At 34.4% G+C, this 222929-nt stretch overlaps 2 protein-coding genes across 6 annotated transcripts; both read right to left on the reverse strand.

The window, feature by feature from the left end:
• Window positions 1–24939: 24939 nt before the first annotated feature.
• Window positions 24940–162503, reverse strand: LOC118192157 (alkylglycerol monooxygenase-like). 5 transcript variants are annotated; one of them, XM_085815536.1, is made up of 11 exons: window positions 162270–162503; window positions 61289–61416; window positions 57197–57348; window positions 48673–48785; window positions 46452–46547; window positions 46304–46373; window positions 43380–43531; window positions 38860–38994; window positions 32175–32291; window positions 28001–28083; window positions 24940–26502 (listed from the first exon to the last, which is right to left on the reverse strand). In XM_085815536.1, the coding sequence occupies exons 2-11, from the start codon at window positions 61411–61413 to the stop codon at window positions 26295–26297; spliced, it is 1251 nt and encodes a 416-aa protein (XP_085671662.1). In that variant the 5' UTR covers window positions 61414–61416; window positions 162270–162503; the 3' UTR covers window positions 24940–26294. The 5 variants fall into 5 exon arrangements, with proteins under 5 accessions (XP_085671662.1, XP_085671661.1, XP_085671660.1 ...); XM_085815535.1 differs by lacking the exon at window positions 162270–162503 and adding an exon at window positions 72150–72562 and having other exon boundaries at window positions 48682–48785; XM_085815534.1 differs by lacking the exon at window positions 162270–162503 and adding an exon at window positions 72150–72561.
• Window positions 102987–171365, reverse strand: LOC118192156 (G protein-coupled receptor Mth2-like). The gene is made up of 2 exons (XM_085815539.1): window positions 171153–171365; window positions 102987–112217 (listed from the first exon to the last, which is right to left on the reverse strand). Exon 2 carries the CDS (start codon window positions 112078–112080, stop codon window positions 110734–110736), a length of 1347 nt encoding a protein of 448 aa, XP_085671665.1. The 5' UTR covers window positions 112081–112217; window positions 171153–171365; the 3' UTR covers window positions 102987–110733.
• Window positions 171366–222929: the final 51564 nt, after the last annotated feature.

A 222929-nucleotide genomic window follows, 5' to 3' on the forward strand; every position in this document is an offset into this window, starting at 1 on the left:
ATTTAGATGGATTTCAAATTGTTTTCTGAGTGCATAGATTTTTCATTAATCTATTTAATATAGTATTATAAGACTGAATCATTTTTAAGTAAGCCGATAATTATTTTAATTTCGTTGAAAAGGGATTAATTTTATCTTGATTTATTTTGAGCTATTTATATTATGCAACTCACATGCGATAAATTGTTGCAGTCTTTAAGTAGGGACTGTGATAAACTGCAGATAATTTTTAAAATGTTTATTATCATCAGCCTTAATTTTTGGGAGATTAAGGAAATTAATTCCCTCTAACTGAAAAGTAAAGGTTGTAGATTTTCTGTATTTTATATATATGCATGATGTTTTTATATGATTTATTTGAAGCTTCCCGACATATGTTACTTTATGTATTTAATAACTATTTTAAAATTGTTTAATGCATTTACAGTCTGGCGAAAATTTGTGATACAATTTTGTTTTACCGCATTTAATAGTCTCATATCACCCTAGTGTAGTGGTTCCCAACATGGTACGCGTAATCCTGGGGGTAAGCGATGCCTTAGTCAGGGGTGTGTGAAAAAGTAATCGATAATGGCGGAAAATAAGTGTTTTAATAAATGCTCATAAAAAGCAAAATATTCAAAAGCTTGTGACAAGTTGTAACTAACTTCGTCCGTTCCTACCATAATACTCAGTTCCTTACGCATCGCATGTAGCTAGTCTTTTTTTTTTTTTTTTTTTATCAGTGCGTATCGTATAGCACGATCGGTAGTTAACTATGTTTTCAGTATTGAGCGAATCATCAAATAAATTACGTAGTTATCTTTCTTTATAATTGTGGCATTCAAATTAGTTCTCTCTTCTGTTTTTTTATTATGACAAAGGTATCTGCCAAGAGTAAAGATGCCTTTGTGGAGGTCTTTTTGATGGAAATTGACTCTTTCATGTCATACATGGGGGAAAAGCATGGAAACGCCCATCCCATTCGCCGAGATTTGAGCCGTGGTCAAACTACCACTGCAGGACAGTCTGACCAGTTGGAGGTTGGGTAATATTTTTAAAATTCTTTTAAAAGCGAGAATTTTTAAGTATTGCCTATGTAAAATAAGATAAATGTTAAAATGTCAGTTTTCGCACAGAATTCGAGCTACTGTGCATAATAGCTTTGAATTGGTGTCTGTGCCAACCATTTATTGAACACCTCATAACACCTCATTTTAGTTAAGCTTGAAATTTCACAATGATGGATGGCTTCTGAGTTCATAACTACCCGAAGTTTTTTCAAAAATAAATTAACTCGGTTTAGAATTACAGAATAATGTAATAATTATTTTCATTGTGTCTGACAAAACTGATTCTATGATCAAAAAGTTAGATTTTGGGGAATCATGTTTTGAAAATAAATCATACGGAGTCTTTACTCTATAGTTAAAAAGTCTTATAAAAGGGTACGGAAAAGAAAAAAAAAAAAAGGGGGTTGGAAACTGCTGCCCTGGTGCATTTTAAGAGATCCAGATAGTCGGTATACATTTAAAAATTTGTGTTTCAGTGAACTTTAATATAACTCAGCATATAAATGTGTATTTTATCCTGTTACTTACGGAAAGCCAAGAACAATATTCTAAAAAATTCAGAATCCCCCCAATGTTGCTTTTACTGTAAATAATTAGTTTTAAATTTATGAAAGAATCGAGTAATAAACTACTACGTTCGGTACGTTTGTGTAAGTAACAGTAAAACGGTTACAGGCGAAACCGTCGCCGAGAAAACATCATATCGTGTGAGGGAAAAAAAAGAAAAAACATTGCAGTTCTGAAACATCATGGTGTAAAACACATCATCGAAAATAAAGCGGTTCAAAAACATTGCTGTTAAAAATACCGTGATAAAAAATAAAGCACCTAGAAGTATGACGAAAACATTGCAGACATGTATTTTTCAGAATTTAAAAGTTGTAAACGTATATTCGCTAAACGTTTATTGTGAGTCCAATAAAGAATGAGGAATATTTTTACCTCTGTATTTCATATTTTTGAATTAATTAATAATTTTTTACTAAAAAAGCAAGAAGAAAACTTAAACATTCAAAACCTGAAAAGGAGTAGAATATTAATCTTACATAAAGCAGTTAATAGAATTTTAAATTTATGTACTATATTATTGAAAGTCATTACTTAATTTCCTCTATGAAAATGTATTGTCAGTTTTTCATGACAAACATTGTCTAAAGAAATTAGAAAAGGGAAGATGAGTAACTGCATAAATTTACCTAAATTGAAATTGTTTAGTTAAATTATCAAATTGTAAAATTTTCTTTCATTTTGCTAATCTGATATTTTTTAGTAAAAATTAAATCTTGTTTTGCTTCAGTTAGTGAAATAATTTTATTATAGATAACCATATTCAGTTACTCATCTTCCCTTTTCTAATACCTGTAGAGTAGGGTTTTCCAACCTTTTTGTCCCTAAGAGCACATTCTAGAATATATGTTGGACGGAAGGTTGGGAAACCCCTGCTGCAGAGTATATTTTTCATGAAAACCTGCCAGCAGAGTCGTAGCTAGGGTTTTTCAGCGCCCAGGGACATCTGAAGATTTCGCGCCCCCTACTGCTTGCCAAGGATGGAAAACATTTAATTCTAAAATGTCGTAACATCAGTTTGGCGCCCCTTGGATTCTGCGCCCGGGGACAGATGCCCCCTCTAGCTACGCCCCTGCTTGCCAGTAGAACTTCACAAAAAAGATTAATTAAATGGTAACTTTTAATAATTAAGTACATAAATTTGAAATTCTATTAACTGCTATATGTAGGATTAATTTCCTACTTCTTTTTAGTTTTTAAATGCTTGAGTTTCCTCTTCCTTTTTTAGCAAATCAATATGAAATAAAGAGGTCATTCCCACTTGCGCGCACAAATCATTGTGAGAAGATACACTTACAATTCTTAAAACATAAAAAAACATGCCTGCGATGTTATAGTCATGCAATAATTTGTAGGTGCTTTATTGTTCTTGCCACGATACTTTCATTGTCGATGTTTGAGAACCTCTTTGTTTTGGAGGACGATGTTTTTCACCTTGCTTTCTTTCTCTCGATGTTTGTACGACGATGTTTTCCTTTGCGATGTTTTCATCTGTAAGGATAATCTAGCAATTTAGCAAGTTTCTCTAGATTGCAAATTGGACTAGCGTGCTGAAAGTTTGCTGTCATAAGAGCTCAGTAACAAATGTGCTTATTTTCGATCATTTATTCAAGGGCTTGTCCAAATAGACATTAGATACGCTTTAAATTGTCTCAGTCCCCCCCCCCCCAACCTTAAAAGTGGTTGAGCTAACTTAAGTCAAAATAAACCTAGGAGAAATTATGTCGAAAGAAAGTTTTAGTGAAGGAAGATGAAAAGGTTTGGAAGACCAAATAAATTGAGTTGTGAAAGTATATAATATTCGCTCAGTTTGATTTAAGTTATATTTTCCCTCATTTAAATTTAATTTAATTTCTAAATTGCGCAACTGTTGTCTCAGAAATAAACATTTTTCTCTTGCATTTCTCGGCGTGCCAGCCCCTCGAAGTAAATGTACCAGAAGATGTAAAATCCATTTGACTTTAATTTTTCACGTTTGTCATGTACTTGTAGTGATTATGTTTCCCCCGAATTAATTCAGTCGATTGATAATGCATTGATTGTGCACGGTTAGTGCTGCGGGACTAAACTTGTATGACCAGTGATAAAATGCTCGTGTATCGCCCACTTCTACCTGTACCTGATACAATGGGTTTATTGCCTTTTTTAACAATTTTGCTTTTTTATGTCAATATATATTTTTTTTCATGCCAAGATTGATATGGTACTTGAATTTGCTTTGATTTTAACCTTCGCACGCACACACACACACACACATATGACACATATGATGACATTCACAGACAAACATGACTGAACATAAAAACACAATTTATTTCTGGACACTTAATTTTCGATACATGTTCTCATTCACACATCAGTATGGGTGCGATATGCATTCCACAATTTTGTGTAGCTTATATTTTCAGACAATGGCAGCAAAGGCGAAGTAGAAAATGGGAGAAATAAGTGCGTATGTAGAAGCATGGGAATGTAGTCGAAAGTGAATCTTGCCGGATAACAGCTATCCGCAGTGCAGAATTACATAAGCAAGCGTGAAACAGATTAAATTGGAAAAACGCACAGAAAAATTATTACAAACAATTTCTACTTTTAGAATAGAAAGGGGATGTACACAAATTAAAATGAATTACGGGGCTCAAGGTATAATTTTGTTTAACCTATTTTTTTTAAACTTAATTAATAATTGGAACTTGAAACAAAATTGGAAGAAAGAGCAAGGTAGGTAGAAAATGTATAAGAATATATGATATTTTGAAGTTCCGAAAGCAGTCACTTCTATTCCATTCAAGTGTATGGTAACGCATCGATGGAGCACTTCACACTATCCAACGACGAAAACAATCAGCGTACCTTAACCTAGTTTTATTTTTACACAAAACTATTGTATACGCACCGAAGCATAGATAATGGGAATCATTAAGCATCGCAATCACAAGCACATTCATTACTCATGGTACTGAATTTTTAATCAGGGTGTTAAGACTCCTTAAAAGTCCTTAGATTTTTTGGAATCGATTTTTGGTCTTTAAAATTCCTTAATTTTGGCCAAAATCAGCAGAAGGTACTTAATTTTAATCATCTGATATTTCTGTCTATTTTTACGACGGCCATTTCTAATAAAGACTAAACTTTTTACTGTTGGGGATGTGAATTGTTTTATTAAACGGCTCTAAATTTGGCGACTTATCAACATTTTGGCGATTTTAAGATCGGTTTCTATAACATTTTGGCGATTTTAAAATCAGTTTCTATAGAACTATAAAATTAGGAGATTTGAGAATTTTTCGAAGATTTTTTTAAAAACATCGTAACATTGATAAATTTTATTAAAATAATGGTAAAATATTGAAATTATATTTAAAAAACAACATTAAAATAAAACATTTTTATTTTTCGCTGTCATATTGTAAAATTTCATTTTGGCAACTTATTATACAATATTTTGGATTCTGAAAAATAAACAAGGTTAAATGCTATAAAGCACAATTTACGAAATAGCTCTTAGCAAAAGCAAAATTAGCTATGCAATTAAATTAAAAATGTCGTTTAATTTTTCATAGTAAGAGTTTTTCCCATGTAATCGTCTCGGAATATTCAAAATTCTCAGACTATGCATCAGTTTTCTCTATAAAATTAAATTTACACTTTTTTCCTCCTTTTTTTTCCCCAAAATATTTCTGGCTTTTTGCTGTTACAGAATTGGTAAGGATAATCTTCTTTAGTATTTTAGACAGCTTGGAAAGTTTAGAAAGATCTGAAGGCAAGATTTATAGACCCACGATTCTAGCATATTCGAGAAATATGTGACAAAATGAAAAATGTCTCCATGGTATCAATAAGTAATGGATGTATTTTACGGAAAGTTTGCGATGCATTTCGTACTTTTTTTGGAGAACGTCTGGAAGAACAATGCAAACATAATATTTGAATCCTGATACTAGAATCTTTTTCTTAACATGTTTATCTCCTTTTATTTTCTCTACTTTTCACTAGACACAAGCGTGGAAAATATCAAAAATGCTTCTAATCTTATCACATAGGCATGTATTATAGAAGAGGATTTTTTTATTAATAAAGAAATTGAAAACTTACAATTTAAAAAGTTTATCTAATATGTCTTAATGTATTATACACAGAGCTGGCACTAGGCATTTTCCCACCTGATGCCATCTCTGAGCATCCTAATTCTGCTGCTTAGTGCCTTTCTAAATTCTGCTTCCAATGCCTGCTCTAAATTCTAAAAGTTTTGCTATTTCTAGATTTTGTTTTACGGTGTGTCACTAAAATTCTAAAAATTCTGCCACAGCAGCTCTGTAACTAGCCTTTATATATTTCATATTTCTTCTGAATGTTCATATTGCTAAAGAAATAAAATTAGCCACTTTTTCTATACATTCTAAATGCATTTAGTGTTTTTTAGAATAACAGAAATTCTTAATTAAATTCTAAAATGAAAAGAAAACATGCTGAAGAAAGAAACTGAATACATAAAGAAAATTATTCTTCAAAGATATGTAATATATGTGCAGTTATTATTATGTAAATTACCCAATTGTTTACGATTTCAGCTTTTACTATAATTTCCCATTTGTATTTCCTCATATGATAGAGTTACTGAGCCAGATTAAATTGAAATTAAATTGTATAATCTATGACCACTAGTCCATATTTTTAGTTTGAATTTAACTGTCTTGTTTAATTACGTCACTGTGAGCTATAATTAATTTTGTTAGCATCCGAACATGCACCATCGTTCCTTTTTTCCAAATAATATTCTTTATATTATATTTTTAATTATAACTTATTATAAGTAATTTTTTCTTTTTCGAATTTCATTTTAATTGTTTAAGTTGCATGTTTTTTTCGAATAACTGTCTTAAAATTTTCTATTTACCTATTTGAACTGCGTAAATAAAGGTGCAGCGTTTATTTTTTTTTTCAAATAGTTTTCTTTATATATATTTTTTGTCATAGTTATTATTTTAGGTAATGTTTAAATTTTTATACTTTTATTTTAATTGTTTGTGTTGCATTGTCTCTTCAGATAATTGTTTTAAAATTTTCTATTTGTTCCTTCGAACTGAGCATTTTAAATATATTTATTAATATAAATTTACCAGAATTTGATTTTATTTATTTGAATTGCGTTTCTTTCGGAAGAATACTTTGTAGCCCAGACTGTGATGCGTTTGAAAACTTATTACATTAAAAGAGAAAATACAGAAAAGCACAGTTAACACACCTTTCAATATTCCGTTCAGAAAAGATATATATAAATAAGAGAGATGTATAACCGACATTTTAACTTAGGATGACTTGCATACACTGCTTTAAACAGTTTTATCATTGTGCCCATTGCTTTACACAATTTTATCCTACATTTGGTTTCTTAAAATGTTATTCATATTTTAGTCAAATATTTTATTTTTGAAATCGCAAGAATGAAATATCATAAGATTAAAAAGTTTTAAATTAAAAAAAATACTAATGCTCAATTTTACGCAAAAATTTATACTTTCTTCTCTTTTTCTTCAGGCATTTCTACTTTATTCTTCCACTTTTTCTTTAGGCATTCTGCAAGTATATTAAAAAGCATCCAACTTTTCGAAATATCTTGATATTTCTGACAATCATTTTAAATAAAGTTATCGCCTTCTATTTCATAAAGGCCCACAAACGGCCGAGCGGTAAAGTCGCTGAACACTGGTAGTTCACTCCGGGGTTCGAATCCCGGTAAACGGGCTGGTTGCATGGGTGTTTTCGTGGATTTTCTCATGTGTACCGTGTATGACAGCTGGTTTCTCTTAGAAAGTTCTTCACGAAGTATTTGGTCAGAGCCTTTATCAGTCTTTAGAGGCCAAACATTTTGAAGGTATGAGATGAAAGGAAAGACTGGTTTCATCAAGAGGTTTTGGTTTATTTAATTATGCCAAAGCACACTTAGAGCTATCTGCCTAAGGGGAGGGATGCCTTCGTGGAGGACTTTCTAAGGGAAACTGGCTCGCATACACCGTTACACATGGGGGAAAACCACGAAAACACCCATGCAGCCAGCCCGTTCGCGGGATTCGAACCTCGGACCGAACTACCAGTGTTCAGCGACTTTACCGCTCGGCCGCTGTTTCATCAGGAGGGAGAAAAAACGCCTTTAGGTAACATCCACATACAATACTGGATAAACTCCTGAATCTTCAAATAATTCGATTGAGAAAATCATGGGATTCTCCATTTATGATACGATATGATGTTCTATAATGTAATTTAAATTTATACAACCATATAGTCTAAAACCAGTCGCTCTTCACTTTAATCTGCAATGATATCGTTTTTGTCTTTTCTGCTAACACAAGCTCAATTGATGGTATTTGCTGGTGTACACATCCAAGTGTTTTCTCTTTGAACGCCTAAATTCTTTGAAGTATCCTGAAAGTATATTCAAAAGCGTCCAACTTTTCGAAACATCTTGGTATGTCTGACATCCAAAGTTCCCTGCAAATGTTTGCTTACTTTTCTCCCTAATTTTCTTCTTTCCTTCTACAGTTATTTTTTGTGCTCACACAAGAAAATTAAGATTTTTCGATTGCTATACTTCCATAAATTTTGCATTCTAGTCAATTTTTTAAAATATCAATTACATGAATTGCGTTTCAGCTGAAGACAGCATTTCATTTTCTAGTCATTTTAACTATAAATAAAGTTTAAAGCGAAGTCCAAAGGATAAATATTTTAATTAAAAGATTTTTGTTAAATGACAAAGAAATAAAAAAGTATCACCGAGTATTCTGTATCACCGAGTAACCCGATTCTTATATCGGCTGAAACAATCTAAATCATATTAAAGATCATGCTTTTTATACAATCTATAACGCGAGAGAAAAATTAGCTTCTTAAAACATTCTTTCTAAGAGAATTAATATAAAAGATTATATTTATGTATATTTTTTTTAAGCTGGGACTTGAACCAAACTGTCAAATTTTTAAAGTTTAATTTACATGGTGGTTATAATTAAAATTTCAATTTGAAATGGTCATAAAAGGAAAACTACCGGACCAAATGTTATCAAACTTGGGAAACGTGTAAAAGAGGTTATGGGAATTTATTTTCTGTGGGGGAAAAAAAAAAGTTCAAAAACTCACCACCAGGGGGAAAATGACGCTGTATACAATATTGTTAAATGAAATAAGACACGAAAACATATGTTTAAAATGTGTTTAATATTTTCCGAAACGTGTTACAAAGCATGTTCAATGTAGCGTCCAGCATTTTCCAAAAGCAAGTTAAATCCTGTTACTGCATTCTCAATAGCAGCTCTTAGCATATCAGGAGGAATGTTACGGACATGTCAGTGTATCACATTTTTCATTTCTGCCAATAGATTATCACCATAAACAGTGCTTTTGAGATAACCCCATAGCCAAAAGTCACAGAGGTTGAGGTCTGGTGGGAAGAGGGGAAGTGTTGGCCTATAAGACGTTCATTCGTGAAATGTTTCCTAAATAACTGTGCAACACACGTGACGTGAGGCCCAGCCCTGCATAAAAATCGTAGTATCTATAATGCCAAGCTACTGCAGTTCATGTATCACGAAACATTTTAACATTGACTTTAAGTGAGCTGCAGTCACAGTGGTCCAGCTGTCGACTGCTCTTCGGAGAAAAATGTTTCAGTTATAAAACTAGCTGTCATTCAACACTAAACGGTGTGGAATGACTGCTATGCAATCGAATGCAGTAGGAGAATGCAATGGAACTAGATAGATAACATGAGGGATTTCTTTGGCCCAAATCGATTAAAAGCGTTTTGAATCAGTATCTTTATGTTTTAGTGCCGAATTCAGGCTTCAAAAATTACAAATTAGCGATCTGTAAGAAAACGATTTCCAGATTGTACGCAAATGTGCGAGTGATTTGCGATCTCACATTTTATAATCGCTAATGTTTCACGTTCGTGGTTTTCACAGACTAATTTTTCACTTACACGAATGGCGCACTCGACTTTTATCGAATTTAACGCCTTTAAATGGTAATTTGCCTACTTCAAAGTTTCTTAAGGGTATAGAACATATTAAATCCTTGTAACAAAAGGTTAAGTTAGATTCCGGCCCATATTTCGTTTAACAATATTGCATACAGTGCCATTTCCCCCCTGGTGGTGAGGTTTCGAACTTCCTCTTTTGCGCGGAAAATAAATTCCCATGACCTCCTTTACACGATTACCAAGTTTGATAACATTTGATCCAGTAGTTTTCCTTTTATGACCGTTTCAATGTGGAACTTTAAATATAACCACTCTGTATATTATTAAATTTTAATTTGAAGCTATGCGTTATATGTATACCATGCGTAAATTTTTCGCTTTTATGGAAAAATAAAAATCGAAGAAAATATACTTAGGATAATGGACCAAAGCTGAAAAAATTTCCCCTCCCTCCGAAAATAAAATATTGAAACTTCAACCTTGAATTTATTGGGTTATCGAAATATTTATTTTGACTTATCTTCTAAGTCCTAGTTCCGACAACAATTTCGTCAAAATTTCCGAATTACTTAAGCTGAAGTAAAATATTTAGTATATATTCCCTGCATGTTAATAAAGTAATCAGAGTGTAATAAAAATGGATTATAGAATTTACGCTGATGCAACTTTTTGTCTGACTGCACAACATGTAGTGGAAGAGAAGGCTTGTAGAGATCTGTTTTTGACATGCCTCTAAAAGTAGATGTCATACTCCTTTTGTCTCTTCAATGTCAAAGAAACTTTCCTTTGAGAGGCAACTTTAGTTTTTGGGAAAGAAAAAAAAATTACAAGAAGACAAATTTGAAGAACATGCAGGACGATTGAGTACACATACTTATTTTCGGAACACAAGCGGTTCTCCGATTGGTTATTGAATAATGAAAAGATGCATTGTCATGCAATACAAAACATTTGGAATACGTTTTCTGACTGAAAACGTAAGATTAAAAGTCATCTGCTTAATTCACAGCCATTTACAAGTCAACTGCAGAATCGTTTTGATCCTGAGCTTGTAAGACAAACCTAATATCACTGGATTTAAACACTTCTTTAATCTTCCGAGAACATCTCTTCTTTAGGTCATATTCCAAGTATATTAAGTGAATACAATTATTGCAAAAGTAATTGAATATTCATTTGCACTACGGCTTGGCAGTTTACTAACGAGTTAACAAAACGTAAATTCTGCTTTTTGTGTCTAAGAATACAACAATATTTTAAATATTTACAAATAAAATATTAAATTGGAGATTTAATTGGAGCCTTACTAGTTGCTTAGCATTTGAAGATTGTTAAATACTAATTGTTTGTTGCGAAGTCTAACCCAGGCTTCGCATGGTTGGTTTCGTAGTTTTCTAGGTTCTCTTTACAAAGGTTCTCTATGAAAGCAACTTAACCACATAGCTCCCATGTTCTTTCTATGTTCAAATAACCAACTAACCTAGTTTAAGCGCGATTTCCAAGTGAAGTTACTAGCAAAACCCGAATACTCATTAAAAATCATGTAGCTAGCCAATCGGGAGTAACATGAAAGATACGGCGCCAATAATTGAATTGCTTTTACGGTACGCTGTTTCTAAACTTAGATGGTCATTCTTTAATTAAATAGCCCACCAACGGCCGAGCGGTAAAGACGCTGAATACTGGTAGTTCGGTCCGAGGTTCGAATCCCGCGAACGGGCTGGCCGCATGGGTGTTTTCGTGGTTTTCCCCATGTGTAACGTGTATACGAGCCAGTTCCCTTAGAAAGTCCACCACGAAGGCATCCTTCCCTTTAGGCAGATAGCCCTCGTGTGCTTTGCCATAATTAAATAATCCAATCCAATCCTTAATTAAATATAATTGATTTGTAACTTCTATTAGAACTGACGGTAAGAATTGAAGTGCAAATAAATAATATCGTGTGCAATCTTGATTAGTATAAAATTAAAAATATTTGCACAGAAAAATATTTGCATCAAGACAGAAAGTTTTTTCAAATATTTGCAATTACTTTATAAGAAGGATTTATTAATAACCGTAATAACTACTTATTATATTACTGATGATTAGGATTCAGTTCTTGACAATTACATTCTAAATTAGAATTTTAAGGATATAAGGAAAATATGCCACGCACAAAAATACAATTTAGGATAAAAAATGAGTTGATTTTTTATGTTTTAAAACTTCTTAAATTCATTTAATAAACATCGTATCCTCGTTGTTAATTGAATCCAGAATGTTGGGTGTCGTTTATATAATTATTCTTACTTGTCCACAGAATCTGCTGACTTATCCGGCTATTAAGTAGCTGTTATCATTTCTACATAACCATTGAACTTCCATTAATACAGTCTCTAGAGAGTTGTATGTTTATATCATGATTTGACTTTTATAAAAATGATTTTTCTAAATCTTATGTTTCTATAAAAATATACTGTGCTTTAAAAATATAAATGATAGTATCAGCAGCTCTTTCAGCCACTTCAAAAGCAACAGTTTGTTTAGAAATAAATTATGCAGTTAATGTCATAAAATTCAAATAAACATCAAACGAAAATTCTCAGTTTTAGACAATTCGATTTAAACGAAGTAAAGTAGCAGACGATAAAACGCCGAAGGTAAAAATTTACTCTAACAAAAATTTACTTTTATTTTTTTTTAAAAAAGGAAGAAAGAGAGAAATTTTTAAAAAAATAGTTAAAAATTTGAATAATATCATCTATAATTTAAAAAAAAATAGCTTTTTCCTATAGTATTAGTTATTACGCATCATTGAGGGAAAAATTTTATTTAATTAATTCTCCGTAAATTTTTACTTGAAATTTAAGGCTAAAAATAACTGTGGCAATTCACTGTAACAAAAATCAATAGACCACATTTGGTGTTATTATCGCTAAAAAAAAAAAAAAAAAAAAAAAAAATGCCAAATTTCAAAACGCGAAAATATGTAAATTCGTGTATATCTTAGAGAAAATTTTGAATAAAAAAGTCTAATTTTTTGCAGATATGCTTAAAAATACACCTTCTTTAAGATGATGGTAAAACTTTTATAGGTTATAATTCAAAATGTTTTTCGAAAAATTTATAGAAATTATTTAAAAATAGAAATTTTAAAAATAAAACACAAAAAATGGATAAATTTTATTTGTAATGGACCTAAATTTCGAAATATGAGAGAAAAAAATCAAAAATGTTTAATAAAAAAAGAGATATTAATAAATATTTGCCAAATTCAATTAACATTGAGGAACTAAAATTTTGAGAGCTAATATTTTAAAAACTGCTTGTACGATTTTTACAAAACTTGGTATTCTGGCATAATTTGAATCGTAGAATCGAAATATGGAAAAAAAATTGGTATGTTATTTCAGAAAAAGTCCGATTTTGTGTCAAAATACCTATGTTTGAATAGTGCTATATATAAATCTAATATATATCCTAAGTCGCGGTTTCGAGACAGGAAAAACGCAGTTTGAATTCTGTCAATCGGCCCAGTAGAACGGGAGATATAGCAGTGTCCCATTTTTTTTTTTTTTTTTTTTTTTTTTTTGTGAACAATGTACATATTAACTGAGTTACAACTTCTGAAACTCTACAGTGCTGGGCACTAACTGCATGAAACAGAGCTTGACTAACTTTCAACACTTGTCGACCGTGCCTTCATCAGGCCTCTCAGGCAGTGGCGTAAATAAGGGTATGCAAGGAATGCAGTCGCATAGGAGCCCGAAGGCTTGGGGGGCCCATGAATGTCCTGCTGAACTATATTTACATATTTAAACTTAAAACACGTATAAAAATCATGTATTCCAGTAGTTTCGGGTACCAAGAAATTTTTTTTAAAAGAAAGGGGGGAAACTTTACCACACATATTTTCTACAAAAATTTTTTGTATGTTCAAATAGTTTTCTTTATGAAATTTATGATAACTATGTTTTATATTTAACAAAGGTATCATTTACATTATTAAAGTTCTTATTTATGACTTGTATATCATTGCATAAGTCATGTTCGTAAGCTCAGTTGATCACAGAGCGCTATATATTAGTGTCATTTCTTTTTTGTGCGTTTACCTATCATGTTGTCTGTCAGTTTATAACATAACCAGTTATTTTCTAGCTTGCTAAATTAAGCGAAAAAAAAACTTGGATTGGCGCAGATTTTATATAGAAACTCGAAATATGCTTGCATGTAAAACCTACAGGATTTTATTTAAAAATCTCCGCAAATCTAGACTTTCTTCCCCACTTTTTTTAAGCACAGTAAATTTATTGGGGGGGGGGGAAATTTTTTTGCACAGGGGCCCAAGTGTTCTAGCTACGCCACTGCTCTCAACTTTGTTCTTATCAACAGGTCTCTCTCTAGACAAGCAGTAGCGGTGACAACATTCAGTCTTTTGGGTTATGAATCATGCTGGTAATGATCTTACTTCTCATTTTAACCTATGCCGTTTGACATAAAATCTACCTGCTATTTACTAAACCTCTACACTGACTAAGTATGTGACAAAATGAGACATAAAAAAATCAGCATAAAGCTAACTGTTAGTAAAACGTAAATGTCACTTATCTTCTTTCAAGAATGTCCAACTATTTTAAGTGTAAAATATTTAATGCTACTTAATAAATTGTATAAAGTTTATTTTATTCTTAAACTTATTAATAATTATGCTAATTAATTCATGTTTAGTAATAATGCATACTACTTAGGATATATTTTATTTTTAGGATGGTATTACAAAAGAGAAATTCAGGCATAGATGATATTTTTAATTGAATTTATTCAGTTCCCATTTGGTCATAGGTCCTTAACTTTTTTCATTAATAGTTCTTAAAAGTCCTTAATTTCCGTGTGCAGAAAATGTGTACGAACCTGTTAATACTCTACCGCCATTGAGCAATACCTGATCTCCCCCGTGGAACAGTGTTTGCTACACCAGGGTGTCTGAGCATTAGGCTCTACCATTTGCAGAATAAATTAGAAATTACGACACATTGTATGTTATTAACCTACAAAAGCAGTTTAACTTTTTACTTCCTTTTACGAAGTAAAAAGTACCGTTATCAAATGCAATTTAACGATGTTTTTGCGTGACATCTGTACGCAAGGACAAAATAAAGGATTCTTTTTCCCCCCAAAAAAAATTATGATACTCATTTGAAATGAATTCTGAAGAGTTTTTTTTTTTTTTTTTTTTTCGTGGCGTCTGTAAGTACGTACGTACGTATATCGCGTAACTCAAAAACGATTAGCCTCAGAACGTTGAAATTTTGTATGTAGGACTGCTATAACATGTAGATGTGCACCTCGCATATTGGTTGCAATTGGCCGCACCATTCTTATATGTTTGTAAATTCTCCATTTTTTGCTTTAAAAATTATTGAATTATGTTGTTCTGGTTAAGATTTTTATGCCTTTAGTTAACCTGCATGCAGTAATTAATTATCACCAATAGAAAAGTTTTTTAAGTATAGGTAAGCCTAATTTTTGATTACCATGGCGGCCGTGTTTGTTTACATTTGAAACAGCAGAATAGTGGATTTGTTGCCAATCTAGAGAAACTAAGCTTTGAAACAACAAAGATAACGCCTTCATTTATTATTCAAAATTATATCATGCTTAATCCATTCTGGAATTTTATTCGAGGAAATAAGTGTTTAAGATTTACTTCGTAAATTTTAATATAGATATTTTGAGTTTTTATACATTTTTCCCTTATCGCGAAGTGAGAACTGAATTAATTGTATCAGAAATACTGAATCGTCTGTGAAAAACTTTCTTTTTTCCTGTTTATTTAATTTCTTTTATACATCGTTTTAGATTTATTCTAGTATTTGAACAGAGCATGTTTTAACGATTAGATAATTGTTTACATGATGTAAATTTTGTGCATTCTGAGTTATAAAATGAATGAATGTGAACCTAGCGTCAGAGTATCACTATGGTAAACAAATATAGTGAATTTTAAAGAGTGCATTTATTTTATTGTGGTTTATGCGCTATCAAAGAAGTAGATTTAATTAAATCCAATAAGTTTAAATGAAATGAAAAAAAAATGCGTATAATTTAATATTTCATACAAGGAAGTCATGTGGTGTGCGCATTAGATTTTTTTTTCCGGAGGGAGGCCGTCTCACTCGCGCTGTAGATATTTTAGCTTCGTATTATTAGATAGTTACAGTGTCAACTATCATCGAATCCCTCTTGTTCACTGTACGAATGACCAATTAAAAAATCTGATGTGTACACCACATGATGTCCTTGTACGGAATATTAAATTATACGCATTTTTTCTTGCATTTCGTTTAAACTTATTGGATTGAATTAAATCTACTTCGCCGACAGCGCATAAATCACAATAGAATAAATGCATTTCTTAAGATTCACTCTATTTGTTTACCATAGCGACACTATGGCACTAGGTTCACTTAACAGTGTTATATTTCGTTCATATTATAACTCAGAATGCACAAAATTTATATCATTTAAAGAATTATCTAATTGTTGCCACATGTTCTATTCAAATACTAAAATAAAGCTAGAACGATAGTTAAACAACCCCCCCCCCCTCAAAAAAAAGAAAGAATCAGTTTTCCACAGACGATTTAGTATTTCTCATTCAATTAATTCAGTTCTCACTTCGCGCCAAGGAAAAAATACATAAAATCTCAAAATATCTGTATTAAAAATTACGAAGTAAATCTTAAACACTTATTTGCTCGAATAAATTCCAGAATAAATTAACCATGATCTAATTCGCAATAATAAAAGAAGGCGTTATCTTTGTTATTGCGAAGCTTACTTTCTCTAGATTGGCAACACATCTACTATTCTGTTGTTTCAAATGCAAACAAGCAATGGCCGGCATGGCAAAAATTGTTAGGCTTAGCCGCACTTAAACATTTTTTAAATTGATGATAATTCTAAAAATATTGCATACAGATTTACTAAAGGCATAAAAACCTTAACCGGAAGATAAGAACAACATAATTCAATCATTTTTAAAGCAAAAAATGTACAATTTACAAACATATAAGAGTAAAGAAACTGAGATCACTGAGCCAGGTAACAGAGTGGATATATATATAAATATATTTATATACGTTTGGCGCGGCCGATTGCAACCAAAATACGAGGTGCACATCTACATGTTATAGTAGTCCTATATTCAAAATTTCAAAGTTCTGAGGCTAATCGTTTTTGAGTTAGGCGAGATACGTACACGTACGTACGTATATACGTTCGTACAGACGCTACAAAAAATTCTCTTCAGAATTCATTTTAAAGCAGTTTTATAATTTTTTTGGAGGAAAAGAGTCTTTTATTCTATTCTTACGTACAGATATCACGCAAAAACATCGTTAAATTGCATTCGAAAGCCGTCAAAATGGATATTTTCGTTGAAATATGCGGCCTGAAACTTTTCGCGATTACAATACTTCCCTTTTACTTTGTACAAGGAAGTAAAAAGGGAATATAAAGTCATATGAACATAATTAATCACAATTAAAAGTGTGAACGGAAAAACTAGGAAAATAAAAATGTGGGGGAAAAGAAGACTAGAAAACTTGAAATCTTAATGCATTTTTACAACCTGAAAATTTGAATAGTCTAGTGTTGTGAAATGCATCTAAAGATGAGGTCAGTATAAATATTAATAATGAGAATGAATCATTATGAAAACAATCTAAGAAAGCATCTGATACACGATCTGATGAAGTTTCGATATTCCACATCGAAACTGTTACGTTTGCCGTGTGCAGAAAACTGAAATACTGGTCACAAATTTGAATGTAAGGCTTTCAGCCGAAAATCTGGATTTACGAGGTTCGTCGACATAGCTATTATGAATAAGCGTTAGAACTCGATATTATCTAGTAATGTTAGGTCGAAAACAGAGGAAAACACATACATATCTACGTCAAAAAATGATCGCTGTTTCTCTGCAACTTATTTATGAGAATTCTGGAACAATTACGACGCCAATGGTTGCTGTATCCCCAAAATAATGATGCTGTTTTCTGTTTCGTTTGCAAATTATTTGAAAAGCACAACTGCAGTGGTCTCATAAATGCTAAAAATCGCGACTGGAGAAAGAAACAAGACTGTCACGCAACAATTGGCATATAAAAGTACTTAACCGATGGGTTCAAACAGTACGAAGATTAAAAGGAAATAAAGGCGTTGATGTGCATATGCGATTAAAAAAGTAATGGCGAAAGAAGATACCGAAGAGAGAAATCCTTAAGCGATTTATGCCAATTATTCAGTATTTCCCAAAACTTAACTCGGTTTTAAGCTGAAACACTAGCAAGTTAATTGAAAGAAAGGCAACGGAAATTTCCTTCAACCTGTCAAATTACTTAAACAGTTTGGCTCAGTAGAGTAGGTTATTCGGAGAATCACGGCCGGAAAAAAAAAAGTTACTTCCTATTCACATGTACTCTTTATAAGATATTTATCGTAACGTATGGATAGCCTGATCGAACCTTTTAACAAATATAGTACCAATAACTGCAGCGGAGGACTGCATTCATGAAAATTACTTGAGATCATCATTAATTTATGAAAGTTAAATTGGTAAAATAATAACAGATTAAAGAAGAATGAACATTTGGGTGCCTTGGATACTAAGTGGAGATCATAAAATGCTTTGCGATATGCAAAAAACGCAATCTTTGTATAAATATTTATAGTCGTTTGGAGTCGTTTTCTAAAGCCCTAGATTCCGAAATATACTTGGTATCAGGAACGTTGGAATCCGTAATCTTAAATTCATCTCTCTACAGAGAAAGATACAAGGTTTTAGGATTCTCGACTATGTCGCAGGCAAGAGAAAATCCGGTTGCAGCGGCAGCGCCAAACAGGCGATACGGACTTAAAAACTGTACAGAAAAGCGCCAATTGGCGAAACAGTAAACCCGTTTGGCAAACCTACAGGCTGACGGGGAGAGAAGAATTTTCCCCGGCAGTCAAGTGGAACTACTTCAACAAATGTGTGCGTCTCTGCTTCGCCGAGATATGTGAACTTGTGTACTCGCATCTGTACTGTGCTCTGAATTTCTTAAGCCGTTATAATGTACCCGGCAACTGTTACTTTTCCTTATTAAATTTGATTATTAATTGTAACATGTCTATCTTTACTAAGATTTCGGCTTTCCTAGTTAATGTTAGGGGTATTTTCGTATGCACGTGTTACTCACACGTACATCATTGGTGACGCTGTCCCTCGCTCCTTCTGTTTCGATCCCTAATGACTATCTGTCTCAATCTTTGTTAAAAAAACTAAAAATATGCCTTATTTTGATGCGAATGCTCTTCCTTATGACTAATAAAGGCTCCACCCTATTTATTTCCTCCTCATTTTATCGTACGGATTACACGTGGTTTATCACACTTAAGGAGGATTTACAGGTATGTGGTCAAAATTTTTTAATTATCTGTGATTGGTCTTAATTATGTTTTTGTGATATGTTTTGCTCTAAAATTATAGTTTTAATTTAATTATTGATTGTTTAAAATTGATCTTTGGGTAATATTTGTGCTCACACTTTTATTGAGATATTGAATGTCTTCATTATTTTATTCTAAATTGATACTGTTTTGATAAGGTATAGTGCAAAACATTAAGTTTACGATTTACGATATATTTATAATTGGCAACCATGCCAGGATCGGAAGGCCAAACCAACGAGGAATCGAATATGGCGGTTCAGGAGCCACAAATCTCACACGTGGCAGTTAAAATTCCCCCTTTATGGAAAAAAAATGTTAAACTTTGGTTTATTCAAGTTGAAAGTAACTTTGCTTTAGCGAAGATTAGTAGCGATAGTACAAAATACAACCACGTGGTTTCTTCGATAGACCCTGAAACTCTTTCCGCAGTATCAGATATTTTATTTAATCCCCCAGCGACGGCTAAATATGATGCCCTTAAAGCTAGGTTAATAGTAGAATTCTCAGATTCGGAAAGCGAGCAAATACGCAGACGTATTTCTGAATTGCATTTAGGGGACGACAAACCATCTCACTTATTGAGAAAAATGAGAGAATTAGGTGGAAACTGTATAACTGACGAATTTTTAAAATCATTATGGCTGCAAAGGTTACCTTCCGAAATGCATGCCATTTTAACAATAAGTTCGGAATCCTTAGACAATTTAGCAAAAATGGCTGATAAGATAGCTGAAGTGCGCACGCCAACGAACAACAGCGTGTTCGCGGTCCAGGCAGCTTCGGCGAGTTCCCCCAGAAACCCTAACGATTCTGGTGCCCCCCTCGAGGAGCTTAAGGCCTTAAGGAGTGAAATCTCTGCCCTAAGTAAACAAGTCGAGCGACTCTCCCGCGGAAAAACGAGGAATAATTTCCCCCGGGATCAACATAACAAAGCACGTAGTTTTTCGCGTGGGCATTCCCGAGAGCGTGTGAACAATTATTGTTATTTTCATTCGCGATTCGGTAATAATGCACGAAAATGTCGAGCACCTTGTTCCTTTTCTCAGAACACTACGGCCCAGGAAAACTAGTAGTAGTGGCTGTCGATCGAAATTCATCGGTAGTCGCACATGCATGTCGTTTACATGTTTACGATAACAGATTAAATTTAAACTTTTTGATTGATTCGGGCTCGGATGTTTCATGTGTGACACCGACTTCTAAGTTTAAGAAAATGCATCCTGATTCGCTTCAATTATTTGCCGTGAATAATTCCAGAATTTCTACGTATGGAACAAAATTGTTAACTGTGAATTTAGGACTTAGACGAAACTTTTCTTGGAAGTTTTTAATCGCCGATGTATCAGTGCCTGTAATAGGAGCCGACTTTTTAAGGCATTTTGATCTTTTAATCGATTTAAAACGAGGTAGGCTTATCGATAATACTACGAAATTAACTCGTATTGGTTCTCTTTCCGATTCTAAAAATTATTTTTCGGTAAAGTTAATATCTGGTGATTCACCATATCACAGAATCTTGAAAGACTTTCCGGAAGTACTGAAGTTAAAATCCGATTCGGGTGGAGTAAAGCATAGTACGGTTCATTACATCGAAACAAACGGTCCTCCTGTGCACAGTAAACCGCGTAGGTTAAGCCCTAAGTTATACGAAGCAGTAAAAAAAGAATTTCAATTTATGATAGATCAAGGTATTTGTAGACCATCAAAATCAGCATGGTCATCACCTCTTCATGTAGTTTCTAAAAGTTCGGGCGACATACGACCAGTAGGAGACTACCGAAAACTAAACGCGTGCACCGAACCCGACAGATACCCTATCCTGCATTTACAAGACTTTAATAATACGCTTAGCGGAAAGACAATTTTTTCAAAAATTGATATCGTTCGGGCATATCATCATATACCAGTCCATCCAGATCATATACCAAAAACTGCAGTTTGCACCCCATTTGGTCTTTTCGAATTTCCGTTTTTAAATTTCGGACTGTGCGGAGCAGCTCAAACCTTTCAAAGGTTTATGAACGAAATTCTTGGAGATCTAAAATTCGCCTACGTCTACTTAGATGATATTTTGATATTTAGTGATACGGAAGATGAGCATAAATCTCACCTACGTACTGTTTTTGAAAGATTAACTTCATATGGATTGACAATTAACGCTTCGAAATGTGTTTTCGGCGTTCCGGAAATATCTTTTTTAGGCCATATAATCAATAAAGATGGTACCAAGCCTCTGACGAACAAAGTGGAAACGATACTTAACTACCCACTTCCTAAAACGGTAAAAGATTTGCAGAGATTTTTAGGATTTTTAAATTTTTACCGTCGATTTTTACCCAACGTAGCCCAGAATCAAATACATTTAACTTCGTATTTAAAAGGGGCTAAGAAAAATGATAAGACAATCCTGAATTTGTCTGAGGAAGCGCGGAGTGAATTTCAAAAGTGCAAACAGCTAATCGCTAATGCTGTTCTTTTGGCACACCCGAAGAAAGATGCCCAGTTGGTTTTACAGGTTGATGCGTCAGACTTCGCGATCGGTGGAACGCTATCACAAATAGTTGATAGAAATTTACAGCCTCTCGCATTTTTCTCACGAAAGCTTTCGCAGGCGGAAAGGAACTATAGTGCGTATGATCGAGAACTGTTGGCAGCTTATGCTGCTATTAGGCATTTTAAGCATATGTTGGAAGCACGGAACTTTTCTTTAATCACCGATCACAAACCGCTCACGTATGCATTCCGACAGCGTTTGGCTAAGTGTTCACCTCGTCAGGCTAGGCAGTTAGACTTTATTTCACAATTCACCACTGAAATTCGCCATATAAAAGGTTCGGAGAATATCGCTGCCGACGTACTTTCGCGTATAGAAGCAATAAGCATGCCTAACCCTATCGACTATGAGGAAATCGCTAAAATGCAAGAAATCGACCCAGAATTACAAACATTGCTTAAAGAGTCAAAAGTTCTACATCTCAAAAAACTTACCTTACCGAATTGTAGCTTACCGATATATTGTGATGTGTCAACAGGTAACGCCCGCCCTTACATTCCTCCGGCATTCCGTGAGAAAGTTTTTGCCACCTTACACAATTTGTCTCACCCCGGCATTCGCGCATCAACAAAGTTAGTATGTTCACGGTTTGTTTGGTCTTCCATCCGCAAAGATTGCGCGAAATGGGCACGGCAGTGCATTCCGTGCCAGAAAGCAAAAGTAAGCAGGCATACTAGAACCCCGTTAATGAAGTTTCCAGACCAATCACAGAGGTTTGATCACGTCCACCTTGACCTTGTTGGTCCCCTACCTCCTTCTCAAAATAATTATTACTGTCTAACTATGATAGATAGATTTACTAGATGGCCCGAAGCAGTACCCATACCAGACATAACAGCACGCACAGTAGCACAGGTTTTCTATGACCACTGGATTACTCGATTTGGTTGTCCGACTGTTATTACTACCGACCAAGGGCGACAGTTTGAAAGCGGCTTATTTCGAGCCCTTTCCCAATTATTGGGACTCAAGAGGATCAGGACGTCTCCGTACCACCCACAGGCGAATGGACTGATCGAGGAATTCCACCGTCCTTTGAAAGCTGCCTTAAAAGCGCACGATACCTGTGACTGGGTGGCTGCCCTTCCAACGCTGCTGATGGGTTTCCGCGCCGCTCTCAAAGAGGACATAAGAGCAACCACTTCTGAACTGGTGTATGGAAAGACTATCCGTCTCCCAGGAGAATTTTTCAATCCGACACCTCCGGATGCGTCCCCCAAACAGTTTGTGGAGGATTTAAAATCTCACTTTGCCAGTGTCCGCCCGACCACGACTTCTAGCCACGGCCAGCGAACATGTTTCATTCATCCACGCCTTCACAAGTCCACATATGTGTTTGTTCGACACGACGGAGTTAGAAAACCACTTCAAACTCCTTATGATGGACCATTTAAGGTGCTAGAAAGACGAGATAAAACGTTTGATCTCGAAATAAAAGGGACTAAGCAAACGATCTCCATAGATAGACTGAAATCCGCTTTTGTAACCATGGACTCTTCTCAAGTTGCTTCCAAGAGTGTGAAAAAAACTTCGGACATTTGTATCACCCGTTCTGGACGATTAATCCGACCCCCGCATCGGTATGTCACATTTCGTTGACACTGCGGAGGGAGTATGCAGCGGCAGCGCCAAACAGGCGATACGGACTTAAAAACTGTACAGAAAAGCGCCAGTTGGCGAAACAGTAAATCCGTTTGGCAAACCTAAAGGCTGACGGGGAGAGAAGAATTTTCCCCGGCAGTCAAGTGGAACTACTTCAACAAATGTGTGCGTCTCTGCTTCGCCGAGATATGTGAACTTGTGTACTCGCATCTGTACTGTGCTCTGAATTTCTTAAGCCGTTATAATGTACCCGGCAACTGTTACTTTTCCTTATTAAATTTGATTATTAATTGTAACATGTCTATCTTTACTAAGATTTCGGCTTTCCTAGTTAATGTTAGGGGTATTTTCGTGTGCACGTGTTACTCACACGTACATCACGGTGTTACTGAATAATTATGCAGAAAATTACAATTTTATTCATGAGGGATTATATTATGATTTGCAACGATTTGCACAATACTTATTTGCAACGAACAGCGACTTGCAGTCTCTAGGAAGAAGCTAATAATTGCTTCGGTGATGGAACTTTTAAATTATATTGTCTTCGGTTTAAATAAGTATGTTAGAGTTCATACTGACTGCGAAAGCACTGTTGATGAAGAGCAGTGTATTCTTCTGAATATGCTATTTTGCCTGATAAAATTCAATAAACTTATGAGGAAATGTTTTTGGCTTTAAAGCGGAGAATACCTTTTGGGAACCATAAACTCAGGAATTTGATTTTGAATTTGCTGTAATAAAAGCCTTGAGAGCTATGTACGAAGCATTGCGCTTAAATGCTGTATTTTCCATTTAATGAATGCAAATAGAGAGAAGTACAACAAATAGGTCTCACTGCTCAGTATAAAGTGAACGAAAACGTGAAAAGGCATACTTGTATGTGCGCTTCCTTAGCTCACTCACCTCCACAAAGCATTGGTGAGGCTTTCCTGAAAGTAATGGGGAATTCTCCTATTTCCCACCTAATTGAGAGATTTCATGATTATATGGTTGAACACCGGTTAGACAGCTAATCAGTGGAAAGCATCTGAAATCGATACGGCGAACGACATACGATGAAAAATACTATCTTCATAAAATGAATAATATAAGAAAATTTCATTCACAACTGAGGAATATGCGCATATATATGCGTATATTTCTGAGCTGTCTTTATCAACAAAGAGATATTTTTTCACCTGAGGCAAAAAGGTAAATGAGGGCCCCCCCTCTCTCTCTGTATATATATATATAAAAATAGCTATATTTGTATTAAACATTAGTAAATGTATTAAATCAAAATAGCATAATTCTTGTAGCGTAATTATACCATAATATATAATATTTTTTAATCGTAGCTTTATAAATTCTGAAAAATAATATAGCCAATTATTTATAACTTTGAAATGAAAATGTTAAAACATTCTTTTTTAATAAATAAGAAATAACATCGAAATGCATATTGCATTAATTTCCAGGTTTTCTTGCAATTCTTCCTACTGTTTTATTAATTTAAGTTTGCCGAAGCTTATTTCCCTTAATAATAACTGACAAATTTAAAAACAGAATTAAAGTAATTTTCGAATTCGTAAGGCCAGTTTGACGCCCCTTTTCGTGATTCACTTGAGGCAAGTGCCAAGCTCACTTGCCTCACTCTTGTCCCGGCTCTGTCAACAGATATAATTTTAGAAAGCATTTATTAATTTTTAACACTATCACAGAAGTCACAAAATAAATCAATTTAATATAACATCGATAGCTTTGTAGTCAGGTCGATAAGTATAATTTTAACTTTTAATGAAAATAAATAAAATTAATATAGATGCAAATATGCTTAACGAAGTTAAACTTTTAATGAAAATTACATAAAATGTATACCGTAAATATAGACTTGAAACCTACAACTTAATGCAAAAGGGACGATAATGTATTAAACTTTAATTTCCTAATGTAGCTGCTATTTAGATGTATAGCATACAGTACATTTCTACATGGAGAAGTTCAGATTTCCAAATGTAAATATGGAAAATAAAAATAACATGCTAACTCAGAATCAAGTAACTCAGCGTCAAGTTATCTCTGTCAGTCTTTACAACTGAGGAACAATCACTGAATGCTTTGATAAGTTGTTTAGTTCTTTAATATAACATGATCATTTGATGGAACAGTCATCCTTGTACTTTAACTTGAGATGTTCTCTTGAAGCTTTATAGAGAAACTTGCCATTTTAAACGAATTTTGCAATCTACAAAAATCATAGGTAAATTCTGTCACTGGACTCTGAAAACAATAAACTGCTCCCTTCCTTTGAGTAGGAACTTATCTTCTGCAGCCTCTATGGATGGAAATAGAATATCTAAGGTATTTTCAGAGCAAGCAACTGAGTTCACATTAAGACAGAATAACTGTACAGGAAAACATTGAATAATGCGAAGTGTTTTAAAAAGGAAATATGTTACTCTCTGTCACATTGTCTTTTTGGTGTGTGCATAGGAACAATGACACTTCATATAAAAAAACTATGAAGTTGGATACCTTGAAATTTTATCAGACTAAACGCATCGTACTCATGTTCATCAAACTTATGAAACAATGAATATCTGAAATGTCTCCTTTTGTATCAGAAGAGTGCTCCGGTAATAATTTTATCAACTGCGAAAGAAAACTTTCTCTATAAAAGTTTTCATTTTAATTAGTTTAATACCATTTTAAGGTACGATTATTGTTTATATGCTTTAAATCAGCCACAGATAAAAATGTTATATGATTAAAATCTCTTGTTCGAATAGTAAGAAAATCATGACTATATTCTAAAATTCGATTCAAATTTCGGTACCCGTTTCTCATGCTTCTTAATTATTTTGCATGCGAAAGCTGTATTTTTTAATGCTGCTCTTTTTTCAAAGTTCTACGACGTATTTTAAAGTCGTTGAAAGTTTCCAGCATTAGCAAAATTTATATTGGTAATTTAGGAAGAATAACAATTCAAGAATACATTCGAAATGAACAGTAGCTACCAAGAGAAATCTGTTGAAAGAAATGAACAAAGTTGTAATATCTCTCTTGAATCAACCGAAGTTTACTGAGTCTTTTCCTTAGGAGGTTTTCGCAAACTGTAAAATATGAACACACTGATCCACAGTATGATAGATGAGGCAAATATAGCCCTGTTAATGAGCGTCGTAATGTAAGGAACAATACCAAGCACCTGCATCTCTGGTGAAATTATCTTATCCACTACGAAATAGGCAATGCATCTGAGAAATTCAGCTACTGGTCCATAACAGCTGTGGAAGAGAGGAAAATTTTATTAGTGCATTGTACTAAAGCATAGAGGTAACTGAATAAATATACGTATATATCACAACTAATATATAAAACGGAAACACTTTTGCACGCGATTCAGCATATAGCTGGGGTTTGTATCTAAAAGATACAAACGCTAGCAGACGACTCGACTGTAGATTTTGCGTGTAAGTAAGGAGTATGTTGAATTAAGATCTATATCAATAAATGTACCTAATTTCGAGCTTAAATGTAGTCCAGAAGTTATATTAGAAATATTTCTAGAAATGTTGGTGAAGTTTTAATAGGAAACGTAACACCAAATTTGCTTTCTTCACATATGTATTCTATTTAGTGGCTCCAGACACTCATGCAACATGAATTATGGTATCGTAAAAACATGTGATGCAAGCCCCTCATAAATGAAAATGAGAATATCTAAAGATATCAATGAGTAGAAGTTATAAGAATTAGAAGAAATTCTAACGGTGTTCTGATTTTATTTATATCTGCTAAAGTTATGTGAACGTAACAGAAGACTTTAAGGACGGTAGTAACAGACGCACTTTACGAGACTACTATTATTAGAATTATAAAAAGTACTTTATTGGTGTCTGAAAGTGTAATAATTATATCATATTTATATTCATCAAAATATCTAATATAAAGCAGCAACATTTGTTCTATAATATCCATGAATGCGTAAACACAAATTAGTCGCTTAGGCTTCTCAAAATTTCGAGCAATGGAAGTTGTTCGAAATGGAAAAACATCGTCCTCAACCTAGTAAAAGCACATTTGAGAATCACCGCTTTAACTAGCGTTTTATATACTGTGGCAGTATTACATTATCTACCGGAGGAAGGGTCTAACATAACTAGTTAAGTGTAAGATACATTTAAAAAGTTATATTACACCCTCCTTGGTTCCTAGAAGTTTTTAATACTATATTATGTGCCATCATAGGTTATTTGTAGGACAGTGTTTTGCTCTACATTATGATATATTTACTGGATGAAAAAGAAAAAAAAACTAAAGTTCAGTGTCAATAGAGAAAAATTTAAATTTGTAGAATTCCAAATTTTAATATGTAGTTAAGAACAGCGCAAAATAAAATAAAAGATTATAAAAGTTTCTACTTCCATTAAAGTAATATTTCCTAAAGAAATTTCAATAGTAATATTTCCTAAAAAAAAAAAAAAAAAAAAAAAAAGAGAAGGTGCCATTTGATATGGTGCGAAAAGTTAAGAAACATTCAAATTAGCAAAGATGGCTTTCATCCATGTCGTCCAACTTCAAGTTCGTCGGGGGTTATTCTTTATATATGAGATTAAAACGTTAAAATAGACAGGTATTAGTTTCTCCATTGACTGGAATTATGAACGGGAGGTATACAGATATATAGCATGTAAATAAACTGCATGTGGAAATAAGCTATAAATTTTATACAGTAAATGTACATAATTAAAATTAATAAATACAATTTTAAGATTATTCTACCTGTTATCGAGTAAAAACCCTAAAGATATGCAGGAATAAGAAAGCAATAAAGCTATTGCTGCCATAGAAGTCTTGGAAAAAATCTGAAATTGCAAATTGGAAACAAATCACTTCTCAGATTACTTAATTAAATTCTTAGTTTGATTATAGTAAAAAATATTCATAATAGAATTTTATTATGAATGCACAGGATGTAGATATTACAAAAGTTTTGATTTCTTTTTCAAGGGTATTCAACTGTTAGACGTGAAATATTCTTATCACATTAATGAAATCTGCAAAAATTCAAATAGAAGGAAAATGTTATTCTTTCTTATAGATATTTATTTTCGCCGTTTTGACGCAATTTTTATTTTATGGGATCCGCTGATAGAAAATACTCTGTACAGTTACAGAAGAAAGAATTATTATAAATTTTCAACATATTGGTAGGATTAGTGCTGTACTTTCAACAAATCTTAGTTGTAAATTTTCTTTGCGGGTTTTGAGTAATTTTTATAATATCATTTCATCTCGCGCTTTGGAATAGTAACTTTTGTACGTTGCTGTGCAATAGAAAATCTCACATAAATGCTTTCATTACTTGACAATTCAGCACATGACGAATAGGCCAAGCAATTTTTCCACACGATATTTTTTTTTTCCTATTTTGTCATCCAAATTTTTTACTATTTCATTAATGGACAAGACATAAAACAGTTTCTGTTTAACTTAGTATAATAAATTTCAGTGTAAATAAGAAACTTCTGTCTTGATTTGGTTTAATTTATATAAATGTGGCAAAGTACTCGAGGGCTATCTGCCTGAGGTATGCCTTCGTGGAAGACTTTCTAAGGGAAACGGGTGCATACTTTACACATTGGGAAATCCACGAAATTACCCCTGCAGTTGACCCGTTTCACCGGGATTCGAACCCTGGGATCTAAGCGACTTTACCGCTAGGTTGTTGGTGGACCAAATTTCTGTCTTGAAAAGCTGCTATAAAATGTTGTTAACGGGATTAAGCACATGGCTAAAAGCAGAGAAATAGAAAGAAAATAAGTGAGAAAATGTATGTAAGTATGGAAGGTGGGACGTATGCTTTGGCAACTGATAGCTGTGATCTCTTGTTGATATTCTTGTACTCATAAAAAGGAGGTAAGATGAATTAAGGCATTTTTCTGAGGAGTTACTTGTGACCTGAGAAACTGCTTGAGGTTCCAAAGTTGACCATTTTCTTCCCCTTCTATTTACATGTGCACATATTGTCGTGATAATGTATAGTGCAATGCAATGTAGATAGTGCATAGATAATGCAATGCGTAGTGTGCACATTGCACATATAGCATGTGCATGTTGTCGTGATTCCCGTGGGTATAGTACCTAACTTGTTTTAGTGGATCTGTTTCGGGTTTGGTCACAAGTTATTTGTCACATGGCTTGAATTTTGGAACATCTTTTTCATGAGTTGTGAACCGTAAAAAAGAGCAGTATTTGCGGATTGTTGCGACTGCGTTCTAATTATGTAAGCTAAATTTTATTTTGTTTTTGTTGAATGCAATGTTTGAATATTAGAGAATTTCAGAATTTGAGAGAGTGGATTCTTATTTGCCACACCTGTAGATAAACTGCTGTGTTGGCTTACAGCTAATGGTGATAGTACCTATTATTTATCATTAGTTTTTCTTTTTAATATGGCAGTACATCTCTGCACTGAAACTAAAAACTGAATTGAAGTATTTGTAGGTAAACAGACAAATGCAAAATCATGAAAAATTTGAAAATAGCAATGGAATGCATGTTTGGTTCAAAATTGGTTTTGCGAATCTGTTTACTATACAGTTAGAAGTCCTTTCTCAAGTACAGTACTTTTGACAAAGAAAACGTTTCAATAAATATATCCTTTTTTTAGAATAAAAATCTGCGTTGTTATTTGCAAATTATAAAGCCGGATTTCTTAAAAATATATAAAACTAACTATGAAATCAGAAACTCTACTAGACTAAAATTAATAAAAATATAAATGATTATAAGAATTCCTGTCTAGATAGAGTTAAAAAAAATAGCTAGTACCGTATACATGTTTAAGTAAAGGGGAATACTCATATTAAAATTCTTGCATTTCAAATTAAATTAAAAAAGCTAATAAAGTAAAAATGCAGTCTGAAGTCTAAATAAATTCCAATTTACAAATTCGTAATTTTTAAGTAATATTATTATTTTTCTATTTTAAGAAGTTTTAGATTTTTTTTACAAGTATTAAAAGTTGAATAGGCTTGGAAAAATTGCTTTACTAGCAATGGCCAATAGTAGTGGATATGCAGAGAATTGAGATAAAAATTTATAATGATAATTAAAGCCATATGAAGAAAGTTACATTAAAATGAACAATTGAAAAGCTAATGAAATAATACTGACTCTTCAGGAGGAATCAGCTTATTTCACATTCCTTCCAACTGTACAGACATCGTGTTTGGTCCTTTCTATGCATATAGAAGTAAAATTAAATGTAAATATTTCATTCCCCAAACTTAGCATACTTATATGCATATGAAGAATTCCCCTACACGATGTAAATTAATTTTAAATTATTTGGAATGAAAAACTTTATTTAAATGCAAAAATACTTTTAGAACAAAACCTACGTATCGAATCAATGAGATATGCAAAACATGTAAAGATGTGAAAATAAAACATTATAATGCAAATGTAAATAAAAGACGTATACTTAATATATCAAAAATATTCAGTTAAATGAAATGTCAAATTTAAAAATGAACTTGCGTCTGCACTGCTCTCAATGATGCGCTAATTTTTTTTTTTTTTTTTTTTTTTTGGGTCCATGGATACAAGTGTTCGCGTATCCTCATCTAGAGCATAGAAGAATACCTAGAATCTAAAAGCTTAGAGAATTTCCAAAAGAAAATTTCAATTTGCGGAGAGAATACATCCTCAGATTTCTCATGCCTAATGTTCATTCCTAATTTTCTTACTCCATATTTATGCCTTACGATTATACTTCTAGTATTTATTTCAATGTGTAAGTAGAATTATGCATAGGAAGGAAAATGTTTTAACGAATTCATGACCTGAGCAGAAAAATCTAAATATAGCTGCTTTAAAATGGAGGCCATGTTATATGTTATCTTGGAATAGTACAAGGCTTTTAATGTAATGAAGTGCATTGAGTAATAGGACTTCGAAGAGATATTTCCTGTGTTCGTTGCAAAATAAATTGCCTATGATCATTAATGATTTTAAGTAGTACTTTCGTGTTGCATTTACATGGGTTTGCTGATGAAGTACACGTATGCCAGTGAACCAAGCAATGCTTTCTCATGTTGTAAAGAAGTCTCTTTACATAATATTATTAATTTCTCACTTTAAATTTTGAAAATCAAAGGCTTGCTTTCAAATAGGATTACATCGAATGAAATGGATTTTTCTTTTCTTTCTTAGTATGTCAGCAGCCTTTCAATACATCTGTGAATGTCAAAGAGACAATATTTTAGTTAACAGAGAAAGTTTAGATGCCTTCATGAACATCAATTTTCGGTATTTTTTGAGAAACTTCCAATCACATTCCTATTTTACATTACTTTATGAGGTTTACCTTGATCTGATAAAAGTTAATCAGTCAAAACCCCTAACAGACGTAAAGCAAATTATCGCTATGCTTGAAAGTAACTACAAAGTCAGGTAAAGGTTTAAAGAAACCTTTTTATTTGAAAAGACCTTAGAACATTAATGCATATTTTTGTGGCAATACAATTAAATGCATCTCGTAGGGAGGCAACTAAATGTGAACTATCAAATTCAAATTAAAACGTGGGCTAGATGTAAAAACTATACAATTTAAATCTTACTTAAGCTGGTTCAGTAACTCTACTGACGTGACAAATTCAAACGTCGGCAACTATGCAGTGCAAAGCCGAATAATTGCAAATGATCAGAGCTGGCATGAAATAAGCATAGCGTGCATGTGCAGCCCATAAACACGCTCTCAATCCAGATACAATAGTTTAAATACTAGCTAACCTCATTTACATTCTAGGCAGGAAAGAGAAAGGGGAAATTATAAATATCAGGTTAATTTAAATAATAAACTTATAACTTCATATCTAATTAATTCTTTGAACAAAAAACCAAATGTTTTATCAAAATACAAATAACAGTATCATTTTTCTAAACTTACTATCATATTCAAAGCAAACATCAGGTAAGCGTGTACAAGCAGACTGAAATGAATCAGTGTATAGTATTTGCACCACAAAGGCATTTGGGGATCATATTTTACAAAATGAGGAGCAGGCTAAAGAAATGAAACAAAACAATTAATTTTCGCAGTTAATTGCTTATTTTACAAATGACAACAACATTGTAATAATTAATTAACAGTTTTCTAAAATTATACAAGTAATATAAAGGAAATGTAAAAAGAAAACGTAATACAGAGATTTTCTGCTTTCAGCTAGATATTAAAATGGAAGAAAATATTTTAGACTATAACAGTTCTATGGAAAATAATAAAACGATCTGTCAGATTATTACAACGTAGATAGTAATATCACAACTGATGCTCTTTCCTAAAAACAAGTTATGAACGTAGGACAATAAACTATCAAATTTTATTTTACAGAAACTAGCATATGAACAATAATCTGCATAAAAAAGATGACCTCTTTTATGCAGATTACACTGAACCTCTTTTTTTTTTTTTTTTTTTTTTTTTTTTTTTTTTTTTTTGATGCATTTTGGGAAAATCAGTCAGTTTCAGAGGACACAAATCTTTTCATATGAATAAAAAGGAATAATCTAAATAGCAACAAAAAATTCAGTTGCAGCAGATCTTTTTTCTGCTAAAAGATCCTTTTCTTACTGTAAAATACGCATAAAATCAAGAAGTTTTGTGACTGATTCAACTTCTTTATATTCTTAAATATAAGAACAGAGAGTTGAAAGTATATACACTGCGAAAAAAAAAGTGGGGGGGGCAGTTCTATAGCTCCCGTTCTACTGGGCCGATTGACGAAATTCAAATTGCGTTTTTCATGTCTCGAAAGCGCGACTTTCTTATATATTAGATTTATATATAACACTACTCTAACATAGGTATTTTGACACAAAATCGGACTTTTTCCGAAATAACATACCAATTTTTTTTTTCATATTTCGGTTCTATGACTCAAATTATGCCAACTGCCAAATTTTGTAAAAATCGCGCGAGTAGATTTTAAAAACATAGCTCTCAAAATTATAGCTTAATTTAATTTGATATATATTTATTAATATCTCTTTTTTTATCAAACTTACTTCATTCCTTCTTCCAGAATTCGCAATTTTTGTTTAATCCAAATATATTTTCCACATTTTTTATGATTTATTTTTTAAATTTGCATTTTCAAATATTTTTTATAAATTTTGTCGGAAAACATTTTGTATTATACCTATAAAATTTTTAACATCATCTTAAAGTAGATGCACTTCTAGGCACACGTGCAAAAAATTAGAGTTTTTTATTCAAAATATTCTATGATATACATGAATTTACATATTGGAGGGTTTTGAAATTTGGCATCGTGTTTTTCAGCGATAATAACACCAAACGATAATTCACACTTTGTTAAAATTATTTGAAAGTATGAACGATAGCTTTTTTCCGCTTGTCTACAATGAAAAAAAAGAAAAGGAAAATAGGTTGCTATAAATTAAGAAGTTCGCCAAGTAAATTATACTTGCCAAAAACTGAAAAAAATACGCCAAGATAAATTTTTGAATTTCTTCGTAAATATTGCACCAAATTTTACAAAATTTAATATTTAGGCATAATTTTGAATCATAGAATCGAAATATGTGAAAAAATTGGCATGTTATTTCAGAAAAAGTCGATTTTGTGTCAAAATACCTATGTTAGAATGATGGTATATATAAATCTAATATATATCCTAAGTAGCGCTTTTGAGACATGAAAAACGCAATTTGAATTTCGTCAATTTGCCCAGTAGAACGGGAGATGTAGAACTGTCCCATTTTTTTTTCGCCGTGTACAGTTAGATAGATGCAAGGAGCTGATGCCTGTGTGGCTTAATTACTGAGTGTTTGAAACAGCATATTACGTTTAAATTAAAAACAAAAGAGGAATAATTTCTTTAATGTCTACTTATTTTCTGAGTAGTTCCCGGATTTATCTCTACGCTTATAAGTCAGATTTACAATACTAGTGATTGCTGATGCACTGTAAGAGGTTAGGGTTGAACTTCGTGTTTTTCGATTTACCGCTTAGCTATTATATTAGAGCTTCAAGATATTTCTGAGATTTGCACTGTTCTTGATGACTGGATTTGAATGTGCTAATAAAATTGACAATTGTCGATAAAAAAGTTAAAATTTACAAATCGAGTCACAGAATTAAAAAAAAAAAAAAAAATGCTACTTTTCTATTAATCAGTTAGCATTTTTCAACTTATTGTTTCTTCCTTTCTTTGAAAAATGTAACGCCCCATAAGAATTTTTAAAAATATTCATAAAGCTCGGTATAAAAAACTTCTTTTCATTACTAAATCTATGCAATCTGTCTGAAACCTCTCAAGGGTGAATTAATGAAAACTAGAGAAGACTTTAGATAAACGTTTTAATGCTTCAGATGTTCTACATAGCCTCTCCCACTTGAGGGCAACGTTCATACAACGACATGAAACTGTCAGAACATTTCTGCTTGTGATGCTATTCAACTTGCGTACCGTTTTGGCTTGAATGTTGGCTACTTCGTTATTGTATTGACTGCTTATGTGAAGTTTGAATGTCGGGAGTGAAACAAAGTCACTTGGATCTAAAGCGAGTGAATATGAAGGGTGGGTTAGAACAAGCATATGTTTTTTCGCTAGAAACTGCACCACAGTACCAGCCGCGGGAACGGGGCAATCGTCGTGCAGCAAGATGAAATCCTTCTGTATACATCGTTTCGGACAAACCCTGAATCCTCTTGTACAACTGATCTATGACACTCAGATAAAAGTAGGAATTTGCAGATGTCTTTTGGGAATAAATTCTCTGTGAAAAATGCCGTGAGCATCAGAAAGGCGATGAGCATTTACCTTTGATTTTGTCACTCGCACGTTCTTTGGTCTTGGCGAACCATCACCGATCTATTTCCCAATTTGTCGTAGGTTCGTACTGGTAATATCAAGTCTAGTCGCAATTGATGACTTTTTTCAAAGCAGAATGATCCGTGTTTTTCATTTCAGTCAACTTGCAGCAGACATCCACGCAATCTTGATGTTTTTGTTTCTGCTCGGGAGTCAAGGAGTGCGGAATAAACTTTGCACACACTTTTCTCTTCATCAAAACATTCCAGAGAATGTCGTAATATTTGATTTATTTATGTTCAGCTCTTCAGCGATAGCTCTGCATGAGAGATAACGGTCGTATTTCGGAAGATCGCGAATTTTCTCAATGATTCCGTCGCACGAACTTGTAATAGGACGCCCTGTTCTATCATCGTCCTCGAGCGACACATGACTCCTTTAAAAAGTTTAAACCAATCAAACACTCGTGCATAACTTGAATATTAATCGCCAGAAGCCTTGTGCATAGACTCAAATGCCTCCGTAGCCGTTTTCCCGACTAAAGTGTGAAACCGAATTACTGCTCATTACTCCAATTGCGAACAAATGACTGACCGCATACATATATGTTATTTACAGTCACGCTGGCACCGTAGTTACCGGGCTGACGACGCTTATATGCCGGCTGTTTAGTTAAAAAAAAGGGGTAGGAAATTTCCTAAACATGAGAATAACTTCGAAAGCAAATCTAAGGCAAAGTGCCGAGTTTAGACAGCTATTCGCGTATAAAAATAACGAATGCGATACTTTTAGCGAATTGCTCAAATTAAAAGTCCTGCTATTTTATCATTTCAGTTTGTAATTTATAACAGCGGAATAGCATAATCTCAGCATTTTCCAATTACTGGAGAAGGAATAAAAAATAACTCTGAAAATTTTGAAGCTTGATAAAATTTACATGAAATAAAAGGCCATGTTTTGCGTTCTTACTTCAGCATGATTTCCAGTTTAATCTGTTGTTAAAGTAACTTTTCTTGCTTCTTCACAGGAGAATCGCATAATTTCCAGTTGTTTCTATTTGAGCTTCCTTTGTTAGGAACATTCGACATCTCATTTTATTTAATTTTCATTGTTCAAAAATAAAAATTTCATCTTTTTAGCACATAAGGTATAGTTTTTGTTTAATTTTGTAAGACAACTCTATTCTCATGTCTTCCTTTTCCAAGATTTCCCTTTACCGTATTTTCTCTCGTATCCCCCCCCCCAACCCTGGTATTTAGCACCAGTTTCTGAAAATTAAAAAATTACTCGCGTAATTTCCTCTTTCTCAATGCATTTCGAAAATGACCTCCCCCTAAATTAAAAAATAGTTTCCTCCACGTAGTGATTGTTTCCGTCTTGCTAACAAAGACAAACTGTCACGAACTATCTACGAAGGTCACGCCGTACCTTTCCCTTCTAACTGTTAAAATTCATGGCAGCCTAATTTATGAACTGACCTGTGACAGCGAAGTAAACACTAACAGTTTCGCCAAGTCAGACGCCATAATCATCTTCTTTAATTATTTATGGATGATTTGAGGTCTAAGGAGTAGCAGAAACAACATTAAGAACGCGCGAGATTCAAGTTATAGTGAAATAGAAATGAAGATTTAGTATTAGATATTATAAGGTTAATATTACTATGTATTTTACTGAAATGTAATTTTCTTTGAAAGAAATAACATTGCAATTGTTACCTATATTTTATCTACGGCTACTTTTCATTTGTTTTGTTCTTCACGTAAAGGCTTACCTTGAAAATTAAATTATTCATGTAAGTTTCTCCTCTAGGTTTTTGGACGATAAAAACCAGTAAAAAAAGGGGAGGGAATAATGAGGAAAGAAAAACGTTATTAAAAAAAAACATTCATTGAAAATTACTCGTAATTCTCAGAGAGATATTTACTTCCTCTTTCAAATGTTTTCGTTCATTTTTTGATTTAATTCTTTTTTTGAATAATAAGGCTTTGAGGCAGTGAAATTTTTCAGTGCTTTCTATATGAGGTGCCCTGCAGTTATGTGCAGAACGCTTTAGAAAAGAACTAGTGCGTCACATTATTTTAATATCGTACCTGAATATTTGAATAATATTTGAATAGCCCAAGTTTGATATAATCTCCTCGCTGAAATGGCAACACTAGACAGACTATAATCAATTTTCAAACATGGCTTGGATACTTATATTAGTAATTCACGATTTAAAACTGTATTCTGCTCAGCATATCCATTATTCTATTAAACCAATAAACTGTTTGATTTACTTCCAGGAAGTTAAAATACAGAAAGCTCATAATGCCCTACCAAATACATATTGTGACATTTTGTCTGTATAAAAGCGAATTCTATTACGCAACCAATGTCACTGATTGTCGCTTGGCCAAAGTTCTCTTGCTGTTCCCTTTTTTTAGACTAATATTTTTATTTAAGTCTGTATTTTATCTCAAGCTTAACATTTTGATTAACGGAGGAAAGACATTTTGCTGACGCATTTATATCAAAAAGCATGTTTTCAGTAGTCGAGTTAACTAACAAACACTGTTTAATGCGCACTGCTGTGTAAGTGCATCCAAAAGTTTCAGTGCCACACTGAAAAGTTTTGGCTGTACCGGTAATGTTTCACTTAAATCTTTGACTACTTAACACTCCACTCATAACAATATGATTAAAATTTGAGACTGAAATCTTTCTGGGCTCATATTTTCAGTGACAACACATTTTCAAATCACAATACTACTAAAATCTGCAGACGACTTCATTTGCAAGATTTTAATTTAGTAATGAAGTAAGGATATTATGCACATTTTTCTTTTGTTACCTGGCGTCATTCAAGTAATAAACCAAATGCATTTCAAAGAAACTACCCAACTACTTAAGGGGTTAAATTAGGTTCGAAATTTAGCTAAATTAATCAAAATGAATCTTAATACAACAAATTATGTTCTATAATCATATTAAAACGAATTAAGTTTGCTAAATTTTTAAATACAAATAGATTTAAATAAAAATGCATTGTCATTGCAGAAACTTTTACACAGTCGAATATCAACGGCATCCCAATAAGAATGATATTATTTTAAAAAGAAATGTCAACCATATTTAAAGTTTTCTCACTGTCACTAATTTTTGTTTGTGTTCAGTAAGCTGCAACAATTTATCGTGGCTAAATACTCGCTTCAAGAATGTTTGTTAAACATTTATGAGCATAAACATTCTTTTGTGAATCCTCAATGCTCACTTTGCGAAGGCTATGGTCCCCTTAACCTGTCTTCTGTGTTTACTATTCATGGAATCGTTGAAACCTTTGAAAGGAATTTTACTCTTAGCGATGTGAAAGCATCAACAAGATGTCGAAATGCTAGAATTCTTTATAACATTGCTGCTGTATGAGACTGTGCTTAGAAGCTCTAAAATTATTGGTTTCTCGTCATGTTCAAAAATTAAAGTTCATAAACACAACAACTTGGCGTATTTTTCAAAAAGACATGAGTCTACACTCAATGAATTAATCTACTAAAATTGTATTACACCAAAGCCTCTAGATCTTCGCAACCGCCGTAAATTTGCTGCTTGAGCTTTCGCTGGTGTCGAGATGGGCCCTTAAATAATATTTTATTCAAAAAATGTAAAATGCTTGAATCTGAAATAGGTTTTATTTTATTTCATTTTAAAATCACATTCTTATCTCAGTGTAATAGACAATAAAATTTGCTGTATAATAATAGTACAAATTATAAAATTCAGAATTTCCAATGGAAAATATTTTAGCGTTCTTACCTCAGGTATTTCTTCTATATCACCACACCATGGCTTTCCAGGTGACCAACCTGGACCTTTGAATATTACAGATAGCTTATTGTTGATACCTTCATATTCCCAGAACTTTTTCCATATTGTAAAGAAGGGACGAGTCTATAAAATATTTAAATTTATTCTTAGGACTATTTGTTGTGATGTGTCATTAAATTATTTTAATCCTTTCTTCAGCAAGAATAGCATAAGGAAAATACGCATAATTGTGTAAGAGGGATGGGTTTTTGTCTTTAATCAAAAGAACAGTTTGAGAATTTTATTTAAAACAGTGTTTGAATTTATGTGATCAGCGATGAGATACAACATTCTGGTGGTAGGAGATACTAATAATCACCTTTAGTTACCACATTGCAGAATGTGGAATATGCAACCTGAAAGAAAACGCACAAGCAAATAGATATTGTTTTAACGTCTAAGTATTTCTCATAATTTTATTTTTTACGTGTATTTATTTTTCCATACTTTTTATATTTGCATAAATATTCTTGTTTGGCAAGACTACGAGAAGAAGCCTGTATACAGAATTTATGACTTATTTTTTTTTTCTAAATAAAGCAGAAACTGATAAAAAAAATAATTGCTTTTAGTTTTAACAAAGTCCTGATGTTCCACTTCCTTGAGTCGGCCGTTACAGAATACTATATTTGTTTGACGAAAATATTTAGCAAATTAAGCAATAAATTTGCAAAGTTCCATTATGTTAATCTAACCAGTCATTATGATTTAGATCTTTGCTGTCACTTCTCCTTTCTGTTTCCCTTCCAGAATACAGATCAGGCTAAGAGTATTTATGGTGAGGTTTTTCGGATTGCAACAATCCGAAACTAAGAGCGTATTTCTGTCTCTCGAGGCCACATTATTAGGTTTCGACCATCTCTGTTAAGATTATAATTCTTCGCCTTTGCATTATAGCTGCCGAATTTTAAATTGTTACGCCTTGGCCTTTGGTAAGCTTACTGAAATGCAACCTCTAAAGGTCTGTCACATAAAATATGCATGAACTGGAATTCTCTAGAGAAAGAGGGAGAAAATCTTATATACTCCGCCTTTTAAAGGGTGATTGAGGATGCGGGGACCCAATGGCAGAATCTTGGTGGTCATGAATTATCGTCTAAACCACCCTTTCGTCAGCCTTTTAGCTGTATGTTTAGGATCGTTATCCTGATAGAAAGTGAATTATTTTACATTCCAAGTTTTCTTGTAGATGATTCAGATTTCAACTAAGAATATTTATAGATTTATACCGATGCGTATTACCTTTTATGAAAACAAAATTTCCTATTCCAGGGACAGCAAAGCATCCCCAAACCATTAGATCTCAACTCCTGTGCTTAGCGTGTAACACTTTTTTTCGTATTCAGGCCTTCATTGGGATTCCCATAATAATTCGGACATCGCATCCAAATATATTAAATTTTGACTCGTTTTCCAACATACCATGGATTTTGAGAGCGCCAGACATATTTTCCTTGTTTATTGATTAAATTGACAAAGGATTTCCTTCCTGCCGATCACCCGCTGTATCGATTTACCATAATAACTCTTTTCACTGTTCTTTTACGTCCATGAAATTTTTACAGCACTAATTTTTCTGGTTTGTTCGACTTTTCTTAATGTAAATCTCCGATTTAGTGTTATTTTGAAATGCATTCCACATTTAAGTGTATTTTGAAAATTCCAGAATATTCCACATTTTAGTGTATTTTCCAGATCTTTAATAATATCAGAAATTATTAAACGCTTTACCCTAAGAGGCTTTTGATATCTTGAACACTTTTGCCGTTTTTAAAATGAACTTAAACGGAAAATATGTTTAATTTCTAACGGAATTTGCCGTTAATTTATAGCGTCTTGCCATTTCACTTCAGACGTGGAACTGCAAATATATTTTGTTAAAAATAAATAACAATTACCAAATGCTGACGATGATCCTTATAATGTATTTTCATTTGTAACAAATAATTATGACAAAGAAAGCCGTCTTCCAAAATATCTCAGTAAAATTTTCCGAGTACCTGAATTATTATGCGAGTTACTGATTAGCACGTTTTGGATAAATTATTTTATTATTCAAAATATTTTGATACTGTTTATATCAAAACGAGGAAGTCTTAAAATGAAGAAAAAATAGCATATTAGAAAACAAATTTGGTGTGGTGTATTTAATCATGGGAAAGCACACTAGGGCTATCTGCCTAAGGGGAGAGATGCCTTCGTGGAGGACTTTCTAAGGAAAACTGGCTCGTATACGCGTTACACATGGGGAAAACCACGAAAACACCCATGCAGCCAGCCCGGTCACGGGATTCGGACCTCGGACCGAATAGCTGTTTCGCTATTTTGTCGGTTTTATATTTAAAAATGTATACTTTCACAGAATTCTGGATATTTTAAATCTATTTCGTCGCAAATAAAACTTTGATGAAAATTTTAAAAATATCTAAGAATTTATGTATAAGATCACACAGTTTTTTAAATCACTCAATATTACGAGCACTAAAACGGCTTCGATTAGGCAGTTATTGAGAAAGTACACGTAAGACCCTAAGAAAGCGATTTCTCTTTAAGTGAAACTAGGATTTTGAAGAAAACTGCCTCATATTTCCGTTATATCTGGAAAGAACCACAGAAATCTCTATTAATATAAAATTGAGTCCTTTATGAACTACTAGTATTGCAAGCCTTTGATCGCTTGCTTTTAACGGACCGAACATTATATTTAATCCTTTTCCTTTTAAAACTGAATATGTATTTGCTTGAAAATTGTTTCAGAAATTTGCAAGCTGAAATATGCTTTGGGTGTTTTGCTTTCGGAAGAGGTTTCGAACTCGCAACAGGAGTCTTCAACGATCTGACTTTTGCGTTGTCAGGTAGTACATAAAATAATGAATGTGAAGTTTATTATACACATCTTGAACATTTATCATATATACGAAATTAGTACGCATAGCAGAGTTTATTAAGTAATATAAAATAAAGCTTTTGTTTTATTTTCATAGACATTTTAAAAAAGTTTTAATGAATTAATTCCCCATTTTACCTTTCATTTCACAACTTCTGACATAATTGTAATAATGATGCACAACAACAATAAGCCGAAAATGATAGTTGACTATTTCTCTTCTCAAGCTTAAAGCTTAAGCTATCATAAGGTATTTACAAAAATAAAATCATTTTAAATACGTTCATGGGACATCGGAATGTTAAATATGAATAACTTTTAGAAAGGCAAGCATTTTATTTTTATCAGGTAATGAATTATAGTTTATAAACTTTTATTTTACTTTGAAAACGCTTAGTAACGATGAATTCATATTAGTGAAATGAGAACCTAGAGCAGTATTTCCCTGAATATCATAAGCGTTGCATTTGCAAAGCATAATAAAATTAAATATGCTAACTGCTACCGGAAGAGAAGAAAACGTAGGTTTGTTACTTCTTCAGTGTATACAGCGTGGAGCCGTGATGTCTTCCAGAATTCCTTTCTGAAATCTACTTATTGTCTTTCTAAGGGCAGGGTCTTTGCTGTGCCTGACGATGCTTGATAAATCCAACCTTTATTTTTTCTTGCGAAATAGAATATATTCCCATGCTGCTAGTAAGCATTCTTTTCCCCATATTCAAATCGGAATTCATTGGTGACTACGTAAAATTTCTGAATTTTTGTGTTTCATGTGTGGCAGCCGTATCCTGATTTTTCGAGACATTTTTTTAAAATTTTCATTTATCGTTGCATTACATTTTGTTCTTAGAGATATTTTCCTAAAATTTATGAGGAGTTACCATTTTCTCAGGTGCATATTGTGGTGGTGTAACTGGTAGCATGTCTGATAAGCAGTCAGGATATCTGTGTTCAAGCGAGGTCGTAGCAGTTTCTTACGCATATTAGCTTAAGGGAGGGATAATATATATCAGAATAGATTTCTGATCCTGTGTCGTAAATCGCATCCACGAAAAATGCATTTCAGTTTTAAATGCTACCAATTCCAAAATAAAATAATCCTTTCGAAAATTAAATCTGATATTTCTAATTTTTCAGATGAACTGCTAGGATCTTCCTGAAGTATATTTAACTTATTTTTACTTGTTTGCAGCTAATAATGTTTGTTAAGAAAATTTTAAAATAAGTTAACTGTTTATCGGATTAAGAATATTTGCGCTTTTCATTTAAATACTTGTTCATTAATTTCTGAAAAGTAATTCCGAGTCTCATTATTTCCTTCATTCTGTCGATTTGATTCTTAATACTTCCACCTTGTTTTTACATGCCAGCGCTGGTATTTGTTTTCAAATGGCCTGCCACTTTTTTTACTTAATGTACAAAGAATAGATTAACTGCACTGATAAATAATTCCCACACTAAAAATTTACTCTTACTAATAGAATCGCTTAGAGTTATAAATAGTAATTATTCCGAGCTATAATCATTATGATCTAAGAAGAAACGATATCTCATCTTCTTCCACTGAAAAATTTTGACTTACCTGTACAACTAGGGGATTGAATGATTTCATTTGAGTTGTAATTCCATACAGTGGTTTCTCCTGCTCATTTTCCTCTTTGAATGTTCCAAAAAGACGATCCCAGATAATGAAAAAGCCGCCAAAATTCTTGTCTACGTAATGCCTGTTACGTCCTACCAGACCAATACGAAAAAGAATATTGACATTAGGAGATATTGCAATATATTGATTAAAACCTCTTCCTGGACTTATATTATTCAAAATGGATCCACACTAATTATATTACATCAAAATCTTAAGGAAGTAGCTGACTTAATAGCTAAATGATTCGTGGGCAATAAAATTATGATTTATGTGATACCGTGTTTTTAATTGGTATCATTATATCTAGTTAGTTTTTCCGGTTTAAATATTGAGGAGAAAGATGTCTGTAATTGAAGCTCGATTAGAACATATTGCTACAGTTTCATGGGGGAAAAACATATTTTTCCCTTAGAAGTTTATAAAATCCAGCCTAAATTCTAAGTGAATGAGCTCTTGCAGAGTCTAAACCTAAAGCAAAGAAAACTTACAGCAATCAGATTCTTGCATTGAAAAATACTAATAAATCAATAAGTTCTAACAAATCTCACTTATTTCTGCTTATGGCTCTACCATGATCTAAATTCAAACTTAAGAAGTACTCTGTTCTCAAAGCAGTTACAAGTAAAAACGTCGCGGACAGCACACCATAAGAGGAAAACATCATCATATAAAACATAATGAAAAAAAAACGCGGTGAGGAAACATCGCAGTCCTAAAACAATGTGGTACAAAACATCGAGGTAGAAAACAAAACGGCGCAAAACTTCGCAATTTAAAATATCATCGTACAAAATATCGTGAAAAAAGAATTGTCTATCGAGAAGAGAAAGCGCAGACACATTATTACATGATGATAGTGCCGCAGATGTATTATCACTTGACAGCGTATATCTGATATGCAGCAAGATGCAGGTGCAATTTGAGGACAAAATTATAAGGTTATTAATTTCCATTTAATAAGAAAATGTATAGTAAAATTATTACCAGAAATTTAAAAAATTCAAATTATTACCAATTTCAAATTAATTAACAAGCTGGGCTTACTTTCAAGTTATAAAGTTCGTTAATTAAGAATTAATCAAAGTTTTACAAAATATGAGATAAATCTTAAAACAAATTTGAAATTCAAAATTCGGGCTTTTAGGTACACATATTCGGGTGGAGGACAAGGTTATTGAAAATTTGACGGCTTGAATTACCATGGTTTTTTTCACAGTGTAAGGCACATACACACATACATGCAGATGCTTCGATAAGATTTGGTTGAAACAATTTGAAAAGTGAATCAACCATCTAAAGTGAACCATCATTATAGTGATACGCCTTAAAATTCCGTTTCAAAATTAATAACCCCTTTTGAGACTTTTGTTTTTGTAAAAAAATAAGCTCAAGAGCTTTTACGCATCAAGAAGGCCTCATGACATTCTTTTCACATTCTCTACATATTTGAAAATTTGGTGGGAAGTGAAGATGCCTTGTAACGATCGAATGATATGGCAGCCTGTTCAGGCAAGATTAGAGCTACGTGGGTAAGTTAACATGTCCCAACTAACGTCCAGTAATTTTTCCCGAGTGATTAAAGCAGTATAAAGTCTGGCGTTATCACGATGAAAGGTAATGTTATTGCTATTGATGAATTGTATCCGCTTATAGGTTAGTTATTTCCTCAGTCTAGCCAAGAAACAGAGATCTACATTTATAGTATTGTTGCATCCTAGTAGATTATATTTTTGATATCCTCCCATATACTTAAATCTTTCTAGAATGCAGTCCTCCTTTTGAGGTTGATGGCACAATTTTGCAGTTCGGTACATAATCCTTCAGTATTACTGTCTAATACATATTGCTCATCTTCCGTTGCAATTCATTCCTAAACTTGTTTATTTCTACAACGAGGAAACAAAGAAACAAAGAAACACTGGTAAAAACTGTTTTCTCGTTTCTTCTCAGGAGGCTAGCAAGGAACCCCCACTGATGGAACTTCACAATAAATACCCCAGATGCCTGCATCCGTATTTCGACTGCTGTTCTGTGTAACAACGGTGTTTCTACTAGTGTGTGAACTATTGGATACTTTTCATTTTAAATGCGATCATGTAGAACTCTATATGAAGCCACTGATGGATGTTCAGAACGTGACTGATCAGAATGCCATCTGTCTCCAAATCACAATTTCTGTACTCAGAAACGACATGTGCTATCGTTAACTGAAGTATCTCCAAAGCTTTGATAAGTGATGCGATGCTCCTCTGGACCTGCTATTTTAAACCATTTAACGTATGAGTTTCTCCGATAAACTCAACACCTTTGTATGCTGTATTGTCTTACATTTCGTTGATAAAAAATTCGAGTCATTCAGAGTCAAATGCTGTCAGATTGAGGCAAAAGTTATCCAATCGCAGTTTCCATGTATTAAACAGATAGAACTTTTCCGCATGCTCCATACGTGGAGAAAACCATGAAAATATTTGTGCTATTAAATATTTATGCTTAATACCTGTTCACAGGGACTAGAATCCCTTGAGATGTCACGAGTAATGCATATCGCCATAAATAAAGAGAGCAAAACTTAATGCGCAAAAAACAAGCAGGGAGTAAAACATAGCCGAATAACTTTAATAAACCGACTTTGATAACAACGGATTAGTAGCAATTTATGTGCAACGAGACACAAATATATCTAAGCCTTAAATTTCCTGACTAGTTAGCTAGCTGTGGAATGTATTTTTGTCTTATTTTATGATCTTTATCCTTTTCCTTTCTCCAGCAATGCACAAAAGATGTTAAAGCGATCAAACGGTTTATCACATTTCTTAAATAAAGTTTTCTATAGAATACTAAAATGTTTCAGCCATACATACCATGATGAACTCGATGATGGCTGGGTGTGCTGAGAAAGAATTCAACAATAGACGGCAGTTTGCCAATAACCTGTAAATATTATTATTGCATTAAGGAATCTGCAAATTAGTATGAATGAGAACTTTGGAACCTAATTAATTTACTTACCTCTGTATGCAGCCAATATTGGTAAATAATGCTGATCTGGTAGTGAACAAGGTAGGTTGTGGGTGGAATGGCGAGAGCCATTGGCAGATACGTCAGCTGGTAAGATAAATCATCATCTCACTCATATGCAACATGTTAAATGCCTTCAAAATTTGTCTTATTATAACTATATTTTAGTTGTAACAGTCAGATGGTTTTGAAATCTTCATTAATCTTCATTACTTCTTGTTGAAAAATGGAGACGTAACTGTATAGATACTGAAGTTTATAAATAATCGAGGAATTTTGGTCTTTGCTTAACGTCGGTTTGAAGTCGGAAATTTTAAGCACTTCGCTCACCAAATTACAATATCGATTTAGAATTTTAAATGTAGAAGTAATTTATAAATTAAAAAAGGTAGGTATGTATTTCCTGCATTAAAGAAAAGGACATTAAGGAGAGGAAATTTCTCAGATATGTGAAAAGCACATAAACATTTAAAGGACAATTTCAAGTAATTTTAAGCAATTTAAGATTTTTTTTAAAATTTTTTTTCAAAAATGAATAACAGAGCATTAAAAACAATCAGCATTGGTAACTTTACTTCTATTGGCATTTTCAACTTCAAATTTACAGCCAATTAAACTTCATCTAACTATGCAATGATATAAAATCATATCACTGAGATACACATTTTGCAGATTAAAATGTTTTTCAACATAGTTCAGTATATGCTTCAGTTGCAAAATAACATTTGTTAGGGGAAGAGTATTATCAAAGTTTAGATGGCATATGCCATCTGTAAAGAGCATTTTAACGCTTTGAGCAATAAAATAATAAAAAAATGGTATAACATATTTTTAATAAAAATGAATAAATTTTAATTTAAAAAATCACGTTTTTAAAATATACTAATTAATTAATTATAAATATATATAATTAGTTCATTTATTATTGGATTTTATTACGTTTATACAAGAAATTTGAATTAATTTCTATTGTATTTTATGATATTTATTGCAATTAATTATTGTAGTTTATTATGTTGATTTATTGCAGTTAATTAATTTTTGAATTTAAATTAGTAACTGTATGAAGTTAAACAATTATTTTTCAAAAAATCTTATTTTCGTTTAGATATAAGGAGACAAAATTGTTCCGCATCAACTGAAAATTTTATACAAGAGCAGAATTAAAAAAAATTATATAAAGTGGTCAACATATTTTATATTCCATTTAGATTTCTTAACCTTATTTATTAATTTAGATGACTAGCTAGCTCAGTTTCATAATAAAAAATGTTTAAAACCGACAGATATCTTCAAGAGCATCATGACTATAGTACTGGGCTCATGTTGTCGGCCACTGAGTTGATATACTAATTAGTTATTATGAGCAATAAGTTTAACTGAATAGCTTATTTATTATTTTTCTGATTAGATTAAGATTGATAGTATATCAAAATTTATCCCATCAACAGTACAGTGGAACCTCGGTTCACGAATTTATTCATTCCTGGAACTTGTTTGTTCGCTACCCGAATGTTCGTAAACCGAAACTCTTTTTTTCCCACAGGAATTAATATAAAATACGTTAAAAATTACAGCAGTATTTTCGGCACAAATTCATTAAACAAAAATAATGGAACTCATTAAATATAGGAAAAAGAGTAAAAATAAACACAATATTAAATAGATAAAATAGACGAGCACTTAATTTTTAATTCCACCGTACCTGTACAAAGGAGAATGAAGGATAATGGAATGGAGGATAATGTAATGGCGTAATGGAAAGTGATGTTATTGTTTGATGAGAATTCTCCTTTCTTAAAAACATCAGGAAACTTCCTTTCAGCTATATTTCAGCTCTGCTATTCAGCTTTGCTCGAAACTCTCTGAGCTCCGTTTTATTCAGAATGTATCCAATGTGATTCGTTGTTGTTTATACCTTATGCTTTGATTCAGCTTGCTGCTGTTTTGTCAGTATATTTTATAACATGAAACTCTTTCTATGCTTTAAGTGCAAGATCGCCATATACCTGATTATCTAATTGAACATAACAACTTTTCTCGACAAATATCTCACTCTTTTTATACTTTCGAGCATTCCCTTTCAATTTGACTATCATCTAATAACTGCAGTATATCTTCTATCTTACATTTATAATGAAAAAAGAGCATGCTTAAAATTTATTGGCGCAAAAATAATCAATTAAATATAGGGTTCGTATCTCATACTTACCATACTTACCCAGTGTATAGGCAAAAGAAATATATGATTCCTCATGGGAGATGTGAACATCATATCTTCTGGCGTATGATGGGTCTCATGAATAGCCCATAGAATATTGCTTTCTATAAAACAATAAAGATCGATCATTTCAAAATACATTTAGTGTTTTAGAATTTACAGCATTTTTATTTTGCGGGTATCATCAAGAACAACCTAATGAAATCTATCTTTTGCGTTCCTTATCATTCCCGTGTTAAAAGTCTTTCAAAGTTTTGCAGTTTCTCTTAATTTTGTTAATAATTGTTTAAAAACAACTTCTGATAGTAAACTTACGGTAATTTTCAACATCGAAATTTATATTGGTCCTAACAAGATAATTAGTCATTCTGAGAGTGAACTGTAGAAGAAAATAAGCGCAATGTTATTTGGTACTGCTCTATAATGGGCACATGATATTAGCTTAGAAAGTCATTCAGCAACCATCTATCTTTGTAAAGATCTGACGTCTAGTTTAAACAAAATCTAAGGATGGGACATTCACTTCCATGAGTTGCATGAATCTTGAAAAAAAATTCTAAAACTCGAATCTTCGTGTATTTTTTATTCGAAACTTTCAATTAATAACTTAAAACACTCTTAAATGTGTTAACTAAAATTTCGATAAGGCTAATTTTACTGAACTTCGTTAAAATTAATTTTACTAAAGTCCAGTAAATGCGTTTCTTAAAACAAGAATACAATTGGTACAATTTCAGTTACACCTGGCTTACCAATATCTCATGGCGATTTTAAATGCCTCATTTATAAAAATAGCCTCATTTGTAAATATTATTAACTCTTAAACAATTATTTCTTTCTTCACTCCTGTCCTGGACATCTCTAGAGAGGTCTTCGCTTATAATCGGGTTCAGGTTGAAGCGAGACTCATTGCGTAAAGTATTTGTATTCCAGTCCTTGAAATCCCATACTGAATGCGCCCAGCACCACTGCAAACGTTCCTCTGGCGGACTGCAATGGTGAGGGGCTGTGACCACCAATCGGACACTCTCTGCCCTCGCGTTCTGGTATCTCTCTTGGTCAACCGCTACCTTCTTGAAGCTTTTACCCATTCCTGCCCATGATTCACTCATTCCTGCCAACATCGTCAAATGATAGCATCGTTCCAACCCAAATGTCTAGTGATCCTGCGATCTGACCACACTGTTTCCCTTAGTCCAATTAATTGCACGTCTTCTTTCAAATGGTGATATTTGCTCATACTGCTCGCGAACCCGTTTGAAAGGCATTGTTACATTTCACGTGGATCTATGGAACCACATTCGCATGGAAGTTATGCCTTAGCACTAGGATGACCTCTGTATTATCCACCATCTGTTATAAGATATTTCTCCCGCGTTTGTTTCGAAAATACCTAATGCCTCTACAGTGGCGCCCGAACTAAAAGGATGGTCAATGATGATTCTCCACCGTCAGGATTTCGCGATTAGATCCCCTAATCCCCAGTTGCACTTTAAAAGAGGTAGTATATAAGGTATTTCTCCCGCCTTCTTAGCATGCCTTCGTAGTGTAGTGGTCGGCACCCGCGGCGCGTATTCGAGAGGCCACTGGTTCGAGTCCTGGCAAAGACGTTGCTCATTTTTCATCTCTCCTGCTTCGAAATAACACAATGTCTCTACACAGTATGCTCTGCGACAATGCGCTGGATCACCAGCACATTTCTATGTAACATAAGGTCACATTACCTGATAAGTGAACACATATAATAAATAACTAGCATTCAATTTGTAAAGTATCAACAATGTAATGTATCATAGTACGTAATTCATGTAAACTAATTATTGTAAAAACACACGTAATTGCATACAATGAACTGACAAAAATAAGTTGGCAATGTATCAGCAAATGTGTGCAGATATATCTAAAAGTACGTAGTACGCATAAGTATGCAGATGAAGCTATTTTTTATTTTTGTTTTCAGACTTATTTATTTATGCCATTTTTATTATTTTATATTTTCTATTTTTGACAGCTGTTTGTAAAAAAAAAAAAATGTAAACAAGTCATGATTGTAGGCATGATCTATATACTAGAAATAAGCTGCTTCTAGCCACCTCAATTTATAATGTCATGATCAATTTTTACATACAAATAACAATGTACTGCTAGATAATAATGTAAATTTCTGAAAATCAATTAACACAAAAACATACGTTACAGCACATAATGAATCGTCAAAATTGAGCTATTAAAATTTCATCACAACTTTACAACAGTACTTAAATGTAAGCTTAAATGTATGCAACAGTACTTAATTGTAAACAATTTTATAGTTCTTAATTAATTCTGATAGTAAACAGATCATGTTTACAAACATGATTTGTAACGTGGGAACATCTCGCCTGTTTCTAATGCAATATATAATGTCCTGAAACATGTTGCCTGTACCCACTACAATCGATAACATCTTCAAAGTATGCACCTGCACAACCATGGAGGTAGGAAAGGAAGGAGGGGACAATCGGCACTAGAAGTGAAGCACTACTTTGAAGCTTGGGTGACCAGATGGGGTGTTCTTTGTTTACATTCAGAAGCTCGCTTGGCACGGTTATGATAGTGTTTCGACACACGACAGTTCCATACAAGTCGAAAAAGGGACACTTTCGCATGAAAGAAATATTCATAGTGTGATGGATAATAGCAATTTGTATAGTTTAGTGACATTTAGGCAAAAATCACATCTTGGTTATTTTTCGATAACTAACAACAGCGATTTTGATTATGAATTTGTTTTATAAAATTCTAAGCTGTTGAACTACAAAAATATAGATTTTAAGAAAAATGTTTTGCTTAAAGAATGAAAAATACCTTACGGTACATTTAAAATTGTATACGTCTTTCGATAACCTTGATAGAGTATTCGCTACTTTTATTTTATTTTCCAAACGCCAAAATGTTTTAAATAAAACAAATTTTTTTCACATCCATATATTATTGTTGCATATTATTGCAAAAAGCATGTATCTGCCTTTGACAAAATACATAAATATTCATTAAATTATTTATAAATGTATTTGAAATGAAGAATTTATTCACTTATAAACAACTGTGAAAGTACTGTAAAGAAATCTAATTATTAAATGTATCTAATTTATAATGATTATAAATGTTATCTACATATATAATAACCTTAATATTGAATTGTAAACATAAATTGAAATCCTGTTGACAAATACGTTATAAAACTATTTAAGCAAGAATTGTTCGTATTGGAAAGCAATCTGTTAAAAGGTATTGTAAAGCAAATGCTATGAGATGCGCACTTAAGAACGTAATAAAGAGTTTTGGAATATGTATTCTTGAAATGAAGGGTAAAAAAAAACTGATAATTATAATTAAAAGAATTATTCCCCTTACATTTTATAATAACTCAGTTACAAGTTTTAAATAATACTAAAAAAAAAACTTATTTTATTCCCTTTCAGAAATGTTCAGAGAAAGTCAAGTACTATTTAAAGTATTTCGCTAATTCCTAATAATTCTCTAATTTAAAATGAACCGAATAGAGCATTAATTATAAATTGACTTACATTTTTCGATTTAAAAGAAGCCAAAAAATCATGTCATATTTAAGAAAGTATTTTAGGAAGAAGCTCTATAAATAGAAAAGAAATAATGCATAATTTTAATATTAATAATACAATAAACTTTAATCTGAATTTTTGTACCTTAACCGAATAAAATCGAATTACCTTAATTTTTTTTTCTAATGTAATTAACCAAAAACTTGTGAAAATATATCATTCAAACTAAACCATTCTGAGAAAACTGTCCTGTGAAAAGTATAGCATTTAATTCCGTTCAGAATGAAATGTTGTTTAAAAATATGTTGTTTTCATATAGTTAGGACTCTGAAGTGTTGTAGAAAAAGAAAATATATACATTTATATATATATTTATATGTATATTTACGACGTAATTAAAAAATATTTACATCCGAACGCGTCAGATCCCATTGAACTCAATGGTAAATGACCCAATGTTTTGGTCACCACGTAGGGATCGCCGGTGCTTCAGAGCAGGGTTACGGGAGAAACTTGTTTAGGGCTACTCCATCTTACTTCCTACCTCCATGTGCACAACTATGTATTTCGCAATGTATATCATGTAATTCAATCTCTTTTACATGATCTAATTTCACGCTGAAAGGTAGGAGTATCGTTGATGCCGCCGCCGGTGGCAGTACTTATAGTGTTCACTGGAGTCACATTTTTTATCACGACTCGAGGAATGATGCCAGAATGTTGTTAGTTTTCTAGTTAGTGTGTGGGGCTAATACCTGCTTACTTACGGTAAATATTAGATGGCCCCCTCATTTCTACATAACATAACATAACATAGTCAGTCAGTGGCCGCCAAATGTTAATCATTTGCTTATTTAAAATTAAATGATTTGCCAAAAGTTAATCGTTTCGTGCCGTAAGATATTGGGCATAAGTAATTTAATCTCATTCAGATAACTCCTTCTTGGTGCGTCGCTTTTCATGTTATAGAGTGCATTTTATGTATACATGCGTGTGTAGGTGTATGCATCTGTGGACGCGCGCGTTTTAAGATTAAAAATACATAAATAAAAAGTATAACTTTAATTTTCAATAGTCCTCTCTGCTTTAATTTCGTTATTTACATTTTCTATTCTGAAACCAGTAACTGCTTAATGTAAATCTCTTCCAACTGAGTCATTTCAAAATTAATCCATGTCATGCGATTCTTTCATATCGTAATGAAGGAGGCACTTCGTAGAACTTCAGCTAATAATAATTTCCAATCTGGGAATTAAAACATAATATTAACTAATCAAAATAAAGCTAAACTGAATCATTTTGAATCAGATGAACCTACTTTCATTAGCAGTTTGAACCTACTCTCGCTTACTAAATATATGGTTGCTTATTTCTCTTTCATTAATTGTATTTACATAACGATGTAAGAAGCGACAAATATTATCAAGAATGAAGGCTTCCTTCACCCTGTGTAATTCAAGTTAAGAATGTGCTTCTCAAGAATTGTTTCGTTCAGAAATTAAATGTGTTCAATCGGCCATGAATATATTTCACGCCATCAGCTTCTAAAGCATTGTATATTAAAAATTGTAATTTAAAGTAGCAATAGCCCCGTAATTCTTCATTTTAATTTGTGTATCTCTTTTTTCTATTCCAACAGTAGAAATTGTTGATAATAACTTAATGGAATGCTTCTTTCAAAATTAATTTCCATCACGCTATCATATGCAAGCATAGCATTGCTTATTTTTTTTTTCACCAGTCAAATTTAAGAATCTATTGACTACAACATTTTTCCGAATGCGCACTCGCTTTTCTGCCCTTTTTTCCGCTTCGCCTTGCTGCTGCCAATATGCGCCTCTCATCCCTCTGCTTCGTCCACTGTCTAAAGATGCAATAAGCTACGTAAAATTCTGGGATGCATATTGCAGCCATAATAATGCCTGAATGAGAATATTTATTGCAAGTATGTCAAGAAATAAAAATTTTGTTGTGAATTATGGCTACATCCGTCTTCAAGCATCGTGCTTTTATTTATGCAATAAAGAATCTTTAAGTTATTAGAATCCAACAAACCATCTCTAACCCATTACGGCTTTTGCCAAATCATCACATTACACACACACACACACACACACATATATATATATATGGATTTAAAGATCCAATGATTCCAATGCAAGGATTCCGTTTTGGTAAAAAAGGGAAAATTAAATTAAACTTAGCTTGTTTTCCTAACTCATAAAACTAAAATAATAATAACAATAATAATGTTTACGGGCATAACAAGCTTCATTATTTATTTATTGCTAACAAATGCTTTATTAATTTCTCTGCAGAAGAGCAGAGAATTCTTGTAGTAAAAAAAAAATTAATGATTTGTAAGTCTCGTGTGATACTTTGTGGTGCGCGAGGATTTCTTTTTCTTTAATTAAAAAAATAAATAAATAAATAAATAAAATTAATGAAAATCAAAGAAAGATTCTTTAATATTAACAGATGTCTTTTGTAATTTATGTTGTTTAAATTACAGTTTAATTAAAACCCACATATATAAACTATATTGTTTCTAATTTTTGAAACCCACATATATAAGCTATATTGTTTTCAATTTTTGCATATATGTAAATAATTTTAGTGAAGTTATATTTAAAACTGTAATACCTTTCGTATAATGAAACATAAAAATCCGAAAAGTAGAAGCTGTACCAGAAAAGTAAGATTACAGGAGCAACTTCACTTAACATTGAATTACACACATGTCCATAAATTAAGGATAATTCGGAGTCACGCGGAAATCGAACTCTAAAATAAATATATCACCTGTAAAATCACTACACACATTTTCAAGAATCATATGCAAATTTCAGGAAGTAGCCTGATGACACCGATGGTACTTCACAATGACGAGAGTGTAAGAGAGTGATATATAAGGAATACAGGCAAAGAAGTAAAATTGTTCCCAGGCGCTTTATAAGCATTTCAGTGCAATAACCGAATAGTTATGACACAAAGGACGCATTTGGATAATTTTTTACGTGTTAGAATTATCGGCCGTCTGGAATGTGCGCGTTCCCAACTGGAAGTATCAGACGAACTTGGAATTGCCCAGAGTGTCATCTCCAAGCTTTGGCAACGATTCCAAGATGATGGTAATGTGAGTAGACGTTAAAGCACAGGTCACCCCAGAGTTACAACGCCAAATGAGGACCGGTATTTGGCAGTTACTGCCAAAAGAAACAGGCGGAGCACAGCCTCAAACCTGTCTCGTCAGCTCTCTTCAGCCATTGGTACGACAATTTCCAGGCAGACCGTGTACAGACGCTTAGAGCACATTGGTCTTAAGCTTGTAGACCTGTCAGATGCGTTCCACTTACTGCAACTCACTGTTGCCTGCGGTTAGCATGGAGTAGAGAGCATATATTGTGAACACCGCAACAGTGTGCTTGTGTGATGTTTTCCGACGAGTCCAGGTTTAGCTTGCAGTCTGATTCTCGCCGGACTTTCATATGGAGAGCTCCAGGTACCCGTTACCACCAAGAAAACATCATTGAACGACACCGTTACGGTGGTGCAGGAGTGCTCGATTGGGGTGGAATTACTCTGGGTTCCAGAACTGACCTGCATGTTCAAATTGGAACCATGACAAGCCAAATCTATCGGGACGTCATTCTGGAACAACATGTATGTTTGTTTCGGGGCGCCATGGGCGCACAATTTGTGTTTATGGATGACAACGCCCGTCCTCACCGTGCAAACATCGTAAGCGAATGCCTTCAATCGGAGGATATCACCCGTATGGACTGGCCAGCATTCTCACCGGACTTGAATCCAGTAGAGCACGTGTGGGACATGCTTGGCGGACGAGTTGCAGCCCGTCAACTTCCTCCTACATGTCTACCGGAACTTCGGAGAGCATTGCTTTTTGAGTGGTGTAATATCCCCCAAGATCAGATCGATAATTTGATACTCAGCATACCTAGGCGTTGTACGGACTGTATTGCATCGTCTGGGAGACATACAATGTATTAACAATCATACCAACCATGTAATATTGGTTTTTTGTAAATTTTTTTTTTTTTTTTTTTTTTTTTTTGTAATTTGCTACATTGCTTTTTTGTAACATATAGCATCTTTTTTGCTCTTTACCTTTTGCTTAATAAATAAGCTTTACAAATAAGTCAAATTTGTTTTGCTTCTAACTCTTCCTTTGCTTGATTTTACATTATCCTTAATTTATGGACATGAGTGTAAATGGCTGTCTCGGTAAACCGGCGAGATATCTACTAGCTGACGTCACTTTTGTGACTAATTTTTCCCGCAAAATTCAGCGAGAAATCAACAAGAGTTGACCAAATTAGTGACCGACAAGAGTTGACCTGGCGACGTTTCGGTTCGGTCCCTGTTTAACTAATTGACACTATAACTAAATAACTGTAGTTGATCCCTTTATCTAATTCTAATTGCATCCGGCCCTTATATGTAACTTTAACCGTATATGCCTTCCAGTAATTTTGAGATATGGAAGCTGCTAGATGATTTTTGGTGGCTAGGGGAAAACCATAGAAGCCCGGAGAAAGCATCAACTCTCAGCTGTTTAGTTCAGCGTGAGTTCGGAGTATTGAGAGATCTCTGTAGGAACTTCGCCTTTTTAGATGTCCTCTACATTGCGCTGTGTTTAACATTTTAGTATTTTGAAGTGTAACTACTAATTGTACTCTGTGATACTGAGCAGAGCTGTGCGAGTATTTTTGTGGTAAGTTCCAGAATTGTCAAGTGATCGGTTTTATAAAGCTGTCATTGGTTCTGTGTCCATTCAATCCACTATGAATCCGACGCAAGGAACAACATCATTTAAGGTTTCAAATTTCACCCTATACTTCATGTAAAAATAAGCTCAAAGTGTACAGTGTTAGAATAAGAATTAAATAAAACAGAAATTAGCATGCATATAAAGTGTAGGAAAGGCTTACGATGCGTTATTCTGTGCATCCAGTAAAAGCCGAAATCGAAAAGGAACCAACAAACAATCCACATCCATGGGGAATCCCAAGGCAATTCAATGAGTCTGTAGTTTTTGTAGATCCAAGCATACACACAAACTTCAGCTCCTTTGAATGGGATTCTGTAAGTAATAATTTTAAGGTTATTTAAAAGGATTATATTACTTTATGAGACTATAATTTGAATTTATTGTAAGAACTTACTAGATGTTAAACGAGTACATATGAGAAAGTTAAAGTCGAAGGTCACAATGAGAAAATTTATTTGCTGCGAAAAAGAAAAGAAAATGTGCATATAAAATGGTTAATTTTATATGCATATAAAATATTATAATACTTCACCATAGTAAGGAAGGTAGATCCACCTTTCTTTAGAGATGAGTATTAATGTAGGGGTAAGGATATAAACTTATTTTTACATCCACCACTTAGATTAGAAAATATATTATCCTCTTCATTTATAAACTGTTCTAATAGTTACAATCACAATCTTGCATCAGCTCTCCATTCTCACTGCTACTAAATCCCCCCCGACGATTTTCATATTGACAAATTTTAAGAGCTCACATTCTTCAGTTTTTCAAAGATTCTACAGGTACCCTTAAATAAACTCGAAGCCGACATCTAAAGCATGCAGCTGGTCATATGTACTAGCATTATTACTGAAAGCGCTACAGCCCTTTTAAAATTAATTCTGTGGAATTTAATACCTCATTTGTAGTCACAGCATTTAGAAAAAGGAATATAGGTTAGTCCTACACATTTTTGATTTAATTCTGATAATACTCGTAGTTTAATATTAGTTTATGAGAAAATTTGGTAATATGGGCGTTATTAGAAAGAATAACGAAAATAATGGGGGGGGGGAATTTTTTCACTCTATTCATAGAGATTTTCATGGTACATATTATTCTTGCACAAAAATAAAATGTGTTAATTTTTTAACCAGCCAAAAAATGCGAATGACCAACTTATCTAAATTGTGGTGGAGTACGACAACAATAATGCATCATCTGCATTTCTGAGAGATAATGAGAAAACGTCTGATATCCTTTAAACCGCTGTTGCAAATGAAATTACCATTGAATGACACCAGGTTTCTAATGGTTGCGGAAGAAAGCAATTGCTGAGATTTATGCAATTTTCCTTAAATTATTTATTTGTTTTTCTAATTTTAAGTGGTACGAATTTTACATAAGCTAAGTTTGCAACAAATTTGGAAAATGTTTATCTAAAGGATTTTGGTAATTTATGTTGTATCTAGTTCTGAAATAAATGTGAAGTAATTAATTATGTATGTAATTTTACAGAATCCTTACCTAAGTGTCCACTTTAATAAGAGGAGCTATATGCTTTCATTTAGTCGCGAAGCGGTCAGTTTGAAGGCAATTTCTTCAAGCCTCATTACATTGTAAGGCAGAAAGTTATTGTCTCCATTTAATCAGATAAATTTATTAAACTTCAGTATAAAACTGAAAAATCAAAAATGTGGATATAACAGTCCCATTTGTAATGTAAGAGTTTAACGATTATGTAATTGAAAATTTGATGTAGATTTTTTGGTATTTCGCACTCATGAGAATGAGACAATATGGTGAAGTTCCCAGAAAGCTACAAATCATTTATCACTAAATTAAAGGTCTAATCAGATTAAACTAAAAAAAAAAAAAAAAAATTTGGCACATAAAAAAAAAAAAAAAAAAAAAAAAAAAAAAAAAAAAAAATGGCTGTCATAGCATTAGGGAAATAGAGTTGATTCTAGGTTATCAGAAAACCGGTACCAGCCTCGGTATTTGGCGCCAAATCAAAGGGCAGCCTTTTCTACGCTAGAACCGCAGCGACGTATGTAGAGTAAAGAGTAATAGAAATGCTTGTTCTAAATAAAAGATGATATAGAGAAAACAACATAAATCAATCAACAAAGAAAAACCTGCAAGTGAAAATGAAAGGAATAAAAGTTGTTTAATTACCGATAGTCGTTGCATACGTTTGGTATGTTCATTGCCTTTGACGAAAGCGTATTATATGTGGCCAACTCTAGAGGCAACACGGCACGATCAACCGGGGTACCTCACACAGTTTTATGACTTCCTCTTCAAGCTACTTAATACACGGTAATTATTCCGGCAGACCGCATATTTTACATAAACTCAGAGACATCGGTGTTAGGTCGGAGTAACACAAGAATGGAAAATGGTTAAGGGATCATGCGAGTACTAGAATGGTCATAAAGTCGTTTTTCCTCTTCGTGGTCACATGTGGCACATGGTCTGCAACCAAACGGCCTTCTGAAAAGCCTTACATAGCGGCAAGGCCGGATCAAGTCTTTCATACGCTCTAAGCACTTAAAAGATTTTGACGCTATATATATGATTCTATTTCGTTTCTCTCGATCTAGGTTTGGCTGACCTATACATTCCATAGTAAAAATGGCAGTGGGAAAATTTTGTGGTGCTCCTTTTCTCGAGTTTCTTGGTTTCTATATGTAGTGTCTCCTTTCCTTGATGTCCTAAGCATGTATGGCTGACTTTTTTCACCTTCCTGGCTGACACAAATTCTAATAATTCTAGGTAGTCGATAATTTTATCCGCTTAGACGCTAGTGTAAATTGTTTGAATGAGAATAAGATACTTATTGGCACAGAGTTAATCTTAATTTTTTAGCAAACGGTTTCTTCTCTTCATCGAATTTTTAAGACTGAAAATTTTAAGAAGGAGAAATCTAAAATGCATTTGCATTTTAGATTTTAATACTTAAATGAGTTAAATTCAGATTTTAATTCTTAAACAAGGAAATACGCAATGCAGTCAAACCACGCTGCACAGAATCAAGGCTTATAACGAACTCCGGATATAGTGAACGAAATTTTTGTTCCACTCGTATTATTTTACGCGGCTGTAGCGAACTTCCATATGTATAAAAATTGGATACAAAGAATTTTGTATCTTGGACTGAAACTGTTTTTGTATTTTTGGAACTTCTTCCAGTATTTCTACAATTCTCAAGTGAAGTTTTAACCCTTAAATCCATCCCGTTTAGGTTATTGGAATCAAAGAAGATGAATTCTTTGTTTGAACTACGGAAACATATTTAGGGTATTGTTCTTTTACTTTTATTCCGACCTTTCTCCTCATTCTAAAAAAAAAGGCTTCTCTAGGACCGTAGTTAGGAAACCGGGATACACAATTAGCATAGCTTAGTAAATTATACTCTGTCACGCACGAAGCCAAAGAACTTATTGATCCATTGAGACAAAGATCTTGAACACGTTCTATGATTCCGTTAGACTTCTTTGATTAACAATCAGAGAACAGTCTGTTCAAGGCTGATGATTATTCATTACTTGAAATGGGCATTTTAGATGGAAATGTTTAACTGTACTAACATCTCTAAACAATGTTTTTTATTGTATAGAACTTTTTGCGAAAAATTATTAACATATGGTGAAACTGAAAAACAATGAAAAGGAAATTTAGTAATTTCAGCTAATAATAATTGCTATAATGTTTACAACCTTTTTTAAATTAACATCTTTTTGATAAATGTGACAATGGTATCATGCTTTCTGATGTAGTTCATCAATCAATTTTTACAATATGTTGTGAGATGATCCAATTTTTTTTATTATCAGATCGGATATAGGATAATTTTTCAATTCCCTGAAATTCGTTACAGATGGCTCGAGTGTATATACATATATATATAAAAGTATATATAGATAGATATATAGAGATATCTATATATATATAACCGTGACCGACTAGGTCTCCCGTTTTTGTGATTTACTACTTTTTTACTTTTATATATATATATATAAGTAAAAAAGTAGGAAATCACGAAAACGTGAGACCTACTCCGCCACGGTTTTTAACCTCTCCTTTTCTTATAAATCTGTGTGTATATATATATATATATATATATATATATATGTGTGTGTGTGTGTGTATTATGACATCCATAAGTTTCTTATCAGATAGCGTAATTCATTGAGGAACACATTTTTTGTGCTCAACTGAATCACTATGAAGAAAAACAATTTTTACGTAAGAAGAAACTTCCTACTTTGACAGATCCATGAGAAATCCATGAAGGACATTGGACATAGATTCGTTGATTCTACAGAGAGGTTTCTGTTGGCAGAAGCGTATTATCTGCTCCAGAAAAACAGTGAAGAAGAACAGAGGCATCACCTGCAATAAAAAGGGTTACTTCAAATTAAAATAATGTATGATACGTGTTCCTTTTTTACTCTTAGAGAATCAGAAATGGAATGCAATAACCTTGTAAATTTTGCAAAATTCTTTCCATTATAGAAATTGGAATGATGGATTTATTATATCTGGGCCATCAGATGAGACGTTTGAATAAGAAATAGTAACATTTTAAATATTAATTAAATGGTCCCAAAATCATTCTTAAATAAGTCAACACTTTATGCATGACAATTGCAAGGCATTTTTTAACTTCCTTGTACAAAGTAAAAAGGAAGTATAATATAATGGCGAAAAATTTCGGGTATCATATTTCAATGAAAATATACATTTTGACCACTAATGAATGAAATTTAACGACGTTTTTGCGTGACATCTGTACGTAAGGACAGAATAAAGGACTCTTTTTCCCCAAACGAAATATAAAACTGATTTTAAATGAATTCAGAAGAGATTTTTTTCGTAGCGTCTGTACATACGTATCTATCTCGCATAACTCAAAAACAAGAAGTCTCAGAACTTTGAAATTTTGTATATAGGACTACTATAACATGTAGATGGGCACCTCCCATTTTGGTTTTAATCGGTATCAAAAGTATATAAAATCGGTATCAAAAGTATATCAAAAGTATATAAATATATATTATATATATATCCACTCTGTTACTCAGCTCAGTGAACTCAGTTTCTTTATTCTTATATGCTTGTAAATTGTGCGTAATGTTTCGTAATGTTCATTTACCTTTGCTGTTATGTATGATTTGAATTAATGTTTCTTGAACCAGGATAACATGAAATCTTGACGGTTATTATATTATTTTACAGTTTTGGCGTTCAACTGTTGCGCATGAACAGTTTTTTGATTTATGAATGCAGTGTTTTTTCGTGTTATTGAAAAATTATTCCTTTGCACTGAACGTGGCAGTATAAACGTTAAAAATACTTGTGAATGCTTTTCTCTTGGAAAGTGAGTTACTAAATAAATTAGGATTAAACCATTTGAAGACTGCATCAGGTCAGCGAATAAAATTATTTTTGTTGTTATTATGGCAGACGATATTGTTAAATTTAAAGCTGCTAGGAAAATTATGAGACGAGCTATTTCTAAAATATTAAATATTAAATATTTTAGAACCTGAAATTAAAAAAGACATTTAGGATAAGAATATGGTAGAAGAAAATGTGTTTTTACTTACTTCTAAACAGTCTGCGTTGAAAGAAATTAATAAAAATATACTGGATTGTTTTAAAGGGGATGAGTCCGAAATTGAGAAAGCATGTAATACCGTGTTAGAGTATGATGAAAAAATGAGTTTATGTATTTTTAGGGGTAAAAGGAAACTTAATTTAAATTCTCAGATAGTGAACATTGAAAATGAATCGCCTGGTAACCATACTGTTGCCGCAAAGGTCGAAAACAAAACTAACATTCGGTTACCTAAAATTTCAAATCCTAAATATTATGGAGGTCGAGAAGTTTACTTATCTTAAATCCTTACTTGCAGGACCTACTTTAAGTGCTGTATCTGGGTTTGCACTATCTAATGAAAATTATGACACTTCTATAAGTTTAATTAACCACTTGCGCTACGACTAAACTTCACGGTTGCGGTGCAGTGCGCTACAATATAACAAGCGGTAAAGTGTCTCATTTACGCTGCTCCGCGTCTGCGAGTGCAATCCAGAGCTGTAACTCGAGAAATAAACAATCTCGTTGTTAGGCGACGTGTGCACCACGTTATTTTCATTTTTGCGATAAATGCCTATCGACGTGGTATTCACGTCGCTCGCGGTTTGAGACAAAAGCATCTCGATGTGCATGGCACGTCTTTTTAGCGCAAGTGATTAAAGAAAGATCTGGACGAACAGATTTGGTTATATTTTTGCACATGAATAAACTTTTGAATTTTGAACCGGTTAGAAGTTCGTCCAATGTGAAAGCACTAAGAACACTATACGATTCCTGTAAAATCAATATAAGAAGTTTAAATTCATTATGTATTGTGTCTGAAGCTTATGGGACCCTTAAGGACCTGTTATTTTAAAGCTTTTACCAGAAGATATGAATCTGGAGTTTAATAGAAAAAGAAACTCTAAACAGCAATATAGACTAACAGAACTTTTCGAATTCATTAGATTGGAAGTTGAGAGTCGTGAAGCTCCTAATTTAATAATAAACTCAAAGAAAAGAGACACAAATTACGGTGTTAAGCAGAATAAAAATAATTTCTTAAAAGGGCCAAGCGTTCCTACTGCTTCGGCTTTAGCCACAGTGACTAAGCCATATTGTTTCTATTGTAATCAAAATACACGTGATGTAGGAAAATGTGAGAAAACAAATGAGCAACAAAGAGCGATGTTAAAAAACTTTCGACGTTGTTACAGATGATTTAAGAAAGGACATGTATCGTCTAGATGATCTTACCTAGAAAAGCAAGCCTAGTTACCTAGTTAATTGAAAGTTCAGTTATTTTAAGTTTAGATACCGGTAATAGGAATAACACATTATCAAACAACTATTTTCTTTTAGGCCAAATACTGCAAAAATTAAACAAGTCCTTAATAAGAAAGGTGAACAGAGTGTAGGATAGGTTAGTACAAGTTTAGTAATTTCACAAAGTCTTAAAATTCTGAAAACTAAATTATAGAATATTAGAAGCGAAGCGATCGAAATTATTTTTTTCACCACGACTGTATACGCTGTAACAGCTTTAATATCGTTATTAATCTTTCGTGCATTTGAAATAGATGAATAATAAATAATGTACAGGTTGTAGTGTTGTGTGGCCCCAACTTGTCAGCAACCGTGGCAGTGACTGCTATGAACTGTAAATTTACACAAACACGTAAGAAGGGTTTCGAGCCCTTTTCATTCCACTTTAGAAATAACAGCTGCGTTCACTTGACGCTCACAAACTACGCCGACCCGGCGGTTTAACAAAACAGAAATGTGAAACTAAAAATTAATGACAGAATGAATAAACAACTAGATCACTACCTACGAGGCTCTGAAATCGTAACTAACTTAACCGCGTTCTAAAATACAACTGAGATTCAGCGAGCTTACTGATTAAGCAGTTGAAATATTCAGCAAACTGCCGAGATAGGCACACAGGCCGAACCGCGCGGTTCTTAAATTTCTACCGAGCAGCTTCACGTTAACGATTCAAGAAGCACACTTACAATCTCGTTTTCCTTCTATTTAAACTCAACTTACTTCTGCTAAAATTTGAATATACTGCGCGTTCTACTACAATTTACATACTCTAGCATTGGCAATTCTAGGGGAAAGTAAAGGCTTGACAGGAAAGATAGCTTAAACTTAAAATAAATGTTTGTTAAAATAAATATAAACCCTACAAGATTACTGGCAATATTGAAAAGCAGGCTCGAGAGTCGCATGCATTTTCTAACACGAAGCATGTAATTATTTTTAATAAGTTTTTATACTTTTTCTTTTGTTTGTATGTCTTTGAGTGCAAAATAAAAGTTATTGCTGTGTTCCATCACTGGAGTTTATTTCAAATTGTTAAAGAAGTATCACAACACATGGCGGTAGAATATAGTCATTGCTGATGTTCATTTGTACGGAAGTGATAAGAACTTAAATTAATAAAATGAAGATGTATAGTTTCAACTGGAATACTAACAAAGTAAGAAAAATAAAGCAGTCATGGAGTTTTACTCATCGATAATAAATGTAACAATATGCGAAAACGAAGTAATTAATGTATTCTGAAGGTATCATAAACTGAAGGCTTACTGCTAATGCAAGAGCAATGAAGTAAAGAACTGTGCAATCGTTCTACTTCGGCTAATGCTACCAAAACAAGGCAATGAAAAAAAATAAAAATCGTGAAGTCGTCACGCATTCTAATGGTGAGACAGAACAACATCCATACCTTATTTTTAGATTTTTCTCAACATCCAGAACTGTCTAAGCAAGTTTGAAAGAGTGCGGATAGATTTGGATAACCACTGTTCTCTAGAGTTCATTGTGCTTGATTCCAATAACTATTTGGGCCCACCAGCGGCCGAGCGGTAAAGACGCTGAAGACCGGTAGTTCGGTTCGAATCCCGCGAAAGGGCTGGGTGCATGGGTGTTTTCTTGGTTTTCCCCATGTGTAACGTGTATACAAGCCAGTCTTCCTTAGAAAGTCTTCCACGAAGGCATCCCTGCCTTTAGGCAGATAGCTCTCGTGTGCTTTGCCATAATTGAATAATCCAATCCAATAACTATTTGTTTTTTAAAATAATTTATATACTTGTTTTATTTTGTCAAAAAAAAAATCGATTACATTTCAGCTCGCTTTGCCATCTCTGTTTTGAAATGTCTTTAAAGAGAAGCTTAACCCTCTTATTTATATTATGAACTAACAAGAAGTAGACAAAATGTTAAGTATAACATTATTTGCGAATAACTGAGAAGTAAATGCATTTTGTCTGTTTTTATGGCATATATTTACATCAAAAATCAGTATGAGATTTAGGATTTGTTTCAAATACATAAATATTAATTAAACTTAATATTCAAAAAAGGCTCGGGGTCGAATTTTGAAATTTTTCGCTGCATTTTATCTTAATTTCTTTTTTTTTTTTTTTTTTTTTTTTCTTCCTTTAATTGCTTTAAGTCAGGTAAAAATTTAGAAATGCTCTTAGAAACCATTACTGTTAATACTAAGAATTTTCAGCACTGTCAAATTAAACATCCTTCCTAGCGAGATTTTGGTTTGAATTTACAGTTTTGTTTTCTCTCGGAATTATGATAACAAAGCTTCCGAGTAGAGCTGCCAAAATTGAAAATTCCCTTTTCTTGCTAATACAGAGGTTCTCAACCAGGAGAGGACCCCATTCTGAAGAGGGAATTACATAGTGTAAGGGAGAAATGAGATCAAACTTTTATTTACCTATTAAGGATTTATTTTAGTTTATTAATAGATAAATGCTTTGATTCATGCTTTTAATACGTATGAGCGCTTCTATACTTTATCTTAATTAATTTATAAAACACATTAAAAACAATCTAAAATAAAAATGAATGTATTTTGAATTTTGAAAAGGATGGGGAGAGCGATCGCCTAGTAACAGTGAAGGTGATGCATGGGACAAAAAACGATTAAGAACCACTGCGCTAATATCGTCATCATAATGTGGAAAGAAATGCAAAATAATTTTCATTATTTCGGTTCTAATAGAAAATAACTGGTTTCTTGTATGTTATATATTGTTATGTATAACTTGTTTTTCTTTTATGGAACACGTTTAGAGAAAAGAATTCGAAGGAATATTGCGATTTCATAATACAAATGATAAAAGATGGCTGCACTTTATGCGAGACAATCTGCATTTTGTTCACAAATATGATATTTGACACTTTCTATACTTTGATAACTGATGTAATAATAATAATAATAAATAAGTTTCATCATTTCATATTTTTCAGAGATAAATGTATGAAATCTCTACGTGGAATCATATAAATCTGGTTTGTTATTTGACGTTTAGAAAATTTCAAATTACTTTTCTTTTCTTTTAATGAAAAAGATTTAGAGAGATAAAATGTTATTCCTTTTGATATTAGCAACCTTTCTTTGTAGAGTTACTATAAGCTTTTCTTTATCTCATAAATGGTGTTTGTCGCTATGATCAGAAGTTTGTCATCGAATTTTAAACTATTTCCTGATAGGTTATAGAGTTCAAGTTTCTTAAACACACTATTTGCGAATTATTAGGTAATATGGTAAAATGGCGATTTCAAAATTGAATATAGATTTTTTTTAACTATATAGTTAAAGTTTTTTTTTTTTTTTCCACATATCGTTGTTTAACTAACAAACTAAGAATCTCAGCATTTTGCTGTTTACGCCTTCAAATAAAAACTTTTTAAAACGTTTAAATTAAATTTTTGTAAACGTCTATAGCAAATTCTGATTTTTTGGCGAATTTTTGAAAATCGTTTAATTTTTCAATCTATTTGATGTCTGAGATTTTAAAATTTTACAGTTACAAAATTTTGAACTTTCCATAAACTCTTCGCCCTCTCTTCTCTTCAAACAAGAATGATAAGAAAAGTATTAAAAATTTATTACTTTTAAAAATATGCTACCATATGAAGTAGAAAAAGAGAGTAATCAGTTATTCATTTTCCAGCACTCGGACATATGACTAAGATGTCATTATGTCTCTCGTTTAAGACTAAGATGTCATTATGTCTCTCGTTTATCTTATTTACTACAGACTTCTCACTCCACTATTGCGGGGGGAAAATTAGCTTACTAAGAAGTCTTTTGCCATTTTCTAAATGTAATTGCCCTTCATTTTTCTAATCTAAAAAAATGTATTGATTAACTTTTAAGACTATTTGCACTGAAATCTACCGAGCCATTTAATTTTTTTTCTGTTTCATAAATTTTTACACATTTTTCTCAGCATTATATTTTAAAAACTGATTTTCTCAATTTAATTGTGGACTTAATAATAAACAATTAAATATGATAATTAAATAATAATTAAATATGATATAAAATAATAATTAAATATAAAATAATAATTAAATATAAAATAATAATTAAATATAAAATAATAATTAAATATGATATTTATGGAATTTATGGAAAATTTATGGAATTTTAACACTCTAACATTCAAAAATGTATGCAATAAAGCTTTAAAATCTTCAAAAATTGTAAAATAAATTCTTTACTTTCTTACAGCAAAAGATATTTAAAAACAGTGTTAAATAAGAGGAGTAAGACTTTTCTAGCTTCAAAAAATCGATTTTTAAATTTTATTTTAAAACATAGAGTAAATTTTTGATTAAATAATATATAACATGCTTAGGTTTGAAGTGTTACACTCTTGTAAATTAAGATAAAAGATGTAAATTAGGATAGATACGCCCCTTCTTTAAAGAGACAATTTTTAAGAAGTGCCTTTTAAATAGCTTTTAACTGAGACTTATCAGTATTTTTTTTTATGTTTATCTCTGTTTAGGTCAATAATATCATGCATAAGCATTGCTAATTAGAATTATGTCGTTTATCAGCAAAAAAAAAATTTACAGAAATCCGAATTTTAAGAATCATTAACTTATCCATAGATTGTCCATGGAGCATATCAATGGATGGATCAAAGCTTCTAAAAATAGGTTTTTTGGCGTAAAGTCGTTGAAAATTGGAGAGGAGGGTATAATTATGTTTCGAAGAACTTATATTTTAGAAATGAAGTGATGAAAATGTCAAAGATTAATATAGATGTGAAGTAATATGTACAAGGGAATTCAAAAGTTTAATAAGATCTATTCTTTAAAGTTGAAACAATGACCTATAAAATCACTCTAGAAACGAGAGTTTTCAAATGATAAAATAAAAGGAAAGGTGAAGCTGCACAGCCGTTATTACAACATGATTACGGTTAAAAATTTTTTAATTAGGAGAAAATGTAGTGATAGAACTATTTTCTTTCTCTTTCTCTCTCTCTCTCTCTCTCTTTTTTTTAGAATCCCCCCCCTTTTATTTTTCGTTTTTCTCAAAAGAAGTTAATTCAATACGTGAATGTATTTTTCTAAATTTCTAGGCATAAAATAAACCTTAAATTTTCCTAAATATATGGTGTGAACCTATTTATAAATTCATCTGAAAAAGAAATAAATTATTGAGCCCTGATTTTGCTTAAAAATATGCTACATATTTTAAGAATTCAAATTTTCTTGAAATAATTTTTTTTCCAAATTTTTTAACTTTACATGTTAGAATGAAAGTAGGTTAACTTAAACTTCTGGACAAATACCTACAAATATTTTTGTTATAAATACTATATATAAACATTTCTATAAATATCAATGCAAATTTGAAGGGATTCTATGCATAAGAAAAAATTGTATGCTTACCTAAGAGGAATCATTTATCAGAAATCTGTCATTTCAAGCATCTGCGAAGATTGTTTCTCAGAAATACAATATTAAAAACTGAAATTAAAATTTTACTTTAACATGATAATAATAATAATGTGTAGTTTTTATAATAAAATTTTTTAATCTGCTATGTGTATTACTACGATAGTAAGGTTATCAATAAGGGAAATTTTCATATTTTTAGCTATTGAAAAAATCTTGCTTCTGTTAAGCAACTTTCCAGATTTTTTTTAGAATTAGCCGTGCTTCTCTAAGGACTCACTCGTGGGTTTGTCGCTAGGGTTAAATATTTTGTATCCATTTTAAACTATTCCCAGATGAGCTATCGAATTCAGATTCTTCCCAAACACTCTCTCTGTGGTTAAAAATACGAATAAAATTTACTGAAGCGAAGTTTTCTAAATTGCATTTGGAATTTTTTAATTTAATGCTGAAACGATTTTTCGCCCATATCTTTGTTTAACGATCAAACTTAAATTCTCAAATTTTACTTTAGTGCCATCGGATAGAGCAGGAAAAATGTTTTCAATGAAGTTTTTGAAGTTTTTAACCCAATTTCTTATTTTTTCCCCCCTGCAAAATCGTTGGATGGTTTCTATCATTTCACGTAGCATACTTGTTGGAAGTAACGGAGAAGATTATTTATTGTTGAAAAAAGCTTTTCCAATTCAATAATTTGATTGATTAAGTGCCATTCAGATTAAAGAAACTCATAAAATGTTTAATGAACTAAAAGAACACATAAAGAAGAAAATAAAAATAATTTCTCAAATAATTTAATGGAAAAAAAAGATTAAATAAAATCTGTTTACAAAATTCATTAACAAATTTATATCACGAAAAACAAAGCATAGGCGCCTAAATAAGTAAATCTATCAATCGAAATGTGTTATAAAAGGTATAACAATTGTCTTTATAAATTTATCAAGAAGGCCTCAGGCTTTTAGTATTCGCGATACAAATTTGTAGATGAATTTTGTAAAGAGAATTATTTAATCTTTTGTTTCCGTTAAATTATATGATAAATTATTTTTCCTCTTTTAGTTCATTAATGATTATGTGAGTTTTAATAAAAACTTATTTTATTAAAATCCTTTTTCTCTGCCTTTTCAATGCTTAAAATTTAATTTTGATTTTTGCTTTCCCTGTATGAAAGTAATAGAATTCAAAAATCGTTTTCTCATCCTTTGTTTTTCCACACGACGCCAAGAAATCTAAATTTAAAAAAAGCAAGCAAAAATAATTTGTTAGTACGTGTTAGAGTAAAGTTTGAGTTTCTAATTGCATTTTTAACCTATAGTAAATTAAGTCCGCGGTTGCAGCACATCGGGCTAAACGTTTTCCAGTCATTGGCTAGACATGCTCGATGGGCGATAGATGGAAGGGGAAGCAGGCCAGGGTAACAATGCAACATGGTGGGCTAAGAAGAAAGCTTGAAGATTCTGCGCAACGTGTAATCGCGTACTGTGTTGAAACTGATCTTGTAATAATACTTTATGTTTTCAACCTTTATCTTTATAACTTTTAATAATTTTTCTATACACGATCTTTTTTAAGCAAAGTATAGCGAAAGGATTATACAAAATATCAAACTAAAACGATAATTATTCATAACAATTAATATCTAATAAATCAATAATTATTCATAACAATTAATATCTACTAAATTAAATAAAGCTACGTACAGTTTTAATAATTATTAAACACACATAAAATATTGCATCTTTAACCTTAATAATGTTTTATATTAAATTTGTAATATCTATATTAAATTTGTAATAATTTTTCTATACGCGATCTTTTTTTAAGCCAAGTATAGCGAACAGATTATACAAAATATCAAACTAAAACGATAATTATTCATAACAATTAATATCTAATAAATCAATAATTATTCATAACAATTAATATCTACTAAATTAAATAAAGCTACGTACAGTTTTAATAATTATTAAATACACATAAAATATTGCATCTTTAACCTTAATAAAGTTTTATATTAAATTTATAATGTCTATAACATATATGCAAAAACTTACTGACTTTAATTAATTATCAGTTAATGCGACAATTGAGAATTGCAAATTTTGAGTAGCATGAATGTGTATACCTTTTGAAACAATGCTATTTTAAGTTATTAAGAAATTATTTTTTTCCGTAATATTGAAAGAGTCAACAAATGAATTAATTCGATCCGGTTTTACTCGATATGATTAAATTTTAATTTTTCTGAAAATTCTAACTGAATATCATATGTACACATAACACTTTATTAGCCAATATCGCAAAAATTTTATTATTTGTTATAAGTACATTTTAAAAGATTACTTAAATTTTAGATAATCTTCTAATAATTTTCAGCAAATATTGTTTTAATTATACTCCGCAAATGTTTATTCTTTTATTTCTTCAAATGAATTTATGATCTGAGAGCTTTTTATTAGTTATATGGTTGTTGGGACTTAAAGAAATTCAGAGACTTATGAATAATATTATTCATATATAATATAACATAATAATTTATAATACAGAAGATTAGCTGAATACACTAAAATAATGGTAAAAAGGTATTTGTCGAACACCCACACAATCATCTGTTATCAGTAATTTTTTTCACGCTCACTTATGCTGTAAAAGCTATACTTTCATTACAGTGCTAAAGCAAATCAAGAACACAACACATTTATCATTTATGTCTGCGTACATATTTAAAAAAACCATTTTGATAGCATTCATAACGAACATTAAAATTAAAATTATTTATGAAGTGCCTGTTATGAGTCAATAATAGTTTTCTTACCTCCTTATAATAGTCTTTTACATCCTCTATTTTCTCATAATTATGATCTCGTGGATTCATAATATAGAACAGGTAACCCGCTCTCCTTATGGTTTTGATTACAGTATCCATAACAGCCCCTGTCAGGTAAGTAGCTCGACTAGTTTGGCTATTAACCCTTGTTTGAATTGCGTTTGATCTCAAGAATGATTTCTCTCCTCTTTTGAATCAAAGGGGCGAGGTGTATTCATGTATTCATTCTTAGCGCATGCGCTTTCGTCACTATGCTTTTCGTTACATGGAAGTTCCTTTTACTTTGCTTCCTAGCTATTCTTTTCCTTTTTCTTTAGATGTTTTAATTTTCTGTTTTGATTCCCCTTCTTAGTATACGCATTTGAATACATAGTTCAATACGTTCTGTGCAAATATTTTCTTTTTTTCCCAAAATTTTTCTTTGTATTTGCAAAGGTAATTGGAAAATTTTTATGCCTCTTAAAATGATAAGCAAAATTTCATACACATGGAGAAATAAGACATCAGTAATTTTCATTAAAAAATGATTTTTTATTCTTAATTTTACTTCACATGTTCAATATAAATTGAAAGACAAAGGAATAGTATAATTAGTATCGGAGCTTAACAGCATAAAAACGAAAACATTTAATTTTTTTTTTTTTTTTTTTGTCTTAAATTTATGTTAAGCGCATTACTATGTTTTTCTATTTTAAATATATTCGAAGCTAGAAAACTCACCAAAACACATGACTTTTTTCTCATACTCCAACTTAAATATGGGAGAAAGGTCATCGCTAACTCTTGTCATCCTTAACTTCTTTATTTTATTTTAAATAAATCTGTTACATACCAAAATCTTTTTTCTCACAGAGTGTGTTTACACATTTTTAAAACGATATCCATAAAGAATGTTTCATAAAAGCTAATGTTTTGGAATAAAAATATTTGAAAACAGCTTGTAATATTCTAGCTAATCCTAGCTACGACTAAGTGCTTGAGAACTAAAATATTAAAGAAATGTGTAGCGACTATTGGCTGAGTTCTTGTAAGTAAGCAGTCTGAAGAAGGAATAAATTTACCCTTTATTCCAATTCAAAATAAATTAACAGATGGCCCCCTTCTCGGGCTTACAATAAGCATGCTCTTGGGCTTTTACTCAAGATAGGAAATAAGTAACTACTCTAATGCTAATTAAAATAAACCAGCCGAAGCTGCACAGAATTAATTAACAGATTTGTCTCTTATTTAAATCACCGACGTACACTATCAGGTGCATACGGACGAATAAGATGAAGCTTAGATTAGCAGCAACAACGTGATCGAAAGGCAGAACATGCTCTCGTATGCTCTTCCACTGAAGTGACCTTGACTTCAGTTTAAATACTGATTTCTACCTCATTTACATGAAACATAATCCTGAAAATCATTCGGGCAGGGAGACGTAGGCGGAAAAGGAGAAGGTAAAGGAAAGACTTGTTCCAAAATTAAAATAAGTAATGGAAAGTTAAACACTGCAAACTTATTATTTGAAATGAGAAATGTCGTCTGCTATAAAATTTTTTCTTCTTTCAAAATGACTCATGTAAACAAGCTGAGGATTGAAATGTATGTTTTCACACTTTTTGAAGAGATGTATTTCTCTTCCATAATTCAATAACGTTGCGCAATGCATAAAACTTCTAAGTGAAAAATAAGCAACATTATTACTTGGAAAGGAGGGGAAAGGCAATCATTACTTCTATATGAAAAGAAGTCTCCAAAAGAATATAAGAAAAAAGTACGTACTATATCTAATGTTTCTAAAGTTATTGGTAAAACAGAAAACCCACTGACACAGAAATCATTTGTAAAGTCGTTAAATAAATAAGCAGCAACAGTAAATAAAATAATGAATTTACAATTTAGAAAAAGCCAAAAAACAATTTCACCGGCTTCTTCCGAGGCATGTGACTCGACGCAGAACAGTTTGTAGAACGTTGTATATAAAATATTCAGCAGGAGATAAATGGAAATACATTATGCTCTTTGCTGAAGCATTGGTTTACCTGAATGACTGTAACAAAAAAGGCTTAATAATGATCGAAAACAAAGAGAAAAAATCTGATGTGTACATCACATGACTTCCTTGCACGGAATATTAAATTATGCGCATTTTTCTTGAATTTCATTTAAATGTATTGGATTGAATTAAATCTTTTTCGTAGATAGCCCATAAACCACAATAGAATAAATGCGCTCTTTAAAATTCACTATATTTGTTTACCACAGCGTCACTCTGGCGCTAGCTTCACTTAATAGCGTTACATTTCGTTCATATTATAAATCACAATGCATATAAATTTATATCATTTGAAGAATTATCTAATCGTTGTCACATATTCTATTCAAATACTAAATCTAAAACGACGTATAAAAGAAATTAAGCAAACAAAACAAAAAAGAAACAGTTTTTTATAGACGATTCAGTATTTCTTATTCAATTAATTCAGTTCTCACTTCCTGGCAAGGCAGAGATACATAAAAACTCAAAATATCTATATTAAAAACTACGAAGTAAATCTTAAACACTTACTTCCTCGAATAAATTCTAGAATGGATTAAACATGATTTAATTCGCAATAATAAAAAAAGGCGTTATCTTTCTTGTTGCGAAGCTTAGTTTCTCTAGATTGCGGTAACAAATTCGCTATTTTGTCAAGTTTGAAATGTAAACAAACATGTCCGCCATCGCAAAATTCATTAGGCTTAGCTGCACTTAAACAACTTTTAAATTGTTGATAACTCCACAAATATTGTATGCAGCATAAAATCCTTAACCGGAAGATAGCAACAAAATAATTCAATCATTTTTCAAGCAAAAAATGCGCAACTTACAATCATATAAAGAAACTGATATCACTGAGCCGGTTAACAGAGCGAATATATATATATACTTTTGGTGAGGCTGATTGCAACCAAAATACGAGGTGCACATCTACATGTTATAGCAGTCCTACATATATGTTATAGCAGTCCTACAAAATACTCTATCGTGGCTGGGGACTTCAATGCAACCAGTCTACTATGGGGAGCTGACAGAGAGGATAATAGAGCACGAGCTGTCATAGAATTTGCCACAGTGCACAGGCTTACAGTTGTAAACACACTGGATTCCCCTCCTACCTTTAGAACATCTAGAGCAGTAGGTTGGCCAGATGTAACTTTAGCATCCTCCCCAATTGTACAGTATATGAACAACTGGGTTGTTTCTGACCTCCCTTCTTTTAATGACCATCAGATAATCCAGTATGAACTGGTAAATTCAGTGTCTTTCGAAACAAAACAAAGATTTAAGACTTGCTTTGGGGGACACAAGAAATTTCTAGAAAAGCTCAGGCCGTATGTCGTAATTAACCAAGAAAATTTAAATAATTGTACCACACCAGTCCAACTAGATGAGGCGTATGATACTCTAGTAAAGAATATCACTCAGGCAGCAAGTGCTTCCTACAAAAGGAAAGCCATTCAAGTTGACAAACCATTGTCCTGGTGGAATCCTAGTCTCACAGCTCATAGAAGCAAAGTACGGGCCTTGAGGAGGCTGGCACAGGCAGAACAAGAAGAAGAAGTAAGATCCGTAAAAATGTTAAAGTACAGGAAAGAACGTGCTCTCTACAAAAAGCGCATACAGAAAGCGAAAACTGAATCTTGGAAAAAACATTGTTCCAATCTAAAAGAGACTTATGGCCCAGTGCAAAAAATCGCAACAGATAGAGTCTTTCGCCCAACTCAGCTGGTCGCAAAACTGGCACCAAGTGCCTCTAGCATATCAGATGTCCTCCTGTCAGTGCTCACCACTATCTTTCCCAAGGATGATGTAAGGGATGACTTTGATGAGCATGGGCAAACAAGATATAACTTTCGAAACTTTCTTTGGACCAGCAAAGAGCATGACCATCAGCTCCCTTCCATTCAGGAAATTACTAGAATAGTCAAAGGCCTCGTAAACAAGAAAGCTCCGGGACCGGATGGCATCGATAATATTATGATCAAATATATTCATCATGAGTTCCCTCAACTTTTTCTTTCGTTATGTAGGGCTTGTTGGAAAATAGGACACTTTCCTAGGGCCATGAAGTGGGCAGAAGTAGCATTGTTCCACAAGCAAGGTAAAGATCCATCGGATCCGGGAGCATATAGACCAGTTAGTCTTCTCCCTTCCATTAGCAAGGTACTAGAGAAGGTCATCTTAGCGCGGCTCAACTACTTTCTTAAGATTAAAAATTACATCAACAAAAATCAGTTTGGTTTCTGTGAGGAGAGGTCTACGGAGGGGGCACTTAAGAACCTTCTGGAGAATATCGAAGCCAGCAGGAACAATGACAGATACACAATAGTAGTGAGAATGGATATCAAAGGGACATTCGATTCGTTATGGTGGCCAGACGTAATTAAATGCCTGGATAATGCACAAATCCCTTTTGAAATTATCAAGCTCTTGCGAAGTTATCTGCAAGATAGAGGAGTACAGGTTACTACGAATAAAGGGGTTATCAATTACCAACTGCAAAGAGGATGCCCCCAAGGTTCCTGCTTGGGACCCACGTTATGGAATTTGGTGGCTAACACAGCCTTTACTCTGTTTGATAATAACCCAAATGTGAATATACAAGCCTTCGCAGATGATTTTCTTCTAGTCATTACTAGCAGGAAAGACGTGGTACAAAAGGCGCAAAAGGCAGTGGACGACTTTGCAGCCTGGGCCAAGAGTCACAAACTGATCATCTCTGCAACGAAGACCCAATTGCTCTACATAGGTAGGAAAGGTATTCCTAAAAGAAACCCGTCCATTAAAATGAACGGTATACCGATCAAATGCGTGCCCAATCTGAAGTACTTGGGACTGACTTTTAATAATAAATTATCTTGGGTTCCACACCTTAAGGAGGTGAAACAGAAAATAAACAGCCTTACAAATAACATGCTCAAAACAGCAAGAATACAGTGGGGAACACCAGCCAATATTCTGAGAAGTTGGTATCGTACTATATCCGAGAGGATTATCTTGTATGGTGCAGCAATTTGGGGGGAAAATATCTCCTCACATATGAGTAAACTATTGCTCACAATACAAAGAATGCAATTATTACTGATATGCAGAGGATACAGAACCACTTCTACAGCAGCACTTCAAGTGCTTGCTGGTATACCACCATTAGACTTACAAGCAGAACGGGAATCACTATTGGCAAGAGTGCTGAGATTGGATGAGAATGCAACATTATGGAATCAGAACTATTATCACACAGACTATGAAAAGCACAAACCAGTTCTTTTAGGGCACCCCGCAGACATAGACTTGTCCGATAGCATCCAATTTGTGTACGCATCTTCAAAAAAGAACAGCTTCAGCCTCTACACGGATGGATCCAAAACAGAGCGAGGCGCCGGTAGTGCATTTTGCGCTTTACAAGGGGAGACTATTATTAAAACATGGAAAAGAAGACTAGATATTAGAAATACAGTCTTTCAGACCGAGGTTGCAGCGCTAAAAGCAGCAATTAAATTTGCAGTTTATTCCCTTAGATTCAGAGCAACAATCTTCAGTGACTCGGCCTCTAGCCTGGCAGCGATTAGAGGAAATAAAAGCAGGAGCTCTTATGTACAAGAGCTCAAAAAAATTCTTTTGCATTGCCCTCCCTCCTTACGTCCACACTTGGTCTGGGTCCCAGCTCATATGGGTATCACAGGCAATGAAAAGGCAGATGAGCTTGCCAAATCGGCAGCAAATGATAAAAGCCTGAGAGAATATCCTGTGAAACTCCCTACCTCTTATCTCAAGAGAAGTACTCTTGAAAATTTATTATGCTAGTGGCAGGAAAGGTGGGACTCAGCACCCACGGGTAGAAGGACCTACTCTTTTTTTTCCAAAAGTGGGAACTGTAGCAAAAGTCACGAACGGTGCACAGACCCACTTTTTTTCTGGACATGGACCATTCCGTACCTATTTAAAGAGGTTCCACTTAAGCGGAACAGAATTCTGTGAATGTGGAGAGGTAGGTGATCCAGATCACTATCTCTTCCATTGTGCATCCACCAAACCTTATCACCTGAGGAGACCAAGTGATTTATTTTGGCCACAATGGGCAGAAACAATCTGCAAGAATAGTATTGCTAAACGCAAATTGAATGAGGTATTAAAGTACTGTGCACAGAATCATGCAGGCATAAACAGAGCGAACACTTCAGAATAATTGACAATTACTGCACACATCTGTACCTTGTACGCTCACAATTAAAGGATCATCTTAGGGTAAAGACTTCCTTGTGAATGACATAACATTAGCTTTATTACCATTGCAGAACCTTGAACTGTTCAATGTTTGTGTGATTTAACCACATTGGTGCATAGATTCTTAATTTTTCATTGTACACATCTTTGTGACTTTTAGATTACCCTACAATTAATAAGTCTCATAACTGAAAGAATCATTAAAACGTTTTGTAAAAATTACTAGTTATATAACTGTATCATTGTTGAATTGTTTCTATTCCATCATTGGCAGAATTATATTTATTTATTTACTCAGCATAGATGGAGGCATAACCTATTGTTACCCCTCCCCCCCCCCAAAAAAGGGGGGGAAAGGATTTTTTTTTTTTTTTTTTTTTTTTTTTTTTTTAGTTAGAGTACAGAATATAAATTGGATTATGCTTTATGCTTGAAATATCAATGTTTAAATCATGTTGTTGGTAGTTCCACTGTATTTGCTAACTAGGAATGGTTTTGAAAAGTGTATTGTAACCTAACCTTAGCATTTTTCATTTATAGTATTATCTTTGGGTACCTGCATCAATAATGAATAACAGTGTATGGTTTGATTAACATTGTATATTATTTCTTAATTTTGTAATTATATGGCTAACTAGTACAGTGTGAATTGTAATCAAGATATAGAGCTACTGTATTTACAGTAATTGTTCAGTATATCTGTATAAGTAGTAGTATGAGGTTAGGCGACTTTAATGCTTATATATTTTGTAAATTTTGTACATATATATAATAGAATCACAATGTATTGTACCCAATGTAAAATGCAATTCTAGCCGAGTTTGTACTTTTGTAGCTTATAGTACTAGAGTGTAAAGTTTCGTAGGCATTGTATTGTACTCGAAATTGTGCGATAGAAAAATGATCTAATATTATCGTATTATATTTATAACCAGGTTTACTATGTCTTGCATTTATATAGGATAATCTATGTCTTGCATTAATATATTCTTCTATGTCTTGCATTTATATATGATATTGTTACAATGTATAGAGTGTAGTATAGTTAGCAGCGTAGTAGTTAAAATAGAACTTGAGTTAACAACCAGGCAGTTATAGATACTAAAAACCTATGTAAAATAATGAGTGATTATGAAACCTAAGATTTTGAAATAATAAATGCTGTCGGATCAGCGAGTTATGATTAGACAGCATCTGCCAAGTGGAAACAAATACCGTAAGGCTTACTATAGTTAAGGGCGGCAGTCCACTTGAGCAGCGTTCAGCAGTCCTACATACAAAATTTCAACGTTCTGAGACTACTCGTTTTTGAGTTACACGAGATACGTACGTACATATGTACAGAAGCCACGAAAAATTCTCTTCAGAATTCATTTTAAATCAGTTTTATAATTTTTTTTGGGGGGAAAGAGTCTTTTACTCTTTCCTTACGTAGAGATGTCACGAAAAAACATCGTTAAATTGCATTCGATAGCGGTCAAAATAGATATTTTCGTTGAAATATGATGCCTGAAAATTTTCGCGATACAATACTTCCTTTTTACTTCGTACAAGGAAGTAAAAAATGTAGAAATCTGGTTCCATTAATGCAAAGGAAGTTTAGTAAGGGAAATGGGTTTATGACTGCCGCAAGATTCTTTCACAATGGGAAATTAAAAATAAGAAGAGTGGAAAAAATAGTTAAAATCAACTCAGTGTACTATCAAGGAAATTTTTACTTTCGATATTTACAAAACAAAATTTCATTTCTTCACCTCAGTGACTTTGAAAAAGTGTAACACCACGGTGATTTTAATAAATGTTGATTTCAATAACTTTAATTAATATTTTCTCCTTTTAAATTGTAATCGAGCAGGCGAATAAAAACAAGCCTATCAACCAATAATTCTTCATTTTGTTTCAGATTTCGGTTTCATAAACCAAGTTGCATCTTAAAGACGGAAGTGTCTCATATCAGGGGAATATGGTACCTTTTCAACATATTCCTGAAAAGTTCCTTAAAGTTCCACCTATTAACTATTGTGCCTTTCGTCTCTTGACTGGAGCTCTTTCTAAGCGCAAACCCACCACGATTGATGGACCCTGGAAATAAGTGAAAGAGAAATTAAAATCAATACTCCTAGCAATTTGAAAACTCTTCTGTTATGGAAATCAGCGAGAAGCTCTACTGTCACAGAAATCACGATGCAGACTTATAGTCCAGAAAAAAAAGGCTATTAAGTCGAGCATTTACCAAAATACTCTTTGCATTTTAAACACTAATTAAGCTGCTAATTAAGTCATTCTAAAAATGTATAAACTCTCTCTATCATGCCTCCGCAGGGTTCCAGATTTAAAAGCTGCCAGACCATACTGCGAATAGTGTAGTAAAAACGCTTTTCCAGCTTAGTGAGTGATTTCTACTTCATCGCAACAAACGTGTACATCGCTAGTAAAATAAAATATTGCATTTTACTGCTATGTTTGACTTACATATTTTAGGATTAAATATCTTTGATTCATACATAAATGATTGAACTTGAGCACCAAAAGTAATGATGCAGATGACAATGCTACAGAGTTTCGTCAAGTAGAACCTGTTAATTGATAGAGGGATCTAAGATGTGGAAAAAAATTGATAAGGAATTTCTTTTATTTGGCTTTATTTTCAGCAACTGTGATTTTAATTAACAACCTCCTTGCTTAATTTGCAATAATGTTTTGGCTATGGAGAATATGAAACCATCAAAAGTGGAAGAACATCTTGAATCCAAGCATCCATCGTACGCCAGTAAACTAAAAGAACATTTCGAGCGACTTTTAAACTTTTCAAATAAAGTAGTATTTTGAGAAATATATGACTATTGCTCCGAGATAGAACTAATTTCCAACACCGTGGTGATATTGAAAAGAAGATGCACAACTTACTACAAAAGTGCTGAAAGCTATAAAAAAAGCTTCCTTTACTTGCAAACCTAGGAATTATTTCGAACTTCCTAGCTACATTAAGGATTGAATTAAGAACAAAAATAGAAGCAAAAAAATTTGGCAATATACCGGCGACCCAAGAGAAAGGCATCAAATCAATTATCTCACAAGAAAAATTGCTCAGTAAAGTACAGTAAGATGTACCGGTAGTACACAACACGGCTTACTGTAACATGGTTTCGCTATAACACGATTCATAAATTGCGAGAACCCTCCTACAACACGGTTTTCCTATAACACGATAAGAAAACTGCCCAAGCAATCGAAGAAATTTAACGAACTCCTCACGAAGTTTTTCCATATTGTGCAAAGCACCCATATAGTCATTTGACACAAATTGCCACGTTCGGCTTCCAAAATTTCAATTCTCCTCATTGGCCTGAAAACAAAAGTGTCTCACACTGCTGGTCGGCAATCTGCGTTGAGCAACGGTGTGTTAAATAATAATTTTTCCGTCTTTAAAAAATTAAATTTCAGTCCCCAAACATGTCCGATAAAAGTAAAAAACAACGTATAAGAGGAAATTCATTTCTTTAGAAGTACAGATCCAATTTTGGACCGTCTTTTAAATAGAGAAAAGGCATCTTACATTGGAAAAAAGTTTTAATTTCAACGAAGAAACAGTCCGGACTATTAAGAAAAATGAAAAGAAATAAGAACGGCAGATGCTGCGGGATCTTCGACGTCCGCAAAACGTGCAGTTCGCTCCCGGGGGGGGGGGGACAATAATTGAGAAGATGGGAAAGGCACTCCATTTGGATCGATAATAGCTGTCAAAAAAGAATTTCGTTTGATGGTAATATCATTAAACAAAAAGCACACGTTGCAAAAGAATAAAGAATTTTATGATTACGCCTTATATTTCATTTACATCTTTATAAATTACATTATAAGGTTAATATTATTATAAGTTTAATAAGTATAATAATAATATTATTATAAGTATAATACTATTATAAGTATAATTATAAGTATAATAATATTATTATAAGTTTCATAAATTACATTGCACAGGTCATTGCTACCAATCTGGGTGAACATTTTCATTTCGGATGATGAACTGAGACCCTAATTTCATGTAATTTTTCGTTATTATTGGTTTTGAAAGACCAAAAAAAAAAAAAAAAAAAAAAAAAAAAAAAAAAAAAAAAAAAAGTAGCTTGAATTCTAGATAAAGTTCCCAACTCAACTCAATCTGTGAATAAACACCATCGAAATTTTGGGTTGCACATGTAAATTTCCTGTATAATCGGTTTTTTTAGAATTCTGCCAGCATAAAATAATAATGAATTGCATTGAAAGCAATTCGATTTCGACATAAAACAATGTCTCTTCTTTTAATACTTCATCTGCCCAAGAAAAAGGATGTCTTCGTAAAGAATTTCCTGAGAACGCAAGAAAAAAGCTGTGAATGTGCGAAGATTATTAAGAATACTAAGTTTATGACGTAAATTTATGACGTAAGATATAGTTCTGCGGAAATAAAAGAGCTGTTATTCTTCAACAAGATTACTTCACAATAGATTTTAATGCACTTTTGGAATATTTCTATGAAAATTGGTAGCAAATATTTTCCGACCCATACGTATAAGTGTATCATTTATTACTGATATTTTCTTACCCCTTTGTATAGCTGCATGGTTTATTTTAAACTAATGTTGCAAAACGGTAGATAATAAGGCAAAGAGAAAATTAGTTTCCGTATTCCATTGTAATGCCTTTGAGAACATGTTTTTACAGCACGATGCTACTAAGTCTCTGTAATTGAGTATCATATTCATGTCGAACATGATTCATCACAAAAATGACAAAGCATTCTCCTTCTACAAGCAATTGTCTTTTCAAAGTCCTTTTTAGAAAGCTTTCTTTCCAGCTAATTGCAGATGCCTAGTTAGAAACGAAAGTAAATCAAACATTTTTTATGTCAAACAAGCGTCGCAGGTAAAAGAAATAAATTTTATTTTACCATCCTGCTTTTAACATTAAAGCAGAAACCTTACGTGATAATTTGAGATTAATGCTGCAGTAATCAGGAAAATGAATCATCCTAAGAATCATTTTGTTTCCTCTAAATTTCTATTTAGTTCTTTTATAGTATTTCACTATGGGTCGAATTTTTATTATCTATTTATAGCTTACTTCCTTATAAGCTACGAAGTTCAAATTTTCTACACACATTATGGCAATGCATATTAAAGTATAGTGATGAAGCGGTTTTTAAAAATTAGATTAAATTGTTTTTATTTACTCTTTAAAAGTTTTTTGTACATATCTTGGTTTATTAAACAAAGCTAAGGAAATCAGAAACTAAAGAATTTGTATAAAAACTCTAAATTAAATTCTGAATCTTGGCGAATTTTTGAAAATTTTACGTTTTTTAGACACTTTGATGTTTATGATTTAAAACTTTTAATACTTAAAAATGTATCGGATATAAAGCCTTAAATTTTCACGTATTATAAAGCAAGCTTTTCGTCCTCGATTAAAGTAAACATGATAAAAAAAATAATAATTCAGTGATTTTCTACATTTTTTAAAAGAATGTGTTTCAATCTGAAACATACAGGATTAAAATTGCCATTTTGGCGCATTTAATGACCGAACTGGCAATATTCATTTTCTCATTTAAAGTAAAATGCTCGTTAAGTAAGATTATTATTACATCCAATTTCTGACAATGGATAACTGGTTGAACTTCCTGTACCGCCATTAGAGGCTTAACAGGGCTTAGTGGAGCTACTATTTAATTAAAGAAACATCGAGATCTAAAACAAGGCATAAATCAGGCCCATTAAGCAGTAGAACTACCACCTTGTAATATCGTGTGGCCCCAACTTCTGAGCAATTGTGGTAGTGACTGCTACGAAGTTTGAATTTACACAGACACATAAGAAGGGTCTAAAGCCCTTTTTATTCAACTTTTAAAATAACAGCTGGGTCCACTTGACGCTCACAAACTACGCCGACCCGGCGGTTTAACTGAAACAGAATGTAAAACTGAAAAATAACGACTAGATGAATAAATAACGAGATCACTATCCACGAGGCTCTGAGATCTTAAACTAACCTAATCGCGTTCTACAATAACGCCGAGATTCAGCGAGCTTACTAATTAAGCAGTTGAGAGATCCAACAAAATCTGCCAAGATAGGCACACAGGCCGACACGCGCGGTTCTTAAATTTCTACCTAGCAACCTTCCCCTTCGCGATTCAAGAAGAACACCTACAATCTCGTTTTCCTTCTATATTTAAACTCAACTTACTTTTGCTAAATTTGAATATACTACGCGCTCTATTACAATTTACATACTCTAGCATTGGCAATTCTAGGGGAAAGTAAAGGCTTGACAGGAAAGATAACTTAAAATAAATGTTAGTTAAAATAAATATAAACCTTACATTTGTCGCTGCCAGAATTTGGCAAACTTGGAAGCAGGTCCTAGAAACGACCTGTTGAAAAGTTTCCATATTCTAACCTAAAACTCAAGAGCTCCGTTTACATAAAACAACTTTTTGCCTAACATAATTTTACAATAGTTTTTTGTAGACGATTAGAATACAATATCTTCTTACAGAATCCTCTCTGCTGTTTTTCTTCATCAATCAATATTTTTCTCTTCCTTCCAGCATCTGGAAGGAATAAGTATCAGTATATTCCAAATACATTATCATTTACACTTTCTTAATATTCGGTAGTATTTTCGTTTTCGATCATTTTCTTTTCCTTATTTAACTGCTTAAATTCACATTCATTCAAATATTCAAACATGAATTTAACTTTACCCTGGTTGTCCACCATGTGTGGTGTCAAACGAGAATCTTCATGTTTTCGTATTTCAACACTTCGCCTAACCACAATGATTTGTTAGACATACTGAAACTCGATGAACTATGTTTAATATTCTTAAATTCAAGTGTGGGTGGAGAAACCTAAAAACCACATTCATTCTAATTTCCCCCTCATTCATCTTTTCAGATGCAGGCTTTCGCTGTAAAGCATGATTTTATCTACTGTTTAACACTTAGGTTTTAATTCGTTTCCTTTGAGCATTTACTTTCAGTATCTAAAATTTTATGCTTCTAGACTAAATTCTACTTTTACATAACTTTCAAGTATTTACCTATATTTACAAAATTCTAATACATATGATTTTTATAATTTACAATAAGATGAATAAGAGAAAATAAAATTTTACTTCACGCTTTCTTAGCCAAGCTGGCGGCACTGAAACTAAATTTTCCATTAATACAACAATACGAAGTTATTTTACCTTCGTGAAATTTTGGCTTTAACCTAATAGAACCAGTCTTTCGACTAACATGAACTGCTTGTTCTTAGATATTACACTTAAAGAAAATAATGCTTTTTCTTTAGCTAAATACAGTAAAACAAAACTAAGTCTCAACCGAGAGAAATTGTCTTCCGTTAACACATAGAACTTCATATTTACACATAACATTTCAGAACAAAAGAAAAATTTATAGAAGATTTTAACTTATCTTTGACTTTTCTATGCTTGGAACTCTGACATCCTCTTCTGGCAGAATTGATCCTAAGTTACCGAATTCATGGAAGTTAACCTCCTTCTTTGATTCCTTCCAATTTCCTCCATGATCACTCTCCTATTTCGTCCTCTGCACGCCGGCCTTTTGGAGTGGTAGTCTTCGAGTTCCTGTCTTTTCCGCTTGGCCCCTGGACGGCTGGTCTTGGCGGCCTCCGGTCTGGATTCTTGCTTGAATTTTTTCTGCTGGTCCCAATCTTTTCGTTCCTCTTGCTGTCTCTTTCTTCTCATGAAAGGCGGCCTTGTTTGTTTCTGACTATCTGGCCCTGGAAGTGGTTTCCTCGACGCAGATTTTCTGCTGTGGGATGTTGTACCTGGTCTTTTCCTGTTGTTGTCTACCAAAGATTCTTTACGAGGCGACGTTGATTTCCTGCACTTCTTGACTGCTGGAGTCTGACCGTTCTCTCCTTCTTTTCGGGACCCTAGAATGACTTGTAGAGGGGCTATGTTCCTCTTCTGTTCTCTGCTTCTTAGGCGGCGTTAATTCTGGGAGTTCCACTTCTTTTGCATTGAGTACTGCAAGAAACTTTTAAGGATTTCGCAAACATTTTGATTATAATATTTTTTCACCTGGTCGGGACTTGCTTTACAGGTTTTCCCTCTCTCGTTCTTGAGGTACAATACGACTCCCTTGATTTCCTATATTACATAGGGGCCTTCAAATTTTGGAGCCATTTTTGAAGTAAAATTGTCTGGAGCACTTGATAAAGAAACTTTCCGCTTTAAGACTTTATTACCTACTTTAAAATCTGCTCCACGGCGTTTTCGATCATAGTAAAGTTTCTGTCTATTTCATGCCGTATCCGAGCTTTTAACCGCCTGATCATTAAGTTTCTGTATATCTTTTTGTTTGAATTCTAATTCCCTTTGTTGCACAAAGAATAATTTATCTAGTGCCGTAATTAACTTACGTCCTAAAAATAATTCTGCTTGAGTTTTTCCAGTAGTATCATGATTTGCTGTTCTTAAAGTATAAGCTAACTCATTTATGTAGCCATCCCAGCGCTGTGATGTGTGCTAACATAGCTTCGAATTATTTTTACAATAGTTTTATTAACTCTTTCTGCGATGTTTGCCTGTGGTCTATACGGAACCATTTTGATATGGGGTATGCCAAGTCCAGAGCAAATGTTTTCAAAAATTTGCCTAACGAATTGTTTACCGTTACTGCTAATGACTTTTATCGGTGCACCGTATTTTAAAATGTACCTGTGTAAGAATGCATCTGCAACTGTTTTGGCTGACGCGTGTTTAAGTGCAATAATTTCTGTCCACTTTGAAAAATGATCTACAATTACTAAAAGAAAACAATTTTTATTTAACTCACTCTGGGGAAAAGGACCAAGAAGATCTATGCCTAAAATTTCATTCGGAAATGTAGCGCGAATGCTATTTAAATACCCGGCCGGGCTGTAATTAATATCATTTATTAATTGACATTGATTGCAGGACCTGACATACGCAGTTACTATTTTGTATAATTGCGGGAAATATACCGCCTCGCGTACCCTTCTTATAGTCTTTCTGACACCTAAATGACCCGATGTTGGCGCGTCGTGTAAATTCTTTCAAAATGCTCAATCGAAGCGAGGCTGGGATGATTGGTCTATACTCAAAGTTTTCGTTTGCTGATTTCGCATAAAACAATAAATTATCTATTATTTCACAGTTTTCTGCTTTACTTCTTATTGCGGCGACATCTGTATGTTCAAAGATTTCGGGGTCTTTTAAATAAGCATAAATACTTCCAAATTCAGAATCAGCTTTCAATTCAGCAATAATTGTTTCTCTAGAATCTAAAATCTTAGAAGTCAACACAGCGCATTTGAGTTCATTTCCTTCATCGTCCAGTTTTATTCGGGATAGTTCGTCAGCGACATTATTTTCTGGCACTCTGCCGAAATAAACTCGAAATTTCTGTACAGCCATTAATACGGCTAATGTTTCTCTCTCCATAGCTGTATAATTCCTTTGAGTAGAATTTAAGGTTTTACTAAAAAATGCAAAAGGATGCCCATTCTGCATGAGAACGCACCTACGGCATAGTCCGACGCGTCGGCTGGAATTTCCAGGTTTTCGTCCCCTTCCGAGAATTTCAAAACAGGGGCATTGATGAGTGCTTCTTTTAACTTTTCAAACGCTGTATTTGATTCTGCTGTCCACGTAAACTTACTTTTTTTTTCTTTTAATTACTAACAACGGTTCAACAATATTAGCGAAATCTTTTATGAACGACCGATAATAAGTCCTTAATATGTTGCTCCAACGTACTACTCGTTATAATTATATCATCTAGATAAATTAAAGTCGATTTTCCTAGGACAGGCTTTAGAACAATGTCCATAGCTCTCTGGAATGTTGATGGGGCCCCACACAACCCAAAGGGCATGCGTAAAAATGCATAAGTGCCCGATTTTGTTATAAACGCGGTTTTATGTATGTCTTCGGGTCTCATAGCTATTTGATAGTAGCCAGACGTTAAGTCCAAAGTAGACATGTATCTTGTCGATTTGATCTGTCTCATAATTTCCTCTATAACCGGCAAAGGGTAAACTGGGAATTTAGTAATACTATTCAGTTTTCTGTAATCGATAGCAAACCTCCAAGCCCTTTTATCCGAAGGAGGAAACTCGTTCTTTTTCTTACATAGTACGACTGGACTCGCGTACTCACTATTTATGAGCGTTATTATTTTGTTCTTTAACATCTCCTGAATATGTTCTTCGATGATTACGTCTTTTTGTTTGTCATAGCGGTAAGGTTTAGTCCTACAAGGTTTTTCGGCATTTAATTGTATCTGATGCGTAACTATTTGGCAACTACCAGGCTTTTCTGAAAACAAGTTAGAAAAATTACTCACCACTTGCTGGATGGCTTGGCTTTCAGGAACACTCAAATGGCTCAAGTCTACCTGAGGTTCTTTCACGGGTTTCACCACCCTCCGATCCATTTTCAGCATGATCGAATTATCCTGAAAATTGAGCTTGGCTTTCGCGGCCTTTAAGAACTCCATGCCTAAAATGACTGGATTCTGTAAATTTTTCACCACAAAAATTTATACTTTAAGGCTCTCGTCTTTTATCTGTATTCTTAATGATATTTTCCAGATACATTGGCAGGTTTTTCCTTGGGCGGCTATAATTTCTGTGTTTTTATTTTTAAATAACCTATTAAAATTCTTATTGAAAAATTTATCACTCATTAAATTGCCTTCTGCTTCTGTATCAATGAGGGCTTCCACCGGTGCATCGCCAACCAGGACTTGGATGACTGGTAACCGTGAATTCTTTACAACGACCGTGTTTAGGTATCTTCTTGAGGGATTTTGCGAAACTTCAGGGGTCTGGACCCTCTAATCGTATGTAGAAACTAGCTTCTAGCTTTGCTCGGTCTTTCACTATGGGGAAGGCCTTTAATAGTGATGCTTTTAAATTTTGAAAGGTATATGCTTGGCCTTCGAATTCTCCTGATAAAAATTTCTCTGTACTCTTCCACCATAGTGAGGCCTGTCCTCTTAGTGCAGACGTGGCAATGGCAACGTTTTGCCTTTCAGGTACAGGATATAACTGGAAATGATTTTCGAGGCCTTCTAAGAATATCGCCACCGAATTTTTTCCGTCGAAATTGACGGTTGGCTTGATAGATGCTCTCATAGTTTGGACCAAGTATCCAAACCCTTCTAACTGGTTCGCCATTTCTTGCTGTTGGAGTTGTACAGGGACTTCCATTAAATTATCGGCCATCTGAGTTCGTAAGATGTTCGGGCGCCAATAAAATATCATGTGGCCCCAACTTGACAGCAATTGTGGTAGTGACTGCTACGAAGTTTGAATTTACACAGACACGTAAGAAGGGTTTAAAGCCCTTTTGATTCAACTTTTAAAATAACAGCTGCGTCCACTTGACGCTCACAAACTAAGCCGACCCAAGGGTTTAACTGAAACAGAATGTAAAACTGAAAAATAATGACTAGATGAATAAATAACGAGATCATTATCCACGAGGCTCTGAGATCTTAAACTAACCTAACCGCGTTCTACAATAACGCCGAGATTCAGCGAGCTTACTAATTAAGCAGTTGAGAGATCCAACAAAATCTGCCAAGATAGGCACACAGGCTGACACGCGCGGTTCTAAAATTTCTACCTAGCAACCTTCCCGTTCGTGATTCAAGAAGCACACTTACAATCTCGTTTTCCTTCTATTTTAAACTCAACTTACTTCTGCTAAATTTGAATATACTGCGCGCTCTACTACAATTTACATACTCTAGCATTGGCAATTCTAAGGGAAAGTAAAGGCTTGACAGGAAAGATAACTTAAAATAAATGTTAGTTAAAATAAATATAAACCCTACAACCTTACTACCTGAAATAGCTTAAAATAGAATAAACAACTAAAATATGAACTTAAAGTCTAGGAGCTGGTGAGATCTGACACTGGATATTCAAAGCTATTTATTCATCCTCTGTATGACGTTCAATTACTTTGCTTTATTTCATAATTTTCTTAAAATATACATATAATGATATATTTATAATGTACTTTCTTACAAAATATTTCGTTATATATTTTTTATAATATTTATTGCTTGTGTATTATAAATGAGCAAAGATTTTATCATTGACGACGTGCAATTCAGACTTTAAAAAAATTAAGAAAAGGTTTTTATACGATAAGCTAATCCATTCGAACGATGCTTTTGCGTGACATCTGCATGTACGGACAGAATAAAAGACTCTTTTTCCCAAAACGGATTGAGAAATGTATTTAAAATTGATTCAGAATAGAGTTTTTCGTCACTTCTGTACGTACGTAAGAATATATATATCTCGCATAACTAAAAAATGAGTAGCTTCAGAACGTTGATATTTTTAATAGAACGTCTTTTTAACGTTTATTCATTTTAATAATTATTATGTCCATTTTAAATAAAATCTATCTCATAAATCTACCTAAAAGAATAAAACCATTTTTAATTGTATTTTATTTAGACCTGAAGTTCTTTCAATGAAATTCTGAAATTTGAGTATAATAGCAGTATTATAATATCCCTGATAATTTAGCTAGATATCACTGAAAAGTAGGAATTCGTCAAATAGAATACTTAAGTCTTTTTTTTTTTTTTAATCAGTTTCTACACTTCAGGGTTATTTAACATTTGGATTTTCACTCTCATTTTAAATTTATTTATCTTAACACAAACCTCCATTTCTTTTTACATTTGGCTTGTTTGAAATGTTTCCTCTAAATTCAAAATAAAATATCTTGCAGTTAATTTCCAGCTCAAAGATTATGTCCTTGGTGCAGAGCGGAACATGGGAAGCACTCAGACAACTGACATCTTCAGTAAGATTTCTCTCGTGATACATGTGTATAACCACACAAGGCAGATTATTAATATTTTAGCAGGTTCTTAATCACCTGTTAGAAATTAAAGTAAAATACTTTTCATGTCATATCAAAAGTACAGGTAAAAATAGCTAAAGTACATTTCGTCGTTATGGTTCTAAAATATACGTTGAATTAGAAAAACTAAGCGCAGTTATGAAACTAATCATGAAATTTTCGACCTTCCCCTAAGGGAGAATCATTTCATTATTTAGACATATATGAAATATGTTCATGAAATTATCATCGCACCTCGGCAAAATTCTCCACTGCCTGTTAAATTTTATTGAAATATTTCCTCCAACTTCCAAATGAATTATTTGTACCTTATTTTTCAAGTTGGAGAGGTGGGGATAGAAACCTTGCAAGTTGACATGCAATCAGATTCTAGCTCAGAGCCTGAAAGTTGATGTAAACGCGCTTCCCTGTTGCAATGTGATGGGGATCAGTCAGGCAGCTAGAGCCTGAAAGTTGATGTAAACGCGCTTCCCTGTTGCAATGTGATGGGGATCAGTCAGGCAGCTGACATTTTCAATAAAAAGATTTCTCTACTGGCGCTTACATATATAGAGGTTATTAGCATATTTTTAGACGATTTTGCTTTGCTATAAAAAAAGCCCTCTGCTTGGAAATTTGTTTTTTAAGGGCAACTATTTTTTGAAAGTTTAAATTAGCGTCTGCTACTTGACAGCTTTGTTTTCATGCAAAATGGCGCTTTTAAAGAAGTTGTAGGGTTTATATTTATTTTAACTAACATTTATTTTAAATTTAAGCTATCTTTCCTGTCAAGCCTTCACTTTCCCCTAGAATTGCCAATGCTAGAGTATGTAAATTGTAGTAGAGCGCGCAGTCTATTCAAATTTAGCAGAAGTAAGTTGAGTTTAAATAGAAGGGAAACGAGTTTGTAAGTGTGCTTCTTGAATCGCGAACGTGAAGGTTGCTAGGTAGAAATTTAAGAACCGCGCGTTTCGGCCTGTGGGCCTATCTTGGCAGTTTTTGCTGAATCCTTCAACTGCTTAATCAGTAAGCTCGCTGAATCTCAGCTGTATTTTAGAACGCGGTTAGGTTAGTTAAGATTTAGAGCCTCGTAGGTAGTGATCTAATTATTTATTCAACCAGTCATTATTTTTTAGTTTCACATTTCTATTTTTGTTAAACCGCCGGGTCGGCGTAGTTTGTGAGCGTCAAGTGAACGCAGCTGTTATTTCTAAAATGGAATAAAAAGGGCTTTAAACCCTTCTTACGTGTTTGTGTAAATTTACAGTTCATAGCAGTCACTACCACAGTTGCTGACAAGTTGGGGCCACACAATACTACAAAGTAATGGATGAAAGGCTATATTTGTGGTCTTTACGAAGAAAATTATTCGCACCTAGTTTTTAAAAAACGCTGTAAAATCATGGTTTTTCGATATATAAAGCTAAGTTAGGTAATACTGTCAAGAAGAAAGAAAAAAACATCAAAGTTTGCTTCGAAGTTTTCCCAAAGATATATGTTTCGAATATTGCAAAAGTAAGATCCTTTATGTTTTAAAAGAAAATCCGCTAATCCAAAGGAGAGTTACAGAATCGTTAAAATGCTCAATGTCAACTGGAAACAAAGTAATTAATGACTATTTGAATCTCAAAAAGACAAAAAAAAAAAAAACATTATGTGCATCATCTTTCTCCAAGACATATCGCCGAATGCAGAACGCGCTGCAGAATTCTTTACAAGAAACATTTATCCGGCTAAACAGGGAAAAATATTGTCACAATAAATAAACCTTGGGTGTATATATATGATTGCAATGGACCTGATCAAGAAGAGACTTATTTACCTCTCCGTTATCATGGTTACAGTCATGACTTATGCTTCGCCGGTATGAACAACTATCTCCGACAAGGAACTTAAGAAGCTTCAAGTGGTGCAAAACAGATACCTTCGCGATATTACAAAAAATGCTCACTTCTATGTGTGTAACAAATATCTTCACGACGACCTTAAGATCGAACCGTTGTTCGCCAACGGTTCCATCTTTCTCAGATTCGATTATTTCTCAGAAAACTCTATGAATGCTTGTGCTTTCGCATCTGCTCTGTCCAAAATCTCAGCTGAATATGTCTTTATAGCATGATTTTGACTTCATCCTCATCACTCATTTAATGCAAAACAAGTGGTTGTAAGATAGGCAGTATACAGCTTGTAACTTTGCAAGCTAGAAGCGGCGGCAACAGCAGACGGAACGGAAGGTGATCTTAGAATGTGTTATGTCTGTTTGAAAGCTACGTTGTTATCTTCGATTTACTGGCGATTAGATTTCTGTGGTGTTGAGCTCTTCTAGCCATTAGGCTTGTTTACGCCGACTTTTATGAGTCAAAGGCCTGCGTGAGCGTTAAAAAAGCCATTAGGCTAATTTGAAAAGCTGTTAGGCTAATTTAATTTCATTCTATTTTAAGTTGTTACCCGCTTAACTAAGCCAAAAGTGTTGGCTTTTGTAAGCACGAGTCGGTGCAATCCATGAATAATACTGAGTTAATAGAGGGTTCTTTATAGCCTTTCTCTGGACTTAGTCGAGTTTAAGACTTAATTCCATACACTGTCTGTTTAGTTAGTTTATGCTTTCTAAGAACAAAATACAGGTACAGGTTACGGAGGACGGGGTCGCCTGGTGTTTAACATAGGTAAACAGGCGTATGTTCCGCGCCCTCCACTATCTAGAAACAACAACTCCCTGGAGCCCCAGGAGGCTGCAGCGGGAGTTCATTTGGATCTTAAATAAATTTGTTACATGGCCATACAGGGGCTATAACTGATGTAAGACATTGTGTGGGAACGTAGTACATATGTTATATATATAAATTACAAACAGCAGTTACATAAAACACATTAATATACACATTAAGATTAATTAAAAATATGACATGGAACACATAAAGAACAAATTACACAAAAAAAAAAAAATAAATAAATAAACACAAAGAGAGAAAAAAAAAATAAAACATATTATCACATATAAACAGAGACCATTAAAAATTCAATATACATAATGCGCTGTGCATAATGCAATACGGGAATGCGTTTAAGTGACATGTAACAAATTGATATGCATATAGTGCGGATTACTTAAAGGTTGTGCATTATGCAAGTACATAAGTTATGCGCAATGCATAGTACAAAAAAAAATTAAATGCATGCAGAGTACATAGTGTACATAATACAGATTGCAAGTACATAATGCAGATAATACAGATAAACAACATACATACAGAATATATAGTGCTTTGTGCGTAGGATGATACTGTTACATGATACGTGGGATTACTTAAAACTAATTAATATACTTGTAGAGTCATTAGGATTTTTTAGAGGCAAAAAAAATGAAAAATAGCAAACGCCTTTGCCGGGAATCGAACCACGGACCTTTGGCATACCGGCCCAGCGTGCTACCGTTACACCACGAAGGACGCTAGGAAAGTGGGAGAAATACCTTATATAGTCCCCTTTCTAAAGGGCGACTTGGGTTTTAGGGGACCTAGTCGCCAAATCCTGGTTGCGGAGAATCATCATCCACAACCCTTTTAGTTCGGGCGCCACTTGTAGAGTCATTAGGATTTATACATACAGGATACATAGTGCACTGTGAGTAGGACAATACTGGTACATAATACTTAGGATTATTTAATACTGATTAATATACCATGCACAATACTGATTGTTATGGAGATATTACGCTTGATTTGATATGCAGATAGTGATTGACATAGATTAAACACAGTGCATAATGCAGATTGTTAAACATAATACAGATCTTACATAATACATAATACAGATTGCAGATACATTACAGTCACCTACACTGTGTGTGATACAGGTACATACTTCTTAATACAAATTGCGGGTTATGCGCGTTACATAATACAGATTGTTATAGAATTAATATGCTTAATTTGAAATGCAGATATTGATTGACTTATGTGGTATGTATACCTGATCTAATGCATGTACTACAAATTGGATATACGTTTCGGTCGCATATGTTGCAGTTGCAACTTGAAGCGCAATTGGTACATTATACATAATACAGATTGCAAGTACATAATACAGGTACATGGTGCATACAGGTACGTAGTACAGATTATACATAAAACAGAATGCAGATTACAGATTATACACAATACATTACAGGCACATATTACATAATATAGATTGCAGATTATACATAAAATATAGTACATAAAATACAGATTGCAAGTACATATTGCATACAGGCACATAGTACGGATTATACATAAAACATAATACAAATTGCAGATTATACACAATACATTATAGGCACTTGAATTACATATAGTACAGGTACATAATACAAATTGGAGATTATACATAATACATAATACAGATTGTGATGGAATTAATTTGCTTAATTTGAAATGTAGATAGTAGTTGACATATATGATATGTATATTTCAGCTAATGCATGTACTTCAGATTGTACATTTGAGTCACATATGTTGCAAATGTAAAAAGATTTGCATTATGAGACGCGATTGGTACAAAATACATAATACAGATTTCAAGTACATAATGCATGTATATAAGGCGTACTGGTACATAATACAGGTACAGAATACGTAGTGCAGGTTGCAGATTATACACGACACGTAATGCAGATTGTTGTACATGATACAGATTATACATAATACATTACAGGCACTTGAATTACACATAGTTCTGGTACATAATACATATTACTGATTGGAGATTATATATATAATACTTAATACAGATTGTTATGGAGTAATACACTCACTTTGTAGTGAAGATAGTGATTTGCATATAGGATATGTATATTTGTACTATTGCATGTACTACAAATTCGATATATATTTGAGTCACATATGTTGCAGATGCATAGAGATATGCAATTTGGTACACAAATGATCCATAGATTGCTGATGTAAAGAAATACTTTTAGTTGAGTACCTAAGATTTGGTACGGAAGGAGATAAGTAAGTAATTATCTATTAAGTGGCCTGACATATGTCTTGGCCCAATTCCGTTATTTGATCTATAACTTTGCAGATCTTATTGATGGAAGGCTTGTATTGTATTATGAATCGATGATATGGCTCGGGATTGCTTACAGATGTTGGCAGATGGTGATTGGCTGTAAGCGGGTAAGTAAAAAAGTAGTGATCCGGTGTCCCGTCTTCACCATAGACACATAATATGACGGAAACGGTCCATGCCCTGTGATAAAATTAAGTAGTAGTGGGATGGCTATAAGCCGATTTGTGGTTACTTTATAAGGTATTTCTTCCGCTTCCCTAGCGTGCCTTCCTGGTGAGCGGTTCTGCACACTTAGCCGCTATTCCAGAGGTCCCTGGTTTGATTCCCTGCGAAGGCGGTTGCATATTTTTCATCTTTTCTGCTTCCAATTAACCTAAGGACTCTACAAGAGGCACCCAAACTAAAAACGTTGTGGATGATGATTCTCCGCACCCAGGATTTGGCGACTAGGTCCCCTAAAACCCTAGTCGCCCTTTAAAAAGGGGAGTATATAAGGTATTTCTCCCACTTTCCTAGCGTGCCTTCGTGGTGTAGTGGTTCTGCACACTGAGCTGGTATTTCAGAGGTCAATGGTTCGATTCCCGGCGAAGGGGGTTGCATATTTTTCATCTTTTCTGCTTCCAATTAACCTAATGACTCTACAACTTTAGGAAGATATTTGTATGTTCTTCTTCCAGTATCTGCAGCATCCCATTCTGTCTGCCGTTTACGGATTGCCAAACGGGTAAGTTGGCCCTTAAGACATCAGGGAGGTGCAGGTATGGTCAGAGGTTGGGCATTAATGTTACTGGCTGCCTCTTTAACTAAGGAGTCTGCTGCTTCACTGCCGCTGTTGCCGGCGTGAGCTTTTACCCAGACTAGTTGCATGTAGGTGTCTGGGTATTGCTGAAGCAGTGACTGAAGTTTGATTACATTTGGAGAAGTATGGCTGTGGTTATCTATGGCATAAAGCGCCGACAGGCTATCTGTGAAAATTGTGGCTCTTCTCAAGTTAAGGTTGTTAGCGTGTTGTACAGCCGCTGTAAGAGCTGTGACTTCAACTTGAAATACGCTGTTGTGAGGACTGAGATTTCCCCTCCAGACGTATTCCGTGGCTTTTTCCTCCAGATGAATGAAGGCACAGCCGACCCCGAGTTCATGTTTGGAGCCGTCCGTAAAGATTTTAGTACGAGTGTCCGAGTGGGCTCCGTTGTTCTTGATGGTTCAAATTCCAGCACCTTTTATAGCTGGATGTGTAGGCAGAACATCTCCGCGATGTTCATAGTGAGCAGGACTATAGAGAGTACCTTCAAATGTGGCTTCGCGCTTCAGGTGTATAACCTGAGCGTACGTGGCCTCCATTTGTGCCTTGATGTGGAGAGGTAGTATGCCACTTAGCACTTGAGTGGAGCTCGCTGCCGCGGTCCTATATGATTTGCATAGGCTGATTAAGAAAGGGCGCTGCAGTGCTGCTAGCTGTCTCATTAATCTGCTTCCTATGGGTTTTGCCCAAATTGGCGCTGCGTAGAGCGCTAATTTTTCGACGACTGTGGAGTACAGCAGTTTGGTAATATGCGGGTTTTGACCTCAGTTCCTACCTTGGAAGTGTCTTGCTGTTTTTTTTTTTCAATTTGGGCCGTTTTAACTCGCTGTGCTTGTATATGTGGTACCCAGGTTAGACCTGAATCCCACACAATTCCAAGGTACTTCAATTGATTGACAAATTTTAAGTTGCCTTCTCCTATCTTTATACAGTGTTTTATGGAAGGGTTTTTCCTGGGCTTTGGTATTAGTAAAGCACATGATTTTTCTGTTGAGATATTCAGTTTGAGTTTTTTACATTGGGATATGAAAATTTTACACACTTCAGTGCCGCGATGTTCTATTTCCTTCCTGGTGCGGCCTTGGACCAATAGACAAGCGTCGTCAGCATAAGCGGCGATGTGTGTATGGCTGGGCCAGTTTGCTTCCAGTAATGCATTAAAAGTGACGTTCCATAGCAGGGGCCCTGCACAGGAGCCTTGTGGGCAGCCACGCGTTTGTTCTTTGGTGACGGTGCCCGCTTCAGTTGAGATTAGTAGTTCTCTATCTTGAAGATAGTTGGACAAGGTGAGGAATAGGTTCAGAGGACAATTGGCTTTTCTCAGAGCTTCTTTAATCGCCGGCCACCACGAGGTGTCAAAGGCGCTGGTCAGGTCGATCGAAATGAGCACCGTGTGTAAATACTAGCTCCCGAAAAATATGAAATATGTCACAGGAAATTTCACCATTTAGAGTGACCTCCTCAACGTCACAAGTCTCGTCGGCCACACTTAATCTCATGGAGGAATTTGGATTTATTGTCGACGCCCTTAAGGCTGCTATGAAACCAACAGCAACTTTTGATATGAACACTCTAGTCTTAAATTTTTCTTTAAATTCCCATTTTTTTTTTCGTGATCAGTACCAGAAACACACTACCAGAAGTGTTCAGTACCAGAAGTTACCACTGCCCCGTCCGCACTTAGAGGCTAGGCTTCTACGTGGTATAAACGCATTGGCAAATTCTTGTTGGGTCAGCCTGGCACCGAGAGCTGGCTTCAAAAACTATAAAAAAGCACTAATTAAAGTATTTCCCATTGTCAAGGATATGGCCAAGATGTTGTAGCTGTTTAGTAAGTTTCAGTATAAGATTGGGGGCCTTGACAAATTTTATTCTAAGGAAAGTCCAAATTTTTAATTTGTTGTTCGGCAAGAGGTCGGATAAAAAAATGATTTAAGTAATATTGCCGCTACTGCTACCGCAAGTCAGAACTATTTTGAGGTCTAGAATTCAACAACGCTGGAAAACTTGTTCGAATTAGCCACTAAGTTTGAAAACAGATGCGTGGCAGAAAAGAAAAAGAATAGCAGGGTTACAGTGAGAGGCCAAAGAAGCGAAGTCTTAGGACAATGCCTCAACGAAAGCCGCAGTTTGGGCCGAAGAAACAATTTGAAAAAAGATTTCAACCAGGAGTAGCGGGGGCCAAAGTGAAGCAAACCAAAAGCAGGGGGACAAGTTAAACAAAAAAGATGTGCTGAGGACTAGAGGGTGCATTCATTCTGGAATAAAGAAAATCCCTCGAAAATTAAACTAAATACTGTAATAGTAAGAACTTTGGAGCGAATAGCGCATGTTTTATTAAACAGTGTCCCTGCAGAAAAGCTCTTTGATTCCGAAGTCCAGTGCAGTTTCATTTCTGAAACTTTCTTTAGGAAATATTTCCGCAACCGCACACTAAATTAGGCGTAGCGAAAGCTATTGCCGCACAAGGCAAGCAGTGTACACGTATCGGTAAAATACTATTGCATGTATATGTAAAAGATGAAATTCTTAAAGTAGCTTTCTTTGTTGTGCGAAATCTGCAAGCCGCCGTAATCTTAGGAGTAGAATTTTTAAAAGTGCCAGGGCTCATCTTAATTTTTGCGGTTCTATTTTACATTTGTAGATGAATGACGTAGAAGAAAGAAGAGTTCAGCTACCGCAGTTGGCCATTGAGCATTTGGGGCCGGAACTAAAACAGAAAATAAAAATTTGATAAATGGAATTTCAAATATTTTTATGATAATCCATGTTATACACATATCATTAGCCATGAGACTGATACAAGAACTGCGGCCCTTGTAGAAACGAAATCCTAAAGACATGACAAAATTAAAGAAAACTTAATTGAGGAGCATATTGCCGAAATGCCCAAAAATAAAATAACAAAACCTATTTCTAGTTCGTATGCTAGGCCGGTGGTGTTGTGTAGAAAGAAAAACAATTCGCCACTAACCAATTACAAAGCGTGGTGATTTGTCGGTGTGTGTAAAAGGAAATAGTGTAATCAAGTATCCTGTCTATACCTTGCCCATAACTGAATACATCTTCCGAAAAATTAAATTTGCAAAATTCATATTAACGTTGGATCTAACATCCGGATATTTTTAAATTGGCGTGAAGCACGAAGATATACTTAAAACAGCTTCCATTGCAAAGTCCGGGTATGTACGCATTTTCAAGAACGGTGTTTGGATTATATGGGGCGCCTTCACTTATCAGCGTGTAATGGATATGAACTTGCGACCAGTTCTCGGGAAAACACTTTCATTTATTTAGATGATATGATAATGTTGGCCTTAGGACTTTTGTCTTATATTTATATCCACTATGTGTATCGTTTTTGAGTTATAGTATATCAGGACAGAAATTCACAACCAACAACATCAAAATACTTTATTCTATTCTATTTTTTAAAAACGCGTTAGTAGTTAATATCGTCTGTTGCCATGGTTACAGTCTGTCTCTTCCACTTACATTATTATATTTGCATCTGAATGGTCATGATGCCATCTGGCAGTAAACTGTGGAAATTGCTAACAATAGTCAAGAGCGAAACAATTGACGACCATATTAAGGATGTAAGTGAAGTATTTTCGCTCCTAAATGAAGCGGACTAAAAATAAATGCTCCCAAATGTAAGTTCGCTGCTTGGGATAAAAAATATTCGGTAAAGGCATCGAAACAGAAGATTCAAAAATAATTGCGATTAAAAATTACCTTCCGCCAAATACTGCAAAGAAACTATCTTTATTCTTAGGCGTGTGTTCATATTAAAGGAGTTTCATTAAAGACTTCAATCAAGTAGTCGAACCATTATTAAAATTAAAGATAAATAAAACCCGGTTTACTTGGTCAGCCGAAGCCAATACTGCGTTTGAAAAATTAAAACAGACCATAATATAAGCCCATATGTTATTTTTTACCCATGTGTCAAAATGTTATTTTTACCCATGTGTTAAAATGTTATTTTTACCCACGTGTTAAATTTTTGCCCATGTGTTAAAATTTCCGGAAGACGACGAAAATTCAGAAATTTCGGCAGACGCCTCGGATTAAGCAGTAGGAGCTGTTCTCATACCGAGCTGCCGAACAGTAGCGTATTGTAGCAAAATGCTGAATCCCACGCAAAGAAACTGCAATGCTACGAAATCACTGATTAACGTTTATTCAGTTATTCAGGACGTTTATATTTAGGAAAGAATATGTCGCAGAGATTGATTCGATGAGCCCTTAAATAAAAGAGTTTGAATAAATTATAAAACGCACTCCGGGGAAGCAATATACGATGGCTGATGCGCTTTCAAGAATAAAATTGGATGACGGAGGCATTATAGTAAAATGCGCTACGCCTGACAACGAAAATAATTGATTCGACCGAGACAGTTAGTTGTAGAAAAACTGAAAAGGGATCCTGAATTTAAAAATATTAATTTTTACATAAACACTCCAGATCATGTTGAACACCTATAGATTATGACAATACGAAATAGAGCCGAGAACTACGAACTCATTAATAATTTAACTTTTCTTTCTTTCTTTCCACCGACAGCGAGGCAGTCGGTCCACTAATAATTTAACTCAAAGACTAAACATCAAAGTTAGGAGCTTAGACTAGTTATCCCAGACAGTTTAAGTTAAATAATCCAAATGAATTACAAGATTCGCCCATGTCTGGCCACCTTGGAATTAGAAAAACAGTACAACGAGTTCGTGAAGCGGTGTATTTTCCGCAGTTACTAAAGCTTGTAAGTGCGTTGTCAAGTCGTACCATTCTTGTCGGTTAAATAACGATGTTAATTATAACCCGGCCGAGTACTTAAGAAATATAAGAGCAACATCCCTAAAGTAATCGATTAGAACCATAACAGATATTTACTTATTATCGCACTCTAAATGGGTTAAAATTGTCCCCCTGAGAAGAGCCTCGGCCAAAATAGTTGCAGATTCTTTTTTAAATAAATATATCTTAAAATACAGACCTCCTTTCAAATTAGTTTCTGATAACGGTAAGCAATTTGTTAGCCAAGTATTCGAAGGGCTATGCGCAAGATTTGGCATACGCCATTTGGAAATGGTAACTTATCGGCCGCAATCAAACAGCGGAGCGAGTGAATAAGAATCCTAGTTATATAGATATGAGATCTGTTTATCTCTTCTTGAACTCGAAAATAAAAAAAGGTCCAGCTGATTTAGTAAGCAGCATAGAGTGGAATATATAATAATGGATATGTATTTATTTATTATCTTCAGTAATACATGCCTATAATTGTGACTGAGCAGAGGTTCAATTTAATACCTTATTCTAAAAAGCATTTACACCGGGAAACAGATAAAAATGTGAAGTATTCCTATCATCATTGCTACATCAGTATTTTGAGGATTTATAAAGAGGCCACGTAGAACATAGATATGATTTCCTTTTTATGTAAAATTTAACGCTGTTTCACATCCAGCAAACTTAACCGATAAATATCATAAAACCGAAGACACCGAGAAAACAGTTGGCCAATTCTGGTTTTAGGGTTTATGAATCACACGTAGAAGAGTTGTCGCAAGGCAAAATTCTCCCTTTAGAAATCTTAATAATGCTGTAAAACCATATTAGTAAAGGCCTGATACTAATGCTCTAACTCAAAATAATGACCTTACTGAGAACATGCAATCGCATCGCATTAATATGTGTGTATGAATTAGGGAAAATAACATTCACTATTAATATCCAGCTCTGCATTTCTTCCCTGGGCTTTCGCTTTTTTCTAAATTTCGCTATTGCAGATTTTGTCAGTTTTTTTTTTTTTTTTTTTTTTTGTTGTTTTTTGTTTTTGTTCCATAATATACTTTTTATCGTATGTTGGAATTCGCGTTTTATAATTTAGTTTGTGCTTATGTATTGTAGAGACATTAGATTTTTTTGAAGCAAGATTGATGAGAAAAATAAGCAATTCCTTCTCCGGGACTCGAACCACGAACCTCTCGAATACGCACCGAGCGTGTTGACCACTACACTACGAAGGCATGCTAAGAAGGCGGGAGACATACCTTATATATTCCCCTTTTAAAGGGCGAATGAGGATTAGGGTACTGAATCGTCAAATCCTGGGAATGGAGAATCATCATCCACCAACCTTTTAGTTCGGGCGCCACTGTAGAGACATTAGGATTTTTTTGGAAGCAGCAGGCTTAAAAAATTAGCGATGTCCTCGCCGGACCTCTCAAATACGCGCTGAGCGTGCTGACCTTTAACCACGAAGGCATGAAAAGAAGGCGGGACAAATACCTTATAGCAGCGGTTCTCAACCTTTTGACTAACGCATACCCATCTAAACACAAATTGAAAACCTTTTGTACCACCACTACAAAGTAGTACTACCACCATTACTCTTGAATTACAATAAGCTCAGATCGCATAACTTTACGAGTGTTAGAGAAAAACCTCAATCAAGATGTCGGGGTTTTAATTTTTGAATTTAAAGTTTAAAATAATTTGCTTTTTTGAGTACCTCCTATTTTTCACTTGCGTACCACTAGTGGTACGCATACCACCGTTTGAGAACCCCTGCCTTATAAAGCCACTAATTATCGATGAAATTTTATTCGTCAGTTATGGGGGGCTATGTGGGAAAGTAATGTCGAACACCAGTGTTTTTATTTGAATTAACATTTTAGAAGCATCCGAATCATGAAAATCATGGTTATTTGTTGAAAATTGCAGTGGAATAGCTTTCTACAAATATGACATTTCAAGCCTGTCCAGTTCACATCCGGATGAAAAGAGTTGCTGACGTCTAAAATCTGTCATAAAATAAACATCTGTCGTATATTTTATGATGTATTCGAAAAATTACCCGGATAATTAAACTACTTTTCACTTGAAATTAGAATAAAGTTCCTGAGCACGTGAATTTTCTCGCATAAAAAGGATGTCAAAAAGATGTCGTAATTCTCTTCAATAAATTCTTCTGAACTAAGAAAAGAGAACATTCATAATAATTACAAGAAAATTACGCTTTTTCTTCTTCTAAGCTTTAATATGTCAAAGAAAATTTTAATTGGAGTTCCTCTTTTATTATCGGCATGCTTGCTAGACTGCCAAAGCTAAAAAGTTACGAAATAAAACCTTGACATCTACCAGCAAAGAATTGCGCAAGACTCATTTTTCTTTCCTTCTTAGTTTTTTTTTTTTTTTTTTTTTTTAAAGAGTTTTTGCTGTCAGTCTTAAATAGTTAATTTGCTTATTTTAATTTATTATATTGCCGCGAGTTTGTAATGAACTGAATACATACAGAAGCAATGGTAGCTCGATAAAATTTATTTTTACCAAAAGAAATACATTCCAGTTCTCTGAAACTTTCCATAAAAGCACTTGTACAGGTCTTCTCAGTATCACAGAGAAAACGTTAAACACAACGCAATCCAAAGTGCATCTAAAAGACGAAACTGTCACGGAGATCTCGATACTCCGAAGTCAGCTCTGAGCTAACATCTGCGGCCTGAAAATAGGTATATAACTTGCTCACAACAGGACTGTTAGAAATTGCAATTTTCCCCAAAATATTTATCGCATTCAGATGTTTAGAAAATTAACAGTTTTAGAGAAAATTTGGCAAATTTGGCTGGGTTCGAAATATTGATAAGAGTGTTTCAGATAAAACATACAGGATAGTACGTAGACATTATAAAAAATTTTGATTCGATGATAAATGAATAAATAATGAAAATACAAATGCTTAAATAAAACATGAGAAATAATTGAAACAAATGGAAGTTATACCTGAAGTAAAGGAAATGATTTTTTTTTTCAAGTTCATTTCATTTATCGAACAGTATACCTTAAATTTTAAATGATTTGAATGTTTAGAATATGCATGTAAGGAAAAAAATATGCAAATGAAAACATATATAACAAAACTATGTAAAGCAAAATAAATTTACAATATATCCTTCACTCTTTTTTTTTAATTTGGATAGTTCCGTTTTCTTTTCTGAAAATACTAACTGCTTGAAATAAATTGCTGTAAACTGCATCATTTCAGAATTAATTCAAGTTATTTAATTTTTCTGTAACGCTATTGATGCAGATACTTATATAAGAGGCTTCGACCAATAATAATTTCAATTTGGGAACGGAAACGATTTATTAACCAATGGGAATTTAATGTAAATTGAAATTAAATCGCACGGAACCTTAATTTCATCTTGGCGACGCCTAATTCTCTCTCTCGCTTTCGTTCTGGAAACTTGTTTGGTCTGATAATTTTTATTTTATCGAAATTAATTGTTACGAAGATGTAGAAAAGATACAAATATGATCCAGAAAAGAGTTCGCAGATTGAACCCATCGCACAATTCATATTAAGAATGTCCTTATCAAGAATAAAGTAATATTTCAATCAGCCGACTTCTTTCATCTTTAACTCAAGTATTTTCTGCACTCAGTGGCAACATATTCTAAATCATTATATGAATATGTAAATTTAGTTAGGTACTTTACTTAACATAAGAAAGTTGTTCATGGCAAAAATAAAACTACAGAATAACAAATTGAATATTGTTAACTTTATTGAATATTGTTATCATTTTAATTACATATTAAAGTTTTGCCGAAAATTATATCTTAAGAATCAGAATGAGCTATTAGTCTTCTTTAATGATTAGTTTTTGCTAATTTTAACAAAATTTTCAAGTATTGAAAAACATTACTAACGAAACTACGAAACTAATTGCATATTCAGAAATGCGTTAATGCAGCTTGACTATCCTAAAAATAAACTAACTAATATCTTTCTAATCTAAAAATATCTTTCTAAATTTAACTTGAACAACATAATAAATAAGCACAAAGGGTAAATTAGTATGAAAAAGTTATACTTTTTTATTTCCTAATGGCAGATTGTGAACAGTTGCAGTGTAACCCAGTCCATTAATCTATACAAGGCCAGATGTGGTGGTCTCTTTATTATGGAATGCATCTAATAGGTGAGCCACCATCGCGTCCTATTAAGGGACAGACAGTTACAACCATGACTTCTCCGGGATTCGAACCCAGGCCCTTCGGTATCGCAGTCAGGCTTCCCTAGCCACTAACCGTCTGGGCGACTGAAAAAGGGATATAGTGTAAAGAAATTTTGACAGATAGCCACCATCTAGAAAAAGTCCCTGCGTGAGGCAATAGTTTTAACTATTATAATTTGCTAACTAGACATTCTATTAACAGTATCGCCTTCGGGAAAGTATAACAGATAACAAAATTTAATTTCGAAGTTTATATTATAATTAATGCAAAACGTCAGTTGCAATATGATTTAAACTAGGGTATTCTACCAGTAAGTAGATCACATATGCTGCACCAATTCCACTGTCAAAACTCGAACCGAATCAATAAATATATCCCATTCTCCTAGGCAAACATTTGGTCTCTGATATTCCACTGCTTTTCTTAATGCAGGATGTATATTGTTAATATTAAAGACAGAAAAACATATGTTATATGCAGTAAAACCTCCGTAAATAATAAAATCAAATGAACGTAATTTAAATTTATCACAAAAAGAATGAAATAGCCAGAAGCGCGGCGTGCCAGCCAATATGCAACGTAGACGTTTTAAAGCATCGAGACTTTTTTAAAGCATCTGGTCAGAAGCAGCAGCCGGGCTCTTTGCATTATATCTAATTTATTTCTGATTCGCTGCAGGTCCGTGGCCGTGGAACCTCAAGCCGCAGCTCCGTTTAATATAATGGGAGTAATAACTGTTTTGTAAATTAATCTAATAATTCTACTTTTCAGTGCTAATGACGCAGCTGAGAAATTTCTTTTATAATACATCAGAATAGGGTTAGTTCTTTTATAAATATCCCTAAAATGTTCTTCAAAATTCAATATACAATCGTAAAATCCAAAATATTTGAGGTTTCCAACACATTTAATTCTAACACCTTCGTATTTTAGTTGTGATGGTTTAGTTTTTTCCCGGCACTTTGGGTAAAACAAGAAATTAGTTTTTTATAAATTTAATCTAAGCTTTTTGTTTTCGATCTACAATATTAGATCTTCTATAGCAAACGGAAACAATTTCTCTAATTTTTTTCAAAGAGTTTTCAAGAATCACATATAAATTGTCATCAGCATTACAAAATACTATTCTTGCACAATTTGGACTCTCTTTCTTTAACAATCCATTCGGAGTTCCAAAGCCGCGGAGCACTGCAGGAACCCGGTGGGCATCCTTTGTAAACCGTTCTTTCAGTACAAATGTCCTTATTAATTCTGTAAACAACTTTCCTTTCTTAAAATTGTAAGGTCCCTCATTTGAAATTCTAAGTTTATGTTGGAAGTGAGGAACCTAGGAACTGATAAGCGAATAATCGCTAGAGTTCGAAGACAGGAAACAACAAGAGAGAAGGGTAAATAACCCTTTATTATTTCTATAAGATTTAACAAAACTCCGCCTGGGAGTGTACAAATAAAGTCCGCACTTAGGACTTGAACTTAAAAGACTAAGAATTAAACTAAAACTAAGATTAACTAACTAAGTATAGCCAAAGCTATCAAGGTTCAATGAGAGTTGGCCTCTTAACTTATTTACTACGAAGTTTAGCAAGGGCGTGAGTACGGCCGAGCGTAAAACAGCTTTGAGAGAGAGAGAGCGGCCAAAAAGGCAGACGCGCGTAGTTCAGAAACTCTGTTTCTCTCTCTGTCTCAGTAAGTAACTTCGTGGTTTAAATACCGCTCCTTCTCATTAAATGTTCAGCAAATTCCAAAACTACGTTCTGGCGGGAAGTAGTAAGTTGAAGTTAAGAATTTGACAGGAAAGGAACTTTAACTTAAAATTTAACTGTTAATAAAATTAACATAATCCTTACAAAATAACTAAGAAGGATTCTATAAATATTTTTGGGTAAGCCAAAATCTCTAAGGGGGGGGAAAGAATATATGTTCATATAATAAAGTTAAAGGCTGCCGAGACATCGAAGGAGACCACAGTCACATAGAATGCAGATTTTTGTAAACTAATAATATTGTCAAGATCATAAACAGGATTTTCCGTGGAGCAGCCGGGTGTAAATCTGCATTGTTTTGTAGGTACAAAATCATTCTTTACTAGAAAGTAGTACAATCTATTTGTAACTTATCCAAAACTTTTGCACACAATTTTAACAAACATACAGATCTTGTCGCCCCACCAACTTTGGAATAAACAAAACTCACGGCAAGGCTTTAACAATAAAATCTAGCGCATAATCTCTCAAAAACACATACAGAGCAGAAAAATGTTGACAACCACACAAAATCTACGTACAAATACAAAAATGCAAAATTCAAAGCTCACGAGAAGGGTAAATAACTCAAGACATAAAAAATTCGAGTTAATTTTAGTTAATTTTCAAAAATTTCCCCTCGAACGCAGATTACGCTGAAAACACTTTCAAGGAAAAAAGTCAGATACAAAACTCAATGACTAAATTTACTTTCGCTCCCATTTGCTTAAATGTAAACACAATCCTTTTCGTTGAAACTCTGTTACTTTTAAAAGTAGTAAATACAAATACAAAAGATTAATATAAAATGCATGTTTAAATGTATTTAATATCTCGTATAACAATTAATAAGTACTAAAACTTCTATTTAATACTTTAGTTTTTTGTAATGCTTCTTCAGACTGTAAACTGATTAATACAGTAATACGTAGGTTGATCCAAAAGAAGTTTACAAGCAGAAGCATTTGAAACTTAATAATTGTGGAGCTAATATTTTCAACCAGGGTGGTTGACAGATGGCGCTAGTTGTTCTACTGTGGTTCTACGAGTAACTAGCGTCAGTACGCAACAAAGCTGGTTTGGTACGCAGACACTTAAGAGCGACAGTAATGGCACGACGTCTAGAAAAGTGGTCTCGCATAGAGGTGCGAGCCGTAATTCGATTCGTATGGTCCAAGAATGTGGCCGCCTCTGAAATTCACAGACAAATCGTTGAGGTATACGGGGATAAAGCAATGAGTAGACAACAGGTAGCGAAATGGTGTCGTTATTATCAAGCGGGCAGGGAGCATGTGGAAAACCGCAATATGGAAGCGAGCGGCCGTCCAAGTTCTTCAAGGACGGATATCAACACGGCACGTGTTGAAGAAATCATCCAAAGGGATCGATGAGTAAGCGTGCGTGAGATTGCCTCAGAGTTGGACCTGAGTTATGGTAATGTTCAGCGTATCGTAACCGATGAGTTGCGATAATGCAAAGTTTGTGCCCGCTGGGTTCCACGTGCGTTGTCCGCGGAGCATAAGGCCACTCGAATGATGTGCAGCCTCACATTTCTTCAGGGATACCATTCAGACGGCCAAAACTTCATTGATCGCATCGTTACCGGTGATGAAACATGGCTTCATCACTTCACCCCCACATCCAAAAGAGGCACGATGGACTGGAAACACGCTGGATCACCGACGAGGAAGAAGTTTAAGGTCACACCCTCTACCGGTAAAGTGATGGCAACCTTTTTCTGGGATACGACTGGTGTTATCCTAATCGAGTGTTTGGAGAGGTGGCCATACCATTAAGGCCGATCGTTATTGTGCCACCTTAACGAAATTGCGTAAAACCATCCGACGCAAACGGCCTTGATTACTGAGCAAAGGCGTCATTCTTCTGCATGACAATGCCAGGCCCCATACAGCTCGCTCGCCAGACTCAGGAATTGCTGCAAAGGTTCAAGTGGGAGGTTTGGAATCACCCCCCATACAGCCCCGATTTGGCTCCAAGTGACTATTTCATTTTTCCGGCGTTGAAGCGTTACTTTTCCGGAACACGGTTCACCTCAGGCGATGCAGTGAAAACAGCTGCCAAGAAATGGCTCAATGAGCAGGGCTCTGATTACTACCAAGACGGGATAAACAAGTTGGTCGAACGTTCTGATAAATGCCTAAACGGGTTTGGCGACTATGTGGAAAAGTGAAGGTCAGATGTGTCTCTTGATTCCCATTTGTATCTTGTTTCTATTGTTAATAAATACTTTTTCATTTGCCTTGTAAACGTTTTTTTGGATCACCCCTCGTACATTTAAAAGCAAGAGAATATGGCCAGAATATAAAATTTCTAATGCCACATGAAAGTATGGCTTTATTTTGTTTAAATAATCAGTTTACATTTCCAGACTTTAAAAATGTTAAATAAAAGTCAGCAATGTTTTATAAAAGTCAACAATGTTTTATAAAATGTTTTATATAAGTCTTTTAAAGTTCCTGTACAGTTCAGTTCTTCAAATGTCAAGTAACCATAGACAACAAGTAAATGTAGTAGACAACAGGTAGCAAAATGGTGTCGTTCTTATCAAGCTTAGATGTTGCAAGTCCTTGTTGTCTGTTTGGGTACTGATGCCCGTAGCAAATCAAAAACTGGTTATTTAATAAAATCTTCGTCATTAATTTCTCTGTATAAAACCTCTTTTATGGCAAAAATATTTCTTTCTCTGATATTAGTATGTCGATGTCTTCAAGATCTGGCTTGCTAAATCGATTTCATACATCAGGATTTTATTTACTTCTTTTCCTGAAATGCTTATTGACTTTCTTTGAAACTGCAAAAATCAAAAAAAGGAAAAGCCCTTGAAAGGAATTTAGCACTTCAAATATGTCCCAAATGATATTATTGTATGAGACAGTAGCAAAAACTCCAACCATCCAGGTAATACCCATCAGTGAGCCCAATTTAAGGTAAAGAAAAAAATTAATCCTCTCAGCATTCACCTGTTGGTCATTTGAGTTCTTCATTGCATTGCTGTTTATCAAAAATGCAGTCAACACAAAGAATATGCTATTCATTGTAACAAGAGTGAAGGCGGGAACTGAAAAAAATATAATTTGTGCTAAATTCACAACAATCCAGCATATATCATCAAATCCAAAATGTGGTTTATACGCTTGTGGAACATTTTCTATATTATCAATCATGACACTTGTGAGAGAAATAGCTAATGGAACACTCCAAGCATACAAGGAATAAAACAAGAACCGCTTCCTTCTGAAATTACTGGTGATAGCCGAGTTAATGCGAGTTAACGTTCGCATTCTTCTCCACATATCAAAAGCTATCACATTCATCCAGAAAAACGACGCTAGAAAGAAATATTTCTGGAGTACTGCTACGATAACACAGTAAACACCCACAATGTCTCGTATTTGTGCTATAAGACTAATAGAATAAGCCAGTAGAAGTGCAATACTCAAAGAAAATAAATTGTAACTAGGAAGGTTACGTAGAGATGGTATTATACAAAAAATCACTAAGTGAGACAACAATGCAAGTATGGATATATAAACTCCAATTTTGACGAAGTAGTTAGATAACCAGTTATAATCTGATTCTCTATAAGGAAAGCGGTGATTTGCAGAAAAGTTATGAATCGAAAAATCATAATCCATAGCACATGTAATTATTCCATCATCATCGAATTTATAGGTTCCATTTTCTAATATATCACCATACAGCAATATAGACCCATTAGCGAGAATTTCGTACTCTTGTGCTTCGTAGAAAACTTTATCGCAACGGTGTAGAATATTCTTTTGTATTATTTCCCAGACATCAATACAAATGAAAAAATGTCGGTTAAGAATACAAAACTCTGATGAAGGAAGAGTTGTGTTGATAAGTTCTATAAAAGCATCTCCGTTTTCTAGTAACGCAATGTTAGCATTCAATTCACGTTTTTCACATGTTATATTTTCTGTTGAAGAACCGAAATCTTTCATTTCGCAATTAATTTTTGAGTTCTTTATATCTGCCTCTGAAGTTGTGACTGCTAAATTTCCAAAAATGATGACGATAGTGCAATAGAACTCAAAGTGATGCATTGCGTCCAAAACAATGTTTTCCTTCATACGTGAAGATAAAAAATTGTATAATGAAGGAGTTCCCACAACATAGGTAAAATCTTCAATCTCTAATGTTGTAATACTAACTCCTTTTTTATGCAGATGAAATAATTTTTCGTTTTTAATAGCTCAAATGAGAAGATCTGGAAAGAAAAGAAAATATATGGGTGAAGCTTTGATACATACAAATACATATACAGGAATATACCTAAATATTCAACAACTTTACTACTTTTTAAATATATATATATATTTAATATATATTTTCATTTCCAAAATTGTATCTGTTAATGAATATTAACAGTAAATCAGTAGATTGCAGGCATTAGAATAGATTTTTTATAATACTAGTTCATTGGAACATTTTGAAAATGTATATCACTAAAGCGTTTGCTTTCGTTAATATTTGCTTCTATTCAAATTTGTTGCTAACTTTACATTGGTTCATTTATTGGTTATTTGAATACGGCAAAGCACACAACGGCTATCTTCCTAAGGAGAGGATTGCCTTTCTAGAGAACCTTTCTAAGAGAGGCTGCCTCGTGTTCATGCTACATATGGGAAAAATCAACCTTGCAGCCAGCTTGTTTGCTTGAATTCGAATCAAGGACGAACTGCCAGTATTCAGCTGCTTTTAGCCGCTCCACCACTGGTGGAGATTGCCCGCTTTTCACAACTATGATTTCATTATTAGAGAGCAGTGGTGAACTGTGGGAGCGAAATTTGTTTAAATGACATAAATGCGAGTGAAATGAAGGCCACATAAGATTTAAAAAAATATATTCCTTGAATTAATAAATAAAGCGAATATTGTTTATAAATTCCTGATAGTATTTGCTTATTATCATCCTTCGAAAAGCAGTAATTGTAATTTGCCAATAATCATCTGGTTATCTCTTGTAACTATGTACAAAGTACTGCAAAGTAAATCTTCACAATTTAAAAAAAATCCAACAAACAGGATGTAATAGAAAACTGTTCTACAGGCAACGTCAGTGGCTTCTCACATCGCAGAATATACTACTGATTGGTAAACGTAGACTTGATTGCCAATTCACCTTTTTGAACAATGTTTACAGCTCTGGAATGGCTCTTGTCATACTGTCATCTCAGTCTCACCATCCATATCCACTCTGCAACTAACCTAGCGGCAATGCCCAGTGTACGCAAATAGCATTCATTGCTCATAAGAATTAAAGAATATTGACATGATGATAAATGATTAAAAATAACTTGTACAAATGCACATTTAACATAATTACCATGTTTGACAGATGATTAATCTAAAAATGTTGTAATAAAAATTTACGGAAATTTAAAAATAAGGAAAATATTATCTCTCTTGTTCTGTAACAAATCTTTATTTGATATGGTGTATAGCCAACTCTAACAGGAATTCATACCTCACATCTTAACTTCATAGAGTTTAACAAATTGTTGATCAAGTCTTTATTATTATTGTTGTAATTATTTTTAACACCCCTACTCTATAGCCAATGACCTGAATCTCATACAGCTTATTTGCTACAAAGCTGAAATCTATTACCTGCCAGACAACGATACCATAAAACCAGACCATTTCATTTAGAGCATAAGTATGTTATATTTTTACATGGAAATGTAAAATAATCACAGAATACAGTTAAGCTAATAATGCCCACTTCTATTAAATCTTATGCACGTCACTGTACTGAAAGTGCACTTCTTAAATCCTAAAGGCATTTGGTGCAATTCATCTGTCTAAGCCGTCCCACGTGTGCTCAGTCAGGTTCAAATGTGGTGAGAAAGTTGGTCAATCCGTTTGAACGACATTTTCAGTTTCCAAGTATTCTGACACCAGATATGCTCAGTGCAGAAGAGTGTTGCTATTGATAAAGAAACAGTCTAAGTCAACAACAGTCCTAAACAGCTTTACATGGGATTGCAAGACCTTGTCTGCTTATCTGTGACTGATACAGAACCCCCATCAAAGATATACTCTTTGCAACCATTTCTGGTAGTTTCATCCAAAGCAATTAATCTGCTTTTGTGAAAACAGGATCTTTTATGAATAAGGAAAGGCAAGCTGCGTATTTCTTGCTCCGTCGAGATGAAACCACATCTAGAATCATATGTCAAGCCGTATCTGCACTTTTGAGTAAGTTGAACAGTCCCATTCCGCAAGTTAACTGTGTTAAACATGACAGCAAGACCAATGTAAATATTCCCCTCTTGAAGTTGAAATGAGTGGATCATAAAACTTTTTTCCTTCTAGCACAAAATCCAACCTTCTGAAGTCTTCACTGGTAGAACGACTGATTCGATTTCCTGTGACAGACTGAAAGTCTACCTGTCTGTCTTACTAGAACTATTTTGCAGAAAACGGCAAGAATGCTGGGATAATGACAACACCAGTAGACGTACACAGTTATAAATATCAAAGGTCAGAGCAGTACTTCGGAGCAGTAGTGCGTCATTCATTCAATTTATATCGGGACGTGACCCATTCCTTTCACACTTAAATAAATTTGACGTCATGGACACAGATGCATCTGCCTATTCCCAGTAAGGTAACCCGGAATTTCACCTAAGAATGCCCCAATAATCAGAAACAGCACCTGGGGAACCAACTCTTGAGTACTTGTCATGGGCCAGTAATACTATCACAAACACAAATTCCAAAACAAAGGTTGCCTCAGTAATGTCACAATGCGCAGCCAACTGTGTCAGTGGCTCAGAACTCGTATCCCAAGCTTAGAACATTGATAATGAATGATATTCATCGACGCTTACCACAGTGAACGGCACAATGAGCAGAGTTCGCAAGTCAGTATAACACATCAAGATTAATGAATTATGTTACAATATTCATGTACCGTAATGCATAAAATTTAATGTACTGTAATATCTGTTATTTTGTTCAGCGAGGTTACTATATCACAAAATATAGTTAATGTATTGTTTGCACGATTAATTTAATGTAATCCATGGTCATGTGTTTTATTGTAATATTGTTTGTTAACTGTGAGATAAACAACATATTACACTCATGTCCAAAATTATCTTTACATACCCAAAAATGATGATATTCAATGAAATATCGAATCAATGTGATCCGTATTTGCAGGGAATGTGTGAAAACCAAGCCTAATTAGCATTATCCAATCAAAAGTAATCAAACGGTTTGTGATATGCAAATCTAGGCGTTACGTCATCCAAGGGTGAATCGAGCGCTTTGCGCAAACTGAATATTTGAGTGAATTTCTGAAACATAGCGTTTGATTTCAGTGTGTAGGGACTCAAAGCGGTTTTTTATGGCTTCGAAGTATCATTTGGAAGAATCTGTAAAGTGGCGAATTATCGGCCGTTTAGAAGCAGGGCAGTCAATCATGGAAACAGCCACATGTCTGAATATTTCGAGACAGACAGTCTCTAAGCTATGGAAACAGTTTCAAAATGATGGAAGTGTTGTAAGGAGGCCTGGACAAGGTCGGAAACGAATGACAACTGCTTCTGAAGATCGGTATCTGGCATTAACTGCCCGTCGTAACAGAAAGGCTACTGCTCGCCAGTTAAGTTCAGAGCCTGCAGCCGCCACTGGAACTGTTGCATCACGGCAAACAATATACAGAAGGCTTAATGAAAAAGGTCTTTATGCCAGAAAGCCAAGGGTATGTGTTTTACTGTCTTCACAGAAAAAGAGGGATCGCTTTAATTGGTGTAAAGAACATCAAAACTGGACTGAACATCATTGGTCCCATGTTCTCTTTACTGATGAGTCGCGGTTTAGTTTAACTGGTGATTCTAAACGTGTTTACATCTGGTGGGAGTCAGGAACACGAAATGATTCCTCGAACATTGTGGAACGTGACCGTTTCGGTAGTGGAGGTGTGATGGTATGGGGTGGAATAATGATCGATGGACGTACGCCCCTACACGTGTTCAGCAGCGGATCTGTGACAGGCCAGATATATCGAGATGAGGTCTTAGATTCTTATGTAAGACTTTTCAGGGGTGCATATGGACCTGACTTTTTATTTATGGATGATAATGCCCGTCCACATCCAGCAAACCTCGTTGATGAGTTCCTTGAAAGTGAAGACATTAAGCGAATACCTTGGCCACCAAACTCTCCTGACCTTAACCCGATAGAGAACTTATGGGACTACCTTGGAAGAGCAATTGCGCGTATACATCCTCCTCCTAGAGATGTAAATGCTCTGAAGACGGCATTGCTGGAAGAGTGGAGATTAATTCCCCAAACTGTGGTTAACAACGTTATTTCCAGCCTTAAAACACATTGTGATATGTGTGTACAAGTCAGGGGAGATCATATTCCATATTAAATTCGTAAGACTTAATTCTTTTTCTGAATCATTCCTTTTTTTCTTAACTCTCTTTGTCACACTTTATTACCATTTTTATTGTTTCATGCTACAATTTTATATCATATGAGGTGATCTTCAATTTTTTCTTTTGCATTTATGTGTCATCATGTTATGTATGATTCCACGAAAATTCATTAAATTATAAGTCATAGTCTCTGAGAAATCCGTGAATTTATGCGTGTAAACATAATTTTGGACATGAGATTATTTTATATGCCAAATTTGCCAAGTATATTTTATATACATAACATGATGTGTACAAATGTACATCGACCAAAGACTGTACCTTCGCGAACCATCAAGAAAGGTGATTTAGTATTTGTAGAGGACCAGATTTGTAAAGAACTGACTGGCCTATGGGTTGTGCAATCGAAACATACCCAGGAAAAGACAACATCAGAGTGGCTAAAGTAAAAACATCTAGTGGTGAGCTGCTAAGACCAGTTCAGAGAATATTTCCAATGGAGATAGACAATAAAGGATCTATCTTCGAGCTTAAAACTACTGAATCATCCACATTTTCGAGAAATATAGTAAAAATGATGATTTAGTAATTGATACCAAAGACTGTGAACTTGAAAATTCTGATAAAAATATTCAGTTTAGTACATGTGGCTAAAAAATTTTGAAACCAAAGAACTTTAAAAGCATTAATTAGTTTTAAATTGTTTTCAGTACTATTATTATTTCTTTTCACTTTTCTTTATTCTTTTCTTTGAACTTAAATTTTGTATACAATTTGATTTTTTCCAGTTTAGTGAATTAATTTTTTTACTAGTATTTTTCAGAAAAGAATTTTTTGCCTGTTGTTTAAAGAATGTAACTTTGCAGAATATTAAGTAAGTTTAAAATATTCAAGATATTTGTTACGCCTAGATAAAACTGTTAATTTTTGGTAAGATTTAAATTACTCATCTTATATTGCTATTTCAAATTTCATCTCAAACTTTTCTTGATTTTTTAATTCTTTGTCAAAAATCAGAAGGTGGGAGAAATGTTACAACTCGAACGCGAAATGAGCGAACTTTTCGCTTCTGCAAATGGCAACGGGGAGTCGAAAACGGACTTGGAAGGGAGTGGTCGTTTACTCGGCTTCTCTTAATACAATTTGATTCGAAGGGGGAATAATCCCCATTTTTTGATTTAAAATTTTGAATCTTGAATTATGTAAATATTGTAAAATAACAGATGTGCGTAAATAAATAGTCATTAAGACTAACTTTGGAGTCGTGATTCGAATGTGAATTGAATAAATGAAATCGAAAGCTCTAGAAACTTCAACATAATAGAACTCTTGGATTAGAAACAAAACTTTGTGAGGTGAACTGAATTTGCTTTATGTTTTACAATATCGCTTTTTAATTAAATTGATCTGCTTCTTCTTCCATTAATCTAAAATTTTAGATTAAATCCAAATGAAAGTCATTCAGTTTGTCCAAAAATTTGCATACTACCTTAAAGTAAATAAATTTGGGTATATTTCTAAAAAATTAAAGATTTTTCTTCAAAGACTTCGTACATGTACTTATTTAAATATCTAAAAAATGGTTTGGCGATTAACTCGAAATTGGCATAGAATTAAAATCAGGCCAAATCTTAACAACGTTCCGTTTTACACTATTTAGGGTCTCTTCATTTGCGTTTATTTTTCTTTCCACTTCATTTTCAATGAAATTCACCATATTGATTTTCAACAGCGTGATAATAATTTAAATTAAAAGACACCAAACTAACAATTTTTTGCAAAATTATAACTTAAAATTTTTAAGAATGGTATAAGGAAAGCAGAAATTATGCTTACTTCCGTTAGCATATCGTTTCCATTTTACCTACAGATACTTTAAATACTATTTTCTATTCAAATGATTTGAATTCATTCAATGAAATTCAAGCTTTTTGCCATATTTTCATCCAAAATGCTAAACTTTCGCTTTTAAGTAACTAAGTAAAAGAAAACAGCACTCAAATTTGCATAAAATCTATGTTGATTTTCTACATGACAGTATGTCAGTTTCACAGAAATATTTCATGTAGTACACTTCTTTTCCCAGTATATCAGATTCTTAATTACTATATCATTTAGTAACTTTCGAGTATTAAAAAAGGGGGAAGGAAGAAAGGAAAAGAAAAGAAAATCTGAAAGAATTTAGATTTAACGTCGCACAGAGGGTTTGTTATGGTTTAAATGCTCTTGCTGAGCTTGCTGTTTATCAATCTGCTCTTGAACTCACTCCTGTTAACTCAAATCTTTTGTATTTTTGACTTTATTATTAAACATGACTTCACAATTACGCCATACAAAATTCAATAGTAAAATCACAAAATTTTTAAAGCCAATATGTTAGAATTTCCAATAGAGTGTTATACATTTTTCTATTTTTAGTCTTTTCTCAGTTCATACTATCAATGTTCAGTTTTCTTAATAAGATGACTTACACACTTTTATTTTGTTATTATTAATTTTTATCCTTTTCAAAGTTCACTTGCAAAATCATAAAATATTTTTAAAAAATATCTTGAGAATTGCTGATATAATTTCAAGTATTGCTATGAAAAAAGCAATTAAACACATATGCAATATTTGCGCGTGCAGCTTCATAGGAAAATAATAAACGCCGCTAACAGCATGAAACATGACATTGAGCACTCTAAAGCAGTGAAAGGAACTAAGCTTGGCCAGATGTGATGAAAATGCAGTCATTTAATGCGCAATTAAATGCCATACCCTACCAGCGCAAGCAGGTTATCATATTACTTAAGCAATAGTGTATAATGTATTCCTGTTATAGCCATTGCGTTTAAAAAATGTTTAATGTGTAATCTGGGCAATGTTGTAAATATCCCACCTGTCCAAGTTCGAGCATAAAACAGAACAACTGATGACACCACCAGCGGTGGTAGAGCTTACGATGTCGGTTGCAGCAAACAATAGCAGCAGCTCGGCAACAGAACTGCACCGTTGCCCCCAAAAGGCGAGGTTAATCAAGATAAATAAATAGTGTAAGGGACCTTTACTTATTTAATTCAGAAAAATAATTTGTGGCCGCTGCACTTGTACCTAACCTGACCTAATTTTTTGTATTCGCTGTATTATTTTTTAAAGTAATACATGGGGATAACATTTAATGACAGCATTCAACATATTTTATATTCGCTGTATTATTTCTTTAAAAAACATATTTCGATAATATTTAGTGACAGCATCCTCTTATTTCAAGAATGATACAGACACAAAAGTAATACGGACGGAAAAAATGGGGATCGAGACTAATAACAGTTCCAGTGCTAAATAATGTTCAGTGTTCATTGAAAAATTCACCTTATACAGTTCTGCCGAAACTTTATGCATAAAAGATATGATTAAGTCTTTCGAACCTGTAAATAAAATTATAATGTTTGAAAATACTTTTCAAATGCGCAATCACACATGCTCAATGATTATTGATTTCATTTTTAAATGAAATGTACTTAATAATTTCACTGAAAATAATGAAGGCAGCAAGACACACGATATCTCTCACCAAATATGTGAAAGCTAAAATGTGAACGAGAAATTACGCAAACTTGAATCATTACGTCGAATATGATGCTTGATTTCCCAAAACGCAAACCATGCCAGCTAAATATTCCCTAATGTTTTTACCATATAAAAAAATTATGACAAGAAACCGCGCCCAATCTTAAAAGCACTATAAATTGCAATCTTTTAGTTTGATTTTCATGCAGTATCTTGCCTAAAGATGAAGCTCTGAGTTTAGACGTTTTTGTTTCTTTATCCTGATAATTAGATAATAGAATATCAATAATATTAAAAGTAATTATTAATACTTCTAAGAGGTGTTATTGTTTGAAATTAAAATTATTTCTGTTACAAATAAAGGCCAAAAACACGAGACCTCCTTGTTTGCATTCGATGTGATGATGCATAAAATCGTTTTACCTCTGTTAATACCAGTAGTAGAGTCGCGCAGTGCCCCACATACATAAATACGCATACACATAAATAATAATTATACGTACTGTACGTAATATTTGCTCTGTTTGGCTTACAGATGTCTTAAAAAGTTCCAAAAAAGTTTTCGATATACTGGGAGTCGAGTTATAAGAAAAATTTTTAAATTAAAAAAAAAAAAATTTTTTTTCTACTTCTGAATAATATTTTGCAAGAAGTATACTTTCATACCATATATATGAAAAATTAAATGCGTTTCAATACCTTAAGCAATTATTTTTCTAATTACATTTTATTCAAACCTTTATTTATCGATTGCAGAATTTCTAATCCTAATTATTTTGTATGCAAGCTTCTGCATCAAAATTTCAAATGCTGTAATATTTTGCGCCAACTAATATATTGGAAGACTCTGTATACTTATTTCTTCTTTTAATTTTGCTCAAATGTTAATATATAACGGTATGCTATTTTAATATGCTTCTGTTCATATTATTAAAACACTTAAAAAAGAAATGCTGAAACAAACGTGAGAATTTTTAAAATCGAAATTTTTTTTAGTTATATTCAGAAGCATTAAAGATTTATATTTATAAGTTTACAATGTGAGATATTATTTTTACTTACGAAACACTGAAGTATTTGAATGACATTTTATATTTTTTATTTTTTAAATTTAAATCATACTTAACAGTTACTTAATTGTACCGATCCAAATTTAGCTGAATATTAATTCCTGGAACCATAAAGACAGTCATATAACTTATGTTCTCGTCTTAAATTTATAAGTACAATTATTCCAACTCAAAAGAAAGTTTAAAATAACCTTTTTAATTTATGCATCAGCCTTAGGGTTATATAACCTATTTTATAATCTAAAATTAATCTCCGTAGCTTAAGGGAAATTCACAAATAAATATTAAAGTAAAATTGAAATATTAAATTACAATGTAAAGCGATCCTACATGCTTTAGCTCAGCCCTCAAACATCACGAGCAATTGCGGCTAGCAGAGCTAAAGCACATTTAAGTAATCTATTTGCAAGGAGAAGTATAATGGTAACAGTCAGCTATATCTGTCAAAAGTTGCCACTCAAGCTGGACTTAAATACATTATTCAATTTGCATGCTGGTAGGAGCCGACGAAAGTAGAAGCAAAAGTATTGTCAAAATAATAAGAGGTTAATACTGGTAATAATACTGGTTATTTGACATAAAAACCTACAACACTTTTCCTGAGTTGTGTTAGAGATTCAAAGTTATTTAAAATTATTTTCTGAAAAACAGCGGTTATTTCTAGAGATGGTGGTCTTAAAGAATTCATGATTGCAAGGCATACATTTATTCCCTGCCACATCTTCCCTTACATAATTTTGTGTTCTTTTAAATAATGTAAATAAAGGCAGCTCTTATAATTATTAATTTAATCAAATTTAAAAACGAATTTTTAAAGAAAATGTTGGAGGAACTATGATAGTTATTCTGACTTAATAAAACCTGCTTTCATATTATATTTTTCAAACGCTTCGATATGTTTTTTATTACATTTAAAATTCAAATTCTTAATCCTTGAATTAAGCGAACTTAATAACAAATTTCATTCGCAAGCGTATGAAATTTTAAAGGAACTTTTTTTTTTTTTGAAAATTCTCTAAATGCTTATTTATTTTGACACCTCAACTATTTTTAAAATATGTAACTTAAATTATTTTGGTATCTTTAAAAATCATAAAAATTTTATGTTTTGAATGCAGAACTAAATAACTCGAATTTCAAAGTTCAGAAAGATACTAGCACGTGATCATTCTTGAAAAAATTTCTAAAAGTCACGATTAACTCAAATTATAAGTTCTATAAAAGAATGCTTTTTGCCGCCAGGTTTAAAATTAGTACCAGATTTTAGATATGAATATATCCGAAATGGATTGCATGATTTTCACAAAATTTAGTACTTATGCGTAATTTGAGTCATAAAATCGAACCGTTGGAAACAACTGACATCTCGTTTCATAAAAAGTCCAATTTTAAGTCAAAATACGTATATAAGTGATAAGTGACAGAGGACGTGGGCACTGTCCCTTTACCATAGTGGTTAATCAGTACAGCACCACGCCCACTATTATTTAGAGAACAGCATTAATATCAGAAATAAAGTATGGTTCGATGTACATAGCCAGGAGTAATTAAATCTAGAAGAATAGGATATAAACTATATAACATATGTAATATTTACAGATTGTTGAGCGTCCACACTACCTTCATAAGTGATGCTATACCAGAGGATACATACGCATACTAAAAATGCGTGCACATATTATGTGACATATAAGATAAAAATAGTACACTAGTTCAGTATAGAAATGCGGATGTAATACGTAGACCAAAGCGCAGTAATGGAATATACAGTCATACGTATAAGATATGCGATACAGTCAACTGCTAATAAATAACTTGCAAATTACTATATGGTGCAACTACTATATGAGAAGAGATTGCAATGTTACAGTTGAAATATTAATACAACATGTACATATTTATATAGTGTTACTATTGTGGCATGAAACAATGTACATAGCAGGAGTAATTACATCTCGGGGGGGGCAGATATAAACAATATAACATATACATATTGTTATGCGACCAGATTGACATACGCAATAATGATGTTATACCAGAGGTACGGATATATGTTGGACGATTTGTACGATATCTGGGTTAACATGTTACTGATATTCTGGAGTAAATACATTCAAGAGTATAGTGTTTATAATGGCATTCAAAATACTATATACAAGTTATATAACACAATATAATTACCATACAAAATACGAGCTAGAAGATTACTGAAAAATTAATTATTACATTTCAATAGTATTGTTGCGTGCGTACGGGTTCGTTATGAAATGAATGCACAAGTCCAATGAAAAATGAACAAAATTTATTATTATCACAACAAAAATGCTTAAATTTTCTCAGATATTCGTGCAGTATTACAATATCTCACAGTAGTTATCTTGGTGCTACTTTGGTAGACGGTTGTACTGATTTTGGCGATTTTTTGGCGATTTTTCATTTGGCGAGTAATACGACTTATGGTGAACCCTTTGCTGGATAAGTTATCTATGATAACCGATACTTTGTCGTCATTTTATTTAAAAAAGTAATGCGTTTTATTATGCATAAATTCCGTGTATTATTTATGGTATTTATGGTATTTTATTATTTATGGCTTCTAAATATTAAAAATGAATTTAATTTCGAATTTTTATTTGAAATAAAAATTTTGCTGTTTATAATATCTTATATAATTTTATGTTGTGGATGATGTAATCAATGACGTCACCTTACTTTAAAAGTAATTAGTTTTAATATCTATAATTTTAATCTAATGTTTTAATCATTATTTATGGCTGTTAAATATTAAAATACAATTTAATTTTGCATTTGTTTTAAATATGATTTTATTATGAATGATTATTTAAATAATTTTAATTCTATGCGTGATGTAATCAACTCCTTGATTGGTTGCTGAATATTTGAGCATTACCGCGCCATTTTAAAATTTTATCATTTATCTCTTCGAATTCCTCGGATTTCAAATGGAATGGATATGTCCGTTTCGAAGATGAATGTTGTTATTGGTAATTACCAAGAATTATTGGTATCGGAATAAAAAAAAAATTGCCCTTTGAGACCCTATTTTGGCCAACCTGTCTTTCCTAATCAAAGATTTATTTATAAATTTTTAATAGCGTCAGAGGAAATTTATTTTAAACTTTTGGAAAAAACCTCGCTAATTGCTTCTTTAATGATGTGTGAGAGATGTGGATCACAGATGAAGATCCTTAGAAGACTTTTTTTTTTTTTTTTTTTTTTTGTGGTGCTTATCAATATACTACAGGTAAAATACTTTAAAAAAATGTAAGTACATAATTTTCTTTTACTTTATAATTGTATACTTCAATTTTTATTAAAAAATTAATACAATGTTTTCCAAAATTCCTGAGATATTTATTGCCACATATGTTTTAATGTTAAATAATTAAATCCTATAAAACTTATTTTAAAGTATTTAAGTAATATTTTAATTCTTTTAAACGTTAGTATGATGTTTTTAATTTGATATTCAATTTAAGTAATGTTTTAAGCTAATTAAATGTTGGCGCAATGTTTTTATAGAGGTGTTTTTATTCTATTATATGAAAGTAATAGTTTAAACTTACTTTAGCATTTTATACTCTTAGTAAATGTATTTATTTACATTTGCCAGCCATCTTTAAAAACAAAGTTTTCAATAAAAATACCAAATTCGTAACACCCAAGGACTGCACGTCCCCTTCCCAAGGACTGCACGTCCCGGGCAGTACAATCCCTGGACAGGAGCCAAACTTACGACTATGGCATAAATGCAATAAACAACATGAACACTAAATGCAATAATTAACTTAAACAAATTAAATGTTATCAAATACTAAATACAAATCATATCAAATACACATTTAGAAACAAATACACATTTAGAAACAAATACACATATCAAATACACATTGTGAAAATAATTGTAAATAGTGTAAGACCATGGTCTTACACTATTTACAATTATTTTCACTACGTGCTATGGCCATAGTAATGGGCTAACCTGTAGTAATGAACGACTTTAGGTTTAGATTACTTACGAATCCGAACCACGACGTCATTCAGCCTGTTTAGGACTGTGTACGGACATCCCAAAGTGACTGTAATTTCGTACAAAGTCCCTTCCGTCGAGTCGGATTCCACAACCCACCTTGTCTCCTTAGTGGAATTGATGTTCAGTAGCTCTTGTGTCGTATCGGGTCTTCATTTTCTCCGTCGCCAAGTTGACTCGCTCTCGTGTAAAGTTGTGCATAACTTCGAACCGGGCTTGGAGATCTTGAATATATACCTCAGGCGATAAAGGAGCATCCGGAGGGCGACCAAATAAGAGATCACAAGGCAGACGAAGGTCACGACCGAAGAGCATCTGTGATGGGGAATAGCCAGTCGTCTTGTGGACAGCACTGCGGTAAGCCAGTAAAAACAGTGATAATTTCTTGTTCCAGTCCTGCTGGTTTCTGGAAACCACTAATGAGAGGTTATTAAGGATGGTTCGATTGAACCTCTCTACCATGCCGTCCGACTGGGGATGTAATGGAGTCGTTTTGGTTTTGTCAATGCCGAGTAGCTTGCAGAGTTCTTTGATTACTGCTGAGGTAAAATTCCTTCCCTGATCGGAATGTAACTGAAGAGGCACTCCGACTCTGCAAATTCATTGCTGTATCATCACCTCAGCTACTGTGACAGCCTCTTGATCACGAAAGGATACGCCTCAGGCCACTTGGTGAAGTAATCAATGACAACGAGTATGCATTTGTTGCCATCAGCAGTTCGTGGCAGAGGTCCCAAGATGTCAAAGGCAATACGTTCAAAAGGCGCCCCTACTTTGTAACGTTGCATTTTGCCTCGGCTGCGTCTCTTCGGTCCTTTCCGACCTGCACAGGCATCGCAAGATCGGCACCACATTTGCACGTCATCTTTTGCATTATTCCAATAAAAGCGCTCACGAACTCTTTGCAAGGTCTTCATTATTCCAAAGTGGCCTCTCTTAGAGCTGTTATGTAGTTCTTTAAGGACATCAGGAATCCGGGATCTTGGAAGTATCAGTTGCCATCGGAAAGTCTTCCCCGCATCCGATTCGAATTTCCGGTATAAGACGCCGTTTCGAATGTGAAATTAATCCCAGAGCGCCCAGTATTGTTTTGTTGTAGGACTAGAGATAGAAATGTCCTGCCAGGTAGAATTTCTGTTTGATGACTCCATTAAATCAATTATGGGTTTAATGTCGCCGTCTTCCAGCTGGTCTTTCCTGACTTCATCATCACTCCACGGGTCTCGATCAGCCGATGTTGATGTAATTTGTCTTGCGATCGTACTCAGCAGCTCATATTTCGCTTCCACCCTGGAACAATATCGGCAGCTTTCTGGGCAAGGTATTCTAGACAGGGCGTCGGCGTTTCCGTGAGATGATCCCTTAAGATGACGGATTGTGCTGTCATATTCTTGGAGTCTCTGTATTCACCTGGCTATTTGACCCTCAGGATTCTTAAAATTTAAAAGCCAGGCCAATGATGCATGATCAGTGCGGAGCAAGAACTGCCATATAGATAGTGATGGATATGTTCTACGGCTTTGACTACGGCGAGCAACTCTTTCCTAGTGACACAGTAATTCCTCTCCGGCTTAGACAGGCACTTGCTCCAGTTATCAGGTTCAATGTTCCGTCTTACTTTCTTTGGGAACATGCAAGGACCTGACTCGGAACAGGGAGCTTACTAAAGCTATGTTCAATAACTGTGGGAAGTAGACAGGATACACAAGAAGGGTATACAAAACCCTTTATTTTTCTCTCTTTACAATAATTTCCGTACTTCGGAATACAAAGACCCACTACTTGTGGTCTAAACGTAAGAATATAAAAATATAACTAAACGCTAACTTAACTTTGAAATAATAAACGTGGAAGATTGGCCTTATATTAACAGGAAGCCGTATGTAGTACAGAGAACTGTTAACACTACAATACGTTTAAAATTATCAAGAGGATTAAACCTCTGGCCTGGAAGGCAACCAGCAACTGAGTAAAACTTCTAAGGTAAGCGGCCTGCTTCGACTAACTCCTTCCTCCCTCTCTCGATTTGCAAAAATCCACAACTTAAGTACTTGGCGTTCGCCAGACAAATTTTGCATAAATAAGTTAACGCTTATAATTCTGGCCGGAAGTAGAAAATAAGAAGTGATAGTAAAGATTTAAAATAAAATAAACGTTAGTAAAACTTAAGATCCTTACATACTTCCCGCCAGAGTTAATTAGTTTGAAACTGAGGTCTAAAACGACCTTGTTGAAAACTTTTAGCTGTAGAATCTAATGCGAGGTCAATCTTTTACAAACATTTCTCACTAGAAACTAGAAATTTAAAAAAAAGAAATTTGTTTTTACAATAGCAGCTCCAAGGACACGCAATTTTTCATCTGTACTGCATCTAAACAGGAGCTTTTATTCAAATCTGGTTCCTTCCAGAGACCTGGAAGGAAAACTAGTTTAATGAAATGTTACACAATGAAATGGCAAGTAACATGCATATTTATATTTCTCTTAACATTCTTATTTCATTCATGACTATTTTAATTATCTCTCCCCGTGCTCTCTTACATGTGTTGTAAAAGAACACCAAACACGAATGTGTTTATGTATACGTGTTCAACACTTCCTCCTACAATCAAAACACTAACGTGTTAAAATTCAACATACCAAGACCTCGTAACACACCCTAACTTCAACTCTAAACCCTGAGGTACTATTCTGAAAGTGGCTAAATCTGAAGTGTAGCGTCAGAGAGCCTAACTATACATTTATTCAACCTTTAACACATATTCACCATGATTTGGTCTTTTAACAGTCACACGAATAAAAAAAAAAATTTTAACATTACTTTCACTTTTACCATATCACGGTATTTCTTAACATTTAAAATAACAGTTCACATTGTATATAAGAACATATTAACATGCCGTTAATTTTACGCATTTGAAAACATACATTAGTAGTACATTGTTAACTTCTATTCTTTTCAAAGCAAGTGCCAATTCTTCTACATTGAAATACTACATTTCAAAAAGTCTTTCAGACTAAAACTTCTCTCTTGCTAGAATGTTTTAAATAAAATTTATAAAATAACTTTTTACAATATTTAAGTCTTTACACAACGCTATTATACATCAACTTTAGTTTTACGCGCGAGTAATTGAAAAACATAATAAGAAAATCGGTCACAACTCATTTCTCGCCCTTTTGGCGATAAAGGTAGACCTCGCATGAGGTAAAACTTCTTGAAATCTGCCACTTGCAGTAAGAATGAAAGATTAACTTAAGTTTGCAAAGAAACATAAAATTTTACTTATCTTTGTGATATTCGGACATTCTTTTCTGAGCCCAGTCCTGGAAGGTAGTGCAGATTCGTGTTTGATTTATCCTCCTTCTTGTGCGGGCTCGCCCTTGAGTGCCTTCCTCTAGAAGCTTTCTTTTTTCTCCAGTTCGGTCACCCTTGAATACCTTCTTTTTCGCCTCTGCCTGTGGTCTTGGCCGTTTGATGGCAGCTGGTCTTGGCGGAACCGGGAGACTTCTTTCGCGTTCCTGTTTGGACCTCGTTGCTGGCCGTTCAAATTTTCCTTGTAACTTTTCCTCCGCCGCTGGTGGCCCTTCCGCAGTTCGGCGACATTTGCTGCGGAGAGTCCTGTCGGATGAGTAGATCTTCCGTTTTAGAGCCGGGTTATAGTTGCCGTCATTTCTCCTGGCTCTCTTTGCATACGTCGTCCTTCTCCCTTCTTCATTCTGGGGGTGTTCGTGAGCTCTCTTTTCTGGACGGTGGAACGGCTTCTTTTTCTTGTTACCTTCACTTTTCCCGCGGGGAAACTTTCTTTTCACTTGCTCCTGCCTCTTAATGGCTTGCCCTTGTACTTGTCGTTGTTCCCAATCTGGAGCTTGTGCCTGCCGTGTCTGCCGTGCAGGATTCTGCAAAAGATCTGTAAATATTTGCATTTTATTACGATCATAGTAGGGTTTGATTTGATCAATGTTTCCGGAGCAGGTTTCACCATTCCTGGCTTTTAACACTACTACAGCGTGAGTTATTTTTTCTATGACATATGGTCCTTCAAATCGTGGAAAAAATTTGGCAGTTTTATCTTCTGGTGCTGAAGAAAGTGAATGCTTAATTTTTAATACTTCATCCCCTACTTTATAAGTTACTCCCCGTCGTTTCAAGTCATAATACAGCTTTTGTTTTCTCTGTGCTACTTCAGTATTCTTTTTTTCTTCTTTAATTAGTTTTTCTATATCACCCATTTTAAATTCTGGGGCACTTTGTTGCACATAAAATAATTTATCTAACGGCGTTATAATATTTCTGCCTAAAAATAACTCAGCAGGAGTTTTGCCCGTTGTATCATGTTTTGCGGTCCTAAGGGCGAAAGCAAATTCATTGTCATAGTTATCCCAGCTTTTATGAAAATTTTTAACATAACTACGGATAATTTTCACTATATTTCTATTGACCCGTTCCGCTATATTTGATTGCGGCCGATACGGGACCATTTTTAAATGACGTATGCTCAGTTTTTGGCACATGTCTTCAAATACATTACTTACAAATTGAGGACCATTATCCGATATAACTTTTAGGGGCGCCCCGTATTTTAAAATATATTTATTTAAAATAGAATCAGTAACTAATTTCGCGGAGGCTCGTTTTAAGGGAACAATTTCGGTCCACTTACTAAAATAATCAACCATAACAAGGAGATACGGACTTTTATTTAACTGACTTTTTGGGAAAGGGCCCAATAAATCGATGCCAATTATTTCATTAGGAAATTCGGATTTAATACTATTTAGAAACCCGGCCGGGCGGAAATTAATATAATTAACTGCTTGACATGTTGGGCAAGACTGGACATATGCCCTTGTTAACTTTTGCAGTTCAGGAAAATAGACTGCCTCGCGTACGCGTTGGATAGTTTTTCGAATACCAGCATGAGAAGCTAAAGGGCTGTCATGGAGCTCCTGCAGGATATTCAATCTAAGACTAGCTGGGATAACAGGTCGAAATTCGTTGTTGGAATTCGTAGTTTTTGTATAAAATAATAGACCATCTATTAGTTCGTAATGGGCCGCCCTATTTCTTATCGCCACAATATCTTGGTGGCTAAAATTTTCAGGATCCTTTAAATACTCATAAATGCTTCCAAACTCAGGATCCTTACCCAGTTCGGTTATTACAGTTTCTCGGGAATTTATTGTACATGCTGTGAGCATTGCCACCTTTACAGTATTACCTTCTTCATCTATTTTAATTCTGGATAGGGCATCTGCTACGATATTTTCCTTTCCGGGGGTATGCTTGATTATATTCTTGTAGCTTGAGTGCCCATCTTATTAACCTTGAAGATAAGTTTTTCCCTGAGTACAATCTAGTTACCGCCGCATGATCAGAGTACACTGTTATTGGCGCCTTTCCAAAATAGACTCGGAACTTTTGCACTGCTAACAGAACTGCAAGTGCCTCTCTCTCGGTCGCGGAATAGTTTCTTTGTGTTTGATTTAAAGTTCGGCTAAAAAATGCCACGGGCTGTTGATTTTGCGAAAGTACCGCTCCTACCCCATAATCCGAAGCATCCGCTGAAATTTCTAAATTCTCATCCTTTTCAGGAAATTTCAACACAGGGGCTTGCGTTAATGCTTGTTTTAATTTTTCGAAAGCACTATTGGCTTCGGCCGTCCACGAGAATCTTGCCTTTTTTCCTTTTTAATTTTAACAATGGTTCAGCAATAGCTGCAAAATCTTTTATAAAGGACCTATAATATGAACAAAGTCCTAGAAAAGAAGAGAGCTTCTTCGCCGTGTTTGGAGTCGGATACTTTTGTACAGCGATTATTTTTGATTCGCCTGTCTCGATTCCTTTCTGAGATATTTTGTAACCTAAATATTTTAATTCAGGGGCTGCAAATTTGCACTTTTCGACATTAACTTTTAGAACGGCCTCATTTAATAAAGAAAACACCTGTCTTAAATCCTGTACATGTTGGTCGAGATTATCACTAGTAATAATGATATCGTCTAAATAGATAAATGTGGACTTTCCAAGAACAGGCCTTAACACAATGTCCATACATCGCTGAAATGTTGCCGGTGCCCCTGAAAGGCCAAACGGCATACGCAGAAATGCATAAGTGCCAGACTTGGTTATAAAAGCAGTCTTAGGCACGTCCTCAGGCCTAACCCCTATTTGAAAATAACCAGTCGTTAAGTCTAAATTCGTCATATATTTGGTGGATGTTATGTTCCTTAGAATTTCTTCAATAATAGGTAACGGATATACCGGAAATTTAGTTATGCAGTTTAATTTACGGTAGTCAATTGCGAATCTCCACCTTTTTGGATGTGTCAAAGGATAGTCATTATTTTTCTTACATAAAACCACCGGGCTAGCATAACTTCTTGAGATGGGCGTTATGATCTTTTTACGTAGCATATCGGTGATATGCCATTCTATAATTTTTTCCTTATTCTTATCATACCGGTATGCTTTGTGGTGAACTGGCATTGAATCTCCGGTGTCAATACTATGGTTAGTAACCTGAGTAAATCCTGGAATATCACTAAATAACGAAGCAAATTCACTTACCACTTGTCGGATTCTTCGTTGCTCTTCATTAGGCAGGTGGTCAAGATTTAACATCGGCGGTTCAGCCTTTTCTTCTCGAACTGGTTTCATTGTCAGCTTAAGGGACGCTTCATTAAAATCTACCGTTGCTTGTGCCTCTGAAAGAAAATCTATTCCTAAAATAATATGTGCTTGCAGATTCTTTACTATGAAAAACATAACCTTTACTTGTTCGTCCTTGATACGGACATACAGCGGTAATTTACCTATACACTTACACCTTTCTCCTTGCGCAGCTAACACTGTCGTATTATCCGAATTATATATCGATATTTACGAAAATACTTCCTAAAAAAATCTTCTGCCACACAGGAACACTGCGCGCCTGTATCCAGGAGTGCGGTGGCTGGGATATTATTCACCAACACTTCAATCTTCGGAAGAGTCAAATTTTTCACCATTACTGTATTTAACTTGAAGGAAGAGGGGTTTTCGTGGCCTTCGGATTTCCGCACCCTCCCGTCAGCAGAAATCCGTTTTAGTTTAAATTATTTTTCATTTCCGTGCTTTCCTTCTTTTTCCACTGGCCTTGAGACTTTTGCCCTGGATTGCTATTGAACTGTCGACGTTCGCCGGCTGTCTCGGGTTTCCTTGCCCACTGATTCGCTTTGCTTCTGTAGCCGTGTGCTTGAGTTTGCTGTAGTCTTGGCGAACCAAATTGGTTTCGCTGTTGATATTGGCGTCTTCTTTCAATGTCCGCCGTTCTTCTACTTTCAAACTGGATTGCTAGCTCAAATAACTTTTCCAGTGTAGTCGGATTTCTTAATTCAATAAAGTCTTGCACTTGGGGCAGTAACCTCGGCAAAATCACTTGAATTATCTCAGGATCCGGACGGTTTCCATACAAGAGTTTGAAGACGTGAATTTTTCTTAAAGCTTGAGAGATTTTCGATTCTTTGCTGATATATACTGAAAAGTTCCGTTTCTAATTTCGCACGATCCCTTACAACAGGGAAGGCTTTTACTAGGGCAGTCTTGAAATTTTCGTAAGTATAGGTGGGACTTCCTGCTTGACCCAAGAGACATCTGCCTATACATTTGAACGAATTAAGCGCTTGGCCCCTCAAAGCGCTGGTAGCTAAGGTAACTTTTTGAAATTCGTGCACGGGGTAGAGCATGAAGTGGTCATCCAATTTTTCCAAAAAACTGGTTACCGGTGAGTTTCCATTAAATGTTGCTTCTGGTTTCATCGAAGCGCGCATGATCTGGACGATGTAACCAAATCCTTCGAGGGCGGCAGCTGGCATTTCTGGATTCTGAGCCGCTTCTTCAGGCAGCACAGGTTCTTCTTGAAACTCGGCCATGGTTATTCTTCTTCGTTGGGCGCCACTATCAGGTTCAATGTTCCGTCTTACTTTCTTTGGGAACATGCAAGGACCTGACTGGGAACAGGGAGCTTACTAAAGCTATGTTCAATAACTGTGGGAAGTAGACAGGATACACAAAAGGGTATACAAAACCCTTTATTTTTCTCTCTTTACAATAATTTCCGTACTTCGGAATACAAAGACCCACTACTTGTGGTCTAAACGTAAGAATATAAAAATATAACTAAACGCTAACTTAACTTTGAAATAATAAACGTGGAAGATTGGCCTTATATTAACAGGAAGCCGTATATAGTACAGAGAACTGTTAACACTACAATACGTTTAAAATTATCAAGAGGATTAAACCTCTGGCCTGGAAGGCAACCAGCAACTGAGTAAAACTTCTAAGGTAAGCGGCCTGCTTCGACTAACTCTTTCCTCCCTCTCTCGCTTGGCAAAAAGCCACAACTTAAGTACTTGACGTTCGCCAGACAAATTTTGCATAAATAAGTTAACGCTTATAATTCTGGCCGGAAGTAGAAAATAAGAAGTGATAGTAAAGATTTAAAATAAAATAAACGTTAGTAAAACTTAAGATCCGTACACAGTAAGCCACTACACGTTCTTGTCCGTTTATTTCTCGGGACAAAACAGCACCGACACTTTCATTGCTTGCGTCCGTGTCGAGAATATATTTGGTGCGGTGCTGAGGATATGTCAGGATTGGAGCAGATGTTAAAGCTTCCTTTAAGTTGTTAAATGCATCCTCGCATCGTTTTATCCACAAGAACTTTTGCTTGCTCTCTGTCAGCTTGTGAAAGGGTCTTGCGATGGAAGAAAAATCCTTCACGAATCTCCTATATTAGGTGCAAAGCCCTAGGAAGCTTCTCAGCTGATGGACATTTTCGGGACGTTTCCAGGATTTAACGGCTGACACGTTTTCAGGATCCGTGCACACACCTTCTGCAGCGATTACATATAGGTAAGTCACTTCCTTTCGGAACAATTTGCATTTAACATTTTTGGACTCAACTTCAGATTCGCTTCAGACTCAACTTCAGTTTCTGAAGCACCTTTCTAAGATTTTCTAGATGTTCTTCAAAACTCTTTCCAACGATGATGATGTAGTCCAGGTATATCAGACAGGCTTCATAGGAAAGACCTTTCAAAACAGTCTCCATGAGGCGTTCGAATGTTGCCGGCGCATTACACAGTCCAAATGGCATCACCTTGAATTGCCAAAGTCCTTGCCCCGTAGTAAATGCAGTCTTTTCTTGGTCATCAGGATATATTTCTACCTGCCAATAACCACTCTTTAAATCAAGTGTTGAGAACCACTTGCTTCCAGAAAGAGTGTCCTAGAAAGTCGTTAGTTCTAGGAAGAGGGTAACTGTCTTTCTTCGTAACCTCATTCAACCGGCGATAGTCAACACAAAATCTTGTTGAGCCGTCTTTCTTTCTGAAGAGGACGATGGGAGATGCCCATGGACTTGCTGAAGGCTCGATGACATAGCCTTCCTCCCCATCCTTTAAAAGTGTTCGTACTTCTTCCTGTTTAGCAAATGGTAGACGTCTTGGATGTTGCTTGATCGGGGGATGATCGCCGGTATCGATTCTATGTTGTGTCAAACTGGTTCGACCCACGTCAGAAGACGAGCAGGAGAAAACAACTGAGAAAATATTTAATGATGCGATCGGCAGCGTTCCCCTCTTTATCGTTTAATTGCGCGTTCTGCAATAACTCCGATGTAATGCTCTCTGAGGACACGGATTCTGGGATGTTACTCTTCCTTTCAGCGCTAGTTACTGGAGTACATGCTGCTACCACTTCACCTTTCTTAATAACTCTCGCCTTCTCAGTTACATTGGCAACTCTCACCGAGATAACCGTTCTCGATAGGTCGACGAGTGTTGAGGCTACTAGTACACCTTTCGGGCTAGTACAGTTATTGGAATATTATATGATGCCGTAGCGGAAATTTCTGTTGACTGGTTGTCTGTTTTTATCACTGCAGGTGTAATCTGTTGTCCCTGCAGGTAACATATTGCATGCACAATTGCCATTGCCTCTCCTAAAATACACTATTATTAGTGAGTAGCTGACCTTTCCATTGATGAATATTCGATTGGTTCGACTGTAGAACTATAAACGCACTGCCTGTGTTGTTATCAGTTTTTGATCCATCAGTATAGATATCTGTATGTACATGTGAATCAGTAGATGTTGGGTTTAATCGTATTCTCACCCCGACGCCCTTCTGCGAGGGGTGGATGTGTAAGTGGAGGGCCTGTGCTTCATACTCTTCAGGAAGAAGGATGTCTTCTGCAAACGTTGCAGGCCTACGTAATTGGTTGACGAGTTGCCGGGAAGCTTCCTCTTTTACACGAATATGCACGGGGTGTAGTCCGGCTAAAACACTGATTGCATCTGAGGCCGTTGTGCAATATGCACGATAATTTTAAGAGTGAATGGCCTTTGGATGGAAGACAGATGTTTGATCTTTCGCCCCTGCATGGGGGTTGGCCCATACTGCAGCAGCATATGAGACCATTTTTTGGTGACCATCGTGTAAAAAAATTTTTCAATATGAGGGTTGATACCCCATTTGTATCCTTGTAAATATTTCATTTGTATGGCAATAACAGCCGTACGTTTTTTAAGATCTAAAAAATACGTATAGTATAACAATATGTATATTGTTAAGGTTTTTTTTGTATTTAGTTTGTTATTTTTAGTAGAATTGTTATTAAATTGTTTCATTTCCCTGGGCAATGCAGCGCACGACGAGTTTTAACAGAAAACAAGGCCGAAAAGTAAAAATACAGGAGCACACGCATTTAACATTTAATAAATAGATACTTCGTAATTGCTTTTGCTTTCCAGAAAGCTGGAGAAATAAAAATTACCAGAATGTTCTCGTGCATGATTAAAAAGTTTATAAAAGCCTGATTAAAACAAGGCCATCTTGATAGGAGAAGGCAGAAGCTAACGTTTGGTGATGTCACAGCCCAGGGCGGTTAGCCAAAATGATCTCGAGTCAGCGCGCTTTCTTTTTCCCGGTAGTATATGAGAAACAAATATATTCTTCTCTTCCTATAAGCAATAGTTATAAAGAATACTGAAAAATGTATGACTAATCTTTTACACTTAGGGAAGACGGTATTGCATCTGAGGGTAGTTTCTCAAATAATATTAATTTTTGCTTGCTGATCAATAACGTTCTTTACGATACTATATCTTTGGTTACATACCATTATATACAGTTTAATACCACTAAACACTGTAAAGTCAAATAGTTTTGAACTAATTAAAATGAATATTATATGAAATTTTTAACCACATTGTGACAAGCATTCAAAACTAAATATTTTCATTTATTTCCAAGCAATACAAGAAACTATATCTTTGCTGTCTCATATAAAAATGTCGTACTCAGAAATTCGAGAGCTGCAAATATTAATATTTCACGTTAAGTCAAAGGCATTGACATTCAAGAGAGAGTTATGTATCTCTTACATATAAGATTTATCAATATTTACATTTAATTGTTTATATCAGATAATTTTAAGATAAAAATATGTTACTTATAAATTAATCTAGGAACAAAAGGATATAAATGCATTTATATTTCTTCATTATTTGATTTACACATAGATTTTGAAACATTGATTCTTTATGAATTTGTTATTCATAGACACATATAGAAAGACGTTTGACGTTAAAATTTGCAGTAATTAAGAAATAGTCATTTTCATAACCAAACAATTGTTTCATAAATTTTAATACTTACCGAAACGTCTTCAACAAGATACTTTAGATTTCTAATATTAAATTAATTTAGTAATAAGGCTTGATTTTTTAATTTATGGGTGTTTTTTTTAAACGATCATTATCATAAGAAAATTTGAATAATTGGTTAACTGATCAAAGGGAAACCCTACAGCGCTACAACAGTCTTTTCATCAAAATGTTTAACGGCAGTAGAAACATTTTGTTTTTCTTAAGAGGTTGGAGGCCCACCAGCGGCCGAGCGGTAACGTCGCTGAACACTGGTAGTTCGGTCCGAGGTTCGAGTCCTGCGAACGGGCTGGCTGCATGGGTGTTTTCGTGGTTTTCCCCATGTGTAACGTGTATACGAGCCAGTTTCCCTTAGAAAGCACTCCACGAAGGCATCCCTCCCTCAAGGCAGATAGCCCTCGAGTGCTTTGCCGTAATCTAATAAACCAAACCATAAACTAAAGAGGTTGGATATAATACTTTATTCGAAAGTGCTGGAGCTATTTGTATAGTTCTATGGTATATAATTTTTTTTAATACAATAGACTTGCATAATAGAGCTTATTATCTGTATCATTAAAAGAAAGTTTGAATTGTTTCAGTTTGGTTCAACCTATTATTCCTTATAAATTTCAGTAAATAAACTAAATCAAATTGCAAAAAGATCTTTTTCTCCCCAAATAAAATTCATTTTCTATAGCAGACACCATATGACCATTGCATAGCATGTTATGCAACATAGTTGCTGTCGGAAATTATGGAAACAATCTCGAAGCCACAATCATGATAAAATTTTATTACCTATAAAGTCTGAATTTTTAAATCGTTTCTCTTGGGTTTATGGACAGGAAACATTGAAACAACTTCTTTGTTTGAAGATAAGATTGAAGAAATCATAACGGTTTGAATTGTAGAAGCTTTTTGAGGAACATCTGTACAAGACAAACCTTCAATTTTACCATTCTTATATGCAATAGTAAGTTTAATACAAATCTCGTCAAGTAAAAGATTCCCAACCTTTTCATGATTTTGTAGTTGTGAAGATTTATGAGAATAATACATCTTTTAAGCGCCCAACATTTAATGTTAACTATTTTAAGTAGGAAGGATGCCGTAAAATCATGGACGGACTCGTATCTCGGACTTTCTCGAGAATAACACGTAGGACTGCTATAAAATAATGTGCAAGTTCATGTCATCATTTCGGCTGTGTAGGTTAGGCGTTAAGCTTTCAATAATGAAATCTTTTCCCTAAAAAAAATTTAATCGTTGTATCACAATCTGTTTTGATGTATTTTCAGAACACTTCTGAAGAGTTTCAGCTACCAAATCCAGCATATCTTGACTAACTGTACAGATGATTTCAAAGGTCTTCAAATTTTGACCATTTTTTTTCCAAATTTTGACATAGTAGATCTTTTCTCAAAAGTAATTCAAACATATTTGTTATGTTTAAACTTTCAGGAAAAGTTAAACAGTTAAATCATGCTCGACTTTAAATGACACATTCACTGCAGGACAATCTTCCATCTCAACACGCAAAAAAAGTATATAATCAGATGCTTCTTTCTTTATTTTTGTGAAGTTTCAAAAATTCTGAAAAGGAGGCAGTGTTGTCTGCAGCACACAGTTTTTTTTTTTTTTTTAATTAATTTCACACCGTTCCTTTATTTCTCTTTTCCTCTCTTCTGGTGTCTTTCGCTTTTGTGGTATGGGACAAGATAAATATTTAGATTAAAAATAGTCGTATATGCATCTTTTGATAAAATTGGCACTTACAGTAAGACCCCGCTTAACGCTGTTTCGTTTAGCGCTGTTTCGGTTTAGCGCTCTTTCATTTCAACCCGGGGATTCCACGAAATCGCTCGCAGCATACGGAGATTCCCCGAAATATTATGCAGCGATAGGTTTCAAATACATATCCGAAAGAGTGTACTTGTATTTCTTGTTTGGTGCGGTATTGTAGAGACATATTTTGAAGGGGTAAATGTGGAAGATGTCGAAGAAATAATTCAAGAAAAGTGGCTAGTCTTTCTAATAATGAGCTCAAGGAATTAACTGAACAAGAAGAAAACAAAAATGTTGACAGCAATGATTCAGAAGAAGAGCAAAAAGAACTTTCGATGGCGTTTGTAAAAAGGAGTTTGTCTACCATAACTGAAATAATGGATCAATTCATTGAAAATGATCCGAATTTTGACAGGAGCTCAAAAGTAAGGCGTGGTGTTAGAGATGCTCTATCCGTTTATGAAGAACTTTTAAGAGAACAACGCAAAAGAAAAAGGCAAACAACATTAGATGCTTTTGTCACAAAAAGGCAGAACACTGAAAACGCGGAAGGCTAACTAAATATGACTTAGAATTTTATTTTATTTTATTTTTTTTTTTTAAGAATATTCGTTTTGTTATTTATATTTTGTTTTTAATTTTGCAAGAAATAATAATGTGGTATTAATTTGGGCTTTAAGAAATAAATGTTTGGTTTTATTTTTATTAAAAAAACATACTTTTTAAATTTAATACCTAACCAATTTCCTAGCCATCTTCCCCTAACCCCAATATTTACATGTAAAGATAGCCTCGTTTAGCGCTGTTTCGCATTACGTTCTACTTTGATGGAACGTATCCCCCGCGTTAAGCGGGGTCTTACTGTACTTTTCTTTGATGCGTTAATACTGTCCCATCAGGTCGTGTTGCTTTATCGTCTCTTAGGATGAAACGTTCATCAAAATGAATACAAAAGCATACAATGCCGGTACAGAGTTCTTTCCTATTAATTTTACTAATCCATATTTTACATACTAGTTCATCTTTGGGGAACTTAAAAGTTGTAATATGCTGCTCATTTGGATAGTAATTTGACTTGCATCCTGGAACGCTACATTTTCGCGGCATCTGTAAAAATTCAATCAACACTGTATTATGTACCTTAATTAAATAATAACTAAAGGAAAAGGAATTACGGTGAATTATTTAATGCTATATAATTAATACACTGTAGACTATAATTATTAATACACTCCTAATTAAACTTAGTGGATGTACAAAATATATGTAAAACTCGAGCTCAATATTTTTTTAACTTTTAAGAATTTTTTTTAATATTACTATTTTTGTTTAATTTAGAAGAAGAAATTATTCTAATAAAGCATTACGAGATTCGTGTTTGATACATACGTGTTTGAGTTCTATTAAACGTTTTAGAAGGTTAAATTATAATTATTGTGAGATATTGCGATATTGTACGAATATCTCTTAGGAAATATCAGCATTTTGTTCTGTTTCATGAGTAAGAATAAATTTTATTAACTTTTTATCAACTTGTGCATTAAATCCATTACGAACCCGTAAGCACGTTGTTCTAACATACATTGTTTTAACATACGTATAGCAAACATTGTTCTAACATACGTATTTACATGTTATGTATATATTTATATATATATATACGTAAAAAAGCAAATTTAAAGTTAAAATAATTAAAAAATGTGCAAACATATAAAAGATTTAATTTTCGAACTAATCTACAATATCATTTAAATTCAGATAGCATAAGTAAATCAAGTGCAAAAACAAAACATGAAAATAAATTCACCAATTTAACAAATTAAAATTAATCTAAAAAAAAATTTTTTTAATGCATAAGTGAATGACTGTTGAGCAGGCAGGAGACAGACTTATCAAGGGGAAGTTGCCTCCAAACCTAACTCTCTCTCTCTATATATATATATATAATATATACCAAATATTTATGCGATATTCCAGTTCCTGCAACACTCATGAAAGAATAACCTTTGTTAATGATTCGAGCATTTCACTGGTCCGCTGCTTCAGTTGCTGTAAGTCCTGGGGAAATGGAGGCACGAACACTTTGTCTTTAACAAAACCCCATATGTAAAAATCACACGTGGTTAGATCTGGGGATCTCAGAGGTCAAAAAAGCAATGGCACATCATTTGACCCAGCACGGCCAGGAGCACCGTCTTGTTTCCGCAACACGCCGTTACATGAGGCATATTGAGTTCAAAACTCGTACGACGCGTTGATTTTGAGTGACTTCATAAAAACTTTTCGTGAATTTTTCCAACCACTTCGGTTTCGGTTGCTAGACTGGTTTTCAGGATACTGGACGCTACAGACAAGTAGCGTAGTTTATAGCGTGCGGCTAAAGTTTTAGGAGTATATATCTGAGCGCGTTTTGCCATCGTTTCAGGGGTCCACAGGCTCCTGCTTTGAATTAAATTTGTATCCTTGAAAATGACAATAGAAGAAATTACAACACATAGAATGAAAGACCACAATTTCGTTACCTAGTCATATACACACTTGTAATTCTCTTTGTAAATATCAATTGCTTACGTTTACACATTTCTTTTCATCGCTTTTACAGTACTTTTCTCACTAATATTGCTACTTTATTGTATGTAACTATACAGATGTATTTTTGTATTTTCACTTCATATAAACAGCTCACTTGTCTGCTCTGGGTTTGTTATTTATCCCTCCTGATAAGACTTTGGTCTCCATAGCCGATGTGCCCTCTTTACTTCCTTACTCCGATTTCCCGGCTAGGATATATTTGAAAGTTTATAATCTGATCGCCTGAGGGATTAGATGATTAGGGTAAGCATGTAGCATTTAAGCATCGTTTCATTGTGGTCTGGTTAGTGGCGTAGCTAGAGATTTTGTCACTCGAAGCGGTCCCTGAATTTACCGCCTTTCTTGATATACAAACAAATAACTGAAAAAAGGACTTATTGGGAAATAAATTTAGGTTTATTTTGAAGAAAAATTTTAATTCCAATATTTTAAAATTATGTCGTTATTTTGCTGTTTTTTTCCCCCGAAACCCTCTATGACATCGTAAAAGTTTACGCGATTGCTCAAGTTTCTATAATGTAGGACAATTCAATGGCAACATTCAATGGTGTAACCAGAATGGGGACAAAGGGGGACATTTGTCCTCGGGCGCAGCCTCCAGGCTGTGTTAAATTAATGCTACGAAATTTTAGAATTAAATATTGTTACGTTATTTTCTTTCCTTTACTTTAAGTTCCTAAGTACGGGGTTTGTGTGGATTTGGAGTCAATAACGAGCATGACACTTGATGGAATATCGAAACACACTTTATTTACCAATATTTATCAGGACAGCTCCAAAACACTTTTACAGTCACCGAAGATCTACTATAAACACGCTGGAGCAATCAGCGACACAGACTTCACACTGTCAGGCAATAACAGTGGAGACAGCTTCACTGCAAAGTACCAGAGTACAGCTCCCGACTCCGCGCGGTCGTTCTCGGAACTCCACGTACTCTCGAAACTCTCCATGCTACAACTCGCGATGCACTCGACGACACACAGAGCAAGCTCCCGACTCTTGTTTCAGTCGTTCCCGGAGCTCAACACGCTCTCTCGACGATGCACTAACCGCGATACACTAAGAGACTCTTCGATGCACTCGACGACCCACTCGGCACTCGCTGCCCGGCTGTCAACCCGATCGTCTCCGCACTGACTAACTAGATGAGATACACTGATGCGCACTCTTGACGAGGCAGACTCACTGACTGACTGCGGACCAGCAGGGTTTTTATAGCTTTCGGCTTGTGTTCGAGATCATTCTGGGCTAAACCGATAAGAATTCGTTCCAGAAGTTTCTCCATCCGTCCATGGTATATCGCCAATTTTGTCGCCACATGTCGCCAAATGAGCGATTTTTCGCCAAATGTGGCAACCCTGCCATTTTATGGTGACCCTAAAACTGCTTTGCGGGGAAGCCATCTTACCGCGCCTGTACATTTCGTAACAATATTTTCCATTCTTGACACGCAGTAGGAGGCGCGAAATCTTCAGTTGTCCCTAGGCGCTGAAAATCCTAGCTAGGACTCAGTAAATACTTATAACGTCAAAATAATATACGTAATGTAATGTAAAATAAGCACTTTTTGTTCTAAAAATACTTTTTAAACGATTTTTATTTTAAAAGTTCTTCTCACAAGCAGCAGCGCTTTTTTGACAAAAGTTCACAATAGTATTGTAACATTTGGAACTTATTCTGTAGATTGGATTTTAGAATAAACTGCAAAAATTTAAAAGGACCATCCTTCCACATAACCTGAAAAATAGATCTGCTAGCATTAGGCTGACTAACTGACAGAAAAAATTCATTTGCTATAGACTAGTGATATGATCCGCAAAAACCATAAAGCACAAGAAACCTGAAATTATAACATTTATGTATTACTTAATTAAACGGTATATAAAATTGGCGATTAGAGTATTAAGATACATTAATCTGACATTATTTGATATATTTATAACCGCACGGGATCTAAGAAGTCCAATGAATTTAAGTTGATAATATATGAGATTGGCTTGTTATATATATGTTACTTCAAGGAAATTTTTCTTATGACATTCATGTGATTCTTTCTTATGACATTCATGTGATCTTATATGTTAATAGTTTCAGGGAATTATTGCATCCCTCTATGCATGCTATGACTAGTTATCCCATCCACCTGGCAAATGCGATATCTGTGGTTTTAATTCCGACATTAACCCATTGATTTCTCTTATACTTATGACAAAAATTTTAAATTAACAGTAGCACCCTAATTAAAATATGCGTCAGATTTTGTCTGATAAAGCTAATGCCTTTCCCCAGTCACCCTTTAATTAGGATGTAGAGACATCAGGTTTTTTCAAAGCAGGAGAGATGAAAAATGAACAATGTCCTCACCGGGACTCGGATACGCGCCGAGTGCCCTGACCAATTACACCGCGAAGGCATGCTAAGATGGCAGGAGAAAAACCCTATTTATTCCTCCTTTTAAAATGCGGCTGGAGATTAGGGTGTCCAGTCGCCAAATTCTGGTGGTGGAATATCATCATCCACCACCTTTGTATAGTTCGGGCGCCACTGTAGAGGCATTAGATTAATTCGAAGCAGGAGAAGTGAAAAATAAACAATGCCTTCGCCGAGACTTGAACCACGGACCTCTCGAATACGCGCCGAGCGTGCTGACCATTACACCACGAAAGCATGCTAAGAAGGCAGTTTTTTTTTCAAGCAGGAGATCAGAAAAATGAGCAATGCCCTCGCCAGGACTCGAAGTCCGGATCTCTCGAATACGCGCTGAGCGCGCTGGCCAATTACACCACGAAGGCATGCTAAGAAGGCAGGTGAAATACCTGATAAGGAAAAATATAAAGAATATCAAATTCCCCCGTGCATATTCTCGTGGTAGCATATTCAACTGGCAAATGGAAGATCTTGGCTTGGGAAGGGAACGGTTGAATTCTCTAGTTTCCCAGTTGAATTACTTATTATCAGATAAATATGTTTATTAAAAAATATTTTTATGATTATTCATTTACGTATCCACTTATGTTATTGACTAATTTTTATGAAATTATCAGCTGGAGTAAAGGTAAGCCACTTTATTTTAAAAGCAAAAATATTAGCTAACCAATAAATGCTGCAAAATTCTACTAAATTTTTCTCAGGCTATGCAAATGAATAGAAATACACAAACATTTAAATTCACATATTATTTGCACATATGATTATCACATCATGTTACAAAGTATGAGATAACCACCACTTTTGTAAAATCAGATAAATACGTAACCCGCGTTTTATTATTCTGACATATTAAAATGTCATACATGCATGCATGTTTGTATCTGTATATCTAACAATAAACAGAAAATTGTAATAACAAACAGAACCTCTTTTACAATATAAAATCGATATACTATGCTTTAAATGCTTATTTCTTGTGTTTTATATATATATATATATAATTTTTAGGTAAAAAATTCTTATTTTTTTAATACTGAATGATATGAAATGCTATTTCATGAAGAAACCCTCAGTCATATTGTTATACTTAAATATAATAATAGTCATAGTAACTTAATATCATCTTGATAAAAAATCTTAGTACCTAAAAATAAATTATGCAGTTATTAATTGTGTATAAAAATATTTTGAAGACAGATATCATTTCAATAAAATAACAAAGCCTGAAACCTACTGATATTTCTATAATTCATTACCATTAGTAAGTCTCATTTGTTCGATCACAATCGATTTTTAAACATTTTTAACCGTTAAAAATTTTAGAGACTGGTTTGGGCAGTCAGTGTCCTGAAACATAGTACGCTTTCTTCTGCATGAATGGCATCATTTTGATTAACAGTACCTAGGGGTGCTTTCGTAATCGGAAGATTTTTCACTGTTGCCAGGTAAACTTTAATAATTGTAGTTTCAGAATTGGTTCGTTTCGGCTTAATAAATCAATTATAAAATTTGTACTATGCTATTCCTTTTGTCCAATTCAAGCAAACATCTAATTTTAATTTTGCAATATCCACTTTATCTTTCTTTTTAATTTGCCATCTTTTATGCAACGCTGATGACGTATTTACTTCGGAATTGACACTCAGAATTTCCAGAACCGAAATCTTTCTCTTATATTAAGCTTCAATATCGGATAACTACGTCCTCTTGTGCTTTGCTTTGAGCTAGGATGTTGTCACTTACCTCTCTCTCTCTTTCTGCAATACATAACACCTGCAGTTCCATCGCAGCTAAACCTGTTTACCGAATCCATAATCCGTATATATATAAATATATTTAAAATAAAATAAAACAAAAATATTGCATACATAAAAATAGAAGTAAAAATAAAGAAGAAGGTACGTTACAAAAAGTAAGAAAATTATGGCCAATTTCCAAGAACACAGCTGACTTTTCAAAGGGATGGATATATATATATATATATATATATAGTAGTGAGCTCGCCAAAAACCAAAGACCATATAGTAGTATTTTTAAGACCAAATAGGTCTTACTGCACAGTACTTATTACCTAGCTTATTAATTATATGTATATATATATATATATGAACTCTCTAAATTAAATTCACTCTTATAAGAATTACATTATACCGATTTTAAGTTTGCATTATGTTAATATGGTTAAAGGCGAAAGTGTTAGGGGACAATTTTCTCAAGTAAGTAAATAAAACTCACTTATATAATAATTATATCTCAGTTTTAAGGTTGATTTTTAAACTTGGCAGTACAGACAATTTCTTTATGAATTCCAATTAGCAATTTTAATAACTTAAACCCATCTTACTAAAAAGCATTTTTTTAATAATTCTTACTTGAGAATAAGGGGAAACACTTTCGCATTTATTAAGTATTGTTAGTTGTTCAGAAGTTAGTTTATTCCCCTTGAAAAGCCAACTAATTTCCAGTCAATGATGATAATTACTGAGTTTGTTGGTTGCCTTTTCACTTTTACTTATACCTCTTCGATGTTTTCATTTTAAATATGTTCAGCATTCCATTTTAAATGTGCTAATGAGTTACTTCATTTCAGTAGGATTCTAACTACTTTTGTCAAAGGACGTAATATACTAAATAATCTATCAGAATCATCTATCTATCTATCTATATATATATATATATATATATATGGAAGCGGTAAATTTTGCAGCCATCATAAGGCTCTACAACGCGGAGAACATCGCTTGCGTACCTGAGAGAAAGAATGAGCAATGTCGAAGATGAAAGAGACCAGTCGAACCACGTGAAGAGAGTGGCAATTGAGACTTTATTTTGTTCTGGTTCCGTGAGCGCAGGAAGGTGAAAACTGACTGTAAAAATGTTAGGTGACACAAAATTTCTTTCTGCTTAATTCGCGCGAGGAGGCGCTAAACATCTGTTATACTTTCCTGTAATCTCTTATAATTATTAAATGTTCTATGGAGTGAAAAGAAGAATCCTCATTCTCTTCCGAGGGGCTTCACCTATTTTCTCCCTTGAATGTAGGTAAAGCCCTTCGGAAAGGAATGTGGTCAAGATCTAGGTAACTTTTTTTTTTTTTATCACAATGCGAGAAACATACATACATTTATGCAGATTCTTCATAATTTAATTTCTTTAAATATAACACAGGGCGATAATATTTAGTGGCAACAATCTGAAAAGTGAAACGGACATTTAAAGTTTTTTCTTGAGTCAGGAGGAGGAGGAGAATGGTCGGTCAGGATTACTACAAAGAAACGAAAAAAGTAAAGTACTGCTTTATCTCAATTTACTAATTTAATCATGAGTGTGTTAAGCAATATTATAGAGCAAGATTTGGGAACAATGGTGGAAGAGTTAGCCCTAGCTGTGTAGGCTGAAGCGAAAGTTATTGCAATCAAAACTTTACATGAGAATGCTAATATTTAAAAAACTGACTCTGAATTTCTTAATTCAGATTTCTTCGCGAAATTATTGAAACGGTACCAGAGGACGAAAATAACAAAGTGGCTGAAAAGCAGTCAAAATTAGAGGGTGAAAAATTAAATTAGCTCAGCTTCAGAAGGAAATCGAGTGTCAAGAACTGAAGTTACAATTAGCTGTTGAAAATTCTGATCGTGTTGTGATTACGGATTCTAAATCAGCTTCCCGGAATTTAGAAAATGTCATCAAAAGCGTGAAAACCCTGACCCTCATCAAAAGCGTGAAACCCAGTTCTCCTTCAGAGACCGGAAGCTCTGCATTTGTTTTTTCAATCGCTTGAAAAATCTTTCGCTAACAAAAGCGTACAAGTTGAGTTAAAACCACGAGTTGTTTAACACTTGTCTGACTTATAATCGGGTCAGATAATGGAATTACTCGTGCCTCGTGGCAAGGAGCGCAAGATACGCCTGTCGTTGGCAAGAGCCTTGAGCACATTATAGGGTACAGCGCGATTTAGCTCAGTTCCTTCCCCAATTTTGATGGAGAGTCACCGGGAGGGACAGGTCTGAGGGTCTCCCACCCCTTTTTCCCTACCATCAACCTCTCGAGAGGAATTTCAGCTCGTCGCATATTTAAAGTGTCCCCATGCCGCACGGATACTATACATTTGCAAACATATATACCATCTCCGGAATTCGAGTCTGAGCCCTTTGGTACAGAAGTCAGCGACGCTAAACACTATGCCGGTTGGGTGGCATCAGAAGTGTTGATTAATTTATTAGGTGATAAATGTAATCATATTTTAACGTATACTTCCTAACGAGAAATGGCGGATAATAATAAAATAAAAACACTTATCTTGAAAAAATTTCATCTGATGAAGCGCGAATGTTTGAATAATTTTAAAAATACGCAGACATGCGCCCGAGTTGCATGTTCAGTTCCCGTCTCAAATAAGTGCAACTTTCGATTATTGCAGGCTAAGAGAAGTAGATGATTTTTTTTAATTGCTTGCTAAGAAAAGTGATTTCATTGTATCCGATACGTTGTATGAAACCTTTGATTTAAAAACAGGAACATACTGGCATTCGGGGGAGCCAAAATTGGTTCCTACCTAATCAACTGAGAAGAGACCGAGAGTAAGCAATTTAATATTTAAAAAAGCTGAAACTTGAAGCAGCAAATATGATCCAGATGTATAGTTCTGGATCATCAGAAGGTAGAATCCCTTTCAGCACTCTTGACACTAATTTTATTATTCATTATTATTTATCATTGATTGAAAATTACCGTGACAAATAAGAACTACAATCATATTTTGACCGTTGTCGACGCTGTTACAAAGCTCGTATGGCTCCACGCAGTGAAGTTTAAATCAGGCCAAGAGGGATTGCATGAGCTGAAACTGTGACAATCAACTTCCGGCAGTCCCTCGAGAATAATGATCGATAAAGTTTCGGCTTTTACATCTAAATACTTTGAAGACTACGGTACTCAAGAAAAAACCCTGCACATATTTACGACTACCGGCGTCCCTAGAGGGAATGCGCAGGTGGAAAAAATTCATCTGATTTTGATTCCAGTCCTGTCCATATTGTCCACAGAAGATATTAATTACCAAATGGTATAAATACGCGGCGGATGTGCAACGGATCTTGAAGAGTACTAAGAGCAGAAGCATAAAGAGCTTACCTTTGAGCTCTTCACTTGTGTAAAAATGAGAAATTGAGAGGGGCTTAAATATTTTTGAAATTCTCGAAAAAGAAGAAAAAAATATTCTAATAAAAGATCGAGAGATATTACAGAAGAAGCAAGGAAAAACATTCAAATTTTGAATAACGTAATCCTCCGCCGAATACGGTCATCTGGAAGCCCTAATTTGAAACTTGGAATTTGTTTTATATTCGATTTCATGTTTTGTAACACGTTAAAGAATTTTTGATTAACAAACTCAACGATTTCAAAGCGAACAATGGGAACACTGTACGGGAAAAAAAAAAGCGTTTTTATCTCCAGCGCGTGAGACTGTGTATCGGACACTCTAAAGATAGGCTCATTTTAAAATTATTTTGCGATATTGCTGTTTAATTGAATTTTATGCTTTAATTGCGAAAATCATGATATTTAATAAACAAAGGTAACACACAAAACGTTAAAAAAAACGCACCTTTTGGAGCAATATAAAATCGTGAAGTTTTCAGATTTTTAGAAATATACTTTTATTCCCCCTTTTCCTTTTTTTTTTTTTTTTTTAATTTGTTTTTAAGATGCTGACTTGATATACTATTGTAGCCGATCTATGTTTCTGAGGCCGAAACCATGGATCAGGATGCCGAGTTGGTTGTGGAAGCGCTAAGTTATGCAGCCACCAGCGTACCCTACACAACTCGGAGAACGTCGCTTGCGTACCTGAGAGAAAGATATGCAGACGACGAAAGAGACCGGTCAAACCATGTGAAGGTGGCGACAATTGAGACTTTTGATTTTATTCTAATTCCATGAGCGCCAACAGACTGTAAAAATTTTAAGTGATGCAAAAGTTCTTTGTGTTTAACTAGCGCGAGAAGGCGCTAATAGCTGTTATACTTTACTTTAATCTGTTATAATTATTAAATGTTCTGCGGTGTGAAACGAAGAATGCTCATTCCTTTTCCGAGCTACATCCCCTGTTTTCCCGACACACATACTATATACAGAGTGTTTCGAAACTTACGGACAAAAATTTAAGGTCTGATAAAGAAGCGTATTAGAAATGTCTTCACGAGTAAATCAATCATCAGTGAATAACACAGTGCACTGAAAGCAACCTGAGCTGATAGCTGTAGCAAAAACCAACGTGCAAACTCGACATGTGGCACATAATCTGGAGGTATCAAGGCTTGCACTTACTGTACATGCTGGTGGTGTAATCCTTGCCAATCAATTGAGTGGGGCATATTTATAGCAGCTAATACTCATAGAATCTTCCACTCTTTACAGATTATCCTCCATAACTTGTGGCGTCCGCACACTCCTGCCGCACCCTGTATCATGTATGGCGGTGACAAAGGATCCCGTTTCACACACACAGCGATGCAATCGCTCGAATATTTTTCAATCTGGCACGTGTCTTCTCGGGAAACGCTGCCTGTACAGTCTTCCGGCTTCCAGTTAATTCCCATTCGCAAGACCATACATAAAATGCTTGCCAGCCTTTTTCTGGTTACTGTACGTCGATACACCTTCTGAAATCCACGCTAGAAATGACGATGTGTAAGAAAACGAGTGCTTTACATTTTATGACCTGCTAGGTCACCGCTTGCTCTCCGCCCATGCATTGTATGGTGAAAATTGTTTGTTTAGATGTTTCTATAACCCCTTAAATTTTTGCACATGAGTTTCAAAACATCACGCACATATATAATGTATATGTCATAATTTCGAAGCACAGTCGCGATAGCTGAGTGGTACAGCAAGAGGAAGGAGTTAATACCAAACTAGATTTAGCCAATTGTCATCTTTATTTTCAGATTTCCAGGCACTCTAGAATAATTCTTTGTAGACAATATACTCTTAAATCATAGCAATTACGATAATTTCTTATATGCACATTATATCATCTTAGAATGAAGGGAGATAGCGAAAATAGAGATAACGACAAAGGCGGAAGCTAGATAAAGGAATGCAGCAGAAGAATAATGACGTAATTAGCTGCCAGCGGTATTTATACCAAGTTTGATGTACAAGCACAGCTAAACTATGATTGATTAGTTTTAGTTGCCCCTTTTCAAGTCGTCACATAAAATAGAATATTCTCGAATTTGGGAGAACATACGAATGTAGGGGAGATCTCCAAATCTAGAATGTTAATTTTGAGATCGCCAATTATTTTAAAAGCAGCTATTGTATTTTGTTATATCTTACATATCCCCCCTTCAAAGGAAAGGCCGGGTGAGCAGAAGGGCAGAAAAGGATGAGCGAAGCAAGAGAAAGTTGGCCGTGTGTAGAGTTTAAAATGTGTTGGCCAAGTGTGTGCAAGTCCAGTTTTTATCTTCCGATATGTGTGCCCGTACCAAGTGTTGTGCGTTGTGCAAAGTAATTGGTGAAAATTGATTCAGTTATTTAAAGTGAATTCTTCAGAAAAAGTATAATTTAATGGCATGAAAACGAGATCGAAAACCAAAATGTCAAATGAACAAAAGATTTAATCTGCCACAATCAGTAAGGATAAGTTTCAGTGCGCTATATTTGATGGACAGAGCTCCGATATACCCATTAATAAATATATGTTATTATTTGAGAAAAAATGTGAAGGACAAGTCATTGGTGTTTTCTGAGTGCCTCCGAGGCGGGGCCTTAGCATTTTATTTACGAGAATGTGTCGAATTAAATTGGTCAACAGTAGAAGATAAATTTCTTACGTACTTCGCCCATACGGAAACCGTTAATTTTAGTGATTTAGTAATATCTTTTCAAAAATTAAAAGATGCATTTATTTTCTGTGTTAACTTTATTTAATCCAAAATATCCCTGTCATGTATTTGTTGATGCATCTAAAGAAGCTGTTGGTGCAGTTTTAAAACAAGAACACCCAAATGGTAATTTACATACAATTGCTTTACAGTCTAGAAAATTAAGATCTTATGAACAGAATTATGCAATTGCTGAATTAGAATGTTTAGCTATTATTGATGCCATAGACAAAATTTACTATTATTTACTTATGCCATAATTTCGAAGCACAGTTGCTATAGCTAAGTCGTACGGCGAGAGGAAGTAGTTGATACCAAACTAGATTTAGCCAATTGTCATCTTTATTTGCAGATTTCTAGGCACACTAGAATACTTCCTTGTATATCGTATACTCTTTAATCATAGCAATTACGATAACTTCTTATATGCACTTTATATCATCTTAGAATAAGAACAAACGGGGGCATAGCGAAAATACAGATGCCGGCAAGGCGGAAGCTAGGGAAAGGAATGCAGCAGAAGAATAATGACGTAATTAACTGCCAGCGGTATTTATACCAAGTACAGCTAAACTATTATTGGTTAGTTTTAGTTGCCCTTTTTAAAGTAGCATTACATAACATAGAATATTCTCGAATTTGGGAGAACAGACGAATGCAGGGAAAAATCACCAAATCTAGAATGTTAATTTTGAGATTCACAATTATTTTTAAAGGAGCAATCTTATTTTGTTATATCTTACATATATATATATATATTACATATATATATATATATATATATATATATAATGTTGTATGATCTTAAATTCATTTAGTGCGAAAACAAGTTACTACTACTTGCGCAATTGCTGCAAAGTTAGTTTATAATAATTTATTTCCTAAACAATATTGATTAATTGATTATATTATCTCCTAAGTTTAATTAAAGTAGAATTATTTTAAAAGAGTGAATCCATACTGGTAAGTTATATTTTGAAAGATGTTTTGAAGTAACTTGAAAGTAAAATGTTAATAATGCTTTAACGGGGACTGGAATTAAATCATCATGAAGAACAAAATTTCAATTGTAAAAGGAAAAATTAAAAACAAGTAATCATTGTCATTGATCGGAAATTAGTTGACTTTTGTAGGGGAACAAACTAACTCCCGCTCAATGAACAATAATTAAAAAAACTACGTAAATACGAAGGTGTTTCGTCTTTACTCGAGTTATAAGGTAAAGCCAAACCAGCAATTCTAGTCAGGCCAAATATTTCCGCGAATAGAAGGGATTACGAACCAATGCTGATACTCAAAGAACTTATTCTTATGAAGCATTTTAACCAATTCAATTTTGAGTAAAAAGCAATTTCTGTAGAGAAATCCGAAAAAACTCGAGTAACCGTCCCCGACACCCTCATGTTTATGCATTTGAGTTCTATATTATTTGTAAAAATTAAAGATTGGAAATTGTCATTATGAAATAGAATTCAAAGTAAAGTTGAAATAAACATAGAAGATTACAAAATAAGATAAATAGTGCAAACTTTGTAAAAACAAATCAAAAATAATATAAAAAATATAATAAGAACAGTGAATGTACATGAAGAATCTATATATATCTGTATATATCTGTATATATATATATACATGTATATATCTGTATATATATACATGTATATATATATATATATATATACATGTATATATCTGTATATATATATACATGTATATATATATATATATATAAACTATATGTAAAAAATGTAAAGGCAGGTACAGGGGAGCTAAATAAGCAGATTTCATATAGGAATGTGTGTGCGGTAATGCCGCGTTGAGCCGGTCAAGCGCGCTGTTGAGAACGGCGTATAAAAGCGCTGTGCTAGCTGAATTCTTCCTTTTCCGCGCGGATGTCGAGCAGCATACATCGTTACACCAATGCGGAGCTGGTCGACATGCATTTCATGTAAGGGACTGCACAAATAAATGGATTAGCTGCTCAAAGAATGTGTAGGGAGCGATTCTACAGGGATGTCATGAACGTTTGGTCGATGTCCCTCCCAGTGTTCGCATATGAATGTGGTTCCAACACGATGCAGCCCCAGCTCACTTCAACTGGAACGTCAGGAATCACCTGGACGCGGTCTAAGGGCAGCATTGGATAGGACGGCGACGGTCAGTGCTCTGGCCAGAGCGTTCTCTTGATTTAACCAGCTGGGATATCTTCTTTTGGGGTCATATTAAAGGCCACGTGTACATCACATCTGCAGAAGATCTTGTTGTCCGCTTATCTGTTGCTGCTGGCATGTACTCGACATGCCTAACGTCTTATCTAATGCACGCCAATCCAACGCGCCGCCACTGTGAATCTTGTATCGCTGTTGGCGGCCACTCTTTTGAACGGGATAGTGGGCACGACGTCCTGTCTCACCAGTATTCCATTCCTCCTGCCAAAGGGATTTTGCCTTGTGTTCCAGACTTTTCTTCAAACATGATACTGGCCATGGGACGGTGATATGTTCCGCATTGATGTTTCGTGTGGCCTCCTTTGCAAGTTGATCTGCTTGCTCGTTTCCCCTGTTGCCGACGTGTGCCTTGGTCCATTCTATCCTGGTGTTCAGATGGCTGTGGTCGCGCAGATGTGTCTGAACCTCTGCGATCATTGGGGAGCTGTGCACAGGATTCAGGATTGCATACAGCGATGACAGGCTGTCTGTTATAATGAAGCTGTCTCTGTGCCGCTGTTGGATTATTTTAAGTAGAGCTTGTTTGATGGCCATTACTTCACTCTAAAACATGCTGTTGTTTGTGTCCAGGTGACCTTTCCCATTGTGCTATTGTGCTTTTATGCTTTGCTGTCGGAGAGCAACATAGGCGCAACCTGTATTTCCATCTAGTTTTAACCCGTCGGTATAATAGACTAGATCATCTTCCTTTACACTGGTGTTTTGATTGATGCTAATCTTTACTCTCTGTTCCTGCGTTGAGGGGTGATCTGATAGGCGTATCATCTTTTGTTCAAAGTCGGCTAGTGAGTATAGCTCGTCTCTGAAGGTGGTTAGGTTGCCAATTTGAGTAATCTCCTGATAGGCTGCTTCCTTTTCTACGCTCAGATGAAGCGGTAGCATAACTCATTTGTAGGGGATGTTCGGAAGGCCTTGGTGACATTCAGGAGAAAGAGCCTTTGTATGCTAAGTAGAGGCTTCACTTTGCGGCCCTGCATAAGCGCTGACCAAACAGCCGCTCCATAAGTTATGATTTTCTTTAAGTTATGATTGATTGTTGTGTACAGCATTTTCTGGATGTATGGATTGAGACCCCATTTGTAGCCCTGCATATATCTTAGTTGTTGGGCTAATCTTGCAGTTTTCTTTTTCAGCTCTTGCACATGGGGCATCCAGTGTCGAAGAGGATTCCCAGATATTTTAGCACTGGTGTGATGCAGAGGCGATGTCCGTTTAAAGTTATCCTTGGCTGTCTTGCCAGCAATCCGCCTTTTTTTCGGGACAAGCAAAATTTAAGATTTGGCCTCTGCTATTTGAAGTTTAAGGGCTGTGCATCTCTCCTGAAAAAGGCAGCAGGATTCGATTGCGTTGGCCTAGAGCTGTTCCCTGGACCTTCCTCTGACGATTAGGGCTGTATCGTCTGTCTGCGTTAGCAATGATCCTTGCATGGTCAGGCCATGGGTTGTTGAGGACTCTGTTGAAGGAACCGTTGATGGTCCATAGGAATGGTCCGGCGCATGAGCCTTGCGGGCATCCCTGTGTCTGATCGTAATTTACGATGGTGTTGTAAACATTGCTTGGCCAATTAGAAGTTCGAAGAGCTTGTAGTATTGCTGGCCACCACAGCGTATCCACAGCTTCGGACGCTGGTATGAAAAGCTGTGTCTTCCGTCGGGTTGTCCTTGGTGAAAACTGTCCTTAGAATCTCTGACAACGTAGCCTCCGTGAGATCGTCATAAGTATTTGGCGTTGGCTGGAGGTAGAGAGTAGCCGGTTTAGACAGCTGCGATTTTGTGGTGAGTACCAAATGTGGTCGTGGTTTCTGTGCAGAATTTTCTCCCGTTGGTAAATGAAAAGGGTGGAAGTTCCTAGATTTTGTCTGCGCTCTTTCTTTAGGCGTCGCCGTAGAGCACGACACTTTTGTTGTTGACTTCAAAGCGTGCCATTCCAACAATTCAGCATTGTGGTTCCTTTTAGAGCTTAATATAGGACTAATATCAGACGTTTTGCACTGAACCACTGTTAAAATTAAAATGAAACAAGAACAAATTAAAAAGAAGTCAGGTTTAATTGGTCGGCAGAAGCAAACACAGTTTTCGAAAACTTAAAACAGCTTTAATTCAATCGCCAGTTTCGAATTTTTCTGAATGTGACGGGAATTTAGAAATCGCTTCTAGGATGATACAAAAAGAACAGCTGGAATCTTAAAGCGGTAAGACTTTTAATCCATCTCAGATTGTACGTCTACAGAAAGGAAGAAATTAGCAGTTCTTTTAGCGATTCAAAATTCCGAGTGTAGTATTTGAGAAGGCACCGGTTACTATTTACTCAGACTGTACTGACGTGTATCGTTATATTCCGAGAAAAATTTATCGCCAAGACTCATTAAATGAGCTCTTAATCTTTAAGAATATAATTTTGTTGGTTTGCTTACTCCAGGAAAAGAACGCCGTGGCCGACGCTCAGTCGAGAATAACATTAAACGAAGTGAGGGGTAAGTACAAGTGTACTATGCTAACTGCGAAGATTTTAGATTCTCATGAAACAATCATTGCCGAATTACAAACAGGCCCAGAATTTAAAAATATTTATGCTTTTTTATAAGATCCTGACTATTTCGAGTACAAGGCATAATGGCTATCAGAAGCAGAGCCGCAAATTATGAGAATATTGATAATCTCTTGTTTTATACAAAAAATAACAAACGAAAATAACCAATTAAGACTGGTTATCCCAGCCAGTTTAAGGTTGGGGTTTTGCATGAATTGCATGATGAGCCAATTTCAATCCATCCTGGCATAAGAAAAAGATACAGCGAATACTCTTATGCCAAGCTATGCTCTCTCGCGAAGCTGTTTATTTTCCACAGCTACAGAACTTTGTTACTGTGTATGTCAAGTCGTGGCATAGTTGTTAAATTAGTTAACGATATTAATTATAGTTCGCCTGGATATCTAAATCGCATAAAAAGCCACTTCCCCAAATGAATTAGCAGGAGTTGATTTATTAGACCCATACTAAGTGAAGTTAACAAGAGCATGTATGTAGTCGTTATCGCGGATCATTTTAGTGGGTAGAAATAATTCTAAAGTATGGAGCTCTATTTAAAGTAATTTTGGACACCAGCAAGCAGTTAATTAGTCATATCTTTGAGGATTTATGCGTAGGGCTTGGCTTACGACATTTATCTGCTCTATCCAAAATCTCAGCTGAATATGTGTTTATAACATGATTTTTTACTTCAGCACTCATTTAATGCAAAGCAAATGATTGTATGTATTGTGTATATAGTCTTTCAGGTTATGAGAAAATTTTGTATTTCATGTATTATATCTTGTCCCCAGGACTTGGGCATTTCTGTCCCTGCATCGCTACATGAAGCAACCAAATGAAGATAGCTGGTATATAGCTTGCAGCTTTACAAGTTAGACGCGCACGGCAAGCGCAATAATACGACATTTAAAAATGGTTCCTTATCGGCCGCAGTCGAGTATCGCAGAGCGGGTAGATAAAAATAAAATTAAGATTATTTGTAGATGTGTAAAGCATTATCATGAGTGCTGTAATAGCTGTGTCATTGAACTGGCATATGCTTTGAGAATGACTAAACTACCGGGAAGACGCTAGTTGAATTACTTCTTAGAAGAAAGTTAATAACACCTCGGGATAAACTATTTTTCATTCAAAAAAACGGCGGCGGAATTAAAAATGGCAGAGTCGACGAAGCCATCCGTAATTCAGATATGGCAAGGAAACACCAAAATTATTCTTATGATAATAAACGACGCGAGTGTAATTTTAAGGTGGAAAATAATGTTCTGGATATTAGACATTCTCTTTCATCATGTGCAACTGAAGATAAAGTTGGAAATTTTTGCTCTAAATGTGATGTTCCATTCTTTATCGACAGATGAGGCACCAGGAATTATGATTACCAGCAGATGAGGGACCAGGAAACGTCAGGAGTGCCAACAGTTAGTCTATAAACGAGGAACCGATTCGCAACTTCGGATTTATTCCTGAACCAGAAGAAATTCAAGAGGTTCCAGGAAAGATCACAGATGCGCTAATTTCCATGTCAAATAGAAATGGAGCCACGGCCGAGGAAAAGGTATAATAATTATAATAGGCTACCATCTACCCATCTTGGAAAGATTTTCTCGCCAAACGGATAAACGATAAACAGCAAAAGTGAAGCAAAAGATAAGTATAATTTAATTTCTTCAAGAATTTAGTTTTTACTTTGTGTCTAAAAGGACAACAGCTGCTATCTAGCATGAATTTTGCCTGCAGCGAGAACATTTCAGTTTTGTTAAGTAGTAAAAAAGGTTTTGGGTAGAGTAGACTTTAAGGTACCCCTTGTATTATGGCGAAGTTGTTGTTTGATTTATCGCCAAGTTGTTGTTTCATTTATGGTAGCCTGAGTGGTTGAATGTTATGGAAACCCTATTGTGACGTAATCGGGTGCATGATTCTGGGAAATTTTGAATCATGGGATGTATTGTAAGCGTTTTTGTGATGTGTGTTGGTTTGATTTTTTAGACGGTAGTTTAGTTCGAATGTAGTAAGATTATTTCGAAGTTTCTGTACGATTTGGAGCGAAAGGGGAAAAGAGCTTTAATTGACTGGTGTGTAAATGAAGGTTTACTTAGTAGCCATTATAAGTGTCCTGTATGTAGGAAGGATATGCGTCTAGTCGAACGTAAAAACCACTTAGATGAATTTGAATGGGTTTGTAGGAAGAAATGTTCAAATGGTCACTATGTGAAGCATTCGATCAGAAAGAGCACCCGGTTTGAAAAAAATCATTTGAGTATGATTGATATTTTGATTTTTACGTGGCTCTGGGTGTACGAAGCGAACTCGAAAATCATGGTAAGTGAATATTTGCTTTTGGTTGTGCTTAAATGTATAACATGTTTTTCCTTTTTTATGTTATTTTATTGTTTGGTTTAAAATGTATTTTATTATGTACTTTTTGTTTGTCTGTATTGTAGAATTTGGTGCTCCTTTGACTTTTTAAGTGAAAATATATCGATGTGTACATGGACAAAGTAAAGGGAGTGCGCAATGCAAGTTTGTGCAATTCCGGGATTTTTTTTAAGTGAAAATAGGTCGATGTGTACATGGATAAAGTTAAAAGAGTGTGCAATGCCATTTTTGTGCAATTCGGGGATTTTTTTAAAGTGAAAATAAGTCGATGTGTACATGGATACCGAGTTTGTGCAATTGTTTGTCTTGTTATTTTGGCTTTGTGTAGCGGCGAGTTTGGGCGCAAAAATCGACGCTTCGCAAGCCAAAATAACGACTCAAAGAATAGCACAAAATCAGTATCCATGTACCGCCAAAAATCGCCAAGGGGTACCCTAAACTATACTTTTACCAAGGTTTTAATTTAATTATCCATTAATCCTAATGATTTTAAGTTTAGTTCACGAATAAGATTTCTAATTTTAGTCCAAGAGACTGAGTTTTGAGGAAGTCTAGCGTAATTGTACAATAATTTTAAGCAAATTCGGTACATGTGATGTAAAGTGTAAATTGAATAAATTTTTCTCAATGTAAATGTTTCATTAAGTACGCTTGATAAATTAATTTTGTAAATGTAAGTTTCTGTTAAACTCTGTAAAGGCAAAAGCAAAAGTTAAATTCTTGACGTGTGCAGGAAATGTTAAGTGTAAACTAGCCTGTTAAGATAAAATAAGTTAAAGACAGTGGTATGCACCAAAGTAGCGAAAAATTAGGCTCGCCAGCCAATGTTAAAGTTTAATGAACTATTTTGCTCAGCTCATTAGGGATAGTTTTGAATTTAAGATTTTCTTGAGATCTAGTTTGTTTGGTTGAGGTCTAAGTTGGATTTCGGACAGGCGGTAGTGTTGAAATACTTGTACACCGACTCACGTTCGCACGCTCGGTAAATTTTGTTGGAGAATAAAAGAGAGAAAAATTAATTGTAGAATAACTGCAAAGTGTATGGAAAATTTTGATGAAGTGAAATAAAAAGTGAATGTTTAAAATACGTTAGATGTTTTTGCTAAAGTATTTGTTCTTCCAGAAGTCTGGAAGAAGATGGGATTATAATGAGAATGATTTTGGATGTAATGAAATTAATTGTCCCATCATGTCCATCTTCTGTAAACTATAATTTTAGCATGTATTGTAAATTTTAGTGCTTGTAAAAATTTGGTCTTTGATTAGTTTAAAATTTAAGAAAGATCTTAACAAGGTCGTTAAAGGCATTTTTTGCGATTGCTTTGTAAGAAAGTTACTATTATTTTTTACTAACTATTATTTTAGGTTTTGGATCTTTACTGCCCTCTTCGTTTCCCCACCAGAATGTAACTAAGTCGGAAAGAAAAGGCATTTAAAAGAAGGTTTTAGATTGCTTAGATAGAGCGAGTTCTGCCTGCTAAAAGCCATTTTAGTAGTTTGCTATCTTAAGATAAGGGCGTTCCTGTCAACGGCGTTAACTATTCTTGCCGATAGTGCTTTTTTGCGCCGGTGTGTGTAAAAGGGCCAACTGTCGCATTAAATATCTCTTCGTAGCCTTTCTGGCTAATTTCTACTTTATTTAAAATTTGAAATCTTTATTTTTATTTATAGCCATAAATATTGGCTGAATTGTAAACATCATGAATGCCTTCTGCCCAACATTTTGAGTTTAATTAAATTGTCTTTTATACACCCTCCGTTCGTGTTTGTGATACTTTCTCGAAGACTATCGATAAATCGTACTCAGTTCAGAGTTTAGTTAGTGTGCATGATAGCGAAACAATATTCAACTCAATAACCTAAATTCTGATGGAGAAAGAAGTAAAGTTCTCTTATATTAATTTACCAGTTATTTTATGTTTTGGATCTTCACTGTCACTTCTCCTTTCCGTCGTCCTGCCAGAATGCAGATTAGTTACGTGTGTATTTAAGATGGGGTTTTTAGATGGTAAGACAGAGCATGTTCTGCCTCTCGAGGCCACGTTACTTGGTTATATCAGATAAGATACTAGATCAGATAAAATTTGTAGTCTTCAGCCATGCTTTATAATTCTCGACAGTTGATTATGCACGCCGGTTAAGCTTTGAACCAACTTTGTTAAATTCATCTGTGTAGCCTTTGGCTACCAGCTCATTTAAATTAAATTTTACATTTGAACTTAGTGTACTTTAAGTCAAATAGCTGGCTGTGTTGTAAGGCTTTTGTTCTGATTTAATTTTAAGGCCCTCTTTTACACCCTTCTCAAGTGTCAGTTGCTGTTTTAGGCTTAGTGATAATTCGCAATCAGTCCACCTGAAGTTTAGTTACAGTTTAGGATTGCAAAGAAGATTTCTAAATTTTATACTTCTAACTTCAAAATTAATTTTATCTAGAATTACGCTTATGTATCTCAGTCATATTAAAGTAAATAGTTTTAATTCAGCCCATTGTAGACTTATAAATGAGACTAATGGACTTATAAATGTATATATATATATATATACGGTTTCTAAAGAAATTTAATTATGTCTTCTATAGTTTTCATATTATCAGTATGGAATTCTTTTCGTTTTATAAAAAATGATCTAAGCGACTACGTATTTTGATTATACCGGTCACAACACCAAATTTCTCATAGTCTGAAACGCTACATTAACCTAAATCAATTTTCTAATTGGAATATTTCTGCAATTAATCATTCAAAAGATAATCATACATACTGTTTGAAACACCCAATAAAATATAGTAAATGCTCAAACCACAATAAAATTAAAATAACTTAAACATCTTGCATTGTAATTCTTTAACCTTTTTTCTCGTTTTAAGTGCAGAATGTAATTAGAAAAATTAGTTTTTATTTATTTATCTTTTGGTCATGTAATGCACATGCAACAACAGCATATTCACGATTTTCTGAAACCGAGAAACATTACATTTGAGATTAGCTACAATATGCAGATCGGGGGGAAATTTCATTTTAAAGCTAGTTATGATATTTGCAACAATATAAAAAAATATTAGCATTTACAGTCGCTAAAATGTACTGCTATGGATTTCAAATAAAATTCTGTGCATGCATGTCGCATGTTTACAAAAATGAAAATGATATTATTGTTTCTCAAGAACATCGCAAAATTTATGGTGTTAAAAATGGCATTTTCATTAAATTTATACTTAATGAAGCTCTGAAAATAGTACCGTGTTACATACAATATTCTTTCCTTAGAATTTAAGTTCTAAATATTAAAAATAGTCACAGAATTTCATAAAGATTGGTTTGATCGCATCCTATATTATGACATTTTCCTGAAAAATTGAAAAACATTTGTTTCCAATATAGGATTATTAAAAAATCATTTGATGATCAAGGTTTATTATTTTTTAAAACTGATATGCTATTTTTTTTAAAATATTTCTATAAACTGCCTGTTCCGCTGTGGGAAATATTTTAATCGGATATTTTCGTTCCTTATGAAAACTTTACATTTTCCTCGTGAAAACACAATAATTTAATTTAATATATATATATATATATTATTTAATTTAAAATATATATTTAAAATTTAATAATATTTAAAATATAAAATATATTTTAAATATAACTTACGAAGTCTTCAGTATTCTGCCTGCATGTTAGAACTCTCCAAATATTGTTATTTCAACCTGAAATATTTTCTTAGTACTAATTGAATCTGATATCTCTTGTTTCACAATGTAGAAGAAATTAAATAAAACGTAAAAAAAAAAAAGCCATTTCACACATTTCCGGGAAGATCGCTAATTTCCGTTTAAGGATTTACTTTCTTCTGCCAATAAAAAGTAACGTTTGTAACTGCACTACCTTTGGATAGACGCTCTGTGAAAAACGACACTGAATTTTTTTTATGCTGTTTATGACAAGCTGAAAGAAAAAGATAAAGTGAAAATACTTGTTAGATAAGAAATTTTTCTTTTATTAAGCCAGCGTTTTAACAAGGACAGTCATTCATATGAAATAAAAGTTTTTTCATTTTTTGTGTAAATTTCAGGAGCAGTTTAACTTTAATTAAACTTAAAGTATTTTCTATACCAAAGACAAAGATACATGACAAAAAAATCAAGTATATTTAAGCAGGGTTGACTTAATAAATAGAGTAAAATAAAGTAAAATAAAATACCGTAAAAACATGCGATTGTTCTATGTACCATATCTATACTACACATTCTAATAATCTGCAACTCAGTTTTATTCAGAATGCCGTTTTGCATTCTGAATAATTAAAAAAAGACTTAACAAACTATTTTGGATGACTGTTAAAAATCTGAACACTTTCCCAGATTTTAACAGTCATCCAAAATAGTTTGTTAAGCCTTTTTTACGCTCTCGCTGAGATCGCAGTCTACCAAGCTGCTGTTGCACTCATTCCTGCTAACGCATTTCCTTTTCTCTTGTTAGCTTTTATTATTAAATGCCATTTTCTTCGCACTTACACCATATACAATTCAAGAGCAAAATTACAAAAATTTTAAAAGCAGCATATGTTTAGAATTCCTGATACAGTGTTAAGTGTTGCTATACATTTTTCTACTTTTTTTTAATTTTTTTGCTCAGTTCATCATATCAATATTCCTTTTCCTTAATCGCAAAATGTTATTTGCCTGTTTTATTATTAATATTTTGTGTGTTAAATTTATTAATTAAATATCGCCCTTATGCCACATAAAATTAAAATCAACACAAAAATCACAATATTTTTTTTAAAAAAAAGCTTTCAGATTTTATTTCACACCCAAAGAGCCATCCCACCCCTCGCCAATTTACACATACATACAAGTTTCGAGAGCCGTTTCAAGAGTATTTCGGCTAACTTTGGATGTTAGAATAGACGGAGTAAGCCTTCTCCGTATGTCCCTTGCAATGAAGATGAAACCATGAAGCGTCACGGTATGACGTCACGATTCATCATGGCAGCTGCGATAAGCGGACTTTCGGTTGGTTTTGTTTACGTTCTATTCGGCGTTATCTACATGTTAGCTACTCATCATTGAACGTTTATAAGTCTTCCGTTCTAATTTTAATACTTAACATAAAAGATTTTGGTTAATCTTTGGATTATGGTAACTTGGCGATTTTTTGGCGACCAACCCTGTTACAGCAACCTGCTAGTTTATGTTTGAATGCTATTTTATTTTCACGAAGTAAAGGCATGTTTTTTTTTTTTTTTTTTTTTTTTTTTTACTCAACATTTTTTTCCAACAATCTGCTAGCCGAATTACACTTGTGCTAGAACTTTTATGGAACAAAAGTGCTTAATCATGACTTAGATTAGGTGCGAAATTGGGAGAAAGTGCAGAATCGCAAACTGCTTGCCGCGTTTTTAAGAATTGCACATACACGGTATCATCCATGTACACGTCGACCTATTTTCACTTAAAAAAACATCCCAGAATTGCACAAAAATGGCATTGCGCACATTCTTGACTTTATCCATGTACACTGCTAAAGTCCTAGCTAGTAACCTTTATAGCCTTACCAAAATGTCGCCAAACTACCTGTTACCATATTCCAAAGATTAGCCAGCCCACCAGCGGCCGAGCGGTAAAGTCGCTGAACACTGGTAGTTCGGTCCGAGGTTCGAATCCCGGAAACGGGCTGGCTGCATGGGCGTTTTCGTGGTTTTCCCCATATGTAACGTGTATACGAGCCAGTTTCCCTTAGAAAGTCCTCCACGAAGGCATCCCTCCCCTTAGGCAGATAGCCCTCGAGGCTTTGCCATAATCACACACACACACCCAAAGATTAGCCAAGATTTTCTATTTGGTGTATAAAATAATCACAAGGCTTGCAAATAATTTTTTCAAATTTAATAAAGTCTAGGTACATCCAAATGTGTACCTAGACCTTATTAAATTTGAAAATACCATGCAATACATTTGTATCACATCAAGGATGTCAAACTCGGGGCCCACAACAAATATTTTTGCGGCACGGCCAATATATCGGCAAATAATAATATATAATAATAAAATAACATATCGACGAAGAAAAAAATTAAATGTTTACTGCTAAGTAATTAACGATAATTTATTCAGTGTTGTTAGATTACTCACAGCGAGCTGACACACACACTACTTAAATTACAAATGCGTGTGTGTAGCTTGCGTTCAGCTACCGTCGGCTTTTGGGGGACACGTGCACTCAGAACTTGTACGCATCCCCCGATAGCCGAATGCATGGAGGTAGGAAGTAAGAAGGAGTCGCCCTAAACAAGTTTCTCCGTACCCTGCTCTGAAGCACCGGCGATCCCTACGTGGTGACCAAAACATTGGGTCATTTACCATTGAGTTCTATGGGATTTGACGCGTTCGGGTGTAAATATTTTGTAATTACGTCGCAAATGTACATATAAATGTATATATTTTCTTTTTCTACAACACTTCAGAGTCCTAAGTATGTGAAAACAACATATTTTTAAACAACATTTCATTCTGAACGGAATTAAATGCTATTCTTTTCACAGGACAGTTTTCTCAGAATGGTTTAATTTGAATGAAATATTTTCACAAGTTTTCGTTAATTACATTAGAAAAAAAAATTAAGGTAATTCGATTTTATTCGGTTAAGGTACAAAAATTAAGATCAAAGTTTATTGTATTATTAATATTAAAATTATGCATTATTTCTTTTCTATTTATAGAGCTTCTTCCTAAAATACTTTCTTAAATATGACATGATTTTTTGGCTTCTTTTAAATCGAAAAATGTAAGTCAATTTATAATTAATGCTCTATTCGGTTCATTTTAAATTAGAGAATTATTAGGAATTAGCGAAATACTTTAAATAAGTATTTCGCTAATTCCTAATAATTAAATAGGTATTAAATGGTACTTGACTTTCTCTGAACATTTCTGAAAGGGAATAAAATAAGTTTTTTTTTTTAAGTATTATTTAAAACTTGTAGCTGAGTTATTATAAAATGCAAAGGGGAATAATTCTTTTAATTATACTTATCAGATTATTTTTTTTTTACCCTTCATTTCAATAATACATATTCCAAAACTCTTTATTACGTTCTTAAGTGCGCATCTCATAGCATTTGCTTTACAATACCTTTTAACAGATTGCTTTCCAATACGAACAATTCTTGCTTAAAAAGTTTTATAACGTATTTATCAACAGGATTTCAATTTATGTTTACAATTCAATATTAAGGTTATTATATATTTAGATAACATTTATAATCATTATAAATTAGATACATTTAATCATTAGATTTCTTCACAGTACTTTCACAGTTGTTTATAAGTGAATAAATTCTTCATTTCAAATACATTTATAAATAATTTAATGAATATTTAAGTATTTTGTCAAAGGCAGATACATGCTTTTTGCAAGCACATGCATACATATTTCCTATTTATCATTTCCGGCATGTGCAAATCTTTAATTTCTGTGCATTCACTATATTTTTCGTGTAAAGTAATTTACACTAATTTAGCATACACCCGAAAATTTTACATAAAATATATATATGAATATAATTTGAATGAAAATTAAAGGTATTATTTTTAATACCCACTCAAAGGTCACTTTTTCTTCAAAATTCCTCCACGATGGCATCTCTCTCTTTAGGCAGATAGCCCTTGCATGCCTTACTCTATTTAATAAAAACTTAATCTGACCTATGTGCCTAATTACAAATATTTTAACATACATAATTTTATATTTACATTTAGCCATCAAGTTTCAAACTTTTTAAATCTTCTAGAAAATAAATTTTGGCAGATCTCTTTTAGCAATTTTCTTAAAATCTATATTTTTGTAGTACAACAGCTTAGAATTTTATAAAACAAATTCATAATCAAAATCGCTGTTGTTAGTTATCAAAAAATAACCAAGATGTGATTTTTGCGTAAATGTCAGTAAATTATACAAATTGCTATTATCCATCACACTATGAATGTTTCTTTCATGCGAGAGTGTCCCTTTTTCGATTTCTGTGGAACTGTCGTGTGTCGAAATACTATCAGAATCCTGTCAAGCGAGCTTCTGAATGTAAACAAAGAACACCCCGTCTGGTGACCCAAGCTTCAAAGCAGTGCTTCAGTTCTAGCGCGGAATGGCCCCTCCTCCCTTTCCTACCTCCATGGCCGAATGTGGCCGAACTCATAGTCTCAGTTTTCTCATCATAGTTTTGTACGATACATTGGTGCATGCATGTGCATGCACTTTGTTTTATTATTAATTATTACTTAATTCATATTGTTACGGATTTCATGGTTATTTATTTAGTTAGGTTTTTTTTTTTTTTTTTTTTTTTTTTTTTTTTTTTTTTTTTTAATTATAATTAGATTTGCTTCATGTTGCCTTAGCAACGTAGACGATTTTTGAAAAGACAGCTGCGTTGGAAGGTTAAAAATAGAACAGCGCGTGCTATTAATACCTAATAAATAAATATCTCGTAATTGCTGTTGCCATCCACAAAAATCCAGATATTTATAGATGTTTGCAGTATATTCGAGAAATTAATTATAAAGCTTATAAAAGCCGAGAACAAACAACTCATCTCAGTAGTAGCTGTAGTTCTAGCGAACCGTTTGTTTACTTAATGCTGTGATTGATTTGTAGCGATTTCGCTGTGAGATAGAATTAGTTTCTCTGTTTTGAATTGATTTTTGCTAAACGTTTGACATTTTGTGATATTGTTAGAATATTTTTGAAGAAATATTTCAGCATTTTGATTTATCTCTTGTGGAAAGAATAAATTTTTGTTAACTTTTTAACGTTAACCGTGTTTATTCCAGCCCTTTGTATTCAGTTATGTCTATATCAAAACCAAGTGGTAGTAAAATTAAACGAAAAATCGCTGACGAACATAGAATATTCCAAGTAAAATGGAAATTAGAATATTTTTGCTGTGAAATAAAAGATAAAATAATCTGCTTGATATGTAATAATACTATTAATGTACCAAAGTTATATAATATTAAACGTCATTACGAATAACACAAATCGAAATATAACAATTACGAAGGATTAATGAGTTGAAAGAGCTCAAGTTAGGAGTGAAAAAGCAACAGTCCATGTTTAGTAAAGTATTGCAAGAAAGTGAAGCGGCGGTACATGCAAGCTACGTCTTGTCCGAGTTGATAGCTAAACATTCGAAGCCTTTTACTGACGGAGATTTCATCAAGGAATGCCTAATGAAAGCTGGAGAAATTGTTTGTCCTGGAAATGTGAAGGCTTTTCAATCAATTTCATTGACTCGAAATACAGTTGCGGAAAGAGTTACTGATTTAGCCGCGAATTTAAGTGATCAGATCAAATCAAAATCATCTAGTTTCGAAAGTTTCTCCATTGCCTGTGACGAGAGCACGGACATTAGTGGAAAAGCTCAATTAGCAGTGTTTTTTCGTTCTTGTGACAAGAATTTTAACATTTTTGAGGAATTGCTGGAACTAATACCGATGCTTGGTACTACCACAGGAGAAGATATATTTACTTGTGTTTTTGGACTTCTGCAGAAATACAATCTACCTTTGGCAAAATTAAATTCTGTAGCTACAGATGGCGCTCCATCAATGACCGGGAAAACAAGGGCTTCGTAGCATTACTAAGAAAAAAACTTAGTGAAATTCACGGTTCAAACATTCATCATATGCACTGTATTATACATCAAGAAGTTCTATGGACGAAAGTAATAAATATGGAGAATGTTTTGTCATATATAAAAAAAGTTATAAATTTTATAAGATCTCGACGTTTAAATCAGCGTCAATTCATTGCTTTCTTAAGTGAGTTAGATAGTGAATATTCGGGTTTGTCCTACTATACCGAGGTACGTTGGTTATCTTGCTCCAAGATTCTCAAACAATTCTGGGATTTGAAAGAAGAAATATGTCAGTTTTTAAAAACGAAAAATCAAGACGTAAGTTTGTTTTACGATCCAATATGGATACAAGATTTATCTTTCTTGGTTGATATAACCAAACACTTCACCGATTTAAATTTATCGTTACAAGGAAAAGATCATATCATTACGAACATGTTTGACATAATTAAAGCATTGAAATGTCAACTAGTTCTTTGGGAAAAACAACTTAAAAATGAAGATTTGACACACTTCCCATGAAGCATGAAGAAATCAAGTTTAGATGATACTTGTTCGTGTCAAAAATACGCAGAAAAAATTGCAAATTTAACAACTGAATTTGAAACGAGGTTTAATGATTTTAGTTCCCTCGAAGACATTTTTTTTTTTCCCTTCGATTTTCTCAATAAGTATTGACTCAGTACCCAGCCATATGCAAATGGAGGTGATCGAGATTCATTGCAACTCAAATTTGAAAGCAAAATTCATTGAAGTGGGCGTGCCTGAATTTTACAAATATTTACCAGCCAGGTTTGAAAATACTCGAAAATTCGCATATGAAATTATTTCCATGTTCGGTAGCACTTATCAGTGCGAGCAGTTATTTTCAGTCATGAAAGGTAATAAGTCTCCTATTAGAAACCGTATTAATGATGCTCACCTTGGGTCAGCGTTGAAAGTTATCACCGCAAACAATATTTCTTCCGAAATAGGAAAGATAATAGCAGAGAAGAGATGTCAAGTATCAAGATGTAAACATTAAATTTTTCTTGTTCTTTTCTATATAAATATATATATATGTTTATTATTGTATTATTCGAAATAAATCTACGTTTCTATGATGAATTTCTTTCTATGAATATTGATTTTTGTTTTGCGGCCCGCCTAAAGTTAAACCTTGTTTGTTTGGCCCAAGTGTACCTATGAGTTTGACATCCCTGTATTACATAGTAAAACCTCAAAGATCAGTGGAAGTTTCAACGGTATTTTATGCAAATAAGGCCTTAGACACTTTTCTGATCCTGTAGACGTTGATATGTGCTTTCAAATTCAGTGTAATTTTATTTAATAATATGTTCCGTAGTATTACCCGTACGCTGTATAGCAGCCATGGTAAGTCTGGATGTCCCGTTGCTGACATTTCCTTGGCTTCTTGTTGAGTCAGGCTTACTCTATCCATTCTAACCACGTTGGGGCTAACAATGCCCCTTTAGGCTAAAATATTTAAAAACAGCATATATTTAGAATTTCCGATAGACTGTCTATCTCGTTAGAGATAAAAATGTTTTATTCTGTGCAGTGTTGCCACTGTTCGCTTTGAAATCGTTGTGTTTTTCAATCAAATTCGTTAATATGTTACAAAATATGAAATAGATAATAACACAAATTCGAAATTCAAAATTCGGGTTTCCAGGTGCACATGTTTTGGGTGGAGGACTATGTTATTCAAAATCTAGTGGCCTTAGGTAATGCCGTTTTTTCACAACACAAGAAACTTGTTCATTATTTAGTTTCTTTAAATATAATACAGGGTAATAATATTTGGTGGCAGCAACTTGAAAAGTGATACAGTCGTTTTTAGTGGATGACGCCAAATCCCGTTTTTAGACCCCATTCGGGTTAACGCCCTTTTGAGCTAAAAATACATGTTAAACGTTAAACAAGTATTGTTTTGATATTGAGTATCCGCTAACTTTGTCATCAGTGCCGAGCAAATAGTTAAATGCTTTAGTTTTAAATTTAAAAAAAAAAAAAAAAAATTCCAATGCTTTCGCTTTGCTATCATGCCATTTATTTTGCACATTTTCAGATATTTTTTAATTTAAAGGAACTATATTAAACTTATTTACCTTTAATTAAACAAGTTAATATCTAGTTAACTAATTTAGAGAAAGCGTAAAAAGTTAAATAAACGAATTAAATTTGTATGTTTGTCAATTATTGTGTTTAATAATTCAATCAGACTTCCCCACAAGACTTAAATAACTAGTTACCAAAGCTTCATAAATGTCCAGAGCAATGATGACGTAAATAAAATTCGGCATAAAACTTCCCCACAAGCAACACTTTTACATATACTAAAAATAGTTTTACATATACTATGCAATAAATATACATATTATATGCATTTGCATACACTATATAATAAATAAATATGTTATATACTTTTACACATATACTGCATTGTTTTGTACGTGTAACTTGAGAAACAAGTGAACTTTGCCCATAACTTTTTTATATTACTAATATGTTCATCATTCAATCTGTATTATATCATATACCTGTATAAGTACCTAAAATAATTATTCTTTAAATAGATTATAATAAATAAAAAGTTCTTTTCTTAGATTTTAGTGATTGTTTTCTGACCAGCCTTCTGTTCTCCGAATGTAGAAATCCAAAAATATAGCAGCTAATCTATGAGCTAATAATTTTATTCTTGGAAAATTTAGTGAATTATTTTTATGGATCCTTCACAGGATATAAGTAAACTGATCTCAATGAATTCATGAGAGCAGTAATTTTCGCGATTGAGGCTAAAGAGGCGATTGAAACGTTAAGTAATACTGAGAACTTCCATACAACAGTTGGTGAGCAGTGGAAAAAATAATATTTATATGTCACTATTCGAATCTTACCTTCGCCTACCTTTCCAGGAACATATCGTTCACAGCCACTTACTTCAAATTACGAACTGAAGTAATCTGAATGCTAGCTCAGAGAATTACTATTGAAATGATCCAAAAACTGCGCATTGGAACAGCCGTTGACTACTCTCTTTGTTCTATTCGTAATAATTTTGTGTTAGAAATATTAGAATGAAATACGAATACATTTTCCTTTATCGAGGAACATGTAACGTTTACATTATGAACCTCTGACGTATGGACCCAAAGAGCTAAGATAAGATAATATGCTTGTTTCGTTTTGGAACTTCTGTTTCGCAACATATTCCATACACTACATCTGTAGTTGTAACATGGTGCGTTTGTTATCTTGACTTATAACACGTTTTTCTGAGAAGCTGGTCAATGAATGCAAAACGCAGATTTATAAAGAGAATAGCATTTCTTTTACATGTATTTTGACCCAAGCATCGTAGCTCCATACAGAAAGAAGTAAATAATATTATTATGAATTACTTGAATTATTATGCATTAGCATTGAAGCTACACATGCCCTTTAGATTTAAAGTCTTTGGAATTGTTTACAGATATTAAAATTTACCTGAACTGTATGAGACGTAATAAAAAGTTAAAAAGTGAAGCTGAAAAAGTAGAGATTAAACATAAACTTTTCTCTAGCTGCTGACATTGGTACATTTTTATGAGAGAACGAATGACTGCTCTTATTGATTATGGCAAAAATATTAAAAACTGTCTTAGTTTTGTTCAACTTAAACTGCATAAATCAAAAAAGGCTACTCAGCAGCTTTATTTTGACATTTGAAAGTGATAATATTGATGATGCTCTTATTCAAGAGTCGTATTGTTTTAATGGTCATCTTGGTTTTTCCAGTTCTTATAGATTTTTTCGACATAAAATCTGATGCTATCAAGTCTGCAATCTGATGCAATACGATTATCGCCTTTTCTGATTTTCATAATTGGGATATAATGCGGCCATTGGAGACATTTCTTTATGTGAATTCACATCCTTTAAATATAGATATGTTTTACTCTTTCCAGCCTTCCGTTAATATTGATACTGATCTGTGTAAAATAAACCATATTTTTCAAATAAAGTCTTAAAGCGCCTTTTTTGGTGAGTGGAATGCTCAAGTAAATCCGATGTTTGGTTTAGTCCTGTGATTGACTGGAAGGGTATTGAGCGATTCTTCAGTAAGTAGCAGCTTTTTGTAATCAGTGAGGAGTATGGATCTACTTTCTGCGCGACTCAGGGAAGAAATTATTCATGTGGCTGTTGTTAGACAGGACCTTTTGGTCGCACTTAGAAGCGGTGTAACACCAGGGTGCCTGGGTCAAGGACATTACCCCTTGTCGAAATTGTAGGTTGTTTTAAATGCTGTCATGAGTAACTAACATAAAATAAAATAATTTTTTTATAAATTATGATCATATTTTTGAGTAATGGGATAATAAAATATTCTAGCAAAAATAAAGTGTGCGTCGAGTTCCAATAAAGACCTGAAAATGCCATCTGGGAGAGCTGAGAAAGGGGAAAAAAGCTGGCTTTAACCTGAGTCTAGAGATACATATAATACATACATACAATACAGATAGTGTGAGTCAACTGGTGCACTTAAATCATAGCATAAGTTCAGTACAGGTAAAGTAAATCAAATTAAACGATATGAGTACTAAGTAGGGCCATAGGCCGTTTACAATTATTTGAGTCATTTACATCATAATCGTATAATCCTTATAACAGGGTTATTGATACTTGCGAGGTTAGAATGAAAATTCCGGGCAAGCCGGCAATAAAAATATTTCAGTTCTTCAACGCCTAATTCATCATGAAGTATTTGATTTCGAACGTACTAAGGCGAGTTGGTGATCTATCTTAGGACACAATTTTGTACCTGCTGTAGCTTTTTCCTATATGATTTGCATGAATATGCCCAAACCGGGCAGGCATAATACAGTATGAGACGCAATACAGTTTTATAAATAAGCAACTTTTTATCTATTGAAAATACGCTGTTTTGAGAAATTAAGAGGTGAAGTGTAGCTTTATTAACTCGAAACTTTTTAAGGATAGATGTTATGTGTGGGTACCGTGAGAGCGTTTTACTGAGGATCACCCCAAGATAAAGGACTTGCTTGGCCCATGGGATATCCTTTCCGTAAAGTTGCAGGTTTTTATTGAATTTATTCTTCTTGATAAAAAGGACTGCTTGATTCTTATCTACATTAAATTTGATCTTCCATTTTGTGAGAGGATCGCAGTGTCGTCTTCAATTGTTGTGCTCTGTGTGGTGGGAATGTCGTTCGCGTAAATATTGAATAAAGTGGGTCCAGAAAGACTCCCCTGGGGGATCCCAGCAAGGATTGTGTTGAAAGTGTATTTGAGACGCGAACGACAAAGTGTCTACCGGTTACGTAGGATTTAACTATGTTTGTGATGTAGCCTGGAAAGCCCAGGTTGTGTAGTTTGTAAATGAGTGCGTCCAGCCATACATGGTCGCAGGCTTTTGCTAAATCCAGGAACAGACCTCCTGTAACTTTTTTATTCTGAAGCCCTTCGCTGATGAGTTCCACAACTCGATATAATTGGTTGACAATCGAATGTCTGCTTCGGAACACAAAGTGGTGACGTATTATTATACTATTTTTTTCCAGATGCTGGTTGATCCTGTTGAGTAGTACTGCCTCCATAATTTTGCTAAGTGGAGGACAATAGGCTTATCGGACGGTATGATTCTGGTGAACTTGCCGGCTTCTTGGGTTTCAGAATTGGCGTAATTTGAGCCAACTTCCAACTTTCCGGGAAGTGCTGCCATCTGTGTAAAAGGTTGGTAACCCTTGTGAAGTAAAGTAAGATATTGATTGGGACTCTTTTGATCATCCTGTTGCTAATAGCATCGTACCCAGGGTTCTTGTTATTTTTTAGCTTCGTTACATACGAGCAGACCTCCGACGGTATGATTAAGATCGTGTTATCTGTGTGTGGGCTTGTATAGTTGTTGTGAAAGTCAATAATTAATTGCTCTGTTGTGGGATCATAAATGTTGTCTGTGCGAAACTGAGATTCGGGATACTGTAAAAGTTCTGCTTTCCCATTTTCTGTGTAATGGATCCTTTGAGGGCCTTTAAGGGGCGGAATGTTTTTGTGGCATATTTTTGTAACTTTTCACCGCTAACCACATAGAATTATTATTTGCAGAGAGGTACTCCAGGTAGTTGGCCCAGCGCAGTTGTGAATAATAATTAGTGCGAGACTTGACTGCGTCACACAGCTTATTGAACATGATTTTGTTCTGCCTGGATCTGGTTCTCTGAAATTGCTTCCTGGCAGCATTGCGTTTTTTGATGAGCTGATTAAGTTCCTTGGATCTGACAAATTTAGGCTGTTTCACTTCTCTCTCAGCATTTTTGTAAGCATTTTTACCTGAACAGGTAAACTCCTTAATTAAACCATCAATGTCATTGCCTTAGTGTATCGTTGGGATAGTGTACTGGATGTTGTTTAGAACTTTGGCATAATATTGCCAATCAGTTTTAAAGACTGTTTTGACTCGTGTAGTATAACTACTGGTATCCAGTACCAAACGGACTGGATTGTACTCCGAAGATAATTCGTCCAACACAGAAACATCCAGCCGAACACTGATGTTTCTGAGGAGGAAGATACCGGTGGATCTAGTGGTATACCGTGTTGGGGTAGTTGGAGCTGCTATCTGGAAAGGGACCTTGTGGTCCAAATTGAATATAACATTGCCAACTGTGTTAGAATTATAGCAGTTTCACGCGCGGTGTCTAGCGTTCAGGTCCCCACCTACGATTATGTCTATGCCAATTGTGAGTAATGTGTTGAGATCAGCCTCAACAGCTGTACGGAGTTTTGATTGTGGCATGCAAGTGGAGACAAACGTGTATGTTATGAGAGAAATAGCTGTAGCTTCAATAGCTGAAAGCTGTGGAATTGTTATTTGATAGTGAGGAATGCAGCGTTTAACAAGGAGAGCTGTGCCACCTCCTCTTCTCCTGCCAGCAGTTATATCTCTGTTGGATCTGTATACATAGTAATTTGCAACATAAATTGGGTTTGACAATTGTTTGCAATACTATACATTAAGCATCACATTTAGAACCAAAAATATTTTCGAATAGTTCAAACAAAATAAACATCTTATCAATAGTGTGCTCTGCAGCTTAAAGCTCAGGCATCTTATCTGTAATTTTTCTAATAATGTTGGCAATTAAAAAAACCTTTAAAAATGTCCACAAGTTCCTTAATAAATTTACACGTATCAGTAAATCCTTCTGACCTACCTCAGTAGGTTTTCCTTGCTACTACTACTACTAACAGTTGCATTTTTAACACTATAATCCGACAATTTATTGTTTAAAGTAGCAGACTTCCCACTAACTGCATTAGCATAGCTAACGCCTGGTATTACATTACATCTATAAACATTATTTCCTTTATTTGACACATTAACTTTCCTTATTTCATTACTTTGTGCTATTTTGACGTACAGTAATTGGCCATGTGCCCTGGTTGTTTGCAGTTACAGCACATGACATTATCTATACGTTTGGCTTTATAATTTTCAATTTTGTGAGGCCATGCGCACTTGACACATCGAGGCTTTAGTTTACAGTTACCTGATGAATGGTGAAAGTGTTGGAAGCTATGACATTGCACAACACTTCCGACAGAATTATAAGGGGTAACAGAAATATAAAAATACATGAAATAAGTTAAATTATGAATTTCTTCCACCTCTGGTACCTTCTCCAACTGTACTTGAAATAGCGGCATCGGAACATTGTTTTTAAGTTATGCATTCAGAGTTGCACATTGTTTCCAAGTCCATATCGATCAACGTAATCCTATTTTTTAACTTTTCAATTTTCTGTAACATACACAAATAGTCTTCTAATATTGAAGTTTCCGCATTTATTAAAAACGCACCCCAATTATCTCCTAGATAGATATTTATCACCAAAACGATGCATATCATCCGTTAACTCTAGCACGTGGCTCCTAACCACAGATGTATCCATTTTAGCCGTAGGGAGTTCGTTCCCCACCATAGCACGTGGTCACTAATCCTTGGTGAAATATCACTATTCACTGGCACACAAAAATCACACAATTTAGAAGTAATCCACATACGCGTAAATACAATACGATGAAGAAACAGCATAGAATTACCTGTGAGCTCAAAACAGCACGTGGAAGAAAGAGTAACACTTCTGCGATCGAACTAGCGCAGCGTTAAAGAGGCTATCACTTCTAGGGACTCGCGCGGCTACGCGGGACAATTCCCAGAAACGAGATTCCAGTAGCACTGTTTAAGCGAGAGGCTTCCGAGAAATGTTTCGTTTAGCTAGGCGGAACATGTCCCAGCTACGAGCAACATTTTGAAACTTTCCCGAAAATGTTCCGTCTGGAGACGTGTTCCTCGTACGTTCAACCAATCAGACGAAAGTTCTGCTTCTGAAGGATCACGGGTAACTTTCAATATGGCGATGACTCTCAATATGAAGTCTTGGACGGTGGAAATAGATCCCGATTTAATTATTGCTGTTTTGTTGTAATATAACTACCTGAGTCATTTTTAAAATGTTTATATATTCATTAAATATATAATCGTGGAGGAAATTTCAGAGTTGACAGTATTTTACGACGTTCTTGGAGTTCGGATTCGTTTACAAATTGTTCATTGCCAAATTTGTCGTATTTGGTGCTGATCGTGTATTATCACTGTTATATAATGAAATTTTATTTCTTAAATTTAAGTTGAATAATTTTTTAAATCCGTTTGTATATGCGCGGCTTTTCTTCTAATTACTTATCTTTTAAATTGTTAATTGCATAATCATTGACGCATTTTAAGCAGGATAAAAGATGCATAAAAAAGAAAAGCATAGCTTATGGAATAATGAGAATACTGATTAAATTTGTCTATTATTTTCATGTTTTTAATGAAATATTTTTTGCATTATAAATACATTAGAAACTATACTTTTATTGTAAATGCTACATATTGAAACATTGGAAATTTATAGATTTATTATTATGCAGGATGAGAAACATTTGTATATACATTCACTAATATAATTCTTATTCGTTACATTAATACAAATAAATATATGTCAACAACTTCTAAACCATCGCATCTCTCAATCTGTATGTAAATATATGACTTATTAGATGTGTATGTACATGTATGTATGAATACAAAAATGAACATTGCCAAAAAGTTTATTTGAAGTTATTTCTAGTTCATGTAACGATCATGTAATTGGCAGCAACTGTAGTCATCGAGGGATAAGCTGAACACCGCAGAAAACGTGATTTCATTGCTCGACGTTTGTATGTGTTACCCAAGTAGAATAAGTGAAAAGTTTTTCGATTCTGACATTGGCATAAAAGCAAATACCGACACATTTTCTCCGAGTTCAGTAGGAGCAAAAGGCTGTCATGCCGTTATGTTTGAAGTAAAAGTGGAGCGACGATGTAAAATCTAAGCATTTTGCTGCAAACAAGACACCTGTGACTTCTTCCTTATTTATTTTTGTAACAATATCTATAACTGAATCATAAATATAATAACACGTGATTCTGATTCGAGAATTTACCACACTGTAATCGATATATTGCTTAACTAGAATTTCATTGTATACATGAAGGAGCCCACCAGCGGCCGAGCGAAAAGTCGCTGAACGCTGGTAGTTCGGTCCGAGGTTCGAATCCCGCGTACGGGCTGGCTGCATGGGTGTTTTCGTGGTTTTCCCCATGTGTAAAGTGTATACGAGCCAGTTTCCCTTAGAAAGTCCTCCACGAAGGCATCCCTCCCCTTAGGCAGATAGCCCTAGTGTGCTTTGCCATAATTAAATACACGTGTATACATGAAGATTTAAAAGAATTAAAGTACTATGTGAGAAGGTAATTCAACTATTTATCAATATTTATGTAACTCAGGGGGCCTCTGGAGCTCGAGGCCTCTAAGCTAGCCCTGTTGCTCAGTCTAATCTCATTGTTACTTATTGCTTATAGTGTTCGGAAGTTGGTATTGCTTGCATTTGTAAACTTGTTATTGGAATGCTAAATAGAATTGCAGCTGTCGTTCTGTCGCCAAAAGGAGTTGATTTAGACTTAGACTCTATAATTGACTGAGCTATTGCGAAAAGCAATGTTTCCGGTTCCAGAATTAAAGCCCAAGGGAACTTGACATAAAGAAATCCGTACGTGGAGAAAATCTCAGATGAGAAAAGGGGAAGAAGAGAAGTACCAAAAGGAGCAAACTAATCCAATCGGACAAGTTCGCAAAACGTGATGAGCGACCCAAGACAATGCAAATCAATGACAACAATGTGAGATGATACACTACAGCAATGGTTCCAATGACTACAACTAAACAATTTCAATAAATAGTGCTAAATACAACACAATGCAATACAACTATACAACACAATTTATTACAACTATTCAACGCAATACACTACAGCAACTCAACAACAACCTAAGCAACCTATTTACAACACTGATATATCATCACAATGCGAAAAATCTCACAGCATTAATTTTATCAATCTCCAAGAACAATATTCAAGCTACAGAAGAACTTCAATCAAAATCAGATGCATTGGAAGTATAAACAGCTACCAATTGAGGAGCTTAGTGAAAAAGTTGTCGTCTCCTCCCATGAAGGTGTGAGCTGCAAGTGGTCTGAGGCTTCTATCTTCGAAGAGAATTTCATAATTAAAGACTTGGGAGTAATTAACAAAGTCACATTGCACAGATTTGTTGAAGAATTTTTAATTAGATCTTCTGATCTAATCTGGAATCGTCTCAAGTTTTAAGTCTCTGTGTAAAAGTTCATTGTGGATAAGATAGTGTGAATCAGTAATGATGCGCAGAAATTTGTTTTGCACTACTTTTAATTGATGTAGATGAGTTTGAGTGACCGTTGTGTACTGTTATATAAACTTCTTGAAGGACGATTTATGTTTCAACCGGTGAGTGAATGATAAATATAAATGAACAGCAGTTACTAATGAACAGTTGCCATGAAAATTTCATCATAATTTTCAAAAATTTAATGAAATTAATTTACTTAACTTTTTTATTTATTGAACTGATATTTAAAACACATAGCACAAAATATTTTCGAGACATTAAGGATTTTTATAATTTTTATTACAGAGTTATGAAAAGGAAAAAGAATTGCAAGTAACATAAGCGAATGTAGCGTATGACACTAAGTAATGTGATATTTTTTCTCTTGGCTTAGTTTCCGAAAAAAATTCAAAACAAATATTTTTAATAACATTATTAGCTTTCTTAACTGGATAATAATTTTTACATATGTTTCTCTTGCCCTCACCCCATTAAATTTTAAGATGAAGGAATAAACATTTTATGTGAACTGACATTATAAAATTGTTCTTAGATGCGTACATCAGACTCCCGATTACTCGACATTCCATATAACTCGACGATATGTATCTTAATTGGTAAATGATTTGTGCCGGTCAGGTACAACACTATGCAAGAAAAGATTTTCATATATGAAGAAACTGTGGAGTAGACTGCGTTCACTACGTTAACTGAAGCTAAAGAACTATGAGAAATAGCTGTCCAAGTATAATATAAAAGTGAAAGTTAAGAGGAAAAGGATTTCCGTGTTTGAAACAAAAGAAGATATTACTGAACTTCCGCTCCATAATGCAGATACGCTTCTTGTGCTTCCGATGTAATTTTAGTACATCATTAAAATTCTAGGAAAATGAATATTAAAAGAACAAGAGTTAAAAGCAATTAAAATTATTATGATAGCAATAGTTAGTAGCCGTTAAAAGGTAGAGGTATTGATCGATTTTTCAGCATATAGAGAAACATTTCTTTATCATTTAGAACTTTATAGGTTATGCGTCTGCCAAAAATTATTAAATAATCTTTAGAAAATTCATATTGCTTCATATCGGAGATTACGAAAATGAGAACTAGTACAAATGCAAAACAGATGTTTTTAATTGTTTTCAAAATACATTTCAGCACTAATTACTTCGTATCAAAGTCATACAAGCCTGTAACAATTCATTTATCCCTCACACATTATTGTATAATAAGTCCATGAGTTACGAATGTAATGCGTTCCGTAAATCTTTAACGCGAATTTGTAAGTTGCTTAAGTGTAAATGCGTAAGAAGCTGATGTTTTTATTATATGCATCCATGATATATGTATGTGTATACACAAAACTATTTAGTGTGACGTAAAGAATAAAAAATATTTAAAAAAAATACAAAAACAAACTGAAATAAAACTTTTCAAATAAATTGAAGTCTTGCGACAGCTCATTTAGCTCTACGGAGGGAAAGTCGACTTTGGAAGTGGATGATTGCGAGGAGAAATCTGTTCTCTGGCAATTTCTGTCACTGAAGTCAGGGGTTAGTCACATTCTTTTCATTTGCCATCTTGATGTTGGTGTGAGCGGCATCTCACAAATATACCTTGAATAGATAGTGGTGTCATACGGTTTTTGGAGCGTGCATGACTTATAGTGAGACATATTGGAATGGATAGGGCTGCTAAAATACTCGAACCACTTGGCGTTCTGGTGCCGGCCTTTTTCTGGTAAATCTTTATGTACAGACCTAGCCTTCTCCTAGATGGTCAGGACATTCACCAGTATTCGCTTCTATATTAGATTCTCGACAACTTTTCCCTCTCTGTAATCGTGCTGAGATTTATCTTGATAATGATTCTTCCCTTTAGCTTTTAGCTAACCTTTGGTGATTTCAATAATGCGAACATTATCCTTCAGTGTTGTATTCAGTGTCGAGCTGCCTAGCTGATACAGGTAGTGACGCTGACTGCCGTACCGACGGCCTGGGTTCGAGTTCCGGAGAATAAATGGATGTTTGTAACTACGTAGTGTCTGTGCGGCAGGTGGACATTCAAAATATACGGCGAGCCGGATGTCCTCTCGAGAGATTTATGGCAGAGGAAGAGGGGTGAGAGACATCGGGAAGCCTTCCGGGAGGTTTTTCATCGAAACTGGGGCAGAATTTTACAGCTAGTGCCGCGAGAATGTACCAATGATTAAATGCTGATGTCCCGCCTTCTTCTACTTGTACAGTGTCGGCTACTCAGACAAGATAGTTAGTGACGCTGTTTACGTACCGAAAGGTCGGGTTTGAATCTCGGAAACAACATGGATGTTTGTAAACATAATGTCTGTGTGGCAAGGAGAATACTCAAAACACGCGGCGCGCCGAAAATCCACTCGTCACGTTGGGGATAGGGAAGAAGGGTGGGAGACATTTGGACCGTCCCCTGGGGAGTTTGCTCTCAGTATTTTACTGTTCAACGAGAGTTCATTAGCTACTTAAAACGTTTCAAACTCCGGACCTCCGAAAGTTGCAAATATGGGGGACAGGTGATATAGATCAATTTATTCCACTGTCCTCTCATTCCAACACATTATCTAAAGAAACCTAATACTGCAAATGCGTGGGCAGCAAATAGAATTAAACATAGAGCATCAAAAAAAACATTGTCATATCATGAGTTTCTGTGGAAATAAATTCGCAAATCAATAACTAGACAAAGATTAAGGCCCATCTGATCAACTTCGTAACAGTTCTGGCTTCCGTATCACATAACGTCTGTACCAAACTGTAAATAATACAAAGCCTTGAATAACTTATGTTGATTTGGACAAGTATAAACAGCATCTCATAAAGTACATTGCACTCACACACACACACATACCAAAAAAAAAAAAAAAATCCTGCAGTTCTATATCTTCTGTATACTGGGCCAATTGACGAAATTCAAATTGCGTTTTTCATGTTTCGAAAGCGCGGCTTAGTGTATATATTAAATTTATATTTATTTTAACTAACATTTATTTTAAGTTTAAACTACCTTTCCTGTCAAGCCTTACTTTCCCCTGGAACTGCCAATGCCAGAGTATGTAAATTTTACTAGAACGCGCAAGGATTCAAATTATCAGCGGAAGTATTCTGAGTTAAATAGAAAGGAAACGAGTTCGAAGTGTGCTGTTCGTACTTCACGAGCGCGGAGGTAGTTAGCCAGAAATTGAAGAACCCCGCGTTTCGGCCTGTGTGCTTGCCTTGGAGAATTGTTAATCGTTCAATGTGATATTCAAAGTTTGCTGAATTAGCAGCGGTATTGTAAAACGCGGTGAGGTTAGTTACTTTTAGAGAGCCTCGTAGTTAGAGTCTTGTTATTAGTTTCTTTTCAGGTTCTTATTTTTATTTTACCGCCGAGTCGGCGTAATTTGTGGGCGTCAAGAGCACGCAATTGTAACTTCTTAAGTTGAATAAAAAGGGACTTAAACCCTTAGCAAGACTCTGTCTGTTGCCCAGTTTCAACAGTCACCTCTTGGTTGCGTGCAAGTTGGAGGCGCACAACTCTACATTGGCGCCCGAACACTTATCAAACTGAAATGGCCGAAAATCGGATGGAAGCCGCTGGACAACACCAAGAAATGGCAAGCCAATTGGAAGGATTTGGATACCTGGTCCAGAATTTGAGAGCGTCAATCAAGCCAAAAGTCAATTTCGATGGAAAAAAATTCGGTGGCGATATTTCTAGAAGGCCTAGAAAATCACTTTCAGCTCTACCCTGTGCCTGAAAGACAAAAAGTTGCCATCGCCACATCTGCACTAAAAGGACAGGCCGCGCTATGGTGGAAGAATATAGGCAAATTTTTATTAGGGGAATTTGGAAGACAGACATATACATTTGAAAATTTCAAAAAATCGTTAGTAAAGGCCTTCCCCATAGTGAAAGATCGAGCAAGGCTGGAAGCCGAACTATATAGTTTCTATCAACGGGATATAGAAGAGTTGACGGACTTTATTCTACGAAAAATTAAGCTGACGGATATGCTGTATGGGAAGAAACCCGATGCGGAGATTATTGAAATAATCTTACCAAGATTGTTACCCGCTGTTCAAGACTACTTCGAAATTAGAAACCCAAGCACATTGCAGGAGCTCTTCGAATTGGCGGTGAAGTTTCAAAATCGCAGAATAGCGGAAAAAGCTAGAGGGGCAACGTATTCTCAAAGTACCCGAAGGAAATCTTCAAATGAGGAAACTAGAAAAGCAAATCGCTCTTATGGGGGAAAGAGCTATCAAGCTAACTCATCGAACCTCGAAGGTCAAGGCCCAAAAAGAAAATTCGAAAATAAACATCCGCGTACCCAGAAGGCACAAATTTAAAGGAAAGCTTTAAACGAGTAGAGGGGCCTGTGAAAGGGAGGATCCAGACCCCGGAAGTTTTAAAAAAACCCTCAAAAAGACATTTAAATACGGTCATCGTAAAAAACTCACATCTACCAATTATACAAGTCCTGGTTGGCGATGTAAAAGAATTTTTATAGGGTACGATTATTTAAAACCAAAAATACGGAAATTATAGCGGCGCAAGGAAAAACATGTCATTGCATCGGGAAATTATAATTAAACATACAGGTAAAAGAGGAAAGCCTCAAAGTATTAATTTTTGTAGTGAAGAATCTGCAAAATCCTCTTATTTTAGGTATGGAGTTTTTAAGGGCCGCGAGGAACAAGCTGAATTTTCAAGACAGTTCCGTGGTGCTGGAGATGGACCAGAGGGTGGTGGAACCTGTGGAGAAACCGCAAGTGGACCTTAGCCATCTGAATGACCATGGAAGTCAAGCCATCCAGCAAGTGGTGAGTAATTTTTCTAACTTGTTTTCAGAAAAGCCTGGTAGTTGCCAAATAGTTACGCATCAGATACAATTAAATGCCGAAAAACCTTGTAGGACTCAACCTTACCGCTATGACAAACAAAAAGACGTAATCATCGAAGAACATATTCAGGAGATGTTAAAGAACAAAATAATAACGCTCATAAATAGTGAGTATGCGAGTCCAGTCGTACTATGCAGGAAAAAGAACGAGTTTCCTCCTTCGGATAAAAGGGCTTGGAGGTTTGCTATCGATTACAGAAAACTGAATAGTATTACTAAATTCCCAGTTTACCCTTTGCCGGTTATAGAGGAAATTATTAGACAGATCAAATCGACAAGATACATGTCTACTTTGGACTTAACGTCTGGCTACTATCAAATAGCTATGAGACCCGAAGACATACATAAAACCGCGTTTATAACAAAATCGGGCACTTATGCATTTTTACGCATGCCCTTTGGGTTGTGTGGGGCCCCATCAACATTCCAGAGAGCTATGGACATTGTTCTAAAGCCTGTCCTAGGAAAATCAACTTTAATCTATCTAGATGATATAATTATAACGAGTAGTACGTTGGAACAACACATTAATGATCTAGAAGAAATTTTTAAATTATTAAAAGAGGCCGGTCTTACAATTAACGCCTCAAAATGCAAGTTCGAAACTAAAGAACTTAAATATCTCGGTTATAAAATTTCGCAAAAGGGTATAGAAACGCAAGATTCAAAAATAAAAGCCATCAAGGATTTTCCACCGCCCAACACCGCCAAGAAACTTTCTTCTTTCCTTGGGTTATGTTCTTACTATCGGTCTTTCATAAAAGATTTCGCTAATATTGTTGAACCACTCTTAGTAATCAAAAGAAAGAGAGGTAAATTTACGTGGACAGCGGAAGCAAATACAGCATTTGAAAGATTAAAAGAAGCGCTCATCAATGCCCCTGTTTTGAAATTCCCGGAAGGGGACGAAAACCTGGAAATTGCAGCAGATGCGTCAGACTATGCGGTGGGTGCGGTTCTTATGCAAAATAGCCATCCTCTGGCATTTTTTAGTAAAACATTGAATCAGATACAAAGGAATTATACAGCTACAGAGAGAGAAACATTAGCCGTATTAATGGCTGTACACAAATTTCGAGTTTATTTCGGCAAAGCGCCAGTAACAGTCTTTTCGGATCATGCGGCTGTTGGTAGACTTTACTCGGGGAAAAACCTAACGCCCAGGTTAATAAGATGGGCTTTAAAACTCCAAGAATATAATCTCAGAATAAAATATAAACCGGGTAAGGAAAACAATGTAGCTGATGCACTTTCTCGTATAAAACTGGACGATGAAGGAAATGAACTTAAATGCGCTGTGTTGACTTCAAAAATTTTAGATTCTAGAGATACGATTATCACTGAACTGAAAGCTGATCCTGAATTTGGAAATATCTATGCATATTTGAAGGACCCCGAAAGCTTTGAGCACACAGATATCGGTGCGATAAAAAATAGAGCAGAAAACTATGAAATAATAGATAATTTATTATTTTATACGAAAACAACAAACGAAAATCTTGAGTACAAACCAGTCATCCCAGCCTCGCTTCGATTAAGCATTTTGAAGGAATTACACGACGCGAAAACAGCGGGTCATTTAGGGATCAGAAAAACTTTAAAAAGGGTACGCGAGGAGGTATATTTCCCGCAATTATACAAAATAGTAACTGCGTATGTCAGGTCCTGCAATCAATGTCAGTTAATAAATGATATTAATTACAGCCCGGCCGGGTACTTAAATAGCATTCGCGCTACATTTCCGAATGAAATTTTAGGCATAGATCTTCTTGGTCCCTTCCCCCAGAGCGAGTTAAATAAAAATCGTTTTCTTTTAGTAATAGTAGATCATTTTTCAAAATGGACAGAAATTGTTCCACTTAAACGCGCGTCAGCCAAAACAGTCGCAGATGCATTCTTACACAGATACATTTTAAAATACGGTGCACCGATAAAAGTCATTAGCGATAACGGAAAACAATTCATTAGTCAAATATTTGAAAACATATGCACTGGACTTGGCATACGCCATATCAAAATGGTTCCGTATAGACCACAGGCAAACATAGCAGAAAGAGTGAATAAAAATATAGTAAAAATAATTCGCAGTTACGTTAGCACACATCACAAGCACTGGGATGGCTACATAAATGAATTAGCTTATGCTTTAAGAACGGCAAATCACGATATTACGGGAAAAACCCCAGCAGAATTATTTTTAGGCCGAAAGTTAATTACGCCTTTAGATAAATTATTCTTTGTGCAACAAAGAGAGCAAGAGTTTAAACAGAAAGATGTGCAAAAACTTATTGATCAGGCGCTTAAAAGCTCGGATACCGCAAGAAATAAGCAAAACGTGTATTATGATAGAAAACGCCGTGAAGCAGATTTTAAAGTTGGGGATAAAGTATTGAAGCGGAAATTTTCTTTATCAAGTGCCCCAGACAATTTTACGGCAAAGTTTGCTCCAAAATTTGAAGGCCCCTATGTAATTCAGGAAATCAAAGGAGTCGTATTATACCTTAAGTACGAGAGAGGGGAAATCTGTAAAGCAAGTCCCGACCAGGTGAAAAAATACTATAATCCAAATGATTTTGAAATCCTTAAAAGTTTCTTGCAGGACTCAAGTCTAAAAGAAGTAGAAGGTCCAGAAATAACAACTGTTCCACCACCCAAGAAGCAGAGAACTGAAGACAGACCTAGCCCTTCTACAACCCGGACGACGGTACCAAAAAGAAAAAATGAAAACTTTCAAACTCCAGCATTTAAGAAAAACAAGAATGCAGATGCACCGCGTAAAACCGTGGTAAAGAGGAAAACACCACCTACAACGTATCGCAATGGCAGTAGAAATTATACATCAAGGAGAACGCTCCCAGGGCCAGAGAGTCAGGTGCAAGCAAGGCCGCCGTTCCGGAAACTGAAACGGCACCAGGAGGAACGAAAATACCAGGAACAATAGAAGAAATTCAAGAAGGACTCCAGACCGGAGGACGTCAAGACCAGCCGTCCAATGGAAAAACGGAAACGACAACAACCCGACGATTACTCCGCCAAGAGGCCAGCATGCAGAGGACGCAAAAGAAACACTAATGTGGACGACACTCGGAGGTCAGTAAGGAGAAGATTGACGTCCATGAAACCTATAACATGGGAATAATATTGCCAGAAAAGAATGACGGAGTTTCAATCATCGAAAACTCAAAGATAAGTTAAAATCTTCTATAATTTTTTTTTTCTTATGTTTCGAAATGTTATGCATAAGTACGAAGTTCTATGTTTTGACGAAAGTCAATATGTCTCGGTTGAGACTTAGTTTTGTTTTACTTTATTTAGCTAAGGCAAAAGTATTATATTCTTTAAGTATAAAAGCTAAGAACAAGCATTTTCTGTTGGTCGAAAGACTGATTCTGTTATGTTAAAGCCAAAAATGTGGCCGAAGATAAAAATAACTTCGTATTCTTGTATTAATAAGAATTTTAGTTTCAGTGCCGCCAGCTTGGCGAAGAATGAGTAAAGTAAAAATTTATTTTCTCTTATTCATTTTATGGTAAATTGTAAAAATCATATGTATTAAAATTTTGTAAATGTACGTAAATACTTGAATGTTATGTAAAAGTAGAATTTAGTCTAGAAGCATAAAATTTTAGATGCTAAAAGTAAAATGCTCAAAAGCAATGAATTCAAAATTTAAGTATTAAACTGTAGATAAAGTCATGCTTTAGAGCGAAAGCCTGCATGTTTAAAGATGAATGAGGGGGAAGTTAGAATGAATGTGTTTTGTAGGGTTCTCCACCTACACTTGAATTTTTAAGAATGTTAAAGTAGCTCATCGAGTTGTAGAATGTCGAGTAAGGTGTGTCTATTATTCGTAGAATTCTAACAAATCATGGTGGTTAGGGGAAGTGTTGTAATACTAAAACACGAATATTCCCGTTTGACACCACACATGGTGGAGAGCCAGGGTAAAGTTAAACTAATGTTTGAATACTTGAATGAATGTGAATTATGCAATAACTAAGGAAAACGAATCGTTTAAAAACAAAAATTTATTCAGTGTCAAGAAAGTGTAAATTATAATGTATTTAGAAAGATACTGATACTTATTCCTTCCAGATGCTGGAAGGAAAAGAACAAGATTGATTGTTGAAGTCCAGGAAAAGTTGCTGTAAGAAGAGAGATTTATAAGTATCGACAGAAATTTAGTATACAATTTGTTACATAAGTTTTTTTTTTTTTTTTTTTTTTTTTTTTTTGTGTGTGTAAACGAGGCTCTAGAGAGTTAGTTCAGAATTATAGAAACTTTTCAACAGGTCGTTTGTAGGACCTGCTTCCAAATTTTCCAAATTCTGGCAGCGGCAAATGTAGGGTTTATATTTATTTTAACTAACATTTATTTTAAGTTTAAACTATCTTTCCTGTCAAGCCTTACTTTCCCCTGGAACTGCCAATGCCAGAGTATGTAAATTTTAGTAGAACGCGCAAGGATTCAAATTATCAGCGGAAGTATTCTGAGTTAAATAGAAAGGAAACGAGTTCGAAGTGTGCTGTTCGTACTTCACGAGCGCGGAGGTAGTTAGCCAGAAATTGAAGAACCCCGCGTTTCAGCCTGTGTGCTTGCCTTGGACAATTGTTAATCGTTCAACGTGATATTCAGAGTTTGCTGAATTAGCAGCGGTATTGTAAAACGCGGTGAGGGTAGTTACTTTTAGAGAGCCTCGTAGTTAGAGTCTTGTTATTAGTTTCTTTTCAGGTTCTTATTTTTATTTTACCGCCGAGTCGGCGTAGTTTGTGAGCGTCAAGAGCACGCAATTGTAACTTCTTAAGTTGAATAAAAAAGGACTTAAACCCTTAGCAAGACTCTGTCTGTTTCCCAGTTTCAACAGTCACCTCTTGGTTGCGTGCAAGTTGGAGGCGCACAACTCTACAATATATAGCATTGTTCTAATATATGTATTTTGACACAAAATTGGACATTTTCTGAAATGCCATGCCAGTTTTTTTCCATATTTCGATTCTACGACTCAAATTATGCCTAAATATGAAATTTTGTAAAATTTGATGTGAACTTTGCGGGGATATTTAAAAATTTATCTTGAGGTATTTTTTTTTTATTTTTATTTGCCATTGATTCTTAGAATCGAAATTTGATTGATCATTCTTTGAGTCTTGGAATCGAAATATAGAAAAAAATTGGCATGTCATTTCAGAAAACGTTCGATTTTGTGTCAAAATACCTATATTAGAATAATGCTATATATAAATCTGATACATATTCTAAGTCACGCTTTCGAGACATTAAAAACGCAACTTAAATTTCGTCAATTAGCCCAGTAGAACGGAAGATATAGAACTGTCACATTTTTTTCCCCGCAGTGTGCATTACCTGCTGTAATTGTCATATAAAATGCATGTGAACATGTAAAAGTTCATATAAAAAACTAACTGTGACTCAGTAAAACCAATTTTGGGGAAGAATCAATAAATACCGTCCGATCGGCTAATGCGAGGAGTAGGGATAGAAGGAGGTTGCTGCAGGGATGACAGTAATGATATAAAACATTTAGTGGCTGCCATTGCAAGAATTGCAGCCATAACTTACAGAGCTCCATATGTTCTCTCACGGGATTCCATATTGGAGGGAAAGTTTACCCGTTAGTTAGGTAGAGCAATACCTCAGCATATATGGCACTACAAAGATATTAACATTATTGTAGAGATTTTTGACTTCAAGGGTATTATCAGAAACTAGTGGAGGATGGCATCGTAAATAATAATCGGATAACGCGGCAAGCTGTGTAAAGGAATTTTTTCTTTCGGGTGGAAAAAACACAGACGATTCCGCCATAAAAATGATGACGCGATTGAAAGATGTTTGCATATAAAAGACGGTTACTTCTCTTCATCTGTAAATAATCTCATCTATTTCCTTCTATGCATGTAATCATTTTATAGTTTGTAACAACAACTATTCATGTTACCTTTAAATATACAAGTTATTCGTAAATCGAGCTAGTTTATTAGCCCTTATATAGCCACCTCAGAAGTAAGCTCACAAACGTCATATTCCTAGACAATAAGTACCGATCCTATACTAGTGGCAGGAAATGAGGGGTAGATTCCAGTAAAACTGCTTGAGACTAGGATAAAGGATTATTTTCCCCTTTTTGTCTGTTACAGAAAAAGAGAGAGAATGCCTTTTCCGTCCCTGAATGAGAAACAAGATTTGGGAAACGGACGAACGTTTGAAGAAAGTCATTCTTACGGGTGTGCATTGAAAGCCTGGAAGGAGAAAATTAAAATTAATTTGTGTAAAGAGAAGTATATTAACACATTGTTTGCTTAGAGACGTTTGCTTAGAGCTGTTATTCAGTAACGTGTGATTTTTTTTTTATCGTGCTAAACAGTTTTATTTATTTACAACTGAATTGTTTTCATTCTTATTGATAGATATTGTTGTATTAATAGTAATATTGTGAAAATGCATATTTCATGGAAAATGTAAAATTGATGATTTCAGTGCAAAAATAGTCCTTATTGTGAATATGTAAATATTCATTATGTTACCAGGCTGCTCGAGGAAGACAGTAGGACTTTTGAGTAGCCTACATAAAAGCTTTATTGACGAAATAAATTTTAGCATGCTAGATTACCGTTGGTTTAGAAAAAGTTGTGTCTTCAGTTAGCAGAAATTGTTATGTGGAAGGCAGATGAAATTATTACTTTGTATTGCATACGTAAATAACGTAAAATAATTATCACGTGCTTTTTGATAGTTCGCCGGCTAGTTTAAGCTTACGGGACAACTACTTTAGAATTGTGTTAGCTTCGGCTAAATCTCTTAGTTGTCATAGTTAGTTCTTATTTCTTACTTTTGAGTTTAAGGCCCAACTGGAGGCTTTTTAGTAAGCACGAAAAAGGGGGCCGACTGTTAATCTTATTTCGAATGAATAAAGGGTCATTAACCCTCGTTGAGTTAAAGATCTATGTTCTTTGAACTAAGAGATTCACTTAAGAGTTCACTAGGTTCCTCGTCACTTAGTTTAACAGAATAGAAGTGAGGAACTCTATATAGTATTTTGAGGAACAATATACTTCACTTATCTTATCAGATTTAGCAGCTATTGTTACTACATCTGTTTCAGAAAACGCAGCTAAAAAATGAAAGCTGTTTTAACTTGTGAATAAAGGAAAATTTTTGCTATTCTTTTGAAAAATTGAATAAAATTTCTCGCCAAGCAAAAATGTTTTGTATTATTTTATAATAAAAATTATCTTTAACTAATCTAGCAAAATAAGATGTCATTAAAAATTATATGTAAATGGTTTTGTTTAATGTAGTTTCTCTGTTTGTTTGGGATAAACCTTGAAATTAATTTTTGAACCCCTTTACTGGAATTCTTCATGCGTACGTGTTTATAACAGCAAACAATATTCAACAGGAATTCTGCCAAAATTTGAAAATTTATTTTTGAGTTGAATTATTCTCACACATTTTAATTTGACATTCAAACTAATCACGATAGATTTTTTTTAATCTTTACTATATGGAAAGGGGGGAGGATTGGACTCTCCAATTTTTTTAAAATAATTTATTGATTTTTAGAGATTTTCCAACTAAATTCAATCCTTTTAGCAATTTTACAGTTGTTAACAACATATTTTTACATCAAAAGATGTAATCATTCATTATTAGAGCCTGGAGATTTTAATGATGCCAGACTTCTAAATCAAATAAAAATTTAAATAATGAATGTAAACCTACTATACCATGGAATAAATTGACAGACCTTGAAAAAACGTTTGCACCAATTAAAATAAATAATTTTTCTACATCTGAAGTTGCTAATTTTCTAACTTTATCCTTTTCTCTGCATTCTGTATCTAAAAGCTTAAAATAAATCATATACGAAAAACTTTTTACGTTACATGGTTTTAGTTAAGAAGTAATTTAAAAAAAAACTGTGATCATATTCTTGGTTAATTGCATCTAAAAAATTTATTTCATAGCGCGTTTTATATTTTATTATTGGCTACTGATGAATATTGATAACATGCTTCTATTTAACGATCAAGGTGAGAAAAATATGAGAATAACTAGGAAATGATTGCTATCATGGCAGCTCACAGTGTTTTTTACAATTTTATCGCATAAACGAAGAAGACTGTTTACAAAAGACTGCCTGCAAATCTTTTTATACGGCATTATTATTCAGTGAAAACAATTCAATGAATGTATCACATCACTTGTGTTTTTTACTGTGTAGATATCATTTATGTTGTGACTAGCCAGGAAGCGAATTTTCCCTAATGTTCGTGTCTGCTTAAATATGTTTCAAATGCTGAGGTTTTCCTGTCTGAAGCTCTAACAGTATGTCACCTTTTTCTTTTGTTTTGGTCTCTTTAATTTATAGATCACAGAGATGAAACTTTGCTTTCTTTGCATTGCAGTTCAAAGAATTATCGCATCTTCCCATACATGCTCTTGTCGTATTGTAGAGATATTAGGTATTTTTTGGATGCATGAAAAATGAGCTACGCCTTCGCCGGGAATCGAACTACGAACCTCTGGAATACGCACTCAGTATACAGACCACTACACCAAGGAGGCAGGCTAAGAAGGCGGGAGAAATGCCTTATATACTCTCCCTTTTAAAGTGCGACTGGGGTTTAGGGGACACAACATTCCAACCACTGAGCTCTTGGAGACAGGTTGGAATTTTTTGCTGCACATCCCATTTGCTTTTATTTGGATCGGCTTTTCGGTTGCTTTGGGTTGCATTTAGACAATATAGTAATATGGTATGACATTAATATCAGGCATGAATGAGGATAAAAATTTTCAGATACAGTTAGAGTATTCGTAAGAATTTGTGAAGCGTAACTTCACTGACTTCAAAATCTTCTTCGAAGATGATGTTTTACTCGGTTTGGAAAAACTTAGTCTGCTTCTTATTGATATTCATACAGAACTAATTTCGAAAAATTCCCCAGAATTAAGGTCCCAAATTCAAGAGGCTGAAAACTTAAATCATGCAGTCTCAATTGTAATGAAGATAATGGACCAGGAGAAATTTAAAATTATGCAAATGACTCGTTATGGCGACGGCAATGTAACTAAACTTCTTCTTTTCCTAGTAGAAACGAAAAGCAACCCCGCTGGGAAGAAAATTTGAGACTTTAAGATACTCAGAGGACTCGACTTTAAAATCGTCCTTTACAAATCTCGACCAGGTCCCGTGCAATGCACCGGTGCGGGCATTGCACGGGTACGGGCATATATACTTGACTAAGGTACGGACATATATACTTGACCTGTTTATTATAAAGCACGCTGCCAAAAATGCGCAGGGCCTCATGAAGGCTTCCAGTGTCCTTCAAAAAAAAAAGGTGTAAAATCTCCGGTTTGTACCCTTTGCGGAGGAGATCATGTCTCATCCTATAACAGATGTAGTAATTACCCTAAAAATCTGCAAAAATCGCAACAAAACGAAGAAAACTCAGAAGAAAATAACCCAAAAGAAGTTAACACAGAATTTAATCTAAATCAGAAGGATTTTCCTACAATTAACCACGTCAAAAGCGACGACCCGCACAATGCTAAAAAACTATGGCTTCAAAAATGTCTAAAGATCAACCCTCCTTTTTTGATTGGCTCAGAATTCAGTTTTCAAAATTCAAAGATTTTCTCGGCCAATTCAGGAAGGCCAAAAATATTATAGAAAAGTTAGAAATCGGCATGAGTGCCATACAATACTTCACCAACATTGATCATGAATTTTAGCCTTCAAAATCAAGTCAGTAGAGTTATTTAAGCTTCAAATAACTACTTACGAATTTCTTACTTTAACGCAAATGGTGTCAAAAAAACAAGTACTTGAAACTGCTAACTACCTAGAGAAATATAAAATAGATGCTCGTCAATGAGACTCGTCTCAGACGAGGAGACAAATTCAAAATTCAGCATTATTCGCACGGATCGAAATCACACCAGAAGAGGAAGCACTGCCATCATCATTAAAAATTATATAAAATTCATCAATTACGATTTCCCACATAACAACAATGTCGAATTTACTTCGGCCATCATATATAGTGGGCTTAATGAAGCTTATCGCGATACTGCGATATACTGTATTGTACTGGGTTTCTATTGCCGGAGCAATACTTCCCAGTCATGCAAGGAGTTCCATGCGGAGCCTGGTATTAGAAAATTCCTGATTGAGTTTCCTCTGAGAAGACAAATAACAGGGAGAAAAGAAGATTACGGCTCAATTTTCGCCTGAGCTCAGGAGCTGACGCGAGCTATTTGCAACACTGGTCTAACCAAGAACACGTCCAAAGTAATTACTCCAAAGTCCGTAAGATGCTTGTAGCCTGCTTGGCACTTCACTGTGATTGGTCGAAATCTAGATTGGAATCCTTGTCAGAAGAGATGATGTGGAAGGATGCACACGGAGCGTCAGCACGGAGTACTCACCAGCAATACTTAATTATCGGCTTGCCTAATTGAGTGTGCAGCATAAGGTCGGATAAGCAAATCGTCCGGGATGATTTCATAGCTCAGAATATACTCAAAGTTAGCTGTACTGTTGGTCTTAGCTGTCCTGAAAAAGTTTCCATTTATCTTGGATAATTAGTCTTTGATATAATCAATATGAAGGTTGCGATGTAAATCTTCATTTCTAATATAGTATGGGGCGTTCGTGATGGTTCTCAGGATCTTATTTTGCAGAACTTGCAGCCGGTGAATTTCGCTTGCCTTAACACTTGCCCATGCCGGGGAGGCATATGTGATAACAGGCCTGACAATTGCAGTGTAAAGCCTTCTTTTGCGTGCAAGGTTTAATCCAGAGTCCTTAGAAAGTAGTGGGTAAAGCTTTTTCACAATGCCGTACGCTTTTCCACAAACACTGTTTATGTGTGCATTCCAGGTAAACGATCGATTTAAAATGACGACTAGGTATTTTGCCGTACTTACAGTAGGGACTGTTTTCCCGAAGAGCGTAACATTACAGGTGAGGGGATCTGGAATTTTCTGATAACTAAAACTTTTGACTTCTCCGCGTTGATCTGAATTTTCCATCGTTGACACCATGCTTCAATATTAGGAATAATCTGCTCAGAATCTTTTCCAAGGCGTGGTTTGGTCGTCTGGACTTCGATGATGGCGGTGTCATCCACGTAGCATTCTAACATAATATTAGGGTCTTGTCTGAATTTTGGGAAGTCATTTACGTACAAAATATAAAATATTGGTCCAAGGATACTTCCTTGTGGGACACCAGCGTAAATTTGATGTGGGTTTGAACTGGAATCTCCTTGCCGCACTGAAAAAGTTCGGGAGTTCAAAAATGAGCTGAGGATGAGAATAATTTCCCGAGGAAAATTCAAATTGATGAGCTTAAAAATAAGTCCTCTATGCCAGACGCGGTCAGATGCTTTTGCCACGTCTAGCATGAGGATAGCTACACTATTTTTGTTATGTAAAGCCTCTCCAATAGATTCAGTGATTCTGACTAACTGATGAGAAGTGGATAGTCCTCTTCGAAAGCCATGTTGTTCATCCGCCAGAATATCGAGGAAAGGTTTAATTCTATTGTAAATGATTCTTTCAAGAATCTTTTCCAGTGTCGACAGGAGGCTAATTGGTCTGTAACTGGCCGGTTCATCGGAAGGCTTGCCTGGTTTACAGTTACGGCTGGTTTTTGTATCAGAAAAATGCTTGCATGCTTCCACGAGGTTGGAAAATATGAATGCGTCAAACAAGCATTGTAGATGCTAGTCAGCTTGGTAATTAGTGAGGCAGGTTCTTCGTCATTCTGTTCGTAATTTTGTCACTTCCAGGCGCCTTTTTTGAGTTGGTGTGCTTGATGATATCTTTTATTTCTAAAGGAGTAGTGAGCTTAATCGTGTTGTTCGGAATGCTAATCTCAAGCCATTCTTGAACAAAGTTGTCAATATCAGAGTCATTATTATTCGACATTACATTCGGAGTGAACTGCTCGCTTAGATGCTTTGCGAAAATGTCCGCTTTTTCCTGATCGGTATATGCAAAACCGTGTATTGTTTTGATTGGCTGAGATTGATGATAGACTCTTTTCAGGCTCCGAGCGAAGTTCCAAAATGAACCGTCATCCAAATTTAAGTTATCTATTTTGTAACTCCATACTTCGTTTCGGTGCTCACTGATGAGAGCTTTAATCTGCCTTGTGAGTTTATTTATGTCCGTCTTAATAGCCGGATTCCCATCCTTACTGTACTGTTTGCGAAGTCTGTTCCGTTGAGTAATAACCTCTCTGATACGTGCAGGAAGTGTGCCGTCCAGATTATTGTTCGCCATTTCTGTGGTTGCATTTTGTAGGAATTCCTGAAGTTTATTGGTAAAACTGTTTACTGCAGCGTTAATGTCAGGTTTAGTCTTAAGAGTGCCTAAACTGAATTTCGATGTACTAGCGATATTGTGAAATAGGTTCCAGTCCACTATTTTCTTTGGAGTTGAATTTGTCTTGGGAGCTCCACCTATTCTAGCTATAACAGGAACGTGATCTGATGGAAGATCAACAAGCACCTCAAGTGAAATAAGGATGTTATTCGTTGAGAGGAAAAAGTCCAGAGTATCGTGACGCCGGCCTGGGATGCTCGGGCAGTAAATGGCTTCTTCAGGGATAAATAAATAAACTGGGTGATTATACATATAGTTATGAATTACCTTGCCATTTCTGTTTGTACTGTGACAGCCCCAGTCCACATGTTTCGAGTTCCAATCACCCCCGATTATACAGGGTTCTTGACTGAGAAGCAATTCATCAAGGATATTATCCGTCAATTGGTTGTCTGTAGAGTTATATATAGTTATATATTAATTTTTCCAAGCCTGGGAAGCTTTACTTGAACCTTCACCATTTAAAACGCCTTACAGTTGTCTGTTTTAATCAAACAGGCCTCATACGACCTTTTCACGTAAATGATAACGCCACCGCCCCGGTGGCGCCATCTATCGCATCTAAAGGAAATAAAGTTTGCCATACGAAGATTTTTACTCTGAATAGCATGAGTTTCCGTGATTAAACATATATCCACATCCTCTCTTCTGACAAAATCCTGGAATTCATGAAGTTTCGTAGTTAAATTTTGTGCATTCCACAGCATGATTTTTAACGGTGTATACGAGTTGCGAGAAAAATTATTCATTTTGGCTGCATTTGGGCCTGACTACAGTTTCAACCAATTTAGTTGGTTGTAAGTCCTTAAGCATATTTAGAGCAGCGGTCTGCCCACAATTTCTTTGATTCAATGAAAAATTCTCCATATGAAACCATCAAGAAATTCACCGACTATGACTCAACAGTGGTGAATGTAGATAAAAGACCAAGAACTATCCACCACAATTCGTTGGGGTGGTAGTGTGTATATAGTGCATAAATTTAATTTTATATATTTTACCTTATTATAAATGCACCTGAGAAAGCAGGTATTCTTTGGACACTTTTTCCTAAATGGGGTATGGATTGCTGCGTTAATATTCCTTTTATTATATGTTTTTACAATCTCATATTCAACCGCATTTAACCAAGATTTAATTATATTTAATTAGTATTCTTCAAGCATAGTGTTCTCAGGATTTAATTATTATTTTTAAGAATTATGTTTTATATTAAAATTGCATTTGCGAAGTGTTTGATTCGGCGTCTAACTACGTTCCCACGTGACTAACTCAACCAAGCCTTAAGCTTCCTCTACAACGATCGCGATTGGCTCACAGCCATCACGTGCTCTACAACTCTAGGTGTCTTCGAAACACCTTGATGTTCATTCTGAGTTACGACACCATAGAAATAGGACTGCGACAGCTTGTCTGTCACTTTAAGTTATGCTTCGCCCTTTTCTACATTGACCGCATGTTTTTCAAACTTACCAAAACTGCACATCTAACTGAACTTTTTGATTATCTTCGATTCGCCTTTTAGATTACTTATTTTAACATTGTATACCTTTATTACAAGATATGATGATTGCCTAGATATGCTATTGTTATCTATGACTGCACTTCCTGCTATGCCATATGCCACTGATGCTCGTAATTGCTACATAAATGCTTCCTGTGCCTACCTATGCCACTAGTGAAAAGCCTGCTTATGCCATATTGAGAATACATGATCGCGCTAATTGCGGATAGTTTAATATGATGCTTATCTTTTAGTACCGCCTGAGGGTGTTGATACCAAGGGGTATCATTTCTTTATCACAATCGTTATTGGCCTACAGCACAGTTTGATCTACTAAGCAAGACTCTACATAGTCCATATTAGTTACTAAAGGATATCAAAAAGTCAAAAGAATCATCATCCACCACACTTTTAGTTCGGGTGCCACTGTAGAGACATTAGTTATTTTTTGGAAGCAAGAGTCATGAAAAATGAGCAACGCCTTCGCCGGGAATCGAACCACGGACTTCTGGAGTACGCGTGCAGACCACTACACCACGAAGGCATGCTATGAAGGATGGAGAAATGCTTTATAGTATAAGTGATTAATATGAACAACTGGCAGTTCGAAGATCCGTGGTTCAAATCGCGGTAAAAACACAGCTGATATTTTCATATTTTCCAGTCCAAACAGTGCTAATGATGTATTCAAAGTGACCAGTGCTTTTGAATAATCCTGACAATTTCTTGAGAGATGCTAGTAATCAGACCTTCACACTGTGGATCTTTTCTTCCTGCATGTTCATTCATAGATTCCAAGTTCTTCAAGAGGAACCAGATGCTGGTGTTGGATATCTACCACTATAATTCTCTAGAAATTGCTGCTGGCATTATCAATTCTGTTTTAAACTAAATATGATAACTAAGCACTCACAGCTCAGATTCTACTATATCCGTATGTCAGAGGGAATGATGAAATCTCTCATGTTGGGTCTGGTTTATCTTGGGAAACCCAACATTTTTCAACTATTCTACCTAAACATACACCAATATTTATTAGCAACAACCATATTATGTAAATAGCCTTGACCAAGTGAAAGACACAATATGAGACCAACAAAAGTCAGTCAAGCAGAAAATAGGCTGGCTAGCTGGTGGAACGCTATATCATGCTGCATCAATTAAAAGCCCACAATATAGACAACATTCTTTGCTAACATAATAAAACATATTTTCATCAAATAGCACTGCAATATTTTTATTTGTATTAAAATTATTTACAAAATGTTGAGTTTCGTAATCAGCAAGACATTCTATAGTTTACACTTAGTGGTAAAGTTAGTAAATGTTCTTTTACCTCATAGTTGAATTGCTCTTTTGCAAAAGACATAAAAACTGGATTAAAATCATTAAAAGCATAAAACAGACTTTTAAATATTAAAACTAATTAATTATCAAACTGTACACTGATTTGATTAAACAAATAACACAAAGCACTGACAAAATGACCAACCATATTCTATTCCAACAAAATAGTGCATAAAAGAATCCACTGCAATTCTCTACACAGGCCAAAAATTACTTCCTATGAAATGGACACACTTCATATTTAATTTTTAAAGATTAGGATCAGGTCATTAAATTTTTAAAGATTAGGATCATGGATCCTGTCATCTTTTAAAGATTAGGATTAAGTCCGGATTTTTAAAGAGAATTTGATTATTATTATTACAATATTTTAAAGCAGTAGAAATCAAACTATGGGTCACAAAAATTCATAGGGTTATAAATAGTCTCAAAAAATCTGAATTTATGGTATATTTTTGGATTTGGGGACATTTGAAACATCTTTTAATTCGTGATAATCCAAGAACTTTACCCGATATTCCGGACAGTATTTCACGCCACGTGCTGAACATTTCGCAGCACTTACTTCGATCAACTGTGAAACATGCCATCTTGCAATTTCAGCTGGTAGCTGAAAATGATGGCCCTCATGGGGAACATGTTTTTATGTAGCAAAATATGTAAAATTGTAAAACTATCGTAAAGGTGTGCCTAAATGTACAATTTATTAACATAATGCCCTCTGGTGACGCTATTTGTAACTAATTTTGTTTTCGTTGAAAGAAATTCTCATCCCTTCATTAAGTCCGCTTCAAAATTTCATAATTTTTTGATCAACGGTTTCGCTTGTAGCCCACTTTGAAATAGGTTTCTTAAATTATAGACATCTTGTATAACTACGGGTCGATACTCTGATTGGGGTCACGCTGCTATAAAGTTTTAATACCACTTTTTAAATGATCAGTTCTTCCCTCTGAATCAACTATGTCAAAACTCACGGCCCATTAGCCGCCCTCGATTCACTTTTTTATCGCTCAACTCGAGAACCCAACAAAAACTGTATAATTATAATATTGTTACGGATTTGGCATTTAAATAGTTAATGTTAGTAGAATTATAAATAAAATTGTTTTGTTCCCCGTGCAGTGCAGCGCATAACGAATATCAAAAGAAAGCTAAGCCGGAAAATTAAAAATACAAGAGCAAGTGCATTAAACATTTAAAAATAAATATCTCTTTTTGATTCCGAGAAACTGCTAGAACAATCTCGCGCGTGATTTAAAAAGGAGGAAAACTTCTCACTTCAGTTAGTTATGCCAATGAGCCTATCTTCTCTACATATAATAAAAGAAAGAGTCTGTCTGTGTGTATGTTTTTCGTTCGCGCAGCGCGTAAGCTAATAGACCCACGGCTACGAAATTTGGTACATAGGTGCATTTAGACAAGAGCCAGTGCACCTCGAAGCGATTTTTTTGAAATTCGAATTCGAATTTTTTTTTATTTTATGTTTTGTGACGAAATCGCGTCATTTTGAGACATAATGGGCTATAGGAAAGCGAGATTTTACTCTACACACTACATTTTCACATCGTCAAGAAATGTAGGTCTATTTTACGAACTTAAAATAAATTTCGTGTTTCAATAAATCGATTAAATACGAATTTATTTAACAAAGGGAGCTTAACACTTTTTCAATGGGATTTTTTCTAAAAAAGTTTATTTTTAAAAATGTACAGTTTATTTTTCTTTGATATTTGTACACGTTAAACTTTCATCCTTGCAAATGCTTTCACAAAAAGAATTTTGGAAAAATGATAATTTATTTTGTATTTTTAAAGATTTTTTAAATGAAGCTTCCGAGTACACTTCTCACATCTCACATCTTTAAAAATGTGATTTTGGCAACAATTTTCCTTTCTTATTGTTGTTGATAGATTTTTGATGAAACCGCATCATTTTGAAAAGTTTCATTCTTTTAGAAATATGCGTTTGCAACAATTTTTCATCGTATTTCTTATGTCACTGTTTTTAAGAGATTGGCATATTTCATTGTCATATTTATATACATATAATACATTTTTTTTTTTTTTGATAAAGTTGTTCCGCAGAGTAAAATCGTGCGCGGAATTGTTTGTTTTTTGAGTTTTTTGCGTGTTATTTTTTGCGTATTTCACTGTCTGTAAGATATTGAAAAGTTTTGCATGATTTTTTTTGGTTAATTTTTTATTAGGATAATTAATATTTGTATTAAGGGATATTGCTTATTTCATTGTAATTTTGTTATACATAATAACTTTTTTTTTATGAAGTTGTTCTGCAGAGTAAAATTCTACACAGTTTTTAAATTTAACGTTTGGTGTTCCCTTCAGCCATTTTACGAAGATTGGCAGCGAAGCTATAAAATTTTCGTCTCCGCTATTTGCGTTAGTGTTGTATTGTGTATAAAAAATATAAAATACCCAAAAATTTTTTTAATTAAAAATTTTAAAAAATGATTAAAAATCTAAAAATTAAAAAAAAATATGTATTTTTAAGTTTCATAAATTCTCGCTATCTCTAACCTTTCTCAAGCCATGTAGCTCCCTCTAGTGAGCATCAAGTTAAATACTTATGCAATTTTTCTATTTCTGCTCGCTTTTATTTAATTCTGATGAGGAGGTATATGGTTTTGAACCATAGGCACTCCGTAACTTTTAATCATTGGCATTGGCATTGGCATTCAGTTAGCTGTTGTTTTAAGAGTTTGTTTAGAAAACTGCTTTTGTTGACTGTAGCGAATTCGAGGATTAGCTTCTCTAGCTGTTTTCAATTAAGTTCTGTTGAACGTGTGAGTAGTTAAAAGATAACTACTGTGAGATATTGTAATACTGAAGGAATATCTGAGGAAATTTAAGCATTTTTTTTATTTGTTGTGATAATAATAAATTTTGTTCATTTTTCATCGGACTTGTGCATTTCATTCATAACGAAACCGTACGCACGCAACAATATATATTAATAAAAATTGGAATTCTGTCAAATATCAAAGTATATAACACAACTTTGGGTGCTAAAAAAGACTCTTGAAATAGTAACTAAAATACTATCTCAGCTAAAACACTAAAATACTATCTCAGCTAAAACACTAAAATACTATATCAGCTAACACTGAGAAAATGCCATCCCATTTACAGATGGAATTAACAGAAATTCAGTGCAACACAACTCTAAAGCAAAAAGTCAGTAAAGTGGACATACCTAAATTTTACAAATACCAGGAGTACAAATAAGTCTCCGCCATTTTTTTATCAGAAACTGGCCATTTATTGTGAAAGAACAGTACATTATGTTTTATTCAAAGTATTGTTCATCGTTAGCCACCACTTTTTATGGCAGCATACGGATACCGCGTTGGAAGGATGCTTCATCTTTCGAAGCTATTCGCAAGTCAACATAAGTTTTTGGTATCTTCATATGATGTGAAGCCCTGCTCAGACAGACCATGCATCATCAATTGAAACAATTAATAATCAGAAGGAGTAATGTCTGGTGAATACCGCGGGAGAGGATCTCGTTTGAGAGTTTCCGAGTAGGTTTTTATTGGCGCCGAAACTAAGGCTTAGTTTATATAAATGCAAAGAAATCTAGCAATCCCTAAATTGCTCGTTAGAGTATCCTTATTCAAGCGTATAATTTTGAAATACGCTACAAACCAGGGATTAAAATGTCCCATATCGATGCAATCAGTACAGCTCCTTTTATTAATTCATCAGACATCATGCATTCTTTGATAGAAGATAATTTAGAAGTTTAAACTTAAATTTAGACGAACAAATTCTTATGATACAGCATGCAGACGAAACGTTAAGAGGATTAATAACGATTTTGAAGAAAGACCAAAGTGAAAGAACCAAAGAAGAAAATCAAAATGTGTAGAATTATATTTTGAAAAGGAATAAACTGTTCCGTATTGTGGAGGATGGAGAAAAGAAGAAGTTATTATACGTCGTACCTAAAAGCATGAGAAAAAGCATAGTTGTGAAGTTTTATGACCTTAAGGCACATTTTTCTGTTGATAAGACTGTCTCGAAAATCAAAAAACTGTTCTGGCGTCCGGCTATGAAGAGATATGTTCGTCGACATATATCAGTGTGTTTCGAATGCCTCATCAACAAAGTTCTAAGTAGAAAAAGACAAGGTCTTTTACATCCTATTCCCCTAGGCCGCAGACCTTTTACAACAATTCATATTGATCATCTTGGACCTTTCATCACAAGTTGTAAAAGAAACAAGGACTTGTTAGTTGTCATTGATAATATGACCAGATTCGTTCGCTTGTATGCTGTGAAAAACTCATCTTCGAAAAACGTACTGAAATCATTGCTGAGTTTCATAGAAGAATTTGGACTACCAGATGGTATAATATCAGATCGAGGTTCTTGTTTTACGTCAAATGAATTTCAAAACTTTTGTAGGTAAAAGGGAATTCTTCATACATTAAATTCAACCTCCCACCCACAAGAGAATGTTATGATCGAGAGATCGAACAGAAAAATTTTATCAACGACAGTAACGTCAATGAAAAGTAAAGATCAAAAGGATTGGAACAGAAGAATTAAAGAAGTTGAGGGAAACTTGAATAACACAAACAATAAAACTACTGGGAAAACACCATTTGAAATACTTCATGGATATATACCACGATTTCAAGATGGACTTTTGAGATCACTTGCTAACCAAGAAGCAGAAGTGTGGAAGAAAAAGAAGCAGAAGTTCAGAAAAATTACAAAAAGAAGCTAAATAAAAAATTGCTAGAGAGCAAGAAAAAAAGAAAACTTATTATGGCAAGAAGAAATCGGGATCTCTATCATTTGTACGAGGAGAAATAGTAGTAGTTAAAAAGGAATTCAAAATCTACAGGAGAATCAACCAAAACTCAACCTAAGTATCGTGGTCCAAAGGTTGTGACAGAAGTACTTTATTACACCTCTCATGTTCCTTATGTAATAACAGGCATATCTTTGTAACCTGCTTACACTATTGATTTGCACATTACCTCAACGTTCTTCTGTGCTTTCTGCCTGATTTGGACCTGCTGCAGCATTTGTTGTTCAGTGCAAAGTTTCATTCGTGTTCACATGCAGCGCTTGATGAACTATGACGTTGAACTCTTCTAAATTAGCTCGACATGATAATATTCCCTTCTTCCATGTATTATGGACGTCACCGATCACTAAGTGAATTATGAACTCAAACATGTTCGAAAATCTTCAATTGTCTTTACACTGGGATAGCGAAAATCATCGCCGGTGCCCAAGAGAGCGTCGCCATCGCGCCTGAACCGAAGTACTTCCGGGTGACACTTATAAAATATCATAACTAGAAGAAGCCTGCGATGGTCGCTTTTATGCATCAACTACTCATGTATGTCACCTAAAATCTTGGGAAAATGTAGAAGAATTTTTTTAATTATATTTAATTTTATTTTGTTGTTGTTTATTTGTTGTTTTAATGTATGTTAAGCTTTGGTTCAATTGAGGACAACTGAAAAGTCAGAATGGTGGAATGTAAGCACGATTGTAAATTATTTATTGTTACTAGACAAAATATCTCCTGAGAAATGAGAAGAGTTAATTTCTGAATGTCGTTCTATTCATAATTTTTTTATTAAAATGAAATACGATTGAAATGTATATTGGTACGACGCAGTAAGAACGTCTATTATGTTATGTACGTTTACGAATATGTTACGTGTAGTTTATTAAGAAATAAGTACAATTTATCTTTAAATAAATGTTTGTTTGTCTTTTAAAATTGTCTTATGATTGACTAATTTAACTACAATAGGAAGCTAACTCACTGAATATAAAATATACCTATTTGAGATTTGAAGCGAAGTAAAAACATACAAAGTGTTCTTAAATTAAAAATTGGCCATTTTCCGATTTTTAGCTACACGGAAAACTGAAGAAAAATGTTACATTATTTCATTACGCATACTTTAAATTTGATTTACTTATTTTTATAAACAAAAGAGTACCACCTCCTCCTTGAATTATTTGGTATTGTTATAATAGTTCATATTTTTTCCAAGCAATGGTTTAAGATATACTCCGTTTCACAGAATTAAGGTAAAATATATCAGATATTAGATATTAAATAAAATATTTCAAAGAGTGATTTTCCATGTGTTTTATGCGATAGTTCTTATATTTATTTTCTACTTTCACTTTTCTTGTTTTCATTTTTTCCCAGATGTCGAAATAGAACCAGAAAAAACTGTCTGGGTATCAGAATTTACTGAAGAAAAGAAAGCGTGAGGAAGACTTAATAAGCCAGAACTTTAAAATTACTCAGTTTTTCCAAAACCCAGAGAATACCCAAGCTGACACGACCAGCACTACTATCAATGTCTCAGTTACCACTGAAATTACAAAGGAACCTAATGATCAGAAAGAGAAAGAGTTTTCCCCCAAGAATTATCTCCAATGCTGCCGGTCGAAACATGTTATCAGGACCAAATTTAGATATTTACGCATGGATGTATGTTTTCATGTATGCATATGTTATAGGTGTGTACATACGTATGTGTGTACACATACATGTAATAAATTCAGGAGCAGAAATTTGGAATGGCGTAGAAGTGTTGAGCCATAATGACTAGGAAATTGAAGGCGAAGGCAGATTAAATCTTCAGTTTTATTTTCAGCAATATGTTGCGGCTACACACAATTCGGCACATTAAATGTACCTGTTCCAAAGGGCTTACAATTTTTATGACTTTGCAGCAAGAAAGCAGCAGCAGACAGACAGCAGTCCAGCTAGGCCAAAGCGTGGAAAGCAAGTGCGTAATGTTCAGGATCAACTCTTAAGTCAAACTGAGTTAGTTTTGGTTCTCAAAACATTTTGATTGGATAGTTAATATTGCTGTCAAATTACTATTGGCTGGTTGAGTCTTAGTTCCATTTACATCATCATAATTACGTAAGAATCATATGACATAGAATAGTCTCGAAATGACGCAGTACAGAGGGGAGTTACTATTTTTTAGAATAGAGAAGGAAAATTTACGTTGCTAATTTAATCTTTTACATATTCTTTATTTTTCTTACATACATACGCACATGTCTGAATCCGGTCCCGGTAATAGAAGAGTACGAAAGACTTTAGAGGAAAATGGTTTAGATATTGGTAATTTATGCGGCCAAGGATATGACAGTGGTTCAAACATGAGAGGTAAACATGGTTGTGTGCAGAAAAATATTTTGGATATCAACCCTAGAACATTTTTTGTGCCCTGTTATAATCACAGTTTGAACCTTTTCGTAAGCAATGCTGCAAACAACAATTTATTCGGTGCAATTTTTTTTTTCAATTGTTCCTGAAAAAAAATTGAGCTTTACAATTTTTTTCCGGCTTCAACTAATTGCTGATCTCTTTTAAAAAGTCATTTTTTAAATTTAACACTGAAACCTTTGTCAGATACAAGGTGGTCAAACCGTATAGATGCAATAACCCAGTGGCGTAGCTAGGATGGGGCAAAGGGGGACATCCGTCCCTGGGCGCAGCATCCAGGTGGCGCCAAATTGATCGTACACATTTCAGAATGAAATGTTTTCCATTCTTGGAACACAGAAAGGGGCGCAAAATCTTTAGGTGTCCCCAGGCGCTTAAAACCTTAGCTACGCCTCTGCAATAACCGTATTAAAATTTCAATTATGAGAGGTTTTTGATGTCCTCTATGAAACAACCGAAAAAAAAACTAATAACGCGTAAAAAAATCAGGCCACATCTTTAGGAAAAGAAATTCAAAAATTTAATTCTATATGTCTGGTGCTTTCATGGTACAAAATAGTGAACAAAGTTAATATTGTTAGCAATGCTCTCCAAGCTAAAAATTTTAATATTTCTCGAGCTTCTGAAAATTTAAATAAATTAAACTGCTTTCTGGAAGAATATAGATCTGATAAAGGTTTCAATGATATGCTCACCGAAAAAATAGAACTGGCATCTTCTTTAAAAAGAAGAAGCCAGTTCTTTCAGCCAGAAGACGCCAGACAGAAATTTTAAAAATGCCAAGAAACATTAAAAGGCCGTTCTGACTGGGGTTTATCTGAACTAATAGAGACAACTGAACGAAAAATAAAAGTATAAAAAAAAGTATCTACGAAGACGAAGACCAGTCAGTACAGAAAAAAGTAAACTTTAATTTTTTTTTTTTTTTTTTTTTTTTTTTTTTTTTTTTTTTTTTCCCCTTTGAATGTTAGATTTTGAGATACTATGTTTATGTGAAAGGTTTGACCTCTTTTCTTCTCATTCAGAAACTTTCAATTTTTGTGGAATAGTTCTGACTTCAATAAATACCCTGAACAAGATCAGCTTATGTCAAAAACTGCAAAAAACATTAACTGCTAAAAATCAAAGTGATATAAATAGTATAAAACTTAGGCATAAACTACAGTTTTTGTCAAATTTGGAGAAAATGTAGCATCGTTACTTGAAAGTCTAAGCTGTTTTGTCGTCAACAATTTAACTCAATCCTTTCCTAACATTTACACTCATGTCCATAAATTAAGGATAATTCGGAGTCACGCGGAAATCGAACTCTAAAATAAATATATCACCTGTAAAATCACTACACACATCTTCAAGAATCATATGCAAATTTCAGGAAGTAACCAGATGACACCGATGGTACGTCACAATGACGAGAGTGTAAGAGAGTGATATATAAGAAATACAGGCAAAGTAGTAAAATTGTTCGCACGTGCTTTATAAGCATTTCAGTGCAATAACCGAATAGTTATGACACAAAGTACGCATTTGGATGACTTTTTACGTGGTAGAACTATCGGCCGTCTGGAATGTGGGCGTACCCAACTGGAAGTATCAGACGAACTTGGAATTGCCCAGAGTGTCATCTCCAGGCTTTGACAACGATTCCAAGATGATGATAATGTGCCTAGACGTTACAGCACAGGTCGCCCCAGAGTTACAACGCCGAATGAGTACCGGTATTTGGCAGTTACTGCCAAAAGAAACAGGCGGAGCACAGCCTCAAACCTGTCTCGTCAGCTCTCTTCAGCCATTGGTACGACAATTTCCAGGCAGACCGTGTAGCGACGCTTAGGGCAGATTGGTCTATATGCTCGTAGACCTGTCAGTTGCGTTCCACTTACTGCAACTCACTATCGCCTGCGGTTAGCCTGGAGTAGAGAGCATGCATTGTGAACACCGCAACAGTGGGCTTGTGTGATGTTTTCCGACGAGTCCAGGTTTAGCTTGCAGTCTGATTCTCGCCGTACTTTCGTATGGAGAGCTCCAGGTACCCGTTACCACCAAGAAAACATCATTGAACGACACCGTTACGGTGGTGCAGGAGTGCTCGTTTGGGGTGGAATTATTCTGGGTTCCAGACCTGACCTGCATGTTCAAATTGTAACCATGACAAGCCAAATCTATCGGGACGTAATTCTGGAACATGTACGTTTGTTTCGGGGCGCCATAGGCGCACAGTTTGTGTTTATGGATGACAACGCCCGTCCTCACCGTGCAAACATCGTAAGCGAATGCCTTCGATCGGAGGATATCACCCGTATGGGCTGGCCAGCATTCTCACCGGACTTGAATCCAGTAGTGCACATGTGGGACATGCGTGGCCGACGACTTGCAGCCCGTCAACCTCCTCCTACATGTCTACCGGAACTTCGGAGAGCATTGCTTTTTGAGTGGTGTAATATCCCCCAAGATCAGATCGATAATTTGATACTCAGCATGCCTAGGCGTTGTACGGACTGTATTGTGTCGTCTGGGAGACATACAATATATTAACAATCATACCAACCATGTAATATTGTTTTTTTGTAAATAGGTTTTTTTTTTTTAATTTGCTTTAATTGCTTAAAAAACCGCTTATTTACAAATAAGTCAAAATTTACAAATAAGTCAAATTTGTTTTGCTTCTAACTCTTCCTTTGCCTGATTTTGCATTATCCTTAATTTATGGACATGAGTGTATTCACACTTTTGATTAACAATGCCAGTCTCAGTAACTACAGCAGAGAGATCATTTGGTACTATTCCATTAGAGCGGCATCAGTTATAATTGCGTCTATTTTTTTCTCAACAATTGTTGCCAAGTGTAAAATTAATGAAATAATAATACAGTTTAAAAGACTAAAAAAATTACTTCTGTAGAAAGTAATTTTCTTTAATTTCATAATTCTTAAAGAAAGTAAATTTTACCTTTTAATTTTTTAATCTAGAATATTCTACACATAAATAAAAAAATAACAAAACAAAACGAAATTTAATCTAAACAAGTGGCATAAAATTACAAATATAATTTAATATTATAGAAAAAATTTAAGTTTTGTAATATAACCGACAACACATAAATTCCATCAAATTTGACTCTAAATTGTGGTGAACAGTGCCCCACTAAATTTATTTCTTCAATTAAGGGTTGAAATGCGGTTTAAGCCTACTGCTTGGCGATTGTTTTTCAATGGGCAATAAACACGCCAACATGGCTAACCCGATGTTTTGAAGCTGTGCTGTTATTCTGTTGCCACTAGATGTTATCGCCTGTGTTATATTTAGAGAAATTAAATATTGAAAAATCTGCAAAAATGTTTCTCGCATTGTGATAAAACAACGGTACCTAGAGCCATCAAATTTTCAATAACATTAGTTTCCAAACTAGTATGGGCATCTGGAAGCCCAAACTTGGAATTTGGAATTTTTATTATTATTATTATTATTATTATTATTATTATCTGATTGATAGTTTGTAAAACTTGAATGAATTTTTGATTAACAAACTCAAAGATTTCAAAGCGAACAAGGCAACACAGTACGTGGGAAGGAAAAAAAAAAAAACATTTTTACGTGCAAAGCGCAAGACTGCGTATCGGAAATTCTAAAGGTATGCTCATTTTAAAATTATTTTGCAATATTGCTGTTGAGCTGAATTTTATGGTTTAAGTGTAAAGAATATTATAGTTGATAAAGAAATGTAACACACAAAACGTTAAAAAAAACGCCCCTTTAGGCATAATGTAAAATCTAAAAGCTTCAATTTTTTTTTTTTTTTTTTTTTTTTTTTTTTTACTTGTTAATTTGAGCAGTTAATTCTGTTGCGGTTTAAAAGTTCTTATGTGGTGGTTCTTTTTTTAATCGAGTAATTTCCCCTGTAGGTTTTTGCCTTTTTTCTTCATATATTACGGAAACCGAGTATAAAACGATAGTAAATTTATTTAAAGATGAGGGGGGATCCAAAAGGGTTTTGCCCTGAGATAAATTCAATATCCATATACAAAACCCCTCAAAAAGATTTTACATTTTTCTTGAAAAGGGTAAGTGAAAAAAATTTTCTTGTATGGTTCGTTTTAAAGTTGCTTATTTTTAATATTTTGTATTTCTTTTTGGCCCGATCCTAGAAGATTGCAAAAGCTGAGGTTGTGCAATTCTCTGATGTTTTTTAAGTGAAAATAGATCGATAGGTACATGGGCAAAGCCAATGCAGTGCGCAATGCCGAGGTTGTGCTCGACGCCGAGTTTGTGCAATTCTGAGATGTTTTTGAGGTGAAAATAGATCGATGTGCACATGGGCAAAGCCAATATGGTGCGCAATGCCGAGGTTGTGCGCGAAGCCGAGTTTGTGCTACTCTGGGATGTTTTTTAAGTGAAATAGATCGATGTGCACATGGGCAAAGCCAATGTGGTGCGCCATGCCGAGTTTGTGCAATTCTGGGATGTTTTTTGAAGTAGATCGATGTGCACATGGGCAAAGCCAATGTGGTGCGCAATGCCGAGTTTGTGCAACTCTCGGATGTTTTTCAAGTGAAAATAGATCGATGTGCACATGGGCAAAGCCAATGTAGCACGCAATGCTAAGTGTATGCAATTCTCTAATGTTTTCTAAGTAAAAATAGATCGACTTGCACATGGACAAAGCCACGGCAATGCGCAATGCCAAGTTTGTGCAATTCTCTGATTTTTTTTTTAGTGAGAATAGATGGATGTGTACATCGACACCAAGTTTTTGCAATTCTTTGAAGTTTTTGGAGCGAATATAGATCGTTGTGCACATGAACAAAGCGAGGCTGTATGTTATACCGAGCTGTAATGTAACGTATTTTATATGCAATGTTTAATGTGTCGTTTGTGTATTTTAAATTTGCATTGTTGTTTTAATTGCAAGTTATACTTTAGACATCTTTTTTTTATTGTATTTTTAATTGTTTGGTTTTGATATGTTGATAATGGTTTCCGAAAAATATCGATAATCCGACGATCTAACGAATCCGACGAATAGTAGTAAAATTTGACCCTATAAATAACTTATACTTTTTTATTTTAATACGTAGTATTTGCTATCGCAATTGCACTTGATAATATGAGTTCATTGATAATATGTGTGTGTGTGAAGCATTGCTTAGTGTTCCAAATTTGTAGTGTTTATATTCTTTCATTGCGAGAAATTAGATTTTTTTTTCGTAGAATGTATAGAATTCTAGTAAGACTATAGAATATGACGTGATTTAAGAATTTAAGAAGCAGTGAAATGAAAGCTGTGTATGATGCTGATCTGCAATAAAAATATTTATTATTTTTTTATTAATGTAAAGTTTAAAATTTTTAGAAAATAATGAAGATTGTCTACTTACTAGTACCTAAGGGATTGTGTCGTTACGTAGCAACAAGGTAATTTGTAAAAATGATTAATTAAAATTTTCGGTAATATGAATTTAAATTTGTTCTTAACTACTCCGGTAAAAGAAAGAAAAAAAAGAAAAAAAAGAGGGAAATGGTTTTTGATTCGAGCGTATTGGCAACAGAGAGGAACCAGACGAAAGCCGTAGAACTAGCACTTTTTTTTTAGAACTTGTAGGGTTTATATTTATTTTAACTAACATTTATTTTAAGTTTAAACTATCTTTCCTGTCAAGCCTTACTTTTCCCTGGAACTGCCAATGCCATAGTATGTAAATTTTAGTAGAACGCGCAAGGAATCAAATTATCAGCGGAAGTATTCTGATTTAAATAGAAAGGAAACGAGTTCGAAGGGTGCTTTTCTTACTTCACGAGGGCGGAGGTAGTTAGTCAGAAATTGAAGAACCACGCGTTTCGGCCTGTGTGCTTGCCTAGGCAAATTGTTAATCTTTCAACGTAATATTCAGAGTTTGCTGAAGTATCAGCGGTATTGTAAAACGCGGTGAGGTTAGTTACGTTTAGAGAGCCTCGTAGTTAGTGACTTGTTAGTATCTCTTTTAGTTTCTTATTTTTATTTTACTGCCGGGTCGGCGTAGTTTGTCAGCGTCAAGAGCACGCATTTGTAATTTCTAAAGTTGAATAAAAAGGGACTTAAACCCTTCTCAAGACTCTGTCTAATTCCCAGTTTCAGCAGTCACCATTTTGTTGCGTGCAGGTTGGAGGCGCGCAACTCTACAAACTTAAACTCGATTTTGGTAGTTTTTGAATCGGCTGTAATCGGATATTGTTCTTTAAATGATTATCCTTTTAAACTAAAAGTGTAAATAATATTATGTCAATATAGCCCCCCCAAAAAAAATCAAAATCATGTGTTTGATTTATTTTACGTTGAATCATTCACAAAAGAAGAAGTTAGTATTTTTCTAGTAGCTATCCGGAATACAATCCAGCATCAAAAAAATCATCACAGAGGTAAGTCTTGAAATTTATTAAGCCCTTATATTAATAGATTTAACATCAATTGGAATGTATACTATTTTATTTAAAAGACACGCAATGATTTGCAACATTCTGATATAATAGCCGCAATAAATTGAATAATAAATATCTTTTTTTTATTTGTATAAAATCTAAAATCTTAAAAAAAAATACTGAAGCTGTATGAAATACAAATATGAGAGACTGCGACGATGTTTACCGTGTTAATAACTGGTACAATTCACTTACTGCATTATTATAATTTAAAATATAAAGAATTTATTATACTTATTTCTATATCTATAGAGAATAGATCGTGACGTCACAATTTTAGTCCCACCCATTTATGGACGTCACTTAGCTCCGCCTTAGCAACTTTGTTTACGCTACGTATTCTGAGATTTTAGTAGCGATTTTCAAATAATCGCCTGGGTACAGCATCTGGTTTTGGGATCTACAAAATTATACTGTGATTCACGTTGAAAAGTTCAAAATTTCTTTATCCCTTTTTCTTATATCCTTTCTATCAGTCTGAAAATATTATGCTTCAATATGTGACGTGGTAAAAGCGCAGAATAGGCTGCATCAACGAAGTTCAGTAGGAGGAGCTGTGTGACGTCCATAAATGGGTGGGACTAAGCTTATGACGTCACAATGTAGTCTCGCATTTACACTACGTGTACTTTCTATTTTCTCTTAAAAATAACAATAATAAATTGTTTATTATTGTAAATTAATATCAAATTCTTTACTTTTAATTTACATTTATAACATTTAAGCTTAGGCATTACTGATAATAAGTATAATAAATTGTTTATATTTAAAACTACCATGATACAGTGAGCGAATTCTACCAATTATTAAAACGATAAACAACGTCGCAGTCTCTAATACTCGTAGAGCTTCAATATTTTCAAAGATTTTTATTAAATTATTATTGTTTTTATTATTATTATTTTTATTATTTTTTTATTTATGCAAATAAAATAAATTTTTTTAATTTAAATTCATATTGTGGAATATTTCAATTTTATCAATTTTACAAATTATCTTCTTGCTACTTAACGACATAATTCCTTACATACCAATAATTAGACAATTTTAATTATTTCTAAAAATTTTAAACTTTACATTCATAAAAAAAAGAATATTTTTTTATTGCATATGAACATCATTACACAGCTTTCATATCAGTTTCTAAAATTCCTAAATCACGCCATATTCTGTGTAGGCATGCTAGAATTCTACGCATTAATAAATAAAAAAATCTAAGTTCTCAGAATGAAAAGAAAATAATATAATAAAATAAACACTACAAACTTGGAACACTAAGCAATGCTTCACATACGCACACACACACATATTATCAATGAACTCATATTATCAACTGCAATTACGATACCAAACACTACGTATTAAAATATGAGGTAAACGTTACTTCAAGAGTTAAAGTTAACAATTTTGCTACTGTTGAGTAGATCGTTGGGCTATCGATATACGTATGTCGTAAGTCGGAAAGCGTTATAAACATATCTAAGCCAAAAAATTAAAAATACAATTTAAATGAAAAATGACGTCTCAAATATAATTCACAATTAAAACAACAATACAAATTTAAAATACACTAACGATATGTTAAACATTGCACATAAATAAAGTTACATTACTGCTCGGCATCACACACAACCTCGTTTTTTCTTCTACACAAGGATCAGTATTCGCTCGAAAAACATCAAAGAATTCCACAAACTCGGTGTCCATGTGCTCATCCATCTATTTTCACTTAAAGAAAAATCAGAGAATTGTTCAAACTCAGCATTGCGCAACACATTGACTTTGACCATGTGCACATCGATCTATTTTCACTTAAAAAAACATCCCAGAGTTGCACAAACTCGGCATCGCGCAGAACCTCGGCATTGCGCACCACATTTGCTTTGCCCATGTGCACTTCGATCTATTTTCACTTCAAAAAAATCCCAGAATTGCACAAACTCGGCATCGCGCACAACCTCGGCATTGCGCACCACATTGGCTTGCCCATGTGCACATCGATCTATTTTCACTTCAAAAAACATCCCAGAATTGCACAAACTCGGCATCGCGCACAACCTCGGCATTGCGCAACACATTGGCTTTGCCCATGTACACATCGATCTATTTTCACTTAAAAAAATCCCAGAATTGCACAAACTCGGCATTGCGCACCACACTGGCTTGCCCATGTGCCCATGTGCACATCGATCTATTTTCACTTAAAAAAACATCCCAGAATTGCACAATCTCGGCATCGCGCACAGCATTGGCTTTGCCCATGCCCACATCGATTAATTTTCACTTAAAAAAATCCCAGAATTGCACAAACTCGGCATCGAGCACAACCTCGGCGTTGCGCAACACATTGGCTTGCCCATGTGCTCATCGATCTGTTTTCACTTAAAAAAACATCCCAGAATTGCACAAACTCGGCATTGTGCACCACTCAAAATCGTATATACGTCTCAAAACCGTCTCTCTAATAGTTTCATATTTGTTCCACAAATTGGGCACTTATACGATATTGCAATCAAACTTTTCTCCATACACCACTCAATAGCGCTCTTTTTGCCTCTTCGCTCCAACTGATTAAAAAAATCCAGATTCAGATACTCATCCATTCTGCAGTAAGCACCGAATTAGACACACTCATCAATAATCAAATCATTCTTTAAGCAAAAGAATTCTTTTCTGTATTTTCACAAGTTACGGTTATAATTTTTAATTCATGCATTCAATATTTTTAATCGTTTGCTAAGGATCGTTTGGTATCTTAATAATACGTTTGTGAGAGATAATTCGTTGCATTAAATGCTAACACTACCACACAACACACAAAAGTAGATTTATAATTTAAAAAATCTCGCGCAGAACATTATAAACCTACCATTTCAACTCAGTTAAAATATAATTTAAGTTTTCTTTAAATACGAAGCTATAGCATACTTATAACTTGTTTTAAGAAGAGGCGTAACCAATAATAAGTCATAATTAAAAACCAATGCTGTGCGCGATGCCGAGTTTGTGCAATTCTGGGGTGTTTTTCTAAGTGAAAATAGATCGATGTGCACATGGGCAAAGCCAGTGTGGTGCGCAATGCTGAGTTTGTGCAAATTTGGGATTTTTTAAGTGAAAATAAATCGATGTGTACATGAGCAAAGCCAATGTGGTGCGCAATGCCGAGGTTGTGCGCTATGCCGAGTTTGTGCTATTCTGGGATGTTTTTTGATGTGAAAATAGATCGATGTGCACATGGGCAAGCCAATGTGTTGCGCAATGCCGAGTTTGTGCGCGACGCCGAGTTTGTGCGATTCTGGGATTTTTTTAAGTGAAAATAAATCGATGTGCACATGGTCAAAGTCAATGTGTTGCGCAGTGGAGAGTTTGAGCTATTCTCTGATTTTTCTTTAAGTGAAAATAGATGGATGAGCACATGGACACCGAGTTTGTGGAATTCTTTGATGTTTTTCGAGTGTTGTGTAGAAGAGAAAACGAGGTTGTGTATGATGCCGAGCAGTAATGTAACTTTATTTATGTGAAATGTTTAACATATCGTTAGTGTATTTTAAATTTGTATTGTTGTTTTAACTGTGAATTATATGTAAGACGTCATTTTTCATTTAAATTGTATTTTTAATTTCTTGGCTTTGATATGTTTATAACGCTTTCCGACTTACGACATACGTATATCGATAGCCCGACGATCTACTCAACAGTAGCAAAATTGTTAACTTTAACTCTTGAAGTAACGTTTACTCATATTTTAATACGTAGTGTTTGGTATCGTAATTGCAGTTGATAATATGAGTTCATTGATAATATGTGTGTGTGTGCGTATGTGAAGCATTGCTTAGTGTTCCAAGTTTGTAGTGTTTATTTTATTATATTATTTTCTTTTCATTCTGAGAACTTAGATTTTTTTATTTATTAATGCGTAGAATTCTAGCATGCCTACACAGAATATGGCGTGATTTAGGAATTTTAGAAACTGATATGAAAGCTGTGTAATGATGTTCATATGCAATAAAAAAATATTCTTTTTTTTTATGAATGTAAAGTTTAAAATTTTTAGAAATAATTAAAATTGTCTAATTATTGGTATGTAAGGAATTATGTCGTTAAGTAGCTAGAAGATAATTTGTAAAATTGATAAAATTGAAATGTTGCACAATATGAATTTAAATTTTAAAAAAAAATTATTTTATTTGTATAAATAAAAAAATAATAAAAATATTAATAATAAATTAATAAAAATCTTTGAAAATATTGAGGCTCCACAAGTATTAGGGACTGCAACGTTGTTTATCGTTTAAATAATTGGTAGAATTCGCTCACTGTATCATGGTAATTTTAAATATAAACAATTTATCATTCTTATTATCAGCAACGCCTAAGCTTAAATTTTATAAATGTAAATTAAAAGTAAAGAATTTGATATTAATTTACAATAATAAACAATTTATTATTGTTATTTTTAAGAGAAAATAGAAAGTACACGTAGTGTAAATGCGAGACTAGACTACATTGTGACGTCATAAGCTTAGTCCCACCTATTTATGGACGTCACACAGCTCCTCCTACTGAACTTTGTTGATGCAGCCTATTCTGCGCTTTTACCATAATTTCTTTTAAACCTGCTATTGTAACGGTTGATGGTAAACATTCACTTGAAACATCTTTAAATACGTAAATAGTCTTGTAACTGGACGCCAGAAATGTTAAAGCTTAGAAGAAAAAAGTATCACCGACTTTTTCAGCTTTCAGTACTTAAAATCATAAATCACACTTCAGCACGAAGTAGCCTTTAATTAAAGATTCGCATCATAGATTTAAAGATAGTCTCTATCATTAAAACACTATAACTGCGGTGATTATTTACACAATAGAATCACTTTTAACGAAAACAAACTTTATTATCACTAAAGAAACAATGACGCTCCTCGCATATTGTTACATCGTTCTCCAACTTGAATATCTCCTACTGTTGCCATACATAAGTAGCTAAATTATACTAATAAAATAAGTAAGGCATTATAAACAAACAGAAAACATTCTTTGCTTTCATCTGTTTCTACGATTTTGTTGGATCCACCGATTTCATTTCTCTTACGACACATCAAACTATTTGCACATACCTCCCTCAAGTAGTTATTCCACGTATATGGCTGATTTTTAACTGAAGTAGGCAAAATTCAATCGACATCAATTCCCGACACCACAGATAGATAAAACAAACGGCACTGAGGAAAGAAAGACGCAAAGCCCTCAAACCATGTCTTGATTCTCAATCTTTTTTTTTTTTTTTTAACAGTAAAAATGTACATAACAGCGCCTTATAGGAGCTTTGTTTGAGTCAAAAGTTATCATCAGATGGTTCCGAAAACAAAGTCAATTGCTATGAATTATTCCTTTGCCCTGAAGGAATCTTTACGGCAGCCTCTTCGTCATTAGGTACTTTCCAAATTGTGTAGTCCATTGTACTAAAAAAATGGTGAAACACGGCAAAAAAAAAAAAAAAAAAAAAAAAGTGTCATGGTATTTCAAACGAAAACTGGAAATCTTGAGCCACAATATTTGGCGTGTTATTGTAGCATTACTTTCTTCTCATTTATTTTTAACTTACGTTGCTAACGGAATAGTACCGATCATTTTTTAAATTGAAAATAATTAAAAATTACTTGAGACCTACCATGAATGAAGAGAGATTGGCAAATCTTGCAATTATTTCCATTGAAAGTGATATTTTACAAAAATTAGATATAGATTTACTTATATATACAAAAAAAAAAAAAAAGCCCGAAAAGTTCAATTTCTACAATTTCACTCCTATCAAATATTGAATTTATTTCGTTTTAATTCATTTGTTTATTACACATGTGTCAGTGTTATATGCTTTGTTAATGCATGATCAAACGCAATTTATGCCAAAATGGATTTAAGAAGTTAGGCCACTTGGGATGCTTCAAAGTTAGATTCAACTTTAGAGCTTGCTAAGTTGCTTTCGAAACAGCAAATTTATTTTTTTTTAACTTATTGGGAAGAATATATATATATTTAAATAAAAAAAAAATCCAAAAATGGCATCTTTGAAGTAGGACCCTCATTTCCTTCAGAACCAATTGGCGTACATCTTTGCGATCCTGATTTTTACCTTCAGACATAATATGTTAAAAATCTTAAGGTAAATTTCAAAAACTTTGGGAGTACTGAAGGATTTAAATATATCATTGTTTTTGATTATGTAGTCAATATTTGAAGAACAAAGATTGTTTACTGCAAAAATTCCATTATTTAAATGTGGATTCCTGAAAAAAATAAAAGTTATTTATACTATAAAAGTAAACTTGAACTTTCGATTATGTAAAATAGAACTTCCGATTCTGGAGCTCCCAAAGGCTCGTACAAAACGAAAGTATGTTTCGATGTCCATCAAACAAAAAGTGGGAATTGCTGCAAAAAATGGATAAAGACATGAAAAATGTGACAGAGAGGTTAATGAAAACAAAAAAATTTCGATTGACAAGTTAGTCGGTATTCTCGGCACAGCAATTAACGGGACTTGAACAGCGGAACTTTGTAACTGAACAAGAAATGATGTCTGTTTATAGAATTAAAGAGAAAGTATTATCACATAAAACGAAGCAACTTAACTTACATTGAAAGAAATGTTTAATAAAGTAAACAAATAAATATTAAGCTTTTTTTTTGGTAAAATTTTATACCCTTTAGATCATAATTGCTCTTTATTTCATAAATTACGGTTTCATATTTTTAATTTTAGAATTTCTACATGCCATCTTACGAGATTTAAACTGATGATCGATAATCCGGAATCGCCGAAGTCCCGACGAGTCCGGATTAACGACTTTTGACTGTATAATGTTGCTTAGATTATGGAATATATTGCTTATAATTTACAGTTCTCAAATTTTGTAAATCTCACAATCTAATAATAATGAATAACCTTCACCGAGTATTATTACTTTTTATTAGTAGTATGTTGACATAACAGTCGGCTTTTTATTTTAAATTTTATGCCAATTTTCTATATTACTTGAACATTTTATGGGTAAAATCCCAGGAGAGACCACACTCTTGGCGACAAACTAGGAAAGTGGAGAATCACCTACTGCTTTGCGCGTTTCTCAAAATCGCCAACTTGAAAAATAACAAGTCAAAGAATTGCACAACTCAGTATCCATGTACACATCGACCTATTTTCACTTAAAAAAAAAATCCCAGAATTGCACAAACTTGGCATTGCACACTCTCTTGACTTTGTCCATGTACACATCAATACGCGCCAAGGGTGTGGGCTCTGCTAGGATCCAACCCATTTAATCTAACAGAAATCTGAATTTTTTGTAATAAAAACTCTAAAAGTTTAGATGTACAGAACAGAAGGCACACTTTGTGCTTATGACCACTTGTGGCAAGATAACTTATGATAACAATTAAGTTCAAATGTAAAATTTAAATTCAAATAAACTTGTAGCCAGAGGCTACACAACTTAATTTAACCCCTTCGCGCCGACTGTCACGTATACGTGCCAGCAACGAACACACTTATCTACCAGCCGACACGCAGGCGTGCCAGAGGATTGTTGCATTCTCTACCGACTGTCACGTATTTGTGCCAGTACCTTGGAATGTTTTCAAACTATAATTTCTGCCACAAGACGGCACTGTATGTCCATATGGTTTCAGATACATGTGCATTAGACTTTCTACTTGAAATGAGAGAAGCATGACTCACATACACGTGTTTTTGATTATATAAACAAACGGGGAAATAAATGTTTCCGAATGGCGTGATTTATTACGTCTCTTTAAATCGCACTTTATTCGCACATGGTAGTTTACTGTAAGTAGGGAAGTTTTATTTGCTCTAAAGCGTTGAGTATTTCCGTTTACAGTTCAGTTTTTAGAAAATAATTAGATCTTGTTAGACGTGAATTCTTTCTGTTTTTACCGTTTCAATGTCGAAGCGTCGAAAATGTTTAACAGAGCATGAAATAGCAGAAATGATGCAAAATATTTCAGATATTGATTCTGAAATTCTGATACTGATTCTGAAAGATTAACTGAAAGACATTTTCCAAAACTTTGTTCAGAAGAGATTGATAAGAAAATGAGACGACGATGCTTCGTTTGTTCACATTCCCGGAAAAATCCTCCAAAACGGCAAATGAGTTATTACGAGTTCAGGAACGTAACGTAGGACTGTGTGTAGATCCCTGTTTTAAAATTTTTCATACGAAAAGGGAATTTTGAGTAATATATTTAGTTTTCAGATTATAATGTTAAAAGTCATAAAATGGTGAGTAATTAAAATAAAATGTGTAAAATATGCATTTAAACAAGAAATAAGGTAATTAAAGTATATATATAAAAATATCTATAAAGCATAAGCTGTTTAAATACTCTATAGAGCATTATTAAACAATGCGTTGATACTTCGGAAATTTCATGGATTTAGGCTTAGTAGCAAAAAAGCCCCCGGCCCTGGAGAGACGCTCGCGGAAGACACTGCCGGCCTCCGCGATAAGCGCGCGTTTTCGCTACCCGGCTCGAAGGGGTTAATGCAAAGTTGATTCAAAACTTAACCAGCATGGAATTGAACTATCAGCAATTGTAATGCAAGACTATACACTACAAATCTTGTCTTATCTAGCGACCTAGTAACATGGCCTCGAAAGGCAAAACACGGTTTGTTTTACAAACTAAAAACTTCATTTGGATTCTGGTGGGAAAACGGATGGGAAAATTGACAGTAAAGATCCCAAACATGAAATCTGGTTACAAAATAAAGGAACATTACATTATACTTTGTTCCCTGATTAATTATACACTGACTAACAATAAGTATTTGGACACCTGTGATAGAAAAGAAAAACCACTTTCATTCAAAATCAATAGTTGGTAGAGCCTCCACGAGAGGTAATTACAGTGTGGATTCTCTGGGGCATACTTTCCACAAGTCTTTGTATGACAGCTAGTGGTATTTTCTTCCACTCGGCTTGGAAAAGACATAGTTCCTTCACCGATTTTTCACGGGTAGTGCACCCCTGAACTCGGCGATGCAACTCGTCTCAGGGGTTCTCGATAGGGTTCAGGTCTGGACTCTGGGCAGGCCAGTCCATTCGATGAATTCCATTGGCAACATACCAAGCCTTGGTTAACGTCGAAACATGACAACTGACATTGTCGTCCTGAAAGTAACAGGGGTCCAACCCGTAAAACTGCCACAACGTAGGAAGCACATTGTCATCCAAAATAGTGCAGTAGGCATCGGAGTTGAGCTTACCATGAATGGGGACCAAGAGTCCCAGCCCATACCAGGAGAAACACCCCCAGACCATTATTCCACCTCCGCCGAACTTGTCTGTTGGCACAATGCATTCTGCAGGAGACGTTCTCAAGGTAGACGCCAGACCCAGACTCTGCCATCCGAACGGTAAAGGGTGAACCTTGATTCGTCACTCCAAAGAACCCGTTTCCACTGATCTACGGTCAAATTTCGATGTGCTTTGCACCACATGAACCGAGTAGCTCGGTTGGACTTTATGATCGAAGGCTTGTGGGCAGCAGCACGACCATGAAAACCAAGCAGATGTGCTTCCTTACGGATGGTATTCATTGAAACAATACTCCCGGATGCCTGTTGAAACTCCTCGCGGATGAGGACCATCGGTTGGGTACGGTTCTTCCGAATTTCTCTGGGCAGCACTCGTCGGTCTCTATCTCCCAGTTTCGTTTCTCTGCCGACTCGGGGCACATTCCGACAATCAGCGCTCACCTTCCACTTCTTAATCACATAGGCCACTGTCGATTTTGGGTACTTCAGATGGCTAGATATGTCCCTTAAGGATCGGTCACATTTGTTATACACGATAATTATACCTTTCTCGAAATCAGAGAGCTCCGAACTGCAAGGCATCTTGCATGCGACTAAAGCCGATGCTGTTTCCTACACGATATATACCAGTGGAGTCCGTGAC

The sequence above is a fragment of the Stegodyphus dumicola genome, chromosome 4 (genome assembly GCF_044657685.1).
Source record: "Stegodyphus dumicola isolate Sdum_Otavi_A_Nest chromosome 4, ASM4465768v1".
NCBI lineage: Eukaryota > Metazoa > Arthropoda > Arachnida > Araneae > Eresidae > Stegodyphus > Stegodyphus dumicola.

Excerpts from the sequence above, each read along its gene's own strand:
- LOC118192157 (XM_085815534.1), bottom strand. The coding sequence starts at position 72,260 with ATGGATACTGTAATCAAAACCATAAGGAGAGCGGGTTACCTGTTCTAT. Across the intron at positions 48,786-57,196 it reads GATGCACAGAATAACGCATC|AAAGCAATATTCTATGGGCT; the intron begins GTAAGCCTTTCC and ends ATTGTTTTATAG. Across the intron at positions 38,995-43,379 it reads TCAATCCCCTAGTTGTACAG|ACTCGTCCCTTCTTTACAAT; the intron begins GTAAGTCAAAAT and ends AATATTTTATAG.
- LOC118192156 (XM_085815539.1), bottom strand. The coding sequence starts at position 112,080 with ATGAAGGAAAACATTGTTTTGGACGCAATGCATCACTTTGAGTTCTAT.